Source organism: Coregonus clupeaformis, chromosome 8 (genome assembly GCF_020615455.1).
Source record: "Coregonus clupeaformis isolate EN_2021a chromosome 8, ASM2061545v1, whole genome shotgun sequence".
Lineage (NCBI taxonomy): Eukaryota > Metazoa > Chordata > Actinopteri > Salmoniformes > Salmonidae > Coregonus > Coregonus clupeaformis.
The window spans coordinates 36,088,157-36,376,514 of NC_059199.1; the positions used below are offsets into that span (position 1 = coordinate 36,088,157).

Sequence of the window (288,358 nt, forward strand, 5' to 3'; positions counted from 1 at the left end):
ACACTAGGAACGCACAATCCCTCCATCAGTGCTCAGACTGTCCTCAATAGGCTAAGAGAGGCTGGACTGAGGGCTTGTAGGCCTGTTGTAAGGCAGGTCCTCACCAGACATCACTGGCAACAACGTCGCCTATGGGCACAAACCTACCGTCGCTGGACCAGACAGGACTGGCAAAAAGTGCTCTTCGCTGACGAGTCGCGGTTTTGTCTCATCAGGGGTGATGGTCGGATTCGTGTTTATCGTCGAAGGAATGAAAAATGTATGCACTCACTAACTGTAAGTCGCTCTGGATAAGAGCATCTGCTAAATGACTAAAAAATGTTTTTTTTAAATGAATGAGCGTTACACCAAGGTCTGTACTCTGGAGCGGGATCGTTTTGGAGGTGGAGGGTCCGTCATGGTCTGGGGCGGTGTGTCTAAGCATCATTGGACTGAGCTTGTTGTCATTGCAGGCAATCTCAACGCTGTGCGTTACAGGGAAGACATCCTCCTCCCTCATGTGGTACCCTTCCTGCAGGCTCATCCTGACATGACCCTCCAGCATGACAATGCCACCAGCCATACTGCTCGTTCTGTGCGTGATTTCCTACAAGACAGGAATGTCAGTGTTCTGCCATGGCCAGCGAAGAGCCCGGATCTCAATCCCATTGAGCACGTCTGGGACCTGTTAGATCGGAGGGTGAGGGCTAGGGCCATTCCCCCCAGAAATGTCAGTGAACTTGCAGGTGACTTGGTGGAAGAGTGGGGTAACATCTCATAGCAAGAACTGGCAAATCTGGTGCAGTCATTTGTAACCAGTTTCAGTAAATTATTTTTGGTAGCATTTCTATGTTGAAGATAAAAAAATAATTTGGTGCATTTTTCCCCATATTCCATCCAGTTTGCTTTATTTTTTATAATATATTACACTTGATCTTTCTAAATTGTGCATACAATTTAGGGAAAGTGAAGGATGAGGGGAAGTGAAGGATGACTAGGCAGTTGGTCCTCCTTGATTGACTGGTGTGATGATAGATGCCTTGTTTACAAAGCAGGTAGCAGCCAAGCACAGTAATGCATCATGTGTCTGTTCATTTAAGTGCTATTGTATATATATATATATATCAATACTATGGGACCCATCTGCGTCACAAGGCTGTAATTGCTTCATGTGTTTGAATGAAGAAACAAAGCAAATGTGGTAATGATAACATCACTAATGAGGGTCTGAAGGATGGACCTCTGTAGATGAACAGCATGGCAACAAATGAGGGTCGACACAGGGCAGGTGATGACACTGGCTTAAATTAGGCCTACTACAATTCATATTTTTACATTGATACTGTTATTCACCAGCACACCATTGACTGGAATGAACAATTGCCACAGTCAGTTGGTGACTGGATTGAGTTAGCCTCTCAAGAAATATAACGGTAAATACAATGGATAGAGAGTTGGGGCCAGGAGTTTTTCCTGACCAGGTGACCTAGGTAAAACTCTGGATCCTAGTTGTGATGAGGTCTAACTATGAGAGCTTGAGCATTGGTACCATTCACTGTAAAGTCACCAGTCAGCAGCTGACAGGTCCTAGACCCTAACCTCTAGAGGGAGACAGTGAAGTCTGTCCTACCATTCAGTGACGAATAAAAGTGCCAACTAGCTGTCATCACAATGCCATATCAATGACACAAAGGCCTTTTGTGAGTGAAGGATACCTCAGGTTATGATGTGATTCAGTTTCACTTGAGGATGTGAGCCCCAGTGGAATAATTTGTTGAGGAAAAAGTTAATTGGATTTTCTACATTGTGAGGGACATCTCAAAGTTTCATCCCGAAGAAAACACCCCTCAGAAGTCTCCAGCAAGAGATAGTAAGTAGTTAGAAAAGATCTGGAGCAAATGCCTCCTTTTGTCTAGGCTTGGGGTCATTCATCTCCGTTCCTTCTCTCATAATGTCTCTCAGACATTTAAATGTCTCTGTAACTTTATGGTGATACCAATATGTCTCAACTTTGGTGGTAGAGATAGAAAGTTCCAGAGATTGTTCCCCAAAATAAACGTTTGTTTGGGTTTGCCTTGGCTCGAATTGCTGAGAGAGAGCTGACCAGTGGATTAGATTAGCCTTGAACTATATGAAGTGGGAAGAGAGGAAGTTGTGTTAAAAAGAGCTATAGTCTATTGATTGATTGTCAATCACTTCTAAATGCTTTTATGTCCTCAGGAGGTTTTCTGAGTGCACATTACGGGTTTACCTTTTCCTACCACACTATACGAGAAAGCAACAAATCAGCAGAAACTAGATTACACTGTCTAAGATGAGTAAACGTGAATTACATTACAGTGCTATTAAACGGCCGCTACAATTTGTGACGTTGATGGATTACTGTGTTCAGAATGTGCAACATCAACTCTGATTCCACTGTCTCTGTCTCCACTCCTCCTGTCCAACCAACCCCTCTGAGGGAGAATCTACTGACTTCATCAGGGTCGTTGTGAGTAATTAGTTTTCAAACCCATGATTATGTTTACACACTCAGGGTTGTGTCGGAGGTTTAGGATGGAATGATGGAGGAGGATGAAGAGGGAAACCCATAGATATTAAGTATAGAAGAGAGGAAGACTGTCAGAACTCTGACAAATAGGACCTGTGAGTCTGTCATGAGTCCCAAATGGCACCCTATTCCCTATCCGGTGTACTACTTTTGACCAGAGGGCCGGTCAAAAGAAGTGCACGATTGGGAATAGGGTGCCATTTAAACCAGTGTGTTTCCACTGAGGTTAAAAATGCAGCTCTGTTTGCTCTGCGCTGATGATTCAGTAGTAGGTATTGATTAACTAGACTAGGCTGTTCCCAGCCATTAGGGATCAGTGATACACAGGAGGAGGGCAGTTTAAACCTTTAGAATGGGACTACCTCTCCTACAATGTCATGCTCACCAACCACACTGGAAACATCACCAGAATAGGAATAATCAAGGAAAATACTAAAGCTGAAGCATTAGCGTGGGGAGATAATGCCAGTGTTCAGGTCACGGGCAAGGTTGAGCATCATAAAAGCTTTGTTCACTGAACCACCACACTCCCTTGCTGTTTGGACTAATCTCGGTTAACCCAGAACTAAAATATTGCGTAATTTCATCAGATGTTTATGTAGTCTCTCCAAAAGATATTATGTTTGGACAAACCATCACTACTGAGTAGACAAAACATTATGAACACCTGCTCTTTCCATGACATACTGACCAGGTGAAAGCTATGATCCCTTATTGATGTCACCTGTTAAATCCCCTTCAATCAGTGTAGATAATGGAGAGGAGACCGGTTAAAGAAGGATTTTGAAGCCTTGAGACAATTGAGACATGGATTGTGTATGTGTGCCATCCAGAGGGTGAATGGGCAAGACAAAATATTTAAGTGCCTTTGAACGGGGTATGGTAGTAGGTGCCAGGCGCACCAGTTTGTGTCAAGAACTGCAACCCTGCTGGGTATGTCAAGCTCAACAGTTCCCTGTGTGTATCAAGAATGGTCCACCACCCAAAGGACATCCAGCCAACTTGACACAACTGTGGGAAGCATTGAAGTCAACATTGGCCAGCATCCCTGTGGAATGCTTTCAACTCAATAATAGGAAGGTGTTCCTAATGTTTGGTATACTCAGTGTACATGCCCTCATTAGCAGGATGTCAAAACATCACTTTTTCAGTTTTGTGGAAGTGAAGAGAGAGAGACACAAACACAATGACCACACTATCACTGTAATTATGGTGCTCTTGACCCATGTTAAAATGACACAATCATAATTAGCTCCAGAGCAGTACTGACACGGTCTGGTTCTGCGATATAGAGCCGGAAATGTTTAGTTTAATTTGTATTATTGGGTTGCAGTGTGATGACAGGCCTCTGGTGGAATATCACAGTGGACAAGATGCCATATTAATCAAAACAATTGATTGTTTATGTGCACATATTGTACACACGTATGCATGCTTGCACACAAACAAACAAACAAACACACACACAAACACAAATGCAAGCAGACACGCACGCAGGCAGCCACACACTTAGCACACACACATCTTTCACAAATGCATTTTATGGTCACACATAATAATACAAAATATTCATACATATAAACCAACACCCACACAAACATAAAAACTACAAATCTCTACTCTAAATACCATTTCTTCCCAAATCAGCCTTTTATTCTGGATAAGCTTTCAAGCTTATTGCCTTCTCCCTTCATTAAAATAATAATATTTCCCCAGGAGAACCATGGTGAGAAACTATCACTTAATTGCAGCATTCAACTTAATCATTAAAAGATAATTACCCATAATAGTCACACCCATTTGAATAAAGTGCCTATTTGGATAATGGATGACTGAATCATAGAACATTTCTCCTTTTCAATCGCTCCCCTTTGAAATGTTACCTCTGTGATTACTTGGAGCTGGGAGTGGATTCAGCGGGGATCAATCATAGAAAGACCTTGGAGGAGAGAGCTGAGTGGAGCAGAGCAGAGGCGAGAAATGTTCATTCCTGCTCTTTACTCAAGGTCTCCGTCCATCAGAGAAAAATGTAAGGGTGCTGAAAGAACAGGTAATGTGATTGACAGGCTCTGAGTCAGCTGTATTAGTCATATTAACCCTCTCCTCCCCATAGCAGAGAAGAGAGAAGAGAGAGAGGTGAGAGGGATGTATGAATGAAATGATGTCTTTCCTTCCATAGCCTGCTGTGAGGTTGTAGCTTAACTAGGATCTAATCCAAAGACATACTGTAGGTCTATAGAGGAAGCCGGGTTGTCACTCCTTGTACTCTGTCACATGACACAGAGTACAAGGAGTGGAATGTTAGCTAAACAGAGACTGGCAACCAGGCTACTATAGAGGTCTTAGAGGGAATCCCCTGTGGGTTACAGCTGAGATCTGTATATAATGATGAGATGCTCAACAATGGGAGTTGTCCCAAAAGCGGGAAGGCAGGCGACAAGATTAGGCCCATAGAAACAAATTTGGTTTATTTTTGACAGATTTTGTCGAGAGTGAAATATCTCGCTTCGCCTCTTCCTCTCTGGTTATATTGATAAAGACACAACAGGGACCAACCACTAACAGAGACCAGCTTTGCATATAAATCCATGACCGTCATAAACATGCCTCATAAAAAATGTACTCCATCCAATTCCATGAAACTTTACTTGATTTGATTACTTGTGGTCCTCTGTAGCTCAATTGGTAGAGCATGGCGCTTGTAACGCCAGGGTATTGGGTTCGATCCCCGGGACCACCCATACGTAAAAATGTTTGCACACATGACTGTAAGTCGCTTTGGATAAAAGCGTCTACTAAATGGCATATTATATATTATTATTAAATTAGATTAGTAGGTAAACATATTCAAACACACCTTTACTAACATGTATAGATTCCATATAGTCAAACCTGAGAGTAGAAGAGCAAATGTATAGTAGAAATGATCAGGTAAGTGGTAGCTAAAGATCTATGTTCCTTACTTCTAATTGCTACCGAACTAGAACTGAATTCCCTGAAAAACCCTTGTTTCCATGATACGGAGCACAAAAATGTAATATCTTCCTATAATCTCAACTTCAATTCTCAGAACCTCTTTATCTGTTACCTCTTCCAAGACGACGACGTAAATACATCTGACCACTACAGGACTACTGAGACGCTACGGAGAGCGTGCTTGTTTTACTGGAGTGTGAGGCATTATGGGTTGGAGAGCAAGAGAAGAGAAGATGAGAGAAGGAGAGAGATGAGAGGGGGAGTATGGCATTTCTCAGGGTGTAGTGTGTGAGTGTGTGTGTAGTTTTGTGGCACATCTCAGAGAGAAGTGTGTGTGTAGTTTGTAAAGTAGACATGAAGGTAAGAGAACTTCAATAATGCAGCATCTGACTGGGAGTATCTGTGTGATGTCAGAACCCTTTATCTTTTGATTGGTCCTGTCTGATAGGGAGACGTGTTGTGTAATACTGAAGAGCATTGTCTGCACTGAGGGACGAGGGTCACGTAGGAGTGACGCCCTCTGACGTAAGACAATGACTGAAGAGAGGAGAGAGAAGAACCCTGGTAATTAGTAGGTAGGCCTACATGGGAAGTATGCTGAAGGTAGGTTTACCAGGATATACGGTACAGTATGCATATGAAGGTGAAGGTATACTGTCTGGCTATCAGTATAGTAGCTCCTTTGATGGCCTTTGATATCACATCAAATCCATTATATTGCTGAGAGGAATCGTAACTCACTTCCAGCTAAAAAGGAAAGATTGTAATTCACTCACCCAACTTTATATACAGTAAAGCATTTACAATTAAATAAATCCACAATTTACTAATGCCACTACAGTAGCCTGCTGCTGAGAGGCAGTTTTGACGAGAGGCAGTTTTGACCCTCCACCTTCCATAAAAAGACAGCCTCACAGGAAAGGACCCAGCTTGTTTGGTAGGCTCCTCCCCCTCCCCCTCCCCCTCCCCCATCATAATGGTTCATGTGCCTCACATTCAACGGCAAATCATCGAACGTCAACGGGGGAAACAGCCAGAAAATAGAGAGCTGCATGTGCTACATGGCTCAGACATCTGTCCATAGATGAACTGTATACTACACCTCCTGTCATGGTTCTTACAACATGTCTTATAAACAGAGCGGGCTGCAGATGTTAGAGACCGTTTGTCTTTCTTTCTCTTTTTTTTTCTTTCTCTTCCGCCTGTCTTCCTGTCAGCAGCCCATCCACCATAAGGTTCTGTATTGTATGGCATGCTGTAGTTATGAAGTGTCACAAAGTGTCACAACAGCAGCGTCCTAGACCTCAGCACTGTGAACTGCTAGTTTTTCAGTGAGGCTCAAGTATTCAAACATACACTGTGTGAGTTTCCAAGAAGTTGGGGAAGTCAACATTAATTAAGAGGCTACAGCACTTGAAAAGGAAAATCTTAAGTCATGATGATCTCTAATGTCCAAACATTAAAGCCTCACAGTCTCTGTAAATATCTCCAGGCGCAACACTACCCGAGGAGCTGCTCTTCGATTGAGCCTGTCTGGAGTGGTTTGCACTTTGGGGACTATCACGTTGGTTCCATTGCACCAGGAAAGCTAAAAAAACAAGCCCAGCTAAAGAATTTGAAAGAAAACCAATACTTTTTTAACACAGTTCTGCAAAACAATATCTCCCCCCTGACTCCCTCCTGAGTAGTGCAGTGGCAGTAAATGTTATCATTTCCTATTGTAGCTAAATGTTATCATTTCCTATTGTAGCTAAATGTTATCATTTCCTATAGTAGCTAAATGTTATCATTTCCTATAGTAGCTAAATGTTATAATTTCCTATAGTAGCTAAATGTTATCATTTCCTATTGTAGCTAAATGTTATCATTTCCTATAGTAGCTAAATGTTATCATTTCCTATAGTAGCTAAATGTTATCATTTCCTATAGTAGCTAAATGTTATTTCCTATAGTAGCTAAATGTTATCATTTCCTATAGTAGCTAAACGTTATCATGTCCTATAGTAACTAAATGTTATCATTTCCTATAGTAGCTAAATGTTATTTCCTATAGTAGCTAAATGTTATCATTTCCCATAGTAGCTAAATGTTATCATGTCCTATAGTAGCTAAAAGTTATCATTTCCTATAGTAGCTAAATGTTATAATTTCCTATAGTAGCTAAATGTTATAATTTCCTACAGTAGCTAAATGTTAGCATTTCCTATAGTAGCTAAACATTATCATTTCCCATAGTAGCTAAATGTTATCATGTCCTATAGTAGCTAAAAGTTATCATTTCCTATAGTAGCTAAATGTTATAATTTCCTATAGTAGCTAAATGTTATAATTTCCTACAGTAGCTAAATGTTATCATTTCCTATAGTAGGTAAACGTTATCATGTCCTATAGTAGCTAAATGTTATAATTTTCTATAGTAGCTAAATGTTATTTCCCATAGTAGCTAAATGTTATAATTTCCCATAGTAGCTAAATGTTATCATATCCTATAGTAGCTAAATGTTATCATTTCCTATAGTAGCTAAATGTTATCATTTCCTATAGTAGCTAAACATTATCATGCCCTATAGTAGCTAAATGTTATAATTTCCTATAGTAGCTAAATGTTATTTCCTATAGTAGCTAAATGTTATAATTTCCTATAGTAGCTAAATGTTATTTCCTATAGTAGCTAAATGTTATAATTTCCGATAGTAGCTAAATGTTATCATGTCATATAGTAGCTAAATGTTATAATTTCCTATAGTAGCTAAATGTTATCATGTCCTATAGTAGCTAAATAAATGTTATCATGTCCTATAGTAGCTAAACGTTATCATGTCCTATAGTAGCTAAATGTTATCATGTCCTATTGTAGCTAAATGTTATCATGTCCTATTGTAGCTAAATGTTATCATGTCCTATAGTAGCTAAATGTTATCATTTCCTATAGTAGCTAAATGTTATTTCCTATAGTATCTAAATGTTATAATGTAATATGGTAGCTAAATGTTATCATGTCCTATAGTAGCTAAATGTTATCATGTCCTATAGTAGCTAAATGTTATAATGTCATATAGTAGCTAAATGTTATCATGTCCTATAGTAGCTAAACGTTATCATGTCCTATAGTATCTAAATGTTATTTCCTATAGTAGCTCAATGTTATCATGTAGTAGCTAAATGTTATAATGTAATATAGTAGCTAAATGTTATCATGTCCTATAGTAGCTAAATGTTATCATGTCCTATAGTAGCTAAATGTTATAATGTCATATAGTAGCTAAATGTTATAATTTCCTACAGTAGCTAAATGTTATCATTTCCTATAGTAGGTAAACGTTATCATGTCCTATAGTAGCTAAATGTTATAATTTTCTATAGTAGCTAAATGTTATTTCCCATAGTAGCTAAATGTTATAATTTCCCATAGTAGCTAAATGTTATCATATCCTATAGTAGCTAAATGTTATAATTTCCTATAGTAGCTAAATGTTATCATTTCCTATAGTAGCTAAACATTATCATGCCCTATAGTAGCTAAATGTTATCATTTCCTATAGTAGCTAAATGTTATTTCCTATAGTAGCTAAATGTTATAATTTCCTATAGTAGCTAAATGTTATTTCCTATAGTAGCTAAATGTTATAATTTCCGATAGTAGCTAAATGTTATCATGTCATATAGTAGCTAAATGTTATAATTTCCTATAGTAGCTAAATGTTATCATGTCCTATAGTAGCTAAATAAATGTTATCATGTCCTATAGTAGCTAAACGTTATCATGTCCTATAGTAGCTAAATGTTATAATGTAATATAGTAGCTAAATGTTATCATGTCCTATAGTAGCTAAATGTTATCATGTCCTATAGTAGCTAAATGTTATAATGTCATATAGTAGCTAAATGTTATCATGTCCTATAGTAGCTAAACGTTATCATGTCCTATAGTATCTAAATGTTATTTCCTATAGTAGCTCAATGTTATCATGTAGTAGCTAAATGTTATCATTTCCTCTCAACACTGGAAACAAAGAGCCAACAAAGACAAACCGGCCGCAGTGAGGCTCGGGGCCCTGTGAGAGGCCTTATGACTGTAAGAAATCATACAACCACAGATAGATGGGCTAGAGTTGGAATCTTTAGGAAGTCCACAAATTCTCTTCATGAAATGTACATAACCTTAGTTCACACTGCAATGAGGGGAAGACAGATAGAGAGAAGGAAAGAGAGGAAGACAGATAGAGAGAAGGAAAGAGAGGAAGACAGATAGAGAGAAGGAAAGAGAGGAAGACAGATAGAGAGAAGGAAAGAGAGGAAGACAGATAGAGAGAAGGAAAGAGGGGAAGAGATCACATCACCTGGCTCTGGAGATCTGTGTGATTGGATAGGGGATGCATTTTACAGTTACACAGATCATCATCTCTATAATAATTCATAAATCCCTACAACTGTTAATGTTGCTGTTATAAGTTTCCTACCTGACGTGGACCTACTGTGTCTAAATTACAGATATAGGTAAAATAGCACTTCCTGCGAGGTATAATATCTCACCATCAACGAAAATATTATTGTTCCCACTATTCATTTATAATACAGAGAATCTTGAAATATTCATAAGCCAGCTACTATATACACTATGAAAGGAAATGGTCTTCATAGACTGTCTGTATATGATGAGCTAGCCTCATAACAGCTGGAGGCTAAAAACACAGTATCCATCTGAGAGAGAGGTGCTTTAAAGGGAAGGTTGTTGTATAGCTTGGTAGCTCTGTCAGAATCCTTAGCCGTTGTGAAGCAGCCTAGGGAGGCGTGGTGAGAGAGGTGACTGGCTGGTTGTTGTTGTGTGGTGGAAGGAACATGGATATCAGAGGAGGCTGGTGGGAGTAGCTATAGGAGGACGGGCTCATTGTAATGGCTGGAATGGAAGATATGGAACGGTATCAAACGCATTGAACATATGGAAACCACGTTTGACTCCATTCCATTGAATCCATTCCAGCCGTTACAATGAGCCCCCCTCCTATTGCTCCTCCTACCAGCCTCGTCTGCAGGACCCCTCAGACCTCTGGTTCTGCTTTGAGAAACATAATGATTCTAAAGCTGAAGTTCAGAAGGGGCATCAAATACATGGTTCCTGGTATTTTGCTTCAAGGCTAGAAAATCATCTCTCATTTGAAAGGGCATAGTGCATAGTAAAAAGAAAGACCCAAGGCAAATTTGAACCGATTTTCAAACAACCAAATCATCCAGACCATATTGGCTGAAAATATACATAGCTACTATAAAGAAATCTAATGTTCCTAGAAGGTAATATTGAGGCCAGTGATCCCCCTAACGTCACAGAGATAGAGAGAAGAATGGTATCTCCACACCACTGTCAAATCTCCAAGTTCAACAATTTTTTACTGAACACAACATGGTTCAGATAAAACATTTATAATGAAACAACATCTAGTGCTATTCCCAGTTCCATCTGTGATGTGATGAGGGGTCCACTCAGGCTTTCCACCTCTTCGTGAGCTCTGGTGGCATTATTTAATTTAAAAACTCCATTACACTGTAAATTCACATTGGTGGATTTATAAAGTCACATAGGTGCATGCTGCCATAATGTACTCTCAGTAAAAACCGCTGAGTAGGTCCACTTTAATATTTAAAATAAGCAGCAGCTAAAACTCTATTGTGCCTTTGGACAAAAATACCCACAGCATTAACAACCAACCGCTGTATGACTGGAGGAGTGGGAAATTGGCTGCTGAGGTCTGGGATTCTGAATAGTATGCCCCGTCACTACAGGTGACACAAGGGACAGAGTCACGGGTTGACAGACAAAGAGGGACATGTTAGAAGCATGTGAGAGGGACATGATTGAGTTACAGAGCATTCACTTTGACAGTAGCACCACAGGCCCCCAATAGTTGCTCCTGAACCAGCACTTTAAAATTAGTGTTGAGAAGCATACAAATTCAACATGGCACCTAAAGATACCAGAATTATAAGGAAGGCACGCAGGGGCACACACAAGGAGCTGCTGTCTTGTCTTGTTGAACTGACCCAGTTATTACCAGCAGCATTAAACACATCAGATTTACACTGCAGCTATTGAAATACAAGCATGAGTTATTTTGGGAACCTAAGACTGGAAAGCGCTCAATAGCACCAAAACCCTGTTTTCTAAAGTTGGCTTTACTATGTCTGTAAGCAAAACAAGCAGGACACAGGCTCCCCTCCAATGGTACCTTATTCCCTTTATAGTGTGCTCTACTTTTGACCAGGGCCCATAGGGGTGCCGGAGGGGATGGCTGCCGTTTTACGGGCTTCTAACCAATTGTGCTATTTTGTGTGTTGTTTCGCATTGTTCGTAACTTCTTTTGTACATAATGTTGATGCTACCGTCTCTTATGACTGAAAAGAGCTTCTGGATATCAGAACAGCAATTACTCACCTCGAACTGGACTAAGATTTTTTCTTTAATGAGTCTGACGCAAAGGATATAATGCTGCTCCTGGACAAGGCCCAAATCCCCGTCATTTGCATGAAGAAAAGAAGGAAATACAGGGGGCGCAGATCAGGGTGCCTTGTGAGACTACGTCGGCGAGTGGGTAACCCGCCTCTACCATCCATTCTATTGGCCAACGTGCAATCACTGGAGAATAAACTGGATGAGCTCCGTTCGAGACTATCCTACCAACGGGATGTTAAAAACTGTAATATCTTATGTTTCACAGAGTCATGGCTGAACGACGACACCGATAATATACAGTTGGCTGGGTTTTCCGTGCATCGGCAAGACAGAACAGCTATGTCCGGTAAGACAAGGTTGGGGTGTGTGTCTATTTGTCAATAACAGCTGGTGCGCGATGTCTAATATTAAGGTAGTCTCGAGGTATTGCTCGCCTGAGGTAGAGTACCTCATGATAAGCTGTAGACCACAATATTTACAGAGAGTTTTCATCTATATATTTCGTAGCCGTCTATTTACCACCACAAACCGACGCTGGTACTAAGACCGCACTCAACGAGCTGTATAAGACCATAAGAAAACAAGAAAATGCTCATCCAGAAACGGCGGGAGACTTTAATGCAGGCAAACTCAAATCCGTTTTACCTAATTCCTACCAGCATGTCACATGTGCAACCAGAGGAAAATAAAAACTACCACCTTTACTCCACACACAGAGACGCGTACAAAGCTCTCCCTCGCCCTCCATCTGGCAAATCTGACCATTACAGGACTAAGATTGAATCCTACTACACCGGTTCTGACGCTCGTCGGATGTGGCAGAGCTTGCAAACTATTATGGACTACAAAGGGAAACCCAGCTGCGAGCAGACCAGTGACGCGGGCCTACCAGACGGGCTAAATGCCTTTTATGCTCGCTTCGAGGCAAGCAACACTGAATCATGCATGAGAACACCAGCTGTTCCGGACGACTGTGTGATCACGCACTCTGTAGCTGATGTGAGCAAGACCTTTAAACAGGTCAACATTCACAAGGCCGCGGGGACAGACGGATTACCATGACATGTACTCAGAGCATGCGTGGACCAACTGGCAAGTGTCTTCACTGACATTTTCAACCTCTCCCTGACCGAGTCTGTAATACCTACATGTTTCAAGCAGACCACCATAGTCCCTGTGCCCAAGAATGCGAAGGTAACCTGCCTAAATGACTACCGCCCCCGTAGCACTCACGTCAGTAGCCATGAAGTGCTTTGAAAGGCTGGTCATGGCTCACATCAACACCATCATCCACGGAAACCCTAGACCCACTCCAATTCGCATACCGTCCCAACAGATCCACAGATGACGCAATCTCAATCGAATTCCACACACACCTCCCTCAGCAACTGGATCCTGGACTTCCTGACGGGCCGCCGCTAGGTGGTAAGGGTAGGCAATAAACCATCTGCCACGCTGATCCTCAACACGGGGGCCCCTCAGGGTTGCGTGCTTAGTCCCCTCCTGTACTCCCTGTTCACTCACAACTGTGTGGCCAAGCACGACTCCAACACAATCATTAAGTTTGCTGATGACACAACGGTGATAGGCCTGATCACTGACAACGATGAGACAGCCTATAGGGAGGAGGTCAGAGACCTGGCAGTGTGGTGCCACAACAACAACCTCTCCCTCAACATGAGCAAGACAAAGGAGATGATCGTGGACTACAGGAAAAGGAGGGCCGAACACGCCCCCATTCACATCGTAGCTGTAGTGGAGCGGGTCGAGAGTTTCAAGTTCCTTGGTGTCCACATCAACCAACAAACTATCATGGTCCAAACACACCAATAAACTTGTGAAGAGGGCACGACAACACCTTTTCCCCCTCAGGAGAAAATATTTGGCATGGGTCCCCAGATCCTCAAAAGGTTCTACAGCTGCACCATCGAGAGCTTCCTGACCGGTTGCATCACGCCTGGTATGGCAACTGCTCGGCATCCGACCATAAGGCGCTACAGAGGGTAGTGCGTACGGCCCAGTACATCACTGGGGTCAAGCTTCCTGCCATCCAGGACCTATATACTAAGTGGTGTCAGAGGAAGGCCCAAAAAATTGTCAAAGACTCCAGTCACCCAAGTCATAGACTGTTCTCTCTGCTACCACACGGCAAGTGGTACCGGAGCGCCAAGTCTAGGTCCAAAAGGCTCCTTAACAGCTTCTATCCCCAAGCCATAAGACTGCTGAACAGTTAATCAAATGGCCACCCGGAATATTTGCATTGACACCCCCCCACCCCTTTATTTTTACACTGCTGCTACTTGCTGTTTATTATCTATGCATAGTCACTTTACCCCTACCTACATGTACAAATTACCTTGACTTACCTGTACCTCCGCACATTGACTCGGTACCGGTACCCCCTGTATATAGCCTCATTCTTGTTATTTTGTGTTATTTTTATTTTTTATTTTCACTTTATTATATTTAGTAGATATTTTCTTAACTCTATTTTCTTAATAATAATAATATGCCATTTAGCAGACGCTTTTATCCAAAGCGACTTACAGTCATGCGTGCATACATATATATATTTTTTGTGTATGGGTGGTCCCGGGGATCGAACCCACTACCTTGGCGTTACAAGCGCCGTGCTCTACCAGCTGAGCCACAGAGGACCACGCAGAGGACTTCTTAAAACTACATTGTTGGTTAAGGGCTTGTAAGTAAGCATTTCACGGTAAGGTCTACACCTGTTGTATTCGCCGCATGTGACAAATACAATTTGATTTGATTTGACTATATAGGGAATAGGGTGCCATTTGGGACGCAGTCACAGTCCCCTGGGAGGCAGCTGGAGGTTCCCTCAGAAACTAGTCTAATCCTGAAGTTAACTTGAGAAAACAATCAGAATTTGAGAAACTTGCATGGCAGCAGTATATTACTGATCTATGACAGTAAAGCCTGGACGGGCAGTTTGAACACTATTGCATGATGATTGAATGTGTTCTGTCATGCGTCTGAACAGCATCCCTACATCATCTGCTGTGTTAAGGGAGCAACACTCATAGTTGATTTACTGTTGGACCCTCACTTACCCCTGCCAACCCCATGCTGACGCCCACACTGGGAATGGATCCTGAAGACGTTGAGGGATGATGCATCTCAAAACATGCAAATATTCCAAACTCAAACATTCTACAGACACACTTTAGAATCGAACGAATGGTTGACATAGAGAGTTACTGAAGTGATTATCTGAAGACATGGTTGAGTTCCTCTCTGTCTCATGAAGTGATCACTCCGTGAAACGAAACGTCTGTTCCTTCTCACTGGGTCATCAATTCCACTGAGAAGTTGTGCACTTTTATGCAATAAATCATTGATTTATTGCCGTTTCGATAATTGACAATAAAGAAGAATTATGCTTTAATCAAAAGTATATGCCACACATCACTGCATATATGCCACACAAGGCACATTGATTTTAATGGATTCAAGCAATAACTTTGATGCTCCTGCTGCTACATTGGTGAACTCAGGGTGATCTGTCATCCTCAGTCTCCCGTTAACAGAAACCTTCTGTTTGAAGACCTTTCCACTAACAGCCAGTTCAGCTTCCTCTTGCTGGCCTACATACAGGAGAGCAAAGCCTGACATTCTAACATCCCCGTTTCAGGGTGGTATCGTGGGAAGAGGTGAGAGCTACAGGATGTAGGAGAGCGTTAGGATGGCCAACTTGCTCACCAACAATATGTCTGCAACTTCAGGAAAGGTCTATGTTCACAGAGGGAAACCACTACCTTTAAAGAGTAGGATAAGATACTGTAAAAAGAGTAGAGATACCCACTTGTTACAGAAGCTAAACATCTCATAGTTGACAGCTCATGTAATCTCGGAACCCAGAACCCAGAGACTACAGCTCATGTAGCAAACCTGCCTCCCTTGAACTAATCTCTGAAATGGCAACCTGTCCAATTTACAACTACAGATACTCTATATGGAGAAAGCAGCAGGGTGATGAGGCAGTACAGAAGGTCAGGTAAAAGGAAGGAGCAGAAGGCTTCACACCACGTAGAAACAGAGACACCCTGTGAGACTTCTTCATCTTTCAATCTGTGAAACCTAACCTTCATCAATGATAGTTTATGTAGTCTCCTCTTCTCTTATATTACCAGTATTTATCCAGGAAAGACCCTGAGGTTAGAAGCTCTTCTTCTTCTGTGGTCTCCTCTTTTCTCTCATCTCCACAGTGATTCAAACACTCCCGCCCCCAGGGAGCGGCTGAGATAGACTGGTCTTCACCTGTCAACCGGACCAAAATGACCATTGGCTGGGAGGTACAGTACACCACATGACCAAAAGTATGTGGCCACCTGCTCGTCGAACATCACATTCCAAAATCATGGACATTAATATGGAGTTGGTCCCCCCTTTGCTGCTATAACAGCCTCCACTCTTCTGGGAAGGCTTTCCACTAGATGTTGGAACATTGCTGCAGGGACTTGCTTTCATTCAGCCACAAGCATTAGTGAGGTCGGGCACTGATGTTGGGTGATTAGGCCTGGCTTGCAGTCGGCGTTCCAATTCATCCCAAAGGTGTTCGATGGGGTTGAGGTCAGTGCTCTGTGCAGGCCAGTCAAGTTCTTCCACACCGATCTCAACAAACCATTTCTGTATGGACCTCGCTTTGACACGGGGGCATTGTCATGCTGAAACAGGAAAGGGCCTTCCCCAAACAGTTGGCACAAAGTTGGAAGCACAGAATTGTCTAGAATGTCATTTTATGTTAAGATTACCGTTCACTGGAACTAAGGGGCCTAGCCAGAACCATGAAAAACAGCCCCAGACCATTATTCCTCCTCCACCAAACTTTACAGTTGGCACTATGCATTCGGGTTGGTAGCGTTTTCCTGGCATCCGCCAAACCCAGATTCTTCCGTCGGACTGCCAGATGGTGAGGCGTGATTCATCACTCCAGAGAACGCGTTTCCACTGCTCCAGAGTCCAATGGCGGTGAGCTTTACACCACTCCAGCCGACGCTTGGCATTGCGCATGGTGATCTTATGCTTGTGTGCGGCTGCTCGGCCATGGAAACCCATTTTATGAAGTTCCCGAAGAAACAGTTATTGTGCTGAAGTTGCTTCCAGAGGCAGCTTGGAACTCGGTAGTGAGTGTTGCAACCGGGGACATACGATTTTTACGCGCTTCAGCACTCGGCGGTCCCGTTCTGTGAGCTTGTTTGGCCTACCACTCCGTGGCTGAGCCGTTGTTGCTCCTAGACGTTTCCACTTCACAATAACAGCACTTACAGTTGATTGGGGCAGCTCTAGCAGGGCAGAAATTTGACGAACTGACATCCTATGACAGTGCCACATTGAAAGTCACTGAGCTCTTCAGTAAGGCCATTCTACTGCCAATGTTTGTCTATGGAGATTGCATGGCTGTGTGCTTGATGTTATATACCGGTCATCAACCGGTGTGACTGAAATAGCCAAATCCACTCATTTGTAGCGGTGTCCACATACTTTTGTATATATAGTGCATCTCAGTCTGGCTGGAGACATGTGATTGACACCTAAAACAGGAGAGGAAAAGCCAACTCGGCAGAAACGTGATATAAGAGATGAAGGGATCACCATGGATGACAACCATCTGTAAATCATCTGGAACAGGAAGCATTTTCTTGACCTTAGGAGAAAAGGCCTCAGGGATGAGAGGGATTCTGGTGTGAAAGAGGATTTGTCTGAGTGATCTTGTTCCTCACCTACCCTGCCACTCTAAGACCTCCTGACTGAGTGGGATGGAGGGAGAGAGGGATTGAGGAAGGGATGGAGGGAGGGAGGGAGAGAAATGGAGAACCATAACCAACATCTCACCTGGACACCCCTTAAAATGATTTAATGGCATAAAACAGACAACTGTAAAGCCTGCATATATTATGCCTGTATAGAGATTTCTATCTTGTATTTTACGTCACTCCTAATGGAAAATAATAATTTGACACTGAATTAAAAAACTACGTAAATGAGCTCAACATCGCTCTTTGCCTGGAGAGTAAGAATAGGGTTAAAAGGAAAATATAAAAATACTTTGGAAGTCATGTTTTTACAGAGCAATCTACTATAAAACGTATTCATTTATTATTACAGTCCCCCAGGCTCCATCCCATGTCAACATTACAAACTACTAATCAACTTCTACATGATGACTCCTGCTGTGTGATGCTCATTCAGAAAATGAGACCTCTGTGATAATGAGGAGAAACCCAGAGGTGCGTTTCAGGTTCCATACATTAGAATGAGAGGATGGTTGTGTCTAGAATGGCACCCTATAACCTATTTAGTGCACTAGTAATGCACTATATACACTGCTCAAAAAAATAAAGGGAACACTAAAATAACACATCCTAGATCTGAATGAATGAAATAATCTTATTAAAATACTTTTTTCTTTACATAGTTGAATGTGCTGACAACAAAATCACACAAAAATTATCAATGGAAATCAAATTTATCAACCCATGGAGGTCTGGATTTGGAGTCACCCTCAAAATTAAAGTGGAAAACCACACTACAGGCTGATCCAACTTTGATGTAATGTCCTTAAAACAAGTCAAAATGAGGCTCAGTAGTGTGTGTGGCCTCCACGTGCCTGTATGACCTCCCTACAAGGCCTGGGCATGCTCCTGATGAGGTGGCGGATGGTCTCCTGAGGGATCTCCTCCCAGACCTGGACTAAAGCATCCGCCAACTCCTGGACAGTCTGTGGTGCAACGTGGCGTTGGTGGATGGAGCGAGACATGATGTCCCAGATGTGCTCAATTGGATTCAGGTCTGGGGAACTGGGGGGCCAGTCCATAGCATCAATGCCTTCATCTTGCAGGAACTGCTGACACACTCCAGCCACATGAGGTCTAGCATTGTCTTGCATTAGGAGGAACCCAGGGCCAACCGCACCAGCATATGGTCTCACAAGGGGTCTGAGGATCTCATCTCGGTACCTAATGGCAGTCAGGCTACCTCTGGCGAGCACATGGAGGGCTGTGCGGCCCCCCAAAGAAATGCCACCCCACACCATGACTGACCCACCGCCAAACCGGTCATGCTGGAGGATGTTGCAGGCAGCAGAACGTTTTCCACGGCATCTCCAGACTCTGTCACGTGTGTCACATGTGCTCAGTGTGAACCTGCTTTCATCTGTGAAGAGCACAGGGCGCCAGTGGCGAATTTGCCAATCTTGGTGTTCTCTGGCAAATGCCAAACGTCCTGCACGGTGTTGGGCTGTAAGCACAACCCCCCACCTGTGGACGTCAGGCCCTCATACCACCCTCATGGAGTCTGTTTCTGACCGTTTGAGCAGACACATGCACATTTGTGGCCTGCTGGAGGTCATTTTGCAGGGCTCTGGCAGTGCTCCTCCTGCTCCTCCTTGCACAAAGGCGGAGGTAGCAGTCCTGCTGCTGGGTTGTTGCCCTCCTACGGCCTCCTTCACGTCTACTGATGTACTGGCCTGTCTCCTGGTAGCGCCTCCATGCTCTGGACACTACGCTGACAGACACAGCAAACCTTCTTGCCACAGCTCGCATTGATGTGCCATCCTGGATGAGCTGCACTACCTGAGCCACTTGTGTGGGTTGTAGACGCCGTCTCATGCTACCACTAGAGTGAAAGCACCGCCAGCATTCAAAAGTGACCAAAACATCAGCCAGGAAGCATAGGAACTGAGAAGTGGTCTGTGGTCACCACCTGCAAAACCAGTCCTTTATTGGGGGTGTCTTGCTAATTGCCTATAATTTCCACCTGTTGTCTATTCCATTTGCACAACAGCATGTGAAATGTATTGTTTTTTATAGGAGACCATCCGCCACCTCATCTGGAGCATGCCTAGGCGTTGTAGGGAGGTCATACAGGCTCGTGGAGGCCACACACACTACTGAGCCTCATTTTGACTTGTTTTAAGGACATTACATCAAAGTTGGATCAGCCTGTAGTGTGGTTTTCCACTTTAATTTTGAGGGTGACTCCAAATCCAGACCTCCATGGGTTGATAAATTTGATTTCCATTGATAATTTTTGTGTGATTTTGTTGTCAGCACATTCAACTATGTAAAGAAAAAAGTATTTAATAAGATTATTTCATTCATTCAGATTTAGGATGTGTTATTTTAGTGTTCCCTTAATTTTTTTGAGCAGTGTATATAAGGAATAGGGTGCCATTAGGGACGTATTCGATACAATACACTCCATTCGTTACACATTATTACACATGTATCAATTATAAGTGGTGTGAGAGGGATGTCTGGCACAGGGTCTAATGGTTGCTGTGAATGGATTTCTTCAGATACAATAAATGTTCCATTGATCAACAATGTCGTAGGTGCTATTAAAATATTGTGAATACAGTTCTATTAGTGAGTAAGCATCTTGAAGACTGATTGAATTTTAATATTATTTATTAAAGAAGTCCCAAATCAATACTTATAGTCAGCCGAACATCAGAATAATGGGGAAAAAGTTGTTTGCTTTCAAGGCATTTTTCAATACCTTGGATAGGTAGATAGACGTCTGTCTAATGGGAATGTTAGACTCTACAGAGCTTCAATAGACATACTGACAGTGAAGATAGGGATAATTAATTCACAACCTAAGAAGCAACAGCAACAAAGTCTCAGTTCATATCCAATCATCTTATCGTAAAGTCACGTGGCTCACTGCCAGTCTATCAACTCACTCTTATGATCTTATGTTGAAGTCATTATTTATTCCTGTGATATGGTGGTGGGGGAAATTAGGTCCAGAGATGTGAAGTAACACAACAATAGAGTGTGTGTGTGTGTTTTGTGTGTGATGAGTATAGTGTGTGTATGGTGTGTGTTTTGTGCCTGTGTGCATGCTCCATGTCTAGGCCAGCAGCGGTTCATCCAGAGGTAATGGACGGTCGGCTCTCCCTCCAACAGAGACATTGTTTGTAAATCTGTTGTTCGTCTGACTGGCTGAACAAATCTCTTATCGACTGCTGATAAATGCCACCACTGAGCTGGGCACCAACCAGCTTATTCTGCTCAACACACACACAGAGAGACAGACACATAGACAGAGAACGAGAGAGATCAAGAGAGACAAAAAACAAAAACTTTATTAAATCAAAAGTATATTTTCTGTCAAGTATGAAATAGAATATATAAACACTTTACATATCAGTCTTTTCATTAAAAATAATAACACAACAAACAAAAACAGAATAGAGAAAACCAAGGGTGGGGTGAATGTCCCAACGACAATTAAAACTTTATCTAATAAGGTTAAAATTGTGACAGTGTCTACAGTGGCAGTTAATGTTCTGGGTGAAGACCCATGGGGCGGCGCACAATTGGCCCAGCGTCGTCCAGGGTAGGGGAGGGAATGGCCGGCAGGGATGTAGCTCAGTTGATAGAGCATGGTGTTTGCAACGCCAGGGTTGTGGGTTCGATTCCCATGGGGGGCCAGTATGAAAAATAAAAAAAATTATGTATGCACTCACTAACTGTAAGTCGCTCTGGATAAGAGCGTCTGCTAAATGACTAAAATGTAAATGTAAGACCCAGCATCACAATGGCACAGCATTTTAACTCCTGACCCATGACCTCTCACTCCTGACCAATCGCAGCCCTGGATTCCAACACTACCCAAGAGCAGGCAGGGAAAACCAGTTTAGGTGATTCCTGGTATATCAACAAAATAAATCAATTTATTTTGGACTCATTCAGCAGTTTTTACCTTATTAAGGGCAATACCATTGGAAATGAATGTCCAAAGTTCAATTGAAAATTATGCTGTTGCTGCTGTCAAGACATTTTGATAAATAGCCCAATGTCAAAACACAGTTTTAAAGTGCCCAAATCAATAACTGATATGCACAAACAGTTTGTGATATATCGAAAACCGAAGGATAAAATGTACCGGGGGAACCGGAGATATTTTTACATCACTGACAACCAGGAGAACACAGTCAGCTACAGAAACGCAACAATGTTTTATCAATCACTCATATCGATTATCACGTTGAAAACAATTGTGCGAGAGGGGGAGATGAGGTTGCACGTCCTGTTAAAACTAACACTGCTAAAAAAAACTAAGAATCTGGGAATAATGTGTACATCACTGGTTAGAGGACAATTTGTAGAAGACAGCTAGCTACATTTTGAAGTGTTGCATTTTGATTCAAGTGAGTCGCCAACGCACTTCCATAGATATCACGCTGAAATCAATAGGACAAGGGGCAAATGTTTAGGGTGTAGCGCTGTTTAAATTAACACTATTCAAAGGCCACACGGAATCTTGGAATAACCCATACAGTGCCTTCCTGAAAGCATTCATACCCCTTGACTTATTCCACATTTTGTTGCATTACAGCTGAATTCAAAATTGATTAAATCAAAAAATGATTACCCAGCTACACACAATACCCCATAAAGACAAAGTGAAAACATGCATTTAGAAATGTTTGCAAATTTATTGAAAATGTCAATACTTTGTAGAAGCACCGATTACAGCTGTGAGTCTTTCTGGGTAAGTCTCTAATAGCTTTCCACACATGGATTGTGCAACATCTGCCCATTATTATTTTCACAATTCTTCAAGCTCTGTCAAATTGGTTGATGATCAACCATTTTCAGGTCTTGCCATAGATTTTAAAGTAGATTTAAGTCAAAACTGTAACTCAGCCACTCAGGAACATTCACTGTCTTCTTGGTAAGCAACTCCAGTGTAGATTTGGCCTTGTGTTTTAGGTTATTGTACTGCTGAAAGGTGAATTCACCTCACAGTGTCTGATGGAAAGCAGACTGAACCAGGTTTTCCTCTAGGATTTTGCATGTGCTTAGCTCCATTCCGTTTCTTTTTTATCCTGAAAAACTCCCCAGTCCTTAACGATTACAAGCATACCCATAGCATGATACAGCCACCACTATGCTTGAAAATATGGAGAGTGGTAATGTGCTGTATTAGATTTGCCCAAAAAATAACACTTTGTATTCAGGACTAAAAGTTAATTGGTTTGCCATATTTTTTGCAGTATTACTTTAGTGCCTTGTGTAAACAGGATGCATGTTTTGTAAAACGTTTTATTCTGTACAAGCTTCCTTCTTTTCCCTCTGTCAGTTAGGTTAGTATTGTGGAGTAACTACAATGTTGTTGATCCATCCTCAGTTTTCTGCTATCACAGCCATTGAACTCTGTTTTAAAGTCACCATTGGCGTCATGGTGAAATCCCTCAGCGGTTTCCTTCCTCTCTGGCAACTGAGTTAGGAAGGACGCCTGTATCTTTGTAATGACTGGGTGTATTGATACACCATCCAAAATGTAATTAATAACTTCACCATGCTCAAAGGGATATTCAATGTATTTTTGTTTTTGTCTTTGTGATTGAATCTGTGTTTGAAATTCACTGTTCGACTGAGGGACTTTACAGATAGTTGTATGGTGTGGGGTACAGTGATGAGGTAGTCATTCACACAGTCCATGCAATTTACGTGACTTGTTAAGCACATATTTACTCCAGAATATATTTATGCTTGCCATAACAAAGGGGTTGAATACTTATTGACTCAACACATTTCAGCTTTTCATTTTTAATTTGTAAACAATTCCACTTTGACATTATGGGGTATTGTGTGTAGACCAGTGACAATAAAAAAAAATATTTAATCCATTTAAAATTCAGGATGTAACACAAAATGTGGAAAAAGTAAAGGGGTGTGAATACTTTCTGAAGGCACTGTACATGGTTGGTTAGATGAGAACTTGTAGAAGGTTTACATCTATACTTTGGAATAGCAGGTGTTAATTTCAGTATGCTGCCATCAAGGAAAAGGCAACAAATCACTTTTTCTGTTAGTTAACTTCAACGAATCACAACGCTTCATAGGATATATCAACAGTGACAACAGTTGGCAATTTATCTTAGGTCATCGTGATGACTATAAACCTTTATACTAACAACACCAATCTGAGGTAAAAATTGTCTAATTTCACTCAATTCTAAGACGTGAAAATGCGAGTTTGTAAGGTAGTAACACAAACTGTCCACATTAGGGAAATAATAAAATCATTTTATATGGCAAAATAACTCAACATGTCAATTTAAGATGATAGTATACGTTGCCCCCTCAAACTATTCAACAATGACATCTATCTCACTCATTTAAGCATTTACAGTTAAAAAATGCTCTCAAACACAATTTAACTGGGTGCTTTAGACTAGAGCCTCCTTAGTGTCTGTGCAGCTGCCTGAATGTTTGACGTCCCTACTAAGAGCAGTTGAGACTTGGACACTTGGTGAACTCTATAACCTGGCTGAAATGTTAGTAAATCAATGCCTCTGCAAGTGGCTAAAACATAAATCACCTGCTAGAAGTAGCTAGAAGACCTAATAAGAAGAATGGCATAAAGCAAAACAACAATAAACAACAACAAAAGCTCCACCAACCACAGGTTCCAGTGAGTGGAGGTTGAGGCAGTGACCTGGTTGGTGGGTCTCGACCATAACCCTTTGACAGGTAAATGGGTCTCAACCATTGACATGGCATCATTGCATCTGTCCCATTATGGAGTCTGTGAGAGTACGGGCAGCACCATTGAGGTCATCTCCATTTTGAAGTAGTCCATTTCTTCTTCTACTACTTCTATGAGTTAGCAAAAAAACTGAAATGGTGTTAATGCCACCAGGAGTGTGTTATTTCAACAGGTATAAAGCCAAGGTTGGCGATTTACTGCCACCTGCAGTTATGGAATGTTTGCTCACGAGTATAAATCATTGGCTGATCCCTCCTGATGACTTGGATGGAATTATGTGATTCTTCCTTAACCCATAGGAAGTCCCAGCTAACTATTTTTAAATGGTGAAAGTCATCAGTGGCACTGCCCATGTTAGAATGGCCTTTTGGGCACTAGAATCCTCCATCTCTACCTTTCGAAGTTGGTGTTAGAAAGGTTGTTCAAGAACATTGATGGAGCCAGGAGGACCGGCACCACTCATTGGTGAAGCCAGGGAGACCGGCACTGCTGATTGGTAGAGTCAGGAGGACCAGCACAGCTCATTGGTGGCGCCAGGACTGCCGCCACAGTGCAACTTATATACTTCCTGCTTTGAGCTTTCAGCCAGGTCAGTCAGAAGATAAACGGTGATAACTAACGGTTGTATGATGAAGATGAGGATGATATTGCAGTGCATCCTGGGTGTTTGTCTCAGATAGCTCAGTTGACTTCATAAGGTACCAACCAGAGTCATATACACATATCGATCTCTATACATGGCTCTGGTACCAACACCACAGTAGAGAATAACAACAGCGAGGAAAAGATCCAATGGGACACATTCAGGCGTCTTAGTCGTTCTGCTGGTAACAATGTTTTAATGATTTACCCCTAAAAAACAACAGGAAATAGGAACACAGGATGTGACGTCAGAGTAAAATGTTTAGCTGCAGGCTCTGATTGGCCTAGATCAAACTCTTTGGCATCATACGACCAACGAATTAAGTAATTTGTTGAATTTATATAAAAGTCTTAATAGAAAAACAAACTCAAGTTAAACTAAATTAGCCAAAATCTCTCCTATTTTTATCTTACAATAAAACGGTGTTTGTTGAAAGTTTCTACATTAACCCTAAAAATGATCTACAACTATATTTAGATACCGACGTTATCCTACTGTACTAACCTACCTTTTCATTCTGTACAACACATTCAACTTGTTAAAACACATCCACACACGTACGCATAGCGTAGAAACAGAAAGATTCAGGTACCATGTGGTTGAAAAGGGGAGTGTTTCTGTGAGGCATTGTTCACAAACGTCCAATCAAACTTCCAGTTCATTTGTCCAAATCAAATTCATCCTCACATGAAGTCGTTAAGTTCCGCATCCAGGGCAGCGGCCATCTCATCAGCCTCTGAGCTGCTTCCTTCCTCTTCCTCATTAGAATCCTTGGTGGACTCGTCCGCCGACTCCCTCTCTTCCTCCACTTCCTCCTCCTTGGCCTCAGTGAGCTTGCGCTTCTGTCCCCTGGAGAGCGAGGGAGAGAATGGTTGATTGATGAGTAAAACCTTTTGTCTTGACACTTACTGATATTGATACAAATCGAATTGTCTCCTAATATGCATGATGTTACATAATGTGTATAGATCATACTGAAGGCATGTCATTTATCCATTACCAGAAAGAGCAATGCAGCGAAACACAAAAGGCAACAATGTTGAGGAAACAACCAGACATGAAAACTGAACCGTTTTGCAGCCATGTGGGGCTCTTTGGTAACTATTGCAACAATATTCAGACAGAACAGGGTGTTACTGATGTACCAAATCTCATATGCCCCTATCCAACATGAAAAGGACTCACCACTATATTGAAGATTCATAATTTGCCTTGTTCCACACAAGACTGCTCTAACAGTAACACCCCTGAGAACAGTAACACCCCTGAGAACAGTAACACCCCTGAGAACAGTAACACCCCTGAGAACAGTAACACCCCTGAGACTCTTCTCTTCTCCACAGAGCTGCAGCTAGTTTTATTCTACTGGAGCTGTCTAGTTACTGCTACTGTAGTTCTATTCTCCCCCAGCCGACACCATTCACAAAAGGCTGAGAACGAGAGAAAGCACAACTGCTAGGAGATGTGAAGCCTCGGTCCTGCTACAAAAAAAAAAGAACTGTGCTGTGGTGGAGAGACAGAGAACAGAGAGAAGAAAAGAAGAAGAGAACAAAGAAGAGGCAGTAATAGAGAGAAAGTCACACAGACAGAGCACACGGCATGTGGTCCTCTGTAGCTCAGTTGGTAGAGCATGGCGCTTGCAACGCCAGGGTTGTGGGTTCGATTCCCAAGGGGGGCCAGTATAAAAATGAATGCACTCACTAACTGTAAGTCGCTCTGGATAAGAGCGTCTGCTAAATGACTAAAATGTAAATGTAAAAAAACAGAGAGGGAGAGAATAACATGTGTATTCAAGAGACCGAGGGACTTCCTCCAGGGGTTGAAGGGTTAAACATGCCCACCTCTCCCCTCCTCCAGTGACACCTCCTCAGCAGAGGGGTTGTTAGCGTGATGCTAATGAGGCAGGTAGGAGGGCGTGTACAGTAGGATTACACCACACACACCTCCACAGAGATGAGAAGGGGACTCTCTCAGAGTGGTCTTCTGTCAGTTTGTCCCCCTAACCCCTCTCACCAACCCCTCCCCCACAGAGCAGCAACACTCTTGATTAGTGTGTTCATTAAAACTAGAACCGCCAAAGGCCGACGCCCACTGCCGTTTGATTTTGTGGTGGTGCTTATGTTTACGGCAAATCACTTGACCACACGCCTTGTGGGTTGATATTACTCTATTTTCCTTTCAATTCATCAAAAAAAAGCTGTTACTGGACTTTACTTACTCATGTTTGGGTAGGTTACTTTCTAAATGTAATCTGATTACTTTCAGTCCCTGTTGGATTACTCTCCCCTTAAGATGCATTAGAAAACGACAAAAAGGATCCATCAAACGCATTTGGTGTGTCTGACTTGTGATCAGACGCGCTGAGGTGGAACAAATTAAAATTAGTATTCATCCTGCTACCAGCCACTTTTACCCCTGTTTACATGTACATTCCTTCCCCAATCCCTCCAGTACCGCTGCACATTGGAATAACAGTACTGGCACTGACCTACCTGTATATAACAGAATTCTCCTGTTTCTTTTATTCTCTCTCGCACTTCACATGTTTTATTTCCTATCTATATTACTTCCTTTATTGCACATTATTGGGAAAGAGCTCGCAAGTTATGCATTTCACTGTACTGTTTTACACCTGCTGTATCCTGTGCATGTGACAAAACTGGAAACGAGAAACTTTGTCAAAAGAAACGGCTACTGGACTGTATCACTTACTACTACTCTATAACTAATCGAATCTACAATTTAAAAAAAATCGAATGTATTACATTGTGGTGTTTTCAATGCGAGAGAAACAAAAATACGTTTTAGGCCTGTAGTGTAGGCAAATACAAAAAGTATCCGTAACCTACATACATCAACAACTGACTCTTCGGTCCCGCTTATGAAGGCTTCATAAAGCATTCATATACGCTTCATAAGCACTACATAAATGGGCCACAAATCAACGTTATTCATGCTCTATATAGGTTTAATAGCGGCGGCAGGTAGCTTAGTGGTTAAGAGCGTTGTGCCAGTAACCGAAAGGTGGCTGGTTCTAATCCCCGAGCCGACTAGGTGAAAAAAATCTGTCGATGTGCCCTTGAGCAAGGCACTTAACCCTAATTGCTCCTGTAAGTCGCTCTGGATAAGAGCGTCTGCTAAATGACTAAAATGTTAAATGTAAATGTAATAAATGTGAACAAATAAATTGTTGTTATGTCACATTATGAATCTTTATAGAGCATGATATACGGTTATAGATGATTTGTAAAGCGGGAACGATTCTTCTTTCTATATAATTTCAAGGATATATTTCCACAAAGGTTTCTTTATGCAATTCATCTTTTATTTTTGTGTTCTGCATTATTTATCAAGCGTTGGTGCTTATGTTTATGGCAAATAATTTGACCGTGTGCTTGCGGCTTGATATCCTTTTTTACTTTGTGAAAAGAAGCTGTTACTGGATTCTATTACTTACTATTAATAATCCAATCTATAAATACAACTTATAAAATACATTACATTCTGGTGTTTCTATTACAAGAAAAACTAAAATACATGTTGCAGTAGTTTTTATGATGGTATTTATTTAGGTTTATAACACAGTAGATTAATCTGATGCGTAGGCTCCTGAGAAGCCCAGCGGTTCTACTGTTAAAGGTCAGAGGTCATCTAACATTAGCTTAGGAAAAGCTCACAAAATGGCAGCCCTGTTCTAGTACAGTAGCCTACTGTGTGAAACGTTACCGTGTCTCTAAACTGAACCTCCATCACTATATGTGTCGTCATATAGTCTTGTCTAGCTTCCTACTGAATGACTTACTGGCATCAGGCTGTTTGGTTTGTAACCATAGAACACATATTAGGAGGTAATAGCAAGGTCATGTAGTGACTCAGAGCAGAGTTTAATGATATCTAGTATTCTAGTTGTGTTATCACAGCAGTTACATGAGGTTTTATTATTGTAGTCTTATCAAAACAGGGCCATCTCAGCAGTCATCTGAGGAGTAGAGTTCTTTAAACTGATCTCATCAGTGAAGGCTGGCTGCTGACAGCGAAGAATGTGTGTGTGTGTTTATTTGTGTGTGTGTGAGTTTAACTGTGTGTGTGTGTAACAGCTCTACATAAATAGGCAGACTCGGGGGGGAGTCTGTGTGTGTGTGTGTGTGTGTGTGTGTGTGTGTGGCAGCAGCAGGGGGGAGTTCCTTCACTGCTTTCCTCTCTACATGATTACCACCCATCTCAGACACAAGCACCCTGGCTATTAATACAACACACACCATGCCAAGACACGCACCACCTCACCCTTTCAAAACAAACTCCCCATTAATTAAACAACAGGTTTTTATCAGGAATGTACTTTGTTTCATTAGACAATATTGCATTTCTACATTCTGTTCATCCTTTTCTCTCTCCTTTCTCCAATTCTTCCGCTCCTTTTCCTGCCTATCCCTTTCTCTCTCATCATTAGCGTCTCAAATTAGCGAGGATCTTGGGGCTCTGCCCTTAAAGTACTCCTTAACTAGCCCTCAGGAACACTGTGGTATTCAGCTCTAACAGCCTGCAACGCGTTGAGAAATTGTTGAGTGGCTATGGCTAAAGCTCCAGTAATCTATTCATCTGAAGGTCCACAGAAAGGTGAGGAGCTAAAGTCTAACTCTGGTTCCTCTGAGTATTCAGTCCAGGCAGAGAGACTTCAATTCAGTTGAACACAGAGAGAATGACGCCAGTTCTAAACCCAATGTCTCTTTCCTCTGTATTACATACAGTATATCAACTTAGGGAGATGACTGAACAGGAAGATTCTATTAAAAAGACCCTAGGGTTTCTATTCAGATAGAGAGAGAGATGGAGGGAATGGAGGAGAGACAGCAAGAGAGAAAGAGAGGGAGGGAGAAGAAAGAGAGAGAGAGAAGGAAAGAGAGAGGAAGAGAACCAGAGAGAGAGGGGGGCGGGGGAGAAAGAGAATGGAGCGAAGAGATGGAGGATAGATCTCTCTTTACTGGGCTCTCTGTGTCGGTCTGTCTGGTCTAGTCCCACAGCAGGGTTAACTAACTCTCTAAAATGGAGACTTTCCCATTATTCCTCTCAGACCCTGCTAGAACACTGAGATAATGGAACCTTCTGAAACAGCTCCTTCATTTGCATTTTCTCATTAGAACCTCTGAGATTTACATTTATATTTTAGTCATTTAGCAGACGCTCTTATCCAGAGCGACTTACAGTTAGTGAGTGCATACATTATTTTATTTTTCATACTGTCCCCCTGTGGGAAGCGGACCCACAACCCTGGCGTTGCAAACGCCATGCTCTACCAACTGAGCTACATCCCTGCCGGCCATTCCCTCCCCTACCCTGGACGACGCTGGGCCAATTGTGCGCTGCCCCATGGGTCTCCCGGTCGCGGCCGGCTACGACAGAGCCTGGATTCGAACCAGGATCTCTAGTGGCACAGCTAGCACTGCGATGCAGTGCCTTAGACCACTGCCCCACTCGGGAGACACTATCACAGATCAGCCAATAACAGAGAACAACTGGTCTGATGTGTTTCTGAACCACTCAGCTAGCGGAGGAAGAGACTCAGAGAGAAACGACTACATACAGGTTGTTCTAAACAACATCTGACCTAATACTATAGAACTCCTAGAAATCACTATGTAATGTAGTAGTAGCAGGGCCCAATCGACATACAAATGGATTCCTTACATTTTCTCGAAGCACTTACTCTCAGAGCACCAAGTCTATCGAATTCACCGTTTTTATCTAGCAGTCCCGCAGCAGAACTGTGGTGAACGCTGAAAGGAGTGCGCTTGGCTAAAAGGATAAACTATTGATTGGCTCTCAGCCCAGAGAGAGAGAAAGAAGTTAGACATATGAAGCGTTCTGTAATGGCCTTAGTGAGACCACAAGACCAGACTGTCAAATGAACACTTTAACAGAAATAGCTTGCTATTATCATGGTCATTTACAGAACTATCAACAACTCATTCTGCATGACATGTATCTTTAAATTACCACTGTTAGGTTGAGAAAGCAATCTTTCTAAGTCATCAAAACATCAGTCGTCTTTAAAATGAGATTGGTGCATTCATCTAAACGTAATCGACTGAACCCGTGTCTGTCCCACATGTCAATATCATTATGGTCTGGTTGATCTAATTAAACACACCGTCAGAGACTGCTTCACGCATGGATGATTCCGAACAGAAGACAATCAACTTTCTCTAATTACCTGGTGTTACGGACACAAGGCGCATCCCAAATCACTTCCTAATGCTATCATCTGTGGGCTGTGATGAGGCGGTGTGTCCCCTGAGGCAGTTTGTGTTTGTGTGTGTGTGTGTGTGTGTGTGTGTGTGTGTGCTGTGATTATGTTCAGGGCGTCAATAGGACATGCTCCCCAGCCCTCTGCCATAGTGATGTTGAACTAACAGCCGTGGGCCACACCAGGCCATTCCAGCTCCACACAATGGTATTAGTGTGATGGTAACTGATATAAATGGCACATACGGAGGAGAGAAAACAGGACTGGGAGAATAAAGAGGACCTGAAGTGCTCGGTCCTGTGTATTTTAGTCACACAGACGGTCCAGACAACATCAACACAGCCTACAGGTTGCAGATAAGATAAGATGAGCTGGGGAAGGTATTGCAGAAGCTGGCATGTTGCAGCAGTACACAATCCAGTGTTTCTGTGTTGGGTATTTTCCCCCACAGATAAAAATAAGGTGAGGGCAGCCAGTAGTTAGGAGCAGGCAGCAGTAGCAGCTCTGTGTGAGTCTCCTGGGCTCCCTGTGGCGCAGGGAGATGCTAAGGGGAAACACCAGCAGAGATGAACGGGGATAAGGGGAGATAAGAAAGGGGGAGAAGGGAGAAGAGGAGAGATGGGTAGTACAGTTCACCTGAGGAGAAGAGGTGGGTGCCAAATGCTAATGACTGCGCTAAATAACCTCCACCCCCCCTCATTTTTCTCTCTGTCTGTGTATCGGTCTCTTCAAAGTATATTCAGGTTACACAATACAGAGGAAGAGATGGTAATGATGGTACAGAAGCAGAGAGCGAGAAGTGTGTGTCTGTGAGGGAGTGAGTGAGAGCAACAGAGAGAGATGAGAGAAGAGAAAGAAAGAGAGAAAGAGTAAAAAGGAAGTGTGGGAGAAGACCTGACCCGACAGCAGAGATTTCAAGCAGCTCCGAGCTGTTCTTGGGAACACATCTGACAGCTCAGTTTGACACTGCTGAGAGAGAGAGCGAGAGAGAGAGCGAGAGCGAGAGCGAGAGCGAGAGCGAGAGCGAGAGCGAGAGCGAGAGCGAGAGAGAGAGAGAGAGAGAGAGAGAGAGAGAGAGAGAGAGAGAGAGAGAGAGAGAGAGAGAGAGAGAGAGAGAGAGAGAGAGAGAGAGAGAGAGAGAGAGAGAGAGAGAGAGAGAGAGAGAGAGAGAGATGCGAGCGAGAGCGAGAGCGAGGACGTGCGAGAGCGGCGAGGCGGCGGGCGGGCGAGAGCAGTGCTGGGCGAGAGCGAGAGCGCGAGCGAGAGCGAGAGCGAGGCGAGAGCGAGAGCGAGAGCGAGAGCGAGAGCGAGAGCGAGAGCGAGAGCGGGCGAGAGCGAGAGAGAGAGAGAGAGAGAGAGAGAGAGAGAGAGAGAGAGAGAGAGAGAGAGAGAGAGAGAAAGATCCAGGGAATGAGAGAGGAGAACAAAGAACTGTGTGTGGTGTGGCCTGTGGTGTGTGTGTGTGGTGTGGCCTGTGGTGTGTGTGTGTGGTGTGGCCTGTGGTGTGTGTGTGTGGTGTGTGTGTGTGTGTGGTGTGGCCTGTGGTGTGGTGTGTGTGTGGTGTGGCCTGTGGTGTGTGTGTGTGCGTGGTGTGGCCTGTGGTGTGTGTGCGTGGTGTGGCCTGTGGTGTGTGTGCGTGGTGTGGCCTGTGGTGTGTGTGCGTGGTGTGGCCTGTGGTGTGTGAGTGAGAGAAAGAGGGAAGGGAAAGAGAAAATGAAGGGGAAAAAAGAAAGAGACTTAATACAGAGAGGAAGGGGAGAAAGAGACAAATGGAATCTTTTCAAGGACACCAGAGCAAAGAGACTAAAGAGAAAATGGAGGCTCTTCATCTGCTAAGATGTATTGCCAGTGCAAATGGAGAATGCAGAGTGTACAGAACTTATCACATTGCACCACAGTTCCTCTAACTAGTCACCATATTAACAGCTGATTAAAAACACTAATACCATGCAGAAAGTAGTTCCATCAACACTGTCCCAAATGGCACCATAGTCCCTTTATAGTGCACTACTTTTGCCCAAGCCCATAGGGCCTGGCTCTTTCTGTAACCTAATTAAAGAGCCACACAGAGGAAGATGAAAGAACGTTATTTGGTGAGGAAAAGGAGGGGAGAGAAGGAGAAGGAGGGGACAAGTTGTGAGGGATGTGTTGGGAGCTTTGATTAACCATGCTGTAAACACAATCACTGTTTCAATACAGGTGCAGGGGAATGAAAATTACAGAAATGCAAAAACAGCATGACATAATAAAAACATTCATCCCAGACATTTTGTTTTATCGTTGACCAACACAGAACTTCTGTGGTTGCCAAAGCAAAGCCATCTCAGTCTCAGCTGAATGTGAGAGATGTGTGTGGAGTCACCAGTGTGTCCTCACCGGAGTGTCACCATCTCCTGCCCCCCAGTCTCTGCAGTCCCTTAGCCCTTCCCCGTCCCTGTCACTACCATATTAAAGGCGCCAGGCTTTTCCTCTCTGTTCCTTCTGAAGACACAGACACATCTCTGGCAGGACTGTCACTGAGTTCTGTGGCTAACAGATGTGGTGGTTTCTCCTCACTGGGTTGTGTCCAAAATGCAACTGGCCAAAGTAGTACACTAGGGAATAGAGTGCCATTGTGATGTACCCTGGGAGCTGAGCCCAGAGGATTACACTATACCTGATGCAGGTCTAACACGGTTCAGTACCAGGGTCAAGTCAGCTCCTTATCTTTAATGGCTCATTATTAATTCATTGAGTTTGACCGTGCCAAACCTTGTTAATGAATTGATCAGCTCAGCCTCTTGACATTCTCCTGAACATATTAAAGATGAGTTTTGGTTTGGGAATTTTAGTCTCCAAAAATATGCAAAAACACATTTCCCTCTCACTTTCATTACTACTATTGTATAACCCTTGCCTTACTGCATAGCCTATTTAAGGACATTTGTGTAGCTTTGCTCAGCTGTCAGATTAGCATCCATTGACTCACAGAACAGAATAGTCTAAAATCTGCAGTGTGATAAGTCCTAATCATTATAAAGGAAGACGAAGCATTCAAGACTAGATGCATTCCACAAACAATCAGCATTCTAACCAAGATCCTATAGGGGAACTGAATCAGACTGGAACCTCAATCTGTGCTCACACAACCACTTTATTTATTTTAATTTATTTACAGGCATGATAAAGACATCTAAGCATTAAGCAGTGTCTTTTACGAGCAACAACATCACTGACAACAGCTCAGGACACAAAGTCATCCGTTTCAAGTCGTTTGTTTTCAATAGCACAGATGTGTCACTTCACACTCGACTCTGCTGGCTTCCCTGAGGAAGGTCAGAAGGTTTCACTGGCCACAACATCAGGTCAGAAGGTTTCACTGGCCACAACATCAGGCCATAAGGTTTCACTGGCCACAACATCAGGCCAGAAGGTTTCACTGGCCACAACATCAGGCCAGAAGGTTTCACTGGCCACAACATCAGGTCAGAAGGTTTCATTAGGCTATGTAATGGAAACAGGCTTCCATGTAAAGCATGTGGATGAAGAAAATGCCCTAAAATAACAGAGATAAAAACAAGATGGAACAGTTGAAACATTTGATTGGTCCATCATCCATATTGCCATGTCTTCAAAGCTATTGCTCCCCCAAATATGCAGTTGGTCCCCCCTTTGCTGCTATAACAGCCTCCACTCCTCTGGGAAGCCTTTCCACTAGATGTTGGAACGTTGCTGCGTGGACGTGCTTCCATTCAGCCATAAGAGCATTAGTGAGGTCGGGCACTGATGTTGGGCGATTAGGCCTGGCTCGCAGTCGGCGTTCCAATTCATCACAAAGGTGTTCGATGGGGTTGAAGTCGGGGCTCTGTGCAGGCCAGTCAAGTTCTTCCACACCGATCTTCACAAACCATTTCTGTATGGACCTCGCTTTGTGCACGGGGGCATTGTCATGCTGAAACAGGGAAGGGCCTTCCCCTAACTATTGCCACAAAGTTGGAAGCACAGAATCGTCTAGAATGTCATTGTATGCTGTAGTGTTAAGATATCCCTTCACTGGAACTAAGGGGCCTAGCCTGAACCATGAAAAACAGCCCCAGACCATTATTCCACCTCCACCAAACTTTACAGTTGGCACTATGCAGTCAGGCAGGTAGCGTTCTCCTGGCATCCGCCAAACCCAGATTAATCCGTCAGACTGCCAGATGGTGAAGCGTGATTCATCACTCCAGAGAAGGTGTTTCCACAGCTCCAGAGTCCAATGGCGGCGAGCTTTACACCACTCCAGCCGACGCTTGGCATTGCGCATGGTGATCTTAGGTTTGTGTGCGGCTGCTAGGCCATGTCATGAAGCTCTGGACGAACAGTTCTTGTGCTGACAGTTCTTGTTGCTTCCAGAGGCAGTTTGGAACTCGGTAGTGAGTGCTGCTGCAACCGAGGACAGACGATTTTTACATGCTACGTGCTTCAGCACTCAGCGGTCCCGTTCTGTGAGCTTGTGTTGCCTACCACTTCGCGGCTGAGCTGTTGTTGCTCCTAGACATTTCCACTTCACGATAACAGCACTTACAGTTGACCGGGGCAGCTCTAGCAGGGCAGAAATTTGACGAACTGACTCGTTGGCAAGGTGACATCCTATGACGTTGCCACGTTGAGATTCACTGAGCTCTTCAGTAAGGCCTTTCTACTGCCAATGTTTGTCTATGGAGATTGCATGGCGGTGTGCTCGATTTTATACACCTGTCAGCAACGCGTGGTTGAAATAGCCTAATCCACTAATTTGAAGGGGTGTCCACATACTTTTGTATATATATATAGTGTATACACTGAACAAAAAATATAAACGCAACATGCAACAATTTTACTGAGTTACAGTTCATATAAGGAAATAAGTCAATTTTAATACATTCATTAGGCCCTAATCTATGGATTTCACATGACTAGACCCACCCACTGGGGAGTCTGGCCCAGCCAATCAGAATGAGTCTTCCGCACAAAAGGGCTTTATTACAGACAGAAATACTCCTCAGTTTCATCAGCTGTCTGGGTGTCTGGTCTCAGACGATCCCGCAGGTGAAGAAGTCGGATGTGGAGGTCCTGGGCTGGCGTGGTTACATGTGGTCTGCAGTTGTGAGGCCGGTTGGACGTACTGCCAAATCATCAAAAACAATGTTGGAGGTGGCTTATGGTAGAGAAATTAACATTTAATTATCTGGCAAGAGCTCTGGTGGACATTCCTGTAGTCAGTATGCAGGCTCCCTCAAAACTCGAGGCATTTGTGGCGGTATATTGTGTGACAAAACAGCACATTTTAGAGTGGACTTTTATTGTCCCCAGCACTAGGTGCACCTGTGTAATGATTATGCTGTTTAATCAGCTTATTGATATGCCACACCGGTCAGGTGGATGGATTATCTTGGCAAAGGATAATTGCTCACTAACAGGGATGTAAAGAAATTTGTGAACAAGATTTGATTCTTTGAGAGAAATAAGGATTTTGTGCTTATGGAACATTTCTGGGATCTTTAATTTCAGCTCATGAAACATGGGACCAACACGTTACATGTTGCGTTTTATATTTTTGTTCAGTATATATTATTATATAGGAGGATACAGTACAGAGCAGACAGCGGGCAGTTGTGATGTTTTTGAAAAGCAGCAGACTAGTACTACATAGACAGAGTCTAACCCTGTGACCTAGCATACTGCATGCTAGGTAGCATAGCTAAAACTGAGACCGAAAATGTTTGATTCCACAAGAAACAGAATAATAGTCTCACAACTCTTACTAACTCTAGGCAGAAGAGAGAAAAATCCCAGCAAGCCAGGATGATGGAGGAAAAGCAGCAGGATGTACAGCCATTGCAGAGTTGTGGGTTTTCAAGATGAACTTTTCTCCTGGTGTCCAAGTTGGCAGCTGCTTCACATCAACAGCTCTGAGAGAACAGGAACCAAGAGATATACTTGGATCCAATCTCAGACGCCGACTTGAAAGAGCTTCTTTCAACTTCAGTACTCAGCAGCTCTCGCAGGTGGTGAAATTGGCAAAAGAACACAATCCTCAACAGAATGCTGCTCAGATTACAAACATGGGAAAGAAAACGACTGTTGGCGATGGGAAAACTGTATATTCTCAGACGTAAGCCTTGGCCTGTAGAGATAATGAAGGTACCGTCTGAGTGGTAACCACCCACCCTTCTACCACCAGTCTATAACACCACTCAGCCAAGAACATGCCCCCCACCACCACCACCCTGCTACTCCAAAACCTCCCAGCCAGGTAGAGAGCAGACCTGGTTAAATGAGCAGTCTAGTCTCAGTTCTGAGGTGTCCTTCGTCAGACAGCTAATTGCCCTGTTCTGCCCTGTGTGATGTGTCATTCTCTAATGAGGGCTCTGACAGACACGGTTCTACAGTCACCATGGGCTCTCTAACACTCTCCTCTACACCATGGTATCAGACAGTCCTCTACAGTAACCATGGAGCCACCAGTCATACTAATGGCAAGCTCCCACTGACCGTGTGGGAAGGAGAATTGCATACTGTCCTTCCTTGATATGTGGCCCAATCATGTGCATTGGAGGTGGTTCGGTGAATCACACTTCTGTAATGAGTAACCTGGCCTGACACCTGAAGGCTTAGTGGGCTTAATAATAATAATAATAATAATAATAATAATAATAATATGCCATTTAGCAGACGCTTTTATCCAAAGCGACTTACAGTCATGCGTGCATACATTTTTTTTTTGTGTATGGGTGGTCCCGGGGATCGAACCCACTACCTTAGCGTTACAAGCGCCGTGCTCTACCAGCTGAGCACACAAGAGACCTGGGTTCGAACCTAGTTGGTTGTCCAGGCTGGTCCCAGAGAAACGTGTTAGCTTGAGAGGCAGATCAATTGCATTAACCCAATGAGTCCCACCATCGCACTGATGTGATTCTGGACTTCTAACCCCTTTTAAAACACTGTGTTTGAGCTAAAGACTTCTGGGTTGTACCATTGGATTAGTCCATTTGTTCTTCCGCATTCGTTTAGGGCAAATCCCGAAGGGGCCCAGGTCTTTAAAAAATAATGTGTCTATAGAGTCAGAATGATTTGAGCTACAAACTATGAAAAGCACGTGTAACATGTTTTGGTCTATGACACTCACAAGCTACACAAGAGTCTTTATAAAGTTAAGGGTTCTTCTACATAGAATATCTATAATACTGTAATAAGCTCACATAGTTGCTGTCACAAACTCCAAACTTCACACAGTTGTCACTGACTAGTTGGATATTCATTTCCCACTGAGCAAACAATTTCTGTACTTACAGCATTCATATCAATTCCTTTTTATCAGGGTTTTGCTTTGGCAGACATTTTTTTATTGACATTTGTCAATAAAACTCATGAATGCAACTGTTTATGTCAAATTGCTTTGTGTTCTATTTGCTGCCCTGGTTGTCCTGAAAATAAAATGGTAAAATACTTCATTGTGAGGCTAAATATAAGGGCTGGACATGCAGATAAATGAAAAGCCGATTTTTGCTGGGGTCTCAGGAATGATAGGGTTAAGAGGGGGGAAAAAGGAATCTGCTTCCTGCACCACCGGCTTGAAACAGAGAGAGAAGAGAAAACTAGGTCAAATTACTTGCAGTTTTCTTCTTTGTGCATTTTCGTCTCTTCCTTTTTAGTATGTGAAAAGCATGAGTAAGCATTCTCATTTCTCACAGTCAGTCTGCCTCCTCTCTCTCCCTCTCCTCCCCCGCATACAGCTCTGTTCATCCCACAGCAACACAACTCAGACGGAGAGAAGGAGCGCCTGGCTAGCAGCGTGAATAACTCTGGACACGCTGCCTAGTACTATACTACATCTTCCTGCTGCAGTCCCCTGGTCTGCTGCAGTCCCTTGGTTTGCTCTGCTGCTTTGGTGAGAAGAAGCCTGTCACGTCTCTGCTGCCTGCTCAGGGAAGCAGCACCGTGCAGGGCTCAGGTTGTGTCCCAAATGGTAGCCTATTTCTTATAGGGCTCTAGTCAAAAGAAATGCACTAAATAGGGCAGGGATGGGAAACTGATGGGGGTGGGGGCCACTTTTATAACTAATTTCATGGGGCGGGGGGGGGGGATTGATCCGAGGGTCTTCAACCGGGCCGGGCCGCCAGTTGCCCATCCCTGACATAGGGAATAGAGTGCCATTTGGAACGCACACTCAGTACCTCTACAGAGGCAGTGGGGCAGGAAGGAAGGCAGTCAAACACGTGTCACACTCTAAATCTTCCCCCCTCCCTCCCCGGGGAGGCAGTCTCTCATATCACCGACGGGAGTATTCAGGTATCAAACAGAGCAAGGCTGTGTGTCGCCTGCTAAAACATCCCCAGGGAAAACTCTCCTTCTCTCATCTTTACAGGATCCATTAGTACACTAGACATGTTCTGTGGGCAAAGCAGTGCTTGAGCAACAACAAGCTTATACAAGCGCTCTCTCGCTCACATACTTCCTGTACAAAGATCATTCTCATCTTTGCCGCCTCTCCCAGAACACTCTATTTGACAGCTGACCTTCTAACTACCTGTCTCCATTCCTCCACACCTTTCCATTCCTCCGACCTTCCATTTGAACAGCAGCTCTGGGCAGTAACAGCATTAGAGAGGGAGGGAGTGGGAGTGTTGCGCAGTGAACCACCAGCGGTATTGAATCAACCGTAGCGGTAAAGGCTGACAGAGAATATTTGTACCAAACACGTCACATCTCCTCATAGCAGTGCCCAGAACACCACACTGGGTGTACCTACAGTATACATAGGATTCAATTAAATAAACTGCACAACAATGTGAGCAGAAGTATTGCGGTAAAAGTGCTGATGCACCACTTCACAAACAAATTCAATTTAATTTGTTTTTTGTTGTTGTTTTCCTTCAACATTTTTTATCTTCCTTTGAAGCATCAGTCACCTGCAGTTTCCTTTTTACTGCTGAATATTTAATTAATATCTTAGCGGAGCGTTGACAACAGAACGCCTGGCAGGGAAAGGAAGATACGGGAGCTTCCACTTTTACACTAATAAGGAAAAGAACACCTTAAGACAAACAATTCAACATGGTTTATCCACTTCTTAGTGTCTTATCTGAGAGTTACAGTTACTACAGTACTGTAGTCTTGTGGGGATGAACCCTATTTAAATATATGTTAGCCTACAGTTTACACTGCTATTCTAGGTAATATCTTCAATTAGAAATTGATGTTGCTTATTTCTCCTTAGAGGGAATAGTTTCCAAAATGCACCAACCAGAGCTTTACCATGAGTGGCATAATGATTTAGTTAATTAATTTAATTTAAACATTAATGTGGGTTCATTAGACTCCCTGCCTGAAATGCTATTCTCTTCATAGTGAGGAAAGACTTGACTAGCCACATGAAAAGTCTGCCCTCTGTCGTAGGAAAGCATTGATGCTGAACAAACCAGTCCAGAGCCTCTACAAATCTAACTCAACTGGACCATAAGAGTCACTGCTAGAGAAAACGGATCATATAAACTTATGGGTGGAAGACTGAGGCCAGCGATGCAGTTTGGCTCGATTGCATTCTGCCTTTCATTATATAGAGGGAAGGGAAAAATTATAATGGAAAATAAGTCTGATGTGCTCTACATTATCATGCTGCTAAATTACGCAGAAAAGCTCATTTGAACTCAAACATTTGTGTTCGATAAGAAGAATGCAGCGGGTATCTTCTCTCTCTTTAGATAACTAAAGTAAAGTGATTAAGATGAGGAACTGCTTGAAGTAGCTTTGTGATCTGCGCTCTTATTTCAGCCCATTATGGCATTATTAATGGTAGACCTAACACTTCAGAAAGGAGACAGTCTCCTGGGCTAGAAGCTACAGTACATAAAGCGCAGCACAGAACCGTATATGCTTAAAGACAGTTCATCGAGGTACCTTTCAATTAACACAAACCAATCAATCAAAGTACTCCCAAAATGGTTTGGAAGTCCTATTCAAATACAGTCATGGTCAAAAGTTTTGAGAATGACAAGTATTGGTCTTCACAAAGTTTGCTGCTTCAGTGTTTTTAGATATTTTTGTCAGATGTTACTATGGTATACTGAAGTATAATTACAAGCATTCCATAAGTGTCAAAGGCTTTTATTGACAATTACATTAAGTTTATGCAAAGAGTCAATATTTGCAGTGTTGACCCTTCTTTTTCAAGACCTCTGCAATCCGCCCTGGCATGCTGTCAATTAACTTCTGGGCCACATCCTGACTGATGGCAGCCCATTCTTGCATAATCAATGCTTGGAGTTTGTCAGAAGTTGTGGGTTTTTGTTTGTCCACGAACCTCTTGAGGATTGACCACAAGTTCTCAATGGGATTAAGGTCTGGGGAGTTTCCTGGCCATGGACCCAAAATGTCAATGTTTTGTTCCCTGAGCCACTTAGTTATCAGTTTTGCCTTATGGCAAGGTGCTCCATCATGCTGGAAAAGGCATTGTTTGTCACAAAACTGTTCTTGGATGGTTGGGAGAAGTTGCTCTCGGAGGATGTGTTGGTACCATTCTTTATTCATGGCTGTGTTCTTAGGCAAATGTGTGAGCCCACTCCCTTGGCTGAGAAGCAACCCCACACGTGAATGATCTCAGGATGCTTTACTGTTGGCATGACACAGGACTGATGGTAGCGCTCACCTTGTCTGCTCCGGACAAGCTTTTTTCTGGATGCCCCAAACAATCGGAAAGGGGATTCAGAGAAAATGACTTACCCCAGTCCTCAGCAGTCCAATCCCTGTACCTTTTGCAGAATATCAGTCTGTCCCTGATGTTTTTCCTGGAGAGAAGTGGCTTCCTCGCTGCCCTTCTTGACACCAGGCCATCCTCCAAAAGTCTTCACCTCACTGTGCGTGCAGATGCACTCACACCTGCCTGCTGCCATTTCTGAGCAAGCTCTGCACTGGTGGTGCCCCGATCCCGCAGCTGAATCAACTTTAGGAGACGGTCCTGGCACTTGCTGGACTTTCTTGGGCGCCCTGAAGCCTTCTTCACAACAATTGAACCTCTCTCCTTGAAGTTCTTGATCATCCGATAAATGGTTGATTTAGGTGCAATCTTACTAGCAGCAATATCCTTGCCTGTGAAGCCCTTTTTGTGCAAAGCAATGATGACAGCACGTGTTTCCTTGCAGGTAACCATGGTTAACAGAGGAAGAACAATTATTTCAAGCACCACCCTCCTTTTAAAGCTTCCAGTCTATTATTCTAACTCAATCAGCATGACAGAGTGATCTCCAGCCTTGTCCTCGTCAACACTCTCACCTGTGTTAACGAGAGAATCACTGACATGATGTCAGCTGGTCCTTTTGTGGCAGGGCTTTTTTTGGGATTAAGTTCATTTTCATGGCAATGAGGGACTTTGCAATTAATTGCAATTCATCTGATCACTCTTCATAACATTCTGGAGTATATGCAAATTGCCATCATAAAAACTGAGGCAGCAGACTTTGTGAAAACTTATATTTGTGTCATTCTCAAAACTTTTGACCACGACTGTACACAACCGATCCAAAGTGACATGACGTGGCTCTTCTGAATTCAGTCATTTGCTGTGTATTAAGTCCCACGTTTGAAGCAATGTGATTAAGTAAGAGCTATGCCTATACAGATGGAAGACACCAACACCTACGCCTTTAGTACAGGACAGTCCCTGATAAAAAAAACTTAATTCACTAACAGCAATAAGAGGGACGTGGGCCAGTTAATTTAGGAACAGAGGAGAACATACAAAAACCAGCAGCTATCCCACCAATTATATAACACTGCATAGAAACCCCTGAGGGAATCCACGTTTCACTTTGGATGAAATATTTTATTTTAGGGAGCTAAAATATGTAAATGAGGAACATTCTTGTTTTAAATTCTATATTTCATGAGAACATGGATATGAGGCGTTTAGTTAATCCCCTGTACAGAGGGCAGAGTGCCAGACCTACACATCTCTCTGTAGCAACACTAGCTACAGCTTAGGGAGGGAGGGATGAAGAGGGAGGGGTTGTGTAGGATAGAGAGAGTGGGGGGGGAGGAAGGGAGAGACAAAAGAAAGAGAGAATAAGACAATGTGAAAGAGAGAGGGAGGGAAGGATGGAGAGAGTGAAGGAAAAACACATTTAAAAATACATTTTTGTCATTTAGCAGACTTACATGAGCAAATAGGGTTAAGTGCCTTGCTCAAGGGCACAGACCGATTTTTCACTTAGTCTGCTCGGGGATTAGAACCAGCAACCTTTCGGTTACTGGCCCAGCGCTCTTAACCAATAGGCTACCTGCCGCCCAATGACAGAAAGAAAGAGTTACAGAAAACAGCCAAAGCATGCTGCTGCGATACATTTGCCTTGTCTGTCCAGTCAAACGACCAAATTTGACAAAAGGCAGCGAAAGCTGGTGACAGCCTTTCTCTGTGTTTAAGTTCTGCACTGAGCAGATGCCCAAAGCAGCAGCAAAATGTAAATAATCTGCCTTATTTTACCCAAAAATAAAAGGCATACAGTGCCTTGCAAAAGTATTCATCCCCCTTGGCGTTTTTCCTATTTTGTTGCATTACAACCTGTAATTTAAATGGATTTTTTTTTGCATTTCATGTAATGCACATACACAAAATAGTCCAAATTGGTGAAGTGAAATGAAAAAAATATATAGCGGAAAAGTGGTTCGTGTATATGTATTCACCCCCTTTGCTTTGAAGCCCCTAAATAAGATCTGGTGCAACCAATTACCTTCAGAAGTCACATAATTAGTTAAATAAAGTCCACCTGTGTGCAATCTAAGTGTCACATGATCTGTCACATGATCTCAGTATATATATATATATATATATATATATATATATATATATATATATTTATATATATAAAAAAAAAAAACACTCACCTGTTCTGAAAGGCCCCAGAGTCTGCAACACCACCAAGCAAGCGGCACCATGAAGACCAAGGAGCTCTCCAAACAGGTCAGAGACAAAGTTGGAGAAGTACAGATCAGGGTTGGGTTATAAAAAAATCCATTTAAAAAAAATTGAAGGAATATGGCACCACAACAAACCTGGCAAGAGAGGGCCACCCACCAAAACGGCATAGTTATGCACGCTCAAGTTGTTTTTTTGTCTTATTTCTTGTTTGTTTCACAATAAAAAATATTTGGCATCTTCAAAGTGGTAGGCATGTTGTGTAAATCAAATGATACAACCCCCCCCAAAAAATCCATTTTAATTCCAGGTTGTAAGGCAACAAAATAGGAAAAATGCCAAGGGGGTGAATACTTTTGCAAGCCACTGTAAATGCCCAACATGTTTATTATGATGAAAATGAAGGTTTACGCCGTATTAATCATTCTGCTTGGTTGATTATGATTCACTGTATACAAGTTATGGTAATATGTTGATTATGATTCAGTCTATAAGTTCTGGTAAATATGTTCATAATGATTCTCTATAAGTGCTTTTAATATGCAGATACATTGTGATCATCCTAACTGATACAGATACTTTGTGATCCTCCAAACTGACGCAGATACAGTGTGATCATCCTAACTGATACAGTGTGATCATCCTAACTGATGCAGGTAGTGTGATCATCCTAACTGATGCAGGTAGTGTGATCATCCTAACTGATGCAGATACAGTGTGATCCTCCTAACTGATGCAGACACAGTGAGGAGGAATACAGTAGCTAACTAGGGCATGCAGCACCTAAAACCTAAATACTGCATTACATTACATAACAAACCCCCTCTATTCCTGAGGGATGAGGTGGAAGGGAAGGAAAGGCAGGCAGTGACGATACAGAAAATAACCCTAATAAAATAGAGTACAGTACAAGCATGTCATAGTTTGCTCCATGAGTGTTTACAGAAAAGTTTACCCAAAAGTTCTCTAAACAGTGATGAGCTAGCTATCTGTTGATGCTAAAGGCTGAACTAGTCTAAGGACATCCATAGAAAAATATACAAATGTTGCATGATTCCGGCAAAGCCCAACCCTACTTATTCTTACTAACCGTACCATCCTGATATTGTAGAGAAAAATGAACAACATACTGTATATCTAATGTCTCATTCCTTCTGGTTCACTACTTCACCTTTCAACAGTAACTCACAACACTAAAACCCTAAACATGGATACCTATTTATCAAGAGAATAGCTTTGGCAACAGTACGATGAGCACATAGTGTTTTAAGTTTGAGACGTGTCCCAGTTTAACTTCTCTTAGATCTACAGTACCAGTCAAAAGTTTGGACACACCTACTCATTCAAGGGTTTTTCTTTATTTTTACATTGTAGAATAATAGTGAAGACATCAAAATGATGAAATAACACATATGGAATCATGTAGTAACCAAAAAAGTGTTAAACAAATCAAAATATACTTTATATTTGAGATTCTTCAAAGTAGCCACCCTTTTCCTTGATGACAGTTTTGCACACTCTTGGCATTCTCTCAACCAGCTTCATGAGGTAGTCACCTGGAATGCATTTCAATTAACAGGTGTGCCTTGTTAAAAGTTAATTTGTGGAATTTCTTTCCTTCTTAATACGTTTGAAACCATCAGTTGTGTTGTGACAAGGTAGGGGGGGGGGGGTATACAGAAGATAACCCTATTTGGTAAAAGACCAAGTCCATCTCAAATAAGCAAAGAGAAACGACACTCATTACTTTAAGACATGAAGGTCAGTCAATACGGAAAATGTCAAGAACTTTGAACGTTTCTTCAAGTGCAGTCAAAAAAAACATCAAGCGCTATGATGAAACTGGCTCTCATAAGGACCGCCACAGGAATGGAAGACCCAGAGTTACCTCTGCTGCAGAGAATAAGTTAATTTGAGTTACCAGCCTCAGAAATTGTAGCCCAAATAAATGCTTCACAGAGTTCAAGTAACAGACACATCTCAACATCAACTGTTCAGAGGAGACTGCGTGAATCAGGCCTTCATGGTCAAATTGCTTCAAAGAAACCACTACTAAAGGACACCAATGAAAAGAAGAGACCTGCTTGGGCCAAGAAACACGAGCAATGGACATTAGACCGGTGGACATGTGTCCTTTGGTCTGGAGTCCAAATTGGAGATTTTTGGTTCCAACCGCCGTGTCTTTGTGAGACGCAGTGTGGGTGAACGGATGATCTCCGCATGTGTAGTTCCCACAGTAAAGCATGGAGGAGGTGGTGTTATGGTGTGGTGGGGGTGCTTTGCTGGTGACAATGTCTGTGATTTATTTATAATTTAAGGCACACTTAAGATGACCTGGCCTCCACAATTTCCCGACCTCAACCAAATTGGTTTGGGATGAGTCGGACTGCAGAGTGAAGAAAAAGCAGTCAACAAGTGCTCAGCATATGTGGGAACTCCTTCAAGACGGTTGGAAAAGCATTCCAGGTGAAGCTGTTTTTTTTAACACAGTAAGTCTGAGCCCGGCTCAATTAAATCAATTGCAGTCGGTCTCCCTTTAGTCATTTGTGTGTCTTCATTATTTGATCAAACAGTGCGCTTAAAGCTTCAGACAAGCTCAGTGCATTTAGTTGATTTGATTCAAACACATAGGATGTGTCTATGGATAAATTCATGTTTTAAAATTTAGACCATTCGATTGGTTGAAAGAACAGACAACTCTCGGTCGAATAATATTTTTTGGGGTCGGGGACAGCCCTAATAACTAGACCATAGACTGCTGGTAATGTATCTGGTTAATACAACTCTGATTTGGCTTGGACTCAATAACATTTTAAAAGAAGGCAAATAATAAGTAGGAAAACCTTTTATCATGATTGTGATGTCACCAGATTGACTTTAGATGCAGTACAACTTTAGCCAGCTAACTAAGATTGAGGGGATCACTCTATTTTAGCTAGCTAACATTAGCATTGCAAGCTATTTTTAACTAACTTTGCTAGTAAGAGTAATGGCAACATTGCAGCTCTCTAAAGGAAATTTGACGACATAATATGGCAAAGTTGTTTCCTACTAATTATTTGCATACTTTAGCAATGCCACTCTAAATTAGTGTAATTTAAACGAAACAGTCAAATTAGCTTCCGAGGTGCAACCCATGTCCAGGGCACAAATAAATATTGGATGCAGCAATGGTGGTACTAGCTAACATGTCTGACTACAACAGCATACTAACTAGCAGCAACAAACTCAAACCAATCCAGGGCCATAGCAATACATGTCACAGTTGGTTACATAGTGCAACAGCATCACTGGCCTGAATCTAATCCAATATGGAGCCAGTCAGTCTACACCTGTAATGCATAGAATTAGCTTCCAATCGAGATTATGATATTTCTCAAGCTATGTTTATAATTGAGGGATGATGACAATCGTTGATCCTGTTTTTCTGTTAGACAAAGTGCACAGTTGGCTGCCAGACTGAGCCCCTGGTCATGAGCGGATGCCGGGACCTACCAGAAGGAGCAAAGGTGGGTATCATAACATGTGATTGCAATGGTTTAGCGACCTCCAAAAATCTTTTAAATCACTGTTCCCTAGACTCCTATGAAAAGGATGCCATCATGAGGCCTCTGATATTGACCCATTAGTTACTGCCCTGATGACACAGATGGCATCATCAACAATGACAGGTAATGTGTGTTAAGTAAAATGTGAAAAGTTGTATTCAAAATACCCGGCTTGATAAAAGAGTAGGCTAATTCCCCAGCAAAGCAGAGACAACTAGTAGAGTAATTTTGGTTGTGAAGTGCATTAGCAAAAAGCTTTGTCCTTTCTTTAGAAAAAAACGCAATTTACCACTTGGCTATCTATTATATCACCCTGACACAGGCCCTTCCAGTCAACAACACCTCATAAGATTGCCTGCTGCAGTTGTTCGAGAGATGTCCAGTTTGCAGCCGAACATGCAGCATAGAGAAAACCAGCAAGGAGGCCCTCATCAGCCACATGCAGACATGCCATCGCTGTGAGCATTCCTATGAATGGAACAGTCAGCCACACGTTGGCAAGTATCCGGCCAGCAACCTTCCCCTGTTAGCGGCAACCACTTTCACAGGCTCATTATATGCATTGAAGATGTAGAAAATAAGCAACAAATAATGTCCGTTTACATAAATTATCAAAGTTATCAAATGTACCAAAGTAATGAAGTGGGTTACCTTCTGTATTTGTACAAATGATGTCCAGGGCATAATCTAGCCTGGTGGAACCAGCTTGATCGCTGTGTTCACCATTCTATTTTACTTCACATTTTATGATATCTGAAATGAAATAGAAAGGTGAACGCTGCCATTAGGTTTGTTCCACCAGGCTTATCATAACCACCATTGATAATGTAAATCAGAGCTCTGTGTGTGTGTGTGTGTGTGTGTGTGTGTGTGCGTCTCTGTCTGTGACAGACCAGTATATTTGATGAGGAGCCAGAAGCTGATCTACGCTGCTATGCCCATCAACGTGGCTCTGGCAAAGACCTCACTTCCAGCCTCACCTCTTGCCTGCTCAACAACAGTTCTCGATGGGGAGAACAGAATTAGGTAGGTTTAGTCAGACTTGTTTGAACTTCAACATAGTATATGTTTGTGTGTCAGATATCACCTATCCCTAACGGCCATTGGTAATAGAACAGTGACTATTTAGGTATGTGTTCACAGAAACATGTATGGAGCCAGCACATGAAGACTTGCAAGACGATATGATGAAGTCCAGACTAACAGACTAATGTTGATACTAATGTCACTGAATGGACATTTTTACTTGTATTGTCTTTTTTTAAATATTGAATTGAATGGTATCAGTCAATATGGGGAGGGAAAAACTCAGTGTATTCTGCTCCAGGATCAGGGAACTCATGTTGCATATGGGACACCACACAGGAAGGCATGAACACTGACATGTTTGCCAAGGTAGCCACCTGTTTTGAGCCCCACCTTTTAATCCTTGTCATATAAAGAGAAATAATGAAGAGAAATTATATATAAAACGTATCAGTACTCATCGGCCATTGGACATAAACATTACACAAGTTGGAAATTGCAAATTCAACAATGAGTGGTTTGGAAGGAATCAATGGCTAACTGCAAGAGTTGCAAAGCAATCACTAGAATGCTATTCAGTGGAGTGGATGTGTGGTCCCAAGTCTGTATTTAAGGGTCTCTTTTCCAAGCTTAAAGGGATAAACATTCAACATTGGCCATGCTGTCAATCCAGCATGACTTCTGCTGCGCTCAAAACAACTGGAAACTCAGGACTGGGAAATCTGACTTCAGTGAGTTCAAGACAACTGGGAACTCTGGAAAAAAACGAGCTCCGACTGGGAAAATAAATGTTGAACAGTCATCCAACTCGGAATTGCAAGTCGGGAACTCAGGCCTCTTTCTAGAGCTCCGACCTGAAGATCACTGACGTCATCATGACTCGACCTTGTCTTGAAAGCACCATAAATCCAGAGAATGCCAGACTTTGATGACAAAGTTTGATAACACAATTCGCCAACTTCCTGTTCAAGTGAGCACAGCACAACAAGATGTCCAAAAATGTATTGTATGCTGCTGCATAAATGATGTAATATGCCAGGGAGATATGTATACTTTAGCTAAGAAAGTAATACTAACTGTATGTTGTGTTCTCGCTATACACCAAGTCACTTGGCTCTGTCATATCCTCACATGGCCTCTCCTATCATTGCTACGCTGACGATACACAACTAATCTTCTCCTTTCCCCCTTCTGATAACCAGGTGGCGAATCGCATCTCTGCATGTCTGGCAGACATATCAGTATGGATGACGGATCACCACCTCAAGCTGAACCTTGGCAAGACGGAGCTGCTCTTCCTCCCGGGGAAGGACTGCCCATCCATGATCTCGCCATCACGGTTGACAACTCCGTTGTGTCCTCCTCCCAGAGTGCGAAGAGCCTTGGCGTGACCCTGGACAACACCCTGTCGCTTCTCCGCTAACATCAAGGCGGTGACCCGATCCTGTAGGTTCATGCTCTACAACATTCGGAGAGTACGACCCTGCCTTACACAGGAAGCGGCACATGTCCTAATCCAGGCACTTGTCATCTCCCGTCTGGATTACTGCAACTCGCTGTTGGCTGGGCTCCCTGCCTGTGCCATTAAACCCCTACAACTCATCCAGAATGCCGCAGCCCGTCTGGTGTTCAACCTTCCCAAGTTCTCTCACGTCACCCCGCTCTTCCGCACACTCCACTGGCTTCCAGTTGAAGCTCGCATCTGTTACAAGACCATGGTGCTTGCCTATGGAGCTGTGAGGGGAACGGCACCTCCGTACCTTCAGGCTCTGATCAGTCCCTACACCCAAACGAGGGCATTGCGTTCATCCACCTCTGGCCTGCTGGCTCCCCTTCCTCTGCGGAAGCATAGTTCCCGCTCAGCCCAGTCAAAACTGTTCGCTGCTCTGGCACCCCAATGGTGGAACAAGCTCCCTCACGACGCCAGGACAGCGGAGTCACTCACCACCTTCCGGAGACATTTGAAACCCCACCTCTTTAAGGAATACCTGGGATAGGATAAAGTAATCCTTCTACCCCACCCCAAAAAAAACAAAAAACAATTGTAAAGTGGTTATGCCACTGGCTATAAGGTGAATGCACCAATTTGTAAGTCGCTCTGGATAAGAGCGTCTGCTAAATGACGTAAATGTAATGTAAATGTGTTGTAAGCTGTTAGTAGCCCATGTGCCTCATCCTAATAATGTGGTCCCTTTCCCCCTCTTAATTTCACCTACTGTTCTGACTTGATGGTGCACATGTAGCCTATAGCCTGTTTTAGAGAAACGTAATCATTGAATAATGTAAGAGCTTTCATTGTCTGCTTATATGTCCCCTTTATTTATCCTATGGTTCTGACTTGGTGTACAGGAAGAATACTGTAAGAACGGCCCATGTTCTGAATTCTGTCGCTGAACAAATAGTTATATTGACTAAGTCCGTCCTAGCTCGCTCATTAATGTCTTAAATCGAAATTACGATTGCCTCTTATCCGCTCGTCGTCCCCTTATGCCATAGTTTGTACATCTCAATTGTCAGTAGAAACCACATTTCTTTAAGCAAGTCAGCCATATCAGCTATCTTTTGTTTTTATAAAAAAATAAAAAATGTATGCACTCACTAACTGTAAGTCACTCTGGATAAGAGCGTCTGCTAAATGACTAAAATGTAAATGTAAAGGCAGTAAATGAGGCTGAATGAACTGTTTCGCTGCCAGACAAGGCTCCGCTGATAGCCAGGTGTAGCAGTGGTAAGGTGTTGGAACTGCTGTTGGGACAGCCCTAACAGTTTGTGCGCACTGTTTGTCACCGTTATAGTGCAATTAATATATTGTTTAGTGTTGTGTAGTGGGTTTGCTGGCATGCATAAAAAAGAAATAAATGTTTTGCCCCACCAAGATTTACATGCTAAAATCGCCACTGAACCTCTGAAGGAACCTCCCTCCAACAGTCCTAGCTGACAAAGGACCAGTAAAGAATAACAGCAGCAAGGCTTTCATATGTGAGACCTTAAAAGATTTGCACTTTTTGAAAAATCCTTCATCCTTCATCTCCCCTCTCTGTTTAATAGAGCCGGGAAGGACTGACTTCAAGACATTTAAGTCAGATTCACAAGCGTGAAATGACAATGTCAATATTCATAAATGCAAAACAATATTGGTCATGCTATAGAAACCCACAGAAAAGAGAGAGAGAGAGAGAGAGCAGTCAGTATATTACGCAAGTGATACAATTGAAGGCCGTGCTAAATTAGCGTGCAAATTCAGTTTGGTGGTTGAATAAATTGGGGAGCGGAAGGAGTCTCACTGGGAAAGAACTGGGACATCTGTATTAGAAACAGCCGGGGAGAATATACTATTCTATATACAGCCATTAAATTAACTGTGTCAGGGTAGCAGGGACCAGTGCTGAGTTTAACCACACACACACACCACCCACACACCATCTCTCTGTTAAACACACAATAGATTTTTACATTTTAGTCATTTAGCAGACGCTCTTATCCAGAGCGACTTACAGGAGCAATTCGATTTAAGTGCCTTGCTCAAGGGCAAATCGACAGATTTTTCACCTAGTCATCTCAGGGAATTCAAACCAGCAACCTTTGGATTACTGGTCCAACCTCTTAAAACGCTAGGCTACCTGCCGCCCATATATCAGAAATGAATAATTCCAACACTCCCTCTCCATCAGGCCTATCTAAGGGTTTTACTTGGTGAATATTTAATGGAGAGGAGAATGAATGTACTGTATTATCAAACAGAGAGAGGAGAGGAGAAGTAGTCAATGTATTTTCAGACAGAGGACGTCTTTCATTATCAGCAGCTTTCCAAGTCCTGTCTGTCTGTCAAACACCGGGGCCAGAGACCATGTTCTTAATGACCCCAAGGAGAGGAGGAGAAACCTACAGTAAGATGATATCCTCATCATTTATATTGTAGGCCTCTGCTATGCTCGGACTGCAGCTCCAGATGTGATGAGAGACGAGAGAGGGGCAGATCGATACCAATAACACCCAGTAAGTCCCAACCCAAGGATTTCCACTATGAAGTAGAGATAATATTCCACAGGGGTGAGCGAGATATGAAGCCTCATCTCTGGAGACAGATCTGGACTATGAATCCTGACCCTGCATCAATTAGAGACTGACTCTCACAGCTACTAGGTGCTGCTAGGATGGTATATAGTAATTCAGGCTTCCAAAGGTGAATGGGCAAGTCAGTGCATGGGTGCTTTAGAGATAGTGAGTGTGTGTAGCCGTGTAAAAGAGCGAGAGAGAGGAGAGAGACCAAACAAGAGAAAGAACGAGTGAGTGAGCGATCAAACGCCTTAGTCCTGTCCGGTGGGCTTTAACAGATTAAATATGAATCAATGCTATCAGATCGTAAAACATGGTGTGGCTCTACAGCTGCTTTGATGTCAACAACCAGTCAATGGAGACACACAGACCGATCTCACTGCACATCACACCACTGCCCCAGGGCAGCTGTTAGCTCTGCTCTTCTCCTCCATGCCCAACAAGAGAGATGTACAGTATACCATTTGGAAAAGCCTATCCTGTGCAGTCGTACTAAGGCCAAACAAACAGGAACACATAGGCTTAGCTACCCCTTTGCCAAGGGGTTTGCAACATGGTGGAGATAGAAAACGGTAGGACAGGGAATATATCAAATCCAGATTGCCAAACATACCCTAGTTTTAGATGTGAAACATGATAATTGTAGTAATTCACAGTATAACAGCACTAATCCTGCTCCAAACTCCTGTTTTGTTTTAGTAAATCAGTCCATTTCAGAGCAGCGTTAGATAAAGCAACAGCCCTGTTCAGAGCAGAGCAGAAAGGTTGGTTCCATATTTATTCCTGATTGAGTCAGACATGACCGGGACATGGTGCATGGTGCTCATCTCCTCATGGCTCCAAACACACGACCTGCAGAGGAGCTAACGAGATTAAACAATTATCAGGACTCTGCAGAGCCTTCTGGAGGTCAAGACACTGAAGGTAGATCGACATCTTCCTCGGCAGAGAGACCGCGTTTCTTAGGCTAAATCCTGGTTAGCGCTGTCGCCTCCATGTTCCCTGCTGTTCCTTATCTCTCTGTCTCTCGCTGTATACAGTACATTGTATAAAGACTGGTTTAGGTTGTGATAAGTGCCATTGTTTGTGGGTGTAATTTAGGCATGTGTTGGTAGGATTTGTGATGTTCTCGTGATGCTGTGTGAATTGGGAGGCACTGTGTTGTGAAATCTGGGATGAGGAGCGGAACATACGGTAATTGCCGGCAGGATGAAATGAGAGCAAAACTACAGTGAGGGAAAAAAGTATTTGATCCCCTGCTGATTTTGTACGTTTGCCCACTGACAAAGAAATTATCAGTCTATCATTTTAATGGTAGGTTTATTTGAACAGTGAGAGACAGAATAACAACAACAAAAATCCAGAAAAACTCATGTCAAAAATGTTATAAATTGATTTGCATTTTAATGAGGGAAATAAGTATTTGACCCCTCTGCAAAACATGACTTAGTACTTGGTGGCAAAACCCTTGTTGGCAATCACAGAGGTCAGACGTTTCTTGTAGTTGGCCACCAGGTTTGCACACATCTCAGGAGGGATTTTGTCCCACTCCTCTTTGCAGATCTTCTCCAAATCATTAAGGTTTCGAGGCTGACGTTTGGCAACTCGAACCTTCAGCTCCCTCCACAGATCTTCTATGGGATTAAGGTCCGGAGACTGGCTAGGCCACTCCAGGACCTTAATGTGCTTCTTCTTGAGCCACTCCTTTGTTGCCTTGGCCGTATGTTTTGGGTCATTGTCATGCTGGAATACCCATCCACGACCCATTTTCAATGCCCTGGCTGAGGGAAGGAGGTTCTCACCCAAGATTTGACGGTACATGGCCCTGTCCATTGTCCCTTTGATGCGGTGAAGTTGTCCTGTCCCCTTAGCAGAAAAACACCCCCAAAGCATAATGTTTCCACCTCCATGTTTGACGGTGGGGGTGGTGTTCTTGGGGTCATAGGCAGCATTCCTCCTCCTCCAAACACAGCGAGTTGAGTTGATGCCAAAGAGCTCGATTTTGGTCTCATCTGACCACAACACTTTCACCCAGTTCTCCTATGAATCATTCAGGTATTTATTGGCAAACTTCAGACGGGCATGTATATGTGCTTTCTTGAGCAGGAGGACCTTGGGGGCGCTGCAGGATTTCAGTCCTTCACGGCATAGTGTGTTACCAATTGTTTTCTTGGTGACTATGGTCCCAGCTGCCTTGAGATCATTGACAAGATCCTCCTGTGTAGTTCTGGGCTGATTCCTCACCGTTCTCATGATCATTGCAACTCCACGAGGTGAGATCTTGCATGGAGCCCCAGGCCGAGGGAGATTGACAGTCATTTGTGTTTCTTCCATTTGCGAATAATCGCACCAACTGTTGTCACTTTCTCAACAAGCTGCTTGGCGATGGTCTTGTAGCCCATTCCAGCCTTGTGTAGGTCTACAATCTTGTCCCTGACATCCTTGGAGAGCTCTTTGGTCTTGGCCATGGTGGAGAGTTTGGAATCTGATTGATTGCTTCTGTGGACAGGTGTCTTTTATACAGGTAACAAGCTGAGATTAGGAGCACTCCCTTTAAGAGTGTGCTCCTAATCTCAGCTCGTTACCTGTATAAAAAGACACCTGGGAGCCAGAAATCTTTCTGATTGAGAGGGGGTCAAATACTTATTTCCCTCATTAAAATGCAAATCAATTTATAACATTTTTTACATGCGTTTTTATGGATTTTTTTGTTGTTATTCTGTCTCTCACTGTTCAAATAAACCTACCATTAAAATTATAGACTGATCATTTCTTTGTCAGTGGGCAAACGTACAAAATCAGGAGGGGATCAAATACTTTTTTCCCTCACTGTACATGAGACACACTCAATCTGACATGTAACTATTATGAGGCTTGGTGATACCCCTCTAGTGAACACACACAGTCGTGCACACGCACAGTCACGCACACGGCTGGTAATGCGTTGCTTTGATAGGCTATGAGACGGAGTCTTTAATTAGAGCCAAGCAGCTGAATACATCTAGGAAATACATGTTGTTCACAAAGTACATCAAATAATAGAAATTAGAAGATTAAAGGGGAAAGATGAGAGGAATCTTAAAACAGACCAACTATACATCTACACAGGCTAAATAATCAAAGGCTAAATATTTTCAATATTTGTATGAATATGTATAGTCCTGGTTACATTGACTATATCTAAGGAGGTTGGTACAGTGCATAGGGCTAAATGAAAACGTGTTAAGAACCACTTTAGATACAGACCATTCACTGCGGTCTTTAGAGACTCTCACACCCATGACTTCAGAGAGAGAGAGGGAGAGACTAAAAAGAGGAACGACAGCAGACAACAGGCTGTAGCATTTAGGAAATGAATAAGGTTAGCCTAACTGCTGTAAGAGCTTAAGTTCAATCATTACTTATTACACATATTCATGCGTTTTCATGATTGCTGAGGCACCAGTGACCTGTTGAGATCCCTGTCTGGCATGCTGAGTCTCCAGGTCATCATAACACAGACCAGAAAGAGAGCCCGCGGCAGGCCGACAGCTCTTTGCGGTCTACTGACAGTTTACACAGACAAACAGGCTCCCGCCGCACGGATGCACGGATACACACACACACACACACAGACACGGCCGTCATCTTACTCATCTCATCCCTGCTACCCTGAGGCAGACAGCCAGGCATGACTCGTCTCTGACATTGGCACCAAGACAAATACAGTTGAAGTCGGATGTTTACATACACTTAGGTTGGAGTCATTAAAACTTGTTTTTCAACCACTCCACACATTTCTTGTTAACAAACTATAGGTTTTGGCAAGTCGGTTAGGACATCTACTTTGTGCATGACACAATTAATTTTTCCAACAATTGATTACAGACAGATTAATTCACTGTATCACAATTCCAGTGGGTCAGAAGTTTACATACACTAAGTTGACTGTGCCTTTAAACAGCTTGGAAAATTCCAGAAAATGATGTCATGGGTTTAGAAGCTTCTGATCGGCTAATTTACATAATTTGAGCCAATTGTACCTGTGGATGTATTTCAAGGCCTACCTTCAAACTCAGCGCCTCTTTGCTTGACATCATGGGAAAATCAAAAGAAATCAACCAAGACCTCAGAAATTTTTTGGGGGAGCAATTTCCAAATGCCTGAAGGTACCACGTTCATCTGTACAAACAATAGTATGCAAGTATAAACACCATGGGACCACGCAGCAGTCATACCGCTCAGGAAGGAGACACGTTCTGTCTCCTAGAGATTAACGTACTTTGGTGCGAAAAGTGCAAATCAATCCCAGAACAACAGCAAAGGACCTTGTGAAGATGCTGGAGGAAACAGGTACTAAAGTATCTATATCCACAGTAAAACAAGTCCTATATCGACATAACCTGAAAGGCTGCTCAGCAAGGAAGAAGCCACTGCTCCAAAACCGTCATAGAAAAGCCAGACTACGGTTTGCAACTGCACATGGGGACAAAGATCGTACTTTTTGGAGAAATGTCCTCTGGTCTGATTAAACAAAAATAGAACAGTTTGGCCATAATGACCATCGTTATGTTTGGAGGAAAAAGGGGTAGGCTTGCAAGCCGAAGAACACCATCCCAACCGTGAAGCACGGGGGTGGCAGCATCATGCTGTGGGGGTGCTTTGCTGCAGGAGGGACTGGTGCACTTCACAAAATAGATGGCATCATGAGGAAGGAAAATTATGTGGATATATTGAAGCAACAGCTCAAGACATCAGTCTTCCAAATGGACAGTGACGCCAAGCATACTTTCAAAGTTGTGGCAAAATGGCTTAAGGACAACAAAGTCAAGGTATTGGAGTGGCCATCACAAAGCCCTGACCTCAATCCTATAGAACATTTGTGGGCAGAACTGAAAAAGCGTGTACGAGCAAGGAGGCCTACAAACCTGACTCAGTTACACCAGCTCTGTCAGGAGGAATGGGCCAAAATTCACCCAACTTATTGTGGGAAGCTTGTGGAAGGCTTCCCTGAAACGTTTGACCAAGTTAAACAATTTAAAGGCAATGCTACCAAATACTAATTGAGGGTATGTAAACTTCTGACCCACTGGTAATGTGATGAAAGAAATAAAAGCTGAAATAAATCACTCTACTATTATTCTGACATTTCACATTCTTAAAATAAAGTGGTGATCCTAACTGACCTAAGACAGGGAATTTTTACTAGGATTAAATGTCAGGAATTGTGAAAAACTGAGTTTAAATGCATTTGGCTAAGGTGTATGTAAACTTCCGACTTCAACTGTACCTATCAACCATTATTGATTGGGAAATGGCAAGTATTGTAATTGTCATGCTATGTGCAGATTATTTGTTTGGTTTACTATCAGTGTTTGTGGTTACAGCATGGTCATCAATGTGGTGGCCAGTGCTGGAAAACATACGCAATTGTCATACTTGAGTAAAAGTAAAGATACCTTAATAGAAAATGACTCAAGTAAAAGTGAAAGTCACCCAGTAAAATACTACTTGAGTAAAAGTCTAAAAGTATTTGGTTTTAAAGTACCAAAAAGTAAATTGCTAAAATATACTTAATTATCAAAGGTATAAGTATAAACATTTCAAATTCCTTATATTAGGCAAACCAGACGGCACAATTGTATTTTTTTTAATCATTTACGGATAGCCAGGGCCACACTCCAACACTCAGACATAATTTACAAACAAGGCATTTGTGTTTAGTGAGTCAGATCAGAGGCAGTAGGGATGACAAGGGATGATCTCTTGATAAGTGCGTGAATTGGATCATTTTCCTGTCCTGCTAAGCATTAAAAATGTAACGAGTACTTTTGGGTGTCAGGGAAAATGTATGGAGTAAAAAGTACATTCTTTTCTTTAAGAATGTAGTGGAATAAAAGTAAAACTTGACACAAATATAAATAGTAAAGTACAGATACCCCCCCAAAAAACGACTAAAGTAAAAATATTTAAAGTACTACTTTAGTACTTTACACCACTGGTGGTGGCTAGGCATGTCTGAAACCTCTGAAGCTCAGTCAGTGAAATAATATCCCTCTGCTGTAGTGCTTATATGCTTTATATACAGTCATGGTCAAAAGTTTTGAGAATGACAAATATTAATTTTCACAAAGTCTGCTGCCTCAGTTTTTATGATGGCAATTTGCAGATACTCCAGAATGTTATGAAGAGTGATCAGATGAATTGCAATTAATTGCGAAGTCCCTCTTTGCCATGAAAATTAACTTAATCCCCCAAAAAACATTTCTACTGCATTTCAGCCCTGCCACAAAAGGACCAGCTGCCATCATGTCAGTGATTCTCTCGTTAACACAGGTGAGAGTTTGACGAGGACAAGGCTGGAGATCACTCTGTCATGCTGATTGAGTTAGAATAATAGACTGGAAGCTTTAAAAGGAGGGTGGTGCTTGAAATAATTGTTTTTCCTCTGTTAACCATGGTTACCTGCAAGGAAAGACGTGCCGTCATCATTGCTTTGCACAAAAAGGGCTTCACAGGCAAGGACATTTCTGCTAGTAAGATTGCACCTAAATCAGCCATTTATCGGATCATTAAGAACTTCAAGGAGAGAGGTTCAATTGTTGTGAAGAAGGCTTCAGGGCGCCCAAGAAAGTCCAGCAAGCGCCAGGACCATCTCCTAAAGTTGATTCAGCTGCGGGATCGGGGCACGACCAGTGCAGAGCTTGCTCAGGAATGGCAGCAGGCAGGTGTGAGTGCATCTGCACGCACAGTGAGGCGAAGACTTTTGGAGGATGGCCTGGTGTCAAGAAGGGCAGCGAGGAAGCCACTTCTCTCCAGGAAAAACATCAGGGACAGACTGATATTCTGCAAAAGGTACAGGGATTGGACTGCTGAGGACTGGGGTAAAGTCATTTTCTCTGATGAATCCCCTTTCCGAATTGTTTGGGGCATCCGGGAAAAAAGCTTGTCCGGAGAAGACAAGGTGAGCGCTACCATCAGTCCTGTGTCATTCCAACAGTAAAGCATCCTGAGACCATTCATGTGTGGGGTTGCTTCTCAGCCATGGGAGTGGGCTCACTCACAATTTTGCCTAAGAACACAGTCATGAATAAAGAATGGTACCAACACATCCTCCGAGAGCAACATTCTCCCAACCATCCAAGAACAGTTTGGTGACAAACAATGCCTTTTCCAGCATGATGGAGCACCTTGCCATAAGGCAAAAGTGATAACTAAGTGACTCGGGGAACAAAACATTAAAATTTTGGGTCCATGGCCAGGAAACTCCCCAGACCTTAATCCCATTGAGAACTTGTGGTCAATCCTCAAGAGGCGGGTGGACAAACAAAAACCCACAAATTCTGACAAACTCCAAGCATTGATTATGCAAGAATGGGCTGCCATCAGTCAGGATGTGGCCCAGAAGTTAATTGACAGCATGCTAGGGCAGATTGCAGAGGTCTTGAAAAAGAAGGGTCAACACTGCAAATATTGACTCTTTGCATAAACTTAATGTAATTGTCAATAAAAGCCTTTGACACTTATGGAATGCTTGTAATTATATTTCAGTATACCATAGTAACATTTGACAAAAATATCTAAAAACACTGAAGCAGCAAACTTTGTTTAGACCAATACTTGTGTCATTCTCAAAACTTTGACCAGTGGTTCTAGACTTTAAAACAGAGTTGCCAAACTCAACAGCATGATAAAGGACTCTGTTCTCCTCGATTTGTCCTGAGAGAAATAGGAGGTAGTGGAGTCAAGACAAAACACAAACTTAATTACAGTATAAATGTCAACATGGGAAAATCGCTCACGTTACTCACTCCAGCTTAGACGGTAGCTTAAGCGATATTTTCAACCGCATAAAAAGAAATAAAGAGAGCATGCCAGGAAGAAATGTCAAAACTCTACTCAGTAAAGTAGTGTTGGAGAGTCAGAACACGAATGGAGAGTTGGAGAAGAATTCAGCCAATAACATTTCAGTGATTTTAAAGATGAATGGTGGCGTTAACTCAAGGGCTCTCCATCCCTCTGTGCTTAAAGTAAAAAACACTCAACTTTGTGACAATGTCACACATACAGTGGGGAAAAAAAGTATTTAGTCAGCCACCAATTGTGCAAGTTCTCCCACTTAAAAAGATGAGAGAGGCCTGTAATTTTCATCATAGGTACACGTCAACTATGACAGACAAAATGAGAATTTTTTTTCCAGAAAATCACATTGTAGGATTTTTAATGAATTTATTTGCAAATTATGGTGGAAAATAAGTATTTGGTCAATAACAAAAGTTTCTCAATACTTTGTTATATACCCTTTGTTGGCAATGACACAGGTCAAACGTTTTCTGTAAGTCTTCACAAGGTTTTCACACACTGTTGCTGGTATTTTGGCCCATTCCTCCATGCAGATCTCCTCTAGAGCAGTGATGTTTGGGGGCTGTCGCTGGGCAACACAGACTTTCAACTCCCTCCAAAGATTTTCTATGGGGTTGAGATCTGGAGACTGGCTAGGCCACTCCAGGACCTTGAAATGCTTCTTACGAAGCCACTCCTTCATTGCCCGGGCAGTGTGTTTGGGATCATTGTCATGCTGAAAGACCCAGCCACGTTTCATCTTCAATGCCCTTGCTGATGGAAGGAGGTTTTCACTCAAAATCTCACGATACATGGCCTCATTCATTCTTTCCTTTACACGGATCAGTCGTCCTGGTCCCTTTGCAGAAAAACAGCCCCAAAGCATGATGTTTCCACCCCCATGCTTCACAGTAGGTATGGTGTTCTTTGGATGCAACTCAGCATTCTTTGTCCTCCAAACACGACGAGTTGAGTTTTTACCAAAAAGTTCTATTTTGGTTTCATCTGACCATATGACATTCTCCCAATCCTCTTCTGGATCATCCAAATGCACTCTAGCAAACTTCAGACGGGCCTGGACATGTACTGGCTTAAGCAGGGGGACACGTCTGGCACTGCAGGATTTGAGTCCCTGGCGGCGTAGTGTGTTACTGATGGTAGGCTTTGTTACTTTGGTCCCAGCTCTCTGCAGGTCATTCACTAGGTCCCCCCCGTGTGGTTCTGGGATTTTTGCTCACCGTTCTTGTGATCATTTTGACCCCACGGGGTGAGATCTTGCGTGGAGCTCCAGATCGAGGGAGATTATCAGTGGTCTTGTATGTCTTCCATTTCCTAATAATTGCTCCCACAGTTGATTTCTTCAAACCAAGCTGCTTACCTATTGCAGATTCAGTCTTCCCAGCCTGGTGCAGGTCTACAATTTTGTTTCTGGTGTCCTTTGACAGCTCTTTGGTCTTGGCCATAGTGGAGTTTGGAGTGTGACTGTTTGAGGTTGTGGACAGGTGTCTTTTATACTGATAACAAGTTCAAACAGGTGCCATTAATACAGGTAACGAGTGGAGGACAGAGGAGCCTCTTAAAGAAGAAGCTACAGGTCTGTGAGAGCCAAAAATCTTGCTTGTTTGTAGGTGACCAAATACTTATTTTCCACCATAATTTGCAAATAAATTCATTAAAAATCCTACAATGTGATTTTCTGGAAAAAGAAATCTCAATTTGTCTGTCATAGTTGACGTGTACCTATGATGAAAATTACAGGCCTCTCTCATCTTTTTAAGTGGGAGAACTTGCACAATTGGTGGCTGACTAAATACTTTTTCCCCCCACTGTATATCACCTCTACTTTGCTCAGGCAGTTCAGTTGCAGTGTGGGGGAAGAAATTATTCATTTTCTAGAATAATTGATTGCTGATGATTCTGTGCGTCATTGCCATCCTAACCCACTATTACAGCCACTCAACTTCCATCAACTTAATGGCCAGAGATTTGTTCCATCCTGTATCTGTTACATCAACACAGCTAGGGACCATGACGGCATTAGTCTCTATTATTACCCTCAAAATGCCTTGACTTCCTGAAGAAAGCTCTTAGCCGCTGCGGAAATCAAGCATCCGACCACACCACTCCAGATGACAAGAGTAGCATAACATGGTGTGGAGTGGTTGCTGATTGCTGATTTTCATTGACTAAAAAACTACTTGAAACTTAAAGTGCTGTTTTTTTTTTTCATTTTTACTACGACCATTCACAATCAATCGTCCACATAAATCACTGTTGATGACTTATGGGTAATAGGTACTAACGCACCGTCAGAATGAAACCGGGATATTCAGCTCCTGATTTCTGAGGCTGACCTTAACCCACCTTGACTGATTTAATTTCAACATCAAGTTGAAAGTGCAGATAAAGGAGGGAGTATAGATGTGCTGAAAATTTGGAGCATTCAAAGCGGATTTAAATTGGTTAGAAGGGCAGTGATGAAATTGTCCTTTTTTCTCCCAGTAGTTAATTACAGAACTTGACAACATCATATTACTGTTCTCTGCCCTGACGGTATCCATGGCAACTGACCATGGAAAAATTAAGTCGTCGATGAAGTCGGAAACATCATCAATCAGTCTCGTCTAAATATCGCAGATTGCAAAAGTCCCAGTCAATGGCAGTTTTTTGAATAACCATTTAGTAAACAGAGGGCACTGTAGCCTTATATCTCACAGGGATTCTGAGAATTGTTATTCTACTCCTGTGGTGAAAGAGAATGACCAACAGGAGGGGAGGAACGCAAGGTGCATTCTTTATTTCATTTTCAGTTCTGTTGGCATCCCACATATGCCTTTGTGCATTCAACTGAATGAAGAGCTGCACAAACAAGAAATGACAGTGCAAACATTTACTTTAATTCAAGATAACTGAGTGACAAACAGAGTTTTCAATTAATCAATGTGTTTTGATGTTGTCAGACTTGGATGAAAATCCAAACTATTTTCTTCTGTATCCCTCCATGGTTTTTTTTAAGCAAACATCAGCCGTCATTAATTCTATTGAAAAGATAGAGCTGGGGTGAGGGGTATTGCCATAAAAAATAAATCATTTTGTATCTATTTTTTTTAAAATTAAATAACTTCTCAGGGGACCAGGACGCCAGAGGGGCTGGAAGTCTCAGAGAACAGAGAAGCCGGTTCTATGGCTCTCTAGTTCTACTGTATCTTAGCAACAGTTTCCTGTCAGTTTAGAGGCTAAAATGAAGAAGTGGTGGAGGTGAGGGATGTAAAGATGGAGAAGAAAAGAGATGGAGGCATGCTCACCTCTTAGTCCAAAATAGAACCAGTCCAATTCAGTCCCATGTACATCCGGTCATTCCGTAGAAGGTACTCACTTTTCTTATTTATTTAACAGTACCACACCATTAGACTAGCAGTGAGGGATATTTCATGTTGTATGAATGTGTTATACTAGGTACTCATATATAAATGCCAGGCTTCTACAAATACACTTTAAGCTAAGAGTCTCACCAGTGTGTTGTATTCAGAGGTATTGTATCCTGACGTTACCGTCAATGCCCTGGAAACAGACAGCTTTACACATTAAATCAGTAGAGGAGAGAAAAGGAGAGAGATGGAGAGAGGGGTGGATGGATAGAAAGACAGAAAGCGTGAGAGAGGGATGGGTGGATGGATGGATGGATAGATGGGGAGGAGAGAGAGAAAGCTATCGGTAACAAGGCAAGCTGCTTTTCATCCCTGGTCTGTTTAATGGATTTAATTTGCATGTCTATCAGCAGCGTCAGGGCTCTGAGGAGACGCTGGTAGAGTAAACTACTGTAGCATGGTCGGCCAGACGTGGCACTGATAGAACGCTCTTTCATGAAAACAGCTAACATGTTTTCAGAGGCATGTTTGTTCTACATAATATATTTATATCTGAATGCTCCACAATGTTGGGCGGAAGTTAGCCTAGCGGTTAAGAGCGTTGGGCCAGTAACCGAAAGGTTGCTGGTTTAAACCCCTGAGCCAACTAGTTGAACAATCTGTCGGTGTGCCCTTGAGCAAGGTACTTAACCCTAATTGCTCCTGAAAGTGGCTCTGGAAAAGAGTGTCGGCTAAATTACTAAAATGTAAAAGTGTTGTACCTTGCTGAACACGGCCCAGGTGCCCAACAGACCAGTGCCCCATCCTTCCATGAGGAACAAATAAAACAGGCAGTGCTCAGGCAGACATTGGGAGAAAAGACCCAGATCAACAGAGCTGGAACCAGGCAGTTGAAAGCCAAGCTGAATATTGTTCTGTTCCACTTGAAGTTTGTATTTCAGGCTAGCTTACAGGGGTTCTCCACCACTAGCTTTTCTCCTGGTGTTCAACCTTTTAAAAACTCCTGTAGTTGATAGTACATTTGTTGTGGATATTTGGCATGGGACGGTAAGAGAGACGGGCACAGAAACAGGCAGAAGGAGAAAACAGAGGGGCTACAGCACCATTCTGTTTGTACAAGCACACAGAACCTGCAAACAATGAAATGGTCTCCTTTACGCAGCTTCGCCAATCAGAGCTGCCAGGTTCAACCCAGAGAGAGAGCAGGATGAGGTACTTTGCACAGGAGCAGGTCTTTCGTTCTCTTGCTAGAACAAACAGAGTGGCTCATCATTGCAAAAGATTGGCTAAGCAGGAGGCAGACAGGTAGTCAACATAGTAGTGTTCTTTTTTCAGGAACTCTAGCTAGTGGCTACATTATGGCAGCAACTATAAAGATTAGCCTACATCACAAACACTGATTGTTTTTGTGCGGTAAATAAGATGCGCAGAACATGATCTGGATTCTTAGCTTTGAGAAAGTGGTTTCTGGGAAGGGCGCGGGCGAAAACTCTATTCACAGCTACAATGTTATTTACCATCCCATATAACAGAGCCTGTTTTGACTGGAGTAGCCGAGAGAAGCTAGCTAGGTAAGATAGCCAGCTATAGCTAGCTAGGCTAATTGAGGCTACATGCTGCGCTTTCTCCCCAACCCCATTCAGATAAAACAACCACCTACCTGTTGGTTTCTCGTTGTAGCCTACTCCTTCTCATTTCGCTAACTTTTAATTCCGTAATTTGATTTAATCCTGCATTGCATTAGAGAACTCTTAATCCACTTGCTACACATTGAGCTAATTTAGAAAAAGCATATTCAGTGTTAAAATAGGCCTATAATAGTTTTTTTATTGCAAAAAATTATATAATCCCACAAGTATTCGAATACTACCCTCCGTTCGAATATTTGAATAACCGTGCACATCCCTAGGCGGGACACCATATGACTGAGGAGCAGGGAGCTTTCCAGTCCCACCTGGCCTCCCTGTTGTGGAGGTGGAGGACACAGATGGAGGCCTTTACACCCTGTCTCCAGGCTCTAAACTGGGCAGCGTCAGCGCAGGGCAGGACAAGCATCTGGGAGGCAGATTTCTGGAAGTGTAGACTCGCTACCCTGTCCCGCAGAAGTGGGAGACTGTAACCCTTACCCTCTCCATCTGGCTGGTTTGTTCCCAGTTTGGAAACATCACCATGGAAACAGACCAAGCCTGGAATATTGAAGGAGAGGACGGCTACTTCGGTATTACCCCCACATGACCAAACAGAGACAAACCTGCAATCGTGAATATGACCGCATCACTTACCTTCACAATCCTTACCTTTATAGCTACAGACGTCTTTAAACTCTCATCATTAAGCTGCTTATGTAACATTTATACTCTTCCATTAGAAAACAGCTAATCTGGTAATGGGTTACATAACACTGCCCTGCCTGGTTTAAAGGTGGTACTCTGCTGGCCTTACCTTGGCACGCTGTCCGTCGTCGTCGTACCGCCCTGGTCACTAGGTGGCGCCTGTGTCTTCGCCGTCTCCTCTACGACGGTGGCCAGACCCTGCTGCTGCAGCTGGTGATGGTGCTGCTGCTCGTGGTGCCGTTGGTGGTGCTTCCCTCCCTCAGTGCTCTGTCCACTACCCTTTGGCCGCTGCCCCTCCTCTTCTTCCTCCATCTCCTCTTCCTCCTCCATCTCCCCTTCCTCCTCCATCTCCCTAGTCTTCTTCCCCCGGCCTTCTCCCTCCTCATCGCTCTCCTCATCTAGCATGTCGTCCACCTGTCAACAGAGAGGTGGTTTGGTGAGGCTTGGCTCCCCCAGGGTAGGGTGGTCTATACAGTACAGTAGTCCTCTCATGGTCCACCAGAGCACTACATATACTGAACCAACCACTTACTTTAACTCTTTACTTACAGTTTTTTCACTTGCACATCAGGTGGCAACATCAGTTAACATGACCCAGCAGCAAATTACATACTAGCTCTTCACATATGGATTCCTCTGGCCTGTTACCAAGTTTAATTACTGTCTATTCTCCAGGGATTAACCTATCAGATGCCTCTCTGCCTGCAGGGAACACCAATCAGATGCTGTTTGGACCTCCGTTATTCAGAGAGGAAAATCTACCTCGAAAGTCTATAGGAATGCACATTAGGCAAAGGCTTTACAGTCCTGCAGAAAAATGGCTGAGTAAATATTTTCTTTCAATTTAATCTGATACATTATTAGCTAATAGAATGGTGCTGGAGGGAATGACCAATTGTGCCACTTTGTCTATTTATTTTTGCCATTGTTTCCTATGACCGAAAAGTGCTTCATGACATCAGAACAGCTATCACTAAACTCGATTTGGACGAGTCGGAGACGAAAGACATTGATTATCCCGGACCAGGCCCAAATTCCCGAAGACGACACTATAGAGGCCGGATTGCGGGGACCCTGATGAGACTACGTTGGCGAATGAATAAAATCGCCTCCACCCTCTGTTCTATTGGCGAACGTGCAATTGCTGGAGAATAGTCTTGAACGGAGCTCGTCCAGTTTATCTTATCAACGGGACAATAAGAACTGTAATATACTATGCTTCTCAGAGTCATTGCTCAACAACGACATGGATAATATACAGTGCATTTGGAAAGTATTCAGACCCCTTGACTTATCCCACATTTTGTTACGTTACAGCCTTATTCTAAAATGGATTAAATAAAAAAAATGTCCTCAATCTACACACAATACCCCATAATGATGAAGCAAAAATAGGTTTACATTTTTTTGCAAATGTATATTTTAAAAAACAAAACAGAAATACCTTATTTACAGTGCATTCGGAACATTTCAATGTAAGTAAGCATTTCACTGTAATGTCTGCACCTGTTGTATTCGGCGCATGTGACCAATAAAATTTGATTTGATTTGATTTGATTTCAGCCTTATTCTAAAATGGATTTTTTTTTAATTATCCTCAATCTATACACAATACCTTATGATGACAAAGCGAAAACAGATTATATATTTTTACAAATTAATTAAATATAAAAAACAGAAATACCTTATTTACATAAGTATTCAGACCCTTTGCTATGAGACTTGAAATTGAGCTCAGGTGCATCCTGTTTCCATTGATCATCTTTGAGATGTTTCTACAAATTGATTGGAGTCCACCTGTGGTAAATTCAATTGATTGGACATGATTTGGAAAGGCACACAACTGTCTATATAAAGGTCCCACAGTTGACAGTGCATGTCAGAGCAAAAACCAAGCCATGAGGTCGAAGGAATTGTCCGTAAAGCTCAGAGACAGGATTGTGTCGAGGCACAGATCTTGGGAAGGGTACCAAAACATTTCTGCAGCATTGAAGGTCCCCAAGAACACAGTGGCTACCATCATTCTTAAATGGAAGACGTTTGGAACCACCAAGACTCTTCCTAGAGCTGGCTACCCGGCCAAACTGAGCAATCGGGGGAGAAGGGCCTTGGTTAGTGAGGTGACCAAGAATCCAATGGTCACTCTTAGAGAGCTCCAGAGTTCCTCTGTGGAGATGGGAGAACCTTCCAGAAGGTCAACCATCTCTGCAGCACTCTACCAATCAGGCCTTTATGGTAGAGTGGCCAGACGGAAGCCACTCCTCAGTAAAAGGCACATGACAGCACACTTGGAGTTTGCCAAAAGGCACCTAAAGGACTCTCAGACCATGAGAAACAAGATTCTCTGGTTTGATGAAACCAAGATTGAACTCTTTGGCCTGAATGCCAAGTGTCACGTCTGAAGGAAACCTGGCACCATCCCTACGGTGAAGCATGGTAGTGGCAGCATCATGCTGTGGGGATCTTTTTCAGCGGCAGGGACTGTGAGACTAGTCAGGATCGAGGCAAAGATGAATGGAGCAAAGTATAGAGAGATCCTTGATGAAAACCTGCTCCAGAGCGCTCAGGACCTCAGACTGGGGCGAAGGTTCACCTCCCAATAGGACAACGAACCTAAGTACACAGCCAAGACAACGCAGGAGTGGCTTCGGGACAAGTCTCTGAATGTCCTTGAGTGGCCCAGCCAGAGCCTGGACTTGAACCCAATTGAACATCTCTGGAGAGACCTGAAAATAGCTGTGCAGCGACGCTCCCCATCCAACCACAAATACAGGTGTGCCAAGCTTGTAGCGTCATACCTAAGAAGACTTGAGGCTGTAATCGCTGCCAGAGGTGCTTCAACAAAGTACTGAGTAAAGGGTCTGAATACTTATGTAAATGTTACATTTCAGTAGTTTTATTATAAATTTGCTAAAAAATCTAAAAACCTGTTTTTGCTTTGCCATCATGGGGTACTGTTTGTAGTACTAGGCAGTCTGCCATCTGCCTAGTACAGTTTGAAGGTGAACATTTGGCCACCGAAGGCAGTTACGGCGCCTAACTTCAGTCGGGTCAAAACCCTGGTGAGGACGACAAGCACGCAGATGAGCTTCCCTGAGACGGTTTCTGACAGTTTGTGGAGAATTTCTTTGGTTGTGCAAACCCACAGTTCCATCAACTGTCTGGGTGGTTGGTCTCAGGCGATCCTGCAGGTGAAGAAGCCGGATGTGGAGGTCCTGGGCTGGCGTTGCTACATGTGGTCTGCGGTTGTGAGGCCGGTTGGACGTACTTCCAAATTCTCTAAAACAACGTTGGAGGCGGCTTATGGTAGAGAAATTAACATTTAATTATCTGGCAACAACTCTGGTGGACATTCCTGTAGTCAACATGCCAAATGCACGCTTCCTCAACCTGAGACATATGTGGCATTGTGTTGTATGACAAAACTGCACATTTTAGAGTGGCCTTTTATTGTCCCCAGAACAAGGTGCACCTGTGTAATGATCATGCTGTTTAATCATCTTCTTGATATGCCACACCTGCTGTCAGGTGGATGAATTACCTTGGCAAAAGAGAAATGCTCACTAACAGCGATGTGCACAACATTTTAGAGAAAAAGCTGTTTGTGCGTATGGAACATTTCTGGGATCTTTGGGAATGTCGATGAAATGACTGTTGGTAGGAGGGTTTTGTGTGTGTTTCTCATTGACAGAAAGTAGCCTAAGACCAAGCTTAAGCCTGTGGATTCCTGTTGCAGAACTGCTATGTGTTTCCCAAACACACACTGCCCTGCCAGTTTTTGTCTTTGAAGAATTTTGTCTTTCTAACGGCACTTTTCCCACATGATCAATAACAGTGCCTATGGCAGCTCCTGATGCATTTCAAGGAGGCAGGACCATCTTTCTGTCAGACATGATGTTAAAGTACTGTATATATATATATATCACAGAGATGCCCTTTAAAGTACTATATATCACAGAGCGGGACTTTAAACTAGTGTAGACGATATATCACAACTCACCACTAGTCAGATAGGAGGATTTACATCACATAATGGCAGCAGGGTATTGGTGTTTCAGCTGACTTGTTGCAGACAGTTTTAGTTATAATCTATCAATACAAGAGGCACTGAGATGCTACCGATGACAAAGAGCTGTATTCATTCCAATGGCTCAGAAGATACTTATGTGAAAGAAATAGTACTTAGATTATCTATCCATTCTAACTCTACCGATAAAAATAATGCCAACACCGAAATGGTGTGAAATGAATGCCGACAGTGAAATGCAGTGCACTAAAGCTATTTTACAGATATTCAATGACAAACCAAGCATAAACTACCATCAACACAAATCAAGTCTTTCTTTGACCCCTAAAGCACATTTCAGCAACAAATATTCTTGACAACTTAAAATCAATGTAAGCTCTCACATCACAGAATCATCTCCACACAATGCACTGAGTCAATAAGAACCCTGCAGAGCAGTCATCCCCTCTGGCTATGTTTGGTCCCTCGGAGGCAAGACGGCATTCGCAATAAGACGAACAAACCCCAAAATCCCCAAGGAGAGTCTTGCTGAGATCAATAGGGATTACAGAGACTGACAAAACAAATACAATGGTCTCTGGCTTTTATTAAAATGGCTGATAAACACAACCACCGTAACCCTTGAACTGACAGTCACGGACAACCAAACAGGCTCCTCTCTTTCACCCACTACTACCTGTTGCTTGCAAAAACATATGCCTAACTTGAATACATTCAGTTTAACCCATCTCTGTACCTGCAGTGGGCAGTGTGGCCATACCCCAATGGCTGCCTTGTGATTGGCTCAAATCACTACCCTGCAGAAGCCAGAATTCGGTTCAGAATGTCAGAGTGGTTCATATCTGTCTCCTGCAGAGTGGCAGTCTTTCAACAATTCCCAGAACCAGCGTTGTGTGTGTCGGAAATGGCACCCTATTCCCTACATAGTGCACTACTTTAGACCAGACCATATGGGCCCTGGACAAAAGCAGTGCAATTTCTCTTTTGCCAAGGTAATCCATCCACCTGACAGGTGTGGCATATCAAGAAGCTGATTAAGGAAATAGAGCGCAATTTGCGGTGCATCCATGGTCTTTTCCAGAGGCATTTCTCTTCACACAACGTCATGTTCCTGTGAATAATAAGGGCCCAAGCAGAGAGAAACAAGCCGCAGCAGCAGCACTGCCTCTCAGAACACCGCATGGAGGCTGCAGGGAGCCAGAGTGTTCCGGAGGCCTCACCATTACGAGGAGCAGTGAAGCCGGAATATAAAGGCAATTCAGAACTCTTTATTGCTAGCTAAAGGCACTGGCCTCTCTACCCCTAAATGAGTGAAGCGCACCAGTGAAGAGTAAAGTGTTAGTGCCTTAAGAAAACGATGACTCTAGGCTTTGGACTGCCGTGTCTGCTGTAATTTGTCACGCTCATTCAGCTCTACACCACAGTGGTCTAGAAACTTTTGTAAGAAGCTGAAGAAAGCAGGGGCTGGCGAGTTTAGGGCACTACACAGGCACACCAGCCTTAACAGAGCCATAAAACGCTCTGAAGGTTTATGTACACTGAACAAAAATATTAACGCAACATGTAAATTGTTGGTCCCATGTTTCATGAGCTGAAATAAAAGATCCCAGAAATGTTCCATACGCACAAAAAGTATATTTCTCTCAAACTGATGTCAACGTTGTGAACAAAGTGCCCCATTGTCGTGGTGGGGTTATGGTATGGGCAGGCATAAGCTACGGACAACAAACACAATTGCATTTTATCGATGACAATTTGAATGCACAGAGATACCGTGGCGAGATCCTGAGGCCCATTGTCATGTCATTCATCCGCCACCATCACCTCATGTTTCAGCATAATAATGCATGGCCCCATGTCACAAGGATCTGTACACAATTCCTGGAAGTACGACAGCGTGTTCCAGTTCCCAGCAATATCCAGCAACTTTGCACAGCCATTGAAGAGGAGTGGGACAACATTCCACAAGGCACAATCAACAGCCTGATCAGCTCTATGCGAAGGAGATGTGTCAAGCTGCATGACGCAAATGGTGGTCACACCAGATACTGACTAGTTTTCTGATCCACACCGCTACCTTTTTTTTTTTACAAGTATCTGTAACCAACAGATGCATATCTGTATTCCCAGTCATGTGAAATCCATAGATTAGGGCCTAATGAATTTATTTCAATTGACTTGATTTCATTATATGAACTGTAACTCAGTAAAATCTTTGAAATTGTTACATGTTGCATTTATATTTTTGTTCAGTGTAGATGGATTGGAGCTTGGATCCACTTGTTGGACTGTATCTCAGACTCTATTCAGTCTGGCTGCCTTCAGTCCACTGTATAGATATGACCATGAGCCAGGTACACACACCTCAACGCTAAATCTGTTTTGCATGAGTTACCTTGGTTACTGGCCACTTCAAATGCAACGATCCAGACAGAGACAGACGTGATAATTGACAGCAGGACTTTAGAATGATCTGACGCCCACACAGACAGATGTACAGCTCTTCCCTTCTCTCCTTCTCCCTCGGAGTCATTACGATTTCCTTTCAGTCAATTCACTTCTGTCTGCTTGAGTTCTAATGAAAGGACATGGAAGAAAAGCAGTGGACGTGTGGATGGATGTGTATCGATGAAACACAAACAGAACGGATCAGTTGGATCTGTCAATGTCCATAAGAAGAAAACAACATCAGCTGAACATGTTCTAGACAACACTGCATAGCTTTGATCCATCCCTTAGAGAACACTGGTAACGTCTGAAATGGCACCCTATTCCCTACACTACTTTTGACCAGGACCCAGTTAGGGTATAGGGTGCTATTTCGCACCCACCCACTGTCTACTAGTGTGTTGCGATTGGGCTTAAAAGTTGGGAAGGCTCACAGCCAAACCTGTAATGCGAGACACTGACACCGTTACTGGTCGGAGGACATGTCAATCAGAGTGATTGACAGATAGGCAGACGAGAGCCAGCTTAGACACACATGGGTGTCCATGTCTTCTTTATAAACTTCAGTTAACAGGAACAAAGAGAACTGAGAGGAAAAGTATCAGAGTTTACTCCTAGACATGAGAGCTGTAAATATGTTTAAGAGTCAAATTAGGAGGCAGAAATAGAAAATCTTCACCCAAGGCTAAATGTAAAATCCTGATATGAAATTCAATACATATTACTCATAGGAAACTACATGCAGTTTGTGACCTGAGCTGTCTAAACAACCTTGGGGTTGGAAACAGCATGGCTTTACAAAGAGTTATGAGACCTGTCTCTATTTTGACCGCATTACCCATAATGTACCTTTATAATTCATATCTGGACATCACGGATGAATTGCATTATTGGTATAGTGACTCAGGCTAAGAAGATGACTGAAGGCTGATAAGAGAGCTTGTAAGAAGGCCTATAATAAGCTGCTATAGGCAGAAGTGAATGTGATATGTCCGGTCATGATGCTCAACAGGGGCACAAGTGGATCCCAAGGGAGCTGCAGGGAACTGCAGGTTCAGCGTTATCACTGTGATAATGCCTTTAGCTGGGGAGGTGTCACCAGTAGTACTGTGTGAAAGCAGAACTGGTGAGGTGTCACCATGAAATGTGTTTGATAAAGTACCTCCACAATAGTAATCGGAGAACCTGAAACATTTGTCCTAATCATTCACCGTCTTGTCCCAGGTAGGACACAGGACCTATTGTACTGTACCGCGTGTCTCAGAGTCCCATATGGTCAGTCTCTTTAACATTAGAACAGCTAAAGCAGTCATTTTGACTGCTCATCAATTTATTTATTTTATTACTCTGCCATTTTTTAAGTCATGCCCTCCTCAGTCTTTGACTTGACCTAAATAAGTCTATATAACACACTGTCTTTGTTACAATCTTAATATCACAAACAGAACTGGAGTTATAACCAGTTTAAGGAGGGCATGTCATTATTTGAATGGTTTTCCCCCGTTGCCCCTCCTTCTCGCAACAGTAGGGCCTGCTCCGCTCCTTCTCCCGACATTGTAATGTGCCGTGCCCAGTTGTTAATCACCCCGATAATTGCCTCGAAACTTAACCTAAACTATACCGAAACTAATTTCATACCAACACAAAGGAAGTATAGTATGATGGGGGAGAAAGGGGGAGAATGGGTAAGTTGATGAGTGAGGGGAACGATGCATACTTATGTAATCACCAATTGTGAATGGAAGAACAGGGCGGGCCATTCTATTGTATTCGTATATTCTAATTATAATCTCAAAATAGTATTTACCCTATATCAGTCCACCAACTGCTTGGTCTCCGACCACAAGGCACTACAGAGGGTAGTGCGTACGGCCCAGTACGTCACTGGGGCCAAGCTTCTTGCCATCCAGGACCTCTATACCAGGCGGTGTCAGAGGAAGGCCCTAAAAATTGTCAAAGACTCCAGCCACCCTAGTCATAGACTGTTCTCTCTGCTACCGCACGGCAAGCGGTACCGGAGTGCCAAGTCTAGGTCCAAAAGACTTCTCAACAGCTTCTACCCCCAAGCCATAAGACTCCTGAACAGCTAATCATGGCTACCCGGATTATTTGCATTGTCTCCCCAACCCACCCCCTCTTTTACGCGGCTGCTACTCTCTGTTTATTATCTATGCATAGTCACTTTAACTCTACCCACATGTACATATTACCTCAATTACCTCGACTAACCCGTGCCCCCGTACATTGACTCTGTACCGGTACCCCCCTGTATATAGCCTCCCTACTGTTATTTGTTTTTACCTTATCTATTTTTTACTTAACACTTATTTTTCTTAAAACTGCATTGTTGGTTAAGGGCTTGTAAGTAAGCATTTCACTGTAATGTCTACACCTGTTGTATTCGGTGCATGTGGCAAATAAAATTTGATTTGAAATCCAAGCAGTTTTATCAGTCTACTCTGGCCTACTTGGAGTACATACACAGTGAGAGCGTGTGTAATTTACAACGGCAAGAAGACCAAGACGAATGGATGCACATGCTGCGTTAGCGCTGCTACAAGATCTGGATGAAAATGACTCAGATGGTGGGGAAGAAATGTATCATGACATCTCTGATGATTTTTCTTCTGATTCTGAGCCTCAGTCTAAACCTACACCTCAGAGGCCTAAGCGCAAAAAAGCCAGAACGGTACACACTGAGCAGGTCCCCGCCCCACAACAGGAGAGAGAGAGGAAGGGACGGCACCATTTGGGAAAAGATCCACATTGGGCAGCAGGTGAACGAGTCTTGGAGAATGTGGTGATGAGGCTTGTGGAACCTTCCGTTGGCAAGAGGAGAAATGTCACCGTGGACAATTTATTCACTTCACTGTCATTGGCGAACAAGTTGCTTGCAAATACAACAAGCCTAATCGGCACCATGAACAAAGCTCCCTCCCTCTGCGCAAAATAAGGCACCTGCACAGCCGTTGTTCTCCACAACAGTATGAAAATGTATGCACTCACTAACTGTAAGTCGCTCTGGATAAGAGCGTCTGCTAAATGACTAAAATGTACATGTAAAACAGTGCTAAAAAATGACAAGACAACACTCACACTTTAACAATGCAAGGCAAGAGATAACGTTTCTGTCATGATCACCATGCATCCGATAGTTGCCGTCGACGTGGACAAAGAAAACCGGACATTATTATGAACTATAACCAAAGAAAGGTATGTCAATAGTACATAAGACGCATCGCCATATGTAGATCAACTTATGCAATGCATTATGCTCTTCTGTACAACGTGTGTTGTTTTTCCTATGGGAAAATAATCCTAATGTTTTCTACTCTACTCCATAGGTTGGTGTGAATGTTTTGGATCAGATGGCATGGCTGTACTCTGAAAGAAGGTACCCACCGCTGGCCTGTTGTTTTGCTCTACAACATGCCTGACTTGGCTGCTAGCAACACACGTGTTCAAGCAGTGCATCAACAACACCATGCCCCAGGAGAGACCTCATCATGAGTCTGGAATGTGCGCTACGTGAGAGACCAGGGCCAAGGAAGCAGCAAAGATTCCATGCGAGCCAAATTGCACACAGCTCCAGGGGAGGAGACAGTGCCAGGTGGCAAGATGCACAAAGAACAGAACCCCAAGATACCGGTGTCACCTGCAAGCGACATGTTTGTGGGAAGTGAAAGTGGCGAAGATTTGTGTCGACTGTTAGCACAAGGGATAACCGCTAAATGAAATCCAACCGCTATTGCGTGAAAACACACACCATGTAAGCACGAGCTGACAATAATTTACTGTTATTGCTTTTTGTGCTAATTTTCACTATTTATCAAGCACACTAGCCGACATTTGCTTTACAAAGAAGCATAAGTGAATGAATTACCATTATATTTAAGATATAAATATGGATGACTGTTGAGATAAACTTCAGGATGGAAGAGAGTGTGAAGTTTAATGTCTAACTTTGGCTCCTGAATGGGTGACGGGGTGAGTATGCAGCAGCAAAGTGTGCTGAAGGGAAGGAACCACAGTTCTACAGCACCACAGAGAGAGGAGAGGACACATTGTTAATGCAAGTCAAATCATTATCCATTCACCAGCTCAGGTGGTGAGATTCCTTTACAATGGGACTCAAATCAATAGCAACACTTTCTTCAAAAACTCTGTCCTTGGAGTTGAAAAGAATTCGTTTCAGGTGAAGGGAAATGTTTTCAATGTCTTCAGGAGGTAATCTGAAGTACTGTGGAGTCTGGCTGAGAGAGAAAAACATTGCTATTTGTTAAGAGACTGGACTGGCTAAGCCATTTACACACAGACTGGGTAATACTCCTGCTAGAGGCGAAGTCAACTTGACAAAGACTGACAGAGAGACTGGGTAGAGGTAGATTGCACTCTCCCGCAGACAGAGTAAGTTGGATAGACTGACTGGGTAGAGGTTGATTGACTCACACTGACAAGGAGAGTTCAGAGGGTCAGTCGATCAGAGCTCAACTTCCTGCCCCACTGCTGTTTGCTCTAGATTATTGGAGAGAGAGAGTCAGCCCTGAGCAGTCTAAAGGGAAATGTACACGCCAACATACTTCATTGAGGGGATTATACAACCTTTACTGGCCGCCCAGATGATTGGCTGCTTGATGTGAGCAGGGGAAGAGCCCAAATGGAGTGATGGAGAAGATTATTGATAGAAAAGAAAACACTAAATATTGGGAGCATGAAAAAAGAAAAAAATAATTGCAAGTCGCCAGCTTAGACAATTATTGTAGATAATCAAACTCTTTCATGCAGCCTAAACTCATTAAAACAATCTCCCACAGTGTCTCTGTTGAGCTCCTATAGTTCACTCCCAAAATGACACACAGAGAAAGAAAGAGCTTCTCCCAGCAGGGGCATCACACTAGATACTACCAGGGTGCTTATTGGATTTTACTGTCCACTTAGCCAAACTCAGGAAAGTTTTAACAATAACCACCTGTCAGTCACACCATGAAATTCATGGATATATCATAAATAAACTCTAAAATACAAGAACGACAAGTACATACTGGGGAAAGAAGGAGAGAAGAAGAAAATGTACCTGAGGTAGAGTGAGACTAGTGAGGTGGCAGACACCCACGCTACAACTGAGCCTCTGACAGACAGAGACCTCCACTGCCACTTCTCTCTCCACAGTCCTCTCACTGTGCTCCTCGGGGTCAGGGCCAGATCAATGGCCATATGCTTCCTCTGTAACACAGCCAAGAGCACCCAGGAGCTAGTCCCGTCCTGATAGGAGCAATTACCCCAGAAGGAAGAAAAATCTTCAAAGCAGCTCAGTCTCGTCTTGTCTGCTCTAAGCTTCCAGTCCAACCCTTACAGGGACTCTGCTCTCAGGTACAGAGATAAATAAAAATCTCAAATCAAAGGGCATGTAACTCTGCCTCGCTGTGTGATGGGATTTTGTTAAGAGGCACAGATGAACAGTAAAGGACAGGACAACTTATTTTCTCCATCTTACCAAGAGAAATAAGAAAGCACCTGCAGTATTATAGGTTAATAAAACTGTTAGATCAGATAAAACCCCAAAATATGGTGTTTAGGCAAAAGTGAAAAGTTGTAGGAAATCAAAAGAAAGATGGAACCGACAAGGATTCATTCACTTGACATCTAATACCTACGAAAACAGATACCAATATGCCCAACTAAGTATAAAAAGGGGACATCTTTCCATGCCCATATCCTCTCCCTCCTCACAAGAAAAAGAACAGAGGGGTACAGCTCCAAACAGTCCTGCCTCCGAGTATGTTGCCCGGACAGACAGTTGAGTGACTGTTAGTGTTGCTGTCAGGTTGCGAAGGACTGTGTAAATGAAGAACTGATCAGAGGGAATATTCATGGTTCCAGGTTTTGGGACCGATGATGGTGTCGCACCCCTGGTGATGGAGTGGCCTGGCATGGCCCAGGGACTTTTGTAATTTACTGATCACTGACAGCAACTGACCCTACAGTACAAACCTCATAACTCAGTCTGGTGTGAGGAAAGTGGTCTGTGAGAGGACAGCTAACCCTGTATGGCCTGTTTCAGCACCTTGGACAGCAAAATCAAGCCTTCATCAGAGAGTAATACTTATACTCTCTGCAGCACACACAATAGAAGGTTGAGAAGTGAAGAAGTGTAGCCATCTCCTACAGGGAAACAGATTCAAGTGATTGGAAGTGAAACCTCTACAAATCTACTCCTGAACACACGTCAGTCAGTCCTTAAAAAGGACATCTGATTTCTGACACGGACCAAAGAAAAAGGTCAGAATGAGCTAGGAACAAAGCAAGCAATGAAGTCAGCAGTGAAGCAAACACCATCACCTCAATCTGATCAGACAAAGGATTATGGGGTGAGACATTCAGAACTGTGTCCGTAGGCTGTCTGTGGCCGTTGTCCCAGGGAGAGGCAAGGGTGACGTCCAGCAGCGATGTGGTATTTTAACACCGGCTCTACTCTAATCCACTGGGATGTCTGTCTGCTTGTTAAGGGTCAGCATGAGAAACTGTCATGTCTGGGTTTGTCTTTTAGAGATTGGAAACTGATCGGAAAAGATTGATGTTGGATGTAATAAGACAAGGTGTATAGGAGGGGTTGGTTGGTGTTTTGTAAAATATGTAAACTTTTTCCATAGACTATTTCTTTAGCTAGTGATAAACCCAACAGTGAGTACCATGTAAAATGTACAACTTCTTGACTAAGCTCTCAAAATGGAGAAAAACATCTTGCTCTTCAGCTGCATGGCAATCCCCTCCACATCACTGCAAGGCCAACCATAGGACTGTTCACACTACCCATAGCCTCAACTACATATTAAAAGACACCCATTGATTCAAGAGCCTTTGGAGTTACACATCGAATAGCAGCATCTCTTATCTGTCCCCGGCAGCTTGGTCAGTTCAGAGGGAAGCTTTAGACAGCCAGCTAAATAAAACTAACAGCATGTTTGCATGCAGGCAAATAAACAGAGCCTCAAACTCTTCTATAACCTCATCATCATCATCATCATCATCATCATCACAGGCAGGCGACTGGTCTCTGGACCATCTGACATTTTTGTCAAGGTGATGGGAAACTCTTCTGCTTTGCTATGATTCCCCACCCACAACCTGGGACCGGTTTCAGTCAGACGCCCCAGGCAGTGGCACCCAGAGTGATCAAGGTTTTCCCACTCCCTGTCTGACAGGTTGGTTGGCTAGCATAGGCTGGACTAGACTGATTGGTACAGCCTGGCCTGGTCCCCTGGCCAGAACTCAGAACACAGCCCAATCCTGGAAAAATCTAGGAACAATCCTCATCTAAACCTAGTCCGGCTGTCACAAAGCCAACCAGGAAGGGGAGGGAGAGCCACTCACAGGCATTCATCATGTCTGATTACAGAGATTACTCAGAAAGCTAGAAACAACACATTTTCACAGACAAAAAGCTTTTTCTTCCCATTGTAGAAACATGGAAATCTTGGATGATCCATGCTGAATTATTTGTATCCCCCTCACTGGCTCGTCAAATGTGATACATTGAAGTTTTCTTCAGGCAGCCTCCTTCCATTCGGTTAGTAGCGTGGAAAGGATGGGAAGGTGAGAAGAGAGGAGGCACAGTTCTTGTCATCTGCGGAAGACACAGTAGCCCAATCTCCAAAGCTTCTCTGTCTCTATCCTTTATCTGTGAAGGCAGAGAGACACAATGGCCATCTCATTACAACCCACTCCGGGGGAAACATTCCTTGACTGCCCCGTTCCCTTCTGTTCCATACTGAGAGGAGATACAATGAGACTAATCTCAAAGATAAAGGCTTCTCAGTCGCTTGGAGCCAGACGATGCGTCTCAAAGTTTTTCAGGGACACAGCATTCTGAGCACTGGTTATGTTTTTCATTTATTTTTCAGATGGCTGGCTCTTCTCTTAGTCATGCTGGGCTTTTGTGCTGGTTTGAAGAGGCGAGAGCTGAAAGCTGAAAAGAGGAGTTGGCCGTCCACTGAAACAAGGACGAACTCTAAAGAATCATTATCACGTCTGGTTGTGTAATCACCCCAAACATCCGACAGATTCACACTGACAAAATGAGTTCTCTGAAAAACGTACACAGAAAGTGTTTGGGTATGGCATTCATTACAGTGAGCATGGACAAGCTGGCTAATTTCAACCATCATGTGATTCTATCGATCAAGGTAAAGAAAGAGCTGTGATGTGTCCATTCCCTCCCGTCTCTGTGTGCAGTCTGGAGGAAGTTGCTAATTAGCGTTAGCGCAACTGCTAACTAGCATTAGCACAATGACGAAGTCTATGGTAACAGCTAACATGCTAGCAAAATCAATCAAAATCAACGCCTTATTTGGTTTGGATGTTACATAAAAGGTGATTTGGCCATTAAAGAAATAACAAATAAAAATCAAATGCCCCTACCATTACCATCGATTTTTAGCTAGCGGTGGCTATAGTTAGTGGAAGTTTGTTGTGGCTGTTTAAGGAAAACCAAGCCATGGATTGCAATTTCTCCTGACCCATAGACTACTTTCAGGGTGAGGAATCTAACATGTTGTAAAATAGTGAACTACTCCTTCAATAGGTTTTAACCTTTTTTTTGTCCACATGACTAAATGGAAGGGGTTGAATAATCTCACAATTATGATTTCAAACTAAAATCCTTAAATTCTCTCCCTCCCTCAGTAATGTATGAGTAGTCAGTCCATGCTAATATAAATCTTTGTAGCGTTGTGGTTTAATGCTGATCAGTCCCGGCACGCAGACTGAAAGTTTGGCTGTTTGGGAGCGGAGCAGATTTACACCCTTTGGCTCTCCCTTTCATGATTTATTCAAGACCGTCGGAAATACTTTTGTTGTGTGAAGAAGATGGAAGAGGAGGGGAGCAAAATGCATAAACGAGGGGAAAAGTGGATTGTGGCTTAATTTCCCCTTCCCACCAGATCAGAGGTAGTACTATCCAGTGGTGGTCATTACTGGGAGGGTGGGCCGTGTTTTTACCGGATGGGCAAGGCTGTGTCTGTCTGATGTTTATCACGGGAAGGCACGGTCGTATCTGTCTAATTCGTGCTGAGGTGTGAAAGGCAGACAGAGACCTGGAACAGAGCTGATAAGGGAAGAGACACTCAAACCAAACACTCGTTTCTCAGGCTGAGCAGACAGACAGTGTTACCTGGCTCATCAGCCAGTCTCCTCATCAAACAGACACTCACACATATTCCTCATTGCACATAGACTAATGAGCAGCTTGACTCACCGTTGGGTAACTGATGTGATTCTGATGCGACCAGTAACAGTAAAATGATCCTGAGGGAGTCAAGAGGGACTCAACACTCAGTAAGTCAAAGGGAAAACCCAGGTCTTGAAGGACATAACGATATAGCGTAGTTCGTTAACATTCATTAGTACAGGATGTGCCAAGTGACATGGCTGACTGGGTGAAAACATATGATATACTGCAACTCAGTCCAGAACAGTTCTAATTAGTCAGAGGAAAAAGATCTGGGCTCAAATAGTATTTGAAATATTGTTGCTGTAGCCAGTCAAATCAGATTAGAACTCAACCCAGTAGCTTCTGAGAACACGGAGACATCATGTACTGGTGAGATGTTTACACCTCAGCAGAATATCTCCTGATCCAATAAGAAATACTACTGGGGGATGAATCCTGCCTGTCCTTGAGTTATACTGACACATAAAACAAAGTCTGCTCAGTCACGACTACATGCCAGTAAACACCATATCAGATCGGATAGATAGCACATGGGTTAGGATGACCGCAGGCAGTGTAGGATTGATCAGGTGCACAACGCTAACCAGGTTATAGGAGTTTTAATGGCCGGGAGGTGCAAGCAGTGTCCTATGGCGTAATGCTAAGTAGCATTGCACGAGCCTTGGCTTGTGCAAGGCGGAACGGCTCATTGGAGCAGGAGCCCATCTCCTGTTTCTGTAGCGTGAGGCAGCTTGATGTACAAGCACACCCCCTGGACAGGACGCCAGTCTATCGCAGCGCCATACCCCCAATATATTAAATGCTGAGTGCCGAGCAGACACACACCGGGTCCCATTTTTACAGTCTTTGGTATGACTCCGCCGGGGATCGAACTCCCATCCTTCCAATCTCAGGGCGGACACAAACCACAAGGCCAGTGAAATGGTGGCGTAATGCTAAAGGCTGGGTAACTACACCGGTAAGAAGCTAACAAGGCTGAACGGTCAAAGAACATAAAATAAATTTCACCTATACCCAGATAGATATGCTATGAAATAACACATATGGAATCACGCAGTAACCAAAAAAGTGTTAAACAAATCAAAATATATTTTATATTTGAGATTCTTCAAATAGCCACCCTTTGCCTTGATGACAGTTTTGCACACTCTTGGCATTCTCTCAACCAGCTTCATGAGAGGTAGTCACCTGGAATGCATTTCAATTAACAGGTGTGCCTTCTTAAAAGTTAATTTGTGGAATTCATTTCCTTCTTAGTGCGTTTGAGCTAATCAGTTGTGTTGTGACAAGGTATGGGTGGTATACAGAAGATAGCCCTATTTGGTAAAAGACCAAGTCCATATTATAGCAAGAACAGCTCAAATAAGCAAAGAAAAAACGACAGTTCATCATTACTTTAAGACATGAAGGTCAGTCAATATGGAACATTTCAAGAACTGTGAAAGTTTCTTCAAGTTCAGTCGCAAAAACCATCAAGCGCTATGATGAAACTGGCTCTCATGAGGACTGCCACAGGAATGGAAGACATTTACATTTACATTTTAGTCATTTAGCAGACGCTCTTATCCAGAGCGACTTACAGTTAAGTGAGTGCATACATTTTTCATACTGGCCCCCCGTGGGAAACGAACCCACAACCCTGGCGTTGCAATCGCCATGCTCTACCAACTGAGCTACAGGAGGCCAGGACAGAGTTACCTCTGCTGCAGAGGATAAGTTCATTAGAGTTACCAGCCTCAGAAATTGCAGCCCAAATAAATGCTTCACAGAGTTCAAGTCACAGACACATCTCAACATCAACTGTTCAGAGGGGACTGTGTGAATCAGGCATTCATGGTCAAATTGCTGCAAAGAAACCACTACTAAAGAACACCAATAAGAAGAAGAGACCTGCTTGGACCAAGAAACACGAGCAATGGATATAAGACCGGTGAAAATGTGTCCTTTGGTCTGGAGTCCAAATTGGAGATTTTTGGTTCTAACCGCTGTGTCTTTATGAGATGGTCTCGACGTGTAGTTCCTACCGTAAAGCATGGAGGGGGTGGTGTTATGGTGTGGGGGTGCTTTGCTGGTGACACTGTCTGTGATTTATTTCAAATTCAAGGCACACTTAACCAGCATGGCTACCACAGTACTCTGCAGCGATACGCCATCCCATCTGGTTTGGGCTTAGTGGGACTATCATTTGTTTTTCAACAGGACAATGACCCAACACACCTCCAGGCTGTGTAAGGGCTATTTTACCAAGAAGGAGAGTGATGGAGTACTGCATCAGATGGCCTGGCCTCCACAATCTCCCGACCTCACCCCAATTGAGATGGTTTGGGATGAATCGGACGGCAGAGTGAAGGAAAAGCAGCCAAAAAGTGATCAGCATATGTGGGAACTCCTTCAAGACATTTGGAAAAGCATTCCAGGTGAAACTGGTTGAGAGAATGCTAGGAGTGTGCATATCTGTCATCAAGGCAAAGAGTGGCTATTTGAAGAATCTTAAATATAAATTATATTTTTACTTGTTTAACACTTTTTTGGTTACTACATGATTCCATGTGTGTTATTTCATAGTTTTAATGTCTTCACTATTATTCTACAATGTAGAAATGAGTAGGCGTGTCTAAACTTTTGACTGGTACTGTAAGTATTCAGACCCTTTGCTATGAGACAAGAAATTGAGCTCAGGTGCATCCTGTTTCCATTGATCATCCTTGAGATGTTTCTACAACTTGATTGGAGTCCACCTGTGGTAAATTCAGTTGATTGGACATTATTTGGAAAGGCACACCTGTCTTTATAAATGTCCCACAGTTGACAGTGCATGTCAGAGCAAAAACCAAGCCATGAGGTCGAAGGAATTGTCCTTAGAGCTCCGAGACAGGATTGTGTCGAGGCACAGATCTGGGGAAGGGTACCAAAACAATTCTGCAGCATTGAAGGTCCCTAAGAACACATTTGCCTCCATCATTCTTAAATGGAAGAAGTATGAAACCACCAAGACCCTTACTAGAGATAGCCGCCCGGCCAAACTGAGCAATCGGGGGAGAAGGGCCTTGGTCAGGGAGGTGACCAAGTACCCGATGGTCACTCTGTCAGAGCTCTAGAGTTCCTCTGTGGAGATGGGAGAACCTTCCAGAAGAACAACCACCTCTGCAAAACTCCACCAATTAGGAAGCCACTCCTCAGTAAAAGAGGCACATGACAGCTCGCTTGGGAGTTTGCAAAAAGGCACCTAAAGACCCTCAAGACCATGAGAAACAAGATTCTCTGGTCTGATGAAACCAAGATTTAACTCTTTGGCCTGAATACGAAGCGTCACGTCTGGAGGAAACCTGGCACCATCCTGTGGGGATGTTTGTCAGCGGCAGGGACTGTGAGACTAGTCAGGATGGAGGGAAAGATGAACAGAGCAAAGTACAGAGAGATCCTTAATGAAAACCTGCTCCAGAGCACTCTGGACCTCAGACTGGGGCGAAGGTTCACCTTCCAACAGGACAACGACCCTAAGTACACAGCCAAGACAACGCAGGAGTGGCTTTGGGACAAGTCTCTGAACGTCCTTGTGGCCCAGCCAGAGCCCGGACTTTAACCCGATCTAACATCTCTGGAGAGACCTGAAAATAGCTGTGCAACATCGCTCCCCATCCAACCTGACAGAGCTTGAGAGGTTCTGCAGAGAATAATGGGAGAAACTCCTCAAATACAGGTGTGCCAAGCTTGTAGCGTCATACCCAAGAAGACTCAATGCTGTAATCGCTGCCAAAGGTGCTTCAACAATGTACTGAGTAAAGGGTCTGAATACTTATGTAAATGTAATATGCAACAATTTATTAATACCTGTTTTTGCTTTGTCATTATGGGGTATTGTGTGTAGACTGATGAGGGAAAAAAACTATTTAATAAATTTTAGAATAAGGCTGTAATGTAACAAATTGAGGAAAAAGTGAAGAGCCCTATGGGCCAAGGTCAAAAGTAGTGCACTATATAGGGAATAGGGTGCAATTTGGGATGCAGACCCAGCACCACCTAATTAAGACTAAGATGTATTTCTTTCTTCCTCCACAGTTTTCAGATGTTTAAGAATGTCATGAGCATGCATTTTTGAAGAGGCAGGGAATGGAAAATGAGGAGAGGAGAGAGAAGTGGGAAGAGTGAAGAGGATGACATTTCAAACATTATTACAGAAGGTTGGTTGTCGTCACACATCCGGCTTTGCTATTGCTCTTTCGGAAGCAACACGTTAAAAGGGTACAGTCTATTTTCAAATCATGGCAGTTGCCAAGTAGGCTAACCTTTTCATCCCTGTTGGGTTATAACTTGTACATAATGCACCAATTAAAGTGGACATATGCATTGATATGCAGCATGTCCTAGATCCTCCTGTCCTGCATAACATAGAACTACCCCCCCAACAACTAAACCACCATCACATCATAACATAGAACTAACCCCCCCCCAACAACTAAACCACCATCACATAACAGAGAACTAACCGCAAAAGAATGAATCGTTTGCAAACTGCACATCACTACCACATATTTCCCTGCTATCGCTTAGGTCACGGTGATCTGTTCGGAAATTATTTTCACATGCTTTGCTGAATCGAAGTGACTTTCTCTTGTGTTCGTGCACAACAATTCACCCCCACTTTCATGTAAAACAGGGATGGGCAACTGGTGGCCCCCCTTTTGTAGGCACGTGGATCAATTTCCAAACTCAGTCGGGGTCTGAACTTATTGTTGAGAGTTACAATAGTAGAATACACCAGGTGCAATTTCAAAATGAGATTGTGCATCAGCAGTTTCTCTCTTGTTATGTCACTCAATTAATCATGACAGCTAAAATAATTTTGATTGGTAAGTTAGTCTAGCCAGCTATCTAAATCGAATTACCGATTGTGTTAGTCATGCCGATTACATTGATTTCTTTAGTCACTCTCACTCAGATATCATATTAAAAACTGCAAACATCTCTCCACCTTATGGCAAAATGTGTAGAATTGCAGGAAATTAGTTGCAAAATTGCAAAATCTTCCCTCCGCTCCATGGCAAAATGTGTAGAATTGCAGATCCGCAAACCACTGCAGCCCCTCATGATGAGTTCATATTTTGTGGACCCCACCCCCTTCCAAGTTCCCCATCTCTGATGTAAAACATTTGGAAATAGTTTTGCACTGTCTTTAGCTGTGACTTTTGTTGGTAAATGAGATGGATTCCTGTTCATTGTTCTGCCTGTCACCAAATTTCAGCTTCACACGCTAACAGGGGGAAAATAACTTTTGTTTATATCCGGTTTGATTGGGCTGTTTTCCACGGTAACAGTGGTCATAATTGCAAACCCTCTTTTGATTGGACTCTTATGTGGTAAAAGTGATGCAGTGATTGGTCAAAATTGCAAGCTCTCGCATAATATGTGTGGATTGGTTGATTTTACATAGAATTATGCGATCGCAGAATCCTGGAGGGACTGAAGACTGTACAGTATATTCTCAATGCAGCTACACTTTGGGAGAATGCGTCTGTCTGCTACAATTCTGGCGTTTGGCTCCTAAAGCCCTCTGAGCTTGAAGTCCTACTATCCAAAATGTCACATTTACACAACACCACCACTGGTCTTTAGGAAACAATACCCACATTCCTTCCTGTTCATGGTCCATCACACAACCAATCACAGCACTCCATCTACAGTGATAACTGAGGTCTGTGAGCAGAGAAGACTGGCCTTTGAGTCACAATAGAAAAATCAACGGCAGGTCTGAACCTTTCAAATTGTTTTAATGCCACCATGGAATCAATTACCATGAAAAAACCTTTAGATGACCGCCAAGGTACCAAAAAACCCCAGAATGTTTGATATAGCGGGAAAAACCTTTTATTCCACCCAAGCCACACATGTGGGAGTTAGCCTGTCTCATACAGACAGAAGTAAATTAATTGCAAATGAACCTCAACTTTACATCCTTAGCGCAAGCATTTGTTTTGTCCGTTACATGTAACCAAGCCCTGCTTCTTGACCGTTTCCCACGTTAAGGCACGATAGATGGTGTAAGATGGATAGACCCGCTCCTCTCTCTGTCCTCTCTCCATCTCTATAGGAGCTCAGTACCTGTCTCTCTATTGGAGCGTACTGTAGATCAGTGATCACCACATTAGCAGGCCCATTCCTCAGCCTGTCTGACAGACCGCATGCCATATGCTGCTGAGAACAGACTGTTAATAAAACTCTCCTCCACTCGGATCGGCTGTAGTAAATCGATCACTTTTAACATGCTTCCCTGGCAACATCAAGTCTGGTAAAATCAGGTAAGATTTGACTTTATTATTAATGTTTCGACTTTCCTCAGGCCAACCACTAACATTTAACACATTAATGCAGGCAGATTGACAGTAATGAAAATGGCTAGTAGCTCAGTGACAGGGCACCAAGACCTACTGATATATGGATGTTTTTGCTGCACAACGATGTTGACATGACTACTCATTTACCTGCTATAAACACTAACTGTATGCCATACACTAGAGGGTGATATTCAAATTGGGACTCCTGCAGGACTCAAGAGTATTCATGGCAAATACATAAATAAAGCTATGTAGGCCTACAGTTGTGGCCAAATACATTGGCACCCTTTTTTTATAATTCTGTATTTCTTCTAAAATAAGTTGGGGGGGGAAAACACACAAAAACCTTAAGTTTACAATTTAAAATGTAGAAAAGACAGACAAATGCATGGACAAAATTGGCGCCCCGTAGCTAGTACTTGGTTGTACAGCCTTTTGACAAGATAACCGCAGACAAATTCATTTTTGTAGCCATCAATGAGCTTGCGGCACCTTTCTACTGACAATTGACCCACTTTTCAGCAGCAAACTGCTCTAATTCTTCAATATTTGAGGGGTTCCCTCCACCAACTGCTGTTTTCAGATCTCGCAATATGTTTTGGATATGATTCAGATCTGGACTCTTCACTAGCCACTCCAGAATCTCTTCTTAACCATTCCTGGGTGCTTTTTTTTATGTGTGTTTGGGGTTGTTGTCCTGCTGGAAGACCCACAACCTTCAATTGAGACCCAGTTTTTAGACACTGGGTTGAACATTGGACTACAAAACACCTGATAAACTGCTGATTTCATGATGCCATGCGCACGTTCAAGGCCCCCCAGTACCAGAGGCAGCAAAGCAACGCCACAGCATTATCAAACCTCCCCACGTTTGATTCTAGGGAGGCTGTTCGTTTCTTTGAATGAAAAAACTGCTACGTTAAAGAAAACAGCTAAAGAAGGATGGGAGAGATTGAATTACCATTCTAACACGGGCTTGATAAGTGAAGCTTGATAAGAACAAACCAATTGGTTCAGAGACCCAATAGGAGAGAACACTGAAAACAGGCTGGATGATGTTAGATAATAGACTACAACAACAGTTAAAGGATGTGATGGGAAAGTTGTGGAATGGGACAACAGATGGTCGATAACAACACAGCAAACTAGGATAAAACGAGTTAATAACACCATAATGAAATTACTTCTGAGACATGGAGATGAATGAACATGGTATGATATTGGACATGTATAGTATATCATTAAACATCTAGTTACAGTGGGGGAAAAAAGTATTTAGTCAGCCACCAATTGTGCAAGTTCTCCCACTTAAAAAGATGAGAGAGGCCTGTAATTTTCATCATAGGTACACGTCAACTATGACAGACAAATTGAGAAGAAAAAAAATCCAGAAAATCACATTGTAGGATCTTTAATGAATTTATTTGCAAATTATGGTGGAAAATAAGTATTTGGTCACCTACAAACAAGCAAGATTTTTGGCTCTCACAGACCTGTAACTTCTTCTTTAAGAGGCTCCTCTGTCCTCCACTCGTTACCTGTATTAATGGCACCTGTTTGAACTTGTTATCAGTATAAAAGACACCTGTCCACAACCTGAAACAGTCACACTCCAAACTCCACTATGGGCAAGACCAAAGAGCTGTCAAAGGACACCAGAAACAAAATTGTAGACCTGCACCAGGCTGGGAAGACTGAATCTGCAATAGGTAAGCAGCTTGGTTTGAAGAAATCAACTGTGGGAGCAATTATTAGGAAATGGAAGACATACAAGACCACTGATAATCTCCCTCGATCTGGGGCTCCACGCAAGATCTCACCCCGTGGGGTCAAAATGATCACAAGAACGGTGAGCAAAAATCCCAGAACCACACGGGGGGACCTAGTGAATGACCTGCAGAGAGCTGGGACCAAAGTAACAAAGCCTACCATCAGTAACACACTACGCCGCCAGGGACTCAAATCCTGCAGTGCCAGACGTGTCCCCCTGCTTAAGCCAGTACATGTCCAGGCCCGTCTGAAGTTTGCTATGATCCAGAAGAGGATTGGGAGAATGTCATATGGTCAGATGAAACCAAAATATAACTTTTTGGTAAAAACTCAACTCGTCGTGTTTGGAGGACAAAGAATGCTGAGTTGCTTCCAAAGAACACCATACCTACTGTGAAGCATGGGGGTGGAAACATCATGCTTTGGGGCTGTTTTTCTGCAAAGGGACCAGGACGACTGATCCGTGTAAAGGAAAGAATGAATGGGGCCATGTATCGTGAGATTTTGAGTGAAAACCTCCTTCCATCAGCAAGGGCATTGAAGATGAAACGTGGCTGGGTCTTTCAGCATGACAATGATCCCAAACACACCGCCCGGGCAACGAAGGAGTGGCTTCGTAAGAAGCATTTCAAGGTCCTGGAGTGGCCTAGCCAGTCTCCAGATCTCAACCCCATAGAAAATCTTTGGAGGGAGTTGAAAGTCTGTTGCCCAGCGACAGCCCCAAAACATCACTGCTCTAGAGGAGATCTGCATGGAGGAATGGGCCAAAATACCAGCAACAGTGTGTGAAAACCTTGTGAAGACTTACAGAAAACGTTTGACCTGTGTCATTGCCAACAAAGGGTATATAACAAAGTATTGAGAAACTTTTGTTATTGACCAAATACTTATTTTCCACCATAATTTGCAAATAAATTCATTAAAAATCCTACAATGTGATTTTCTGGAATTTTTTTTCTAATTTTGTCTGTCATAGTTGACGTGTACCTATGATGAAAATTACAGGCCTCTCTCATCTTTTTAAGTGGGAGAACTTGCACAATTGGTGGCTGACTAAATACTTTTTTTCCCCACTGTATGTTACTGACCTCTGTATGTGCAAAAAGTATGTGACAAAAGGAGCAAATTGTACTTCGATGGGAAGGCATCTCATGGTTCATGGACGTAATGTAATAACATTGTTAGAAAAGTTATCCACATCCACACACAGGACACCTTCTCAGAAAAGAGATTTAGACAGTAACTTGATAGCAGAAAGATCGAGGGGTACCAATCCAAAATACAGAAGTAAGAAGAGCTTTAGGTTTCGCGTTGTCATTTAATTTCTAGGTCAGTGATTTAAACAGGACAAGCGGTGAAGCCTGAGCCTCCATTCTTCCTTCAACACTTTAAACTAAAAAAGACCAAAGACAAGAAAGAAAGAAAATGTATCTTTTCATGGAAGATTCTGACACAGCAGCTTCTCAGAACAGCAGCAGAAGTGCAGAACTGTAGCCCGTGGCGACCAGGGTTACAGAACATTATCTTTCAGTTGAACTCATAAACAGAACGAGTGAATGTCTGCAGTCTCTCTTGATTCGTGTCCGAAATTGCACCCTCTTCCCTATGCAGTGCACTACTTTTGACCAGATCTCAGGGTACCCCTCTAAAGAGAATGTGTTCTCAATTATGTACCTAAAGGCAAACTCAATAAAGGGTATAGGGTGCTATTCTAGACACAGCCATAATCCATTTCTGCAGTCTTCTGGTTCACAACAAGCCCTTCGTCAATCATAGTGTGACAAATCACAGTGATATCTAAAACAGATTAAAACTCATAACTGGAACCCATTTGCCGTGACAAGCTGTGTGACCTGTACTAGTGTCAAGGTCAGGGGGAACAGAGAAAGGGGGAGGGGAGAAAGAGAGCCATATTCTACATGGCAATAATAAAACCCAGGTCAGGAAAAGGAGAGAAAACAACGTCACACAGATTTCGATCACGAGTGTCGCTCCCGTTTTTATTCAACCATCAGATTCTCATTTCTTTCACCTCGTCTCTCTCCAAATAACTTAAAAGCCACATGTCCACAAAATGACTAGAGGCATTCAGCCAGTGTAAGGGGACAGAATACCATTCAGAACAGCTCAATAAAACATTAGCCTTTATATACAAATTATGTATGTGTGTGTGTGTGTGTCTCTGAGTGTGTGTGTGGGTAAATAATAAGTATGGCTGAATGCCAGACAGCTCAACCTCAAACAGACGAAGAGGCATCAAGCAGACTCTGTTTAACCAGCCCATTCAGATAAAGCGTGTGATGAGGAGCTTCTCTTACCAGCCAGCCAGATTTAGGAGGACAGAGTTGGGCTCCCTGGGGAATCAATTAAAACTTTGTGGTGCCATCACCATTAGCAATGCAATCAGCACAGTCTTACAACACACGAGACCAGTGAGTGACAGAGAGCAGAGAACATAAGCACCAACACTGAGTGGCGGAGGCAGAGGAACTTGACTTAGAAGAACAATACTTTTATTGTCCATTAAACACCATTATCTAGCTTGGAGGCTGGAGGTGCACAGCCTGCACACATTAGTGGATGTACCAGGAAAAACAGCACAATAACCACTGTGTGTGTGTGTGTGTGTTTTTGACTGTGTGTATGTGTATGCACGTGTAATGATTTTATTCTCAGAATACTTTCCTTGAAGAGAGAGATGGAACATCAAAAGGTGTACTGATGTTTTTATGTCTTAGTGTAGTTGTGTGTGTGTGTGTGTGTGTGTGTGTACTTCTGTCTGTGTATGGCAGACATTAGGAACTCAGAACAGCACATAACGCAGAGCCAACCACACTGCTCTAACCCTGTCAGGTACAATGTATGTGTGTGTGTTCCTCACCTCCTTGTCCATGCTGTCCAGATCTTCTTTACAGAATGTGTAGAGGGGGTTGGTCTCTGACATGCTGGGCTGGCGTTCCCTCCGGCGGCAGGAGGGTCCAGGCTGCTCCTCGTCTCGACTGGAGGGACCCGCCGTCTCCCCCTGCTGGTCCTTCTGACTCCCCCTGGTCACACCACAACAAACAACCATCAGCCAGACACAAACATCTCCAACTATTACCTAATTAACCAGAAACATTGTGAAAACTGGTGCCTTTTTATCACCGATAGTGTGAAAGACGAAGAGAAAACAGCCTTTGTGTGTCTTATAATTACATTCAGCCTCCAAAACAGCTACACTTTTCCATTATGTTCTGAACTTTTAGTAGAGGCTCAGGCTTACAGCCCATCAGCCTTAGGGGCTAGCAGGAGTATACAGCTAATATACAACCCTACTAGACATATATACAAGTCCTGTTAAAGGCAGGTGAAATGTGGTCGGCCACAAACACATTACTGAGGCTGGAACGGACGGTAATCTACAGTTCCAGTCAAAGGTTTGGACACACCTACTCATTCAAGGCTTTTTCTTTATTTTTACTATTTTCTACATTGTAGAATAATAGAAGACATCAAAACTATGAAATAACAAATATGGAATCATGTAGTAACCAAAAGTGGTAAACAAATCAAAATATTATTTAAGAGGATTCAAATAGCCACCCTTTGCCTTTTAAGCAGCTTTGTACACTCTTGGCATTCTCTCAACCAGCTTCACCTGGAATGCTTTTCCAACAGTATTGAAGGAGTTCCCACATATGCTTAGCACTTGTTGGCTGCTTTTCCTTCACTCTGCCGTCCGACTCATCCTAAACCATCTCAATTGGGTTGAGGTCGGGGGATTGTGGAGGCCAGGTCATTTGATGCAGCACTCCATCACTCTCCTTCTTGGTAAAATAGCCCTTTCACAGCCTGGAGGTGTGTTGGGTCATTGCCCTGTTGAAAAACAAATGATAGTCCCACTAAGCCCAAACCAGCTGGGATGGCATATCGCTGCAGAATACTGTGGTAGCCATGCTGGTTAAGTGCCTTGAATTCTACCAGCAAAGTACCCCACACCATAACACCTCCATGCTTTACGGTGGGAACTACACATGTGGAGATCATCCGTTCACCCACACAAAGACATGGCGTTTTGAACCAAAAATCTCCAATTTGGACTCCAGACCAAAGGACAAATTTCCACCGGTTTAATGTCCATTGCTCGTGTTTCTTGGCCCAAGCAGGTCTCTTCTTCTTATTGGTGTCCTTTACTAGTGGTTTCTTTGCAGCAATTTGACCCCACACTCCCCTCTGAACAGTTGATGTTGAGATGTGTCTGTTACTTGAACTCTGTGAAGCATTTATTTGGGCTGCAATTTCTAAGGCTGGTAACTCTAATGAACTTATTCTCTGCAGCAGAGTTAATTCTGAGTCTTCCATACCTGTGGCGGTCCTCATGAGAGCCAGTTTCATCATAGCGCTTGATGGTTTTTAAGACTGCACTTGAAGAAACGTACAAAGTTCTTGAAATGATCCGTATTGACGGACTTTCATATCTTAAAGTAATGATGGACTGCCGTTTCTCTTTGCTTATTTCAGCTGTTCTTGCCATAATATGGACTTGGTCTTTTACCCAATAGGGATATATTCTGTATACCCCCCTACCTTGTCACAAGACAACTGATTGGATCAAACGCATTAAGAAGGAAAGAAACTCCACAAATTAACTTTTAAGAAGGCACACCAGTTAATTGAAATGCATTCCAGGTGAAGCTGGTTGAGAGAATGCCAAGAGTGTGCAAAGCTGTCATCAAGGCAAAGGGTGGCTATTTGAAGAATCTCAAATATATAATATATTTTGATTTGTTTAACACTTTTTGGGTTACCACATGATTCCATATGTGTTATTCCATAGTTGATGTCTTCACTATTATTCTACAATGTAAAAAATAGCACAAATAAAGAAAAACCCTTGAATGAGTAGGTGTGTCCAAACTTGACTGATAGTGTATATCTACCCCCCACACACACATTTGTCTCCAAGTTTGTGTGTGTTTATTTCCAAAGATATGGGAGAAAGTCAAGGATAGGTGTTACGAAGGAAGGATACAGTAAAACTATAAATTAATATAATAAAAAGACAGATGCTACCCATTAAACTTTCAGTTTTTAATCTAGGACAACGTCGACATGTAGCAGGACACACAATCTGTGATGTGTCCCACAGAGTGGAGGAGAAAAACAAGTAGGGAAGGAGGGAAAAAGGAGGGTGGAGGGAGAGAAGGTGGGAAGATGGGAGGAGGGGTGCAACTTCTGGGCTTTTAAACGCTGTGAAAATAAGATATTTCCCAGTGGGAGACAGAGCGGTTTGCAGATCAGCGAGAGATTCACTGGGATAGTAGGAAATTACAGACATATTCCCTTCATTTTACACCAAGCAGGATACAGTGGGGAAAAAAAGTATTTAGTCAGCCACCAATTGTGCAAGTTCTCCCACTTAAAAAGATGAGAGAGGCCTGTAATTTTCATCATAGGTACACGTCAACTATGACAGACAAATAGAGCATTTTTTTTCTCCAGAAAATCACATTGTAGGATTTTTAATGAATTAATTTGCAAATTATGGTGGAAAATAAGTATTTGGTCCCTACAATCAAGCAAGATTTCTGGCTCTCACAGACCTGTAACTTCTTCTTTAAGAGGCTCCTCTGTCCTCCACTCGTTAACTGTATTAATGGCACCTGTTTGAACTTGTTATCAGTATAAAAGACACCTGTCCACAACCTCAAACAGTCACACTCCAAACTCCACTATGGCCAAGACCAAAGAGCTGTCAAAGGACACCAGAAACACAATTGTAGACCTGCACCAGGCTGGGAAGACTGAATCTGCAATAGGTAAGCAGCTTGGTTTGAAGAAATCAACTGTGGAGCAATTATTAGGAAATGGAAGACATACAAGACCACTGATAATCTCCCTCGATCTGGGGCTCCACGCAAGATCTCACCCCGTGGGGGTCAAAATGATCACAAGAACGGTGAGCAAAAATCCCAGAACCACACGGGGGGACCTAGTGAATTACCTGCAGAGAGCTGGGACCAAAGTAACAAAGCCTACCATCAGTAACACACTACGCCGCAGGGACTCAAATCCTGCAGTGCTAGACGTGTCCCCTTGCTTAAGCCAGTACATGTCCAGGCCCGTCTGAAGTTTGCTAGAGTGCATTTGGATGATCCAGAAGAGGATTGGGAGAATGTCATATGGTCAGATGAAACCAAAATATAACTTTTTGGTAAAAACTCAACTCATCGTGTTTGGAGGACAAAGAATGCTGAGTTGCATCCAAAGAACACCATACCTACTGTGAAGCATGGGGGTGGAAACATCATGCTTTGGGGCTGTTTTTTCTGCAAAGGGACCAGGACGACTGATCCGTGTAAAGGAAAGAATGAATGGGGCCATGTATCGTGAGATTTTGAGTGAAAACCTCCTTCCATCAGCAAGGGCATTGAAGATGAAACGTGGCTGGGTCTTTCAGCATGACAATGATCCCAAACACACCGCCCGGGCAATGAAGGAGTGGCTTCGTAAGAAGCATTTCAAGGTCCTGGAGTGGCCTAGCCAGTCTCCAGATCTCAACCCCATAGAAAATCTTTGGAGGGAGTTGAAAGTCCGTGTTGCCCAGCGACAGCCCCAAAACATCACTGCTCTAGAGGAGATCTGCATGGAGGAATGGGCCAAAATACCAGCAACAGTGTGTGAAAACCTTGTGAAGACTTACAGAAAACGTTTGACCTGTGTCATTGCCAACAAAGGGTACATAACAAAGTATTGAGAAACTTTTGTTATTGACCAAATACTTATTTTCCACCATAATTTGCAAATAAATTCATTAAAAATCCTACAATGTGATTTTCTGGATTTTTTTCCCTCATTTTGTCTGTCATAGTTGACGTGAACCTATGATGAAAATTACAGGCCTCTCTCATCTTTTTAAGTGGGAGAACTTGCACAATTGGTGGCTGACTAAATACTTTTTTCCCCCACTGTACATAACATGTTCTAAATTAAGTCTACTCAAAATACTAATAATATTGCCCTTAATTGATGAATCTGATTGGTCTATTTCAGCGAGCTACTCTTGTCTAGTCACATTGTGAAGGACGTTTGTACAACACAGTTACTTCTCCCAATGACTGGCATTTGCTACTGTATAGCATTTTACAGATAAAGGAGAACCCAGAAGCAGCCTGTCCTTGGATAAGCTACAAGGAGCTCCTGAGGAGTGAGGCTTAGAGAGCATGTTTTGCAGAATGTTTAGGCTAAAGGATATCTGAGGATGGCCAAGATGAGGCAGTGTGTGTGGAGCCAAGTTGAGGCTGGGAAAATAATTAGAGCCCGACCGATAACCAATATTCAATAAATAGGATGAAAAAAGGGAATCTCATGCAGATCTGAACACTTGCGGCCATTCTCATGATCTGTCATTATTGTCACAATGTACGAAAATCAACATTTGAAGCATAGTTATTGGATGGGAATTTATGAGAATTCGCTTTTTAATTTCCCCGCTGTAAAACAGTATATCGGCAGATATCGGTACGTTTTAGTCCCCAACCCAATCGGACCCCAAAAAAACATATCAGTCGGCCTCTAAAAAGAATCTCTCTTTGGGAATGGGTAGACTGCCCTGGGGTTGGCACGTCTCACTACTATCATGTTAGATCTGGTTAGAGGACCTTATTGAGAATAGCCGTGTACCTAGCTGAGGATAAACAAGTGAGAGTGGCTGGGCCCACCGAGTGAGGATGTAGAGAGGAATGTTTCTCTCAGACACCGAGAAAGTAAGCGATTAAGAGGGTAACGACACTCCTCATCACCCAGGATGCATTGCAGGCGGCAGCACTTCCTCCTGGCGGTCTCCAATTTGGCGAGGGGCTTCTTTGATGATTCCACTCTAATTTGGTTTAATGTATCTAAAACTCAGCATTGTGTGTGTGTGTGGGTGTGTGTGTGTGTGGCGTGTGACCAAAACTCTGCCTCCCTGTGGCTAAGCATGCATAATACAGCACCATGCTTTGCTGCGAAGCGTCATTATGATGTTAATAACATGACATACACTACCTGACGAAAGGTGTGTGGACACTTGCTCGTTGAACATCTCATTCCAAAATCGTGGGCATTACTATGGAGTTGGTCCCCCCTTTGCTGCTATAAAAAGCCTCCACTCTTCTGGGAAGGCTTTCCACTAGATGTTGGAACATTGCTACGGGGACTTGCTTCCATTCAGCCACAAGAGCATTAGTGGAGGTCGGGCACGGATGATGGGCGATTAGGCCTGGCTCGCAGTCGGCGTTCCAATTCATCCCAAAGGTGTTTGATGGGGTTGAGGTAAGGGCTCTGTGCAGGCCTAGTCAAGTTCTTCCACACCAACCAACAAACCATTTCTGTATGGACATCGCTTTGTGCACTGGGGCATTGTCATGCTGAAACAGGAAAGGGCCTTCCCCAAACCATTGCCACAAGCACAGAATCGTCTAGAATGTAATTGTATGCTATAGCGTTAAGATTTCCCTTCACTGGAACTAAGAGACCTAGCCCGAAACATGAAAAACAGCCCCAGACCATTATTCCTCCTTCACCAAAACTTTACAGTTGGCACTATGCATCCGCCAAACCCAGACTCATCCTGGCATCCGCCAAACCCAGACTCATCCTGGCATCCGCCAAACCCAGACTCATCCGTCGGACTGCCAGATGGTGAACCATGATTAATCAATCCAGAGAACATGTTTCCACTGCTCCAGAGTCCTATGGCGCGAGCTTTACATCACTCCAGCCGACACTTGGCATTGTGCATGGTGATCTTAGGTTTGTGTGCGGCTGCTCGGCCATGGAAACCCATTTCATGAAGCTCCCGACAAACAGCTGTTGTCCTGACGTTGCTTCCAGAGGCAGTTTGGAACTCTGTATTGAGTGTTACAACCGAGTACAGACAATTTTTACGTGCAACACGCTTCAGCACTTGGCGGTCCCGTTCTGTGAGCTTGTGTGGCCTACTACTTCACAGCTGAGCCGTTGTTGCTCCTAGACGTTTCCAATTCACAATAAAAGCACTTACAGTTGACCGGGGCAGCTCTAGCAGGGCAGAAATTTGACAAACTGACTTGTTGGAAAGATGGCATCCTATGCCACGTTGAAGGCCATTCTACTGCCAATGTTTGTCTATGGAGATTACATGGCTGTGTGCTCGATTTTATACACCTGTCAGCAACGGGGGTGGCTGAAATAGCCAAATCCACTAATTTGATGGGGTGTCCACATACTTTTGTATATATAGTGTATCTGGCTCAAAGCAGAAAGTTAGGGAGCCACTGGCAGAGACCGTGCAGTAAACAGATGCCAGCCAATTTAGTGATTAAACACTTTCACAACAATTGGAGCCAGCTCAAAAGGAAGCTTTTTAACCATCAAGCCTAAGATGTTAACTATTTTGTACCTGGCAATTGAGGTGACAGGGATGCTTTAGGTGACTCACATAGGAAGGACAGAGGGTTTTCTAAAGTGAGACAGATTGAATCTCGACAAACTATGGTTAAAGAAGCTACCTACACTACTGAAAACAGTAATACATGCAAACACCGCAAGTAATAAACCCTTTACGTAGGACTTGGAAGTAAAAATCAGTTAATACAACTAGAACTTATTGTAGCGGCTTGCTGACTAATGAGCCTTTTGCCTTCACATTCATCACAGCCCCAGTGTTTTATTTTGTTTTTTGTCGCCTCCATTCCAGCATTAACATGCTAATTCATCTTCACCTCTAGCTGTAGAACAGAGTGAACAGGCAGAAACTCCAGCAGCAAATCGGCTAATCATTTCATTCCAGGAGAACAATCCCAAAGCTGCCAACGCCCGCATGACTTTACGACGCTCAGATTATTATTTAGAGCCTGAGATTAATGTAATGTATAGATGGAGTCTAGGAGAAAATCCAATTTGGCAAAAGAAGGGAAAGAGCAAATACAGCATATAGGCCTCTGAGACCAGGGCATTAGATATATATATATAAATATACATTCAATACATACATCTCCAGAGTTGCAGTGCTGAACAGGCACTTCTCCCTCTAGCAGACAATATATTCTCACTTTCGACACAACTCTAAATGAATGGGTCAGAGCTCAGAGGGAGCAGGGTCAGTCGGGGAGCCGCCTTGCAGCGTAAACGACTGCTACTCTGCTGCTAGACAGACAGGTGGTCTCTGGCCTCCTAATAGAAATATGATTAACATGCCAGACACTGTTCTCTATGTTACAGCTGTAAGCATTGCCAGAGTTTTCAGTGCTCTTCTGTCTACAGGGCCGGCTAATACTAAAAGGTGAGGTAATACATTTCCATTACAGTCGTCATTTAGCAGGCGCTCTTATCCAGAGCGACTTACAGGAGCAATTAAGGTTAAGTGCCTTGCTCAAGTGGATAGACAGAATTTTCACCTAGCCGGCTCAGGGATTTGCTCTTAACCGCTAGGCTACCTGCCACCCTATAGCAGCCATCAGAGCAAAGAAACAGGAAAGACAGGTCAGACACAAGCTGCGTTGCAGAACATTCTAACTGGTACGAGACCCGGTGTCCTTGCTCATCTAGGTATGAGGGGGGGCAAGAAGACTTAGGAAGAGCTGCTTACTAGCTACTTAGAAGCACTGAAAAGCCAACCATCGATCCCAGATATCAATACATCTGATGGAGCGCCACAGAAGAAGAGAACAGATCTGAATGTCATCCATCACCATGTGTGATCACCATGGCTGATGTGTGCACATTGTTACAAAGTCAAAAAGTACATGTCACACACAGTTGTGAACACAGTTGAATAGCCAGGTCAGTACCTGAGGGAGGTCTGGTCGCCGTGGGCAGCAGACATGGAGGCCTGGAGGTAAGATTGTGGTCTGGCGGCCTGAGGCCCGCGGCGAATCAGCTTCCCCGTGACCGGGTCGTACGTCCGCACCTCAGGGGCAGCTGGAGGGGGGCGGTGGTGGTGGAGGGGGGCGTTGGGGAACAGGGGGTTCTGGAAGGACCCTTGGTGGTCAGGGAACGTGGCTGGGCTGTTGCTCCTAAAGACAGACAGAGAAACACCATCAGATAAATGTGCAAGTGTGTGAGTGTATGTGTACTGTTGTGACTTTGTGTGTGTTTGTGTATACCGTTGGGTCTTGGTGCAGTCCTCCTTCAGTGGATACAGTGATTCATCCACCCTTTCCCAGCGCTCCAGACATCCCCACAGCCAGTCAGGATTCACCACATGGAGATGTTTACAGCCTTGGGCCTGATGCACCTTCTCTGTACCTGGTAGAGAGACGGGGAGAGCAAGGATCAGTCATTAAATCAAGAGGAAGAATTAATACGGTCTGTCGTTAGATACCACGCTTAACAACCAAGCTGCATAAACAAAGGAGCAAATTGAAGAGAGAAATATCCAGCAACTCTCGGATGACAATGAAAGTTGGTTTTAATTGTTAAAACCAACTTTCAGGGTGTAGGCTCAATCATACATTCAAAGCCAATTACCAATTGCCCTGAAGCATTTCATTTTTCACCAATCCATTAGGTTCCATTGACAATCAGTTTCTGTTTTATTGGCATTATGTCAGTTCTGACGAGGGTTGGGAGCAGCTATTTCCACTTGACTTGGGGCTATTGATGTCTGACACACAGAGACAGAGACCTGCATCTCAGAGCAGCAGCATACCTCATCAGAGCACCGTACCTAATTAACACAAGGTTAGCCCATCTCACGGCGACAAGTACTGACCTTGCTCTGCACATCATTAGCCTTTCATTTTTGGCGGCCATATTGATCTGGTGTGTCTGAAACTGAAACTGGCTTGTTCTGTTCCGACCGTGTAGCTAGCTAGAAGCCAGGGATCAACAACAAGAGGTCAGCCCTGAGACTGCATAGCAACAGTGGCCAGACAAACAAATCCTCTGAATATGATCTGACTGCCAATGCTTTCTCTGTTATCACTCTTTCATCCCATTCATTTTTCACCGTAGGGATTTTACAATATGACAAACAATGTCAGTATACAAGTTACTGCTCACGTATACCCTTTAAATCATATATAATTGGAAAGCTTATATTCACAGCTATCAAATCAGACATTTCTGGAATGTTCAGGTCAACATAACTTTGACATATCAGAATTTCCTGTATAAATTGCTTTTAAAAGGAAGCCCTGATACATTTTAAACGTTGTTTGACAAGTGTAACTTGGCCACTCAGGAACATTCAATGTCGTCTTGGTAAGCAACTCCAGTGTAGATCTGGCCTTGTGTTTTTGTTTATTGTCATGCTGAAAGGTGAATTAGTCTCCCAGTGTCTATTGGAAAGCAGATTGAACTAGGTTATCCTCTAGGATTTGCCCCAAACATAACACTTTGTATTCAGGACAAGTATTACTTAAGTACCTTGTTGCAAACAGGATGCATGTTTTAGAATATTTTATTCTGTACAGGCTCCCTTCTATTTCACTTTAGGTTAGTATTGTGGAGTAACTACAATGTTATTGATCCATCTTTAGTTCTCATATCACAACCATTAAACTCTGTTTTAAAATCACTATTGGCTTCATGGTGAAATCCCTGAACAGTTTCCTTCCTCTCCGGCAACTGAGTTAGGAATGATGCCTCTATCTTTGTAGTGACTGGGTGTATTGATACACCATCCAAAGCCTAATTAGTAACTTCACCAACTTCACCAAGGGATATTCAGAGTCTGCCTTGTATATTTTTATACATCTACTAATAGGTGCCCTTCTTTCACTGGTCTTTGTGGTTGAATCGGTTCTTGAAATTCACTACTCAATTGAGGGACCTTACAGATAATTGTATGTGTGGGGTACAGAGATGGGGTAGTTACTCAAAAATCATGTTAACCAATATTATTGAACACGGAATGAGTCCATGCAACTTATTATGTGATTTGTTAAGCACACTTTTACTTCTGAACTTTAGGCTTGCCATAACAAAGGGGTTGAATACTTATTGACTCAAGACATTTCAGCTTTTCATTTTAAAAACATAATTCCACTTTGACATTATGGGTTATTGTGTGTAGATCAGTGAAACAATTAAATTCAGGCTGTAACAACAAAATGTGGAAAAAGTAAAGGTGGTGAATACTCTGAAGGCACTGTAAGAGCGCAAGTACTTGTTGCATACTGACATTGTTTGGCATATGGGAATATCCCTATGGGAAAAATGAATCGGATGGAGGAATGAAAGAAAGAGTGATAACACAGAGAAAGCTGCCATTGCTGCACTACTATCAAACATTTTCCAACTCTAGGGACATAGACCTTCAAGACAATCATCCCAAGTGAGACCCCCCCCCCCCTTCTACTTTTAAATCACTACAAAGAAACCATTTCCCACAGGCCACCAGCAGGACTTTTCTATTCATGCTGTGCGTGCTCTCAGCTGCCTGCTCCAGAGCACCCTTCCCTGCCTCCCAGCCCTGTCTGCCTCCCAGCCCTGTCTGCCTCCCAGCCCTGTCTGCCTCCATGCTCTACCTTAGTGGTGAATCAGCTGCCCCCTCTCTCCAGAGGAGACAGACATGTAGGTTATTCAGACAGACAGGTATTGATCAGCCGCGTGTCAGCGTGATGGAGAGGAACAACCACGTGAAGGCTCTTAATCTCACTGCTGTCTACAGTGCTGACATACTGTCCCTGTGGCTTTGTCCACTTGAGCGAGAAAAAAAATGAGATGCTGAGAGAACAGGGGAGACTCAGGACTGTGGTGTTTCACGGCATGGTGGTCTTGACCATTGACCACCAGACTCGTCTTAAGATGCAATTAAATAACCAATCACCTAATCAAGATGCTAATTTATATAAATCCCAGTACAATGAATGACATACTCTCATCCTCTTGTACTGACAGCCCACACAATGGCTGCTTCTTAACAGTTCCTCTTCACATGAAGTGGGACCCTGTATGCTGCTGTGCCGTAAGTGCTCCTTCTCTCTCCCATTCTCCTTTTCTCTGTGGTTGATTTTTTCCCGGTTCTGACGTACAGACCCCGTTGAGCCCCCACAGACCGTTGATTGCAAAGTGCCGCTCTGAGAGAGCCAGTTCCACGACAACGCTGCCTGCTGTCTGAGGGCACGTTGGATTGGATGAGAAACAACATCATGCTGGGCTATTGTTGTGCCTTCCAGTCAGACAGCCAACCAGTCAGCCTAATTGACTAAAATGATGCTACTCTGAAAGACCAAAGGGAAAGCCAGATCTTTCTTCCCTGCTCCTCTTTCAGAGTAGCATCATTGAAGTCAATGGGTTTGCAAGAGCAGGAAGAAGGTACTTGGAGAGTCAGGAGGTAAGCTAGCTCCATAAAGCCTGCGTCTCTCAGACCTGCAGAGAACGGTTGTCCACGTGTCTCTGTAACGGCTGAAGAGAGGTGCCTATGTGAGTTACGTTTAAAATGGGACTGAAAGGGGCTATCTGCCCCTCTACCTCCCTGCATACTAGACATGTGAAACCAGTCTCCCATCATAAAGTTCATGAATGTTACAGGATAATCTAAAGAACACAGTTGTATTGATTGTCCAACCATGCTTGTCTTGTGCAGGCCAGTCACGTTCTTCCACACCGATCTCACCAAACCATTTCTGTATGGACCTTGCTTTGTGAGGTGCTTCTTCACACCTTTAGAATTGAAATGGAAAAGTGAACACTGGTAATGGTCTTCCATCTTTAGAAGGCTGGGTCATGTTAGCAATTCAAACCAGACCTCATTTTAGTCAGTATGAACTTTGATTGTGCCATTTGATTGAACGCCAGCAAAGTGCTTAGCGAGACCAAATTGAAACCACGTCTATACAGCGACAGGATTTTAATGGAACAGCGACAAGCTAGTGGTGTCTGTCTTATAGTTGTACGTGTTCATCAAATCAGTAACACCTGGTAAATTGTCCAGCTTACTTGGTCACTGTGGTCCACACTGTGCAAGCCATAACTAGCCATGTACAGATTCAATAGCCCAAGACCCTGAGTCTGATGATCTGTTTCACTAGAATCCATTTTACAATCAAAATGACAGTTTAATATCTCTAAGAGGCTAGCACGATAGTATCTATACCCATTAGGGACCAGAATATGCTAAAGCTGAGAAAAGCACTTCGGAAACAGCTTAAGCTATTCTCTATTTGGATTTCTTTAATGGATTAAATTAATGACAGAATATGTACTGTAGGTTATATGGCTCTCTGGTTTCATCACTTAAGTAGATCTAATATTCATGATGGTTTAGCTCTCTAGAGAGACGTCATAATCTAGATTTACAGTGATGGAGAAGAGAGTATTCTAGCCTGTTTAAAAGGCTAATAGAGATGAACAGAGAGAAATCATCATAGTAGCTATCACTTCACCATCACATTAAACCTTTCTCTCTGCTAGATGTTGAGGTTGAATGTGTCGATCAGTTGTCACTGGAACAGTTAGAAGTTCCATTTTCTATTCTCCTTTTCCAGCCTGTTTCGTCCCAAATGGGCCCATAGGGCTCTGGTCAAAAGTAGTGTACTATAAAGGGAATAGGGTGCCATTTGGGACATATCCATGGTCGTCATCAACAGAGCCTTGCCTTCCCCATTAGAAACCTGATACCATAATGGAACATTGTGTTGAAATAGATTCCAACCATAATTGTCCCCTACTGTGGATCTGTCTCAGTAGGTTAGTACATTGGTACGTTCGTATGTTTGTCATACGCGATATTTCAGACAGCACTGGCCCGATTTTGCCATAGATCCGGCCTTTACAAAATTACACATTGTGGCACTATAACAAGAGAATGAAAATGCTAACTTTGAAAGGTCATGCCCCTTACCCCATCTGACCTAGTCATGAAATTCGGTACATACACTACATGGCCAAAAGGATGTGGACACCCCTTCAAATGAGTGGATTTGGCTATTTCAGCCACACCCGTTGCTGACAGGTGTATAAAACAGAGCACACAGCCATGCAATCTCCAGAGACAAACATTGAGCTCAGTGACTTTCAACGTGGCACCGTTATAGAATGCCACCTTTCCAACAAGTCAGTTCATCAAATTTCTGCCCTGCTAGACCTGCCCCGGTCAACTGTAAGTGTTCTTATTGTAAAGTGTAAACGTCTAGGAGAAACAACCGCTCAGCCGCGAACTGGTAGGCCACACAAGCTCACAGAACGGGACCGCCGAGTGCTGAAGCGCGTAAAAACAGTCTGTCCTCGGTTGCAACACTCACTACCGAGTTCCAAACTGCCTCTGGAAGCAACGTCAGCACAAGAACTTCATGAAATGGGTTTCCATGGCCAAGCAGCCGCACACATGCCTAAGATCACCATGCGCAATGCCAAGCGTCGGCTGGAGTGGTGTAAAGCTTGCTGCCATTGGACTCTCGAGCAGTGAAAACGCGTTCTCTGGAGTGATGAATCACACTTCACCATCTGGCAGTCTGACGGACGAATTTGGCGGATGCCTGCCAGGAGAACGCTACCTGCCCCAATGCATAGTGCCAACTGTAAAGTTTGGTGGAGGAGGAATACTGGTCTGGGGATGTTTTTCATGGTTCGGGCTAGGCCCCTTAGTTCCAGTGAAGGGAAATCTTAACGATACAGCTATACAATGACATTCTAGATTATTCTGTGTTTCCAACTTTGTGGCAACAGTTTGGGGAAGGCTCTTTCCTGTTTCGGCATGACAATGCCCCCGTGCACAAAGCAAGGTCCATACAGAAATGTTTTGTTGAGATCAGTGTGGAAGAACGTGACTGGCCTGCACATAGCCCTTACCTCAACCCCATCGAGCACCTTTGGGATGAATTGGAACACTGACAGCAAGCCAAGCCTAATCGCTCAACATCAGTGCCTAACCTCACTAATGCTCGTGGCTGAATTAAACCAAGTCCCCGAAGCAATGTTCCAACATCTAGTGGAAAGCCTTCCCAGAAGAGTGGAGGCTGTTATAGCAGTAAAGGGGGGACCAACTCCATATTAATGGCCATGATTTTGGAATGAGATGTTCGACGAGCAGGTGTCTACATACTTTTGGCTATGTAGTGTAGGTCCCGCTCCTCACAAGGAATACATTTGCCTCAGGGACCCATAAGGTCCGCCATGATGGATTTTCTACCATTTAAAATGTGGCATCTATGGACAAAGGTCTCTCAACGCAATATTTTCCAGACTAGTACCTAAAACAATGCGCTGCATCATGCGTGAGGGACGACATGCTTACTATTTCCTTTTTAAAATATTTTTTCGTTTCTGTTTTTCAGTCAGAGCAGTTCAGGATCCATGTTTGAATCAATGTAAGCATCCATGCCTGATGGGAACAATCGTCTAGTACGGGGGCAGGCAACACTGTTCCTGGAGTGCCGCAGGTACTGCAGGATTTTGTTCCAACGAGGCACCACACCTGACCAACTGAGATAATTGATCAGCTCAATGATTGCCTAAATTCAACACACCTGGTCTTCCAGGCTAGTTAAATCAAAAACATGAAGTGCCTGCGGCAATCCAGGACCAGGGTTGCCTACCTGTGGTCTAGTATGTTGATGGATCAAATACATTCAATGATTGTCCCCCACGATGAAATTGGGGAGGGGACAGAGGACCTGTCTGTCAGTTAGTACGTTCGTATGATAGTCACACGAGATAGAGCCTTCGGAAAGTATTCAGACCCCTTGACATTTTCCACATTTTCGCCTTATTCTAAAATGTATTACATTGTTTTTCCTTCCTCATCAATTTACAAACAATACCCCATAATGACAAAGCAAAAACAGGTTTCTATAATTTTTTGCAAATGTATCAAAAGTATTCAGACCCTTTACTCAGTACTTTGTTGAAGCACCTTTGGCAGCGATTACAGCATCGATTCTTTATGGGTATGACACAAGCTTGGCACACCTGTATTTGGGGAGTTTCTCCCATTCTTCTCTGCAGATCCTCTCAAGCTCTGTCAGATTGGATGGGGAGCGTTGCTGCACAGCTATTTTCAGGTCTCTCTATAGGATGTTCGATCGGGTTCAAGTCCGGGCTCTGGCTGGGCCACTCAAGGACATTCAGAGACTTGTCCCGAAGCCCCTCCTGCATTGTCTTGGCTGTGTGCTTAGGGTCGTTGTCCTGTTGGAAGGTGAACCTTCGCCCCAGTCTGAGTTCCTGAGCACTCTGGGCAGGTTTTTATCAAGGATCTCTGTACTTTGCTCCTTTCATTTTTGCCTCGATCCTGACTAGTATCCCAGTCCCTGCCACTGAAAAACATCTCCACAGCATGATGCTGCCACCACGGTTCACAGTAGGGATGGTGCCAGGTTTCCTCCAGACGTGACGCTTGGCATTCAGGCCAAAGAGTTCAATCTTGGTTTCATCAGACCAGAGAGTCTGAGGCCTTTAGGTGCCTTTTGGCAAACTCCGAGTGGGCTGTCATGTGCCTTTTACTGAGGAGTGGCTTCCGTCTGGCCACTCTACCGTAAATGCCTGATTGTTGGAGTGCTGCAAAGATGGTTGTCCTTCTGGAAGGTTCTCCCATCTCAACAGAGGAACTCAAGAGCGCTGTCAGAGTGACCATCGGGTTGTTGGTCACCTCCCTGACCAAGGCCCTTCTCCCCCGATTGCTCAGTTTGGCCGAGCAGCCAGCTCTAGGAAGGGTCTTGGTGGTTCCAAACTTCTTCCATTTAAGAATGATGGAGGCCACTGTGTTCTTGGGGAACTTCAATGCTGCAGAAATGTTTTGGAAAGCTTCCCCAGATCTGTGCCTTGACACAATCTTGTCTCTGAGCTCTACAGACAATTCATTCGACCTCATGGCTTGGTTTTTGCTCTGACATGCACTGTCAACTGTGGAACCTTATATAGACAGGTGTGTGCCTTTCCAAATCATGTCCAATCAATTGAATTTAGGTGGACTCCAAGTTGTAGAAACATCTCAAGGATTATCAATGGAAACAGGATGCACCTGAGCTCAATTTCAAATCTCATAGCAAAGGGTCTGAATACTTATGTAAATAAGGTATGTTTTTTATTTTTAATACATTTGCAAAAAAAATCTAAAAACCTGTTTTCGTGTCGTCATTATGGGGTATTGTGTGTAGATTGCTGAGGATTGTTTTTTATTTAAACCCATTTTAGAATAAGGCTGTAATGTAACAAAATGTGGAAAAAGGGGTCTGAATACTTTCAGAAGGCACTGTATCTCAGACAGCACCTGCCTTTAATTTGACAAAACTTGGGAGAATGATGCGTCTTGCAATAGAGATCCGGCATGAACAAAACTACACTGATTGGCCCAAGTTGGGACCTATAGTAATTAACTGAAATGTGTTAGTCACACACAATCTCAATTGGCCTAAGGGCGGCGCTGCATCATTAGTGGGGGATGGCATGTTTACTGTTGCCTTCTTTAATTGAGATTTGACTCAGTCAGCAACAACCGTTATACTACGCTCTTCTTCCTGATGTTTCCTAACAAAGACAAACATGCTGTTTTTTTGTGTGCTTTTTTTGCTCTTCTCTTGTTTGGTCTCAGAACCCAACGAAGTAGAGCCCTAAAACCCTGGCAGAGAGTACACAGGTCCTCTCTCTCTCAGTAGTCCAGTCAGTATCTGATAATGATTGGGAATGAGCCAACTGTTTTATTCTGCCAAATGAGCAATTAACAACCGCATAAACAGATGTTCGAAATGACCTGGACCAGTGAACCGGAAACCGGTAAAACGGGATGGTTGATGTGATTGAGAGGATTATGGACCAGGGAGACGGGCTCTTATGTGTTTGAGGCGTTAACCGGGGTCAGACTGATGCGTTTGAGAGGTGATCGTCATGTCATTATGGACGTAATGAGTCTGACAAGTGCTGTAGTGCTGCTCTGACCTGCTGGATCAACAGGCTATGGGGAAGATCCAGAAAATCCCTCCTCTCTGACCTTCTCCTCCAATGGGCTTTGAGAAGGAGGTGAGGAACGAAGACACGAGGGGTAGGCAATTGAGATTCTCCCTGTGTTGACGGTAACCTGACCTCCTCTGTTGACAGACATTCAGCATGTTTCAGACTAATTATTTCATCCATCTGTGTGGTGTTCCGCCCATGGTTTAACCTCACCACTCAGACTTCCATTAACAATCGCATAAACAGTAGGGCTGGGAATTGCCAGGGACCTCACGATACGATATTATCACGATACTTTGGTGCTGATACGATAAGTATTACGATTCCATATGTATTGTGATTTTATTGCGATTAGATGTTCCTAACATACTCCTCACCATATGTCTACTGCAGAGGGACAAGAGAGAACCATGAGAAATCCAGTTTTGATCAGTCATTGGAAATAAAAGTACTGAAAACAAATCGGTTCCCTACTTAAAAAGAAGATGGAGAACGCCTGTATCTTTGTAGTGACTGAGTGTATTGATACACCACCCAAAGTGTAATTAATAACTTCACCATGCTCAAAGGGATATTCAAATGTCTGCAAAAAAAAATACCCAAGATGACCTTTGTGAGGCATTGGAAAACATCCCTGGTCTTTGTGGTTGAATCTGTGTTGGAAATTCACTGCTTGACTGAGGGAACTTCCAGATAATTCTTTGTGTGGGGTACAGAGATGAGGAAGTCATTCAAAAATCATGTTAAACACTATTATTGCACACAGAGTGAGTCCATGCAACTTATTATGTGATTTGTTAAGCACATTTTTACTCCTGAACTTATTTATGCTTGCCATAACAAAGGGGTTGATGACTTACTGACTCAACACATTTCAGCTTTTCGTTTTTAATTAATTTGTAAAAACGTCTAAAAACATAATTCCACTTTGACATTATGGGGTATTGTGTATAGGTCAGTGACACAAAATCTCAATTTAATCCATTTTAAATTCAGGCTGTAACACAACAAAATGTGGAAAAAGGGGGTGTGAATACTTTATGAAGGCAATGTATGTAGTAACTCACCTGCTCTAGCAGCAATGAGGTGCGTGGTTCTGCCTGGGTCTTTAGAGCTGAGCAGGAGGCCCTTGCCTAGCTTTGCTCCCAGGGCCTTGGCGTGGTAGTTCTCCCTGGTTCTCTCCATGGGGTAGTTGGTGGGGTACAGCCCAGAGAACACAATGGTGGTGCCCTCCAGGCTCCGGGCCTTCAGCTCCGGGACGATCTTCCTGATATCAGGCGTCTCTGGGCATTCCTTCCTGAGGAAGGCGTCGTAGCGGGCGTAGTATTCTCCATGGATACGTTCCAACACCTCTTCTAGGTAGATGAGGTGGTCATCCTTGTCCAACTCCTCCTCTTCCTCCTCCTCCATGCTCGGGTCCAGAGACTCCTCCTCCATTGTGACTCCTGACTGTTCACTGTTCTGGGACTCTGTCTCAGCCTCCCTCCGTTCTGAGCGCCCATTCTCCTGCTCCGGATCTGGAGGGAGGACAAGCCCTGACTTCTCCCCTACTCCCTCTGAGCTGTTCTCCCCAGTGCTCTTCTCCTTAATATCCCCCTCCTCCTTTCCTCCAGCCCCGCCTGATGGCTCCTCTACTGCCACCTGCTCCGCCCCTTCCGGTTTGGACTTCCTGGTCTGGCTGGACTCCCCCTCGCTGTCTGATGAGGGGGGTTTACCCCTAACAGAGTCAGAGTCGCTGGACAGGTCAAAGTCAAGGTTGCTGTTGGGCTCATGGAGGTCTGGAGGAGTGGAGGATGGAGGAGGGGGAGCTTCCTCCCCTGAGCCCACTGTCCTGCTGCCATCCTCCCCCTCCTCTTCCACACTCGTCCTGTGGCTCACCTGTGCTGCCGTGCTGGCCTCGGCACCCTCGCCCTGACCCCGCCCCTCCTCCACAGCCTCACCCCCGTCCGGTTGAGTCCGTTCATTGGCTGCTGCTTCCTGAGTGGCTGAGGGAGCTGTTGACTCCTCCCTCCCTCCGTTGTTGTGGTCTTTTGCCCGTTGTTTCTTAAGACCGTTACTCTGCTCCTCTGATGCAGACGACCTCCCAGAAGACCCTGACGTTACTGCTGGTTCCGAGGCCTCTGCTGGTCGGCTGGCCTGGCTGCCGGCTGGGGTAAAGCAACATCACAGGCAGACCCGTTAGCACATTAAAACACATGCACTGACATTTTGTCACTTAAATCACTAGACTAGAATACATTTCACTGAAGTTGTTTTGGAGGTGTAACTGAATGAAGGCAAGTTGACCTGTGGCCACTGAGGCACTGAATCAGCGTTGAAAACATTGTCTGTTTAAACTATGGTTGAACTGCATGCCTCAAAAAGAGCACAATGTTCTCCATAGCACTTTATCCACTCAGTAATCTACACACTATTAGGAATACATAAAAATGCCCATCACTGGATCTGTCAGCTGTCCATGTGATGTCACGGAAAACAGCAGCACTTCCCTAATTGATCTAACAGCCTGTGTGTGTCATTCTCTCCTGGGAGCCCATAGAAGCACTCTCCCTCATTTGTGGCTTGTCCTGTTTGTCTCTACTGCTAATCAAAAAAACGATCCTCTGTGAAAGACTCTCTGAGAAAAGAACCCACCCCCTCCTGAGACTAAGCCTGAGAGGGTAATCACGGTTCTGATAAACCCATCTCATTATGGCTACCCAGGCTTGGTGTCTGATTATGAATACAGTGTTGATGATGATTAGGTGCTGTTAAGGCTTGGTCGCTCTAATTCTATCTTTATCACAGTTCAGATTGATTAATTCTGCTGAACCCTGGCCTTTGGGTATGATAATTTGCCTGACACTGTTCTAAAGGTTCTAAAGTTAAACTCTGACCGTATTTTCACAGAGAGGTCCCCAAGTTTCCCCAGTCACCTCCCTGCCTCTCACCTCGGTGTTGAGAGGATCATAACATTTACATATCACAACCATTTCCCTTAAAAGCTTCACCGTCCCACTGCGGAGCTGCAGTCTACCACACAGGAGAGTGGTGCATCGGTTGATGCAAATGAAATCAAAACAGTGAGACTCCATTTGCAGCCAGAGTACCAGGATGAGATCATATCCATTAAGTAATCATCAAACCACTCCCTCCCTGAATTTTGGTCATGAGAGGGTTTTTAGAATGTAGTGTTTTTTTTCTTTAGTGTAACGCTGACAAAACACTGAATGCCCTTATAAGGGAGTGAGGACTTTGTTTTTCAGAGGGCTTGTTTTTCTAAGCCAAAGGGTTGATTTAATAGATCACCGTGCTTCATGTATTGACCACTTCAAAACAGTGCCCACTGTGCTATGTTAAGTTAAGTTCATTGTCTTCAGACCCTGTATACGGTACCTTTCCTTCCCTGCTGAGCCTCTTTAGACCCGGGCGGGGCATTGATGTCTCCTGTGCCCTGGAAGTAGATGTACTTCTTCACAGTGATCAGGTTGGGAGCAAACTTCCACACGTCCTCCCGATCATCTATAATACATACCATCGAGTCACCACACGGGAACAGATTCCTGAGGGGTAGATAGAAAAGAGAGAGCGATAAAGAGATAGAGGCGGAGCGATAAAGAGAGGGGAAGAGATAAAGAGAAGGGGAGAAAGAGTAAAGATAGAAAAAGAGCAAGACAGAAAGAGAGAGTTAAATATAAGTGAAACTGGCACTCCCTCTCCTCTTCCACACGTAACTCCCTAGGCAGTGTGCCTTTAGGGAATAACAAAGTCCCACAGTAACAAAGCACAATGCTATGCCCTCTCTCCATCATTACCCAGTCCTGCGTCCCAAATGGAACCCTATTCCCTATGGGTCCTGGTCAAAGGTAGTGCACTATAAAGGGAATAGGGTGCCATTTGGGATGGACTCTCAGAATCCCTTCAGGGTAGAAATTAATTCTGTCTGTAACAATCATTATCTGAACATCATAACTATACAAGAACCACAGTTTCTACCATTAGGAATTTTATTTAATAAGAGAACGATGTTCTAGCAGGCATTCTATGACATGAGTCACTGATTAGAAGGAATACTGCATGGCTATTGGCTATTCCCTCTGCTCATCTATAGCACTGTCATGCAAGAGCTGGATGGCTCAGTTTTACAGTTCTGTATTGTCTGTGGGGGCAACAAAGTGACTTCAGATGACTTGACTGATAACAGGTTTTAATCAACTCTAAGGTCTAGTAGTTCCAATCATTACAGGAATTCCCTCAGTTGAATTCTTCAGCAGTAGTGGCTGAGCGGAAATCAATTTCTCCCAATTACACAGGATATCTCCCTTGAGTGAATTAATGCCTTTTCTCTAAATCAAATTCTATTTGTCACATGCGCTGAATACAACAAGTGTAGACCTTACCGTGAAATGCTTACTTACAAGCCCTTAACCAACAATGCTGTTCAAGAAATAGAGTTAAGAAAATATTTACTATATAAACTGAAGTAAAAAATTAAATAAAAAGCAACAATAAAATAACAATAACGAGGCTATATAAAGGGGGTACCAGTACCGAGTCAATGAGCGGGGGTACAGGTTAGTCGAGGTAATATGTACATGTAGGTAGGGGTAACGTGACTATGCATAGATAATAAACAGTGAGTAGCAGCAGTGTAAAAAAAAATGTAAACAGTCCGGGTGGCCATTTGATTAATTGTTCAGCAGTCTTGATGGCTTGAGGATAGAAGCCTTTTGGACCTAGACTTGGCGCTATGGTATCGCTTGCCGTGCGGTAGCAGAGACAACAGTCTAGGACTTGGGTGAATGGAGTCTGACAATTTTTTGGGCCTTCCTCTGACACCACCTAGTATATAAGTCCTGGATGGCAAGAACCTTGGCCCCAGTGATGTACTAGGCCATACGCACTACCCTCTGTAGCGCCTTGCGGTCATTTGCCGAGCAGTTGCCATACCAGGCGGTGATGCAACCAGTCAGGATGCTCTCGATAGTGTAGCTGTAGAACTTTGAGGATCTGGGGACCCATGCCAAATCTTTTCAGTCTCCTGAGGGGGAATAGGTGTTGTCGTGCCCTCTTCACGACTGTCTTTGTGTGTTTGGACCATGATAATTTGTTGGTGATGTGGACACCAAGGAACTTGAAACTCTCGAACCACTCCACTACAGCCCAGTCTATGTTAAATGGGGGCCTGTTCAGCCCTCCTTTTCCTGTAGTCCACGATCAGCTCCTTTGTCTTTCTAACATTGAGGGAAAGGTTGTTGTCCTGGCACCACACTGCCAGGTCTCTGACCTCCTCGCTATAGGCTGTCTCATCATTGTCAGTGATCAGGATCCGTTAAGGGCATGTAAGTTAACCCTACCTATATGTACACAAACTTTAATGATGGTGTTGGAGTCATGCTTAGCCACGCAGTCGTGGGTGAACAGGGAGTACAGGAGGGGACTAAGCACGCACCCCTGAGGGGCCCCAGTGTGGAGGATCAGCGTGGCAGATGTGTTGTTGCCTACCCTTACCACCTGGGGGCGGCCCGTCAGGAAGTCCAGGATCCAGTTGCAGAGGGAGGTGTTTAGTCCCAGGGTCCTTAGCTTAGTGATGAGATTTGTGGGCACTATGGTGTTGAACGCTGAGCTGTAGTCAATGAATAGCATTCTCACGTAGGTGTTCCTTTTGTGCAGGTGGAAAAGGGCAGTGTTTGTGTCATCAAGATTGTGTCATCTGTGGTTCTGTTGGGGCGGTATGCGAATTGGAGTGGGTCTAGGGTTTCCGGGATGATGGTGTTGATGTGAGCCATGATCAGCCTTTCAAAGCACTTCATGGCTACCGACGTGAGTGCTACGGGGCGGTAGTAATTTAGTCAGGTTACCTTTGCTTTCTTGGGCACAGGGACTATGGTGGTCTGCTTGAAACATGTTGGTATTACAGACTCGGTCAGGGAGAGGTTGAAAATGTCAGTGAAGACACTTGCCAGTTGGTCCGCGCATGCTCTGAGTACACGTCATGGCAATCCGTTTGGCCCCGCGGCCTTGTGAATGTTGACCTATTTAAAAATGTCTTGCTCACATCGTCTACGGAAAGCGTGATCACACAGTCGTCCGGAACAGCTGGTGCTCTCATGCATGCTTCAATGTTGCTTGCCTCGAAGCGTGCATAGAAGTCATTTAGCTCGTCTGGTAGGCTCGTGTCACTGGGCAGCTCGCAGCTGTGCTTCCCTTTGTAGTCCGTTATAGTTTGCAAGCCCTGCCACATCCGACGAGCGTCAGAGCCGGTGTAGTAGGATTCAATCTTAGTCCTGTATTGATGCTTTGCCTGTTAAATGGTTCGTCGGAGGGCATAGCGGGATTTCATATAAGCGTCCGGATTAGTGTCCCGCTCCTTGAAAGCGGCAGCTCTAGCCTTTAGCTTGTTGCGGATGTTGCCTGTAATCCATTGCTTCTGGTCGGGATATATACGTACGGTCACTGTGGGGACGACAACGTCGATGCACTTATTGATGAAGCCGGTGACTGAGGTGGTATACTCCTCAATGCCATTGGATGAATCCCAGAACATATTCCAGTCTGTGCTAGCAAAACAGTCCTGTAGCGTAGCATCTGCGTCATCTGACCACTTCCGTATTGAGCAAGACACTGGTACTTCCTGCTTTAGTTTTTGCTTGTAAGCAGGAGTCAGGAGGATAGAGTTATGGTCAGATTTTCCAAATGGAGGGTGAGGGAGAGCTTTGTATGCGTCTCTGTGTGTGGAGTAAAGGTGGTCTAGAGTTTTTTTTCTCCTCTGGTTGCACATGTGACATGCTGGTAGAAATGAGGTAAATCAGATTTAAGATTGCTTGCATTAAAGTCCCCGGCCACTAGTTGTGCCGCTTCTGGATGAGCATTTTCTTGTTTGCTTTTGGCCTTATACAGCTCGTTGAGTGTGGTCCTAGTGCCAGCATCGGTTTGTGGTGTTAAATAGACGGCTACGAATAATATAGATGAGAACTCTCTCGGTAGATAGTGTGGTCTACAGTTTATCATGAGGTACTCTACCTCAGGCGAGCAATACCTTGAAACTTCCTTAATATTAGACATTGTGCACCAGCTGTTATTGACAAATAGACACACCCCCCTCGTCTTAGCCAACGTAGCAGCTCTGTCCTGCCGATGCACGGAAAACCCAGCCAGCTCTTTATTATCCATGTCGTCGTTCAGCCACGACTCGGTGAATCATAAGATATTAAATTTTTTTATGTCCCGTTGGTAGGATAGTCTTGATCGTAGATCATCCAGTTTATTCTCAAGTGATTGCACATTGGCTAATAGGACTGATGGTAGTGGCGGTTTACCCACTCGCCACAGTGACAGTAGTAAAGTCAAAGTGTCTAAATTAAAGATTACATATCAGCTATGTCCTTTTCATATTGGACAGATTCTTCTTAAATGTCCTGGCTGAAATTGCTATTGGTATGTGTGTCAAAGTGTAATGCGTGGGCTTCATAAAGCGGTATCTGCTACTAGCTCTGCCAGACAGAGACCCAGATCTCACCTTAGGTTCCCTGTCTTGGAGAAGGGGTCGATGCATTCGTCTCTGGACAGGATCCTGTGAGAGAACAGCTTCATCTCAGGGTCCAGGAAGCCTACAGTCACAGAACCACACAAGAAAAACATCTTAAAATGGACAAAAATAAATTATATGAGAGAGAGGGACAGAGCACGAGAAAGAGACTACATTAGACTGCATTAAACATCCTATTTAAAAGAGCACCGTGAAAAAGCAGGATGTATTCAGCAAAGTGAAGGTGCAGTTTTGCCAAACCGCCAATCTCCATTACTCCCCGGCACTACACAGAGTAGCTGTCCAACAACAAAGCTAACAGCTTTTGAGACATTTAGAGCAAATTCTTATTTTTTCTTTATCTGGGAGGTTTTCATGTTGTTTTGTTACACAAAAGCTTCAATTTTAACTCAAATGAAATTGCAGGCGTCGGTGTGTGTGTGAGACATCTCTCAGTAGGCTTTCATTTAAACATCAAGGCTTTGAGATGAGAACTAAATGCAAGCTGGGTCTTATCAGTTCCTCTTTAAAAGCTGTAGAATAATGTGTGTCTGGAGGAACATCAAAGACTGGATTTGATGGAGCAGCTACATCCCCACTGCACAACACATTCCTTGTTACCTGGCTGCTATTAACCCACAGTGAAAAGAGAGCAGACAGGTGGGCAGGTGTCTACTAAAGCACACAACAAACAGCCAGACACACAGTGACCTCTCTGCTCCACAGACTGAGGTACTGTAAGTGCTACATTACACATTAATTCGCTTCCAACGTTCAGCATTGACATTCATTATAGAATAACTTCTAATTGGTTGCGAAATATCGTTTCCAAACTTTAAAGGGCCAATGTTCATCTCTATAACTAAAATGCCGATAAATAGATGTATAAAATTCTCAAACTTTCATTATAACTTCCTGGAAAATGAGATTGGGTTTAAAGTAAGGTTGAATATGAGGTGGCTATATTATTCTCTGTGAGAGGCTGGTAAACTGACCAGAAGCGTCATCTTCACCAGTGAGGTGTCCCAAATGGCACCCTATTCCCTATATAGTGCACTAGGGCCCATATGGCTCTGGTGCACTATATAGTAGGGACGTAACGATACACCAACATGTTCAACTGTTTAAGATATGAGTGCATCGGTATGAGGGGACCCAAAACCGATCCAAACGTAGCATGCATCGGTCAGAAAATCGATTCAAACGTTATGAATCGCCGGTTCACAAAACATTTTTGTGCTCAAATTACCTTCTTTCCATCTTCCGAAAATACCTCTCACCTTTGTGTCGAACTAAGAATGTAATTATGTTGACAGTCATTGATCTAGAAAAATGTTTGCATGCCGAACGACCCCAGGCAATATCTTGTCAAACTGTACGCAGCTTTGCACGCTGACTAACGAGAGGTAGGATTATTCTTCATCTGGCACATCTGCGCGTCACCTTTAACATTCCAATGTTTGTAATGGCTTGCGCAATATTAGGCTTTATTAGTTGAGTGACAACCAATGAAATTTGTTATTTTTATCAAATGCGCTGTTGAAAATTGTGTTTTACCGAAATAAAAGTAACCTAAGCTACCACCGGAGACAACTCATCTGGCTATAGGTAGGCTACATGTTGATCGGGGCTTACATTCGAATTTATTTCGATATACAGGGTAAAGTTGATGATTTCATAACGAGTCACTTTTTGCTAACCGCTCTGCATGGAAGATAAGCTCACTAAGAGTCTGTCAAAACTTCCAAACGGTCTAAACCATTTGATTATGAGACGGGGGTGAAATCCAAAGTGGTGCTATATAATATCAAATGTTAAGATAAACACTGATACATTACTAGGTCTAATACTTTTAATCTGCAAAAATGACAAATTAATTAGTGGGTGATGGTGATTTCAGATCAAAACATTGCCCCATGGCTCAGCTCAGGTGCCTACATAGACATAGCGCACGTTCGAGCGGATCACTTTTTTCAAGTCGGTGACCGCCTTTCAAAGTGTGTTGTATTATGGTTAAAAAAATTGTCCGACTTGCAACTACATAGAGGCACTATTTGTCAACCAATCATTAGGGTGTTTGTTTGACCCACGCAAACTTAGCCAAAGACGTAAAACAGGAACCAACTTTGCCACGATTCTAATGAGATACAAATGAAAGTGATATTTCAGACCTCTCGAACCAATTAATTGTACACACGTTATGTTTTCAGTTCGTGAATGTGTGATATGAGGTATAAAAAAAGTTTAATTCGACATTATACAGAAAAACCGTTATGAACAATAGCAGCTACAGTGCCTAAGGAAAGTATTCAGACCACTTGACTTTTCCCACATTTTGTTAAAATTACAGCCTTATTCTAAAATGGATTAAAAAATATATATAATCCTCTGCAATCTACACACAACACCTCATATTGACAAAGTGAAGAAAAAAAAAGAAATACCTTATTTATATAAGTATTCATACCCTTTGCTAATTGCTATGAGACAAGAAATGGAGCTCATGTGCATCCTGTTTCCATTGATCATCCTTGAGATGTTTCTACAACTTGATTGGAGTCCACCTGTGGTAAATTCAATTGATTGGACATGATTTGGAAAGGCACACATGTCGATATAAGGTCCCACAGTTGACAGCGCATGTCAGAGCAAAAACCAACCCATGAGGTCGAAGGAATTGTCCGTAGAGCTCCAAGACAGGATTGTGTCGATGCACAGATCTGGGGAAGGGTACCAAAACATTTCTGCAGCATTGAAGGTCCCCAAGAACACAGTGGCCTCCATCATTCTTAAATTGAAGAAGTTTGGAACTCTTCCTAGAGCTGGCTGCCTGGCCAAACTGAGAAATCGGGTGAGAAGGTCCTTGGTCACTCTGACAGAGCTCGAGTTCCTCTGTGGAGATGGGAGAATCTTCCAGAAGGACAACCATCTCTGCAGCACTCCACCAATCAGGCCTTTACGGTAGAGTGGCCAGACGGAAGCCACGCCTCAGTAAAAGGCACATGACAGCCCGCTTGGAGTTTGCCAAAAGGCACCTAAAGGCCTCAGACCATGAGAAACAAGATTCTCTGTTCTGATGAAACCAAGATTGAACTCTTTGGCCTGAATGCGGAGGAAACCTGGCACCATCCCTACGGTGAAGCATGGTGGTGGCAGCATCATGCTGTGGGGATGTTTTTCAGCGGCAGGGACTGGGATACTAGTCAGGATCGAGGCAAAGATGAACGGAGCAAAGTACAGAGAGATCCTTGATGAAAACCTGCTCCAGAGCACTCAGGACTTCAGACTGGGGCGAAGGTTCACCTTCCAACAGGACAACGACCCTAAGCACACAGCCAAGACAATGCAGGAGTGGCTTCGGGACAAGTCTCTGAATGTCCTTGAGTGGGCCAGCCAGAGCCCGGACTTGAACCAAATCGAAAATCTCTAGAGACCTGACAATAGCTGTGCAGCAACGCTCCCCATCCAACCTGACAGAGCTTGAGAGGATCCGCAGAGAAGAATGGGAGAAACTCCCCAAATACAGGTGTGCCAAGCTTGTAGCGTCATACCCAAGAAGACTTGATGCTGTAATCGCTGCCAAAGGTGCTTCAACAAAGTACTGAGTAAAGGGTCTGAATACTTATGTAAAATGTAATAGCATTTTTATTTAATACATTTGCAAAAATCTATAAAAACCTGTTTTTGTTTTGTCATTATGGGGTATTGTGTGTAGATTGATGAGGGAAAAAAACATTTTAATCAATTTTAGAATAAGGCTGTTGTCACGGTTTCGGCCGAGGCTGCCTCTCTTCCTTGCTCGGGCAGGCTTCGGCGTTCGTCGTCTCCGGAATACTAGCTGCCACCGTTGTATGTTTCTATGTTCGTTTGGTCTTGTCTGGAATTGTACACCTGTTGTCGTTTAGTGTCATTAGTGTCCTATAAGTTCTCGTTGTGTTTGTCAGGTGTTGTGTGTGATTGTTTCGCTGTCGTGTATTTGCTCTACAGTATACCGTTTGCTCGTTGTAGCTTTTCTCCTCTGTTATGGAGAGTATACTTGCACATGTTTATTGCGCCCTTTTGTTTTACGCCTGCGTGCGGAGTTTCTCGCCTCATGGCTTTTGTCTCGTGTATTAGTTTGTGCCTTCACTAAAGTCTTTTGGACTTATTTTCTGCGTCCTGCGCCTGATTCCAACACCACACCCACCTACAGCAAACACTGACAGAATCACACACCATTCTGAATGGAATCAGCAGGAGCCGCAGCAGCACAGGAGACGTTGGAGGATCGGGTCCGGGAGCAGAATGACCAGATCCTGCGGATCGGGACCGCCCTGCAGGATGTGATCAACACACTCCAACGCTGGGAGACCCGAGGGACACCCCCAACTCCACCTTCCCTGCCATCACCATCAGCAAGTCAGCCCATTCCCGCTCCGGAACCCAGAGGAATTCGACTCTCGCTCCCGAGGGCCTACGATGGGACCGCTGCCGGGTGTCAGGGCTTCCTTCTCCAGGTGGAGCTTTACCTGGCCACCGTGCACCCGGCGCCCTCGGGACACGAGGCGTGTCCGCCCTTATCTCCTGCCTTTCCGGCAAGGCGTTAGAATGGGCCAACGCCGAGTGGAGGAGGATAGACGCTACCACCATCATATACGCTGAGTTCTCCCGCCGCTTCAGGGCGGTGTTTGACCATCCACCGGAGGGGAAAGCGGCGGGGGGAGCGCTCTGTTCTGCCTCCGGCAGGGGAAGAGGAGTGCCCAGGAGTTCGCGTTGGAATTCCGTACTCTAGCGGCGGATGCAGGGTGGAATGAGCGGGCCCTCATCGATCACTACCGCTGTAGTCTACGTGAGGACGTCCGTCGGGAGCTGGCCTGTCGGGGACACCAGCCTCTCTTTCGACCAGTTAGTCGACATGTCCATCAGGCTGGACACCCTGCTGGCTACCCGCGGACGTCCCGAGGGAGGTCCGTCCATTTCACCCTCCAGCGCCTCCGAGCCGAGCCCCATGGAGCTTGGGGGCGCTGGCGCTAGAGAGAGGAGGGGTCGGCTTACGAGGGGGTCCATCTCCTGCACCAACTGTGGTCGGGGAGGACACACCGCGGCTAGGTGCTGGGGATGGCCTCCTAGGGGAGAAGACGACAGGCCCCGCACTGGGGAGTCCTTCCAGGTGAGTAGGCGCCCCCACTCACCCAGAGCTCTCTGTTGCGCACTTCTGTATACCTGTGCGTTTTCCACAGGTGGCACCTCATTCCCAGCATAAGGCGCTGGTAGATTCAGGCGCGGCTGGGAATTTTGTTGATAGGAAATTTTGTTTAGATTTAGGGATTCCCCTTCTTCCTGTTGACGTCCCCTTCCCCGTTCATGCCCTAGATAGCCGTCCGTTGGGATCGGGCTTGATCAGGGAGGTCACGGCGCCACTTAGGATGTGTGCGCAGGGGGGTCATCAGGAGATGATCCAGCTATTTCTGATCGACTCGCCTGCGTATCCGGTGGTGCTGGGCATGCCCTGGTTGAGTACCCATAACCCGTCTATTTCGTGGCAGGAGAGGGCTCTGATGGAGTGGTCTGACCAGTGTGTGGGTCGATGTTTAGGCGTTTCCTTAGGTGCTACCTCGGTGAAGAGTCCAAACCAGGTGCCCGCATTGCACGTTCCCCCTGAGTATGGGGATTTGGCTATTGTGTTCAGTAAGTCGAGGGCGACGCAGTTGCCTCCCCATAGGCAGGGAGATTGTGCGATAGACCTCCAGGCAGGAGCTGCGCTCCCATGGAGCCATGTGTATCCTCTGTCTCAGGAGGAGAAGAGAGCTATGGAGACTTACATAGATGAATCTCTGAGACAAGGATACATACGGCCCTCCACTTCCCCTGCGTCCTCGAGTTTCTTTTTTGTGAAGAAAAAGGATGGTGGGTTACGCCCGTGCATTGATTACCGTAGTCTCAATCAGATCACGGTGAAGTACAGTTATCCACTCCCGCTGATTGCGACCATGACGGAGTCATTGCACGGGGCGCGTTTCTTCACTAAATTAGATCTCAGGAGCGCGTACAACTTGGTGCGCATTAGGGGGGCGATGAATGGAAGACAGCCTTTAGTACCACCTCGGGCCATTACGAGTATCTTGTCATGCCATACGGGTTGATGAACGCTCCTTCAGTTTTCCAATCATTCGTGGATGAGATATTCAGGGACATGCAGGGGCAGGGGGTGGTCGTGTACATAGATGACATTCTCGTGTACTCGTCTACCCGAAGTCGAGCATGTGGCTCTGGTGCGCCGAGTGTTGCGGAGGCTGTTGGAGCACGACCTGTATGTCAAGGCAGAGAAGTGTCTGTTTTTCCAGGAGTCGGTCTCCTTTTGGGTTATCAGTTGTCTGCGTCAGGGGTGAAGATGGAGGTAGACCGGGTGTCAGCCGATGCGTAATTGGCAAACGCCAACCACTGTGAAGGAGGTGCAGCAGTTTTGGGGGTTTGCAAATTACTACCGGAGGTTTATCCGGGTTTTTGGACAGGTGGCAGCTCCCATAACGCCTCTTTTGAAGGGGGGTCCGGTGCGTTTGCAGTGGTCAGCCGAGGCGGACAGGGCGTTTGGGAGGCTGAAGGACCTGTTTACCTCGGCTCCGGTGCTGGCGCATCCGGATCCCTCTTTACCATTTCAGGTAGAGGTGGACGCGTCAGAGGCCGGTATAGGAGCCGTGCTGTCGTAACGGTCCGGCACGCCACCTAAACTCCGCCCCTGTGCTTTTTATTCCAAGAAGCCTCAGTCCGCGGAGCGAAGTTATGACGTAGGGGACAGGGAGCTGTTAGCCGTGGTACAGGCCCTAAAGGTGTGGAGGCACTGGCTTGAGGGGGCTCAACACCCTTTCCTCATTTTGACGGACCACCGTAACCTGGAGTACATCCGGGCAGCTAGGAGACTGAACCCTCGCCAGGCGCGGTGGAATATGTTTTTGACCCGGTTCGTATTTAAGATCACGTACATCCCTGGGTCACTGAACGGTAAGGCAGACGCACTGTCTCGGCGGTATGACACGGAGGAGAGGTCCGTGGAGCCCACTCCCATACTGCCGGAGTCTTGTCTGGTGGCACCAGTAGTGTGGGAGGTCGATGCTGAACTCGAGCGGGCGTTGCGCACCGACCCTAGTCCACCTCAATGCCCGGAGGGTCGGAAGTACGTTCCGCTCGAGGTTCGGGATCGATTGATCTATTGGGCTCACACGTCACCCTCCTCTGGACATCCTGGTATCGGCCGGACAGTGCACTGCCTTAGTGCTAAGTACTGGTGGCCCACGTTGGCGAGGGATGTGAGGGTTTATGTCTCCTCCTGCTCGGTGTGCGCCCAGTGTAAGGCGCCTAGACATCTGCCTAGGGGTAAGTTACTACCCCTGCCCGTTCCACAACGACCATGGTCTCACCTCTCGGTGGATTTCATCACTGACCTTCCTCCCTCACAGGGGAATACTACTATACTGGTTGTTGTGGACCGGTTCTCTAAGGCCTGTCGTTTGCTCCCTATGCCGGGCCTTCCTACTGCCCTACAGACCGCCGAAGCGCTATTCACCCATGTTTTCCGGCACTACGGGGTACCCGAGGATATTGTGTCTGATCGAGGTCCCCAATTTACCTCCAGAGTATGGAGAGCCTTTATGGAGCGGTTGGGGGTCTCGGTGAGCCTCACCTCGGGTTACCATCCGGAGAGTAATGGGCAGGTGGAACGTGTGAACCAGGATGTTGGTAGGTTTCTTAGACCATACTGCCAGGACCGGCCGGAGGAGTGGGCACGGTACGTTCCCTGGGCAGAAATGGCCCAGAATTCCCTACGCCATTCCTCCACTAACCTAACCCCTTTCCAATGTGTGTTAGGTTACCAGCCGGTTCTGGCACCTTGGCAGCAGAGCCAGATCGAGGCTCCTGCGGTGGATGAGTGGGTGCGGCGCTCGGAGGAGACGTGGGAACGCTGCACACGTCCACCTGCAGCGGGCCCTCCGTCGTCAAAAGGCGAGCGCCGATCTCCACCGCAGTGAGGGACCGTGTACGCACCTGGTGATCGAGTCTGGCTCTCTACCAGAAACCTGCCCCTCCGCCTGCCCTGTCGGAAACTGGGTCGGCGGTTTGTGGGGCCGTTTAAAGTCCTGAGAAGATTGAACTAGGTGTGTTACAGATTACAACTACCTGTTGAGTATAAAAGTATTAACCCCTCGTTCCATGTGTCTCTTCTCAGGCCGGTGGTAGCTGGCCCACTCCAAGAAAATGAGATCAGGGAGACTCCTCCGCCCCCATTGGACATCGAGGGGGCACCGGCGTACTCCGTGCGGTCCATCTTGGATTCGAGACGTCGGATGGGGGGTCTCCAATATCTGGTGGAGTGGGAGGGGTACGGCCCGGAGGAACGGTGCTGGGTGCCGAGGAGAGACATTTTGGACCCGTCTCTCCTGACGGAATTCCATCGTAGTCACCCGACGCGCCCTGCTCCGCGTCCTCCTGGTCGTCCCCGAGGCCGGAGTCGGCGCACGTCTGGAGCCGCGCGTCAAGGGGGGGGTACTGTCACGGTTTCGGCCGAGGCTGCCTCTCTTCCTTGCTCGGGCAGGCTTCGGCGTTCGTCGTCTCCGGAATACTAGCTGCCACCGTTGTATGTTTCTATGTTCGTTTGGTCTTGTCTGGAATTGTACACCTGTTGTCGTTTAGTGTCATTAGTGTCCTATAAGTTCTCGTTGTGTTTGTCAGGTGTTGTGTGTGATTGTTTCGCTGTCGTGTATTTGCTCTACAGTATACCGTTTGCTCGTTGTAGCTTTTCTCCTCTGTTAAGGAGAGTATACTCGCACATGTTTAGTGCGCCCTTTTGTTTTACGCCTGCGTGCGGAGTTTCTCGCCTCAGGGCTTTTGTCTCGTGTATTAGTTTGTGCCTTCACTAAAGTCTTTTGGACTTATTTTCTGCGTCCTGCGCCTGATTCCAACACCACACCCACCTACAGCAAACACTGACAGCTGTAACCTAACAAAATAGGAAAAATGTCAAGGGGTCTAAATACTTAACGAAGGCACTGTATGTTGACACCGCTATGTTGATCTGAGCCTTGCTGTTGGAAAACCACTAGTGTCCGACTTTTGGCTGTCGCAGATTCACCTCCCCAGACTAAATAGGGTGACATTTGGGACGCAACCCCAATGAGATATGAAGACTGAGTACAGAATGAGCCTGAGACACAAACTGAAGGTAAATGCTGCCCTCTAGTGGCCACTCAGATGTCTAGCGCTACTCAGGATTTGCCTCAAATGCTTAGACCAATCACATTGAGGCATGTCTGTTAGTCTTGTTAGGTGTCTAACTTTTCAATCTGGGGAGTGTATGGACAAACATTTAAATAAAACTATTCTCACCTATAATGCAGACAGCACTCAGGCATTAAATCTAGATCTATAATTACGTAGAGAGATTTTACAGAGGATGTAATCCTAGATAATTAAATGTGTTTAAATTCACCTGGCATTTAGCATCTGAGCACTCATACACTTTGAATTTACATCATAGTGCATTACTTACTGTAAAGCAAATTATATAGTGATTCAACGTAGGCATAATTATCAGAGAATGTTAAGTAGCTGCTAGTGTGTGTGTGGGTGTGGGTACCTGCGATGGTGTGTGCATAGAGGCGGCTTCCGAAAGTGAAGACATGCAGCTCGTAGAGCTTGGCGATCTTCTCCAGGAAGTCTTTGCAGTTCGGACGCAGTCGCGTGTGTAACATGGGCTCCCCCCGCCCCAGCTGGAAGTGGAAGATTCCCTGTGGAACAAGAGCAGAGGCATGCGCAGAACCGTCAATGGTTTGTTCTAGCTACATAACCACCAGTGGTTTATTACAGACTAGCTACATACAGGGTGACTCTCAGCAAAGGCCTGGGGCATAGAAATATCAAACAACCTCTTTTCAAAATAATGCATTGAAAGCATAGGGAACTAAACTTTTCACCACGACCGGCAACCAGTTTACCCACCTACTTTTTTAAAAACACTACATCATTGGCTACCAGTAGGCCTATTGTCATGGTAATACCCATTGTAGCCTAGTCTAGTAAGTTGACTGTGTGTTAGGGTGAGCATCCCGTTTTGCCCGGGACAGTTTCAGCCCATTTCAGGTGTCCCGACTTTTCAGGCTACAAAAAAAAACTATATTTGTCAGCAAGACGCATCAATTAATGTCGGCCTAATCAATGGTAATCGCTGAATGTCATTAGGCACACTTTTTGGGGTTTTGTAACAGATGTCTATTTCCATTTATCAAATGCCCCGAGTATACAGTGGGGGAAAAAAGTTTTTCGTCAGCCACCAATTGTGCAAGTTCTCCCACTTAAAAAGATGAGAGAGGCCTGTAATTTTCATCATAGGTACACGTCAACTATGACAGACAAATTGAGAATTTTTTTTCCAGAAAATCACATTGTAGGATTTTTAATGAATTTATTTGCAAATTATGGTGGAAAATAAGTATTTGGTCACTTACAAACAAGCAAGATTTCTGGCTCTCACAGACCTGTAACTTATTCTTTAAGAGGCTCCTCTGTCCTCCACTCGTTAACTGTATTAATGGCACCTGTTTGAACTTGTTATCAGTATAAAAGACACCTGTCCACAACCTCAAACAGTCACACTCCAAACTCCACTATGGCCAAGACCAAAGAGCTGTCAAAGGACACCAGAAACAAAATTGTAGACCTGCACCAGGCTGGGAAGACTGAATCTGCAATAGGTAAGCAGCTTGGTTTGAAGAAATCAACTGTGGGAGCAATTATTAGGAAATGGAAGACATACAAGACCACTGATACTCTCCCTCGATCTGGGGCTCCACGCAAGATCTCACCCCGTGGGGTCAAAATGATCACAAGAACGGTGAGCAAAAATCCCAGAACCACACGGGGGGACCTAGTGAATGACCTGCAGAGAGCTGGGACCAAAGTAACAAAGCCTACCATCAGTAACACACTACACCGCCAGGGACTCAAATCCTGCAGTGCCAGACGTGTCCCCCTGCTTAAGCATGTCCAGGCCCGTCTGAAGTTTGCTAGAGTTCATTTGGATGATCCAGAAGAGGATTGGGAGAATGTCATATGGTCAGATGAAACCAAAATAGAACTTTTTGGTAAAAACTCAACTCGTCGTGTTTGGAGGACAAAGAATGCTGAGTTGCATCCAAAGAACACCATACCTACTGTGAAGCATGGGGGTGGAAACATCATGCTTTGGGGCTGTTTTTCTGCAAAGGGACCAGGACGACTGATCCGTGTAAAGGAAAGAATGAATGGGGCCATGTATCGTGAGATTTTGAGTGAAAACCTCCTTCCATCAGCAAGGGCATTGAAGATGAAACGTGGCTGGGTCTTTCAGCATGACAATGATCCCAAACACACCGCCCGGGCAACGAAGGAGTGGCTTCGTAAGAAGCATTTCAAGGTCCTGGAGTGGCCTAGCCAGTCTCCAGATCTCAACCCCATAGAAAATCTTTGGAGGGAGTTGAAAGTCCGTGTTGCCCAGCGACAGCCCCAAAACATCACTGCTCTAGAGGAGATCTGCATGGAGGAATGGGCCAAAATACCAGCAACAGTGTGTGAAAACCTTGTGAAGACTTACAGAAAACGTTTGACCTGTGTCATTGCCAACAAAGGGTATATAACAAAGTATTGAGAAACTTTTGTTATTGACCAAATACTTATTTTCCACCATAATTTGCAAATAAATTCATTAAAAATCCTACAATGTGATTTTCTGGATTTTTTTTCTCTCAATTTGTCTGTCATAGTTGACGTGTACCTATGATGAAAATTACAGGCCTCTCTCATCTTTTTAAGTGGGAGAACTTGCACAATTGGTGGCTGACTAAATACTTTTTTTCCCCACTGTACCTTATTGGACATGCGCTGGCAGTGATGCTCAGTGGTGTGGATCAGGGTTTGGTCCAGATCAACCATCAGAACCAGCTTCTTGTTCCTGTGGAGTCTCTGCTGGTCCTCTCTGCCCAGCTGCTCTGCTTCCTGTGTTGGGGACATATCACAGAACCAGGCATTTATAAAAAGGGGGCCATGACTTCAACAAATCTGTCGCTACTACATAGTAAAGTTGAATTCTAATGACACAGAGGTATTTTTACAAGGTTACATTATCGTCAGAGGAAACTCATCTTCTAGTGCCATGACATTCAAAGCCTCACCTCAGAGCTGACCATCAACTCAGGGACACTGTGCACCATGGAAACGTTTGCCATGGAGATATGAGCCTGCTGCCTCCCATTATTACTCTGCATCCTGAGAGAGAGAATCCACTTAGTAATGCATCCTCATAAGAAGTAACCTACAGCTAAGAGATAAGCCTATTTTAAAATTGTGTGAATATGCCAATTGAATTCTAGCATGGAATACGTGTGTGTACTTACTGTGTGAGGTCCTGGCCACATTCAGCACACAGCCCCTTCATCACGACGGGATGACTGCATTCTTCTACTCTGACAATCACACCACTGGAAGAGAAGTGGCACTTGAGACAGCAGCATAATGAGTTTCCCCCTTAAAAGGGCTTTACAATGCAGGTGCCTGGTAGAATCGCCACAGTCTCTCCAACATGTGTACATGTATATCTAAACAAACACTTTAATAAACACAACTTCCCCTCACACTTCTCCATAAGACTACATTAGTGCCTCCATGTTGAAAAGCACCAGGGCATAAGCTGTCATCAGTTTCTGAACGACAAAATGACAACTGAATCGACACATTCAAACTTTTAAAACAACAACAAGGGGTGTCTTCAGCTCTAAGCTAATATTTGGCCATTTTCAGTATTCCATAAATGGTGTCATATTATTATATTCACAATGTGTTGTTATCAATTACATCATTTACGTTTTTTTCTGGATTGTTACCCAAATTCATAACACCAAAATGCTTTCTGAATCATAAAATATTCGAAGTTCTGGTTCCGTCATAAACTGGACCAAAAGTGCTCGAGCGTGCAAATTCGACGACTCGATACCATGTGGATGATGTAATGTGCATACAACAATATGGGGCGAGTTCGTTTTGCATGGCTCGGAGCCCCGTGTGGATGAATATTTAACTTAAGGACCAATTTGGGGTGTAAAATCCCAAACTCCACACACTAAGACACCGGGCCATGCAAAACGAACTCGCCCATTGACATGATCCATCCAGCTGTTGTAGAGATCGGCGCTCCAACACACGCACTGGGTAGCATAGCTAGTTAGCATTACCACATATCAGCTAGGCTAGTTAGCTATGCTACTACGAATGTGGTCTATGAGCAACAACATTAGTTAGCGAACATAGTAAACTCCACACAACAGCACAATATAAAAACATCGTTGACATGGGCAACATTAGCTATATAGTTCACTATAGCTAGCTTGCAGACTCACCCAGGCGATATGACTTGTCCAAGTTGACAACATAGGTCCTTCACCACTCCAGCTCGGTCCGATTTCAGTTTCTTCCCTGGCAGCCTGTTGGGCTGTTCTGGCGGCTGAGACCCGTCCTCTTTCTCCGGCGGGATGGGCGCACATAACGCCAACACCGAATCCACATTGACGAGGGACCCGGGTTTGACTTTCCATTCCAGCAGCCGCATTGGACGCGCTGCCATTGGACAGCGGATCTCTGCCACTTGCGCTGTGGGGCCCTGTGCTGCCCCGCCACCGACGGAGTCAGCGGGCTCCTCCATCGGTTTCGCGCTTCAAATCCCTTTAAACGGTTGGCACAGGTCAAGCAATTATATGTATCCAAATCGCGTGGAATTCGGTTTATCATAAATTATTGATACTGAGCTAATAAAAAAAAAAAAACGTGCGTTTTGAAAACCGACCGATGGTTCAGTTTCTTTCGCTCTTCCCGCCAGTAAACAGGAAATACAAGACTGCAGCGACGACAGTCGGACAGCTTCCGATGACTCCGATGACAGAGGGCTTCTCTACTTTGTCAATTAAAATACTTTGATCAATGGAACAGTTGTCATCCATTTGTGTTGAAATAAACGTGTCAGTTTGAGGTTCATACACAGCATGTCAAGGAGAAGTCGAAGTTGAGATGATCATGTAAACAAGATGCTAAAGAAATCAAATGCAAGATGCAACATCATGCTGTTTTGTTTTCTTCCCCTTCAAAGCTCTGGGGACATCCCTTGATGTGCTCTACCTGATATGATGTAAGATGATGTAATGTATAAATCATGCATCTGCTCCTCCTGATTAGTAGAGTTGCTACCGCTGATCTAATGTCACACTAATACGGGGCTGATCACAGTAATTCCCACATTGATGATAATGTAAACAGTTATCTATAATAAATATTATTCAGGCTATGCCAGTGATGTGATGGCTGAGAGGCTGGGAAGGAGGATCACAAATGTGGCTGTTTTTATATTTGTTTATAAATCTCAAAATTATCAAGTCAAGACACAGTCAGTAGTATTTTGCAGTTATCATTGAAAGCAACATTGTTTCAATTCCACAGACCATACTCTTAATACCGTAAACCTGACTGTAAACAAGGTTGTATAGAGATGGCACACTTGAATCGTTTCTGGTACATGTTATGTAATTAGCCACATTAATTAATCATGTATTTACAACGTCCATTTCTGATTCAACCACAGAAATACATGCATTATTCTGTACATTTGTGATTTAAATTCAGAGTCATTTTAAAGTACGCTAGGGTTGATTAATTGATGCGAGTCAAGTCAGGAATCTTTTCACTAGAGAAGCTTTGGTCACATTCGGACCATTTGTCACGTGATCAACTTTGTGCAACATCTTCCTGTGAAATCATTTGTAGACAGTTCAGGAAGTCAAGCATGATCTGAAACGGGAGGAGACAGTTACAAGATTACATTAGATTAGTGGCTACACTATTTTTTTTTTTTAACTACATATTAGTGAGTAGAGAGCATAGTGAGTGTGTGTATAGGCTGAACATGGCGGGGGAGTCCTTCAAAGCAGTGAGTTGAACTATTTGTTAAATGTCATATTTTCCTTGCTTGGTAGGCTAACTAGCTAACATACTAGCTACATAAAATTTAAATATGCCTGTCCATACATTCAAAATCAACACCTGACATTTAACAGTTTATGCATGTATGGATTAAATGTCATACAAATAATGACTAGATTAAATGTATGTGTGTGCGCTTTGTATGTTAATAATGTTGCACATTATATTGCTACATTTATGTTTACAGATCCCACTAGCAAGAGGTCTCATTCCATTAACTACTCTCTAACTCACAGGAAATGAGCTTGGACATTTTATGCAATGTATAACTGGATACAATGTAATGTATAATCTGGTGCAATGTAATGTATAACCTCATACTAAAATCAGAGGTCGACATACAAACTCGCTAAAAGAGATCGTGTGAAGTCCCAAATTTTGAGATTGTAGTTTACCCTTATTTAGAAGTTGTCACGTGTTTTATTCAATGCCATGGGAAACAGGGTAGAATGAGTGATCGTGTACGTGTGTGTGCACGTGGTCAGGGCCCTGACATAGAAAGGCTCTATCTATAAATCTACTAGTCTGGAAACAGTTTGTCCTGTGATAGACGGCTAAGGAAAACAACACCGTGTTCTGGCCTATGGAGAGCGACCTTGATGCAGAGTCCCCACCACCAGTCTCCATGTTATTCAATATAACATAGCAACATGCAGAGTTTGTTTTTCTGTAGTTTTCTAGGGATGAAGGTGTTTCCCAGCAAGTCTACTGTAACTAGCAAAAACAGTGGATTAGTTTGAAGTTGATGCTTCAAAGTGACACTGATTGTGGTGGTGTTTTTGTCATTCTGTAGTTAAGGTTGTGTTGGCATAGTTTGGCCCTGCTGCGAAGATGTCCCTACCCACACCCACAACTGTACAGATCCTTCAGCTCACAAAGGTACTATACTAACTACACAACTATGCCTTGTCTGAGCCAGAATGGCCCATCTTCTGTCTGAGCCAGAATGGCTCACCTAGACAGGACGCAGAACTATACATGCTGTTAGTCAAACACTGTAACCTTCCAGAAAGCAACTGCAAGATAGAAAGAAATGTACACACACTGTTGCTGAAATGCCCATGTCTTCTCCTGTCAGGCCAGGGAAGAGTCGAGGGTTGTTCAGGAAGATGTTTCTGGGCGTGGCGGTGAGTGTTCCTGCAGTTGTGGGGGTCCGGTACGCCTTTGCGGAACCTCGAGAGAGACGGAAGATGAAGATCTTGCTGAAGGGAGTCGGTCGCTTCTGTAGGTGGGTCCCATCATAATCATCATCCCAATAGTAAATCACCATCCTTTTTGCATGTTGTCAAATGTTTTGAATAATTTCCTTTTGAGTTACACTCAAACCATGTCTCTCTCTGTCCCTACAGGTCTATATATGTAGGACTCTATATCTCAGTAGATTATTGGTGGACCACCAATGTGACGTTACGTTGCATGGACGAGGTAAGTTTGACAGAATACATATTGGTTGCGTTCCTCTGTCCAGGTGTTGCTGACGCATGCCAGATCTTATAACGTCTGGATAGGTATTTTAAGTATTCGCTAGCCACATATGTTATAGCGATCTGGTGCCCGACGGAACAGTCGATGACGTGGCACGCAACCATTGGTTGATGCATGCAACGTCTGAGCAGGGGAACTTGACCATTATGAATTGTGACAGCCCTATGTGTCGATCTGTGTATGTCTGCTAAACAATAGGTGAGTCTGAAACGATCTCAGTAGTTCAGTCAGGACAATCACATCATCTTCCCCTCTGTGTTGCCAGAGCAGCCCATTGTTCATGGCAGGGATGTCATTGTGCCACCAAAGGGCAGCAGACCGCATGGTGGAGGGAGCGGTGCAGAACGGGGGGATATATGTTAAACTGGGACAGGGCCTGTGTGCTTTCAACCACCTGCTGCCTCCTGAGTACGTCAAGACACTGCATGTCCTGGAGGATAAGGCTCTCAACAGGAGATACAAGGAGGTAAGACCTGCAGTACTTTGTCTTGTCAAACATTGAAGAGCAGTTAATGAAGCAATAAGATACAAGAGGGTGTAGTGAAAGTGATGAGGGAGCCATGCTCGTAGTTTTGTCACGGCTTTGAATGCATCTTGGCCATTCATAATGGGAGGCTAGAACTAGCCATTTTATAATTTACAATGAAGTGTTGAGAAACATTCTTACATGAAATTATCTGTCACGTTCTAACAGGTAGAGTCTCTGTTCAGAGAGGACTTCAACACTACTCCAGACAGGATGTTTAAGAAGTTTGACTATGAGCCCATCGCAGCAGCCAGTCTGGCTCAGGTCCACAAGGCAGAGCTGCAGGACGGGACTCCTGTTGCTGTCAAAGTGGGTTCAGGTTAACTGTACAACACATTCAGCCACAGTTTTAACAGTTTACTGTGTGTGATTTACTCTCTTAAATAGGTGTCACCTCGCCTGATTAAACCAAACACTTTGGTTAAACCAGGCTCGGTATCACTCCTGATTCTGAATAGTAACCACTCTCTCTCTCTCTTCCCCAGGTGCAGTACATAGACCTCAGGGATCGGTTCGACGGTGACATCAGGACTCTGGAGATCCTTCTGGATGTTATAAAGTTCATGCACCCCAGCTTCGGCTTCAGATGGGTCCTCAAAGTAAGCGCTTAAACTTGTCTGCTAATTTGGTTAAAGATTGTCCCCCCCCCCCTCAGATAATACCTCGCAGAGCATGGTCCCCTAAACTAACCTAACGTTGGCATTCTCTTACGATATTAGGACTTGAAGGGGACATTGGCTCAGGAGCTGGACTTTGAGAATGAGGCCAGGAACTCTGAGAGGTGTGCAGAGGAACTGAAACACTTCAAATTTGTCGTTGTGCCAAAGGTTTACTGGGACCAAACCAGCAAGGTGAGACCCATAACTATTCACTGCTGAAAATCACAATGGCTGCATTTCTGATCTTCTTCCCCACTAATTTGTCTTTAGACCAATCACATCAGATCTTTTAACATCTCTTTTTCAGAGCTGATCTGATTGGTCAAAAGACCAATTAGTGAAGAAAATATCAATATTGGGCTGCCTGTCTAAACGCAGCGTTTGATACCACTTTTGTATTAATGTATTGTACTGTAATAAACAAACCATTTCCTTTAGAGAGTGTTGACTGCAGAGTTCTGTGAAGGCTGCAAAATCAACAATGTGGAAGAAATCAAAAGACAAGGACTTAGCTTGAGCGATGTAAGTACCTATCGTGACACAGTAGAGCAGCCTTTGTCTATGATCATTAGTACTCGGATAAGTATTTAAACCATCGTCTCTGGCTTTTCAGACTGCTGACAAGCTGATCCGTACGTTTGCAGAGCAGATATTTTACACGGGCTTCATCCACGCTGACCCTCACCCTGGCAACGGTAGGTCAGGGGGCATGTTTACAGTTTCTGCTGAACTCTTAACATGCTCATTTATTGATTTGTTTAACTTGTATCAGGGCAGTTTCCAAGAGGTTTTTCCAGAGTTAACTTTTTAAAAAGGTCAAGTTGATAACAAATAACTGTACGACAATATTAGCTAAAAATGACTTGGTGACCTTGAATGCATGTTATCTGTACCATGTCACAGTGCTTGTGAGAAGAGGTCCAGACAAGAAGGCAGAGCTAGTATTGTTGGATCACGGCCTGTATGAATACCTCAGTGAAATGTAAGGTTTAAACTATAATACTAAGCCATTTAGCAGACACTTTTATCCAAAGCAACTCACAGTAGTGTGTGGGTACATTAATAGTACAGCTTGTATGTTTTACTATCAGCTCTAACCGTTGACCTTTGACCCTGTAGTGACAGGGTAGCGCTGTGCAAACTGTGGCGGTCCATAGTCCTGAGAGACAACACTGCCATGAAGAGGTACTCCAACAGCCTGGGGGTCAAAGGTGAGAGGACAATTAATATTTCAAACTGTTTCATTCATTTAAACAGTAGTCGTATGCCTTAAACAAATCCAGTCTCACAACAGACTATTAAAATGCTTACAATATCCTGATTCCTATCAGACTACTTCATCTTCTGTGAGATGCTGCTGCAGCGGCCAATCAACATGCGGGAGCTGGGCATGTCCAACATCCTGAGTCATGAAGAGACATCCTATATGAGGGACATGGCTGTCAATCACTTTGACAACATCATGGCTGTTCTCAAGTCCATGCCACGCCCCATGCTGCTGGTGTTCAGGAACATCAACACGGTCCGCAGCATCAACATCACACTGGGAGCTCCGGTAGACAGATACTGTGTCATGGCCAAGAGGTGAGTAGCAGCAGCATCAACATCTGGCTGGGAGCTCTGGTGGACATATACTGTGTCATGGCTAAGAGGTGAACAGACGATTGTTTCACATAGCAGCAGTTGTAGATACTTACTAACCTGTTGTCCTGTCTCCAGCGCTGTGCAAGGCTGGGGGCGGCTCCAGGCAGAGAGGCCGGGAGTTCTTCCCAGGTTCAGAGTGTTCCGATGGGTGTGGACCTCCTGGGAGAGCCTCAAGTTCGAGTGTGCCCTGAGGTAACGAATTATCCCCAACACTATACACTCAGTAACCACGTTTCCATCCACAGTTTTTATGCGAGTAAAATCATACCGTATAAAAAAAAAATAATAATCATGACAGCTGTGATGGAAACGGGAAGTTTCGGAACAATTTTATGAATGCCGACAGATCATTTGTTCGTAAGATTAATTATGCGAGAATTGGCAGTGGAAATGCCTTTATGCGAAAATATTGATATAATAACCATCATATTTAAGTGAACTTGGAGTCACGTGATATGGTGTGGTCTTCCCACTACGACTCGGGAAAGCATGCAGTTTATTAGGCTACAGATGAGAAGTTGTGAATTTCACAGGGTGGTGAAAGTGCACAGTGATCTTGATGCTCCTTTCCAATAAATATCGAGGGTCTTATTCTGGTGACATGATGATCGATGCTTGACTGCCGTTTGACAAATCCAAATATTCTCGCACTTATCCATAATAATTCCATTATGTAGACTAGCCTACTCGCACTGTATCTGCGAACGGTTGGCTAGAGCGCAAGCGTCAACATCTCCTAGGTCTCACCCCCCCTTTGCCTCCAGATCACCCTGTATTCTTCAGGGCATGGAAACATTGCTCAATTGGTATTTCTAGATTCTAAATAAACAGTCAAACTTGCGGACGACTAGTAAAGCTCAAACCAAGTTTATTCACCCACTGGGTCACACAGCTGCATAAAACAAAGACATGTTTCCACCAGCACAAGTATTTATACCCCCCTTTAGGCAGAGTCTCCTCCTTTTCTCTAAACACATCTTTGTTGCTAGGCAGGACTTTAGTGATGCCTGTTCTTTCTCACTTCATCTGACCTGACCTGGGCCCAAATTCCTCACTCCTCCCCAACTCACGGCTGTCCTACCTTATCTGTTGACTGGAACCAGACTGTGACCCTTCTCCTCTCCATAGGATACCTGAGATTTAACAAGAACATGTTCTTTCTGCACTCACCTTTCTCACTCAGTAGATTTCCATACCCTCAGTTCTAATATGGTAACATGAATAAGGATATTTCAAGTTTAGAAGTTAGTACACAACAGTCCCCTTTATGAACAATAACCATACTGTTCAACATTATATAAACTTGGAGATTACTTTTTTTTTTAAATGAAACGATTAACATTCAGTTGACTTGTATATTTACACCTCAGATTTATGGCCTCTGCTCTATAATCACACTATGCACACTCTTATTTCCTTCTCTCATCAGACAACTGATGACGACATTTCAGCTGGAGCTTTTGACTTTCTCCACTTCCTCAGAGTAATAGCACCACTTGAAAAGCAAAAAGAAACACAAAACATGTTAAGCTATGCATAATTATATTTGCAAAGAAAAACCGAAGTTTGATAACATGACGATTCCCACTCTCGCTTCGCCTGACTATGCCTTCGGGATAATTTTCTGCTGGGTTCCACAAAAATGAAGGCCCTAAAAAACCTAATGCTTTCACCCAGTCATCCCCCGTTAAGCCACAGGTTACAAGAGGTGTTCCCAAGCCATGTCATTTTCACTTCGCTCCCCATCTCCTTCATATTTCAAGTTTAAAAGTTAGTACCCAACAGTATCAAGGGACCTAACGTGTTCCAGGAAAACATTCCCCACACCATTACACCACCAGCCTGTACCGTTGACACCAGGCAGGATGGGGCCATGGACTCATGCTGCTTAAGCCAAATCCTGACTGCCATCAGCATGACGCAACAGGAACCGGGATTTGTCAGACCATGCAACGTTTTTCCACTCAACTGTCCAGTGTTGGTGATCGCGTGCCCACTGGAGCCGCTTCTTCTTGTTTTTAGCTGATAGGAGTAGAAACCGGTGTGGTCGTCTGCTGCATTAGCCCATCCGCGACGAGGACCAACGAGTTGTGCGTTCAGAGATGCCTTTCTGCACACCACTGTTGTACTGCGCCGTTATTTGCCTGTTTGTGGCCCGCTTGTTAGCTTGCACGATTCTTGCCATTCTCCTTCGACCTCTCATCAACAGGCTCTTTTCGCCCACAGGACTGCCGCTGACTAGAGGTTTTGTTTGTCGCACAAACCCTAGCTAGACCAGGGTTTCCCAAACTTGGTCCTCGGGGTGCACGTTTGGTCTTTGCCCTAGCACTACAGCAGATTCAAATAATGAATTAATCATCAAGCTTTGATCATTTGAATCAGCTGTGTAGTGTTGGGGCAAAAACCAAAACATGCACAACCCTTGGGGTCCCGAGGACCGAGTTTGGGAAACGCTGCCCTAGACACTGTCGTGCGTGAAAAGCCTTGGGGATACTGGAACCGGCGTGCCTGGCACCAATCATACCACGCTCCGTCGCTTAGGTCACTAGTTTTGCCCATTCAAACGTTCAATCGAACAGTAACTGGATGCCTCTGCCTGCTTTTATATAGCAGGCCATGTGACTCACTGTCTGTAGGAGTGAACGATTTCTGCTAACGGGGTTGTGTACCTAATAAACTGGCCACTGAGTATATATCACTATATCAGTAGACCCGACTGGGTAGGTCTTGCTCCAGACATTCCCCAAAATACATAAATCAGCATATTTAGTTCCTACAAGATTGCCTAAAACATTAACTTCAATCATTGTATCTTCCCAGGTCAGAAATGGCGATGATGAGTCTGACACGATCCCTGCTATCCCTGTTGTCTTACTTCAACCTCATATCACTGGATGAGGAAGTCTACCAATACCTGAAGTAGAGGCTGACACCCTGACACACCATACCTCAGCTGCATACCGGAGACTAGTGACCCCTGTTTAAAGCTCAAGAAATGCAACCCGTTCGACAGGAGTATAACTACTGAATAAGTATTTTAATATGATAGTTGTCAAATGGACAGATGGGCTGCTACAATGGTGCTATACATTTCCCACATCTACAGTACATACCAAATCTGCTTTGGCAGAATGAAGACTATCATGTGTCTTAGTCAGAGGACAGGAAAAAGTACCAAATACAGCTCCAAGCTAAGCACTTGACTCGCCAGGAGTCATGGTATTGAGGAGCACTGTCTCAATGCCTCCAAGGAATGTCAACTGGCACAAGACATTTTAATGATTACAAACGTAGAACCATTTATTCTTTTTGGTTTTTACTGGGGTTGAATTTGATAGCAGTATGTGGTGGTAAAAAGCTTGAAAGTGATTCCTTTAAGCCAAGATTCCTGCTGTGGCCATGACGATTTTTATGAATGAGAAAGTCAACGATGGAGCAATCTGATTTGAATAAGATTGGCAGCCTTTTCAGATTTATATTAAATCTTATTAATAGCACATGTTTAGACACAGAGAACATTCAGGCTTTTTAATCTTACGTTGCATTACCTGGATAATAGTGCTTATAGATGCTGAGATTACTTTAACTGCAGGCATATAGTTTGGTCAAGTCATTCTTTAACAAGTCATCAATGTTCATCCCTTTTAGGAAATATTTGTATTCTTATATTTAGGAAAGTGGCGTTAACTAAATAAAGTGCCCTTCCTCCCCTTGGAATTCTTTGTCTCTTGTGTAAATAATGCATTGATGTCCATGACAAATTTGCGAGTTACAGGTGCGGAACTCAAATTATTTGACCCTAAAAGACCAAAGATGATTATAACGTTTTATAAAGACATGTACAATCCAGTGTTTTGAATGTTTTTTTAAATACATTTTGTTTACAAAATATTCTAAGAAACGTGACTACGAACTCCTTATCTGACTGAACAAAATTTATTAAACACATAACAAAAAAACTAAAGTTTCTATACAGAACATAGATACCAAAAAGCCTCCTTTTCATATAAAACAGATGGGAGAAGATCCTGGGTCTCACGCATGCTGAGGAAGGCGTGGTCAAGGATGCTGCTCTCAGAAATGAGCAGTCACCCTGTCAACCTCAAGGAGATCATCCAAGATCTGAAATGGAGATACGGATACTTGATTCAAATATCTCATAACTGATAGTTATTTGCTCCAAGTTGATTTGGACCACAATTGATTAAGATGGGGACTATAAATTGGATTTAGATACATTATTAAGATGCATCTGCCTTGGCTCGTGTAGCTAGTTTTGTCGATGAGAGAACTAGGCCAAAGAAGGAACTAATAATACTCACTATATCAGAGGTGGTGCCGATCTTTTTGGCCAGCTCACTGCGCTCCATGGTGCTGAGGTACAGGTACTTGTTGAGCAGCTCTCCATCCAGAATGTTCCGCACCGCGTTCTGGAGCTGCCGCCGGTCAGCATGCAACATCCTGGAGGAACGAGATCCAAAAACGTAGTTTTAGTCTCAGCTTTCTAAAAAAGCCAATTAATGTTGCCTCAGAAAGCCTAAGAAGTATTGAAGTGTTGCCACCTTTAGAGCCATGGGGAGAATAAAGATAACCACAACCGTTATCAGTAACCTTGTGTGGTGAGTTACCTGAAAGCCTTGGGGTTTAACCCTGCGTGGTGTGGCAGCATGGTGGTGAGAGCATTCTGCAACATCAGCAATCTGCGGTAGGTCTTCTCCTGCATGGGTAGCAGCAGCCCGATGCCTCCATCCAGAGTGGCTGTAGGGAGGGAAGAGGAGAAGAGTTACTGCTAAAGCTCCATACCATGTTCATCCTTCTGAGAGCATTATACCAGGAGGAGCATTTATTCGGACCTATTGAAGCAAGATTTTCAACAGACAACCCTTTCACATCAACTTCTTCTACCCTGTTTCAATACAAATCACAAAGTCAAAGTTGTGTCCTACCAAACCATGTGATGTGCTTGTTGTCCCAGGCCAGGGTCTTCTTGGTGGCTGTGTCCAGTGCCCCTCGACACGGCATCCTCCAGAAGGCATTGACATTAGCTCCCACGTTGAAGTCTGCCCTCCTCAGCAGACGCATGCCCCCGAAACTCTCCTTAGCTACAGCAGGACACAAAGTACCAGTTCAGTGATCATGACACGGTGGAGCTGCAGTTTGTCATCACACATGACCTCAGTCTTTATTTGACATTGTGATGTTTGTGGGACAGTATTACCACGTTTATGTTAACTTACCTTCAGGCAGATACATGTACACCGATAGATTCTGGTCTCGGTCGGACACTGAAACGTAGAGAAAATACGTTTCCTTTGAGAGGTCTAGACATATATAAGCTCTATCCAAAGAGTTAGCCTGGTAGTGTTATCCTGGTTAGCTACCAAAGTTATATAAACCTTACCCAGGAATCCCAGCTGGTTGTTATCCACCATAAACTCTACACTGTAGACCTCCAGAGGCTTGGCGTCCTGGGGAACCAAACACCGAAGCAAAACCATTAAGACGGGTCAACAATTACATTCAGCCGTGGGCTGATTTTTCCTTGAGCAGATGGTCGGGGCAGGAACATACAGTAGTTATAAATCATTTGTACACTGCAAATTGACCACAAGAATCCAAAACAGATATAGTATAAAATATAAAAGATTAAGATGGGCAAAAGAACACCGACACTGGACTTTTTCTTTGCAACTCTGCCTAGGTCAGCATCCCGAAGTCGCCTCTTCACTGTTGACGTTGAGACTGGTGTTTTGCGGGTACTATTTAATGAAGCTGCCAGTTGAGGAGCTGTGAGGCGTCTGCTTCTCAAACTAGACACTAATGTATTTGTCCTCTTGCTCAGTTGTGATCCGGGGCCTCCCACTCCTCTTTCTATTCTGGTTAGAGCCAGTTTGCACTGTTCTGTGAAGGGAGTAGTACACAGCGTTGTACGAGATCTTCAGTTTCTTGGCAATTTCTCGCATAGAATAGCCTTAATTTCTCAGAACAAGAATAGACTGAAGAGTTTCAGAAGAAAGTTATTTGTTTCTGGCCATTTTGATCCTGTAATAGAACCCACAATTGCTGATGCTCCAGATACTCAACTAGTCTCAAGAAGGTCAGTTTTATTGCTTCTTTAAATCAGCACAACAGTTTTCAGCTGTGCTAACATAATTGCAAAAGGGTTTTCTAATGATCAATTAGCCTTTTAAAATGATAAACTTGAATTAGCAAACACAACGTGCCATTGGAACACAGGACTGATGGTTGCTGATAATGGGCCTCTGTACGCCTATGTAGATATTCCATAAAAAAAAAAAATATTGTCTGTTTCCAGCTACAATAGCCATTTACAACATTAACAATGTCTACACTGTATTTCTGATCAATTTGATGTTATTTTAATGGACAAAAAATTTGCTTTCCTTTCTAAGTGACCCCAAACTTTTGAATGGTAGTGAATATACAGTGAGGGAAAAAAGTATTTGATCCCCTGCTGATTTTGTATGTTTTCCCACTGACAAAGAAATGATCAGTCTATAATTTTAATGGTAGGTTTATTTGAACAGTGAGAGACAGATGGAAGAAACACAAAATAACTGTCAATCTCCCTCGGCCCGGGGCTCCATGCAAGATCTCACCTTGTGGAGTTGCAATGATCATGAGAACGGTGAGGAATCAGCCCAGAACTACACAGGAGGATCTTTTCAATGATCTCAAGGCAGCTGGGACCATAGTCACCAAGAAAACAATTGGTAACACAAATCCTGCAGCGCCCGCAAGGTCCCCTTGCTCAAGAAAGCACATATACAGGCCCGTCTGAAGTTTGCCAATGAACATCTGAATGATTCAGAGGAGAACTGGGTGAAAGTGTTGTGGTCAGATGAGACCAAAATCGAGCTATTTGGCATCAACTCAACTCGCCGTGTTTGGAGGAGGAATGCTGCCTATGACCCCAAGAACACCATCCCCACCGTCAAACATGGAGGTGGAAACATTATGCTTTGGGGGTGTTTTTCTGCTAAGGGGACAGGACAACTTCACCGCATCAAAGGGACGATGGACGGGGCCATGTACCGTCAAATCTTGGGTGAGAACCTCCTTCCCTCAGCCAGGGCATTGAAAATGGGTCGTGGATGGGTATTCCAGCATTACAATGACCCAAAAAACACGGCAACAAAGGAGTGGCTCAAGAAGAAGCACATTAAGGTCCTGCAGTGGCCTAGCCAGTCTCCAGACCTTAATCCCATAGAAAATCTGTGGAGGGAGCTGAAGGTTCGAGTTGCCAAACGTCAGCCTCGAAACCTTAATGACTTGGAGAAGATCTGCAAAGAGGAGTTGGACAAAATCCCTCCTGAGATGTGGCCAACTACAATAAACGTCTGACCTCTGTGATTGCCAACAAGGGTTTTGCCACCAAGTACTATGTCATGTTTTGCAGAGGGGTCAAATACTTATTTCCCTCATTAAAATGCAAATCAATTCATAACATTTTTGACATGCGTTTTTCTGGATTTTTTTGTTGTTATTCTGTCTCTCACTGTTCAAATAAACTAATAAAATAAATCATTAAAATTATAGACTGATCATGTCTTTGTCAGTGGGCAAACGTACAAAATCTGCAAGTGATCAAATACTTTTTTCCCCTCACTATATACACACACACATACATTTACGTCATTTAGCAGATGCTCTTATCCAGAGCGACTTACACACATACACACATACATACATACTGTAGCTCAGCTGGTAGAGCACGGCGCTTGTAACGCCAAGGTGGTGGGTTCGATCCCCGGGACCACCCATACACAAAAATGTATGCACGCATGACTGTAAGTCGCTTTGGATAAAAGCGTCTGCTAAATGGCATATTATATTATAATTATTATATTATATATACACAAAAGAATGTGGACACCCTTTCAAATTAGTGGATTCGGCTATTTCATCCACAGCTGTTGCTGACAGCTGTATCAAATGGAGCACATAGCCATGCAATCTCCAAAGACAAACATTGGCAGTAGAATGACCTTACTGAAGAGCTCAGTGACTTTCAACGTGGCACCGTTATAGGATGACACCTTTCCAACAAGTCAGTTCGTCAAATTTCTGCCCTGCTAGACCTGCCCCGGTCAACTGTCAGTGCTGTTATTGTGAAGTGGAAACGTCTAGGAGCAACAACGCCTCAGCCGCGAAGTGGTAGGCCACACAAGCTCACAGAACGGGGCTGCCGAGTGCTGAAGCGCGTAAAAATCTTCTGTCCTCGGTTGCAACACTCACTACCGAGTTCCAAACTGCCTCTGGAAGCACAATAACTGTTCGTCGGGAGCTTCATGAAATGGGTTTCCATGGCCAGCTGCAGCACACAAGCCTAAGATCACAATACGCAATGCCAAGCGTCGGCTGGAGTGGTGTAAAGCTTGCCGCCATTGGACTCTGGAGCAGTGAAAACGTGTTCTCTGGAGTGATGAATCATACTTCACCATCTGGCAGTCCGACGGACGAATCTCGGTTTGGCGGATGCCAGGAGAACGCTACCTGCCCCAATGCATAGTGCCAACTGTAAAGTTTGGTGGAGGAGGAATACTGGTCTGGGGCTGTTTTTCATGGTTCGGGCTAGGCTCCTTAGTTCAAGTGAAGGGAAATCTTAACACTACAGCATACAATGACATTCTAGACAATTCTGTGTTTCCAACTTTGTGGCAACAGTTTGGGGGAAGGCCCTTTCCTGTTTCAGCATGACAATGCCCCCATGCACAAAGCGAGGTCCATACAGAAATGGTTTGTTGAGATCGGTGTGGAAGAACTTGACTGGCCTCAACCCCATCAAACACCTTTGGGATGAATTGGAACGCTGACTGCGAGTCAGGCCTAATCGCCCAACATCAGTACCTGACCTCACTAATGCTCGTGGCTGAATGGAAGCAAGTCCCCGCAGCAATGTTCCAACATCTAGTGGAAAGCCTTCCCAGAAGAGTGGAGGCTGTTATAGCAGCAAAGGGGGGACCAACTCCATATTAATGATTTTGGGATGAGATGTTCGACAAGCAGGTGTCCACATACTTTTGGTCATGTCGTGTTTATATACACATTTTTATATCTACATTTTTTGGGGCTCAGAAAACGTCCACCTATTGGGGAACCCTGCATTAAGACTCCCATAAGACTCAAACACTGGCATGAAGAACGAACATGAACGACCCCGACCATTTAATCATCCCCTCCAGCACTGCTCTAGAAGATAAACTCAACACACAACAAACCCTGGGACTGCACATGGGAACACAGGAAAGAACAAAGACAGTGCTTTCTTTCATCCACGAACAGAAACCCTCATCTGGGATGTACAATTAAATCCATAAACAACAAACTAACATGGAACAAAAACCCTCAGAGAATGATGAGAGTCAGAAGATGCTAAATCACGTGCCACTTAAACACAATCCTTTGAAGTTTCTGGTTTGACATCTCCCCTGTGTTACTACTAAGGTAGTCCTGTAACCTTGCCGTCTTACCCTGCTAATTAGCGACAGCGTCTTACTCTCAGGCTGGTATCTGAGCAGAGAGATGCTCTTCATGACGTCAGCCGCCAGGATAAAGTTCTTGATGCTAAACATCTGGTGGATGTAAAGCTGGGTGTCGATGAAGGCCATGCCTGTCAAGTCGTTGTCCTTCAGACTCCACAGAAAGATCTAGACAGAGAGATGAATAGACAGATACATTGATCACAACCAGGACTTTGTCTCAGGGTTACAGGAGAGATGGTTGAAGTACCGTTCTTGTGCTCCTTAAAAGGGCTTTCTGAACAGTTCTGATAATAATGGCTAATTCAATACCATCAAAAATACATTCAACTGCAGTGTTGGCCACACAATGAAAACAATGTAAATCGGAACAGAACTATATTGAGAGGTGGGTGGGAAATACATATAGATTGGGACATCTATAGTGGTATAGTCAGAGGTGGGTCTGTCACCTTCTGTCCGATGGCAGAGACTAGGTATCCGCTGCAGTGACACAGAGCTGTGACCGGTCCCTTCTGCTCTTTCTCATACAGAACCTTGAATTTGTTTTTCGTCAGGGGCTGACCAGGTTCCGGGACCACCTCAATCACATCCAGGATCAGGATCTGGACACAATAGTAGAGAAGTCCGTCCACACTAAATCAACATCATGATTTCAAATGGCATCATCTATCTGTCGGACTCCGTAATAGGTCCCAAGTTTCCTGACCTGACTAGGATCAACTCTGGACCCTACTTTAGACTATAACTTACAGCATATAACTCGGGCCCAAAGGTATTCCTGGCTCTAGTCAGCAGTCAGAGTAGTTTTGGTGACTCACCCGGCCCCTACAGGTGACCTCTTCTCCCTGCATGAGACAAGTACCAGCAGCTATGTATCCCTTCAGCCCAGACACCGTCTCCTGACTCCTCAACGCCACCGTCTTCATACACGTCACATGCTCCCACTCCTCCAGGTCAATTCTGACCAATATCAGAGAGGGAGGGAGGTCAGAACAGACACCCACTACCACGCCCTAGATGCTTAAATATAAAGATATCCATATTTGTAAATACGTATCATATCTATAATGAACATGCCTCATGTTAGAGGCTATGCTCCAGTGAGCTGCAGTAGCTACACTTGTTACCGTGTGTTAGGGATGGCCTCCCAGCTGACAGGAGATATGAGCTGAATGGAGAAATTCTCCTGCTGGGGCGGAATGTAGCGCTCGTCTGAGGAGAACACAACACAAAGGAATTTTTATGGTGGAAGAATGAATGAAGGAAGGAACAAAGATATAAACCAATGAGAAAGTGAAATGCACATCATAGAGACAGACTAATGCATATACTAGTCCCACCTCTGTCTATGGTCTCAAACTCCTTCTCCTCTCCGGTCATTCTGGGAATGCGAGTGCAGGGGTCCTTCACACTGGTGCACACTGCATACACCTTGGACTCTACATGGTAGGACACATAGTGAACAGTGCATCTCAGCGGAATCTTCCTGACTGGCCAGGGGGCGTCATACGACAGGTATGTGGGTAGAACACTGATCCTCAGCTCGCCCTGCTTGTTGAAGTAGAGGAAGCCTTTGGGACAGTTGATGTTGTGGAAGGGGGAGAAGGACTCGATTGGTCCGTCGATCGTCATGGGGTGGAGCCTCATCGCGCCCCGTGATGTCACCAGCATCCAGTGAGGGGAGGGGCCACAGATGAACACCTGACACAAACAAGAAAAAATGAGAACCCACAGAACTATACTATAGATAGTGACTTCGGAAAGTATTCAGACCCCTTGACTTTTTCCACATTTTGTTACGTTACAGCCTTATTCTAAAATTGATTCAAATGTTTTTTTTACCCCTCAATCTACACCCATAATGACAAAGCAAGAAATGTCTGCTAATTTATAAAAAACTGAAATATTACATAGACCTTTTACTCAGTACTTTGTTGAAGCACCTTTGGCAGCGATTACAGCATCGAGTCTTCTTGGGTATGACGCTACAAGCTTGGCACACCTGTATTTGGGGAGTTTCTCCCATTCTTCTCTGCAGATCCTCTCAAGCTCTGTGTTACGGATACAGGTATCCTGTATGTATTTGTTTTTCCTCTCCTTCTGCCCTAATCACAGGTGTTCCTTGTTTTCCCTGATTGGTGGTCGTTGGTGTGTCCCACCTGTCCGACATCCGTTCGTCTGCTGATTGCTGAGGTGGACCAATCAGTGGACACTCCTCCGTATTGCACCACCTGTTTCTGGTTTTCATTACCATATCACACATCCCCTGGTTTTAAAAGCCAGTCAGTTGTGTTTTCTGACAATACTCTTTTTTTCTTTGAGTATGTATACTGTGGTGTCTTGTTTTTGTGTACTCACTCGTTTGTTGGTTAGTCCATATTGGACCTATGTTGTTTGTTTGTGCCTGGGAAAAGGGGGGGTTTAGCAAGTCGCCCTTGGGCATACACTACCCGTAGGAAAACCTTGTCTAAACACACTAGTTAGACCTGAGCGGACCATCCACTGTATTTTTGTATGGTTAGCAGTAAGCTTAGCGGTTCTTGAGGCAGGCAAGATCAGTTTAGGGGTTTTTGACTTTGTTTCATTCCTTGGGTCCAGCTCAGCCCCTTTTCCCCAAACCGTTTACCGTGTGTTTATAATAAACATTTTGTGTTTGACGGTAGCACATGGTTGTCGGTGTATTTTATTCTCACTGTTCCTTGTCAATATTCTAATTCGCATGAGTTATGTTACGGGTCTCTTTTCCATCCACCCTAGACTTTTAAAGCCACGGGGTTCATAACACTCTGTCAGGTTGGATGGGGAGCGTCGCTGCACAGCTATTTTCAGGTCTCTCCAGAGATGTTCGATCGGGTTCAAGTCCGGGCTCTAGCTGGGCTACTCAAGGACATTCAGAGACTTGTCCCGAAGCCACTCCTGCGTTGTCTTGGCTGTGTGCTTAGGGTCGTTGTCCAGTTGGAAGATGAACCTTCGCCCCAGTCTGAGGACCTGAGCGATCTGGAGCAGGTTTTCATCAAGGATCTCTCTGTATTTTGCTCTGTTCATCTTTGCCTCGATCCTGATTAGTCTCCCAGTCCCTACCGCTGAAAAACATCCCCACAGCATGATGCTGCCACCACCATGCTTCACCGTAGGGATGGTGCCAGGTTTCCTCCAGACGTGACGCTTGGCATTCAGGCCAAAGAGTTTGATCTTGGTTTCATCAGACCAGAGAATCTTGTTTCTCATGGTCTGAGAGTCTATGGGGGCCTTTTGGCAAACTCCAAGTGGGCTGTCATGTGCCTTTTACTGAGGAGTGGCTTCCATCTAGCCACTCTACCATAAAGGCCTTGATTGGTGGAGTGCTGCAGAGATGGTTGTCCTTCTGGAAGGTTCTCCCATCTCCACAGAGGAACTCTAGAGCTCTGTCAGAGTGACCATCGGGTTCTTGGTCACCACCCTGACCAAGGCCCTTCTCCCCCGATTGCTCAGTTTGGCCGGGCGGCCAGTTCTAGGAAGAGTCTTGGTGGTTCCAAACTTCTTCCATTTAAGAATGATGGAGGCCACTGTGTTCTTGGGGATCTTCAACGCTGCAGAAATGTTTTGGTACCCTTCCCCAGATCTGTGTCTCGGAGCTCTACGGACAATTCCTTTGACTTCATGGCTTGGTTTTTGCTCTGACATGCACTGTCAACTGTGGGACCTTATATAGACAGGTGTGCGCCTTTCCAAATCATGTCCCATCAATTGAATTTACCACAGGTGGACTACAATCAAGTTGTAGAAACAGCTCAAGGATAATCAATGGAAACAGGATGCACCTGAGCTCAATTTCGAAACTCATAGCAAAGGGTCTGAATCCTAATGTAAATAAGGTATATGTTTTTTTTTGTGTATGAATTTGCTTTGCCATTATGGGGTATTGTGTGTAGATTGCTGAGTAAAAAAATAAATAAATATTTTAGAATAAGGCTGTAACGTAACAAAAAGGGGTCTGAATACTTTCCGAATGCACTGTATATAAAGTCTGTGTGGACAGCAGTACCTCTCCTTCAAGATGTATCTTGCAAGGAACCTGAGTATCCAAATGTGTACCCCTCGTTACCCATGATGTAGATATAGTCTTGTAGGAAGAGAACCTCTTACCCCAGAGTAACCGGAGATGTCCTCAAAGTATCTGAACCTGGCCACACGACCTTTGACCACCGCTGGCCCCTCTTCGCTGGGACCACCCTGACCCTCAGCCTTCTTATCTTTCTTCACCTTCGACTTCTTCTCCCGGAAGTTGATGTTGTGGGGCATCTGAGACAACACAGGAGAACAGTTGGAAGACATAAATGATCAGTGTTGAATGGACGTTTTAAGACTGGTTTCCTAGACACAGATTAAGCCTAGTCCCAAAAAGTTGTTGACTAGACTTTGCTTGTCCAACGGACTTGCTCTTCTTACCTTCTTGAAGCGGACCTTCAGGTTGCTCTGAGCCTGCTGCTGGTCATACGGGAACGCTTCATAGATCAGAAGCTCCTGTTCAACATGGACCTGAGAAAGAAACAGAACATACAACCTCAGATATACAGTTGAAGTCGGAAGTTTACATACACCTTAGCCAAATACATTTAAACTCAGTTTTCAACAATTCCTGACATTTAATCCTAGTAGAAATTCCCTGTCTTAGGTCAGTTAGGATCACCATTTTTATTTTAAGAATGTGAAATGTCAGAATAATAGTAGAAAGAATGATTTATTTAGGCTTTTATTTATTTCGTCACATTCCCAGTGGGTCAGAAGTTTACATACACTCAATTAGTATTTGGTAGCATTGCCTTTAAATTGTTTAACTTGGGTCAAACGTTTCGGGTAGCCTTCCACAAGCTTCCCACAATAAGTTGGGTGAATTTTGGCCCATTCCTCCTGACAGAGCTGGTGTAACTGAGTCAGGTTTGTAGGCCTCCTTGCTCGCACACGCTTTTTTAGTTCTGCCCACAAATTTTCTGTAGGGTTGAGGTCAGGGCTTTGTGATGGCCACTCCAATACCTTGACTGTTGTCCTTAAGCCATTTTGCCACAACTTTGGAAGTATGCTTGGGGTCATTGTCCATTTGGAAAACCCATTTGTGACCAAGCTTTAACTTCCTGACTGATGTCTTGAGATGTTGCCTCAATATATCCACAACATTTTCCTTCCTCATGATGCCATCTATTTTATGAAGTGCACCAGTCCCTCCTGCAGCGAAGCACCCCCACAGCATGATGCTGCCACCCCCGTGCTTCACGTTTGGGATGGTGTTCTTCGGCTTGCAAGCCACCCCCTTTTTCCTCCAAACATAACGATGGTCATTATGGCCAAACAGTTCTATTTTTGTTTCATCAGACCAGAGGACATTTCTCCAAAAAGTACGATCTTTGTCCCCATGTGCAGTTGCAAACTGTAGTCTGCCTTTTTTATGGCGGTTTTGGAGCAGTGGCTTCTTCCTTGCTGAGCGGCCTTTCAGGTTATGTCGATATAGGACTTGTTTTACTGTGGATATAGATACTTTTGTACCTGTTTCCTCCAGCATCTTCACAAGGTCCTTTGCTGTTGTTCTGGGATTGATGTGCACTTTCCGTACCAAAGTACATTCATCTCTAGGAGACAGAACGCGTCTCCTTCCTGAGCGGCATGACGGCTGCGTGGTCCCATGGTGTTTATACTTGCGTACTATTGTTTGTGCAGATGAACGTGGTACCTTCAGGCATTCGGAAATTGCTCCCAAGGATGAACCACTTGTGGAGGTCTACAATTATTTTTCTGAGGTCTTGGCTGATTTCTTTTGATTTTCACATGATGTCAAGCAAAGAGGCACTGAGTTTGAAGGTAGGCCTTGAAATGCATCAACAGGTACATCTACAATTGACTCAAATGATGTCAATTAGCCTATCAGAAGCTTCTAAAGCCATGACATCATTTTCTGGAATTTTCCAAGCTGTTTAAAGGCACAGTCAACTTAGTGTATGTAAACTTCTGACCCACTGGAATTGTGATACAGTGAATTATAAGTGAAATAATCTGCCTGTAAACAATTGTTGGAAAAATTACTTGTGTCATGCACAAAGTAGATGTCCTAACCGACTTGCCAAAACTAAAGCAATTTCCCAAATTGAGTACCACTGCTACTGCTACATATTCTGGTGTTCAGTCATTCTACTTTAATACCTGTACTGAAAACTCACCAGGAGGTAGGGTCTGCAGTGGTTGTTGCCGAGTGACACCAGGGCCACCTCTTTGACCAATGGGATCTCTCCCTGTCGTGTCACTTCCTCCTTTTTCCCCTCCCCCTGGGCTGCTGATTGGCCGGCGGAGCTGTCAACCAACACTCTCTGGCCAACAGGGAAGTTTTTGACCAGGAACACCAGTCTCCAGTCAGGTAGCTGGTAGATCTAGAGAACAGGAGGAAGTTGTTTTACTATAGCTCTATCCTGCAGAAAATGTTCACCTGTCGGTTGTGGTGTCACTCATTGTTATGACCACTGAGTTCTTGTGAATTTCTGAGCATAAGCCTAAAGTTCCCAGGCTTTTATCCAACCTCTAAATAGCACCATAGTATAAATGTTGGCATTAAACAGTATTAGAATTGTAACAGCTGTGTAAATTATGTAAACTAACTGATTATGATACAATACAAAAAGTGTATTGATACAGCTATTACTAATATTATGCTGATAAACTAGAGACATTGATCCTAACCTCCATGACACCGTTCTCGCGGACCATCATGCACCAGTGTGTGGGTTCAGCTCGTCCCGACCTCCCCTCGGACGCCCCACCCAGGGCCCCAGAGGAGGGGGTGCGGTAGCCGGGGTGGGACTCGTCCTTGGTGGGGGTGATGCCTGCTGGGTTACAGTCTCCATATAACATCTCCTCCTCATCATCCACTGTGTTACTAAAGAGGAGACATGGAAGAGAGAGCTTTACTAATAAACTCTGAGCTAAGACAGTGCTTCCACTGTCTAAGAAACGAGGTGCAGCCCCAAAAAATAAAGTGTCCATGGGGAGATTTGGAGTAGCGCTCATTCTTCAGTTCAAAACTACATACTTTATTCAAAAACATCCTACCTGAGGTCCTGTATGATGGTCTCAGACTCTGATTGGCTCTTGAACATGGTGTCTTGATCCTTGGTGTGACAGGTCTGCTTGTTCTCTGTGGTGAACATCCCGCTGACGTCACGGAACGTACACAGCGTAATCACACGGGGTTGCTGTACGGGGAGAGAGAGAGAGAGAGTCACCGGTCTGAGAATCTTATTTTTTCACTCATCCATCGGGTTGTGATGTAATACTGTCTGGCTTAGTTGTACAGTACAGGACATGACCGTGACTCACAGCAGCCATCTGTGGTTTCTGCAGGGCCAGGCGGTGGGTCTTGCCCATGTAGGAGTCGGTCTTCAGGATGAACATGGTGACCACTCCGTCTGCCGTCATGATGACCACATAGGGGTCTGCTACGGAGCACTGCACTATGGGAGAACCCAAGTCCACCGGGATGAAGTGCAGCTGGGTCACTGGAAGGAACATCAATCAATCAAATGCATTTCTAAAACCCTTTTTACAGCAACAGTCGTCACAAAGTGCTTTACAGTCAGTGAAAGAGTATGAGTGAGAGGTAGGGACACAGTATTATGGATTATTTTCTTCTTTTATTGAAAGATGGACAGATCTCTTTACCTCCTTCCAATAGCCGTATGCCCATTGGGGAGACCTGGATGATGTATTTGTTGTCTCCGATGTTCCCAGCGAACACAGTGGGTCCCTGCGTGGCGAAACCACTGGTGTCCAGCTCCATGATCTCCTGACCAGTCTGCAGGATCTAGAGAACCACACAGGAGGGGTTCCAGTTAACTTCCAATAGACCTCAATCAATCCCCTTAATCAACATTACAGGCTCAATCTAAACATGCTGGAGCACTGTAAGAGAGGAAATAAAGCTCCCTTTCAGACTGCTGTGTAGAGCGGCGTGTGTACTGTACTGTGTAGAGATGTGGTGGGAGGTGTGGGTGTACCATGGTGGAGTCCTCTCTACTGAGAATCAGGAAGCCATGTTTTTTCTTGTCGCCCTCCACTGGCGCAGGCTCAGTCTTCTCCTCCGCCTCCTCTTCCTCAGGGGTCTCACCCTCCCCCTCCGCTGCAGGAGGCTTGTCCTTCTTCTTTTCTTTCTCCTTCATCTCCTTCACCTCATTGGAGATGACAGTCCACATGTCATGGCAACCTGGCAGCTCAAAGGTGGTGACCACCTGGGGTCGGATGCTTCTCTGGGAGGGGCCAGGACAAAACAATCACCAATGATCAATAACAGAACAATGTCCCTATGAGTAAGTGACCACCTGGGGATGGATGCTCCTCTGGGAGGGGAAGGGGCCACACAAAACAGTAACTGAATCATCAACTCTCAAAGCTGACTCTGAAAATATCAGCTCTTCACATTGTTTTCCGGCAGCTACATCATTCTAATGCACTGCGTTGCCATGAACAATCACAATCTGTGCAGTAAGTCAATGGTCTTCACACTTCACAATGCTCTTTCCTTGAATGCATGTATAAATGTGTCTGGGTGGTTTATAAGCTGCTCCACTGATCTCTGAGGCAGCAGCCCTGGTAAACCCAGAGTGGTTGTTCTCTGTAGCACCGTCACTGAACATGAGGTAGATGGGCCTCGCCACCACAGGTCTTAGAACAGTGCAGCCACATGTATGCACTTGCACAGAAATACTGAGACAGGATGAGTAGAGTATTTACCTGAAGCACGGACAGACCCCCGTTTTTCCCAAAGCCAGAACACACCACTATCTCCAGGTCAGGCTCTGGGTTGGTCTGGAACTGTGGACACAGAAACACCAGACACAGGGCTTAGTGTGTCTTACTGTTAGCAAGGGCTTGAGAAAATATATTGGTAGAGGTATTAGATATTAATCAGTGCTTTACCAAATACAACAACCATGATGGACATCATGACTGGAAAGACCCTTGAGGTTAGAAACCTCTTTTGCGAATTAAAGTTAAAAGTACCGGGCCTCCCGAGTGGCACAGCGGTCTAATGCACTGCATCGCAGTGCTAGAGGAGTCACTACAGACCCGGGTTCGATCCTGGGCCGTATCACAACCGGCCGTGATCGGGAGTCCCATAGGGCGACGCACAATTGGACCAGCGTCGTCAGGGTTAAGGGAGGGTTTGGCCGGTGGGAATTTACTTGGCTCATCGCGCTCTAGTGACTCCTTGTGGCAGGCCGGACGCCTGCAGGCTGACCTCGGTCATCAGGTGAACAGTGTTTCCTCCGACACATTGGTGCGGCTGACTTCCGGGTTAAGCAGGCAGGTGTTAAGTACGGTTTGGCAGGTCATGTTTCGGAGGACGCATGACTCGACCTTCGCCTCCCGAGACCGTTGGGGAGTTGCAGCGATGAGACAAGATCAAAATTGGGGAGAAAAGGGGGGTAGAAAAATAAAATAAATAAGTACCTCTTCAGAGAGGAAGGCCGGCTCCCCCATGGATGCACCAGCACAAGGTCCGATGTTCAATATGCTGTCACATACCTGGAGCCAATTATAGAAAATACATATTTTAAAGTCTGCAATAACCAAGACTAGAATATAAATAATGAACTGATAAAGCTTCTACTGGGATAACAAGGGGTCCTACCTCAAAGGAGTAGGTGGCCAATTGAGTGCCAGATGCCACTTCGCTCCCGTACACCTCAATTTCATCCACCTCATCAGGCAGTTGGTTCTTACCAGCTGGATAGAAGACATGGGCGGTAACACATTATTTATAAATATAAAAACATAATTATAGGTGACCTTATCACCTCAGTTAGTTCCATACATACACTACCGTTCAAAAGTTTGGGGTCACTTAGAAATGTCCTTGTTTTCGAAAGAAAAGCAATTTTTTTGTCCATTAAAATAACATCAAATTGATCAGAAATACAGTGTAGACATTGTTAATGTTGTAAATGGCTATTGTAGCTGGAAACAGCTGATTTTTAATGGAAGCTGTAGGTGTACAGAGGCCCATTATCAGCAACCATCAGTCCTGTGTTCCAATGGCACATTGTGTTTGCTAAAGTTTATCATTTTAAAAGGCTAATTGATCATTAGAAAACCCTTTTGCAATTATGTTAGCACCGCTGAAAACTGTTGTGCTGATTAAAGAAGAAATAAAACTGGCCTTCTTGAGACTAGTTGAGTATCTGGAGCTTCAGCAATTGTGGGTTCGATTACGGAATAAAAATGGCCAGAAACAAAGACATTTCTTCTGAAACTCGTCAGTCAATTCTTGTTCTGAGAAATGAAGGCTATTCCATGCGAGAAATTGCCAAGAAACTGAAGATCTCGTACAACGCGATGTACTACTCCCTTCACAGCGCAAACTGTCTCTAACCAGAATAGAAAGAGGAGTGGGAGGCCCCGGTGCACAACTGAGCAAGAGGACAAATACATTAGAGTGTCTAGTTTGAGAAACAGACGCCTCGAAGGTCTTCAACTGGCAGCTTCATTCAATAGTACCCGCAAAACACCAGTCTCAACGTCAACAGTGAAGAGGCGACTCTGGGATGCTGACCTTTAGGTAGAGTTGCAAAGAAAAAGCCATATCTCAGACTGGCCAATAAAAATAAGAGATGGGCAAAAGAACACAGACACTGGACAGAGGAAGATTGGAAAAAAGTGTTTTGGACAGACGAATCGAAGTTTGAGGTGTTCGGATCACAAAGAAGAACATTTGTGAGACGCAGGCCAAATGAAAAGATGCTGGAGGAGTGCTTGATGCCATCTGTCAAGCATGGTGGAGGCAATGTGATGGTCTGGGGTGCTTTGGTGGCGGTAAAGTGGGAGATTTGTACAGGGTAAAAGGGATCTTGAAGAAGGACGGCGATCACTCCATTTTGCATGCCATGCCATACCCTGTGGACAGCGCTTGATTGGAGCCAATTTCCTCCTACAACAGCACAATGACCCAAAGCACAGCTCCAAACTATGCAATAACTATTTAGGGAAGAAGCAGTCAGCTGGTATTCTGTCTATAATGGACTGGCCAGCACAGTCACCGGATCTCAACCCTATTGAGCTGTTGTGGGAGCAGCTTGACTGTATGGTACGTAAGAAGTGCCCATCAAGCCAATCCAACTTGTGGGAGGTGCTTCAGGAAGCATGGAATGAAATCTCTTCAGATTACCTCAACAAATTGACAACTAGAATGCCAAAGGTCTGCAAGGCTGTAATTGCTGCAAATGGAGGATTCTTTGAAGAAAGCAAAGTTTGAAGGACACAATTATTATTTCTATTAAAAATAATTTCTAACCTTGTCAATGACTACATTTCCCATGCATTTGGCTATATTTCCTATTCAAACTCATTTCATGTATGTTTTCATGGAAAACAAGGACATTTCTAAGTGACCGCAAACTTTTGAACGGTAGTGTATGTAAAGAAGGGTAATATGCAAGACACAACCAAGATATTGTAAAACACCAACTGTCCAAATACCTGTCAAGTTGGTAGAGGAATCATTTCTCTTCTTTTTACTGGGAGGTTCCTCCTGGAATTATTATCAAGTTTAAGTTAATTATGCAATTTATATCAGAATACATACATAGGAATGTGTATCAGCAATTCATTTAGCATATTTATTTACAAAATAGACAATGGGCCAGTAGGTAGCCTAGCGGTTAGAGCGTTTTGGCCAGCAATTGAAAGGACACTGGTTCGAACACCCGAGCAGACAAGGTTAAACATATGTCGATGTGCCCTTGAGCAAGGCACTTAACCCTAATTTGCTCCAGTGGCGCCGTACTACTATGGCTGACCCTGTAAAACAACACATTTCCCTGCACCTATCCAGTGTATTTTACGATAAAACATCTTATTTTTTCAGGGGTGAACTATAATATGCGACATCACATATTAAGTGTCATATTTCCACACCTGCTAGTCAAAGACCAGTCACAACAGCAGTTGAAGTGCTACAAATCTCTTTATAAGTGGAAAACAAGCACAGAAGCTATTCATTGGCAACGACTGCTACTAGTTTTTTAAACCACAAAATTAAATCATCCTCTTTTGGCAACAAACACCCATTTACAACTTGCTACATTTTGAAGCTCAATTTGATCAACTATGCCTTGACTAGAATCTATACATCTATGGAATCGTTACATTTTTGACAATCACTCACAGCAATATGCCACAGGGACCAGACTGAGGAGAATATCTACATATTAACTAAAATCCAAACCAACTCACCTGCTTCTCCTCATCGGTCTCCTCTTCCTTCTCTTTGTCCTCCTCCACTGGTGGCTTCTCTGGTTTCTCCTGGTACTTCTCTGTGTATTTTAGCAAGAGGCTGTTTCCCAGCCGGGACCCCAGGAACAGATACCCAGGCTCCATGGTCATCATCTGGGGTGACGAGGGACAGAGTTAGAGGAGGAGAAGAGACAGGGGGAAGATGAGGAGAAGAGACGGGGGTGAGAGCAGGAGAAGAGACAGGGGGTGAGGGGTGGGGAAGAGACAGGGGTGAGATGAGAAGAGACAGGGGTGAGAGGTGGGGAAGAGACAGGGGTGAGATGAGAAGAGACAGGGGTGAGAGGTGGAGAAGAGACAGGGGTGAGAGGTGGAGAAGAGACAGGGGTGAGAGGTGGGGAAGAGACAGGGGTGAGATGAGAAGAGACAGGGGTGAGAGGTGGGTAAAAGACAGAGGTGAGATGAGAAGAGACAGGGGTGAGAGGTGGGTAAGAGACAGGGGTGAGATGAGAAGAGACAGGGGTGAGAGGTGGGGAACCTCTATGCTTCCACAGCTCCTCCATGACCAGTTCTCTCTTGGCCAACTGCTGGCAGCAGACTGAGAATATCCCTGCACTGCTCTATTCACAGCTGAGTGCGTTTGTGTGTAAACCAGCCCTTCTATGCCAACAACTATCTCTCTCTGATGCGCTCTTTCTCTCTCTCTTCCCCCTCTCTCTCTCTCCACATGAGTTTGCGCATAATGCAGTAAACTGTCAAGGGCTGCTGTCAGCACATTATCAGTGTGTGTGTGTGGAGATGTAATGCGTCAGGAACAGCAGCTGTCCATGAGACTTTCCCCTGGGGTGCCAGAGGCCTGTGTCAGCACACTGTCCTCACAGTAAACTCACTGTGCCACACACATCTAATGTATCCTACTTACACATGTGGTGAGGACGCTGGCAGCAGCCTTGTCAAAATGGAAGGCTCGGACACTTCTCATGCCATCAGTGATCAGGGTCAACACATAGCTGAGGAGAGAGGACAGGCATACAGTCAAAGCATGACTCTTACAAGGTCATGACTAAATACAATGCCATTCTAGCTGTAGCTACACAATGCAGTTATTGCTACTATGCCACACCAATTTGAGAGCACAACAAATCAAGCAGTTACGGCAAATAAATATACACTGAACAAAAATATAAAACGCAACATGTAAAGTGTTGCTCCCATGTTTCATGAGCTGAAATAACAGATCCCCGAAATGTTCCATACGCACAAAAAACTGTTTTCATCCGTTAGTAAACATTTCTCCTTTGGCAAGATAATCCATCCAACTGACAGGTGTGGCGTATCAAGAAGCTGATTAAACAGCATGATCATTACACAGGTGCACCTTGTGCTGGGGACAATAAAAGGCCACTCCAATTAGGGGAGGGGTGGTAGGGTTAGGGGAAAATAATAAAGGAAAATATAATTTACAAAGGTATGTATGCATGCATGCATGCATGTATGTATGTCAAAAAATATATATATATATATAGGTACACGCCAACTATGACAGACAAAGAGAGGGAAAAAAAATCCAGAAAATCCGATTGTAGATTTTTAATGAATTTATTTGCAAATTATGGTGGAAAATAAGTATTTGGTCACCTACAAACAAGCAAGATTTCTGGCTCTCACAGACCTGTAACTTCTTCTTTAAGAGGCTCCTCTGTCCTCCACCCATTACCTGTATTAATGGCACCTGTTTGAACTTGTTATCAGTATAAAAGACACCTGTCCACAACCTCAAACAGTCACACTCCAAACTCCACTATGGCCAAAAACCAAAGAGCTGTCAAAGGACACCAGAAACAAAATTGTAGACCTGCACCAGGCTGGGAAGACTGAATCTGCAATAGGTAAGCAGCTTGGTTTGAAGGAAATCAACTGTGGGATCAATTATTAGGGAAATGGAAGACACAAAAGACCACTGATAATCTCCCTCGATCTGGGGCTCCATGAAGATCTCACCCGTGGGGTCAAAATGATCCCAAGAACGGTGTATATATATATATATATATATATATATTTTTTTTTTACAAAAACATACAGTGAGGGGTATTTGATCCCCTGCAGATTTTGTACGTTTGCCCACTGACAAAGAAATTATCAGTCTATAATTTTAATGGTAGGTTTATTTGAACAGTGAGAAACAGAATAACAACAAAAAAATCCAGAAAAATGCATGTCAAAAATGTTATAAATTGATTTGCATTTTAACGAGGGAAATTAGTATTTGACCCCCTCTCAATCAGAAAGATTTCTGGCTCCCAGGTGTCTTTTATACAGGTAACGAGCTGAGATTAGAAGCACACTCTTAAAGGGAGTGCTCCTAATCTCAGTTTGTTACCTGTATAAAAGACACCTGTCCACAGAAGCAATCAATCAATCAGATTCCAAACTCTCCACCATGGCCAAGACCAAAGAGCTCTCCAAGGATGTTAGGGACAAGATTGTAGACCTACACAAGGCTGGAATGGGCTACAAGACCATCGCCAAGCAGCTTGGTGAGAAGGTGACAACAGTTGGTGCGATTATTCACAAATGGAAGAAACACAAAATAACTGTCAATCTCCCTCGGCCTGGGGCTCCATGCAAGATCTCACCTCGTGGAGTTGCAATGATCATGAGAACGGTGAGGAATCAGCCCAGAACTACACAGGAGGAACTTGTCAATGATCTCAAGGCAGCTGGGACCATAGTCACCAAGAAAACAATTGGTAACACACTACGCCGTGAAGGACTGAAATCCTGCAGCGCCCGCAAGGTCCCCCTGCTCAAGAAAGCACATTTACAGGGCCGTCTGAAGTTTGCCAATGAACATCTGAATGATTCAGAGGAGAACTGGGTGAAACTGTTGTGGTCAGATGAGACCAAAATCGAGCTCTTTGGCATCAACTCAACTCACCGTGTTTGGAGGAAGAGGAATGCTGCCTATGACCCCAAGAACACCATCCCCACCGTCAAACATGGAGGTGGAAACATTATGCTTTGGGGGTGTTTTTCTGCTAAAGGGACAAGACAACTTCACCGCATCAAAGGAACGATGGACGGATCGTGTCGTGGATGGGTATTCCAGCATGACAATGACCCAAAACACACGGCCAAGGCAACAAAGGAGTGGCTCAAGAAGAAGCACATTAAGGTCCTGGAGTGGCCTAGCCAGTCTCCAGACCTTAATCCCATAGAAAATATGTGGAGGGAGCTGAAGGTTCGAGTTGCCAAACGTCAGCCTCGAAACCTTAATGACTTGGAGAAGATCTGCAAAGAGGAGTCGGACAAAATCCCTCCTGAGATGTGTGCAAACCTGGTGGCCAACTACAAGAAACGTCTGACCCCTGTGATTGCCAACAAGGGTTTTTCCACCAAGTACTAAGTCATGTTTTGCAGAGGGGTCAAATACTTATTTCCCTCATTAAAATGCAAATCAATTTATAACATTTTTTACATGCATTTATCTGGATTTTGTTGTTGTTATTCTGTCTCTCACTGTTCAAATAAACCTACCATTAAAATAATAGACTGATAATTTCTTTGTCAGTGGGCAAACGTACAAAATCAGCAGGGGATCAAATACTTTTTTCCCCTCACTGTATATGGGGGATTGGAAATGATGCAGACAATTACATTGATGGAAGCTACAATCTATCTGCAGCTTTAAACTGATCTACCCCCTAAAAAATACAAAATAAAAAGCCACTCGAAAATGTGCAGTTTTGTCACACAACACAATGCCACAGATGACTTAAGTTGAGGGAGAGTGCAATTGGCATGCTGACTGCAGAAATGTCCACCAGAACTGTTGCCAGAAAATTGAATGTTCATTTCTCTACCATAAGCCATCACTGTTGTTTTAGAGAATTTGGCAGTACGTCCAACCGGCCGCTCAACCGCAGACCACGTGTATGGCTTCGTGTGGGCGAGCGGCTTGCCGATGTCAACGTTGTGAACAGATTGCCCCATGGTGGCGGTGGGGTTATGGTATGGGCAGGCATAAACTATGGACAACGAACACAATTGCAATGGCAATTTGAATGCACAGAGATACTGTGACGAGATCCTGAGGCCCATTGTCATGCCATTCATCCGCCGCCATCACCTTATGTTTCAGAATGATAATGCACGGCCCCACGTCGCAAGGATCTATACACAATTCCTGGAAGCTGAAATTGTCCCAGTTCTTCCATGGCCTGCATACTCACCAGACATGTTACCCATTGAGCATGTTTGGGATGCTCTGGATCGACGTGTACGACAGCGTGTTCCAGTTCCCGCCAATATCCAGCAACTTCGCTCTGTCATTGAAGAGGAGTAGGACAACATTCCACAGGCCACAATCAACAGCCTGATCAACTCTATTCGAAGGAGATGTGTCGCACTGCATGAGGTGAATGGTGGTCACACCAGATACTGACTGGTTTTCTGATTCACGACCCTACCTTTTTTTGAAGGCATCTGTGACCAACAGATGCATATCTGTATTCCCAGTCATGTGAAATCCATAGATTAGGGCCTAATGAATGTATTTAAATTGACTGATTTCCTTATATCAACTGCAACTCAGTAAAATCTTTGAAATTGTTGCATGTTGCGTTTATATTTTTGTTCATAGCTAATAAATTCCATCACAACTGTTATGTGCTCTACTCACATCTCTCCTCCCTTTAGAGAGATGACCATCTTGTCAGAGCCGATGAAGGTGGACTGGGAACAATCTAGTGTGATCTTCACCTCCTCCTGTATACCTGAAACACCAACACACATGGTTTATCAGCCTTATTAGAATATATAAAGGCTCTTACATGCTTACAACACTTTATAAAGCTTTATAAATTATCTCCAGGTATATTGCAGCTTACGTGTTACCAAATTACTTTCCTAGGCATGGTATAAATGTTTTTATATAATAAAATAATAATAATAAGCAATAATAGTTGCTTTCTATATGCATAGTGAGCTTGAGAACAATGATGTATGTGAACTATTGTCCTCAGTCAGTACTTACGTAGGGGGAAGGCGGTGGTCCCAGTGGTCTGTGTGTTGAGTGACACTCCATATGGAGGAACACTCTGGTTGAGGTATAAAAGGGAGTTGACAGCAAACACCACCACACCACCTAGAAACACAACGGGAATACATTCACATTGAGTCATGATATGATCATACAAGTCTCTTCATATGTAACTCAGAATATAAGAACCCATAAATGTAGTGAATGATTACCAATTGGCTTGGGCACAGGCATGACCTGTGTGCAATCAAAGGGCAGGTTGCTGAGGGACCAGATGACAGGGTGAACCTTCTGCATAATGTTGAGAGAGATGGCTACGATACTGCAGGTGTCCTGTCTCACTGCTACACGCCTGGAGGAGGAGGACATGGTCAGACTAGAGTTGCACACCACAATATTACCAGTCATAAACAGGTCTGAACCAGACATGGCTAAGTTCCTAGCCTTTTTCATGTTAACTCGTCAGCAGACTTTTGTTTAGGGGGGCGGTCTCCTTAAGACAGACAGGAGGAACAGAGGAGGACAGGTGCCGATGTGGTGTACTGACCCAGGCCACGTCTGGTTGGGCTCATACAGGATGAGCAGTGTGGGTTCATAGTATCCATGGAGGAACTTCATATCGACAATGTTCAGAAGCTTCTCATCCAGCTCACGGACATCGATGATGTAGCTGGGAAGAAAGCTGGACTTGGGCCTGTATCGGTGGTAAAATAAAACACGAGTCAAGAATAACTGTTACTACAACTCAAGAGTGCATTGCTATAGGTCTCCTAAATATCACTACGAGGTGCTATGGATTCTAGGACTCTCTGGAAAAACTGTGGCAAATGTTACTGAGTGGTCTATCCTAACTAAATAAATCAAATGATGAAATGAAATATGTCTACATACCCTTCCACTACTCCCTCCTGTTCGTCAGTAAGCGTGTCCTTTCTGAATGGCAGCACCACCAGCTGGGTGCCATACACCAGCATCACAGCACAGCGGTTCTCTGGGTCCACACGGACCATGGGGATGTGCAGGTTCTGGACAAACCCATCCTGGAGATACAACAATTATGGAATAAGATACAACTTTTTCCATATATGGTCATCTTGGTAGTAATTTGTCTTTTAATGTTTTTCAAGCACAGTTAATTTCCTCTTACCCTCAGCTCTGGCTCCTCAAAGAAGTGAAGCGAGAGAGTCTTCAGATCATGTGTTCCTGGATCATACTCCACCACGGACAGCTGGAGTAAACAAAACCAAGACATAGTAAACAGCAGTCAGATACATTTAAGGACAGATTGCTTGCACCCACTACACATAGCTACTGCTACATCATAATTGATAACATTTAAAGAATAGAGTAGGCTAAAGTAACCTGGAATATGAACGCTGTGAGTTTAGGATTAGTAAAACAATCAATCTAGACGTCTCAGGTACCTTAGCATCTTTGAAGCTGAGCAGGAGAGCATCTCTGTTGGCTCCTACTAGCTGAACAGAGGCCATGGACATGACGTTACCGAACAGGGAGAAACAAGCCACCTGCTCAAGCTTCTCCTTACGACTCTTGACATCTGCAGAGGACAAGGAAAATATCAAGAACGTGTCAAAGAAGAAATCAGATGTCAGAGATGGTCTGTAATGTTGGCACGTGCATGTCTGAGGAAGGCTGACAACATAATAATAGCATACAGTGAGGTTCACTAGTGTCTCTACACAGACAGGTTGCCTCCTACAATGTTCCAACATAGTGGAACATAGCATAGTGCTGTTGCCCTAGGTCTGGGTTTTCCACCATACTAGCTGCTCTTTCACCAGAACGTTGCTAGATCACAAGGCAGTTTTGGACATACCTGGTGATTTGTCTGTCTTTGAAGCATTCTGAAATATGAAGAGAAAGATGTAAATTACTGTAAACTGGATGTCATGAGGGAAAAAACATAATATTCCCCACACAAGGTAGCTAACATTTATTTATCTTCGTTTATCTGATTGTACTTTTGATCAGTGACTGAGGAACGAAAGATGAACATAGCTAAAAGCTACTTTACCTCCACATCGTGAATGATCCTGTAGACGTAAAGCTGAGATGTTCCAGCGACGACCAGGTTCTTCTCCTCGTTGGAGATGAAGTTGCAGTAGACAGAAAACTCGATGGCGGTGGGGGAGTGGGCTTGGCGGTACACGGCATACATCCTGCAAGCAGCACGCCCTCAGCACCTTAACGTTACAGCAGTTATTAGCTACATATTAATCTGAATACACATTATACTAGAAGACACGCCTATGGATATTGCACCAGTAACGTTACTACTTAGCTAGAATAAAGAACAAAGTTAGCTAATACTTTGCACACTGTGGCTAAACATATTGGTGTCAGGTTTGAATACAATCCAGGCAGTGTGGCTAGCTGGTCAGTGATGATTGAGCTGGCTCGCCTTTCTGCTACTTGGCTCGTTGCGGGACGAACTTCACGAAGCAAGTCTACTAGTTGCTGTTAGTTTATTTGGGAGAATACTAGCTATAGTATTTTTCAATTTAGTTGGGTAGATAGCTAGCGAGTTTTAAAATAACGTAGGTTAGCTAACTAGTTGGCATAGCCGTTTGGCTCGCTTGCTAATGGTCCACTAGCGTCGGTTAGCTGGATAGCTTGCTAACGTTACGTTAGATAGCGAGCTTAGCTTCAAGCAGGTGTTCAATCTTATCACACAAACCTACCTATTATGAACAAGCTACGATAGTTTCCAGTTTGGGTCTTGCCTTTCTCACTTTTATTACAGCATAATTAATATTCAGTTCATAAAAATAATTGTGTGGTGAAGCAATTGACTTCAATAGCAAAAGCTATTCTTTTCATTCAAACATTTCCCAGACTGCCATTCGACTCACATGCGCAGCTAAACTGAATTCGGCAAGAAACAGCAACCAATTAACAATAGTTCCTATCTTCATAGAAAAATGTGTGTACACAAAAATAAATAAAAGACAGGACAAGAGTTTACTTTAACATAAATCTTAAATTAAAAAGCCACCTTTTTACCCAAAGTAAATTTTAAGGATTTTTGTATTTATCCCTCAGATGGAACACCAGAAATATAAAACTAAGGCAACATGATAAGTAAAGTCAATGTTTTGCTCTGCAAGACACATTACCAATTAATTAAGCAATAAGGCCAGAGGGGGTGTGGTATATGGCCAATATACCACGGCTAAGGGCTGTTCTTAAGCACAACGCAACAGAGTGCTAGGACACAGCCCTTAGCCGTGGTATATTGGCCATATATCAAACCCGAGGTGCGTTATTGCTATTATAAACTGGTTACCAACATAATTAGAGCTGTACAAATAAATGTTGTCATACCCATGCTACACTGTCTGATATACCACAGCTTTCAGCAAATCAGCATTCAGGGCTCAGACAACCCAGATTATAAATGCATTTATACAATGGGTGGGTCTAATCCTGAATGCTGATTGGTTAAAACCGCATTCCAGCGTTTCACAGGTAAAATTCCATGTAATACCATTGGAGGTGCGTTATGTGTTTCATTGATTATAAAGATCAAACTATACGGTTTGAGTCGAGAATATTGCATTTAGCTAATTCATGATTGAATTGCACTGTGAATGAACGCTTTGCAATCGTATTATTGGTATGGATAACAATGAGTATTTGTAATCATTATACTGTAGAAGAAGGCTATATTGTTGTCTCATAAATAAACAGCAGCGGCGTAAACAAGTTAGAAAAACTAAATTAAGATGCATGATTAAAGAAACACAATGCACAGTATATTTCTAATAGAATTCCCATGAATCCTCTTCCCAATAGGGAAAAATGTAAAAACAATAGGCCGAAACAGAGTTGGTGCTTTTTTGAATATCAATCATCTCCCACTCCTTCCTTCCCTCAGCGGTGAATCTTCTGACATGTGATGAGATACTCAGGGTAGGCCTGTGTGTCGTTGAAGATAACAAACAGAGAGGGGTTGGCCGTCTTATCTGCCACGCTGTCGTATCTGAGGGGTATCTCAGTAGTCTCCTTCAGAGGAGCAGTCTTCATGGAGTGACTGCCCTGAGTGAAGTCCCCAGTAAGCACCTTGGTCACAAACACAAACTTGTGTCCGTCTGCGTTTGGGGGAGAATACTGATCCTGGACGGACAGGGCCGAGTTCACAGCAAAGTAAACCCCCTGACCATACACAGTGGCTGCAGAGAGAAACCACAACAAGAGACCAAATTATTACTGAAAGAGATACAATAGGCCAAATTAGTACAAAGTAGAACCCTTGACAGTACACAATGGCTGCAGAGAGACCAGGATATACAAGAGAGGCCACATTAATGTCTACATGAAAATAATGTTAAAATGAAATAAAAAAAGCTGATTAAAAACCCCCAATAATAATTAGAAAGGCCTTACCATTCTTTCCACAGAAGCTTCTGTTGAAGCCATGAACACAGATCTCTTTCACGCTGGTCTCGCTTGTACCGTGGTACAGAGTCCGCTCCACTTCTGGGTCAGTGGCACTCTGATATATACTAGCCTTCTTCAGTCTGTACTGGTTGTACAGGAGCCTATTCATCAGTTTCTCAATCTGGGAAATGAGATTAACAGAGGAATGGCTTCTGACATCACTGATACAATACAAAGTTAATGGTTAGTTGCTGTTGATAGATACTACATACTTTAATGATTCTGATTCTGTTGTGGTACTCCTGAATGGAGTCATAGAAGTCTTTCACAACATCCTGGAACTCATCCGAGTCCTCGTTCACTCTGGACATTTCAGGCAGGTTGGACAGTAGACTGTAGTCCTCATCTGAAAAACAGAGAAACATATTGTAGCAATTTAAGTGCAATATAGCATGAAGGAAAACAGTGCAACATTAAATAGCTTTGTTAATAAGACAACACGGATATTGCATCAGTAATTAAATAGCATCTCACAAATGTAATTCTTACCAAATAAATAAATAACATAAGAATAAGCTCACATACAGTATTTGCAAAGTTCTCTTTACCTTGTATATCTGAGTACACATCTTCTGAGCTCAGCATCTTCCTGGAGATGGTTACTGACTTCCCAGAGGCCACGTTGTACTCCTGCATCTTCTCAAAGTTGATGATGTGCGGTTGGTTGTTGAGCAGGATGTCAATCTTTTTCTGCCTCATCTTCCAGGCGTTCTCCATAAACACTGTCGCCTCTGGAGCGTACGGGGTCTTCGTTCCTGACGACGCCGGGTCGTGCCACACCCATTGCACCATCCGCAGGATGTCAGCGTCTGACATCGTCGTGGAGATCCTCCTCAGCAACAGCTTCATGTCCGGCATCGCCCCGGTAACAAAGTCTTTGAACCCGGAGAGGATTGCCGTGGTTCCCTGGATGGTGACCTCCACGGCGTGTTTCCTCTTGATGAGGTCCAGACACCTCCTGATTGGTGGGCACCAACATTGAAAATTCCATATGATATTGTTTAATATTGATATGAGCAAGGCATATTTTAATATAGGTATATTCTTCCTGTTAACCTACACTATTCTATAAAAAGCATACATGACTGTTCCTGCAGGCACAAAACAGATCTTCTCACAGGCTCTTAAAGGTACCATACTTAATTGCCTGCTGATGGGCCATCAACTGTGGATGGGCTTCCCATTGTATTTACATTTACATTTTAGTCATTTAGCAGATGCTCTTATCCAGAGCGACTTGCAGTTAGTGAGTGCATAAATTTTTTCATACTGGCCCCCCGTGGGAAATCGAACCCACAACCCTGGTTAGGTAGGTTTATACCATCAGAACACACCTGGCCCAATGGGCAAACTGCAAGCAGTTGTCTGGACTGTTTTCTACGAACCAATATGATATTGAATAGAAAAAATGCAACTGACATCGATATGGATTTTCCATCACTATAAAAAAGACAGTGTACACACAGACACACACGTACCTGTGGTACTGAGACAGGTTCCTCAGGCTGCGGTGCTCTAGCTTCTCCTCATGCCGTCTCAGGGTGACCTTCTTGTTCAGGGCAATGTCCACTCTGATCAGATCACAGCTATAGCCAGCGAACACAAAGATTGTTGCCGTGTTGGCTGACTGGATGGCCTCCTGCAGAGACACCTGGACAGCCTGATCGAGGTGGGAGCCAGCAGTAGGGAGGGAAGCGGTAGCCATGGCACCACTATCATGCCGAGTCATCTTCGTCATCATATTGGACAGCTCCAGAACCTTCTGCAGCTCCTCCTCCTCGGTCAGGGACCTCTTTGTGGTTTCCATGGAGTACTGGATGGCCAGGGACATCTGGGCCTCCTCCTCCAGGTTAGAAGAGAGTTGCGTTGCCAGAGGAGCAAGAGCACCCTCATCATCACTACCCCCTCCATCCACTAGCGGCTGTGGAGCCTCCTCCTCCACGTCAGTGCTGTCTCTGTCTGGGTTGTGGTCAGTGCTGAGGGCCATGGGTTCCCCGGCCGTAGACAGATCCTCCTCAATGTCAGTGGTTCTGGTCAGACTAGAGAGGCCAGAGTCCACCATCTCATCTATGGCTGAGATTAGCCTCTTTGCCTCCTCTATAAGACCTGGGATCAGTACATATGTTTTCAGTGATTGCAAAACAACAATGCCAATAGAATAACTCCCTTCTCTGAAGATTATTCTGGCCACTGTGCTTCCATGTGCTCTTCAGGGTCTAGGCTGGGTTACTGTACAAGTTGTGACAAATTATGTAAAAATAGTTTTACAAATACATTTGATTGATATGAGAATAGTGAGATGAAAGTGTGTACCTATGTCTGGAGCTGAGAAGTCGTTGGAAGTCTGGTTAGTGTGAGTCAGAACTGATGTGGAGGCCTGTAAGGAACCATCTGAGGACCTTCTCTGGAAGCTCTGATGGGACATCATATTCCACGCAGCCTCAAAGATGTCCTGTAGGGAGAGGACAAAGCTAGAATACACCAGAGACGTACTGTATATAGACACACAGAATATATATACACACATCTCTGACAGAGGAGGCTGGTGGGAGGAGCTATAGGAGGATGGGCTCATTGTAATGGCTGGAATGCAATCAATGGAACGGTGTCAACCATGTGGTTTCATACGCTTGATACCGTTCCGTGAATTCCATTCCAGCCATTACAATGAGCCGGTCCTCATATAGCTCCTCCCACCAGCCTCCTACAATCTCTGAAATACACCATAGGCTTAACCATGCTTATCCCAATCAAAATGACAGCATGCAGCAAACAATGTAGAGGAACAAGTTCATGGCACAGAAAACAAATCGCTGCCATTATACATCTTCAGTGGGGGAAAAAAGTATTTAGTCAGCCACCAATTGTGCAAGTTCTCCCACTTAAAAAGATGAGAGAGGCCTGTAATTTTCATTATAGGTACATGTCAACTATGACAGACAAAATGAGATTTTTTTTCTCCAGAAAATCACATTGTAGGATTTTTTATGAATTTATTTGCAAATTATGGTGGAAAATAAGTATTTGGTCAATAACAAAAGTTTCTCAATACTTTGTTATATACCCTTTGTTGGCAATGACACAGGTCAAACGTTTTCTGTAAGTCTTCACAAGGTTTTCACACACTGTTGCTGGTATTTTGGCCCATTCCTCCATGCAGATCTCCTCTAGAGCAGTGATGTTTTGGGGCTGTCGCTAGGGCAACACGGACTTTCAACTCCCTCCAAAGATTTTCTATGGGGTTGAGATCTGGAGACTGGCTAGGCCACTCCAGGACCTTGAAATGCTTCTTACGAAGCCACTCCTTCGTTGCCCGGGCGGTGTGTTTGGGATCATTGTCATGCTGAAAGACCCAGCCACATTTCATCTTCAATGCCCTTGCTGATGGAAGGAGGTTTTCACTCAAAATCTCACGATACATGGCCCCATTCATTCTTTCCTTTACACGGATCAGTCGTCCTGGTCCCTTTGCAGAAAATCAGCCCCAAAGCATGACGTTTCCACCCCCATGCTTCACAGTAGGTATGGTGTTCTTTGGATGCAACTCAGCATTCTTAGTCCTCCAAACACGACGAGTTGAGTTTTTACCAAAAAGTTATATTTTGGTTTCATCTGACCATATAACATTCTCCCAATCCTCTTCTGGATCATAGCAAACTTCAGACGGGCCTGGACATGTACTGGCTTAAGCAGGGGGACACGTCTGGCACTGCAGGATTTGAGTCCCTGGCGGCGTAGTGTGTTACTGATGGTAAGCTTTGTTACTTTGGTCCCAGCTCTCTGCAGGTCATTCACTAGGTCCCCCCGTGTGGTTCTGGAATTTTTGCTCACCGTTCTTGTGATCATTTTGACCCCACGGGGTGAGATCTTGCATGGAGCCCCAGATCGAGGGAGATTATCAGTGGTCTTGTATGTCTTCCATTTCCTAATAATTGCTCCCACAGTTGATTTCTTCAAACCAAGCTGCTTACCTATTGCAGATTCAGTCTTCCCAGCCTGGTGCAGGTCTACAATTGTGTTTCTGGTGTCCTTTGACAGCTCTTTGGTCTTGGCCATAGTGGAGTTTGGAGTGTGACTGTTTGAGGTTGTGGACAGGTGTCTTTTATACTGATAACAAGTTCAAACAGGTGCCATTAATACAGGTAACGAGTGGAGGACAGAGGAGCCTCTTAAAGAAGAAGTTACAGGTCTGGGAGAGCCAGAAATCTTGCTTGTTTGTAGGTGACCAAATACTTATTTTCCACCATAATTTGCAAATAAATTCATTAAAAATCCTACAATGTGATTTTCTGGATTTCTTTTTCTCAATTTGTCTGTCATAGTTGACGTGTACCTATGATGAAAATTACAGGCCTCTCTCATCTTTTTAAGTGGGAGAACTTGCACAATTGGTGGCTGACTAAATACTTTTTTCCCCCACTGTATGTGTAGATGTTTATCATTTGGCTACTTCATTTGCAAGTGAATTAGTAATGGTAGTAAATGCAGCGATAATACAGTCTATATTAATATGGTCATTATTGGGCCAACTACCTCGTTCTCCAGGGGTTCCCAGTGCACCTTCTCCATGTTGATGTAGACCTGGAACTTGGCCTGCATCTCCCTGAGGATGCTGGTCCCCTCTCCCTCCTGGATGAGGAACCGCGCCACGCCCGGTTCGTTCACTGTGATGGTTCTGGTCACGATGGACGACACCACGCCCCTCAGAACCTCATCGGCCATTTGACACGCCCCTGCGTTGCCGTGGATCTACCAATCATAGACATGACGAGTATGAAACAGTGTATAAGACCATTATTCACAAAGACATTGGATACCCTTTTCACACTAGCGTGCCAACCTCAACCGTATTGGCTCAGATATTTTCTTTTCACATTGTCCACTCCAGCACGTGTAACCAGGCCAACCCAGTACAGCTCAGCTTGACTCGGTAGTGTGAAAAGGGTATGAGAGAATTACAGCATATACTGTGAATTAATTTCTATAATGGAATGACATGTTTTTATGATATTTCTAAAAAGGTAAAACACTTACTTTGAGTCCACAGACGTCATGTGCGTCCAGAGGGAAGATGGACACCTGGTCCATATCTGCCAGTAGCTGGTGACAGTGTGTCTGGATGTACTTCAACATGCCTGGCTCCATAGAGATGATAGCCTCCCTTTCAATGGGTGTACTGAGGAACTCTACTATCTTAGCCTGCTTCTCCTCCTCCAACCCTCTCAGAGTCAGGACATCTATCTGTCCCCTCTCTGACACCTTAGCAGAGCAGAGACCCAGAGACTGGAGGAAGCCAGTCCACTCCTGGGCGTACAGCATACACTCATACTCTCTGTCCACGGGGATACTGAAGTCAGACAGCAGGGTCTTCAGCAAGCTACAAGCCTGGCTCACCAAGCTGAAAGACAGAGACGTTACCACGACATCACAGTCCGACACTGTATACATGGACGGCAGCCCCTTGTCCTTCAACGTCTGCAGCAGCTTGTCTTTCACTTCCTGTTTGGCCAGGAAGTGGGCCTTCTCTGGGTCAAAGGTGAGATGAGCCTGGGCCACGCCCCTGAGGAACTCCAACACAGAGTTCTTCAGCTGCTCCAGCCCCAGCCGGTCAGACCCGGCCATGTGGACCCCGTCCTCCCTGATCTGGACGCTACAAGCTGGGTGGGCCAGCTGAAGGCTCTGGGGCAGGGGACTGAGCTTGAGCAGTGCGAGTTTCACTGGGTCAGGGACGGAGATGTGGCTAGACAGGGGCTCTGGGGTCGACGTTAGGTCCTCCATGCCTCCCTGGGCTGCTGCTGCCTGGGACACAGGGGTGGACAGAAGGGGGACCAGGGGCTCAGAGTTAACCTGATGGGAGGACTGAGAATGGTCACTGGTACTGGCTGCAGGGAGAGAACCAGTATGTGATTGACCACCACTGTCTGTCTGCAGTGTGTTCGTTGCGCTACTATTGGATGTTCCATTCAGAGAGGTCAGTGGTGAGGTCAGGGGTGAGGTCAGAGGTGAGGAGGAGCTGTCCTCTGATTGGAGGAAGGAGAAGTAAGGCCTGACCATCAGATCCGTCTCCTCAAGCTTGTGTGATTGTTTAAGGACACGTTCCACTGCTGTTAGATGCAATAACAAGGAAGGGAATAAAACGCATTCAACAGCTAGATAGAACTTGCATGCTTTAGAGCCATCAAATTCAAATCTGGATCTCGAAGCCAGTTCCAGTGCTTTCCCCCCCCCATACATTCTTCCCTTCTTATCAGGGACTGATTTAGACCTGGGATACCAGGTGGGTGCAATTCATTATCAGGTAGAACAGAAAACCAGCAGTACTTCAGACCCTCAAGGAAGGATTTGAATACCCCTGCTTTATAGCTTTTATGTTGCATTAACATACAACATCTAACAACAATATGACTTTAAACGGATACAACAGCTACAACGGAATTGCTTGTATACAAATGTACGAAGTCCTTTTTTTCTACAGTAGAAAACATAACTTACATTCAAACAGACATTCGACATTATATAAGTCTATGTTCAAAACTTACAGTCAAAGTCCAGGAAGGAGACCCTGGCAACCCCCTCTGACATCATGATGACTTCCTTAACTCCACCAGCCCGTTGGCTCTCCATGTACAGATTCAGCATGTCTGCTGTGATGCTGGGGTGCAGGTTCTCCACTAAGATGGAGTCAGTCTGATCTATCTGTTCCAGAACGATCTGTGCTCCATCCAGAGGCTTCTTAGAGATCTTTGTGTAAAGCTTCTGGAAGTCTGTGCATGCAAAATAAGGAAGAATACACACATTAACTATACTGTATGCAAAAGCATAGCCACTTAAAATACATTCGCAATTATATTATTTGCCAAATCATTTCAACTACTTAAAATCTCTGGTTTAGTTGATACTTAACTTTTATCCAAAGTTCAAACTTCCTAAAAAGGTTTTTAAAGAGATACTTCAGGACATTGGAAATGAGGTCCTTTATCAAGATGAACTTGTTACCATTTTTATGCCTCTGTGGAATGTATGAAGGAAGTTAGAAGTAGTTCTGCGAGCCAATGCTAACTAGCGTTAGCAAAATGACTGGAGGTCTATGGGTATCTGCTCCAGATACCCATAGCCTTCCAGTCATTATGCTAACGCTAGTTAGCAATTGCACTAGCGCTAGTTAGCAACTTTCTTCAAAACCCACGCAAAGACATACAAAAAGGTATCCATGAGTTCATCTGACTCCTGAAGTATCCCTTTAATGGTGAAACAGCCCATGGTGAAATTACGGGGAAGCCAGGGGGGGCTCAACTCCTCTGAATGATTTTCCTTTGTACTTCCTCATTTCCGCCATTCGTTTGCCATACGTCCTTGATAAACATAGCTTTTTTCAATGCATTAGATATATAATTGGATTATCATAGTTTGCTTTTGTCAGTCAGCGCTCATTGCTTTGTTTTTCAGGTGCACCAGGGTACTGGTGCTCTCCCTTCCCAGAAGTAGCAGACCATTTATTTAGCTTTATTATTTTCTATCAAAATGTGTTTTCTTTCCTGGTTCAGCTGATGATTGTCGACAATATCACTAGATAATTAGCCTACACTTAGTCACCAATGTACATCCAATCCATTCAACAAGTAGACTATACACTAATGACAGTAGGCCTATAGTTGACTCTATTGGTTAGAAGCATTCGATTTTGCAATGGCGTAAGCCTACATCATTTTGGATTTTGGAAACAGTTCTCAGTATGCCCATGAGAACTGTTTTCACGGCAAAACATAATGAAATGTTACATAGGCATAGTTACACTTATAGTGCATTTTCCGAGATCTCCAAGTTCCATACATGGTTTAAGGTCAATGTTTTAATTCAATTGTTAAATGCTTACTAGTGACAAATAACACTGTCAAATGTCATTCATGTAAGGAAAGAAAGGTAGTGTTTTATGTCACACAATCTGTGAAGACTCCAAGCATTAACTCATTAATTATGGACAACCCATGAACGAGGGTGTAAAACATGTTTTGATTCAAATCATGTATTATATTGAATGTAGGCTACCTATTCTGCGTGTGTTCAGGTGTTTAAAATAGCCTTGGCTGAGAGGGTAGTCTACCGGCAGTGGTGTAGACCTAGTGGAGCGCCGTTTACCCACCCTTTTCAAAATAATGCATTGAAAGCATAGGGAACTAAACTTTTCACCACGACCGGCAACCAGTTTACCCACCTACTTTTTAAAAACACTACATCATTGGCTACCAGTAGGCCTATTGTCATGGTAATACCCATTGTAGCCTAGTCTAGTAAGTTGACTGTGTGTTAGGGTGAGCATCCCGTTTTGCCCGGGACAGTTTCAGCCCATTTCAGGTGTCCCGACTTTTCAGGCTACAAAAAAAAAACTATATTTGTCAGCAAGACGCATCAATTAATGTCGGCCTAATCAATGGTAATCGCTGAATGTCATTAGGCACACTTTTTGGGGTTTTGTAACAGATGTCTATTTCCATTTATCAAATGCCCCGAGTATACAGTGGGGAAAAAAAGTATTTAGTCAGCCACCAATTGTGCAAGTTCTCCCACTTAAAAAGATGAGAGGCCTGTAATGTTCATCATAGGTACACGTCAACTATGACAGACAAAATGAGAAAAGAAAATCCAGAAAATCACATTGTAGGATTTTTAATGAATCTATTTGCAAATTATGGTGGAAAATAAGTATTTGGTCACCTACAAACAAGCAAGATTTCTGGCTCTCACAGACCTGTAACTTCTTCTTTAAGAGGCTCCTCTGTCCTCCACTCGTTACCTGTATTAATGGCACCTGTTTGAACTTGTTATCAGTATAAAAGACACGTGTCCACAACCTCAAACAGTCACACTCCAAACTCCACTATGGCCAAGACCAAAGAGCTGTCAAAGGACACCAGAAACACAATTGTAGACCTGCACCAGGCTGGGAAGCCTGAATCTGCAATAGGTAAGCAGCTTGGTTTGAAGAAATCAACTGTGGGAGCAATTATTAGGAAATGGAAGACATACAAGACCACTGATAATCTCCCTCGATCTGGGGCTCCACGCAAGATCTCACCCCGTGGGGTCAAAATGATCACAAGAACGGTGAGCAAAAATTCCAGAACCACACGGGGGGACCTAGTGAATGACCTGCAGAGAGCTGGGACCAAAGTAACAAAGCCTACCATCAGTAACACAATACGCCGCCAGGGACTCAAATCCTGCAGTGCAAGACGTGTCCCCCTGCTTAAGCCAGTACATGTCCAGGCCCGTCTGAAGTTTGCTAGAGTGCATTTGGATGATCCAGAAGAGGATTGGGAGAATGTCATATGGTCAGATGAAACCAAAATAGAACTTTTTGGTAAAAACTCAACTCGTCGTGTTTGGAGGACAAAGAATGCTGAGTTGCATCCAAAGAACACCATACCTACTGTGAAGCATAGGGGTGGAAACATCATGCTTTGGGGCTGTTTTTCTGCAAAGGGACCAGGACGACTGATCCGTGTAAAGGAAAGAATGAATGGGGCCATGTATCGTGAGATTTTGAGTGAAAACCTCCTTCCATCAGCAAGGGCATTGAAGATGAAACGTGGCTGGGTCTTTCAGCATGACAATGATCCCAAACACACCACCCGGGCAACGAAGGAGTGGCTTCGTAAGAAGCATTTCAAGGTCCTGGAGTGGCCTAGCCAGTCTCCAGATCTCAACCCCATAGAAAATCTTTGGAGGGAGTTGAAAGTCCGTGTTGCCCAGCGACAGCCCCAAAACATCACTGCTCTAGAGGAGATCTGCATGGAGGAATGGGCCAAAATACCAGCAACAGTGTGTGAAAACCTTGTGAAGACTTACAGAAAACGTTTGACCTGTGTCATTGCCAACAAAGGGTATATAACAAAGTATTGAGAAATGTTGTTATTGACCAAATACTTATTTTCCACCATAATTTGCAAATAGATTCATTAAAAATCCTACAATGTGATTTTATGGAAAAATGTGTCTGTCATAGTTGCCGTGTACCTATGATGAACATTACAGGCCTCTCATCTTTTTAAGTGGGAGAACTTGCACAATTGGTGGCTGACTAAATACTTTTTTTCCCCACTGTACATGCAGTTTGGATGCTGGAATTATTTTGGAGTGGACGAACATGCCTACTTTTTGAAGTGATTTGTTTGACAATCAGATGAAAATATGACTTGTTGTGTTCATGCCACATTAAAAGGTAATACATTTTTACCATTTCAATTATGTCTTTATTATTAGGCCTATGAAATAATTGAGTTTGTGCACTCAATACAGAGACCCCCTAAATGTCATGGTGTAAATTGAACTCTGCATGTCTGTTTGCCATTTTACAACAACAAAGAAGTTACTGCAAACAACAAACACTGCCTTTTCCCCTCTGATGTCATTGCACACGCGATAGAAGAGCACAATATGTACTGCAATGTTTTGACCATGCTGCGCAATGTTCCTCAGCACGCCACCAAAAACAAGGGTGGTGGGGCGGCCAGTGGCGCTGTTTCCCCCTACTGTGGATTCCATCTTTAAACTTAAACTTGATAGGAAAACCCCAAACCTTTATTGAAGGCCTGATGGAAGTGTACTAGGACCAGGTCCCTGCCAGGTGAGGGGTACAGAGTGTAATCGTCCATGTCCATCCCCATCATGTTCTCTACATACAGCTCCACCAGCTCCTGACTGGTGGTTGGGTTAACCCCCCGCAGCAACAGTCTCCATGGATCCTTACACGCAGGCTTCCTCACGGTCAACTCAGCATTGTGCAGGACATGGGGTCCTTTAGACAGGACCCTTGCTGCAACTGTCAATCAAACACAGACATAATCAGCATGCTATGGGATGGCAATGGATGAATTGTTTTTTTGGTACAATATTATCATTAATTTGTGGACCACAGGAATACTAGCGGTCACTAAGACATGAGCATATGGGGATCCAGATAAAGAATGAATCACAAGATGTTGTATAGGTACATAAAGTAAAACGTATTGGCCTTCGACATTATATCAGATCACAAGAAATACACAGACTGAATCCATTCTTACCCTCTGCCTCTTCAAACAGCAGTAAGGCCCGGCTCCCTTCCAGCTCCACAGACACCAGACTGCCTCCTCCAGAACGACGCTTGTTCTCAAAGTACAAATACAGCAGCTCATCCTCCACCTCCTCAGGTACTCCCAGCACCTCAACTGTCCGGGTCTCTTGGCTTTCAACAGACATCCTGACATACAGTACAGCACATGCATAATCAATGGGACTGATTGACAATCTTTACAACTTTTATGTTGGCTTTATAAAGGTGACTAGTATAGACTACTGTATTGTAAAGTACAAGGTGAAAGTAAGTATCATTGCCAACACGCCAAGGTAGTGGGTTCGATCCCCGGGACCACCCATACACAAAAATGTATGCATGCATGACTGTAAGTCGCTTTGGATAAAAGCGTCTGCTAAATGGCATATTATATTATTATTAACACAGACAGGGCCTAGTATGGGCACACCTGTCACAAAATATGTCCTATTTGGCTGAAAAAGTAGGGTTAAGTTATTGACCCTAAACACAAATAAATCGCTGAATATAATAACATGTGGGGGATTTTTAATACATTAGTTCTCGTTTTCGAAGAAATAGAAACCATCTTCGATGTGCAACAACGCAAGCAGCACTGAAGGCAAATTACACAATTGCATAATGAAAATGAAAAATAACTCTCGCTGGGTAGAAATATAAACTAGTCCTATTAGTTGTTGTGTGAAAAAAGGTTTGAAAAACAGTTTGTCGGGAAAACTTACCTAGAACACAAGCATTTTCAGATCATGACGCACCAAAATGTTTTCTCAGGCGACTTCCTGGTTGTTCGTCATGTTACAAGGTGGTGGCGCTGTTTCGTCAGCTACAGGATTTCTGCATTGCGTTTATGAACAGAAATACAGAAAAAAACAGAAATACCTTATTTATATGAGTATTCAGACCCTTTGCTATGAGACTTGTTAAAGTCGCGTCAATTCAAATCTGGTATTAGGAACAAAAGAGGTCAACACGACTTCTAAGATATACTAGTTATTTTAATTAATGCAAAAACCTTCAATGGTAAATATGATGTTTCGTATATACGGGCTCTTTGAAATACCTCACAGGGCGCTTCAGAGAACTAAAAGACATTGTTCCAGATCCAATACTCAAATACTCTGACAGAGGGAATTTCCCACTTCTCTGCTGGCCAATTAGAGTAGAGGCTTGAGCGTGGTTTAAACTTTACTCAGCCAATCTGTTGTTTCAGGGGTTGGTCCCATCTCCTCTGCGCCATTTGTTGCACACTTCAGCCAGGCACAAGTTTATCATAGCAACCTGTCATAGTGAGAAGAGCCAGCTCCCTTAGACATCATTCCTACCTCCAAGGAAGACTCACAGATCACAAATAACCAGTATAGTCTAGCATTTGGAGGCAAATCCTTATCTCCCTTTACCCCCTAAAACAGCTCTTCACATCAATCACAGCCTTGCCAGGTGTCACAACCTACATTAGCCCAGTCAAGAATGCATTCTTTCTAAGTTAGTCATCCCATCAATTTAGGAGAATAATAAATCCCCAATAGACTCAAAATTGAGCTCCTGTTTCCATTGATCTTCCTTGAGATGTTTCTACAACTTGATTGGAGTCCACCTTTGATAATTACAATTGATTGGACATGATTTGAAAAGGCACACATGTCAGAGCAAAAACCAAGCCATGAGGTCTAAGGAATTGTCCGTAGAGCGCCGAGACAGGATTGTGTCGAGGCACAGATCTGGGGAAGGGTACCAAAACATTTCTGCAGCATTGAAGGTCTCCAAGAACACAGTGGCCTCCATCATTCTTAAATGGAAGAAGTTTGGAACCACCAAGACTCTTCCTAGTGCTGGCCGCCCGGCCAAACTGAGCAATCCGGGGAAAAGGGCCTTGGTCAGGGAGGTGACCAAGAACCCGATGGTCACTCTGACAGAGCTCTAGAGTTCCTCTGTGGAGATGGGAGAACCTTCCAGAAGGACAACCATCTCTGCAGCACTCCACCAATCAGGCCTTTATGGTAGAGTGGCCAGACGGAAGCCACTTCTCAGTAAAAGGCACATGACAGCCCACTTGGAGTTTGCCAAAAGGCACCTAAAGACTCTCAGACCATGAGAAACAAGATTCTCTGCTCTGATGAAACCAACATTGAACTATTTGGCCTGAATGCCAAGCGTCACGTCTGGAAGAAACCTGGCACCATCCCTACGTTGAAGCGTGGTGGCAGCATCATGCTGTGGGTATGTTTTTCAGCAGCAAGGACTGTGAGACTAGTCAGGATCGAGGCAAAAATGAACGGAGCAAAGTATGGAGAGATCCTTGATGAAAACCTGCTCCAGAGCACTCAGGACCTCAGACTGGGGCGAAGGTTCACCTTCCAACAGGACAATGACCCTAAGCACACAGCTAAGACAACGCAGGAGTGGCTTTGGGACAAGTCTCTGAATGTCCTTGTGGCCCAGCCAGAGCCCGGACTTTAACCCGATCTAACATCTCTGGAGAGACCTGAAAATAGCTGTGCAACATCGCTCCCCATCCAACCTGACAGAGCTTGAGAGGACCTGCAGAGAAGAATGGGATAAACTCTCCAAATACAGGTGTGCCAAGCTTGTAGTGTCATACCCAAGAAGACTCAAGGCTGTAATCGCTGCCAAAGGTGCTTCAACAAAGTAATGAGTAAAGGGTCTGAATACTTATGTAAATGTGATATTTCGGTTTTTTATTTTAAATAAATTAACAAACATTCTAAACTTGTTTTTGCTTTGATATTATGGGGTATTGTGTGTAGATTGATGAGGGGAATAAGGCTGTAAAGTAACAACATTTGGAAAATGTCAAATCTTTATTAAAATTAAACATGTTACAGGGTCTCAACTTGTAAAGTAAATCATGGGAATATCTCAATGCAAACTCCTCGTGTCCTCTTCTCCTTCTCAAAACCCATTGGAGGAGAAGGTCAGAGGGGAGGGATCTTTGGCTTTCTTATCCAATGGATTTTGAGAAGGAGATGAGAGAGGATGTGAGGAGTATGCAATTGAGATCTTCCCCATTGCTCGAAATAAGACTTCGGAGCAACAAATATCCATTGACTGGCAGAGTTGTCTCAAGACACATAGCTAAAGTCATAATGTCCCAAAGATAAATCAATCACAGAGGCATCCTTCAGCGTATCTCATGATACTTTAAATACAATAATGCAGGAATATCAATTATCTTACCATGTCATTTTTCCTGTGAGATTTTTTTTGTCATCTGAAAGGTTCAATTAAAATAGGCAAGCGAAAGAAATGTAAAATGTATTTAAAATGTGTGAATGAGTGCAATAACATAAGATTCAAGCACCCCATGTAAAAGTAAAGGGTGAGTGGTTCGGAATCTTACTGCCTTCAATATCACATTTAATAAACATCAAACAAATATTCCCCTCAGTGCTAGGCAGTGGTGGAAAAAGTACCCAATTGTCATACTTGAGTAAAAGTCAAGATACCTTAATAGAAAATGACTGAAGTAAAAGTCACTCAATAAGATACTACTTGAGTAAAAGTCTACAACACATTACAGAAGGTCACTTAATTGAAAAAACACACTTCTGATTTATGGCCTTACTAATGTACTGTATATAAAACATGAGGTGGCTAAATGTGAATATGAAATTGTTTTGTTTCAGTCATCTGTATAAGTCAACCAGCATCAGCTCTGTATCAAAACCATACCCACTGGGCACACCAGTGGACAGTTGGGTAATATTTGGTTGAGACGTTGATCAATGAGATTACAACCTATATTCACTCTCTCAAAAAGACAGCTGAAAGTTTGTTGAATTCCCAATGTGTTATCACTATGCTTTCAACCGTCTTAAAGCACACTGGGTAACCATGTCCCTGTAAGACTACTCTGGGTAACCATGTCCCTGTAAGACTACTCTGGGTAACCATGTCCCTGTAAGACTACTCTGGGTAACCATGTCCCTGTAAGACTACTCTGGGTAACCATGTCCCTGTAAGACTACACTGGGTAACCATGTCCCTGTAAGACTACTCTGGGTAACCATGTCATTTGTCTTCTGCTCCACACTTACCTGAGACCCTATTGTTCCTTCATCCTCAGAGAGGCACAGGGCCCCAGATATGACAATGCGAAAAAAGCACTGTTGTCAAAAGACACAGTAAATATATACTTCTAGCTAAATGTATTTTAAACTCAGTGCTATGCTGAGTATTTGAAGTGCTGCTGTCTGTTTTGACAGCAGTGCCACAGTAAAAAAAAATTCCACAGTCACACAAGGCATTGTGTTTGTTCTATACAGAGTTTCTGTTTCCTGGTGGAGAGGATTATTTCTATGATATCTGTAATGGCTAGAGAGCCTTGACTTTATGCAGCTGCCCCCAATCTTCTTTCCCTGTTCAGTTCAATGGGAGTTTTACAAGCCTTTGTCTCCTTGCCCTACAGGTCCTTCTCTGCATCACATACTCCTCCACCTTTGAGATCAACGGAGACTCCATCCTGAGGATTGCTGAGGTAAGCCTGACGGAGGTATCACTGATATGCAAAGGGAGGACAGGGAGCCAGAGAGCCAGTGTCAACCTGCTGGATGTGTCTGTCTATTTCAGATCTGGATAGTATTGGTTTTCTTTCAAATACTTTAGCTGCGCTTAATTGAGCTTACCTACGGCAATGGAACCAATGGAATAGTCCCAAAAGTGCAACCCCCCCCTGCCCCCTCTGACACTCCAGGCAGGCTCAGTCAAATACTCACAGTAATTTGAAAGAAAACCGATATTGTTTGGACCCAGGTCTGGTCTGTATCTGTTCAGCCTGGTGCCAGGCTGCTGATTAAGGCTGACTCTTGACATAATGTGCCACAAAACACCACCTCAGTAGCATCAACTCCCTGCTACTGCTAGCAACAGCCTAATGAGGACCATCCATCACAAATGTGAATCTCTGTGTTGCTGCTATGCATTCGATGTTTATGGTAATAACAGTCATGGTAATCTAATGTATTCTTTATGTATGTAGATCAATCGGTCACTGACTTCTAAAGAAGCATATATTTTGTATAGAGTGCAGAGAGTTCATCAATATGAAAGTATAGCTCTCCATCAATGGAGGCTGCCAAGGGGAGGACAGCTCATAATAATGGCTGCAACTCAATATTAGGAAGGTGTTCCTAATGTTTTGTATGCTCAGTGTATATTATGACAACATTTTGTGTGACGTTTTGGTCTTCAGCAGGTTGTTTTCCAGACGGTCGCTTCGCCTAGCTGAGTTCTGCTAGCAGCAAACTGAGTCTGTGTATGCAGACGCATTAACTCTGCTCTTGTACTGTTAACAGCAGCTCATAAATAACTGTCTTTGCAAACCTGGATTGTACAATATATGCCCATAAATCCAGTGTATATTTGGCCTTGCGTTTTAAGGTTATTGTCCTGCTGAAAGGTGGATTTGTCTCCCAGTGTCTGTTAGAATGCAGACTGAACCAGGTTTTCCTCTAGGACTTTGCCTGTACTTAGCTCTATTCCTTTTCTTTTTATCCTAAAAAAAACTCCATAGTCCTTGCTGATGACAAGCATACCCATAACATGATACAGCCACCACCATGCTTGAAAATATGAAGAGAGGTACTCAGTGATGTGTTGGATTGGTGTCACGATCGTCGGATACAGAGGACCAAGGCGCAGCGTGGAAGGTGAACATATTTATTAAATAATGATTACACGAACAAAAACAACAAATCGATACGTGACGTCCAAAGGTGCAAAACACAAACCTACACAGGAACAAGATCCCACAAACACTGTGGGAAAACCACCTGACTAAATATGGTTCCCAATCAGAAACAACCAGCAACAGCTGATACTCGTTGCCTCTGAGAACCACTCTGGCCAACATAGATATACAAAAACTAGACACAACGAGCACAAAACATAAACTCTACACACCCTGGCTCAACTTAAAAGAGTCCCTAGAGCCAGGGCGTGACAGTACCCCCCCTAAAGGCGCGGACTGCGACCGCGCCTAAACATCACCGAACAGGGGAGGGCTGGGTGGGCATTCCTCCTCGGAGGCGGTTCCGGCTCCGGGCTTGACCACCACCCTCTACTAACCCCCCCGTAGTGGCCCTGGTCTGGTCTAGCCCCACTGGCTGGAGCTGGACTGGACTTCGGTGGAGCGGATTGCTCAGGCTCCGGTGTGGTACCTGACCAGGCACCGGTGAAACGGGCACGGGCTGGCGATGCGCACCACAGGTTTGGTGCGGGGAGCAGGAACAGGCCGGACCAGGCTGGCGACGCGCACCATTGGCTTGGTGCGGGGAGCAGGAACAGGCCGGGCCGGGCTGGCGATGCGCACCACAGGTTTGGTGCGGGGAGCAGGAACGGGCCGGGCCGGGCTGGCGACGCGCACCATAGGCTTGGCGCGACGGACAGGAACAGGCCGGACCGTACTGGGAACACACACCACTGGCCTTACACGGGGATCAGGAACGGGCCGGACCGGACTGGCAACACACTTCAGTACCTCTCGCCGTGCCTCTACATTTTCCTTCCCTCTATACACCAATGGCTCCCGTAACCCGGTGGCCTTCTCTCCTCGTCCACCAACTCGCCCCTCATCTGCCTCCAGTGGCCCCGTCGTCCCTGCCATGTGCCCCCCCCCCCCTAAAAATGTCTTGGGGGTGCCTGTTAGATTAATTTGGATTTTAAGAATAATGACTAAAGGATTTCACCCCAAATACAGTATAAATGTTAGAATTATCATGTAGTGTCAACCCACTAACAGAGGGGGCGGTACTAAACATTCAAGGGGAAAGGCGGAAACTGTTTAGAAAAGCCACCTAAAGGTGGGTGGAGTCAAGTTCAGGAGGTATAAAACGGAGTGTATGTGTTTTTGGCGTCAGAGCTCTCTCCATGAATAAATATACAGATAATACTTGTTGGTTGTGGACCTTGAATCATTGATGATTAAAACCAGAGCCTTACAACCTCTGGTAATGATTCAAGCTTAGGTTGAATTAGAGATAGAAATTCACATGACAGTGCCCCTCGCCTGTCCGACGACTGCCCGGTTGGCGCCGCTTCCCCTCTCCTGCCTGGGCACGCTGCTTGGTCCTGTATTGGTGGGATCTTCTGTCACGATCGTCGGATACAGAGGACCAAGGCGCAGCGTGGAAGGTGAACATATTTATTAAATAACAATTACACGAACAAAAACAACAAATCGATACGTGACGTCCAAAGGTGCAAAACACAAACCTACACAGGAACAAGATCCCACAAACACTGTGGGAAAACCACCTGACTAAATATGGTTCCCAATCAGAGACAACCAGCAACAGCTGATACTCGTTGCCTCTGATTGAGAACCACTCTGGCCAACATAGATATACAAAAACTAGACTAGACACAACGAGCACAAAACATAAACTCTACACACCCTGGCTCAACTTAAAAGAGTCCCTAGAGCCAGGGCGTGACAATTGGGGGGGTCTGACATTAAAGATCTGACATTGTTTCAAAGGGTACAAATGTAACATTTTATACAAGCTTTTTCTTTATGTTGAAAATTGGTTACAATCACATAATCCCGGTTGAAACAGTTTATGTAAATTGCTTTTTGCAAATCCACTACATTTTACACATTCATTCCACATCACAATACATTGACAAATTACATTGAAACAACTTTAATTCAACCAGTTTATCCCCAGTGGGTAACCTCTGAGTTGACAGGATTTATGTTCATGAGGCTTGATGGTCTCAGGCCAGTGACATCTCCCAATATCATAAGCCTTTGAAAATACTGATCTTGTGTTTGTCAGCCAGAAGCAGGGTGGCATTGTACTCATAGTCCGCATCATGCACCCCAGTTTCGCGGAATGCGCCTCCCTGGTCATTATTTTCCCAGTAGTGGTGCCAGTTCCCGTACTGGTCCCCTCCGAACCCGTAGACATTCACCTAAATGATACAATACACCATTATGAAGAGATACTCATCCACCCTGGATTTGGCCATCAGTGCCTCCTCAAACTGGTTTGGTGCACGATGCACCTATGTGCTTTGACCCAGATAATGCCATGTGCCACAGAAATGATGAGGTGGAATGTTGTTGTACTGATTGATGTGTTGCTATGGTGTTCTGGTCCTCTGACACTTACATTTGATTTTGTAGATCTAATTTATCTATTTGTGGATATTTTTTTCTTGAAACGTACAAAAACATAGGCCTATTGATAAGGGCAATGCTCTAACTCTAGATGTCAGTATACACAGTTACTAGAAAGTCTTTGTGCTTCTAACTGACTCGGCCGCGCTCTATGTAACAACTATAGGGCATTGGCAGTGTTCCAGTGTGTCTAGATCAAAGACAGGTGCAGTTGCCCCTCCCCCCAAAGCCATCTGTAGAGATTCCTGTTTTTCTACATTAAAAAGAGGCTGTTGACAACCGAGGCAACCATGGCTGCATTTTTATTAAACATAGCATTTAACCTATTTCCTGAAGTCTTAACATTAAAAGTTGTTTCATGTAAAAGTATAACAGAACACACTTTCTGAAAATCATGTATTAAATATTAAATACATTTCATTAAAATAAGTTCACTCACCCACATAAGTATACCTGGAGGCACATGTATCAACTTTGAAACAAGTTTCTCTTTGTTTGGGCTAATGGCTTCTGCCTAGGACATGGCAATTGCACTCAGCGCTCTGCCCCTCTTTCCCGCCCAAAATGTGTTTGTTTGTAGAGCAGCGTTGCTGCGTGAGCTAAGTGGTGGGTAGCTAATGCAGTGCTGCCCAGCGTGTGGCCATTTCGCCGACGGTGACTTCACTTCCATCGGCAGTTAACATTTTTTGGGACACTTTTTACAGCTTTAAACTCTAAGACCTCAGCGCAAACTCAACGCATGCTTTGCAGTCAGGCTCATGGTGTATAGAACTTTGGCAGACAGACAAATGGAAGCTTGTGAAGGTGGATGGACTCACCTTATCGCAGATGTGCACAGCAAACAATAGGCTGAGGAAGCCAGTGGAGGGATATCGGCCATGACTCTCCAGCCATGTGTCATAGACATATTTAAAGAAGGTTGGGCTGTATACCAACACCTGCAAAACATAACAACAGCTTTGACCTTGTGAGAAGTTGAAATAATTACATTTGAATGGTATCAACCAACCAATCAATCGTTCTTCTATTTCTGCATTACTTTGTCTCCAGGTAAGGTAAACGAAAGCAGATCGACCCATAGGGCTTTGGTCAAAAGTAATGCTCCACTATAGGGTGGCATTACGGACGGAGCCAAAGGTTCACTCACCCTGTTCTTGTTTGCCTTAATCCTGGACGGTACAGGAATGTACGTTCTGCAAAAAACAAAATGCATAATAAGTATTATATATATATATATATATATATATATATATATATATATATATATATATATACACACACACACACATACACACACACACACACACACACACACACACACACATATACACACACATATACAAACAAAAGTATGTGGACAACCCTTCAAATTAGTGGATTTGGCTATTTTCAACCACATTGGTAGTAGAACGGCCTTACTGAAGAGCTCAGTGACGTTCAACGTGGCACCATCATAGGATGCCACCTTTCCAACAAGTCAGTTTGTCAAATTTCTGCCCTGCTAGAGCTGCCCTGGTCAACTGTAAGTGCTGTTATTATGAAGTGGAAACATCTAGGAGCAACAAAGGCTCAGCCGCGAAGTGGTAGGCCACACATGCTCACAGAACGGGATCGCTGAGTGAAGTGCATAAAATACAAATAAAAACAGTCTGTCCTCGGTTGCCTGTGTGATAATTGTCTAACACAGAGCTTGAGAACGTCGACATTGTAGAGCTGGAAGAGGTGTAGAGCAGTACGTGCCAACACGTGAATACTTGTGGTTATGGCAAACAGCACTGAAGGAGGCATTGGGTTCACTTTTACAAAGAATGTTTACACCGCATAAAGGATAAATGATTCCGGACCTCACGGTGATGAGAACGTTGTTTATACTTTCATCTTTCCAGTCATTGCAAACAATTCCACAGGCGTTAACTACAGTTTGTATTGAAGGTTTGCTAAAGTGTAATTACATACTTTTTTATGTGAACTTGATGAATGTGTAGTGCATGGTTATTGGTCACTCACTTTTCGATGGAGCCGGTGGTCAAGGCACTGATGATCCACTGCAGGTCCAGAGTCTTGAAGGGGATGAGCAGGAGGATGGTGGTATTGTCCAGATCTATGGCACTCTCTGGGTACATGACGTGATGCGTAGTCCGGCTCCCAACATCCTTCTCAAAGCCAGAGGTAGGAGCATTGTTCATTCTGGAGGAGCAGGGTTACGGTTATGTATTCTGCAATATAACGTATGGATGATACTACTTTCACATACTAACATAGCTGCTTTGTTGAGGGTGTAATACCTGGAGGTACAAAACTTGAATTTGTATCGAAATTAAATTGATTTCATTTGGAATGTGAACGTGGTGAGGAATCATGTGGTAGTCTATGTGGAATTCCTGCTTCTCCACATGATCATACAGTTCATGTGTGTCCCAGTAACAGTGAGTGCATTGAGGGGAAAGCTGTAGCTGTGATTCTTCCTGTTCAATTAATGTAGTTAGTTCTGCAGAGAGGATATCTCTCCCTTTGTGTGTGTGTGTGTGTGTGTGTGTTAAGTGAGTGTGGGATGAGCAGTATAATCCATTTCAGCCAAGGACTTTCCTCCTCATTTACACGTTGATAGTTGGTCTGGTTCCTCACTGAAAACACAGTGCAGAAATCAAATCTAAAGCTGGACTTGCATGTCGACTGCATGAACTTTACAAAAACCACGTGATCAAAGGTCATGCAGTTTTTGATTAAGTGGCTTCTCACCAACTGCACCATGCAGCCATCACCTGCATTGTGGGACGCACCATTTGTCAACCAATTATTAGGGTGTTTTTGGTTAACCCACACGAACGTGGCCAAAGAAGTGACTGAAACAGGAACCAACTTTGCCGCGATTCTAAAGCTACAGGGGATACAAATGAAAGTGATATTTGAGACCTCTGTCTACCCAATTAATTGTAGCCTACACAGGTTGTTTTGAGTTTGAGTGTGTGATATGGGGGTATAGGAAAGTTGACTTTTATAAAGTAAAACTTTTATAAACTAAAGCAGCTATGTTGACACTGCCAAGTTGATCTGAGCCTTGCTGTGAGTCCCTCCAGGATTCCGTGATTCTGCAATCGCAAAATGTTTAGCAAAAATCAACAATTCCCTGCATATTATGCGAGGGATTGCACATTTTACCAATCACTGCGCTATTTCAGTATAAAACAGTCAAATCATTGCAGTTATCGCATAAAACTGACCCATCACCGTAATACAGAGGGCTCGCAATTTTGACCAACCACTGCACATTTACCACATGTGGTTCAATCAAGCCACACGTAAACAAACTTTTTCCTCATCAGCGCATTTTCGCAACAAGTTAGACAAAACCGTTGCATATTGCCATGTAAAATTGCAGAATTGCTGCTGCAAAACCAAGCATTTTTTCCTGCAAATATCACATAAAATCCTAGAGAAATCTTGGGAGGGACTGGTTGGAAGTTGGTAAATAAACTGAAAAGGTTCATACCCCTACCTCAAATCAAATCAAATCAAATGTTATTGGCCACATGCGCCGAATACAACAGGTGTAGACATTACAGTGAAATGCTTACTTACAGCCCTTAACCAACAGTGCATTTATTTTTAATAAAAAAGTAAAATAAAACAACAACAAAAAATGTTGAGAAAAAAAGAGCAGAAGTAAAATAAAATAACAGTAGGGAGGCTATATATACAGGGGGGTACCGGTGCAGAGTCAATGTGCGGGGGCACCGGCTAGTTGAGGTAGTTGAAGTAATATGTACATGTGGGTAGAGTTAAAGTGACTATGCATAAATAATTAACAGAGTAGCAGCAGCGTGATGATGGGGTGGGGGGGCAGTGCAAATAGTCCGGGTAGGCATGATTAGCTGTTCAGGAGTCTTATGGCTTGGGGGTAGAAGCTGTTGAGAAGTCTTTTGGACCTAGACTTGGCACTCCGGTACCGCTTGCCGTGCGGTAGCAGAGAGAACAGTCTATGACTAGGGTGGCTGGAGTCTTTGACAATTTTGAGGGCCTTCCTCTGACACCGCCTGGTATAGAGGTCCTGGATGGCAGGAAGCTTGGCCCCAGTGATGTACTGGGCCGTACGCACTACCCTCTGTAGTGCCTTGCGGTCGGAGGCCAAACAGTTGCCATACCAGGCAGTGATGCAACCAGTCAGGATGCTCTCGATGGTGCAGCTGTAGAATTTTTTGATGATCTGAGGACCCATGCCAAATCTTTTCAGTCTCCTGAGGGGGAATAGGCTTTGTCGGCCCGGCCTGTTCCTGCCACTCGCACCAAGCCTACGGTGCGCTTCGCCGGCCCGGCCTGTTCCTGCCACTCGCACCAAGCCTACGGTGCGCGTCGCCAGCCCGGCCCGGCCTGTTCCTGCCACTCGCACCAAGCCTACGGTGCGCGTCGCCAGCCCGGCCCGGCCTGTTCCTGCTCCTCGCACCAAGCCTACGGTGCGCGTCGCCAGCCCAGCCCGGCCTGTTCCTGCTCCCCGCACCAAGCTAATGGTGCGCGGCGCCAGCCCGGCCCGGCCTGTTCCTGCCACTCGCACCAAGCCTACGGTGCGCGTCGCCAGCCCGGCCCGGCCTGTTCCTGCCACTCGCACCAAGCCTACGGTGCGCGTCGCCAGCCCGGCCCGGCCTGTTCCTGCCACTCGCACCAAGCCTACGGTGCGCGTCGCCAGCCCGGCCCGGCCTGTTCCTGCCACTCGCACCAAGCCTACGGTGCGCGTCGCCAGCCCGGCCCGGACTATTCCTGCTCCACGCACCAAGCCAGGGGTGCGAGTCGTCAGCCCGGTCCGGCCCGTTCCTGCTCCACGCACCAAGCCAGGGGTGCGCATCGTCAGCCCGGTCCGGCCCGTTCCTGCTCCACGCACCAAGCCAGGGGTGCGCATCGTCAGCCCGGTCCGGCCCGTTCCTGCTCCACGCACCAAGCCAGGGGTGCGCATCGTCAGCCCGGTCCGGCCCGTTGCTGCTCCACGCACCAAGCCAGGGGTGCGCATCGTCAGCCCGGTCCGGCCCGTTTCTGCTCCACGCACCAAGCCAGGGGTGTGCGTCGTCAGTCCGGCACAACCCGTGCCTGGGTCACCGGTGCCTGGTCAGGTACCGGTCAGCTGCTCCACACCGGAGCTGAAGCAATCCGCTCCTACGATGTCCAGTCCAGCTCCAGCCAGCGGGGCCAGACCGGACCAGGGGCGCTACGGGGGGATTATTGGAAGGTGGTGGTCAAGCCCGGAGCCGGAACCGCCTCCGAGGAGGAATGCCCACCCAGCCCTCCCCTGGTTTGTTTATGTTTAGGCGCGGTCGCAGTCCGCGCCTTTAGGGGGGGGTACTGTCACACCCTGGCTCTGGGGACTCTATAGGTTGAGCCAGGGTGTGTATATTCTATGTGTTTTTGTTCTATGTTTATATTCTAGTTGTTCTGTTTCTATGTTGGCCAGAGTGGTTCCCAATCAGAGGCAACGAGAGTCAGCTGTTGCTGGTTGTCTCTGATTGGGAACCACATTTAAACAGGCTGTTTTCCCACAGTAGTTGTGGGATCTTGTTCCGTATGGTTTATGTTGTAGCCAAGGACTTCATGTTTCGTTATCGTTTGTTGTTTATCGTGTTTTCATTTAATAAATATAAGTATGTTTGCTCATCACGCTGCGCCTTGGTCCACTCACTCTAACGATCGTGACAACATCAAACCAAATGGGGCATCGACACCTACATGTACCTCATACCACGATCAGATCACAATATAATTCAACAAGTGAGATGATATTCATAGCCTATACAAACACCTCGATTGAACAAACTTGCACTTTCATGATGTATTGTTATGATAATTGTAGGCTATAAAACGCTTTGTATACTGGCTCAGGTGTAATCTTATCAAAAGGTGGGGGTGGGAATCAAGAAACTGGATTACAATGGTTGCATTTGCAAATAACATCAAAGCTTAGATCTTGGTCAGGAATGAATGCTATACAGAACAAAACCGTATCTGGCTTTGCAGTTCCATTCCTAATATAATACTCTGAGGTGTGACTCAAAACAAAAAACAAGCTTGCTCAGTCACCTGATGATGACATCACTGGAGTCGATGAGGGGTCCGTAGCGGGAGCCCTTCAGGTTCCCAGAGTTCCCCACCACAGCACAGGTCCTACAGCGCTCAGGCCCCGCGTCCATGTAGAGGTCGTCATCATCAGGGATGACCTGGAACAACTTCTCCACCACCTCACTGAAGTTGGCTGGGTCCTCCTCTTTCTGCAACTGCTGGAGAGAGAAGGAAACAGTCAAATCCTTTATCTCTGTCTTCAACCACTCACTCACCCAGAGCAGAGACAGAAGAGGTAGACACACAGCAGAGACAGCCCAGTTAGCACAACATTCTGAGAACCATATGTTTCTTAGTGCTTGGTGAGAGCATGGTTGTCCTATGGTTATTTTGCATACAACCTTCCCATAACGTTTCCTCATGGTTCTATTTAAACTCGTTCTCAGAACGATCAGAAAACATTAACAGCGTTCTTCTGTGGGAATTCCAGTATTTCAGCATAATGTTTTCTGTAGGGTTCCTCATCGTATGAAAAAAAAAATTGTTTAAACAAATGTTTGCACTCACTAACTGTAAGTCGCTCTGGATAAGAGCGTCTGCTAAATGACTAAAATGTAAAAATGTTCTATTTAATGTCATGTTCAATAAAACTCCATAAAAACCACAAGAAAACATTAGTAATGTTCTAAGAATGTTATTTAAAAACATATTCTGTTCTCAGCATCATAAAAACAATCCTGTTTAAGGGATACTTTGAGATTTTGGCAATGAGGCCCTTTATCTGCTTCTCCAGAGTCAGATGAACTCATGGATAGCATTTTTACATATGCGTGCATTTTGAAGGAAGTTGCTAACTAGCACAATTGCTAACATGTGTTAGCGCAATGACTGGAATTCTGCTAGCAGATACCCATAGACTTCCAGTCATTGCGCTAACACTAGTTAGTATTGGCTCTCAAAACGTATTTTAGTAGATGCTCTTATCCAGATCAACTTACAGGAGCTATTAGGGTTAAGTGCCTTGCTCAAGGGCACATCAACAGATTTTTTACCTAGTTGGCTCTGAGATTTGAGCCAGCGACCTATCGGTTAATGGCCCAACGCTCTTAACCGCTAGGCTACCTGTCGCCCTACTGGACACAGACACATAAAAATGGTATCCACTAGTTCATCTGACTCTGGGGAAGTAGACAAAATCCTGAGGTATCCCTTTAAGTGTGTTCAGGTGTGTTGGCTGTGCCCACTAATCGGATCTTAATGAGTGCTTGTTTCCTTTGAAATAGAGTCTGTTTGAATAGACTAAACTTATCAGCTTTCGTGGAGCAGTGGATTCATTCCATGGATAGACAGCAGAAGATCATAGGTTTGAATCTCACTGGGGCAATGCCACAATAAACAAAATAATGTTTACATGATTAATGCCTAAGCAAATTAATTTCAAATAAACTATAATTGTCAATATGGCTACAGATTAGGTTAAAAAATAGAATGTCTCTGAAATACTGAGCAACAGGGAATGGAAGCTTTTTCCCCCGTTTATTGGATCTAGACTTTTCTAGCAGTGTTGAAAGGTATTCATTCAGTAGTCACTTAGTTCTTTCTGGTGCAATCTTAGCCACCTCTTAATAAAGCATAGCTGACTAGAAGATGGTATTGTTAAGAAAACAATGTTTATGGATGTTGGTATGTACAGTACCATTAATAACCTCGTCACGGACACATCGTTTTCTTCCTTGTCCTGATTATCATTAGGATGGTTTGCCTGATGTGACGGAACCAAACTCACCTCTGTGATTATTCACCTGTAAGTCTCAGAACATCTCACCTGCCATCACCTGTACGTGTCATCAGTCAGCAGACTGTCCCCCCAGGTCATCAGAGAGTGGACTAATCCAAACTGTAACCCTTGCTTCATGTCCACATCCCAGTACAACCCTAACCTCAACCCTAGCTTCATTTCCACATCCCGGTTCAACCCTAACCTCAACCCTAACACTATCTTCATGTCCACATCCCGGTTCAACCCTAACTCTTGCCTCAACCCTAAACATAACCCTAGCTTCATGTCCACATCCCGGTTCAACCCTAACCCAAGAACAACCCTAACCCTAGCTTCAAGTCCACATCCCAGTTCAACCCTAACCCTAGCACAAGCCCAACCCTTGCAATGGTAACATCTCACCTGCCACCAGTGGTATGTGTCGTCAGTCAGCAGGCTGTTCTTCCTAGACATCAGAGGGGGAACCGACCGGTTGAACCGCTCTATGAACCAGGGGTCATCCTCCAGCTCTGTCATACACTGTCGACAGCCACACTGGCCACTAGAGAAGAAGCTGTCCGACTTGTGGATGGCATATTTGAAGAAGTACAGGGAGGGATCTCTCAAGGAGTAACTGAAGAGGAACGTGGTGAAAATTACAATGCATACTAACACAGTAAATGCCCTGAACTTCCTCTGCATCGATAGAGACATGGTGTAGTGGTAGACTAAAAATTCAGTTTTCTGGGAAGGGAAAAACAAAAACCCCTCCATTGAAATCCATAGATGAGGAATCCTTGTGTATGTCCATTACTTGTCTGCTAATTCCACTGTGGTACACAATCCAGGATGTTCCTGTCAATTTAACGACGTCCAGGTAACTACATCCATCTGCTCTTCTGCTGTTGACAGTGTGACGTCAGTGACTGGTGTGTCTAGCATTCACTGTCTGTCCAGTCAATCATCCACCTAGACAGCAAACAAACAAGACATTTAAAACAAATACACACTGCTGGGTAAATTAACGATCATATGTGATAAAAAAAAAAAAGAATCCCTTCAACTTTATGTATTCCCAGAACCAACTCTAGCTTTATACTGAAAACAGAGAAGCCGGAAGACCTCCTGGGATCTACTTCCACATAAAAGGACATCAGAGCTCCACTATCCAGCAGCAAGGCTGGGTTTACTGTTAAATGCACAGAAACACAGAACATTTCACAGTATTGTTCACATTCAGCCAAGGCAAGTCTATGGCCACATTCCACACAGAAATCTCTCGTCAAATTATAGGCCAAGGTGATCAAATAAGGGGTTAGCACAAAAACATACTAACTTCACATTTTTGCTCATTAATCTGTGGCATATCAATTTAGTGCAGATCTCCAATACAAAGGGACACAGAGAACAGAGGCTGAGGGTGTTTTTTTTAAAATGAGGAATCTACAAGGAAACCCTGGGTCTGCCCTTCAGGGAGACGGAGGAGCAGGGGTGGTGAAGGGTGTCTGGGAGAGATGAAGAAGAGGATGGTGGGCAAATGGAGGAATGTCTGCGGCTGTGTGGGAGGGATCGTGATCATTCTGTGGACGGGTGTCACGCCCTGGCTCTGGGGACTCTTAAATGTTGAGGGGTGTGGACTTGTTATGTTTAGTTTTCTATGGGTTTTGTTCTAGATCGTTTATTTCTATGTTGGCCAGGGTGGTTCCCAATCAGAGACAGCTGTGGCTCGTTGTCTCTGATTGGGGACCATACTTAGGCAGCCTGTGTTCGCTAGTTTATTGTGGGATCTTGTTCCGTATGGTTTGTTGTATTACCTAGGACTTCACGTATCGTTTTGTTGTTTTTGTTCGTGTTGTGTACACTTAATAAAAGTATGTACGCCTATCACGCTGCGCCTTGGTCCGCTTCTCATAACGATCGTGACAACGGGTTAATCTGAGAAAAACATCACCCTCTCATAATCACATCTGAACTGCCGGCCTCAGCACATATCCACATCACCTGTAAGGTGTAAACAGTAGGCCTATCGTGCTACTGCTACTCTGAGTCATAAGTCTTTGTAGGACATATGGGTATAATCCAACATCTAAAATGTGTGACTTCTCATTTGAACTTCCATTAGATGTTTATTTTGAACATGTGGTAGGTTGTCATTTTGGGAAGGCAACTTGACAGGTGTGTGTGTTTGAGTGAGAGAGAAAGAGTGTGTGGTGTGTGTATGTGAGAGCGTGTGTGTTAGGTGTGTATGGACACTAATGTGAGGTGGTTTATTAAACTCAGGGAGCCCTGGGAGACATAAGGCCAGGTACTGTAGATGACAGGCTGTATGCTAAAACAGGGGGAGGGAGCAAGAGAGAAAAAAAAAGAAATAAGAGAGTGAGCAGGAGCAGGAGAGAGAGGGATGGAAAGCTTGTGAGGGCTGAGGAGTTATAGGTTTTCCTCTCTAATCTGGGGGTTTATACAAGTCATTAACTTTACATGATGGTGCAACAGAAAAGTGCTCTGGGTTGTGTTCGGAGGGATTGTTTTTTCTCTCCTGCTTCCTGTGAGCAATTTCAGCTCTCAAACTTCTGCAGAGATGAGTTCTTGAATCCCTTTTTTAGGAATAGTAAGCATTTCCCAAAGTTAAAGCTTTTAGATCAAACAAGATGGTGGACTCCCAAACAAGTTATCTAGGCATGAATCCCAAATAGCTCCCAATTCCTTACGGTGCACTACTATGGGCCCTGGTCAAAAGTAGCGGACTATAATGGAAACGCACTCAGCCTTGGACATAGGATAACATGGATGTTTCCGATTAATCTTTGGGAGAGGAGTAGAGAACACGTCTCATTTTAGAGAGTGGTAGTCAGTCTTTTCCCACCGGGCAAAAATAAATGTTATTTTCATCAGACTGACGTTAACCTTCAATGCACACAGTTTATTTGTCACTTTAACCCGATTTAAACCACAGAACATAATATCACGGGTTAGTTTAATTCACAGGTAGAACCACCCTGTGCCACATGAGCGCTCTACACATACGCAGCATATTGTGAATGAGCCAGCGTTTGTCAACTTCAAATATAAAAAAAACAATTATTTCTTTCATCAATAGGTGACAGTTGCAACACAGTTAACCAAAAGTTGAGGGAGTTCCTCCCAGGTAAATAAAAATAAATAAATATTGCCTTTCGTAAATGTTGTGAACTAACACTCCTACTTGACTCATTTTTCACCTCATGCAAATAGCATTTTTCGGTAGTGCTCAAAGAATGCCATTCCATGACAGCAGTAGTTATTTTTCAACCATGTGTTGAAGCAATGAGCCCAATCATTCCTCCATGACAAAAAACAGAGTATTTTTGGGGTTAAGGTATTAACAATGACTATATTTTCAAGTCCTATTTTTGAAGATCAAGGGGTATTTAATTAATTGGAAATCTGACAGTTTTTTCTGTAAATATATAGCCCACTCGTTTTATTATATGTATTGAAGTAGAAAGCAATGGGTTATAACCCATAAAGTAAAATGCAACATCCATTTAAGGCCAGCTACGTAAACTCTTACATTGATTTATCTTGCAATAGATGTGGTTCAATTAGTAATTCATTTTTGTATTTTTCTAATCCCTTTTAAGGGGAGAGTAACCTAAAAGTAACAATGTATTCAGATTATGTGAATGAGTTTGGGCAATCCAAAAGTGTTACTGATTAATTTTGGACAGGTAACTAGTAACTAACGGATTACATTTAGAAAGTAACCTTCCCAACCCTGTCTATAATCCACTGTTGTCTTTAGTGCCACCCGTTCTTGATTATTATTATTTTCTTAATGTTTGTCTTCTATGTATTCTTCTGTGTAAATGACCTATCAGAATGTGATTGTCAGGCCTTTCAACCCAACAGTGAAGATACTCTGAGACGCATTATACATACGGCCAGTGCTGTAGTGGAGGTCGTTTGAAAAATCATTGAAATACAGGGAGCGTTACTCTAGTCACCGCTAACAGGGATCAGTGGTTGCCAACCTTTATTTTATTTAAAAAAGTGTGTTTCTCAGACTCACTCACTCTCCGATCACACCAGGGCTAATACAGTTCAGACAGATAATCAAATTACTGACCTGGTTCAGGTGCTGTTTTTTAAACGCCCGTTGAAATGCTTGTTTGAGTCCAACAGCACAGTAGGTGTTCAGAGGAACTGCATGAACGAGTAACGGATGTGAAAGTGCCGAATTACAGCTTTTAAGAATGACATCTACTCAGGCCGCTACGCCTATTACGTTTTTACAGTGACGTTCATGTGATGGCTAACTCTATCCCGTAATATTTGAGCACCGTTTTCAGTCTTTGGAAAATAACATGCAAACGCCTGCTTACTTTGCATTGGCCATTGTTTAGAAATTACTCAAGAGCATTGCGTAATACAGTGTTTCCTGGTTCTCGAATACCTCCAACCGTACACATTTTTCAACTTGTCAACTAATCATCAAGCCCTCAATGAGTTGAATGAGGTGTATTTGTCAAGGGCTACCACGAAACTGTGTACGGGGCGACAGGTAGCTTAGTGGTTAAGAGCGTTGTGCCAGTAACCGAAAAGTCGCTGGTTCTAATCTCCGAGCCGACTAGGTGAAAAATCTGTCGATCTGCCCTTGAGCAAGGCACTTAACCCTAATTGCTCCTGTAAATCGCTCTGGATAAGAGCGTCTGCTAAATGACGTAAATGTAAAATGTACTGTTAGGGGTACTCCAGGACCAGGGTTGGAAACACAGGTATAACGCCTTGATAATGATTGGTATCGTAATTACACCCACATAGTAGTCAAAACAAACATCATGTCGGATAATGGTTGTGATATATTTTGTTAGGATTCCCATTAACCGACGCCAATGGCGACATCTTACATCTAGTCTCACATAACGAAAAATACATTACAATTTACATACATTTAAAAACATTAACATGTAGTGTATCAGTTACACATGCAAGTCAGTACATACACACAAAAAGTATGTCACATGGGGGTGTGGCGTTGTGCGGTGAGGTGTTTTTTTGTTTTTTTTAAAGTCAGGTTTACTGTTCACGGTGTATAGGCTACCATACAAAGGAGAAGTGCAGCAACATGAATTGCTTAGTGACAGGTATTTAGGTAACACCTTGTGCAAGATAGGGGTCTGAACAAAGTAAGTGCCAAAAATATCAAATTGAATTGTTCCGAGAGAGTTGCAAAACCAAAGGTATGTAGTGTAATGTTTGTGGGAGTTTAGCACGCTAGTATTCCATGACTTTAGTATGATGTCATATAGTTTGTCCCCTGATTTAAACTAAAAGGATGTGTCTTAATCAGGGCGTGAAACCATGAGACTGTACATGATGAGTAACTGATAATAACAGTGTGTCCCAATAGCCCCCTATTCCCCATAAGGCTCTGGTTAAAAGTAGTGCACTATATAGGAAATTCGACCAAATGTGGCAGCCTTTCTTCAATTACGCAGAGACACTGCAATTCCCCTCTACTCCGCAGTAAACTGCCTGTATTCGTTATGTTTTTTAATTTGATTTACCTTTGAGTGTTTTGTTTTAGCCTGACTTACTACAGTGTTCTTGTTCATTTTGAAGACCAATTGTGTTTTGTTTTCTTTTGTTGTTGGGTTTTTTAGTGTATGTTATGCTGTTGCTGACATAGTTATTTATACTTTACATTTCATATGGGTCTATACCTTCCTAAAAAAAAAAAAGTATCCATATTATATTGGATATATAACATACCATCCACCAACTCTGTGGCCTTATGGTTAGAGCATCCACTCTGAGATTGGAAGATTGGGAGTTCGATCCTTGGCCGAGTCATACCAAAGACTGTTTTTAGCGTTTGTTGTCCATCTAATTGGTTTGTAATGTTGCAAAATACATCTTGTGAATGTTCTAAGGTAAGTCATGATAACAGCAACCTCCCCTCTATGGCAAAGCAGTAAAAAAGCAAGTTGTGTTTAGCTAGCATTTTCTTCTCCTAGTAGTGAACCCTCTGCTCTCCTAGGTTGCTTCCTTTATTTCCTATATAGTGCACTACTTTTGTTAGGGCTCTAATCAAAGTAGTATACTATATAGGGAATAGGGTGCCATTTGGGACACAGGCCTCCTAATGGGTAGGAATGTTTGTTCTCTGTGTGTTCTGTGTATGTAGTCTGAGATGGAGAAAACACATGGTAGTACAGCCCAGGGGCCAAACCATGGGGCCCAACACCGCTGTAGCCTAGCTTCATAGGGCCAATCTACAACAACACAAAGGCCCTCCACAACAGCAATGGACTAATTCTTTCAGGAGGTTCCTGCTATTCCACCCATAGGAATTCCACCTTCAGCTTCCTTAGTCTGACTTCTGAAATCCTTTATCCCCCAATAGTCATTCGATATTTAGAAATGGGGCTCTGCCAAATATGTATTATCAATCATAATCTGGTTCTAGTGTAAAACTACAACTAGGCGACAGTTAAACTAACCTACTTGACTATCTCTACTTTTTCAAAACAAAGCTTCAGTTAGCCAGGTATGATTTACCCATGGGGGACCAGTATGGAAAATGTATGCACTCACTAATTGTAAGTCGCTCTGGATAAGAGCGTCTGCTAAATGACTAAAATGTCAATTGGATCACTAAATTTATACAGTAAGAGGAACAAACAAATGCCAGAGGCAAAAGAGATGAGAAATCATTAGGGTTCTGTCCTAAATGGTACCCTATTCCTTTTATAGTGTGCACTACTTGACCAAGACCTTTAGGGGCTTATAATTTGGGATGCCACTGGATTCAGACCCAGACACAAAGCTCCCTATTGAGTTTTTGGGGTGAAAAGACAAAAGTTCATTGTCATAGAGAACAAAGACGACTACACTCCGATGTCATTATACCAAATCCATTCGCTCTGTTTTGTTCCAGACAAAACCAAACAATGGCAGATCTTCCAAACACAAACAGACAGGTTATACTTGTAACCTGCTGCATAGAAAACACCTAATATTCCTATCAGATTAACGTCATTATTGTTGCTTAGAGACTAATGCAATACAGACATTCTTCTGATGCGTGTCACCACCACATAACATGTAACAGCCACGTGAGTTGAACTAGTCTCACAAAACAAAATGTACATATGAGTGCCGACAGACTAGGTGTTTGATGATGTGTGTAACCAATAGGAGCTCACAGACTATGTGTTTGATGATGTGTGTAACCAATAGGATTACACTAATCTCTCTGACAGCAGTGGTTATTCCATCAGCTTCACGCCACTCCTGGTTTAAACAGGGTAAGATCTGGCTGAACCATGGGTTTTAAAGGGTAGGACAGGTGGTGCTCAGCTTTGACTGCCAATTCAAGTGGTGACCATATGAAGAGCTGGGAGCTGAGAGAGAACTCCTAATTAACACCACACCTCTGAGGCATGACATTTAGCATCTTTCTAACAAACCTACCAACAGAAAGCAGGACAGAGAGGTGGAAGACGGACACATTTGGGAGCACCAGGACATAGTTTCAAGTTTCAAAGTTTATTCGCCACGTGCACAGGATACAACAGGTGTAAAACAATAGAGATACATTATTACCTTGAGAGCTCTTTCCCAACAATGCAGTGATAATAATATAGATAATAAAATAAAATAAACACAAGATGAGAGTTAAAGATACATGAGAATGCAATTACATACAGGTCAGTACCTTATTCAATGTGCAGGGATACTGGAGTGGTTGAAGTGGTTTTATACACACAACATGACTGGTAGTAGGATCTACACTGAGTGTACAAAACATTAGGAACACCTGCTCTTTCCATGACATAGACTGACCAGGTGAAAGCTATGATCCCTTATTGATGTCACTTGTTAAATCCACTTCAATCAGTGTAGATGAAGGGGAGGAGACAGGTTAAAGAAGGATTTTTAAGCCTTAACACATGGATTGTGTATGTGTGCCATTCAGAGGGTGAATGGGCAAGACAAAATATTTAAGTGCCTTTGAACGGGGTATGGTAGTAGGTGCCAGGCGTACCGGTTTGAGTGTGTCAAGAACTGCAACGCTGCTGAGTTTTTCACACTCAACAGTTTGCCGTGTGTATCAAGAATGGTCCACAACTCAAAGGACATACAGCCAACTTGATACAACTGTGGGAAGCATTGGAGTCAACATGGGCCAGCATCCCTGTGGAACGCTTTCGACACCTTGTAGAGTCCATACCCCAAGGAACTGAGGCTGTCCTGAGGGCAAAAGGGGGTGCAACTCAGTATTAGGAAGGTGTTGCTAATGTTTTGTACACTCAGTGTACATGTAAACATGGCTGAAAAGTGTCTGGTAGCAAGAATATATAATTACTTATGGTAATATACTAATGGTAATATATAGATGTAAACAGGATAAATAGTGACCAGCAGCAGGATAAATAGATAAACATTAATGGTAATGGTAATCAATTATCAATGGACAGCAGTGTAATGGAATAATACATCTAATCAATAATCATTTTAGCAGAAGCGTAGGTTGTGTCTGAGTAGGTAGAGTCCTGTGGATGGGCATAGAGTCAGTATGGATAGGCTGTGGGAGAGGGAGAGCAGTAGTTGTTTGCCATTTAACATGTGTGCTATTAAACGGAGTCAGTCTACAATAGGAAGTATAAATGTATTTCATTTTTCTCTGACAGACAGGGTCCGGGTCTGCGTGACCTTGTCAACATTACCTTATATAAGAATAAAAGGTTTAGGAAGAAGCTTTACGTTATGCTGTGGCCTATTCACACGACCGACGACACACAGGGGACTAATGTCTAAAGAACGGTTCCGCCTGACTGCGTCCCAAATGGCACCCTAGTGCACTACTTTTGACCAGGGCCCATAGGGCTCTTGTCAAAAGTAATGTATTATAAAGGGAATAGGATGCCATTTGGGACGTGGAAACAGCATGATACAAGTCAAGGACAGAGCATCTGTCCACCAAAACATCTAATTTCTCACAGCAATCTATAAAATGTGATGTGCAAAAGGATAAAACGTCTAGTGTTATCTACAGTTCTACATAATGCATCAATCCCTCCTGAAACAGAGCAGCTGTGGAAAGCCTTTTAAACACATTCTCTCCTTCTCTCCTTCAAATTCCAAAAGCAGACAAAATACAATTGCATGCGTCATGCCATGACGTCTTAGCAAGATGACAACAATTGCATGTGTCATGCCATGACGTCTGGGAAAGATTATAATTGCACGTTACTATGGTGTTTTTATGACATCAGCCAGCAGTAGACAGTGGTGTACTGGTATATGGAGTGTGTCACGCAAGATGTTGTGCTTTAAAGGTATGTTTGGCACAGAGCCAAGACTATAAATGAAAAAAGAGGGTGAACCAAAAGCCAAGAGCGAATTCCTCTTGAGAGAAACTCTGTGGAGGAAAAATAGTGTCTGACCGCTCTGAGTGGTGTGGAAGAAATATTTAACTCAAAAGTATCTCTAAAAAACTGGAGCTTGTGAATTCAGAATATACTTTATTTAAAGCGAAACAAAGCTGAGCTGGTCCATGGAGCAACTGCTTGCCCTGACCCGGAGCTCTCCTTTTATACAGACAAAAATGCATAGTCATGCTTATACAACCTACACAGTTACTCCATTATATGTACATGATTAACATCCTTTGGTGTCACATTGTTGTTTACTCACGAAGGCTACGTGCGTTTCTCTAAATGGGGCCTCTGTCTCTTATCTCATTATATTGGTGGTGTGACTCGGACACGCTCTCAAAAAAGAATATACATACCTACGTTAAAGAACAATCACACTCTGTATTGACTATATTCACTATCCAGGCATGCATCTGGAGTACAAAGTATAAATCATGTTCATTCTGTTTTACCCTTATCATTTCATAACACATTATAAAACATATATATTAATACTTAAACATGGTTTACACATGTCATGTCCATAACATACATTAAAGCCTTTCCCAACAGCCATCCTCCCAGGACCCTGAGCCACTATGGGTTTTCCTTGTGACCATGTGCATGTGGCTATGTGTGTCAGGTCATAAGCACAAACAAGTGATAACACTAGTTCCATTGTTACTCCAATCTCCACACAGCCACAACGAGAAGTTGTATCTCCATCACGTCATTGACATACCCAGTCCAGCTGCAGGGAGTTAAGAAGGAACCATTCTTATCAGAAACACATCATTTGCACTAAATAAATGTCCCTGCTCTGTTTTAACCCTTTAATTGGTTCTTAATCCATAAACATTTAAGGCATATAGGCGTTTCATTCTACAACGTATGTACTAGAAAATCATCCATAGGGGTTAGAACGGAGACATCTCTGGTTATGCTGTCTGACAGGCTCTGTGCTTAAAGCATGGCATCTCCACAGTCTAGGATGCTGAGCTGCATGGACCACATGAGTTGGCTCTTATGACTACAGTACTGACTAGATTACAGTGTGATTTATGACTACAGTACTGACTAGATTACAGTGTGATTTATGACTACAGTACTGACTAGATTACAGTGTGAATTATGACTACAGTACTGACTAAATTACAGTGTGATTTATGACTACAGTACTGACTAGATTACAGTGTGATTTATGACTACAGTACTGACTAGATTACAGTGTGATTTATGACTACAGTACTGACTAGATTACAGTGTGATTTATGACTACAGTACTGACTAGATTACAGTGTGATTTATGACTACAGTACTGACTAGATTACAGTGTGACTTATGACTACAGTACTGACTAGATTACAGTGTGACTTATGACTACAGTACTGACTAGATTACAGTGTGATTTATGACTACAGTACTGACTAGATTACAGTGTGACTTATGACTACAGTACTGACTAGATTACAGTGTGATTTATGACTACAGTACTGACTAGATTACAGTGTGACTTATGACTACAGTACTGACTAGATTACAGTGTGACTTATGACTACAGTACTGCCTAGATTACAGTGTGATTTATGACTACAGTACTGACTAGATTACAGTGTGATTTATGACTACAGTACTGACTAGATTACAGTGTGACTTATGACTACAGTACTGACTAGATTACAGTGTGATTTATGACTACAGTACTGACTAGATTACTGGTTCTAATCCCCGAGCCGACTAGGTGAAAAAACTGTCTGTGCCCTTGAGCAAGGCACTTAACCCTAATTGCTCCTGTAAGTCGCTCTGGATAAGAGCGTCTGCTAAATGACCAATTTATATTTATTTATTAGATTACAGTGTGACTTATGACTACAGTACTGACTAGATTACAGTGTGATTTATGACTACAGTACTGACTAGATTACAGTGTGACTTATGACTACAGTACTGACTAGATTACAGTGTGATTTATGACTACAGTACTGACTAGATTACAGTGTGACTTATGACTACAGTACTGACTAGATTACAGTGTGATTTATGACTACAGTACTGACTAGATTACAGTGTGACTTATGACTACAGTACTGACTAGATTACAGTGTGATTTATGACTACAGTACTGACTAGATTACAGTGTGATTTATGACTACAGTACTGACTAGATTACAGTGTGATTTATGACTACAGTACTGACTAGATTACAGTGTGATTTATGACTACAGTACTGACTAGATTACAGTGTGATTTATGACTACAGTACTGACTAGATTACAGTGTGACTTATGACTACAGTACTGACTAGATTACAGTGTGATTTATGACTACAGTACTGACTAGATTACAGTGTGATTTGTGACTACTGTACTCACTAGATTACAGTGTGATTTATGACTACAGTACTGACTAGATTACAGTGTGATTTATGACTACAGTACTGACTAGATTACAGTGTGATTTATGACTACATTACTGACTAGATTACAGTGTGATTTATGACTACAGTACTGACTAGATTACAGTGTGATTTATGACTACAGTACTGACTAGATTACAGTGTGATTTATGACTACAGTACTGACTAGATTACAGTGTGATTTATGACTACAGTACTGACTAGATTACAGTGTGACTTATGACTACAGTACTGACTAGATTACAGTGTGATTTATGACTACAGTACTGACTAGATTACAGTGTGACTTATGACTACAGTACTGACTAGATTACAGTGTGATTTATGACTACAGTACTGACTAGATTACAGTGTGATTTATGACTACAGTACTGACTAGATTACAGTGTGACTTATGACTACAGTACTGACTAGATTACAGTGTGATTTATGACTACAGTACTGACTAGATTAGTGTGATTTATGACTACAGTACTGACTAGATTACAGTGTGACTCATGACTACAGTACTGACTAGATTGTAAACAGCGCCGGAGAAGATGGCTGCCGTTTTACAGCCCTCTAACCAATTGTACTATTATGTGTGTTTTTCCGCGTTATTTGTAATTTATTTTGTACATAATGTTTATGCCATCGTCTCTTATAACCAAAAAGAGCTTCTGGATATCAGGACAGCGATTACTCACCTCGCATTGGACGAAGACTTTTTCTTCAACGAGTCGGACGCGAAGGATATTCTACAGACACCCGGCAAGGCCCAGATCCCCCGTCATTCGCCTGAGGAAGAGACGGAGATATTCGTGGACGTAGGTCGGGGTGCCTTGAGGATCCGACGGCGGCGAGTAAACTGCCTCTCCCATCAATACTATTAGCCAACGTTCAATCTTTTGAGAATAAAATTGACGATTTAAGATTACGGTTATCCTACCAACGGGACATTAAAAACTGTAATATCTTATGTTTCACGGAGTCGTGGCTGAACGACAACAATGATACCATTCAGCTAGCAGGCTACACGCTACATCGGCAGGACAGAACGGCTGGCTCCGGTAAGACAAAGGGTGGCGGTCTCTGTATATTTGTAAACAACAGCTGGTGTACAAAATCAAATACTAAGGAAGTCTCGAGGTTTTGCTCGCCTGAGGTAGAGTATCTTATGATAAGCTGTAGACCACACTATTTACCAAGAGAGTTTTCAGCTATATTTTTCATAGCTGTCTATTTACCACCACAAACCAATGCTGGCATTAAGATTGCACTGAATGAGTTGTACAAGGCCATTAATCAACAGGAAACGCTCATCCAGATGCAGCGCTCCTAGTGGCCGGACTTTAATGCAGGGAAACTTAAATCCGTTCTACCTAATTTCTACCAGCATGTCAAATGTGCAACCAGAGGAAAAAAAACTCTAGACCACCTTTACTCCACACACAGAGACGCATACAAGCTCTCCCTCGCCCTCCATTTGGCAAATCTGACCATAACTCTATCCTCCTGATTCCTGCTTATAAGCAAAAACTGAAGCAGGAAGCACCAGTGATTCGAGTTAATAAAAAAGTGGTCAGATGACGCAGATGCCAAGCTACAGGACTGTTTTGCTAGCACAGACTGGAACATGTTCGGGATTCTTCAGACAGCATTGAGGAGTACACCACATCAGTCACTGGCTTCATCAATAAGTGCATCGATGATGTCGTCCCCACAGTGACCGTGTCGTACATACCCCAACCAGAAGCCATGGATTACAGGCAACATCCGCACTGAGCTAAAGGGTAGAGCTGCCGCTTTCAAGAGCAGGGACTCTAACCCGGAAGCTTATAAGAAATCCCGCTATGACCTCCGGCGAACCATCAAACAGGCAAAGAGTCAATACAGGTCTAAGAGATTGAATCATACTACACTGGCTCTGACGCTCGTCGGATGTGGCAGGGCTTGAAAACTATTACAGACTACAAAGGGAAGCACAGCCGCGAGCTGCCCAGTGACACAAGCCTACCAGACGAGCTAAACCACTTCTATGCTCGCCAGAGGCAAGCAACACTGAAGCATGCATGAGAGCACCAGCTGTTCCGGACGACTATGTGATCACGCTCTCCGTAGCCGATGTGAGTAAGACTTTTAAGCAAGTCAACATTCACAAGGCCGCTGGGCCAGCCGGATTACCAGGGCGTGTACTCCGAGCATGTGCTGACCAACTGGCAGTGTCTTCACTGACATTTTCAACATGTCCCTGACCGAGTCTGTAATACCAACATGTTTCAAGCAGACCACCATAGTCCCCGTGCCCAAGAACTCTAAGATAACCTGCCTAAATGACTACCGACCCGTGGCACTGACGTCTGTAGCCATGAAGTGCTTTGAAAGACTGGTCATGGCTCACATCAACAGCATAATCCCAGAAACCCTAGACCCACTCCAATTTGCATACCGCCCCAACAGATCCACAGATGATGCAATCTCTATCGCACTCCACACTGCCCTTTCCCACCTGGACAAGAGGAACACCTACGTGAGAATGCTATTCATTGACTACAGCTCAGCATTCAACACCATAGTGCCCTCTAAGCTCATCACTAAGCTAAGGATCCTGGGACTAAACACCTCCCTCTGCAACTGGATCCTGGACTTCCTGACGGGCCGCCCCCCAGGTGGTAAGGGTAGGTAACAACACATCTGCCACACTGATCCTCAACACGGGGGCCTCAGGGTGCGTGCTCAGTCCCCTCCTGTACTCTCTGTTCACCCATGACTGCATGGCCAGGCACGACTCCAACACCATCATTAAGTTTGCCGACGACACAACAGTGGTAGGCCTGATCACCGACAACGATGAGACAGCCTATAGGGAGGAGGTCAGAGATCTGGCCGTGTGGTGCCAGGACAACAACCTCTCCCTCAACGTGACCAAGACAAAGGAGATGATTGTGGACTACAGGAAAAAAAGAGGACTGAGCACGCCCCCATTCTCATCGACGGGGCTGTAGTGGAACAGGTTGAGAGCTTCAAGTTCCTTGGTGTCCACATCACCAACGAACTATCATGGTCCAAGCACACCAAGACAGTCGTGAAGAGGGCACGACAAAGCCTATTCCCCTCAGGAGACTAAAAAAGATTTGGCATGGGTCCTCAGATCCTCAAAAAATTCTACAGCTGCACCATCGAGAGCATCCTGACTGGTTGCATCACCGCCTGGTATGGCAACTGCTTGGCCTCTGACCGCAAGGCACTACAGAGGGTAGTGCGTACGGCCCAGTACATCACTGGGGGCAAAGCTCCCTGCCATCCAAGACCTCTATACCAGGCGGTGTCAGAGGAAGGCCCTCAAAATTGTCAAAGACTCCAGCCACCCTAGTCATAGACTGTTCTCTCTGCTACCGCACGGCAAGCGTACCGGAGTGCCAAGTCTAGGGTCCAAAAGACTTCTCAACAGCTTCTACCCACAAGCCATAAGACTCCTGAACAGCTAATCATGGCTACCCGGACTATTTGCACTGCCCCCCCACCCCATCCTTTTTACGCTGCTGCTACTCTGTTAAGTATTTATGCATAGTCACTTTAACTCTACCCACATGTACATATTACCTCAACTACCTCAACTAGCCGGTGCCCCCGCACATTGACTCTGCACCGTTACCCCCTGTATATATAGCCTCCCCTACTGTCACTTTATTTTACTTCTGCTCTTTGTTTTTCTCAACACTTTTTTTTTTGTTGTTGTTTTATTCTTACTTTTTTTGTTTAAAATAAACGCACTGTTGGTTAAGGGCTGTAAGTAAGCATTTCACTGTAATGTCTGCACTTGTTGTATTCGGCGCATGTGACCAATAAAATTTGATTTGATTTGATTTGATGAGATTACAGTGTGACTTATGACTACAGTACTGACTAGATTACAGTGTGACTTATGACTACAGTACTGACTAGATTACAGTGTGATTTGTGACTACAGTACTGACTAGATTACAGTGTGATTTATGACTACAGTACTGACTAGATTACAGTGTGACTTATGACTACAGTACTGACTAGATTACAGTGTGATTTATGACTACAGTACTGACTAGATTACAGTGTGATTTATGACTACAGTACTGACTAGATTACAGTGTGATTTATGACTACAGTACTGACTAGATTACAGTGTGATTTATGACTACAGTACTGACTAGATTACAGTGTGATTTATGACTACAGTACTGACTGGATTACAGTGTGACTTATGACTACAGTACTGACTAGATTACAGTGTGATTTATGACTACAGTACTGACTAGATTGCAGTGTGATTTATGACTACAGTACTCACTAGATTACAGTGTGATTTATGACTACAGTACTGACTAGATTACAGTGTGATTTATGACTACAGTACTGACTAGATTACAGTGTGATTTATGACTACATTACTGACTAGATTACAGTGTGATTTATGACTACAGTACTGACTAGATTACAGTGTGATTTATGACTACAGTACTGACTAGATTACAGTGTGATTTATGACTACAGTACTGACTAGATTACAGTGTGATTTATGACTACAGTACTGACTAGATTACAGTGTGACTTATGACTACAGTACTGACTAGATTACAGTGTGATTTATGACTACAGTACTGACTAGATTACAGTGTGATTTATGACTACAGTACTGACTAGATTACAGTGTGACTTATGACTACAGTACTGACTAGATTACAGTGTGATTTATGACTACAGTACTGACTAGATTACAGTGTGACTTATGACTACAGTACTGCCTAGATTACAGTGTGATTTATGACTACAGTACTGACTAGATTACAGTGTGATTTATGACTACAGTACTGACTAGATTACAGTGTGACTTATGACTACAGTACTGACTAGATTACAGTGTGATTTATGACTACAGTACTGACTAGATTACTGGTTCTAATCCCCGAGCCGACTAGGTGAAAAAACTGTCTGTGCCCTTGAGCAAGGCACTTAACCCTAATTGCTCCTGTAAGTCGCTCTGGATAAGAGCGTCTTGCTAAATGACCAATTTATATTTATTTATTAGATTACAGTGTGACTTATGACTACAGTACTGACTAGATTACAGTGTGATTTATGACTACAGTACTGACTAGATTACAGTGTGACTTATGACTACAGTACTGACTAGATTACAGTGTGATTTATGACTACAGTACTGACTAGATTACAGTGTGACTTATGACTACAGTACTGACTAGATTACAGTGTGATTTATGACTACAGTACTGACTAGATTACAGTGTGACTTATGACTACAGTACTGACTAGATTACAGTGTGATTTATGACTACAGTACTGACTAGATTACAGTGTGATTTATGACTACAGTACTGACTAGATTACAGTGTGATTTATGACTACAGTACTGACTAGATTACAGTGTGATTTATGACTACAGTACTGACTAGATTACAGTGTGATTTATGACTACAGTACTGACTAGATTACAGTGTGACTTATGACTACAGTACTGACTAGATTACAGTGTGATTTACGACTACAGTACTGACTAGATTACAGTGTGATTTATGACTACAGTACTCACTAGATTACAGTGTGATTTATGACTACAGTACTGACTAGATTACAGTGTGATTTATGACTACATTACTGACTAGATTACAGTGTGATTTATGACTACAGTACTGACTAGATTACAGTGTGATTTATGACTACAGTACTGACTAGATTACAGTGTGATTTATGACTACAGTACTGACTAGATTACAGTGTGATTTATGACTACAGTACTGACTAGATTACAGTGTGATTTATGACTACAGTACTGACTAGTACAGTGTGATTTATGACTACAGTACTGACTAGATTACAGTGTGACTTATGACTACAGTACTGACTAGATTACAGTGTGACTTATGACTACAGTACTGACTAGATTACAGTGTGATTTATGACTACAGTACTGACTAGATTACAGTGTGATTTGTGACTACAGTACTGACTAGATTACAGTGTGATTTATGACTACAGTACTGACTAGATTACAGTGTGATTTATGACTACAGTACTGACTAGATTACAGTGTGACTCATGACTACAGTACTGACTAGATTACAGTGTGACTTATGACTACAGTACTGACTAGATTACAGTGTGACTTATGACTACAGTACTGACTAGATTACAGTGTGATTTATGACTACAGTACTGACTAGATTACAGTGTGATTTATGACTACAGTACTGACTAGATTACAGTGTGACTTATGACTACAGTACTGACTAGATTACAGTGTGATTTATGACTACAGTACTGACTAGATTACAGTGTGATTTATGACTACAGTACTGACTAGATTACAGTGTGATTTATGACTACAGTACTGACTAGATTACAGTGTGATTTATGACTACAGTACTGACTAGATTACAGTGTGATTTATGACTACAGTACTGACTAGATTACAGTGTGACTTATGACTACAGTACTGACTAGATTACAGTGTGATTTATGACTACAGTACTGACTAGATTACAGTGTGATTTATGACTACTGTACTCACTAGATTACAGTGTGATTTATGACTACAGTACTGACTAGATTACAGTGTGATTTATGAACTACAGTACTGACTAGATTACAGTGTGATTTATGACTACATTACTGACTAGATTACAGTGTGATTTATGACTACAGTACTGACTAGATTACAGTGTGATTTATGACTACAGTACTGACTAGATTACAGTGTGATTTATGACTACAGTACTGACTAGATTACAGTGTGATTTATGACTACAGTACTGACTAGATTACAGTGTGACTTATGACTACAGTACTGACTAGATTACAGTGTGACTTATGACTACAGTACTGACTAGATTACAGTGTGATTTATGACTACAGTACTGACTAGATTACAGTGTGATTTATGACTACAGTACTGACTAGATTACAGTGTGACTTTATGACTACAGTACTGACTAGATTACAGTGTGACTTATGACCACAGTACTGACTAGATTACAGTGTGACTTATGACTACAGTACTGACTAGATTACAGTGTGATTTATGACTACAGTACTGACTAGATTACAGTGTGACTTATGACTACAGTACTGACTAGATTACAGTGTGATTTATGACTACAGTACTGACTAGATTACAGTGTGACTTATGACTACAGTACTGACTAGATTACAGTGTGATTTATGACTACTAGTTGACTTTTATTAGATTACAGTGTGACTTATGACTACAGTACTGACTAGATTACAGTGTGATTTATGACTACAGTACTGACTAGATTACAGTGTGACTTATGACTACAGTACTGACTAGATTACAGTGTGATTTATGACTACAGTACTGACTAGATTACAGTGTGACTTATGACTACAGTACTGACTAGATTACAGTGTGATTTATGACTACAGTACTGACTAGATTACAGTGTGATTTATGACTACAGTACTGACTAGATTACAGTGTGATTTATGACTACAGTACTGACTAGATTACAGTGTGATTTATGACTACAGTACTGACTAGATTACAGTGTGATTTATGACTACAGTACTGACTAGATTACAGTGTGATTTATGACTACAGTACTGACTAGATTACAGTGTGATTTATGACTACAGTACTGACTAGATTACAGTGTGATTTATGACTACAGTACTGACTAGATTACAGTGTGATTTATGACTACAGTACTGACTAGATTACAGTGTGATTTATGACTACTGTACTCACTAGATTACAGTGTGATTTATGACTACAGTACTGACTAGATTACAGTGTGATTTATGACTACAGTACTGACTAGATTACAGTGTGATTTATGACTACATTACTGACTAGATTACAGTGTGATTTATGACTACAGTACTGACTAGATTACAGTGTGATTTATGACTACAGTACTGACTAGATTACAGTGTGATTTATGACTACAGTACTGACTAGATTACAGTGTGATTTATGACTACAGTACTGACTAGATTACAGTGTGACTTATGACTACAGTACTGACTAGATTACAGTGTGATTTATGACTACAGTACTGACTAGATTACAGTGTGACTTATGACTACAGTACTGACTAGATTACAGTGTGATTTATGACTACAGTACTGACTAGATTACAGTGTGATTTATGACTACAGTACTGACTAGATTACAGTGTGACTTATGACTACAGTACTGACTAGATTACAGTGTGATTTATGACTACAGTACTGACTAGATTAGTGTGATTTATGACTACAGTACTGACTAGATTACAGTGTGACTCATGACTACAGTACTGACTAGATTACAGTGTGACTTATGACTACAGTACTGACTAGATTACAGTGTGACTTATGACTACAGTACTGACTAGATTACAGTGTGATTTGTGACTACAGTACTGACTAGATTACAGTGTGATTTATGACTACAGTACTGACTAGATTACAGTGTGACTTATGACTACAGTACTGACTAGATTACAGTGTGATTTATGACTACAGTACTGACTAGATTACAGTGTGATTTATGACTACAGTACTGACTAGATTACAGTGTGATTTATGACTACAGTACTGACTAGATTACAGTGTGATTTATGACTACAGTACTGACTAGATTACAGTGTGATTTATGACTACAGTACTGACTAGATTACAGTGTGACTTATGACTACAGTACTGACTAGATTACAGTGTGATTTATGACTACAGTACTGACTAGATTACAGTGTGATTTATGACTACTGTACTCACTAGATTACAGTGTGATTTATGACTACAGTACTGACTAGATTACAGTGTGATTTATGACTACAGTACTGACTAGATTACAGTGTGATTTATGACTACATTACTGACTAGATTACAGTGTGATTTATGACTACAGTACTGACTAGATTACAGTGTGATTTATGACTACAGTACTGACTAGATTACAGTGTGATTTATGACTACAGTACTGACTAGATTACAGTGTGATTTATGACTACAGTACTGACTAGATTACAGTGTGACTTATGACTACAGTACTGACTAGATTACAGTGTGATTTATGACTACAGTACTGACTAGATTACAGTGTGACTTATGACTACAGTACTGACTAGATTACAGTGTGATTTATGACTACAGTACTGACTAGATTACAGTGTGATTTATGACTACAGTACTGACTAGATTACAGTGTGACTTATGACTACAGTACTGACTAGATTACAGTGTGATTTATGACTACAGTACTGACTAGATTAGTGTGATTTATGACTACAGTACTGACTAGATTACAGTGTGACTCATGACTACAGTACTGACTAGATTACAGCGTGACTTATGACTACAGTACTGACTAGATTACAGTGTGACTTATGACTACAGTACTGACTAGATTACAATGTGATTTATGACTACAGTACTGACTAGATTACAGTGTGATTTATGACTACACTACTGACTAGATTACAGTGTGATTTATGACTACAGTACTGACTAGATTACAGTGTGTTTTATGACTACAGTACTGACTAGATTACAGTGTGATTTATGACTACAGTACTGACTAGATTACAGTGTGATTTATGACTACAGTACTGACTAGATTACAGTTTTATTTATGACTACAGTACTGACTAGATTACAGTGTGATTCATGACTACAGTACTGACTAGATTACAGTGTGACTTATGACTACAGTACTGACTAGATTACAGTGTGACTTATGACTACAGTACTGACTAGATTACAGTGTGATTTATGACTACAGTACTGACTAGATTACAGTGTGACTTATGACTACAGTACTGACTAGATTACAGTGTGATTTATGACTACAGTACTGACTAGATTACAGTGTGATTTATAACTACAGTACTGACTAGATTACAGTGTGACTTATGACTACAGTACTGACTAGATTACAGTGTGATTTATGACTACAGTACTGACTAGATTACAGTGTGATTTATGACTACAGTACTGACTAGATTACAGTGTGACTTATGACTACAGTACTGACTAGATTACAGTGTGATTTATGACTGCAGTACTGACTAGATTACAGTGTGATTTATGACTACAGTACTGACTAGATTACAGTGTGATTTGTGACTACAGTACTGACTAGATTACAGTGTGACTTATGACTACAGTACTGACTAGATTACAGTGTGACTTATGACTACAGTACTGACTAGATTACAGTGTGATTTATGACTACAGTACTGACTAGATTACAGTGTGATTTATGACTACAGTACTTTTTTTTACCATGACTACTGTACTGCGTCTGGTTTAGCCTACAGTAGACTCCCGAGTCTAGTCCTTTTTTTCTAAGCAGCTGTCCTTAGCCTCGGAACATAGTTGTTTTATCAAGGGAATAAATTATAGAATCTTGGAAAAATATTTTAGACCAGTACCTAAATGTGTAATTATAACTTTGTGTCTAACTGTATGGCAACTATAGTATATCTATCATCAGACAGTTGGCTCTACTGAGATGGCTTGTGTTTTTCTCAGACGCTCTTATCCAGTGCATAAATGTTTCATTCTGGTCCGCCATGGAAACAAACCCACAACTCTGGTGTTGCAAGCACCATGCTCTTCCACCTGAGCCACATGTGTGGTTGACAGTTGTTGAGGGTCATTGTACTAGGTTTCTCCAACATCAGTAAAATTCTAAATTGTTTTTACCACCAGTTATATAGGGCCTACTGTAATTACAGTTTACGGCCTAGCTGTACTATTCCTCAATATGAAATGACACCTGGCCTCCACTTCCATCTCTGAGCACACACTGATCCCCCAAGGTCACTCCACAGCCAATCACATCACAGACGGAGAGCAATGTACAATATACGCTGAGCTGGCAACGACATTCTACTTGCTTATTACTTCTAATGGTGGTTGAGGGGATTGAATGAAAAGATAACCCTTCTAACTGAAACACGATCATTAGTGTACATAAAGGACCTCAGTTATTACTCCATAGGGAATGGGAAACACAATTATTCAAATGCAATTTAAAGCTAATTTCTAGAACATATAATAACCACCCTGGGTTTTAATCCTAGTAAGACATAGTGGTCTATAATGGCAGCATACAGGGTGAATCTGAAATGGCACCCTATTCCATATATAGTGCACTACTTTTGACCAAAGCATGGCCATGGTCAAAAGTAGTGCACTATTATATATATATAGGGTATAGGGAGCCATTTTGGATGTCTGCATAATGTCTGATGTTCTGTACTATTGTGTGGACTGAATGCAGAGAGAGCAGCATTATACCCTGCTACATTAGAGATAATACAGTCAACAGATGTTGGTCTGTGCTCACTGTCATTACTGTGCCATTGAGCAGTTAACAGTTGATGGAGGTCATATTGTCAGAGATATTACAGATATATTAAGCCATGCAGCGTTACAGCTGGCCTCTATACTAGTAAAGATTTATGTCTAAAAACAATTGTTTTAATATTATAATTTGTTTAATATTATAAAAAATTGTATGTATATTCTTTTAAACATTTTGCCTATAGCCCAAGAACACAAGGTTCTTGAAAAGATAGCACTGAGGCAGTAGAAAGGTTCATACAGTTTCTACTGCTGATACTACTAACTAGATAGTTATACTTCTGGTGACTCCTCAAGTATAGGCTACATTGTGTGTAGGAAATAAATACATTGTTGCTACAATTTCACCTAATCAGTCCTCCTCAATTTATGGCTGTATGGTTAGGCTATATCTAGCCTGGGTACAGTTTAAGAGGTGGCAGTATTTGATAGTTTTTTTCAATAGACCTATTCTATCAGATGGAGAAAAAAAAGTTTCAAAATTGAAGTTTGAACATTGGTTGTAAATATCTTACAATGAATGGGAGAGTTGCCCTCTACCCTTGCTGTACATTGAGTAGCCTAAACTATAGATAAAAACATATATTATTTGTACCGAGATAATGTGACTAATTAGTTCAAATCAAATAACCAAAAAATGCATATTTGATCATGCAAAACACTTACCTTCAAATCCAAGACAGCTCTGTTAGGAATGGGAGACCCGTTATCCGGAGAATCAGAACAGCACAGTGGTAAGGTTATCCAAGTAGGCTATTTTACAAGACTGAGCCGTTAACATCGAAACGTCCACTCCCTTATGCTACTAAAATGTCGTTTAGCTGTGAGTGGAGGGCTGGAAGCGGCGAGTCCGTTAGTGGATCGCTATTCGTCTACTGGCGGCAATCAAGCGGTCCAGGATTAAAAGGAGGGTTGCTTTGCACTGTTGTGCCTCGCTAATCCACATGGCGGTAGGTATAGCGGTTTGGACAGAGGTATGTATAATGGGGGTTGCCTTCATAGGATGGGTTGGAAACATTGAAATAAGCAAATTAAATGAGTAGGCCTAGGCTACCACTTAGATCATAAAAAAAGATCAGTAATACTAGTTATCCCACTGGCAAAATATTTCCACGTCAATCCACGTGGCCTCTTGAAGCTCAGTTGGTAGAGCATGGCGCTTGCAACGCCAGGGTTGTGGGTTCGATTCCCACGGGGGGCCAGTTTGAAAAATGTATGCACTCACTAACTGTAAGTAGCTCTGGATAAGAGCGTCTGCTAAATGACTGAAATGTAAATTTCAAAGAAGGAAAAAAAATGATGATGTTGAATTAACGTGGAAAACTGATATGGATTTGCAAAGTCATCAAGGTAAGGGTAGGCCTACACGGTATACCCACTTTGCGTAGCCTATTCTCACTTCTTATCCAGCTGATGCTTAGAAAAATGTGGCGGTATCAATTATGTAGTATAATAGAGAAATCATGAACAAAGTAGCCTACACAATTGCAAAGCACGTGAAATATGCACATGCGCGCTGCACACTGCCAGCCTAGTTTGAGCGGAATATTGCAGCAAGCGCAAGCAGCTCTCAACTGTCACATGGAGCAGCTCACAGAATGACAACATCGGTAGCGGGTAGTGTAGTAAAACGTTTCAACTTATGATATCTACCAATAAATGCTTACTAAGGCAACAATGGATATGCAAACCAGTTATTTAAAAAGTTTGGTCCGAAGTCTTGTTTGAATCTTTGTGTAATCTTTGTGTAATTGCGCAATTCATTCATAATGTGCTGTTTAAATGAAGATTTCTAAATGCTTTGCCAAAAATCCTACCCAATTAAATGTTGACTGCAAATTAGGTCTACCTGGCAGAATGAAACCATGGTCATTTGTATGAGGGATGGCAACTGGTGGCCAGCGGGCCTCCCCCTTCTGTAGATTGGTCAATTATTCTAGTGGTAAGGATGTGGGTACACAGAGCGGTGGGTACACAGACCCACGAGCCACTGCGGCCCCCATCAAAGTTGCCCATCCCTGATTGGTATTGTTATATCTAGCCTAGTTGTAGAAGAACGGACATCTGCACAGTTTCACATTGAACATCACTCTGTCGTTTAATGACATGTGCCACGCATTCTGACAACCCATTCATCCGTAACGCAGCACACTGTCGTAAACCATAACAACGTACAGTACGACGTACAGCACGTCGTACCATACATAACATTTCCCCCCCCTTTCCAAAACCAGGGACTGGTACCATATATAAAATGTCCATAGGGCAAGAACCTAGAGTGATACCTGTAAGAAATAAACATTAACCCTTAAACGGATGGACTCTCCAAACTAGCCAGTTCAGTCCATTAACCTGGAGGTTGACTAAGACACCTAACGGAGCCTAAGAATGAAAAGAGGTTAAGTAGTCCCCCAGATAAGCAGGGCGAGTTCGTGCCCGCATAGGCCTTTCTTCCACCGCCACCGCTTGTGGCTCTGGCCCTTGGGGAACCCACAGAGGCTGGGGCTCAGGTGGTAGTGGTGGAGGAGGTCCATCCGGTGGCGTCTCTGGCCTGCATGTCTGTTTTGTGTGCCTTCGTGTTCCTTGAGGGGCAGGGACTTTTCTGAGGCGGCTGGCGTGCCAGCGTGATCCATTGCTCATCATGAATGTGGCGGGCCCCAGTTGTCGACTGACCTGCAAGGGGTCCGACCAGAATGAGGCCATTTTGTTGCACCGCTGAGGCCGTCGGGCTCGGACCCAGTCTGACACTTGGATGATCGACTTCTTCACCCTGTGTGCCTTGTCAAAACGCTGTTTCATTGCTCTTTGGTGCCTGGTCACTGCCTGCTGTTCTTGGGTGCGCCTAGTCGCCGGTTCTGCTACTCTCTGTGTTCTGAGTCTGTCCAGTGGCAGTTCCATCTCACGACCTAGCATGAGGGATGCCGGGGAGACCTGTGTTGTTGTGTGTTTGCTTGCTCTGTAGTGCATTAGCGTTTGATTCAAAGCAGTTTGGAACGTGCACCCCTGGACCAGGTGCGCTCTGATGCCGTTCTTCAGCGTTTGGTTGAAGCGTTCCACCCCTCCGTTAGCTTGTGGGTTGTAGTAGGCCGTGCGGATGTGTTTGATTCCCTTGTTGCTGAGATATGAGGAGAACTCGGCAGAGGTTAGCTGGGGCCCATTGTCCGTGGTAAGGGTGAGGGGCTAGGCCCCACCTTGTGAACAGGCTGTCTAGGATGTCCACGATGGCCTGTGCTGTGACAGTTCCGACAGGAACCACTTCTGGCCACTTAGAGTGGAGGTCATACACCACCACCAGGAAGCGCTGATGGTGAGGGACTGCGTGTCCATGGATCTCGCCACAGATGTCCAGTTGGATGTGCTCCCAGGGGTGGGACGGCCATGCGAGAGGCTGCAGGGGGGGTGGGGCGGACTGTCCTGTTTTCCCACTGAGGAGGCATGCAGCACAATCCCTGACCAGGGCTTCAATGTCGTGGTCGATGCCTGGCCACCACACAAGGTCTCGACATCGCTGTTTGACCTTGACTATGCCCAAGTGACCCTCGTGCGCCATGGATAGAACACGCGCACGCAGGCCACTCGGGACCACAGTGCAAAACCCTCGAGAGACACAGACTTCTTCCCAGCAAGAAAGTTCGTGCTTCACTCTGGCGAAAGTCGCCAGCTCTTCCGGCACATGTGCTGGCCATCCAGTGCGTATGTAGGTGCGCAGGGTAGACAGTGTGGGATCCTGTTCCGATGCTTGCTTCAGCTCCTCCAGTGAGACGACTGACTGAAGAGGAGCGTAGAGCATTTGTACAAGCTCTGTTTCGTTGTCGTCTGGCAAGACGGTCGGAGTAGGAGCGTCAAAGGAGCGTGAGAGGAGGTCTGCCACCACGTTATCCCTCCCCGGAGTGAACTTCAGCTGATAGTCATACTGTCTGAGGCGGTCGGCCCATCTGTGCAGCCGAAGTGGCTTGTGGCCAGTTCCTGATGCTGACAGTAGCGTTGTGAGGGACTGGTGGTCGGTTCGGAGTGTGAACAGACGGCCATATAGGAAGAGGTGCCACCTTTCGCACGCCCAGACACAGGCCAGTGCTTCTCGTTCGCCCACAGAGTACCGTTGTTCTGTGGGGCTCAGGGCCCTTGAGGCGAAGGCGATGGGCCTCTCAATGCCATTCTGCAGCTGTGAGAGGACAGCTCCTAGTGCTCCAGCTGAGGCGTCACATGTGACAATGGTGTGGCAGACGGGGTCAAAGTGAGCCAAGACTGGGGCTGTGGTGAGCTGGCTCTTCAGTGAGCGGACCGCGTCTGAGCAGGCTGCCGTCCAGGCCCATGGCTCATCCTTCTTGAGGAGCTGGCGAAGGGGCGCTGTGGTCTGAGAGTAGTGGGGCAGAAACCGGAGGTAGTAAGCTGTCATGCCCAAGAATGAGGCCACCTGAGAGGCTGAGGTCGGTTCCGGGGATCCGGTGGACGGCTTCAATGTTCGACATGAGTGGGGCAATGCCTTTGGCCGACAGGCGGAAGCCCACAAACTCGACGGCTGGAGCTGCAAAGGTGCACTTTCCACCGTTCAGGGTCAGGTTGTTCCGCAGTAGAGCACTGAATACTCTGTGGAGTCGATAATCATGGATGTGGAGGTCAGGGCCGTGGACCACGATGTCATCCAGATAGACCGCCACCCCAGGTATTCCAGCGAGGATGGTGCTCATCACCTTCTGGAAGCAGCTGGGGGCGGTGCTAAGTCCAAAAGGCATGCGTGTATATCTGAACACGCCAGCATGTGTGACAAAGGCCGTGAGGTCTCTGCTAGCTGCATGGAGGGGTACCTGAAGATAACCCTGACGAAGGTCAAGCTTCGTGAAGATCGTGGAGCCATGGAATTGTGCGGTCAGCTCCTCAGCTGTAGGCAAGGGGTACTTATCCGGGACAACGGCCTTGTTCACAGCACGGAGATCCACACAGGTCCGGATTCCACCGGACTTTTTGGTTGCAATGACCAAGTTTGAAATCCAGGGGGAAGCGTTGACTGGCTCAATGATGCCTGCATCCAACTGTGACTGGAGATCTTTTGTGACGTCATCACGCAGTGCAAAGGGAATGCGCCGCAGGGGCTGCATGACTGGGGTCACTTCCGGATTCACTAGGGGCCTGTGGGTAAAGGCTGTGAGGCAGCCCAGTCCATCAAACAGAGTCGGCCAGTTCTGTTGCCATGTGCAGGTAACCTGGTAGATAGCTGACCCACTGTCATCTCTCAGTGTGAATCCCAAGCCTGTGAAGAGGTCGAGGCCCAGGAGGTTGGCACCCCGCTTTGCAACATGAAATGTGAATGATGGCAGATGTTTGGTGCCGTAGTGTACTGGGACCTGGAGGGTGCCTACAATGTCTATCTTAGATCTACCGTACCCACACAGGGCAGTGGAGGGCTGTTGGAGTGGTAGGTGACTGAAAAACTTGTAGTAAGTGGCAAGGTTGAGCAACGACACCGCAGCGCCAGTATCCAGCAGCAAAGGCAAACCCACCTCACCCAGCTGCACAGTGCATGTCCTGAATGACACATGGTTGGTGGAGACGGTTCGGATTTCCGTGTGTTCATGTTGAGAGTGAGATGAAACTAAGGGCCTGTTCTGGGTGGAGCTAGTAGCAGGGGCAGAACGACACACTTTCGCAAAGTGATTGTATTTTGAACAGTTCTTGCATATTTTCCCACGGGCTGGGCAGTTTGAAGCCCTTGAATTGTGAGAGCTAGCCCCACAGTTGCCACAGCTACTTCTGTTTGTTTGTCTGTGTGCCTGCTGCACGGGCATGTCGGTGTCTGTGTCCATGCAGCTATCGACGCGGGAGGGCGTGCGCAGCGCGTGATCGTTGTAGTGCGCCTGCTCAGGCTGAAGCTGCTGTGTGAGAATGGCTGGGGGCCGAGTGTATGCTGCAGAGATGTCTGTTAGCATAGAAGAGCATTCCAACGCCGCTTCAACCTGGAGTGCTATTTTAATAGCTCCATCTAGTTGTAAATTATCCGATTCCAAAAGCAGTTTCTCCCTTGTCTTTTCACATAACGTCCCCTCTATCAACTGATCCCTGATGATCTCGTCCTGAAGTGTCCCGTAGTTACAAGAGCTAGCCAAATCCCTCAGATTAGCCACGTAGCTTTGAATGGACTCACCCGGCCGTTGGTGTCTCTTCCGTAGCCGGTAGCGTCGGAGGAGCACTCGCTCTTTCCCGGCGAAGTGGTTCCGTAAGAGGCTGACTGCAGCAGTGAATGTAGGAGCCGATCCAAGCGCTCTGAAAATCCTCTGTCCCTCTGTACCAAGGCAGTGACGGAGCAGTGCTGTCCTCCGCTTGTCGGAGATTGTAGAAAAGTCCATAGCTTCTAGATAAGTGTTAAAACTATCAAGCCAGTTATTCCACGGGACTGGAGGTTCGCCAGGCACGGCGAGGAATGGTGCTGGCGGTGGTAAACTGAATTCAGCCATCTTCGTCGCCAATGTTATATCTAGCCTAGTTGTAGAAGAACGGACATCTGCACAGTTTCACATTGAACATCACTCTGTCGTTTAATGACATGTGCCACGCATTCTGACAACCCATTCATCCGTAACGCAGCACACTGTCGTAAACCATAACAACGTACAGTACGACGTACAGCACGTCGTACCATACATAACAGGTATCGATCGTGAGGGAATTTGTTTTGCAAACTCTGCCATCACATGTACACCGTAGGCCCAGGCTCTACAGGGTGGCAAAGCCGGACATGAACCCCCCCAGATATAATTTGTTTTGTTTTCCCATAAACATAACAAATAGTATATGAATTACCCTGCCCGATTTTGCCAATGTAGCGCTGCCGGGTCTGCCGGTAGAGCAGACGGAGACAGAGGCTATATGCCGGGTGTTAACTCTTGATCTGGGAAGGGGGGGTGTCACGGGGCGTCAGGTAGTCTAGCAGTTAAGAGCGTTGGACCAGTAACCGCAAGGTTCGAATCCCTGAGCTGACTAGGCGAAAAATGTGTCCACGTACCCTTGAGCACGGCACTTAATCCTAATTGCTCCAGAGTTGACGTCAATAATGTCTGATCCCTGAAAGTGATGTCAATACTATGAACACGACACAGCCTACTTTTTTGCCCGCTCTCTTGCTATAGCGTGTTTGTGTGCTGCTCTCAGAATGGGCATTTACTCTTATTTGCGGCAGATTCAAATGAGCTACTGCCATGTAGGAAATTTCACATCAGCTGTGACTATAGAATGTGCACTTAGTTTGATTTAGTTAGCTTTTCTGAAACTCTCCAACACAGAAAATATTGCGCACCTGGAGAAGTGGCGGCTTGGTTAGGCTACGCTCATTGCGTAGTGTCACAAATCCTAAAAAAATGTAGCCTATAGTTCTAATTATTGAAGTTTAAGCTATGAAGGCTGCAAGAATATTTAATAAACTAGTGTTGCTCATCCTGTCGAGCTGATCTGTGCGTGTTGGTATACACAAATGACGGCTGCATTTCGGAAACGCATGTCCTTGTGTGGCGCATATCTTTCTTGTGTTATTATATAAAGCCACCGTTGTTGATGTGTAGGGCTACATTTCAGATATATTTTTTTTTACATTTGCAAAACTAGTTGTGCCTCCCCCCTGGAGCCAGGCCTGTCTTGTAAAGTAATAAAAAACAAGCCAAATCTTCTCTTGAATTAAAGGGCAACTACACCCTCCAAAAAATATTAGTTTAGATTTTACCCAGACCTCAGAAATGGTCTTCTGATGTGGTTTAAGCATTGTTGTGGACTTAAAGGATTCGATTTCTGTAGTTTTTCTATTTAAAAAAAGTGTCATTTTGAGAGTGAAAACCTGACGAAACTACAGGAAAACTACTTTTTCACACAGGGCATCTTTCCTTCGCTGGGCGTGTTGTTTGGGACATTTGTAGCATAATTTGAGTATACCCACTTCTCCAGGCACCACTACACCACTGAATATTATGTTATATTTGGCTTTTCAAGCCAATTGTGGCTAACCAGGGGTGGGATAATGTCAATGTGGCTTTGATTGGATAATAAGTATACTGGGAGCTTGCCCTGTCTGATACTGGTGAGATTTGTTTATGACAGTTTGTGTTGGAACAAATGGAAAATGCATGTACATTCAGAATTGTTTGGCGAGCTACTCAAAGGTTAGTCTTGGATATCCGACCCTTGGCACATTGGAACATTGTGGGAGGTAACGCGGATGTCTAGAGAAACTACTCATAGGAGAGCTGTGAGCTAGCCCTACTAGTATCTCGCGATCGACCTGTTGGAGACCCCTGCTCTAGTCTAATAGCCACATCACTGCCTTTGAAGTTATCCTCCTGATTGCCAAATCCCACGTGAAGTAAATTTGATCTTAGCAGTTTTATATTGAACAGTAGGTTATGAGTTACATTTATAAAACCAAGAACACAGCATCCATGTTTGTAGATGTTCTGATTTTAACAACATACAGTGCCTTCAGAAAGTATTCATACCCTTTGACTTATCCCACATTTTGTTATGTGACAGCCTGACTTCAAAATGGATTTAATTTTTTTTTTAAATCTTTACACACAATACCCCATAATGACAAAGTGAAAACATGTTTTTAGAAATTGTTGCTAATTTATTGAAAATGAAATACAGAAACATATCATTTACATAAGTATTCACACCACCTCAATAAATGTTAGAATCACCTTTGGCAGCGATTACAGCTGTGAGTCTTTCCAAGTCTCTAAGAGCTTTGCACACCTGGATTGTACGATATGTTAACATTATTATTTTTCTTAAATTCTTCAAGCTCTGTCAAGTTGGTTGATCATTGCTAGAAAGCCATTTCAAGTCTTGCCATAGATCTTCAAGCCGATTTAAGTCAAAACTGTAACTAGGCCACTCAAAAACATTCAATGTCGTCTTGGTAAGTACGTTTATATTTGGCCTTGAGTTTTAGGTTATTGTCCTGCTGAAAACGGAATTAATCTCCCAGTGTCTGTTGGAAAGCAGGTTTTCCTCTAGGATTTTGCCTGTACTTAGCACTATTCCGTTTCTTTTTATCCTACAAAAGTCCCAGGTCCTTGCCAATGACAAGCATACCCATAACATGATGCAGCCACCACCTTGCTTGAAAATATGGTACTTAGTGATGTTTTGATAGATTTGCCCCAAACATAACACTTTGTATTTAGGACATAAAGTCAATTTCTTTGGCACATTTTTCAAAGTTTTACTTTAGTGCCTTATTATTATTATGTACAGGCTTCCTTAGTTTCACTCTGTCATTTAGGTTAGTATTGTGGAGTAACTACAATGTTGTTGATCCATCCTCAGTTTTCTCCTATCACAGCCATTAAACTCTTTAACTGTTTTAAAGTCACCATTGGCCTCATGGTGAAATGGTGGAGTTTCCCACCCTGATCTGTTTCACCTGTCTTGTGCTTGTCTCCACCCCCACCAGGTGTCTCCCATTTTTCCCCATTATCTCCTGTGTATTTATACCTACGTTTTCTGTTTGTCTCTTGCTAGTTCGTCTTGTCTTGTCAGGTCGCACCAGCTTGTTTCCCGGTTTGCCTGTTCTCAGATTTCTGTTTCTAGTCTTTCCAGTTCTGACATTTCTGCCTGTTGTCGTATCGGGTGAATGGTGGCAATTATTGCTGTCAACAAAGAGTCCGCTTATGCTGCACAATGATTAGAGGCTTTTATTAATATCACAAGGTTACAGCATAAGTTACAGACCCGCGGTGTCCGGAGAACGGCGTCCCAGATTGCCATGGCCGTTCTGCCCTTTCTGTAGTCTAGCCCCTATTTATAAACAATGCAAAAAGATGGGTGGCTCCCTCTTCTGGCCAATCACCAGTCTCCCCTGGGACGTCACCCTCCAAACGGCTACATTTGACCCAACATAAACAACATTCCACCTCTTCAAGAAAAACATTTAACAAAGGCATAATCCCAATACACGACACTGTCCTGACCCTGCCTGCCGTCCTGTACCTACCTGACTCTAACCTGGATTACGAACCTCTACCTGCCCTCGACCTGCCCTTTGCCTGCCCCCTGTGTTATAATAAATATCTGAGATTCAAACTATGCGCCTCCTCTGTCTGCATCTGGGTCTTATCCTGAGTCGTGATAGTGGAGTAACTACAATGTTGTTGATCCATCCTCAGTTTTCTCCTATCACAGCCATTAAACTCTTTAACTGTTTTAAAGTCACCATTGGCCTCATGGTGAAATCCCTGAGTGGTTTCCTTCCTCTCTGGCAACTGAGTTAGGAAGGATGCATGTATCTTTGTAGTGACTGGGTGTATTGATACACCATCCAAAGTGTAATTAATAACTTCACCATGCTTAAAGGGATATTCAATGTCTGCTTTATATATATTTTTACCCATCTACCGATAGGTGACCTTCTTTGCGAGGCATTGGAAAATCTCCCTGGTCTTTGTGGTTGAATCTGTGTTTGAAATTCACTGCTCGACTCAGGGACCTTACAGATAACTGTATGTGTGGGGTACAGAGATGAGGTAGTTGTTCAAAAATCATATTAAACACTATTATTGCACACAGAGTGAGTCCATGCAACTTATTATGAGACTTGTTAAGCAAATTCTTACTCCTGAACTTATTTAGGCTTGCCATAACAAAGGGGTTAAATACGTATTGACTCAAGACATTTCAGCTTTTAATTTTTAATTAATTTGTTAAAACAAAATTCAAAGCATAATCCCACTTTGTGTGTAAGCCAGTGACAAAAAATCTAAATTGAAACCATTTGAAATTCAGGTTGTAACACAACAAAATGTGGAAAAGTAAATGGGTTTGAATACTTTCTGAAGAAACTGTATGTCATTTTCCCGTTCCCATTAAGTTTTCGAGAGAAAGTCACTCACGTCACAAGTGCACAGGCCACACGCATGTTTCACGTTGTCAGACGTGCCACACTTATCTTTTGGACTTGTGACATTTATTTTGCCAGGCAATAGCAGCTATCTCTACATGCTCTTTCTATCACGACTCAGGATAAGACCCAGATGCAGACACAGGAGGCGGATAGTACAATTCTCAGAATATTTATTATAACAAAGGGGGCAGGCAAAAGGCAGGAAGAGGGCAGGCAGAGGTTCTTAAACCAGGTCAGAGTCAGGCAGGTACAGGACAGCAGGCAGGCTCAGGACAGGCAGAAAGGTCAGAACCGGGAAGACTAAAAAACAAAAACTTGAGAACAGGAAAACCTGGAAACACACTGGTGCGACCTGACAAGACAAGATGAACTGGCAACAGACAAACAGAAAATGCAGGTATAAATACACAGGAGATAATGGGGACAAATGGGAGACACCAGGTGGGGGGTGAAGACAAGCACAAGACAGGTGAAACAGATCAGGGTGTGACACTTTAGGGGAAGAAAACCTTTGAGGTTAACAGGGAAGAAAGGGCCAGGGCGAGGCTGTTTTTCAGTTAATGAACATTTAGAGCCGCAAGTGAAATACTTCTGGATGATGTGAAACAACGTGTAGTTGTTTCTAATTAGAGATGACAGTTAAAGGGACTTACCCATGGACCAGGAATATGACATTGATCTTATGATGACCTAGTTTAAGACACAATAACACGTCACTCAGGAAGATAACCAGGAAGGTGTTTTAAAATAATGATTGAAATGGATTGTAATAATATTAATTTACCTATCATGTCTTCATCTTTGATATCTATCATTTGTATTTGTAATCGATTGTGTAGTTTTTAACAATTACTTTTATGATGTATTCATCAACTTTGCTTAACATAGCCAAAACAAAAATTCCATCTGAAATCCTCCACATCCACGTGTGTGGGGAATTTTCTACATTGACAAATACAATTCTGCACTCTGGCACGTCCTGTAACATATTCCTCTCTGCTACCTACAGTATGTCAATAGGTGATCATGTGATCTTGTTGAGCAGGAAGAATGAAGTAAAGGCAGACTACAAAGGCACTTTTGTAAGATTTTAATTTCCCTGCTCAGACATTGCATAAATCAACCAATGGTTGCGTGCCACGTCATCGACTGTGTAGAAAGGCACGGACTGACAGCATACGTGCTTAGTTATAGGAGCAGTGTGTGTGTTTTGGGTGTAACTATCCTTGTGAGCATCAGAAGTGGGGACATTTCGTTGGTCCCCAAAAGGAAAAAGGCTAATTTAGGCTTAGGGGTTAGGGTTAGAAGTTAGGTTTAGGGGTTAGGGAAAATATAATTTTGTATGGGAATCAATTGTTTGATCCCCACAAGGATAGTTAAACAAATGTGTGTGTGTGTGTGTGTGTTTGTGTGTGTGAGAGAGAGAGAATGATGTGCACCAAAAATCTATGTCTCCCAGTATGTAGCATACAGGCAGGCCTCTGGCTTCACTACTGAGCACCAAGCAGCATGTAGTGTACAGCCCTCTGGCAATACCCTTTTCACTGAGCACCAGGGTCATCTGGCTAACTGGCATCGCTCTTCTCATCTCATCACAATGCTTAAGGATTAACAGTATTGTGCCAAGCCTCTCTTCATAAGTGCATCCTATTCTTCTGCTTCATCCTTATCACTGTCCTTCAACAGTCCCTTCAAGGTGGATGAATATTGTTGGTTGGTCTCTCCTCTCCTCTCCCCTTTGGACCTGCACTGTTGTTTCTGTGCTACCTTACACATGCTGTCCCTCAAACCAGGTGCAGGTTGTACTTAAAGTAGTAATGTATAATAAAACTGACCCATCCCTGGGATGAGATTAAACTCTATATCGTTTGTCTTGTTATTATGACTCTGTCTGTAGCCTGCTCCCAGACGCAGAACTCAAGGATTACTGCCTAGTCAGTCACACTTTAACTGTATCTCTTACATTCTCTAACAAACCCGCTGTAAGGAAATCCGTTGTAAGGACTCCATTCTTTTACGGAGAACAAAGATACAAACTTAATGTGTTTACACGCTGCTGTTTTGTGGCCATGTTTTCTGGCGACTGTCATTAGGATTAGGCAGCGTGAGATCCGGGCGGCTGAGGCCCTGAAAATGTCTCAGCCAGCCTGGCACCGAGCCCCATGATGAGAGGAGGATGAGAGAGGAGACCCCAGAAGTATTTTAAAGAGCAGATTATCAATTCTAGCTATCCACTGGGATGGGCCGTTATTTGAAATTTTTGTCCAATTATATTCCACTTGCAGGAGGTAGAGAGAGGGGGAGAGAGAGGGGAGAGAGAAGGGGAGAGGGTGAGGAAAGATTAAATTTAAAATAGTATTTAATGTACATTCAATCAAATTTCAATCAAAGTTATTTATAAAGCCCTATTTACATCACCAGATGTCACAAAGTGCTATACAGAAACCCAGCCTAAAACCCCAAACAGCAAGCAATGCAGATGTAGAAGCACGGTGGCTAGGAAAAACTCCCTAGAAAGGCAGAAACCTAGGAAGAAACCTAGAGAGGAACCAGGCTCTGAGGGGTGGCAAGTCCCCTTCTGGCTGTGCTGGGTGGAGATTATAACAGTACATGGCCATTAAGGCCAGATTTTTCTCCAAGATGTTCAAACGTTCATAGATGACCAGCAGGGTCAATTAATAATCACAGTGGTTGTAGCGGTTGCAACAGGTCAGTACATCAGGAGTAAATGTCACTTGGCTTTTCATAGCCGGTCATTTAGAGGTTGAAATAGCAGGTGCGGTAGAGAGAGAGAGTTGAAAACAGCAGGTCTGGGACAAGGTAGCACGTCTGGTGAACAGGTCAGGGTTCCATAGCCGCAGGCAGAAGAGTTGAAACTGGATCAGCAGCACGACCAGGTGGACTGGGGACAGCAAGGAGACATCAGGCCAGGTAGTCCTGAGGCATGCTCCTAGGGCTCAGGTCCTCCGGGATGGGAGAGAATTAGAGGGAGCATACTTAAATTCACACAGGACACCGGATAAGACAGGAGAATAACACCAGATATAACAGACTGACCCTAGCCCCCCGGCACATAGACTATTGCAGCATAGATACTGGAGGCTGAGACAGGGGGGGTCGGGAGACACTGTGGCCCCGTCCGACGATACCCCCGGACAGGGCCAACCAGGCAGGATATAACCCCACCCACTTTGCCAAAGCACAGCCCCCACACCACCAGAGGGATATCAACAGACCACCAACCTACTACCATGAGACAAGGCTGAGTATAGTCCACAAAGATCTCCTCCACTGCATGAGCCCGAGGGGGCGACAAACCGGACAGAAAGATCACGTCAGTGACTCAACCCAATTAAGTGACGCACCCCTCCTAGGGATGGCATGGAAAGTACCAGTAAGCCAATGACAGCCCCTGTACAACACACATCCTTCCTGGGAACCAGTGACGAAAGCTCCCTCTTGTCTCTTAGGAGACATGATGAGAGAAGGATGAGCGTCCAGGGAGGGACAGACACCAAACACTGGGATTTGATCCTCAGCTGAGGACGAGGTGCTACCCCAGCATCCTAAACAACAGCATTCAGATCACAGGGGAACGTGTCTACACCCCAGATATAACCCTGGGTTCAGACACATGCCTCTCTGGGTGGGTTAGTGTGTGTGTGTATGTGTGTGTGTGTGTGTGTGTGTGTGTGTGTGTGTGTGTGTGTGTGTGTGTGTGTGTGTGTGTGTGTGTGTGTGTATCTCCCTCCTTTGATGTTTGGGTCAGGAACATCATCTCTGTGCAGAGGAGAGCCTCAGCCAGGATTAGGATTGAGGCAATTACTTTTTTCATTATTAAATTAGATTCATTCGTCAGCTCTGTTTGATCTGACACAGTGGAACAGAGTGCAGGTGGTTCTGTCAAGAGACCTGCTGTTTAACAACACTGTGTTTGGCCATTGAGCTAAAGCCTAGGCATTGGCTTGGGGAGCTAACACAAGTCTTCACTGAACCACCTCTTTTAAAACAGCATTGTGAATCTTTTGTAATGTTTTTAATGGACATATAGTATATGAGACGTCAAGTTGAAGTTTATTATGCTATTTGTTACTGGGTGAATGGTGTTTAAAAAAATAATAATAATTACAAGTCTGTAACTACCTCTTACAAACAACAACATTGATTCATATGTGGACTTTGTACCATATACAGTACAGTATGTTGATTTGATTGTTACGGCATTTAAGGCATTCTCTGTGAGGTTCCTGCGAATGGAATCTTAATGACTGGTTTAACCTTGATTACTGTAGGCATTAATACACATTTTCCTGAAACCTTTTCATCGTTTATTGAAGAATAATATCAAGGAAGTACAAAGGGACAATACGTCATTGTGGTCCTCTGTAGCTCAATTGGTAGAGCATGGCGCTTGTAATGCCAGGGTTGTGGGTTCGATCCCCGGGACCACCCATACATAAAAATGTATGCGCACATGACTGTAAGTCGCTTTGGATAAAAGCGTCTGCTAAATGGCATATTATATTATTATTGTCCTTATTGAGGTAGTTATTCACAGCAATCCAGGTTACCTACAGTGGGAGAAAAAAGTATTTAGTCAGCCACCAATTGTGCAAGTTCTCCCACTTAAAAAGATGAGAGAGGCCTGTAATTTTCATCATAGGTACACATCAACTATGACAGACAAATTGAGATTTTTTTTCTCCAGAAAATCACATTGTAGGATTTTTAATGAATTTATTTGCAAATTATGGTGGAAAATAAGTATTTGGTCAATAACAAAAGTTTCTCAATACTTTGTTATATACCCTTTGTTGGCAATGACACAGGTCAAACGTTTTCTGTAAGTCTTCACAAGGTTTTCACACACTGTTGCTGGTATTTTGGCCCATTCCTCCATGCAGATCTCCTCTAGAGCAGTGATGTTTTGGGGCTGTCGCTGGGCAACACGGACTTTCAACTCCCCTCCAAAGATTTTCTATGGGGTTGAGATCTGGAGACTGGCTAGGCCACTCCAGGACCTTGAAATGCTTCTTATGAAGCCACTCCTTCGTTGCCCGGGCGGTGTGTTTGGGATCATTGTCATGCTGAAAGACCCAGCCACGTTTCATCTTCAATGCCCTTGCTGATGGAAGGAGGTTTTCACTCAAAATCTCACGATACATGGCCCCATTCATTCTTTCCTTTACACGGATCAGTCGTCCTGGTCCCTTTGCAGAAAAAACAGCCCCAAAGCATGATGTTTCCACCCCCATGCTTCACAGTAGGTATGGTGTTCTTTGGATGCAACTCAGCATTCTTTGTCCTCCAAACACGACGAGTTGAGTTTTTACCAAAAAGTTATATTTTGGTTTAATCTGACCATATGACATTCTCCCAATCCACTTCTGGATCATCCAAATGCACTCTAGCAAACTTCAGACGGGCCTGGACATGTACTGGCTTAAGCAGGGGGACACGTCTGGCACTGCAGGATTTGAGTCCCTGGCGGCGTAGTGTGTTACTGATGGTAGGCTTTGTTACTTTGGTCCCAGCTCTCTGCAGGTCATTCACTAGGTCCCCCCGTGTGGTTCTGGGATTTTTGCTCACCGTTCTTGTGATCATTTTGACCCCACGGGGTGAGATCTTGCGTGGAGCCCTAGATCGAGGGAGATTATCAGTGGTCTTGTATGTCTTCCATTTCCTAATAATTGCTCCCACAGTTGATTTCTTCAAACCAAGCTGCTTACCTATTGCAGATTCAGTCTTCCCAGCCTGGTGCAGGTCTACAATTTTGTTTCTGGTGTCCTTTGACAGCTCTTTGGTCTTGGCCATAGTGGAGTTTGGAGTGTGACTGTTTGAGGTTGTGGACAGGTGTCTTTTATACTGATAACTAGTTCAAACAGGTGCCATTAATACAGTTAACGAGTGGAGGACAGAGGAGCCTCTTAAAGAAGAAGTTACAGGTCTGTGAGAGCCAGAAATCTTGCTTGTTTGTAGGTGACCAAATACTTATTTTCCACCATAATTTGCAAATAAATTCATTAAAAATCCTACAATGTGATTTTCTGGAATTTTTTTTCTCAATTTGTCTGTCATAGTTGACGTGTACCTATGATGAAAATTACAGGCCTCTCTCATCTTTTTAAGTGGGAGAACTTGCACAATTGGTGGCTGACTAAATACTTTTTTCCCCCACTGTATGTTCTCCACGACTGCTATTTCCAGGTTTAGATTCAAGAGAGAGAAATGGAAAGAAGATAATTTATCTCCTTTTGCATGAAAGTGAAAATGATTATTATTTGTCTGTCACCATGTTTTTGTTCTCTCTCTTATTTAGGACTCCAATGCGTTCTTTTCTTCCATGCATATAAACATTAAGACATGGCCTAATGGCACAATTGAATAAATGTGAAAATACGAGATGCAGAAAATGAAAGGAAAAATACAAGCGATAATAATTACAAATGATAATAATCCTATGAATTATCATCATTAGCTAGGCTCCATCTGTTGAGTAGCTCTATACTATTCCATGTAGACACTGACACAACGTGATCCTCATCTATTTTACCATTCTATACAATCCTCAGCAATACTGTACTCTGTTCTGCTGTTGGCTACATTAGACCACTGAACCATTGCAGTAGACCTCTCAGAGCTGCTGTTTCCATATTGGTGGCCTCTTTGTGGTCCGTAGAAACCATAAGTCTCATATCAACATGTTTGAATGAGGAATAAAACAAATGCAGCAACTGAACAATATGAGAAAGGGGTATTATTGTAATTCTGTGTTTTATGAAGGGTTTAAAACCAGGATTTCGTTTTGGTGGATAGTACAGTATCATAGACAATGCAAGTTCACCATGTGTTATTACAATGGAAAGCTGCACTAAAGTTCATAATCTGTTATTAAAATGGAGAGTTGCAGTGGAGCTGTCAAGATTGTCAGGATTGTGAGGAGACCAGAATAGTCTTGACAAGACTGAGGATACAGACACGTCCTAACATACAGTGCCTTCAGAAAGTATTCGCACCCCTTGACTTTTTCCACATTTTGTTGTGTTACAGCCTGAATTGAAAATGGATTAAATAGCGATTTTTTGTCACTGGCCTACACACAATACCCCATAATGTCAAAGTATGTTTTTAATTTTTTTTTTTAATTAATTAAAAATGAAAAGCTGAAATTTCTTGAGTCAATAAATATTCAAACCCTTTGTTATGGCAAGCCTACATAAGTTCAAGAGTAAACATTTGCTTAACAAGTCACATAATAAGTTGCATGGACTCACTCTGTGTGCAATAATAGTGTTTAACATGATTTTTGAACGACTACCTCATCTCTGTACCCCACACATACAGTTATCTTTAAGGTCCCTCAGTCGAGCAGTGAATTTCAAACACAGATTCAACCACAAAGACCAGGGAGATTTTCCAATGCCTCGCAAAGAAGGTCACCTATCGGTAGATGGGTAAAAATATATATAAAGCAGACATTGAATATCCCTTTAAGCATGGTGAAGTTATTAATTACACTTTGGATGGTGTATCAATACACCCTGGGAGGTGTAGACCAGGGAGGTTTTGCAATTCCTCGCAAAGAAGGACACTTATTGGTAAAAAAAAAATTGACACTCAATATCCTTTTGAGCATGGTGAAGTTATTAATTACACTTTGGATGATTTATCAATACACCCAATCACTACAAAGATACAGGGGTCCTTCCTAACTCAGTTGCCGGAGAGGAAGGAAACCGCTCAGAGATTTCACCATGAGGCCAATGGTGACTTTAAAACAGTTACAGAGTTTAATGGTTGTGATAGGAGAGAACTGAGGATGGATCAACAACATTGTAGTTACTCCACTATCACGACTCAGGATAAGACCCAGATGCAGACAGAGGAGGCGCATAGTTTGAATCTCAGATATTTATTATAACATAGGGGGCAGGCAAAGGGCAGGTCGAGGGCAGGTAGAGGTTCGTAATCCAGGTTAGAGTCAGGTAGGTACAGGACGGCAGGCAGGGTCAGGACAGGCAGAAATGTCAGAACTGGAAAGACTAGAAACAGAAATCTGAGAACAGGCAAACCGGGAAACAAGCTGGTGCGACCTGACAAGACAAGACGAACTAGCAAGAGACAAACAGAAAACGTAGGTATAAATACACAGGAGATAATGGGGAAAAATGGGAGACACCTGGTGGGGGTGGAGACAAGCACAAGACAGGTGAAACAGATCAGGGTGGGAAACTCCACAATACTAACCTAATTGACAGAGTGAAAAGAAGGAAGCGGGTAAAGAATACAAATATTCCAAAACATGCATCCTGTTTGCAACAAGGCACTAAAGTAATACTGCAAAAAAAAAAATGGCAAAGCAAAGTGTTATGTTTGGGGCAAATCCAAGACAACACATTACTGAGTACCACTCTCCATATTTTCAAGCATAGTGGTGGCTGCATCATGTTATGGGTATGCTTGTAATCGTTAAGGACTGGGGAGTTGCCACAAAGTTGGAAGCACAGAATCGTTTAGAATGTCATTGTATGCTGTAGCGTTAAGATTCCCCTTCACTGGAACTAAGGGGCATAGCACAAAACATGAAAAACAGCCCCAGACCATTATTCCTCCTCCACCAAACTTTACAGTTGGCCTATGCATTCGTGCAGGTAGCGTTCTCCTGGCATCCACCAAACCCAGATACTGCCAGATGGTGAAGCGTGATTCATCACTCCAGAGAACACGTTTCCACTGCCCAAGAGTCCAATGGTGGCGAGCTTTACACCACTCCAGCCGACACTAGGTGTAAAAATGGCTATCTCATCTCCTTTCCAAGACCCCAACTTTCTTTTGGTTTTCTTATTGAATTAAGGTCACCCCAATCATCATAATTTTGCTAGCCAATCAGCAGCCCTTTTTACCCGACCAGGCAGGGTCTCAGGCAGTCTGTAGTTTCCATTCTGATGACCAACTGGATTTTCTTTCTGATGTTTTATTGTGCTTGCAGCTAAATGTAAGTGCCAAAATGCTGATGTCTTGTTGTTTGGAGCTAAATAGTGTCTGTTTTAAATATGTAGGCGAAAGAAACGCACACCTGTTTAGGCGAGGTGCTGGCTGACGGCGTAGAACACTTGAAAAAGAAAAGGAAAGCCGCACACTCTAGGAGCTCAGATGCAATAATTTAATAACCTAATAACCAACGTTTCGACAGACAAGCTGTCTTCATCAGGGTATAATGACAAACACTGCGGGTCACTAGTTTATATAATGTCAAAGGACCTAATGGCCTAATAGCCAGGGGTGCACATAACTGGTACGCAGATACGCAAGCGCGACAAAAATCAGGAATGCGTAATGCCACTTGTGTTACTACGCGCCTTTGCGTACTTGACCGATCTTCTCATCTAACCTTACACATGACATGTTGCTTGTCAACTACTGTCAGGGATGTCCAAAAAGCAACAGACATTAAGCAGCTTCTTTGGCGTTTCGCCACCTACAAAGAAACGCCAACTGGAGCCAGAGCCGAAGAAAATACTTTTTTCGGAAAAGTGGCTCCAAGATGTGCAGTGGCTTGAAGCTAACGATGAGCGCACTGAAATGTGGTGCAAGATTTGCCGCTCAAATCCACATCTAGCAGACAAAACAGGTGCATTTTATAAAGGCTCAAAGAATTTCAACCATCCTTTATTTGAGAAACATGAAAAGAGCAAGGAGCACACGAATGTGGCGCAAGCCATTGCTAAAAGCTAGCCGAGAATAAATGTCCAGTCGCCCACTTGCCAGATGGCGAGACAAGCTGAATGAAGAACAGCGGCAAGCTCTGTTTAATATTTTTCTCTTTCCATAAAGCTAAACACGCACGTCCCATGTCTTCCTATTCTGAGGATGTTCCTTTACTGAAGCGGCTAGGAGTAAATGTCGGAGGTGCATATCATTCACGTGAAGGGGGCACACGGATCATGCAGAGCATCGCTCACACCATCAGCGGGGAGTTACGAGCCAAGTTGCAGTCTGCTGAATTTTGGGGGCTGCTTTTTTGATGGATCTGAGGACATCACAAAAACTGAGCAGGAAATAGTTTACATTGTGTCTGTGTCCAGCAACGGAGAGTTTACTTCTGACTTTATTGGACTGATTGAATTGGGTGCTGACCGAACCGCACAGGCCATAACAGACGGACTTGTGAGACTTTTCCAGGACACAGGCTTGGATGACTGGACAACAAAGTTGGTCGCTGTGTGCACAGACGGGGCTGCTGTCAACGTAGGTATCTACAACGGCGTTGTGCCAAAACTCCGGCAACTTGCTGCGGTTGGAGACTCCCTTGTGCACATTCTGTGCACTGCACACACACTGGAGAATTGCGCGAAATCAGCTGATCGCAACGTTCCTTACTGTGAGACATTTCATCGCTCTGTGGTCAAGCTGCTGCAGTTTTATTTACAAAAAGGTGGAGCAAAAAAAACTGCTGCACTGAATAAAGCTATGTGAAGAAAATGGGATCTCCTTTGTGGAACTGGGTAAGTTTCATAATACCAGATGGTCTGCATGGAGGCATGAAACACTGTTAAAAATATCAAGACTATTGCCAGCCATTAAAATGCAACTGGTTACGAGTGATAAGTGACTTGCAGCATATCTGCACAGAGCGTTTTCAGTGCTTTCTGTCAAACATGCTTGACATTTGCAACATTTTGAAGACCACATCCATTAGGTTTCAGAAGGAAAAGCTGACCATTGGAGAATGTAAGGATGAACTCATGGTGGCCATTGGACAGTTCACACTTCTGCTTGATGGTGAAAGCCACAGGGCACACACTGTTTCCAATGCTGATGCTGACAGAGACAAGACACACTTACTCAGGGGGGTTAATTGAAGAGTTTGAAATCAGATATGACTCCCTCAAGTCATGTGATCATTTCTTAGTATTTGATCCTTCAACATGGCCTCAGGAAATGCAAGACCTCCACAGTTTTGGAAACACAACAGTTTGCAGCATTCTCAAGAAATATGAGGCCACCTTGCAACTTGACAAAGATACCACTGTGACAGAATGGATGCGCTTAAAACAGGCAGGAAAACACCTGGGAGCCTCTTCTGTGTATGACTTGGTCCAAATAGTAAGTACAAGTAACCCAGATGCTTATTCCAACATCAACAAGGTGGTTAAGCTGTCTCTTACGCTGCCTTTAAGCAGTGCAGCTTGTGAGAGGGGATTCTCACATCTCAACATAATAAAAACCAAGTACAGATCTTGTCTGTCACATGCTCGTCTCTCAGCCCTGATGCACATTCACCTGTCAAAGCAGACCACAGAGAAATTTGACCCAAAGCTTGCTGTTGACCTGTGGATGGAGACAGCTAATCGGAGGCTTAACCAAGGACAGGGAGGTGTATCTGCAGCATCTTCATCTACCATGCAGGAAGCTGAAGCAGAGGACAGTGGGGGGCGACACTGAAGAGGACAGTGAGGAAGACTGTACTTATTAAGACCACGCTACATATGGGGTGAGTACCAGACACCATCTGCTGGTACTCACCTGAGTAACTCACTGAAAAAGTTATGTGCACCCCTGTATATATATATAAATAACATGGGGGATTGGAAGTGATGCAGACAATTACATTGATGGAAGTTACAATCTATCTGCAATATTAAGCTGATCTCTATTAAGCGTATTTCTCTCTAGTTTTGTGCACACATTTGTTTACATCCCTGTTAGTGAGCATTTCTCCTTTGCCAAGATAATCCATCCATCTGACAGGTATGGCATATCAAGAAGCTCATTAAACAGCATGATCATTACACAGGTGCACCTTGTGCTGGGGACAATAAAAGGCCACTCTAAAATGTGCACTTTTGTCACACAACACAATGCCATAGATGTCTCAAGTTTTGAGGGAGCGTTTAATTGGCATGCTGACTGGAGGAATGTCCACCAGAGCTGTTGCCAGAGAATGTAATGTTAATTTCTCTACCATAAGCCACCTCCAACGTTGTTTTAGAGAATTTGGCAGTACGTCCAACCGCCCTCACAGCCGCAGATCACATGTATGGCCTCGAGTGCCCCATGGTGGCGGTGGGGTTATGGTATGCGCAAGGCACAAGCTACAGACAACGAACACAATTGCATTTTATTGATGGCAATTTGAATGCACAAAAATATTGTGATGAGGTCCTGAGGCCCACTGTGAGGCCCATCTTATTTAAGGTATCTGTGACCTTATATAGTCTTATTTAAGGTATCTATTCCTTATATAGTGTACTACTTGTGACCAGAGCACTATGGTAAAAAATGTCTACTATATTGGAAATAGGGTCACATTTGGAATGCAACCAGTGTTCACCAGATTTATAGTACATGTCAGAAACATTAACTTGCTTGACCATGCTGTAGGTCATGAAACTGTTTGTTACATGCAATATGCTTTGTGGACTTCACCAGACAGAGGTTGCTCTTCGGTTTTGTGATGAAACAAAGGTGTGATTGAATTTATTCTGCCACTGTGTCTTCTTATTGTCAGATTTATTGTATGACCTAATTGTAACATGATGGCATGATGCAATCTCCTTCGCCTCGCAAGCTTTATGTTCTGTAAAACATTAAGCATGAGACTTGTCATCCATTACATCAGTAAAATATCTGTTCTGTTATGCCTCGTCCAGGCTCTCTGATATATTAGAAACCCAGGGTGCGTCCAAAATGGCACCCTATTCCCTGTATAGTGCAGTACTTTTGACTAGGAAAGTAGTGCTCTACAGAGGGAATATGGGGCCATTTTAGACACAGTCCCAATGATTTAACCCAGCTAGCTGCCATAAGACACCAAGGCCTTTTAGAAGAGAAACACGCTGGGCCTTGATCGATTTCCATAAATTAAATGCTCAGTCTAATAGGTGCGCTTTAATTTTCCTCACATACATTTTCAATTTTTTTCTGGTAAGGTTTGTTGATTTTTTAAATCTCTTTTGTTATCCATAATTGTTCAAATCTTATTTCGTTTCTCTCGCAGGACAGGGGGGAGTTATAGGCCAGGCTAACTAGAACTTAATAGTGCCTTGCAAAACTATTTAGACCCCTTTGATTTCTTCACATGTTATTGTGTTACAAAGTGGGATTAAAATAGATTTAATTGTAATTTCTTTGTCAACAATATACAGAAAATACTATGTTATGTCAAAGTGGAAGAAATTTTATAAAAAAATAGTATTAATAAAAAATGTAATAACTAAAATATAGTCATTGCATAAGTTTTCAGCCCCCTTGTTTAGGCAAGCCTAAATTAGTTCAGGAGTAAAATGTGGCTTACCAAATCACATAAAAAGTTACATGGACTCACTATGTGTGAAATAATAGGGGTTGACATGATTTTTAAATGACCAACCCTTCCTCTGTCGCCCATACATACAGTGCTATGAAAAACTATTTGCCCCCTTTCTAATTTTCTCTTACTTTTGCATATTTGTGATACTGAATGTTATCAGATCTTCAACCAAAACCTAATATTAGATAAAGGGAACACAAGTGGACAAATAACACAACAATTACATATTTATTTAATAAACAAAGTTATGCAACACCCAATTCCCCTGTGTGAAAAAGTAATTGCCCCCTTACACTCAATAACTGGTTGTGCCACCTTTAGCTGCAATGACTCCAATCAAATGCTTCCTGTAGTTGTTGATCAGTCTCTCACGTCGCTGTGGAGGACTTTTGGCCCACTCTTCCACGCAGAACTGCTTTAACTCATATATAAGTAGCTCTATGTTTTATAAATCCATTAAAGATTCGCTATTAAGGTTTTGTATAATTTCAGCCAGTAGTTATGAAGTAATGGTTACGAGCCAAATTACCTATTTGTATTTATTAGGGATCCCCATTAGCTGCTATTTTACAGCTACTCTTCCTGGGGTCCAAACACATTAAGGCACTTACATCACACATAAAACAAAAGATAAACAGTACATCATACAACAATATTACAACGTACGTGTGTGTAGAGTATGTGTGCTAGTGTGTGTGTGTACTGAGTCATGTTTTGCAAATACTTATTTCCCTCATTAAAATGCAAATCATTTTATAACATTTTTGACATGCTTTTTTCTGGATTTTTTTGTTGTTATTCTGTCTCTCACTGTTCAAATAAACCTACCATTAAAATTATAGACTGATCATTTCTTTGTCAGTGGGCAAACGTACAAAATCAGCAGGGGATCAAATACTTTTTTCCCTCACTGTATAACTCTTCATCCACAATATAGCAGGGGGTGTAAAGCCTTAACACATACTGTAAGTTTTTCCAGCAACAGACTATGATCGATAATGTCAAAAGCCGCACTGAAGTCTAACAAAACAGCCCCCACAATCTTTTTAGCATCAATTTCTCTCAGCCAATCATCAGTAATTTGTGAAAGTGCTTGTTGAATGTGCTTCCCTATAAGCGTGCTGAAAGTCTGTTGTAAATTTGTTTACTGTAAAATAGCTGATCAAACACATTTTCTTCCAAAAGTTTTGGTAACAGGCTAATTGGTCGGCTATTTGAGCCAGTAAATGGGGCTTTACTATTCTTGGGTAGTGGAATGACTTTTGCTTCCCTCCAGACCTGAGGGCATACACTTTCTAGTAGGCTTAGATTGAAGATAAGGCAAATAGGAGTGGCAACATTGTCCACTATTATCCTCAGTAATTTTCCATCCAAGTTGTCAGACCCAGGTGGCTTGTCATTGTTTTTTTATTTTTATTTCACCTCTTCCACATTCACTTTACGGAATTCAAAATTACAATGCTTTTCTTTCATAATTTGGTCAGTTATACTTGGATGTGTAGTGTCAGCGTTTGTTGCTGGCATGTCATGCCTAAGTTTGCTAATCTTGCCAATGAAAAAATCATTAAAATAGTTGGCAATATCAGTGGGTTTTGTGATGAATGAGCCATCTGATTCAATGATCGATCGAGCTGTTTGCCTTTTTGCCCAAAATTATTTAAAGCGCTCCAAAGCTTTTTACTATCATTCGTTATATAATTTATCTTTGTTTCATAGTATAGTTTCTTGTTCTTTTTATTCAGTTTGGTCACATTATTTCTCAATTTGCAGTATGTTTGCCAATCGTTGTGCAGCCAGACTTACGTACATTGTATCTGCCAACGCCCCTGGGATAATGCATATTTGCTGCAGCATTATGACTACTCAGCGACACAATGGTAGGGATTAACTGAGCTGGTCTTGGGTCATTTGTAAATCTATTCAAGCTGCATACTTGAGGGGTGTGTTGTAGAAGTGACTGACAGAACAATGCTTGGTTAAGTACAGAGATTTGGTTTCGTAACAGCGTGCTACACACGATCAGCTCTGGCCACACTATCTTTACAATAATATAATTTGGTGGGTGCTTATATTTGTCCTATTTCACACATGTAGGCCTACAAGTGTGTATTAGATAAAACACATTTTGAATATCCCAGAGACACCCATTATCAACAGCAACCCAGAAGCATATAGGATTAAGGGCCTTGCTCAAGGGCAAATTGACAGAATTTTCACCTTGTCAGCTCGGGGATTCAAACTAGCAACCTTTCAGTTACTGGCCCAACGCTCTAACCACTAGGCTACCTGCCGTACCCAAGAGTTAGGTGTTGATGGCCCACATACAAAATATATCCTATGATTTGCATGGCTCTGGTGTGTAAAACCCACTCTACTGTTTTAACAAAACAACCTGCATACAGTACTTGAGGTGAGCGAGGGGTGGGTTGTAACACAGATGACTTGTCACTTTCCAAGTGAGATTAATATGTTTGCGTACCCCAGCAATGGCCACTCTATTGTTCCAAGAGGTATCTGTGTTTTACCCCACAACGTACCAGACATGTTCTCTAAAGTCTTAGGACAGCATTGTGTCTTCACAGAAACACTTGGAACCCATCCAAAGCCAGATAGTGTTATCATCCTACACCACACCACCCAGGCCTTGGTTTGGAATGCAGCTCCTACTCCCACTGCTCTGTTCCTCCGTCCTACAGGCGTGGGGCTGTGCCCTCCGCTGTCTTTAGTGATTATGTAGATGGAAACTTCACACCACACTGCAAATAAGAGGACATTAAACATACATCAGAGGTGACTTGGCTGGTAAATAAGGTTAAAACAACTCCAGAATCTCTATAGTGCTGGAGAGGAGTGGACAGGAATGATTCAGATATACAACAACACAACCAATAGACAACATATACAATAACCTATGGACAACATACAACAAAAACAACAACAACCTTATGTTGTAATGTATAAAATCGTACATCGGTACACAGTAGTTTGAGACCAAAGAGAAAAATAAGAAGTTAATCCAAGTTAATCACATATTTTCACGACAAGTTCAAGGTTTATAAATCTCAATGTTTCCATGGATTTCGACATTAATAACACAATCTACAATCAAATCTGTGCCTAAGAACATACATTTTTATAAAGAAGTTCCCTGGGGGAGTAATTTTCTGTCTTATTAGAATAACTGTTTGGGTTTTATTAAGTAATTGAGCAAAACAAAGAGAATCAGAGCAAAGAGCATAAAGCCTTCAACAGAACACTGCTGAAGATCTATTCTACATCTCCCCACTGGGCACAAACTGGTTGAATCTTGTCTTGGAAATTCTAATCAATAATGAGGAGAGACAAGGTCAATCACCAATCAGGATATTACTTTATTTAAAATGTATTAATAAGATAGTGAGGCTGGTCAACCCAACACTCTCAGCATCATGCTGTGGGGATGTTTTTAATCGGCAGGGACTGGGAAACTGGTCAGAATTGAAGGAATGATGGATGGCGCTAAATACAGGGATATTCTTGAGGGAAACCTGTTTCAGTCTTCCAGAGATTTGAGACTGGGACGTAGGTTCACCTTCCAGCAGGACAATGTCCCTAAGCATACTGCTAAAGCAACACTCGAGTGGTTTAAGGGGAAACATTTAAATGTCTTGGAATGGCCTAGTCAAAGCTCAGACCTCAATCCAATTGAGAATCTGTGGTATGACTTAAAGATTGCTGTACACCAGCGGAACCCATCCAACTTGAAGGAGCTGGAGCGGTTATGCCTTGAAGAATGGGCAAAAATCCCAGTGGCTAGATGTGCCAAGCTTATAGAGACATACCCCAAGAGACTTGCAGCTGTAATTGCTGCAAAAGGTGGCTCTACAAAGTATTGACTACTGCACTGTCAACTTTTCTGTTTTTTTGTCTTATTTCTTGTTTGTTTCAAAATAAAAAATATTTTGCATCTTGAAATTGATAGGCATGTTGTGTAAATCAAATGATACAAGTCAACAAAATAGGAAAAATGCCAAGGGGGGTGAATACTTTCGCAAGCCACTGTATATTTGTACCTGACTACTACCAATGCGCTATCAGGAGAATATGTGACACTCTGGCTCTAGGACTTGTGTATGTGAGCTAGAGTGTATGTTGTTTTGTTGGGACTTGGGTGTATTTCTATGTTGGTTAGTCTAGGTTGTTTGTTTCTATGTTTGGTCATTGACTCCCAATCGGAGGTAACGAGTGTCAGCTTTCGGCTCGTTATCTCTGATTGGGAGCCATATTTATACTGTTGTGTTTCACTGTTTGTTTGTGGGTTTTTGTTCCAGGTTCAGTATTTTGTCTGTTGGACTTCACTATCGTCTTTTGTTGTTTTTCCGTGGTTGCTTTAATTAATAAAGTCATCATGTTCACTCGCAACGCTGCGCATTGGTCTGCTCATTTTCAAGACGATCGTGACAGAAAAACCCACCATCAAAGGACCAAGCAGCGTGTCCAGGAGCAAAGAGACTGGACATGGGTGGAGGCGCCGGGTAAGGAGATCGAGAGGCTGGCGATGGCCCAGGTGGGCAAATCGTGGTCCTGGGAGGACATGCTCGGGGGCAAGGGACCTTGGGGGAAGATCAAGGCCCTGGCGAGAGAGGAGCATCGGCGGCAGCAGGTTTTTCGTCGGAAGGACGAGAGGCAACCCCAAGAAATTTTTTGGGGGGCACATGGCTTGGGCGGCTGGGCAGCAGGAGGCTGCCACAGGGAGAAAAGGAGAAAAAGGCTAACGGAGTACGGGAGCCATTGGCGAGTAGAGGGAGGGAAGTGTTTGTGGCACGGCGTGAAGGACTGATGTGTGTTGCCAGTCCGGTCCGGCCCGTTCCTGATCCTCGGTTGAGGCCAGTGGTGTGTGTTCCCGGTACGGACCGGCCTGTTCCTACTCCAAGCACCAGGTCCACGGTGTGCTACGCCAGACCGGGAGCCGCTAGAGCCTTCCGCCAGACAGGAGCCGCTAGAGCCTTCCGCCAGACAGAATCATACACCAGCGATGGAATCAGCAGGAGCCGACGCAGCCCGTACAAGACTGGAAGCCCAGGTTCGGGTCCAGCAAGAGCAGCTCCTGCAGATGGGAACCGTCCCTGCGGGAGGTGATGACCACTCTCCGAGGCTGGGGTCCGCCTCCACCGCCAGCCGCTCAGCCTGCACCGTCAGCCAGCCACGAGCAGCCAGATCCGTCAGCCAGCCATGAGCAGCCAGATCCGTCAGCCAGCCATGAGCAGCCAGATCCGTCACCAGCCATGAGCAGCCAGATCCGTCAGCCAGCCACGAGCAGCCAGATCCGTCAGCCAGCCACGAGCAGCCGGATCCGTCAGCCAGCCATGAGCAGCCGGATCCGCCAGAGCCGTCCAGCCAGGATCCGCCAGAGCCGTTCAGCCAGGATCCGCCAGAGCCGTTTCAGCCAGGATCTGCCAGAGCCGTCCAGCCAGGATCCGCCAGAGCCGTCCAGCCAGGATCCGCCAGAGCCGTCCAGCCAGGATCCGCCAGAGCCGTCCAGCCAGGATCCGCCAGAGCCGTCCAGCCAGGATCCGTCAGAGCCGTCCAGCCAGGATCCGCCAGAGCCGTCCAGCCAGGATCCGCCAGAGCCGTTCAGCCAGGATCCGCCAGAGCCGTCCAGCCCGGATCCGCCAGCCAGCCAGGATCCGCCAGAGCCAGCCAGCCAGGATCCGCCATTCAGTCCGGAGCTGCCCCTTAGTCCGGTACTGCCCCTTAGCCCGGTGCTGCTCCTTAGCCCGGTGCTGCCCCTTAGCCCGGTGCTGCCCCTTAGTCCGGTGCTGCCCCTTAGTCCGGTGCTGCCCCTTAGTCCGGTGCTGCCCCTTAGCCCGGTGCTGCCCCTTAGTCCGGTGCTGCCCCTTAGCCCGGTGCTGCCCCTTAGCCCGGTGCTGCCCCTTAGTCCGGTGCTGCCCCTGAGTCCGGTGATGCCTCTTAGTCCAGGGCTGCCCCTTAATCCTGTGGGGTTTAGTTGGGGGGTGGTCATGTGGAGGAGGTTACACAAGCGGGTAGTGACTATGGTGGGGTGGGGACCACGACCAGTGCCTGAGCCGCCACCATAGACAGACGCCCACCCAGACCCTCCCCTAGACTGTGGGCTGGTGCGCCCGGAGTTCGCACCTTTAGGGGGGGGTACTGTGACACTCTGGCTCTAGGACTTGTGTATGTGAGCTAGAGTGTATGTTGTTTTGTTGGGACTTGGGTGTATTTCTATGTTGGTTAGTCTAGGTTGTTTGTTTCTATGTTTGGTCATTGACTCCCAATCGGAGGTAACGAGTGTCAGCTTTCGGCTCGTTATCTCTGATTGGGAGCCATATTTATACTGTTGTGTTTCACTGTTTGTTTGTGGGTTTTTGTTCCAGGTTCAGTATTTTGTCTGTTGGACTTCACTATCGTCTTTTGTTGTTTTTCCGTGGTTGCTTTAATTAATAAAGTCATCATGTTCACTCGCAACGCTGCGCATTGGTCTGCTCATTTTCAAGACGATCGTGACAGAATAATTATTTACAGATCTCTTAACAACTAAACAGATTCACTGTTGCTATTGAAGTCATTCCCAAGGGTAGGTTTAACAGAGCAAATGAAATGTAACCATACTTTATAAGTCATATATCATCAATTATACTATTTAGGCCAATATAGCATTTGCAAAGTCATCAACAGCTATTGTTTCATTTCAACACAGGGTTCAACTAAAAATTGACAATACATAGAGGTTTCAAGCTTTGGTTGATTTCAAATGTAATCTTCAAGTTAATCATTAATATATTGAATTCACGTCTCCATCTCCACCAAACTGGAATTAAACCCAGACTAAGTCAGTGGCACACAATATAAGTCTCCTTCAAATGTTGATATTTGGTTGCTTTGACGACCAAACACAATTCAATTATACTTTTGCAATACAGTAAGTTGCCTTGTCGACAAGTTAACAAATTATATGTTTGTTATGATGCGTTTCTAGGGCATCAAGTAATTAAGAATGTAATGATATACTTAGACACTTTTGATGGGGAGTTCATATAAGATATTTAATATGGTACCATGGTTCGTTATAACAGAAGAAGGACAGATCCCTACCTCTGCCATCTTCCAATTCCATAACAAAGAGCCACTCTCTCTATATACACTCTGTTACACGTTTCTTCACGAACATCTGGTACATATCAGTGGGCATTACCTTCTTTGATGTTATTACCCTTTACCCCAAGTCACTATATCCTGTCCATCACTCATTCTAAGATCAACATCAGTAATCTCCTTTGACATAAGGAATGCAGACTCTGTGGCACCAAGCCACTTATATACCAACTCTCCCCTGGGTCACACAACACTATGAAATGACTGTCAGTAGGTGCTGTAGGTGGGTGTGGTGTGGAATCAGGCGCAGGACGCAGAAGTTAAGTCCAACAAAGACTTTTAGTAGAGCACACAAAAATACAATCCAAACAGCCCGGAGGCGAGAAAATGCGCACACAGGCGTAAACAAACGGGCGCACTAAACATGTGCGAAAATCTTCTCCTAAAAATACAAGGAGGCAAGCTACAATTAGCGCACCGAAACGGGTAGCGCACCAACACGACAATGGGAACAATCACTCACAACACCTGACAAACACAACGAGAACTTATAGGACACTAATGACACTAAACGACAACAGGTGTACAATTCCAGACAAGACCAAACGAACATAGAAACATACAACGGTGGCAGCTAGTATTCCGGAGACGACGAACGCCGAAGCCTGCCCGAGCAAGGAAGAGAGGCAGCCTCGGCCGAAACCGTGACAATGACATCATTACAATGTTGGATTCACATCTCCAACTAAACCAAAAATAAAAGTTAAAGAATAGGATTAAGCCAGTGGCTCAGATGAAACTATACAAGTATTAGATGTCCTTTAAATGTTTGTATTTGGCTGCATTGTCAACCAAACACAATTCAATAATACTTTTGTAATACAGTAAATAGCCTAAAGTTAAGGCTATCTTACAAACTAATATAACAGTATTTATTCAACCAATGAGTAGCACATCCATGGCCACATTTTAAGGTTAGCTTAATGTAATTATACATGTTTTCTTATGTAATCATAGAAAGTGTGCATGTTCAAGATGCAGATTGGCATTTATTGTCATGAGTCTTGCCCTGGAGGTAGCTCTACAGAAGGGTCACTAGCTGGCACAGCCACAAGGTGATAAAATAGGATTTTAAACCTAACCCTAACCACACTGCAAACCCTAAAATAATGCCTAACCCTAACCTTAAATTAAGACCAGAATCTTGAACAGCATTGATCACTTGCACAATATAAATTACTTTTAATGTAATCTCAACTGCAATCCAGGTCATTTGGTTGTTCTATTAGATGAAGGACAGTGATAACACATTAAGTTGTTGTCTAAACACAAAATGTCTGATATTTTATTCCCATTTGAATGGCTGAAAGCGCAGTGATAACATTTATGTGACAACTAAATAAAAAATCGGACATTCCTTTTGAAATTTGGTTGTGCTTTTAGATGGTTGAAAGCATAGTGATAACACACTGGGAATTCAACAAACTTCTGGCTGTTTTCTTGAGTGGGTGAATAAAGGTTGAAATCTCATTAATCAACGACTCAACCAAATATTACCCACATTTCCACATTGAAATGACGTGGTGTGCCCAATAGGTCAGTGCTCCAGGGGCGCTGCTCTGCCGCAGCCCCTGTGCTGCTCCCAGCCTGTGATGTGTGTGATGTGTGTGTTGGGCACTGTGACAGCAAAAAAAAAGAATATCCGTGCAAATGGACCAATAATGCATGTATTGTAATGCAAGTACTGTGTTTCTCATCCAATGTTCTTGTGATTTACTCCCTGGCTCAGTCAATGTTGTCTTTTCATTGTTTTATTTAACATGGAAATAAAGGGGCTTGTCAGCAGCGTATTGTCCCTCTAAAGTGTGAAGGCTGCTGCTTCCATATTGAATGATCCAGCCTGCCGCAACGTAAATCAGCCAGACGACTCGGACATCGCCTGTGAACTTTACAGCTGTGAAGCCTAATTAACGAGACAACTGCCTCATCCTATTTGGCAGCTTCCATAATTACTCCTTAATGAAGAACAGAAGAAACTGTCTGTCTCTCTAATCTTTCTTTCATGAGGGGTTTTCTGTGTTGCTGCTAGCTACAGTATGCCTCCATTGCAACCAGCTATAATGGAAACATCAGAGTGATAAGTGTCCCACTGCCTGTTAATCAACACATTCCAGTCTGCATCCCAAATGGCACCATATATAGTGCAGGGCTTTCAGGTTAAAGATAGTGCACTTTGTATGGTTTATGGTGACATTTAGCACACCAGTGTTTCTCTTGCAATAGACAAGTTAGAAATGAACAATAACGAAGTCCTGAAGTTCTGATGCTGCTCTTTAATTATTTTTAATTTTTATCTTATATATGTTTGTACTTAACACTTTTTAAAATAGTATTTTTTTAAACGGCATTGTTGGTTAAGGGCTTGTAAGTAAGCATTTCACTGTAAGGTCTACACCTGTTGTATTCGGCGCATGTGGAAAATAAATGTTGATTTGATTTGATTTGATCAGCACGAGAACTGTCAGTCGGGAGCTTCTTGATTTTGGGTTTTCATGGCCGAGCAGCCACACACAAGCCTAAGATCACCATGCGCAATGCCAAGCGTCAGCTGGAGTGGTGTAAAGCTCGCCGCCATTGGACTCTGGAGCAGTGGAAACACGTTCTCTGGAGTGATGAATCACACTTCACCATCTGGCAGTCCGACGGACGAATCTGGGTTTGGCGGATGCCAGGAGAACGCTACCTGCCTCAATGCATAGTGCCAACTGTAAAGTTTGGTGGAGGAGGAATAATGGTCTGGGGATGTTTTTCATGGTTCGGGCTAGGCCCCTTAGTTCCAGTGAAGGGTAATCTTAACGCTATAGCATACAATGACATTCTAGACGATTCTGTGCTTCCAACTTTGTGCCAACAGTTTGGGGAATGCACTTTCCTGTTTCAGCATGACAATGCCCCCGTGCACAAAGCGAGGTCCATACAGAAATGGTTTGTCGAGATCGGTGTGGAAGAACTTGACTGGCCTGCTCAGAGCCCTGACCAGAACCCCATCAAACACCTTTGGGATGAATTGGAACGCCGACTGTGAGCCAGGCCTAAAACCCTTGCCTTAAATGGCAGCTAAATTTGACTTTGCAGCATGGTCATCTAGTGAAGACCTTTTAGTTGCATTCCTTCATCTTTAAAAATAGACAGACTTAGTGAAATAGCACAGCTGAGAGGTTAATAAAATGCTGCTCTAATCATTTTAGTCTGAATCTCTCTAATATTTGAACGGACTCACAAACCGCGGGCTCAGCTTCCGGCAGGGCAGGCGGAGGGGCAGATTCCGGGTAGAGAGCCAGACCCGATAAACCGGTACGAAGATCGGGGCTTCACTGCGGTGGCGGTCAGCGTTGGCCTTCTGACAACACACGGCGCGTTGGAGGTGGACATGAGCAGCGTTCCACGTCTCCTCCGTGCGCCGAAACCAGTCATCAACCGCAGGAGCCTCGGTCTGGCTCTGGTTACACGGTGCCAGAACTGGTTGGTAACCTAAAACACATTGGAATGACGTTAGGTTAGTGGAGGAGTGACGGAGAGAGTTCTGGGCATATTCGGCCCATGGCAAGAACACCGACCACTCCCCCGGCCGGTCCTGGCAGTAGGACCGCAAGAACCTACCCACATCCTGATTCACCCGTTCCACCTGCCCATTAGACTCTGGGTGAAAACAAGAGGTCAGGCTGACCGAGACCCCCAGACGTTCCATGAACGCCTTCCAGACCTTGGATGTGAACTGGGGACCCCGGTCAGACACTATGTCCTCTGGTACCCCGTAGTGCCGGAAGACGTGTGTAAACAGGGCCTCCGCAGTCTGCAGGGCCGTGGGGAGACCGGGCAGAGGAAGGAGGCGGCAGGCTTTGGAAAAGCGGTCCACAACGACCAGGATGGTAGTGTTACCTTGAGAGAGGGGAAGATCAGTAAGGAAATCGATACTCAGGTGAGACGATGGCCGTTGTGGAACTGGTAAAGGCTGTAACTTACATGCTGGGAGGTGCCTAAGTGCCTTACTCTGGGCGCACACTGAGCAGGAGGAGATTAACACCCTCACGTCATTAGCCAAGGTAGGCCACCAGTACTTTCCGGTCAGGCAGAGCACTGTACGACCGATACCTGGGTCACCAAAGGAGGGGGATATGTGTGCCCAGTAGATCAGACGGTCACGGACAAGAGCAGGCATGTACTGCAGCCCAGCTGGACACTGAGGTGGAGATGGCTCTGTGCATAACGCCTGCTCTATATCCGCGTCCATCGCCCATACTACAGGCGCCACAATGCAGGAGGCCGGGAGTATGGGGGTGTTGTCTCTGGGCCTCTCCTCTGTGTCGTACAGCCGTGACAGTGCGTCTGCCTTCACGTTCTTCGTACCCGGGATGTATGATAGTGTAAAATCAAACCGGGTAAAGAATAGGGCCCACCTGGCCTGGCGAGGGTTCAGCCTCCTCGCTGCCCGGATATACTCCAGGTAACGGTGGTCCGTCCAGACGAGGAAAGGGTGTTTTGCCCCTTCGAGCCAGTGCCTCCACACAGTCAGGGCTCGGACAACAGCCAACAGCTCCCGATCCCCAACGTCGTAGTTCTGCTCCGCCGGGCTGAGCTTCTTGGAGAAGAAGGCACAAGGGCAGAGCTTGGGTGGCGTGCCCGAGAGTTGAGATAGAACCGCACCTATCCCTACCTCGGACGCATCCACCTCCACTACGAACGGTAGTGATGGATCGGGGTGGGCCAGTACCGGGGCTGAGGTGAACAGACCCCTCAGGTTACTGAAGGCCCTGTCAGCCTCAGCAGACCAGCGGAGCTGGGACGGCCTACGCTTCAACAGAGATGTGATGGGAGCTGCGACCTTGCCAAAGCCCCAGATAAACCTCCGATAGTAGTTGGCAAAGCCAATAAAGCGCTGCACCTCCTTTACCGTGGTTGGAGTCGGCCAATTACGCATGGCTGAAATGCGATCTCCCTCCATCTCCACACCTGGGGTGGTAATGCGGTATCCGAGGAAGGAGACGGACTGTTGGAAAAACAGACACTTTTCTGCCTTGGCATAAAGGTCATGTTCCAACAGTCGGGCCAGCACTTTGCAAAACAGGGACACATGCTCGGCACGCGTAGCGGAATACACCAGAATGTCATCGATGTAGACCACTACACTGCGACCAAGCATGTCCTGAATCACCTCGTTCACAAAGGACTGGAAGACGGATGGAGTATTCATCAAACCATAAGGCATCACCAGGTATTCATAATGCCCCGTGGATGTGCTGAATGCTGTCTTCCACTCGTCCCCCTCTCGGACACGCACCAGGTTGTACGCACTCCGGAGATCGAATTTTGTGAAGAAGCGCGCCCCATGCATTGACTCGATCACAGATGGAATGAGGGGGAGAGGATAACTAAATCTTATCGTCTCCTTGTTCAGTGATCGGTAGTCAATGCAAGGGCGCAGACCGCTGTCTTTCTTCTTCACAAAAAAGAAACTTGAGTAGGCGGGCGAAGTGGAGGGACATATATAAACCCCTGGCGCAGGGACTCGGTGATGTATGTCTCCATAGCCTCTGTTTCAGCCTGTGTCAGGGGACACACCTGACTCCTGGGAAGCACAGCGTCTACCCGGAGGTTTATCGCGCAAACCCCCGCCTGATGAGGTGGTAATTTGGTCGCATGCATTTTGGGAAACGGGTGCGCCAAATCGAGGTATTCAGAGGGAATGCGCACGGTGGAGGTACTGTCAGGACCTTCCACCGTGGTTGCACCAACGGAAACACCAAAACACCTACATTGACACTCTCGCGACCACCCGGTGAGAACCCTCTGCGGCCATGAAAAGGTGGGGTTGTGGAGTGCTAACCAGTGGATACATAACACAACAGGGAAAGCAGGAGACTCGCGATGAGTCTCATGGGTAACCATAGTGACTGGTGCTGTAACCTCCCTAACTAACCCGGATCCTAATGGTCGACTGTCAAGTGCTCTGATGGGGAGTGGAATGGATAGGGGAACCAATGTAATGCCTAGACTAAAGTTCCAAGCAGCGCCTGAATCGACCAGCACCTTACACTGGGGAACTACAATGTAATCAGGAAAGTGGATGGGTAGGGTACAGTGCGCAGCAGAAGGCTCTGAATGAGTATGGGTGTTCGATACCTGGGGTGACGCGAGAGTGCCCTGCCTGCCGCCTCCAGACCCAAAAGAACGCTGACGACATCGTGCAGTGAAATGTCCTCTCGTGCTACCAGAGTGACACTGGCGCTGTCGTCCTCCGCTCTCCCAGATCACAGCTCCACCCAGCTCCATCAGCTCGTGATCCAAGTCGGGCGGGGTTGGAACGGGCAGGCCCGCTCCAGAACGTCATCTGGCCGCCAGCAGATTGTCCAACCAGATGGCCATGTCCACCAGTTGAGTGATGGACAACATGGTGTCCCGGAAGGCTAGCTCCCTTCGGACGTCCTCCCGTAGATGGCACCGGAAGTGGTCGATGAGGGCCCGCTCGTTCCACCCGGACCCAGTTGCTAGAGTCCGGAACTCCAGGGCGAAGTTCTGCGCGGTCCTCGTCCCCTGCCTCAGGTGGACCAGCCGCCCGCTCGCCCGCCTCTCGACCCTCGGGCGGGTGATCGAAGACAGCCCGAAAGAGGCGAGCGAACTCCCCGTAGTTGTCCAACGCGGCTCCTCCTTCTTCCAGACCACGTTGGCCCACTCCAGGGCTTTCCCCGAGAGGCAGGAGACGAGGGCAGACACCTTCTCCCACTCCGATGGGACCGGCTGATGCTGGAATAGTAGAGCTCCAGGCAGAGAGCAGCTGTCCCGTCGAAATCCCGTGGTCAGGATATATGGATCCCTCTGGGTGCTGGGGTGTGGGTGGCTGGATCCGGTCGCCCAGCTGGTCCCGACAGATCGGGTCCTCTCCTCTCCAGGCGTTGGACGACCTGGAGAACCCGATCCATCGCTTCTCCCAAGCTGGCTAGCATCGTCGAATGCTCCTGGACCCGTGCCACGACTCCAGGCATGCACTCCTCTCCTTCTGACTCCATGGCGGGTGGGTGATTCTGTGATGGGTGATTTGAAGGAGTCAGGCGCAGGAGGGTAAATCACAGAATACAGAGTTTATTCCGGGAACACCGTGTAACGCAGAAATGCGTCAAACAGTCCAGTGCGCAAAACAGGCGCACTGGAACCAAACAGGCACACAGGGAAAATATACCCCGGCAATACAAAATACACAGAGCTCAACCGAGCTACACTCTCCTCACAATAAACAATCACCCACAAGGACAAGGGGGCAGAGGGAACACTTATACACGTACTAATGAGGGGATATGAACCAGGTGTGTGTAATAGACAAGACAAATCAAATGGAATGATGAGATGAGGAGCGGCAGTGGCTAGAAGGCCGGTGACGACAAACCCCGAAGCCTGTCCGAACTAGGAGAGGAGGCAGCTTCAGAAGAAGTCATGACAGATGTTTTACCACAGTCTTATAAATTCATGGATGAGTCAGTCTCAGATGTACTCGAATGACTTGATGCTAAACATCAAAGGTGATTATTTAATCTGTACAGCTTTGGTTCAAAGCAGAATTAATTTTCTGCTTTCAATATGTGAAGCGAGATATAACGTGATATACCGTGGTAACAGTTCATTGAATGTCAAGGTTTAGTATGCGGTTCAGACTGGTCTCATAGACGACTAGACGTAACATAGTAAATGTAAATCCTAGACACTCAAATTAGTATATGTTACTTGTAGAAAAAACGAAGGAAGGGAAGCGCTGCTAAGGTACACAATAGTAGATTTTGGTAGACAGAAGGTGCTCTTTGGTAAAAGGGGTAAATTGGTCATCAAAAAGAAAGGAGGACCAAGGCACTCTTCATATAATTAATTAAAATGCCTTTATTTGTATGGCATGTTCAATGGAAACAACAGTTGTTGTTTTTTTTTAACTCCGACGCGTTTCGGCTGGATGGCCTTCGTCAGCGAGTACAAAAATATGACACCTAGTAAGCAATACGATACCCATTAAAAAATGAAATACTGTAATGTTATCAAAAATAGAAGCATCAGAACCCCCAGAAAGGTAGTTCTAACGTTGAACATGACTGGGCAAAGTGTTAAGAACAGGAGAGCCATCCATTCTATAGTACACTAGAACACAGCAAACATGGACCAAAATAGTATATGTTACGTTTGGGATGGTTACATAAGATAGAAGGTTACTTAAAGCTACAAGATCTGAGTTATAGATCTGTCATTCTCATTGAAAGCAAGTCTAAGAAGCGGTATATCTATTCTATGTGCGCTATTTCTATGCTTTCCGTTCTTCAGTTTTGTTTAGCATCTTTTACGTTCAGTTTTGTATACCAGCTTCAAACAGCTGAAAATACAACATTTCTGGTTATGGAAAATATATTTCACAGTGGTTTAGATGGTACAATAATTCTCTACACAATGATTAGGCGAACTACTAGAATTTTTGCCACCAGGAAATGGTGGAGTGATTTCTGCATATTGCACTTTAAAGGCAAAAACGAAAGGAGATCTAGCAATGCGAACTTCTAGTGTTTGAATCTCATCACGGACAACTTTAGCATTTTAGGTAATTAGCAACTAGTTAGCTACTACTTTTTAGCTACTTTGCAACTACTTAGTATGTTAGCTAACCCTTCCCCTAACCTTAACACTTTAAGCTCACCCTTCCCCAACCGTAAACCTTTTAGCTAACCCTTCCCCTAACCCTAACTCTTTAACCTAACTCCTAACCTTAACCCTAACCCCTAGAGCTAGCTAACGTTAGCGTTAGCCATCTAGCCACCTAGCTAACGTTAGCCACAACAAATTGGAATTCGTAACATATCTTATGTTTTGCAAATTCGTAACATATTGTAATTCGTAACATATTGTACGAATTGCAATTCGTAAATTATCATACAAATTGTAATTCATAACATATCATATGAAATGGATGATGGACATTCACAAATTAATACATACCATACGAATGTAACATGTCATGCTAAATGGAGAGTCTCGGATTTAAGTACAGAATTATACGAAATGCTTTGAGACCATGTTGGGTTTAAAAGAGAGTCATGTTAATTTACTGTGCACTGTGTAAATGTGATGGGATTTGTAGTCTGTTATTGTCAGCTTCACTACACAACTTCCCAGCCTCAGCAACACAATGATACTTTATAAAGGAAATACACTGAGTGTACAAAACAATAGGAATACCTGCTCTTTCCATGACATAGACTGACCAGGTAAATCTAGGTGAAAGCTATGATCCCTTATTGACGTCACCTGTTAAATCCACTTCCATCAGGGAGGAGACAGGTTAAAAATATATTTTTAAACCTTGAGACAATTGAGACATGGATTGTGTGTGTGTGCCATTCAGAGGGTGAAGAATGGGGTATGGTAGTAGGTGCCAGGCGCACCGGTTTGAGTGTGTCAAGCTGCTGATTTTTTTTTTCTTTTTTCTCAACAGTTTCCTGTGTGTATTAAGAGTGGTCCACCACCCAAAGGACATCCAGCTAACTTGACGCAACTGTGGGAAGCATTGGATTCAACATGGGCCAGCATCCCTGTGGACCGCTTTCGACACCCTGTAGAGTCAATGCCCTGACAAATTGAGGCTGTTCTGAGGGCAAAAAGGGGTGCAACTCAATATTAGGAATGTGTTCCTAATGTTTTGTACACTCAGTGTACATTAACACATACTAGCATTTCTGAAAGGTGAAATGTCATGGCAAGGTCCAAGTAGGCAGACAGAGTTCAACATAAAACACCTGCCAAATAGGAAGACATTGCCTGTCCGTTCTCTGAAAATACTCTGGTTGATCAATTTGTAGTGTCTACAGTTAAGTAAGGCAGTAACTCCTCTTTTTCCTGGGATAAAGCCAAGATGACTGCTACTATATGTCTTAGAGCCAACATAAAACAACAATAGATGTAAACCTGGCCTCAGGGGCTTTCCAATTAAATCAATACCCATTCCATGTGCTATTAGATGTACCAACGGTTGTCGGAGAGGGATTGTCCTTCCCAACTCGTGTCTTTAGTGAAAGTTCTCTAGACGACTATACATGCCAGCTGCAGACTGGTAATGCGAAGGTCTAGTGCGTTGTCTTCTTCTTCACCTCGTGTAGAGGTTAAGAGTTTCAGAGTTTCACCATTTTGCCATATTCAGCTCGCGCTGCATGTCGGCTGGTCTGTAGAGTGTCAACCATTCTAACATCCGGTTTATACCGTAGTATGCTTGGTCTAACCATTTCAAGCCGTGTAACTTCAGCTTCACGCTTCCTGGTCTAATGTTAATTAGTTTTTCAAGGCTTTTTATGCCCTCTGGGTAAAAGGGCCGTTCCATCATGTTTGTGCTCATCTGGGAGTGGCCACTGACTGAGAACAAATCAATATGGAAAACAATAATCTCATTTAAAATGCTAAAATCACATTGTTATCTTCACAAAAGTATTATTATACTTAATCATTCGTTCTATACAACAATTAGATGCAAACCTCATAACTGGGAAGTGTACACCCCCAGAGATACAGTTATGTTGTTCCACTGTCTTTAATGACATCACAATATAGTAACACATTTGACATGATTGTTTGTTAAGTCGCCACCGACCACATTCTTTGAAGTATGAATATTGTTTCATTATCCACTTTTGGATGTTGGAGTCTTTGCGGGAATTCCCTCTCCCAATACTGCATGGCACGGAAAATACTGTTTCTGCAAGGAATTTACGACCAGTCATAAAACTGGCCCCCACGAAAGGGGGTGTTCAAACCTTTGCCTAGCCGGCATCTTTGATCCTCAGCCCATGAGGGCAAGTCATGACAGCAGGTTAGGAGAATTAACGTTGGAGGTTAGGAAAACAGTAAGGAATAGCTAAAATGCAAAAAAACTAACACTTTTGACATTAATTGGAAAAAAGCTGTATTCCTTCTAGCCATGACCCCCTCACAGCTACAGCAAACTACAGTAGAGAAATAGTTTGGTTAAACCAGACTTAACGCTGTGCTCACCATTGTTAACATGAAGTGAAACAATGATGAAAATCAGTTTGGATGCCAGATAATAACTTGTAATAATTTAGTGTGAAAAGTAATCTTCCCCTTGATTGCTCGCAGCCTAACAGTTTAACCAATTATTCTTGCCTAGTGCCTATTTGGGAAAATAGCAAGCTAGCAAGAGGCATTGATATCATAGGAAAATGTCGTCCTGCCATGTTTTTTTCCAAAAGGTAAAAGGTCATAGTAGCTGACATTTTTCTCAATACATTGCAGTCAATGGGAAAAGATGGGTGTCACATGTTTTACATTTTTCTCAGTACAGTTCATGTCTGTCTCTGACTCTGCCTTCTCTTTATTCCCCATCTTTGTCTTCTCTCCCTCCCCCTTCTCTCACCCTCTCCGTCACTCTCTCCCTTCTCTCCCCCCTCCCTCCACCTCCTCTCATCACAATCTCTCTCTCTCCTCTCTCTCCTGCGTCCCTCCTTCACCCTCTCCCTCTCTCTCTCCCCTTCCCTTATGCTTCCCTTCGCTCTCCCCCTCCCCCCCATTCTCTCTCCCTCCTTCTTTCCCTGCCTCCTCTCATCAATAGCAAGCTAGCAAGAGGCATTGATTGCTGAAAATTACCACCATTTACTTGTTTGCCTTTTTCCCTAACCCATACTGATATAAAGTGTATGAAGGATATTATCAGATGCATCTGAAATGGCATCCTATTCCCTATATAGTACACTACTGTTGATCAGGGCCCACTATAGGGAATAGGGCCTGGTCAAAAGTAGTGCACTATATAGGGAATAGGATGCCATTTAGGATGGACCGTAATTCCAGTGCCTTAATTACAGCTCCTGTGGCTCGTTAATTATATAGTTTAATTAATCCACTGGGAGGTAATTACTGATTGGAGACAGTCAGTCCTACGTGGTTACTGTTAAATGAACTTGTATATCCGTTACCTCAGCCAAAACATATCTGACATTTTCAATGTGGAACTGTCTGACTCTGCTCTCTCCTGTCTCCTCTCTCTAAAGCAGTTTCTCAATCCTGGTCCTGGGGACCTAAAGGGGTGTATTTTGCTTTTGCCCTAGTACTGCAATATGATATCATAGGAAAATGTCATTCTGCCACGTTTTTTTCCAAAAGGTAAAAGGTCACAGTAGGTTACATTTTTCTCAATACATTGCAGTCAATGGGAAAAGATGAGTGTCACATGTTTGACATTTTTCTCAGTACATTTCATGTCTGTCTCTGACTCTGCCTTCTCTTTATTCCCACTCTTTGTCTTCTCTCCCTCCCCCTTCTTTCACCCCCTCCACCATCTACCGCCTCTCTCACCCTCTCCGTCACTCTCTCCCTTCTCCCCCCTCCCTCTCTCCCCCTTCTTTCCCTCCCTCCACCTCCTCTCATCACAATTTATCTCTCTCTTGCGTCCCTCCTTCACCCTCTCCCTACTATTAAATGAACTTTTAGATCCGCTACCTCAGCCAAAACATATGACATTTTCAATGTGGAACTGCCTGACTGCGCTCTCTCCTGTCTCCTCTCTCTAAAGCGGTGTTTCTCAATCCTGATCCTGGGGACCCAAAGGAGTGCATTTTGGCATAGCACTGCAACATGATATCACAGGAAAAAGTCACAGTAGCTGAAAGCTCTCTCTCTCTCTCTCTCTCTCTCTCTCTCTCTCTCTCTCTCTCTCTCTCTCTCTCTCTCTCTCTCTCTCTCTCTCTCTCTCTCTCTCTCTCTCTCTCTCTCTCTCTCTCTCTCTCTCTCTCTCTCTCTCTCTCTCTCTCTCTCTCTCTCTCTCTCTCTCTCTCTCTCTCTCTCTCTCTCTCTCTCTCTCTCTCTCTCTCTCTCTCTCTCTCTCTCTCTCTCTCTCTCTCTCTCTCTCTCTCTCTCTCTCTCTCTCTCTCTCTCTCTCTCTCTCTCTCTCTGGTAAAAATACTTTAAAGTACTACTTAAGTAGTTTTTTGGGGTATCTGTACTTTACTATTATATTTTTGACAATTTTTACTTCACTACATTCCTGAAGAAAATGATGTACTTTTTACTCCATACATTTTCCCTGACACCCAAAAGTACTTGTTAAATTTTTTTATGCTTAGCAGGACAGGAAAATTGTCCAATTTACACACTAATCAAGAGAACATCCCATGTCATCCATACTGCCTCTGACCTGGCACTCACGGACTCACGAAACACAAATGCTTCTTTTGTAAATTATGTCTGAGTGTGCCCCTGGCTATCCGTAAATTAAAAAGATTTGCTTAATATAAGGAATTTGAAACTATTTATACTTTTACATTTGATACTTAAGTATATTTTAGCAATTACATTTACTTTTGATACTAAAGTATACACTACCGGTCAAAAGTTTTAGAACACCTACTCATTCAAGGGTTTTTCTTTATTTTTACTATTTTCTACATTGTAGAATAATAGTGAAGACATCAAAACGATGAAATAACACATATGGATTCATGTAGTTATCAAAAAATAGTGTTAAACAAATCAAAATATATTTGATATTTGAGATTCTTCAAATAGCCACCCTTTGCCTTGATGACAGCTTTGCACACTCTTGGCATTCTCTCAACCAGCTTCATGAGGTAGTCACCTGGAATGCATTTCAATTAACAGGTGTGCCTTCTTAAAAGTTAATTTGTGGAATTTCTTTCCTTCTTAATGCGTTTTAGCCAATCAGTTGTGTTGTGACAAGGGGGGGGTATACAGAAGATATCCCTATTTGGTAAAATACCTAGTCCATATTATGGCATTAACAGCTCAAATAAGCAAAGAGAAACGGCAGTCCATCATTACCTTAAGACTTGAAGGTCAGTCAATATCGAACATTTCAAGAACTTTGTAAGTTTCTTCAAGTGCAGTCGCAAAAACTATCAAGTGCTATGATGAAACTGGCTCTCATGACCGCCACAGGAATGGAAGATCCATAGTTACCTCTGCTGCAGAGGATAAGTTCATTAGAGTTACCAGTCTCAGAAATTGCAGCCCAAATAAATGCTTCACAGAGTTCAAGTAACAGATACATCTCAACATCAACTGTTCAGAGGAGACTGTGTGAATCAGGCCTTCATGGTCGAATTGAAACCACTACTAAAGGACACCAATAATAAGAAGAGACTTGCTTGGGCCAAGAAACATGAGCAATGGACATTAGACCGGTAGAAATGTGTCCTTTGGTCTGGAGTCCAAATTTGAGATTTTGGGTTCCAACTGCCGTGTCTTTGTGAGACGCGGTGTGGGTGAACGGATGATCTCCGCATGTGTATTTCCCACCGTAAAGCATGGAGGAGGAGGTGTTATGGTGTGGAGGTGCTTTGCTGGTGACACTGTCAGTGACTCTCCCTCATTCTTTCGCTGCCTCTCCCTTCTCACTCCCAGAGAGGCCGACACAGACAGAAAGACAGACAGGCATACAGGTAGACAGACACAGACAGTTTCAAGTCAACCTAAAAAAATGTGACCAAAATCTTATAGAACTGCAAGACTATTGTGTCCAATGAAAGTCAAAAATGCATTTGGGTCGATTGACTTCATATTTCATATGCAGTGTTATGACGGTCCCCCGGTCACAAACATGTACAATTTGGGAAGATTAAACCTTAACCCTTCAAAACTGCCCCTAAGACCCCCAATTAAGTCACTTCCTGTAATCATAGGAAACTGAATTTCAATGAGTTTCAAGTCTTTTTACTTCTCTGTCTGTGAGTTTGTCTGTCTGCCTGTCTGTCTTGCTGTATGTGAGTGGATGTGTGTCTGTCTGACTTTCACCAGTTTACCCATTGCAGCTCAATCACCAACTTTTTTTGCTTTGAATGCGATTTATTGACTTATGCGCCAATACCCTTGATGCATATCTATGCGTCAATATCCTGTCTGTGGAGGTGGGAGAGAGAGATACATAGATTAGAGCAGGGTTCTTCAATTCCGGTCCTGGAGGGCCGAAACACTTCTGTTTTTTATTTCTTCCTGGTAGTTAATTGCACTCACCTGGTGTCCCAGGTCTGAATTAGCCCCTGATTAGAAGGTGAGGATGAAAAACAGAGGTGTTTCGGCCCTCCAGGACCGGAATTGAAGAACCCTGGATTAGAGGGAGGAGGGAAAGAAGGAGTCCCAGGTCTGAATTAGCCCCTGATTAGAAGGTGAGGATGAAAAACAGAGGTGTTTCGGCCCTCCAGGACCGGAATTGAAGAACCCTGGATTAGAGGGAGGAGGGAAAGAAGGAGGGAGATATAATGAAGGAGGGAGTGAGGGGGGGGAGAGAGAGAGAGGGGAGGGAAAAAGAGATAGAAGAGAGAGAGGGAGGAGGGTGTCATGTCTATGATGCCTTTCTCTATGCATCCATATTGTGACGCTAATCTTCCCCCATTGAATGCAATGCATTCACTTAAGCATCAACCCTGTGACAATCATCTTTTCCCATTGACTGCAATTTATTGATATAAGATTAATTTGGTTGACGCTTATCTTTTCCCATTGAACCCAATTTAGTATTTTATTAGGATCCCCATTAGCTACAGCCAAAGCTTACAACATTAGGAACCACCCATGTCCTTGGTTCTTCTGTTTGACGTCAATACTAGTCATAATAATAATGTGATTCATACATGCTACTGAATGCAAGTGCAACGAAAATGAAAATGAAATGCAACAGTTCCTCCAGCTAAATGAGCTACATATGAAGTTTCCTCCCCCTTAAGGCTTCAATTTAATCCTTCACCTCAGCAACCGTGTTGACGTTTCTTACAGCTAAAGTTTAAATTGAATCCTTCACTTTAGCTACATGTGGACTTTTTAGAGCCTGTAAAGGTTTAACTGAGATATAGTGCAATGGTTTACAGTCTACCACCCGTAAAGGGTTAGCTAAGGTATTGTGCATGGCCTTTGGACTTTTTCATAAAATGAATAAAGTCCCCTTGATATAGAGTTTCCTCTGGTTCTCTTATGGAGTTTCCTCCGGCTCTTTTATGGAGTTTCCTTCAGTTCTCTTATGAAGTTTCCTCCGGTTCTCATGAACTTGTGTTGCATTTCCATTTTAATTCCCTGCACAACACTCACACCCAGCAGCATCCACCAGTCACACACAAAATAAGAATACGGTTTCATACACTTCAATAAAACTTTGCTTTACTGACTAGCATACATTGCATTCGGAAAGTATTCAGTACCCCTTGACTTTTTCCTTGATTTTGTAATGTTACAGCCTTATTCTAAAATTGATTAAATAAATACAAATCCTCATCAATCTACACACAATACCCCATAATGACAAAGTAAAAACCGTTTTTTAAAGAAATTTTAGCAAATGTATACAAATAAAAAACAGAAATACCTTATTTACATAAGTATTCAGACCCTTTGCTATGAGACTCGAAATTGAGCTCAGGTGCATCCTGTTTCCATTGATCATCCTTGAGATGTTTCTACAACTTGATTGGAGTCCACCTGTGGTAAATTCAATTGATTGGCCATGATTTGGAAAGGCACACACACTTGTCTATTTAAGGTCCCACAGTTGACAGTGCATGTCAGAGCAAAAACCAAGCCATGATGTCGAAGGAATTGTCCGTAGAGCTCAGAGACAGGATTGTGTCAAGGCACAGATTTGGGGAAGGGTACCAAAACATTTCTGCAAAATTGAAGGTCCCCAAGAACACAGTGGCCTCCATCATTCTTAAATGGAAGAAGTTTGGAACCACCAAGACTCTGCCAAACTGAGCAATCGGGGGAGAAGGGCCTTGGTCAGGGAGGTGACCAAGAACCGATGGTCACTCTGACAGACCTCCAGCGTTCCTCTGTGGAGATGGTAGAACCTTCCAGAAGGACAACCATCTCTGCAGCACTACACCAATCAGAACTTTATGGTAGAGCGGCCAGACGGAAGCAACTCCTCAGTAAAAGTAAGTCCCCTGTAGCTCAGTTGGTAGAGCATGGCGCTTGCAACGCCAGGGTTGTGGGTTCGTTTCCCACGGGGGGCCAGTATGAAAATGTATGCACTCACTAACTGTAAGTCGCTCTGGATAAGAGCGTCTGCTAAATGACTAAAATGTCAAATGTAAAAGGCACATGACAGCCCGTTTGGGAGTTTGCCAAAAGGCACCTAAAGACTCTCAGACAATGAGAAACAAGATTATCTGGTCTGATGAAACCAAGATTGAACTCTTTGGCCTGAATGCCAAGCATCAGGTCTGGAGGAAACCTGTCACCATCCCTACAGTGAAGCATAGTGGTGACAGCATCATGCTGTGGGGATGTTTTTCAGTGGCAGGGACTGGGAGACTAGTCAGGATCGAGGGAAAGATAAACGGAGCAAAGTGCAGAGAGATCCTCGATGAAAAGCTGCTCCAGAGCGCTCAGGACCTCAGACTGGGGCAAAGGTTCACCTTCCAATAGGACAACGACCCTAAGCACACAGCCAAGACAACGCAGGAGTGGCTTTGGGACAAGTCTCTGAATATCCTTGAGTGGCCAGGCAGAGCCCAGACTTGAACCCGATTGAACATCTCTGGAGAGACCTGAAAATAGCTGTGCAACGACGCTCCCCATCCAACCTGACAGAGCTTGAGAGGATCTGCAGGAGAAGAATGGGAGAAACTCCCCAAATACAGGTGTGCCAAACTTGTAGCGTCATACCCAAGAAGACTCAAGGCTGTAATCGCTGCCAAAGGTGCTTCAACAAGTACTGAGTAAAGGGTCTGAATACTTATGTAAATGTGATATTTACGTTTTTTTGTAATACATTTGCAAAAATGTCTTAAAGTGTTTATGCTTTGTCATTATAGGGTATTGTGTGTAGATTGATGAGGGAAAAAATCAATTTAATCAATTTTAGAATAAGGCTGTAATGTAACTAAATGTGGCAAAAGTCCAGGGGTCTGAATACATTCGAACGCACTGTAAGTAAGATGACCAGACTATTTTTATTTATTTATTTTTATCATATCATATGGAGCAGTAAGTCCTTACTCTATTAATGCTTTGCTTACAATTTATTTCTCTGAGCAGGCTCTGATTATCATGTTTCAGGAGAAGACCCAGATGCAGACAGTGTCGAAGTAACAAACGTTACAAAAACAGGGGGCAGGCAAACGACAGGTCAAGGGCAGGCAGAGGTCAGTAATCCAGATCAGAGTCCAAAAGGTACAGAACGGCAGGCAGTCTCAGGGTCTGGGCAGGCAGAGGTCAATAATCCAGGGTGGTGTGACAAGGTACAGAACAGCAGGCAGGTTCAGGGTCAGGGCAGGCAGAATGGTAAAAAACTAGAAAACAGGAACTTGCGAAAGACAGGAGCAAGGGTGTCCCTAGTGGGGACCCAGCACCTCTCCTCTGGGCCATAACCCTCCAAGTCAACCAGGTACTGGAATCCCCTTCCCCGAGGTCGAACCTTAAGGAGACGCCTCACCGTGTACGCTGGTTGGCCGTCGATGAGATGGGGGAGAGGGCTGGGCCTGGAAACAGGAGACAAAGGGCTGTGAGACATGGGTTTGATCCTAGACACATGAAAAGTGGGATGTATACGGAGGGTACGGGGCAACAGAAGATGAACAGCAGAGGGACTAATGATCTTGGAGATGGGGAAAGGTTCGATTAACCGGGGGGAAAGTTTGCGGGACTCCACCCAGAGGGGCAGATCTCTGGTGGACAGCCATACCTTCTGCCTGAGACGATACTGGGGAGCCGGGGTCTGGTGGCGGTCCGCTTGTCGTCGATACCTGGAGGTAGTTTTGAGAAGAGCCGTCCTGGTTCTCCTCCAGGTATGACAACAGCGGCGGACAAACATCTGGGCCGAGGGTATGCCAACCTCTTCCTCTTGCTCCGAGAAGAGCAGGGGCTGATAACCCAAGGAACACTCAAAGGCCGAAAGACCCGTGGCAGAGCAGGGAAGGGTGTTGCGGGCGTATTCAATCCACACTAGTTGCTTGCTCCAGGTGGTGGGGTTGGCGGAGGCAGCTCAGAATCGTCTCCAGGTCTTGGATAGCTCACTCCGACTGGCCGTTGGACTGAGGGTGGAAACCATAGGACAGGCTGGCTGACGACCCAATGAACCAGGACGAGAACTGAGGACCCCGGTCGGAGACCATGTCCACTGAGAGTCCATGGATCCGGAAGACGTGCCGCACCATGAGCTGGGCCATCTCTTTGGCGGAGGGTAGCTTGGGGAGAGAAATGAAGTGGGCGGCTTTGGAAAACTGTCCACAACTGTGGTGTTGCCATCAGACGGGGAAAGACGTCTGTGATAAAGTCCAGGGATATGTGAGACCAGGGACGGTTAGGAACAGGCAGAGGTTGGAGGAGACCAGCCGGAGCTTGCCGAGGAGTCTTGTTCTGCGCACAGATCGTGCAGGCGGCGACGAATACGGAGACGTCAGGAACCATGGTAAGCCACCAAAAGCATTGTCGCACAAAGGCCAGGGTCCGACGGGAGCCCAGGTGTCAGGCAAGCCTGGAGGAGTGAGCCCACTCAAGGTCCGAGGAGCGGACAACATCAGGAACAAACATCCGGTTATCATCGTAATTCCTCTCCGTGGTGTTGAGGCGATGGGTGAAGAAGGCGCAGGGATGTAACTTGAGGTCCAGGGCCGAACGCTGGGACAGGACCGCCCCCACTCCGACATCCGAAGCATCGTCAGGAACCAATATACACAATCAGTTAGGAAAGCAAAGGCAAATGTGCATCCTGTAGCACTAACTCCAAAAAGTTTGGGGACACTGTAAAGTCCATGGAGAATAAGAGCACCTCCTCCCAGCTGCCTACTGCATTGAGGCTCGGAAACACTGTCACTACCGATAAATGTACGATAATCGAAAATTTCAACAAGCATTTTGCTACCGCTGGCCATGCTTTCCACCTGGCTACCCCTACCCCGGCCACCAGCTCTGCACCCTCCGCTGCAACTTGCCCATGCCCCCCCGGCTTCTCCTTCACCCAAATCCAGATAGCTGATGTTCTGAAAGAGCTGCAAAAATCTGGACCCCTACAAATCAGCTGGGCTAGACAATCTGGACCCTTTCTTTCTAGAATTAGCCGCCGAAATTGTCGCAACCCCTATTACCAGCCTGTTCAACCTCTCTTTTGTATCGTCTGAGATCCCCAGAGATTGGAAAGCTGCCGCGGTCATCCCCCTCTTCAAAGGGGGTGACACTCTAGATCCAAACTGTTACAGACCTATACCCATCCTGCCCTGCCTTTCGAAAGTATTTGAAAGCCAAGTTAACAAACAGATCACCGACCATTTCGAATCCCACCGTACCTTCTCCGCTATGCAATCTGGTTTCCGAGCTGGTCATGGGTTTACCTCAGCCACGCTCAAGGTCCTAAACAATATAATAACTGCGATCGATAAAAGACAGTACTGTGCAGCCGTCTTCATTGACCTGGCCAAGGCTTTTGACTCTGTCAATCACCGCATTCTTATTGGCAGACTAAATAGCCTTGGTTTCTCAAATGACTGCCTCGCCTGGTTCACCAGCTACTTCTCAGATAGAGTTCAATGTGTCAAATCGGAGGGCCTGTTGTCTGGACCTCTGGCAGTCTCTATGGGGGTGCCACAGGGTTCAATTCTCGGGCCGACTCTATTATCTGTGTATATAAATGATGTCGCTCTTGCTGCTGGTGACTCTCAGATCTACCTCTACGCAGACGACACAATTTTATATACACTGCTCAAAAAAATAAAGGGAACACTAAAATAACACATCCTAGATCTGAATGAATGAAATAATCTTATTAAATACTTTTTTCTTTACATAGTTGAATGTGCTGACAACAAAATCACACAAAAATTATCAATGGAAATCAAATTTATCAACCCATGGAGGTCTGGATTTGGAGTCACCCTCAAAACTAAAGTGGAAAACCACGCTACAGGCTGATCCAAATTTGATGTAATGTCCTTAAAACAAGTCAAAATGAGGCTCAGTAGTGTGTGTGGCCTCCACGTGCCTGTATGACCTCCCTACAATGCCTGGGCATGCTCCTGATGAGGTGGCGGATGGTCTCCTGAGGGATCTCCTCCCAGACCTGGACTAAAGCATCCGCCAACTCCTGGACAGTCTGTGGTGCAACGTGGCGTTGGTGGATGGAGCGAGACATGATGTCCCAGATGTGCTCAATTGGATTCAGGTCTGGGGAACGGGCGGGCCAGTCCATAGCATCAATGCCTTCCTCTTGCAGGAACTGCTGACACACTCCAGCCACATGAGATCTAGCATTGTCTTGCATTAGGAGGAACCCAGGGCCAACCGCACCAGCATATGGTCTCACAAGAGGTCTGAGGATCTCATCTCGGTACCTAATGGCAGTCAGGCTACCTCTGGTGAGCACATGGAGGGCTGTGCGGCCCCCCAAAGAAATGCCACCTCACACCATGACTGACCCACCGCCAAACCGGTCATGCTGGAGGATGTTGCAGGCAGCAGAATGTTTTCCACGGCGTCTCCAGTCTCTGTCACGTCTGTCACGTGCTCAGTGTGAACCTGCTTTCATCTGTGAAGAGCACAGGGCACCAGTGGCCAATTTGCCAATCTTGGTGTTCTCTGGCAAATGCCAAACGTCCTGCACGGTGTTGGGCTGTAAGCACAACCCCCACCTGTGGACGTCGGGCCCTCATACCACCCTCATGGAGTCTGTTTCTGACCGTTTGAGCAGACACATGCACATTTGTGGCCTGCTGGAGGTCATTTTGCAGGGCTCTGGCGGTGCTCCTCCTGCTCCTCCTTGCACAAAGGCGGAGGTAGCAGTCCTGCTGCTGGGTTGTTGCCCTCCTACGGCCTGCTCCACGTCTCCTGATGCACTGCCCTGTCTCCTGGTAGCGCCTCCATGCTCTGGACACTACACTACACGACTTGGAGTTACATTGTGTTGTTTAAGTGTTCCCTTAATTTTTTTGAGCAGTGTACATCTGGCCCTTCATTGGACACTGTGTTAACAAACCTCCAAACGAGCTTCAATGCCATACAACACTCCTTCCGTGGCCTCCAACTGCTCTTAAACGCTAGTAAAACTAAATGCATGCTCTTCAATCGAATGCTGTTTACACCCGCCTGCCCGACTAGAATCACTACTCTCGGCGGGTCTGACTTAGAATATGTGGACAACTACAAATACCTTGGTGTCTGGTTAGAACGTAAACTCTCCTTCCAGACTCACATTAAGCATCTCCAATCCAAAGTTAAATCTAGAATCGGCTTCCTATTTCGCAACAAAGCCTCCTTCACTCATGCTGCTAAACATGCCCTCGTAAAACTGACTATCCTACCGATCCTTGACTTCGGCAATGTAATTTACAAAATAGCCTCCAACACTCTACTCAGCAAATTGGATGTAGTCTATCACAGTGCCATCCGTTTTGTCACCAAAGCCCCATATACTACCTGTCACGTTCGTCTAAGGAGGGAGAGGACCAAGGCGCAGCGTTGAAGGCAAACATATTCTTTATTTAGCGATAGTGAATACTAACAAAACAATAAACGATAACGTGATGTCCACGGTCTAGCACAAAACCACACTGGAACAAAAACCCACAAACACAACGGGAAAGACACAGTTTAAATATGGCTCCCAATCAGAGACAACCAGCCCCAGCTGACACTCGTTGCCTCTGATTGGGAGTCACTCAGGCCAACATAGAAATACAAACATAGAACTACACACCCTGGCTCAACATAACAGTGTCCCCAGAGCCAGGGCGTGACAGTACCCCCTAAAGGCGCGGACTCCGACCGCGCCAACTAAATACCACAGGGGAGGGACCGGGTGGGCACTCCGCCTTGGCGGCGGATCCGGCTCGGACATGACCCCCACTCCTTCTCTACACCCCCAAAGTACCCCTGGTCCGGTCTGGCCCTGCTGACCGGAGCTGGACTGCACACTGGTGGAGCGGATAGCTTCAGCTCCGTAGTGGAGCAGTTGCCCGGGACCTTACCAGGCACCGGTGACCCAGGCACGGGTTGTGCTGGACTGACGACGCGCACCCCTGGCTTGGTGCGTGGAGGAGGAACGGGCCTTACCAGGCTGACGACGCGCACCCCTGGCTTGGTGCGTGGAGGAGGAACGGGCCTTACCAGGCTGACGACGCACACCGTAGGCTTGGTGCGTGGAGCAGGGACAGGCCGGACTGGGCTGACGAAGCACACCACTGGCTTGGTGCGTGGAGGAGGAACGGGCCTTACCAGGCTGACGACGCACACCGTAGGCTTGGTGCGTGGAGCAGGGACAGGCCGGACTGGGCTGACGAAGCACACCACTGACTTGGTGCGGGGAGCAGGAACGGGCCGAGCCGGGCTGATGAAGCGCACCACTGACTTGGTGCGGGGAGCAGGAACGGGCCGAGCCGGGCTGACGAAGCGCACCACTGACTTGGTGCGGGGAGCAGGAACGGGCCGAGCCGGGCTGACGAAGCGCACCACTGACTTGGTGCGGGGAGCAGGAACGGGCCGAGCCGGGCTGACGAAGCGCACCACTGACTTGGTGCGGGGAGCAGGAACAGACTGGACCGTACTGGGGACACACACCACTGGCCCTACACCGGGATCTGGAACGGGCCGGACCGGACTGGTAACACACCCCAGTACCTCTCGCCGTGCCTCACCACCTTCCATCCCCTCTTCGACCAGTGGCCCCCGTAACCTGGCGGCCTCCTCTGCCAACCCGCTGGACCGCTCTATCGCGGCCTCCTGCTGCCCCGACGTCGTGAGCCCCCCCCTAAAAATGTTCTGGGGGTCCCCCCCCCCCGTGGGCCAGGCCTCTATCGTTCTCGCCCAACTCTCGCTCTTCTGCCCCCAATTCCAGCCATTCTGCTCTTCATTAGGCTTGACCCAGTCGAGACTCCTCCTCCACTGTTCCCAAGTCCATCCACTCTGCTCTTTACAAGGCTGGACCCAGTCGAGGTTGCCACGGAGATCTGCAAGCGATTCCCCTGGCGATGGCTCCTGGACACGCTGCTTGGTCCAGTTTTGGTGGGTTTTTCTGTCACGTTCGTCTAAGGAGGGAGAGGACCAAGGCGCAGCGTTGAAGGCAAACATATTCTTTATTTAGCGATAGTGAATACTAACAAAACAATAAACGATAACGTGATGTCCACGGTCTAGCACAAAACCACACTGGAACAAAAACCCACAAACACAACGGGAAAGACACAGTTTAAATATGGCTCCCAATCAGAGACAACCAGCCCCAGCTGACACTCGTTGCCTCTGATTGGGAGTCACTCAGGCCAACATAGAAATACAAACATAGAACTACACACCCTGGCTCAACATAACAGTGTCCCCAGAGCCAGGGCGTGACACTACCCACCATTGTGACCTGTACACTCTCGTTGGCTGACCCTCACTACATATTCGTCGCCAAACCCACTGGCTCCAGGTCATCTATAAATCACTTCTAGGCAAATCCCCGTCTTATCTTAGCTCATTGGTCACCATAGCAACACCCACCCGTAGTATTCGTTCCAGCAGGTATATCTCACTGGTCATCCCCAAAGCCAACACCTCCTTTGGTCGCCATTCCTTCCAGTTCTCTGCTGCAAATGACTGGAACAAACTGCAAAAATCTCTGAAGCTGGAGACACTTATCTCCCTCACTATCTTTAAGCATCAGTTGTCAGAGCAGCTTATCGATCACTGCACCTGTACACAGCCCATCTGTAATTAGCCCACCCAACTACCTCATCCCCATATTGTTATTTACATATTTATTTAGCTAATTTGCACCCCAGTATCTCTATTTGCACATCATCTTCTGCACATCTATCACTCCAGTGTTAATACTAAATTATAATTGTAATTATTTTGCACTATGGTCTATTTATTGCCTTACCTCCATAACTTACTACATTTGCACACACTGTATATGGATTTTCTATTGTGTTATTGACTGTACGTTTTGTTTATTTCATATGTAACTCTGTGTTGTTGTTGTTTTTACTGCACTGCTTTGCTTTATCTTGGCCAGGTCGCAGTTGTAAATGAGAACTTGTTCTCAACTGGCTTACCTGGTTAAATAAAGGTGAAAAAGATCAAAATAAAAGATAAAAAAAAAAAAATTAAACAACCTCCACCACGAACTGGCGGGACGGGTCATGATTAACCAAGATGGGAGCAGTGGTGAAACGGTGTTTGAGGTCCCGGAACGCCCAGTCAGCAGCTGGGGACCATGTGAACGGAACCTTGGGAGAGGTGAGTGCAGACAGGGGGGAAGCCAGGGTGCTGTAAACCCGGATAAAGTGTGATAAAAGTTGGCGAACCCCAGAAAACGTTGCAGCTGCACTTTGGACATAGGCTGGGGCCAATCCACCACTGCTCTCACCTTCCCAGGATCCATCTGTACACTCCCTGCAGCGATGATAAAACCCAGGAAGGGGATGGTGGAGCGATGGAATTCACATTTCTCCGCTTTCACAAAAAGCTGGTTCTCCAGGAGGCATTGGAGGACCTGTCAGATGTGGAGCATTTGTTCTTGGGCGGAGCGGGAGAAGACGAGGATGTCGTCGAGGTAGACGAAGACGATCCGGTTCAATATGTCGCGGAGAACATCATTAACCAGGGCCTGGAACACAGCTGGAGCATTGCTAAGGCTAAATGGCATGACCAGGTTCTCGTAGTGACTGCTGGCCAAGTTGAAGGCAATCTTCCACTCGTCCCCCTGACGTATCCGCACCAGGTGGTAGGCGTTCCGTAGGTCCAGCTTGGAGAACACGTTGGCCCCCTGGAGCGGGTGCAGGATTTTGTCCTTCTTCTCCACGAAGAATAACCCTGCGCCAGCGGGGGAGGATGAACCCGGCAGCTAGGGAGTCCTCAATGTAGGTCTCCATAGCCTTGGTCTCCGGACCCGACAGCGAGTACAGTCATCCCTGGGCGGAGTGGTGCCTGGGAGAAGGTTGATTCCTCGGTCGTAGGGTCGTTGCGGCGGAAGCGAAGTGGCCCGGGCCTTACTGTACACCTTCCGGAGGTCCTGGTACTCCGTGGGAATGGCAGAGAGGTTCGAGGCAACTTCCGAGCCCCCAGGAAGATGTCCCGGGGCAGGCTGCGCTGACTTCAGGCAATGAGCGTGGCAGAACGGGCTCCAGCCCATGATGGCACCAGTAGACCAGTCAATAAAGGGGTTGTGTCGCTGGAGCCAAGAGAAACCCAATACCACAGGAACCTGGGGAGACTTAACTAGCAGGAATTGGATCGTCTCGCTGTGGTTCCCTGATACTCGTAGGTTGATGGGGGTGGTAATGTGGGTGACCCGGCCTATAGAGCGCCCGTCCAGTGCTCTAACATCCATGGGAATGGAGAGGGGCTGAGTGGGGATGACCAGCTCGGATGCCAGGGTAGTGTCCATAAAGCTCTCATCGGCCCCAGAGTCGATGAGTACCCAGAGAGATTTTGACTGGTTCCCCCACAGCAAGATGGCATGAAAGGGGTTGCGAGTAAGGGGAGAGGAAAAGTTATCCATATGGCCCACCAGAGTATTCGCTCCTACCGGTGAGCCTGGTCCTTTAGTGGACAGGTGGCCACAAAATGACCAGTAGTCCCGCAATAAAGGCAACTCTTCGTGTGAAGCCTGTATTGCCGTTCGGCTGGAGACAGCCTAGCTCTGCCTAGTTGCATCGGCTCGGGAAGAGGTGAATCGGCAGACTTCGGAGACTCTCGGGGGAACTCGGTTAGCCTCGGGTTCTCTCGGTAACGGAGCGGTCGGGGACTTCCGGGATGCCTCGGAGGTGAGGTGGAATCCTTCCTCTCCTTCCTTCGTACCCATAGGTCGCCCATCGATCTGAATGGTCAAGACGATGAGCGAGTCGAGATCCGTCAGTAGTTCCTGGGCTGCAAGCTCGTCCTTTACTACCTCCGACACTCCGTGCAGGAACGTGTCGAACAGTGCTTCTGGGTTCCAGGCACACTCAGCTGCCAACGTGCGGAAATCCACTGCATAGTCTGCCACACTGCGGGATTCTTGCCGAAGCTGGAGTAACTTCTGGGCAGCCTCACTCCCGGACAATGGAGCATCGAAAACCTTCATTACCTCCTGCATGAACTCCTCCAGACTGAAGCATACGGCCAACTCTTGTTCCCACACTGCCGTAGCCCAGGCGAGAGCCCTCCCGGACATCAGCGTGATGAGGTACGCCATCTTAGAGCGGTCCGAGGGGAAGGAGGAGGGTTGCTGCTCGATGATGAGTGAACACTGAGCGAGAAATGCCCGACAGGTTCCCAAACTCTCCAGCGGAGCGTTCTGGGGAAGGTAAGCAGGGTTCTCGGGAAACCGGGGTGGCCGGGGAGGCCATGCTGCTAACAGCCGGGTTACTGAGGGGCTGGGAGGTTACCGTCATGGTAGGCTGCCTAACAGACAACCCGCGAAATTGCTCCAGCAATGTATTAAACGCTTGGTCATGGCGTTCGGCCAAGGTCTGGAGCCCTTCCATGAGACCACAAAGCAACTCCTCGTGCCTTCCAATGGTGGCTCCTTGGGAGGAGATGGCATTGCGGAGCTGGTTGGAGTCTGCTGGGTCAGTCATTGCCAGTTCGTACTATCACATTTCAGGAGACAGTGTCGAATTAACAAAAGTTTATTACAAAAACAGGGGGCAGGCGAACGACAGGTCAAGGGCAGGCAGAGGTCAGTAATCCAGGTGGGTGTGACAAGGTACAGAACGGCAGGCAGGCTCAGGGTCAGGGCAGGCAGAATGATCAAAACCTGACAGGAGCAAGGGGAAAAATGCTGGTAGGAATGACGAAACAAAACGAACTAGCAACAGACAGAGAACACAGGTATAAATACACTGGGGATAATGGGGAAGATGGGCGACACCTGGAGGGGGGGTGGAGACAATCACAAAGACAGGTGAAACGGATCAGGGTGTGACACTGATATCCTGATGCCAAGGCACATCTTATCTTTAACTTTAATCCAAACACCAGATGTGCTCGGGAGGGAGATGCTTCAGCTATTTAGGTCAGAGGCGTTGTGCTGTGATATGCTGTTGTCTTTTTAACAAATAAAATATATTGAAATAAACATCAACCCTGTGACACTCACAGGGTTGATGCCCACAAATATAGGAAAACAAACATTATTTCCGCACACTACCGGTCAAAAGTTTTAGAACACCTACTCATTCAAGGATTTGTCTTTATTTTTTTACTATTTTCTACATTGTAGAATAATAGTGATGACATCAAAACTATGAAATAACACATATGGAATCATTTAGTAACCAAAAAAGTGTTAAACAAATTAAAATATATGTTAAATGTGAGATTCTTCAAATAGCCTCCCTTTGCCTTGATGACAGCTTTGCACACTCTTGGCATTCTCTCAACCAGCTTCACATGGAATGCTTTTCCAACAGTCTTGAAGGAGTTCCCACATATGCTGAGCACTTGTTGGCTGCTTTTCCTTCACTCTGCGGTTCGATTCATCCCAAACCATCTCAATTTGTTTGAGGTAGAGGTATTGTGGAGGCCAGGTCATCTGATGCAGCACTCCATCACTCTCCCTCTTGGTAAAATAGCCCTTACACAGCCTGGAGGTGTGTCAGGTCATTATCCTGTTGAAAAACAAATGACAGTCCCACTAAGCCCAAACCAGATGGGATGGCATATAGCTGCAGAATGCTGTGGTAGCCATGCTGGTTAAGTGTGCCTTGAATTCTAAATAAATCACAGACAGTGTCACCAGCAAAACACCCCCACACCATAACACCTCCTCCTCCTCCTCCTCCTCCATGCTTTACGGTGGGAAATACACATGCAGAGATCATCCGTTCACTCACACTGCGTCTCACAAAGACACGTGGTTGGAACCAAAAATCTCCAATTTGGACTCCAGACCAAAGGACACATTTCCACTGGTCTAATGTCCATTGCTCATGTTCCTTGGCCCAATCAAGTCTCTTCTTCTTATTGGTGTCCTTCAGTAGTGGTTTCTTTGCAGCAATTCCACCATGAAGGCCTGATTCACACAGTCTCCTCTGAACAGTTGATGTTGAGATGTGTCTGTTACTTGAACTCTGTGAAGCATTTATTTGGGCTGCAATTTCTGAGGCTGGTAACTCTATTGAACTTATCCTCTGCAGCAGAGGGAACTCTGGGTCTTCCATACCTGTGGCGGTCCTCATGAGAGCCAGTTTCATCATAGCGCTTGATGGTTTTTGCGACTGCACTTGAAGAAACTTTCAAAGTTCTTGAAATTGTCTGTATTGACTGAACTTCATGTCTTAAAGTAATGATGGAGTGTTGTTTCTCTTTGCTTATTTGAGCTGTTCTTGCCATAATATGGACTTGGTCTTTTACCAAATAGGACTACTTTCTGTATACCCCCCTACCTTGTCACAAAACAACTGATTGGCTCATACGCATAAAGAAGGAAAGAAATTCCACAAATTAACTTTTAAGAAGGCACACCTGTTAATTGAAATGCATTCCAGGTGACTACCTCAAGAAGCTGGTTGAGAGAATGCCAAGAGTGTGCAAAGCTGTCACCAAGGCAAAGTGTGGCTAGTTGAAGAATCTCAAATATAACATATATTCTGATTTGTTTAACACTTTTTTGGTTACTGCATGATTCCATATGTTATTTCATAGTTTTGATGTCTTCACTATTATTCTACAATGTAGAAAATAGTAAAAAATAAAGAAAAACCCTTGAATGAGTAGGTGTTCTAAAACTTTTGACCAGTAGTGTAGCTATGTGTGTGTGGAAAACATTTCATCACATGTAAGACATTTAACTTGTTTAGTATTGTCCGTTTGTAACTCCATTCACTACTTGTAGCTGTAAAGTGTGTTTGTTTGTATTGTTGGTCTTGGCTAGCTTATGTTCCAGTTGGTAGCTAGCTAGCACACTCACTTGGCTGCTAGCACCATCATGAAAAGAGATATGAAGGAAACGCTACAATATTACGTTTTTGTAAGTGGTGAGAACGCTCGGGAGCAGGCAATGTTGAAAAGTAATCTTTAAATTGTACTTTTCTTAAATGTAGTTTTGTTATTGACTAAAACAAGCGGACAACAAGCAAATTGCATTTGAAAAAGGTAAAGTATTTGCTGTGAACCAATGGGGTAACCTAGGTAACCACAGGTTGTTTTCCCCACAGGCGGGCGGGGCCGCAACCTTCTATTCTAATACTCACTGGGACTATTGAGAAAAACGTCAGCTCCTGTTTATTTTATTTTTATTTAACCTTTATTTAACCAGGTAAACCAGTTGAGAACAAGTTCTCATTTACAACTGCGACCTGGCCAAGATAAAGCAAAGCAGTGCGATAAAAACAACAACACAGAGTTACATATGGGGTAAAACAAAACAAAGTCAAAAATACAACAGAAATAAATATATATACAGTGTGTGCAAATGTAGCAAGTTATGGAGGTAAGGCAATAAATAGGCTATAGTGCAAAATAATTACAATTAGTATTAACACTGGAATGATAGATGTGCAAGAGATGATGTGCAAATAGAGATACTGGGGTACAAATGAGCAAAATAAATAACAATATAGGTATGAGGTAGTTGGGCGGGCTAATTTCAGATGGGCTGTGTACAGGTGCAGTGATCGGTAAGGTGCTCTGACAACTGATGCTTAAAGTTAGTGAGGGAGATAAGTGTCTCCAGCTTCAGAGATTTTTGCAATTTGTTCCAGTCATTGGCAGCAGAGAACTGGAAGGAATGGCGGCCAAAGGAGGTGTTGGCTTTGGGGATGACCAGTGAGATATATACCTGCTGGAGCGCAGACTACGGGTGGGTGTTGCTATGGTGACCAATGAGCTAAGATAAGGCGGGGATTTGCCTAGCAGTGATTTATAGATGGCCTGGAGCCAGTGGGTTTGGCGACGAATATGTAGTGAGGACCAGCCAACAAGAGCGTACAGGTCACAGTGGTGGGTAGTATATGGGGCTTTGGAGATAAAACGGATGGCACTGTGATAAACTACATCCAATTTGCTGAGTAGAGTGTTGGAGGCTATTTTGTAAATGACATCGCCGAAGTCAAGGATCGGAAGGATAGTCAGTTTTACGAGGGCATGTTTGGCAGCATGAGTGAAGGAGGCTTTGTTGCGAAATAGGAAACCGATTCTAGATTTAACTTTGGATTGGAGATTCTTAATGTGAGTCTGGAAGGAGAGTTTACAGTCTAACCAGACACCTAGATATTTGTAGTTGTCCACATACTCTAGGTCAGACCCGTCGAGAGTAGTGATTCTAGTCGGGTGGGCGGGTGCACGCAGCGTTCGGTTGAAGAGCATGCATTTAGTTTTACTAGTGTTTAAGAGCAGTTGGAGGCTACTGAAGGAGTGTTGTATGGCATTGAAGCTCGTTTGGAGGTTTGTTAACACAGTGTCCAATGAAGGGCCAGATGTATACAAAATGGTGTCGTCTGCGTAGAGGTGGATCTGAGAGTCACCAGCAGCAAGAGCGACGTCATTGATATACACAGAGAAAAGAGTCGGCCCAAGAATTGAACCCCTGTGGCACCCCCATAGAGACTGCCATAGGTCCAGACAACAGGCCCTCCAATTTGACACATTGAACTCTATCTGAGAAGTAGTTGGTGAACCAGGCGAGGCAGTCATTTGAGAAACCAAGGCTATTTAGTCTGCCAATAAGAATGCGGTGGTTGACAGAGTCGAAAGCCTTGGCCAGGTCAATGAAAACGGCTGCACAGTACTGTCTATTATCGATCGCGGTTATAATATCGTTTAGGACCTTGAGCGTGGCTGAAGTGCACCCATGACCAGCTCAGAAACCGGATTGCATAGCGGAGAAGGTACGGTGGGATTCGAAATGGTCGGTGATCTGTTTGTTGACTTGGCTTTCAAAAACTTTTGAAAGGCAGGGCAGGATGGATATGGGTCTGTAACAGTTTGGATCTAGAGTGTCACCCCCTTTGAAGAGGGGGATGACCGCGGCAGCTTTCCAATCTCTGGGGATCTCAGACGTTACGAAAGAGAGGTTGAACTGGCTAGTAATAGGGGTTGCGACAATTTCGGCGGCTAGTTTTAGAAAGAAAGGGTCCAGATTGTCTAGCCCAGATGATTTGTAGGGGTCCAGATTTTGCAGCTCTTTCAGAACATCAGCTGTCTGGATTTGTGTGAAGGAGAAGCGGGGGGGGCATGGGCAAGTTGCAGCGGAGGGTGCAGAGCTGGTGGCCGGGGTAGTGGTAGCCAGGTGGAAAGCATGGCCAGCCGTAGCAAAATGCTTGTTGAAATTCTCGATTATTGTAGATTTATCGGTGGTGATAGTGTTTCCTAGCCTCAGTGCAGTGGGCAGCTGGGAGGAAGTGCTCTTATTTTCCATGGACTTTACAGTGTCCCAAAACTTTTTGGAGTTAGTGCTACAGGATGCAAATTTCTGTTTGAAAAAGTTAGCCTTTGCTTTCCTAACTGCTTGTGTATATTGGTTCCTAACTTCCCTGAAAAGTTGCATATCGCGGGGGCTATTTGATGCTAATGCAGTACGCCACAGGATGTTTTTGTGCTGGTCAAGGGCAGTCAAGTCTGAGGAGAACCAGGGGCTATATCTGTTCTTAGTTCTGTATTTTTTAATGGGGCATGTTTATTTAAGATTGAGAGGAAATTACTTTTAAAGAACAACCAGGCATCCTCTACTGACGGAATGAGATCTATATCCATCCAGGATACCTGAGCCAGGTCAATTAGGAAGGCCTGCTCGCTGAAGTGTTTTTGGGAGCGTTTGACAGTGATGAGGGGTGGTCGTTTGACCGCGGACCCGTTACGGACGCAGGCAATAAGGCAGTGATCGCTGAGATCCTGGTTGAAGACAGCGGAGGTGTATTTAGAGGGTAAGTTAGTCAGGATGATATCTATGAGGGTACCCATGTTTACGGATTTAGGGTTGTACCTGGTAGGTTCGTTGATAATTTGTGTGAGATTGAGGGCATCTAGTTTAGATTGTAGGATGGCCGGGGTGTTAAGCATATCCCAATGTAGGTCACCAAGCAGTACGAACTCTGAGGATAGATGGGGGGCAATCAATTCACATATGGTGTCCAGGGCACAGCTGGGGGCTGAGGGGGGTCTGTAGCAAGCGGCAACAGTGAGCGATTTATTTCTGGAAAGGTGGATTTTTAGAAGTAGAAGCTCAAACTGTTTGGGCACAGACCTGGATAGTGTGATAGAGCTCTGCAGGCTATCCCTACAGTAGATTGCAACTCCACCCCCTTTGGCAGTTCTATCTAGACGGAAAATGTTATAGTTGGGGATGGAAATTTCAGAATTTTTGGTGGCCTTCCTAAGCCAGGATTCAGACACTGCTAGAACATCAGGGTTGGCGGAGTGTGCTAACGCAGTGAATAACTCAAACTTAGGAAGGAGGCTTCTGATATTTACGTGCAGAAAACCAAGAATTTACGGTTACAGAAGTCAACAAATAATAGCTCCTGGGGAGTAGGAGTGATACTGGGGGCTGCAGGGCCTGGGTTAGCCTCTACATCACCAGAGGAACAGAGGAGGACTAGAATAAGGATACGACTAAAGGCTTTAAGAACTGGTCTTCTAGTGCGTTGGGTACATAGAATAAAGGGGGCAGTTCTCCGGGCGTTGTAGAAAAGATTCAGGGCATTATGTACAGAAAAGGATATGGAAGGATATGAGTACAGTTCAGGTAACCCTAAGCGTTGGGTAACAATGAAAGAGATAGCATCACTGGAGGCACCGATTGAGCCGGTCTCGGCGTGTATGGGGGGTGGAACAAAGGAACTATTTGAGGCAGTTTGAGAGGGACTAGGGGTTCTACAGTGAAATTGTATAATAAGAACTAACCCAAACAGCAATAGGCAAGGCATAATTGACATGGGAGAGAGGCATAAAGCAGTCACAGGTGTTATTAGAGAGAGCTAAGACAACAACTGGTAATAGCGATAACGTTTGGGCTAAGGCTAAACAGAATAAACAGGACAGGGTACCGTGTAAAGGAACAGTCCAGCAGGCATCAGCTGTGCAGCTGAGTGATCATAAGGTCCAGTGAACAGCAATATGCGAGTCCGAGAGCAGTTCAAATTGGTGCTTCAGCACAGCTAGCAGGGAGCACAGTTGTAGTTTGCGTGTGCTAGCGGGCGGGGGCTGGCAGATGGATCTTCGTGGTGTCGCAACGGGAAGCCTGTTGAAACCACATCAGACGATTTCGACCGGCAAACCAGTCGTGTTGGATCGGCGGGGCTCAGTGTCAACACTAGGAGGTCCCGTCCGGTTGACAGAGAGGTAGATAGCCGGGAGATGGGCCTGAGGCTAGCTCAAGGCTAACTGGTGCTTGCTATAGGGCAATGGTAATTAGCCAACAACAGGTTGCAGCTAGCTAGCTGGTTGCGATGATCCGGCGCTAGGGTCCAGTGATTCCGGCAGAAAGTCCAATAAGCTCTGGGTCGATAGCACGCTGTGCAGACTGGCCGACGAATTGTCCAGGCTAGAGCTAGAGCTGGCTGGTGGATAGTGTAGGCCACGGACAATGGTGAAGACGCTGACGGTGACTAATAGCAAGTAGCCATTCAGTTGCAGCTACACTAGTTTCAGCTTAAGGTTCTTGATGAAAGTTATAAAAAAATTATAGAATCCTTTCCACGTTGGGTGAGGCGGGTTGCAGGAAAGTATATTTAGTTAAAGAATGAAAAGTAAAAATTGAGAAATATATACAAAATAGACAAAAAAACAAGAAACGGGATATTTACACAAGGACAATGAATAAAAGCGACCGCACTGCTACGCCATCTTGGATTCAAGATTCCTGTGACATTTTCCCTTTTGCAAAAACGTGCCAGGATTATGTTTTCAGGCTGATTATCGTCCTCCCTCATCTTAAATGGCACCGACCGCCACTGGTATACATCTATTCTGTCAAAGAGACATAGCTGTCATGATCAGTACAGACAATAACAGCATGATCCGCCCCAGAACAGAATAGACAGAACAAAACACAGCCACTAATGAAAGTACTGCATGGTATTTACAAGCTATACTAATAGTATTCCTCACCCCCATTACATGCTTGCTAAGTGCAATACAAGCACAGATCTAATTACTTATTAAATTAATGTTCCATCATTTCCATCACGTGGTCCTCTGTAGCTCAGCTGGTAGAGCACGGCGCTTGAAACGCCAAGGTAGTGGGTTCGATCCCCGGGACCACCCATACACAAAAAAATTTATGCACGCGTGACTGTAAGTCGCTTTGGATAAAAGCGTCTGCTAAATGGCATATTATTATTATATTATTATTTCTATAAATATTTTGAAAGGCGAGGAAGCCAGCTTGCAGAGAGAAAATCAGGACTGGGTGATATACAGTTCATTCGGAAAGTATTCAGACCCCTTTACTTTTTCCACATTTTGTTACGTTACAGCCTTATTCTAAAATGGATTTAAAAAATAAAATGTTTTACCCCTCATCAATCTACACACCATACCCCATTTTTGCACATTTATTAAAAATAGAAAACTGAAATATCACATTTCCATAAGAAATGACCCTTTACTCTGTACTCTGTACTTTGTGGAAGCAGAGGAAAGTGATTCCCGTTTGGCATATGTGGGAGGCAGATAAGACTTATCTAACCATTAATGACGCCCAAAAGGAAATGTTGGTTTATCATTTTGGAGAAAAATGTAGCTACTGTATCTACCACTGTTACTGGGAGGAAAGCAGTTAGAATCAGCATAGAGATGTTGCCAGTCTGAAACTATTTATATTACTTTGTTCTGTACACACAAATACGGTGGCAAGTAGCCTCGCGGTTAAGAGTGTTGGGCCAGTAACTGAAAGGTCGCTGGTTTGAATCCCTGAGCCGACTAGGTAAAGAAACAAAACAAAAAAACGCATTTCTCCTGTAAGCAGAGCGTCTGCAAAAATGTAACATCCAAGCACCTTTTAAGTGTTGTACTGATAATGCACACGCACACGAACAGGGGCATTAGGTTATTCTCCTGTTTCTCCAGCTGGCTAGCAGTCTCAGCAGGGACCTCTTATTACATTCACATGGAGGTGCTTCACTACTGACTTAATAATATAATATGGCATCTGGTCCCTTATTGGACCTGGCAGTTGGTACTGTATGCACTATGCATATCCCGCAGAGGTACACAGACTCGTCCTTTAAATCCCACATGTACACAGACTCATCCTTTAGATCCCACAGGTACACAGACTTGTCCGTTAGATCCCACAGTTAAACAGACTCATCCTTCAGCTCCTGCAGGTACACAGACTTCCTATAGATGAAGGAACTCAATGTACATCTGTGCATTATTATGAGAAATCCCTATACACAGGGTAAGAGGATGGGCCGACAATCAATGTAGTTGTACAATGTATTGATTTAGCAGAATTCAATCTGTGGAGATGCAATGTTTTCTGACTATTTTGTATTGGAAAACATTCCCAGTAGCTGTACAGATGTAGGATCTTAATTTGCTACAGCAGGAAAACAATCCTGCAGCAACAGGAAATATGAATTATTATATGGATTATAATTAACGGATATTTTTGTGGCGGTTGATAAATTTTTCGTAAGGGAAAATCAAGTCTGAACTTCCAAAGTGGATATTTTTAAACCTCAAATACAATGCATTGCAGGAAAGTTTTCCTGCAACAGGGTGATCAAATTAAGATCCTACATCTGTACTGTTCTGTATCTCCTTGTTAATCTGAAGATATAGGTGAGAGGAACTAGCCTGGTCCCACATCTGTTTGTATACCATAACTCCTATGGTCAGATGGCAAAGACGGCACAAACAGATCTGGGATCAGGCTAAAGGGGAACCTCCGGAGAGAGACAACTCTCATCCTCTTCAAAACAGACTTTCCTCCAGAACAATGCTCTGAGAGAGATATTTTGCTGTCATGCTGTCTGTTGTTCCAGCTGTGAGGAATGAGATCTGTTAAGGGGGGCTGATAAATGACTGTGTTCAGTAAGCCGTAGTGACAACTTCATCTGTCCCACCTATTACCTCACCATACATCAGTACGGGCCTGTTACATTATCATTCATCTTTGTTACATTATCATTCATCTTTGTTACGTTATCATTCATCTCAGCTAAGCAATTACATTACAGCTCATCAGGAGAGTTCACACTACTCATCGGAGACCAACAGTGACCCTCCATTACTCCATCCTACACTGTCACAGTCAACCACAGGTGCCATGGCTACCACCTTGCAGCAAGCACTGCAGAGGCACAGTGTTGCTCTGAGTCCCTGACCCAAGGAGGAGAGGAGGAGAGGAGGATAGAGGAGAGGAAGAGAGGATGAGGAGAGGAGGATAGAGGAGAGGAAGAGAGGATGAGGAGAGGAGGATAGAGGAGAGGAAGAGAGGATGAGGAGAGGAGGATAGAGGAGAGGAAGAGAGGATGAGGAGAGGAGGATAGAGGAGAGGAAGAGAGGATGAGGAGAGGAGGATAGAGGAGAGGAAGAGAGGATGAGGAGAGGAGGACAGAGGAGAGGAAGAGAGGATGAGGAGAGGAGGACAGAGGAGAGGAAGAGAGGATGAGGAGAGGAGGATAGAGGAGAGGAAGAGAGGATGAGGAGAGGAGGATAGAGGAGAGGAAGAGAGGATGAGGAGAGGAGGATAGAGGAGAGGAAGAGAGGATGAGGAGAGGAGGATAGAGGAGAGGAAGAGAGGATGAAGAGAGGAGGATAGAGGAGAGGAAGAGAGGATGAGGAGAGGAGGAAAGAGGAGAGGAAGAGAGGATGAGGAGAGGAGGATAGAGGAGAGGAAGAGAGGATGAGGAGAGGAGGATAGAGGAGAGGAAGAGAGGATGAGGAGAGGAGGATAGAGGAGAGGAAGAGAGGATGAGGAGATTAGGATAGAGGAGAGGAAGAGAGGATGAGGAGAGGAGGATAGAGGAGAGGAAGAGAGGATGAGGAGAGGAGGATAGAGGAGAGGAAGAGAGGATGAGGAGAGGAGGATAGAGGAGAGGAAGAGAGGATGAGGAGAGGAGGATAGAGGAGAGGGCTGACGACTTGTGGGATCCAACTGTTCTACTGTGACAGATATGACACACCTGACGAGTAGTTAGGACAGAAAGGACAGAAATACCAAGCTACTCTGTCGTGTTGTTGGGATTAGGATGAACTCATGCGACAGAATGATGCAATGCACCAAAGTAGCTGTGAGAATATGTGCCTATTGGGTCAAAGACCATGCTCTCGAATATTAACTTATTACAAAAAGGATGAAGGGATAACATCACTCACTGCCTGTTAAGTCTGATGTTTCAAAGGAAGAGCTGACATAATTTCATCTCAGAGATCAGAATCAATCACCACACAGAGCGTGAAAATGAATACAGAAGTACATCTGAAGTACCAGTACATCTGGTATCGTTGCCTATGTCTGATGGCTGCCAACATTAAAATGGTCTATGTCCTGTCTTCCATTTCTCTAGAGGGGGAGAGAAGCAGTCACTCTCTGCAACTGTAATGTCTTTAATAGTGCGTTCATACTGTTGATGGTAGAGTATAAGATTGTGTTTACACAGGCAGCTCAATTCTGATCTTTTTTTCACTATTGGTCTTTTGTCCAATCAGGTCAGACCTGAAAAATATTTTATGTGAAAAGATCTGATAGGATTGGTCAAAAGACCAATTAGTTGAAAAAAGATCAGAATTGGGCTGCCTGTGTAAACGCAGCCTA

At 44.1% G+C, this 288,358-nt stretch overlaps 5 protein-coding genes across 7 annotated transcripts; 1 reads left to right on the forward strand and 4 right to left on the reverse strand.

Annotated features, from left to right (window-relative positions):
* Positions 1-25,297: 25,297 nt before the first annotated feature.
* LOC121571960 (RNA polymerase II subunit A C-terminal domain phosphatase) lies at positions 25,298-131,650 on the reverse strand. Its single transcript, XM_045221984.1, has 13 exons — positions 130,978-131,650; positions 129,979-130,062; positions 129,757-129,850; positions 129,452-129,580; positions 127,188-127,338; positions 117,572-117,662; positions 113,449-113,615; positions 111,141-112,220; positions 101,346-101,487; positions 101,031-101,255; positions 93,122-93,284; positions 66,544-66,848; positions 25,298-25,977 (listed from the first exon to the last, which is right to left on the reverse strand). The coding sequence occupies exons 1-13, from the start codon at positions 131,277-131,279 to the stop codon at positions 25,812-25,814; spliced, it is 3,099 nt and encodes a 1,032-aa protein (XP_045077919.1). The 5' UTR covers positions 131,280-131,650; the 3' UTR covers positions 25,298-25,811.
* A 715-nt stretch (positions 131,651-132,365) lies between these two features.
* Positions 132,366-140,638, forward strand: adck5 (aarF domain containing kinase 5). The gene is made up of 15 exons (XM_041883766.2): positions 132,366-132,554; positions 133,401-133,486; positions 133,686-133,835; positions 133,957-134,032; positions 134,358-134,558; positions 134,787-134,927; positions 135,104-135,217; positions 135,338-135,469; positions 135,716-135,799; positions 135,891-135,972; positions 136,181-136,259; positions 136,397-136,488; positions 136,609-136,861; positions 136,997-137,113; positions 139,742-140,638. The coding sequence occupies exons 1-15, from the start codon at positions 132,531-132,533 to the stop codon at positions 139,842-139,844; spliced, it is 1,734 nt and encodes a 577-aa protein (XP_041739700.1). The 5' UTR covers positions 132,366-132,530; the 3' UTR covers positions 139,845-140,638.
* A 197-nt stretch (positions 140,639-140,835) lies between these two features.
* LOC121571957 (cleavage and polyadenylation specificity factor subunit 1-like) lies at positions 140,836-166,913 on the reverse strand. 2 transcript variants are annotated; one of them, XM_041883764.2, is made up of 35 exons: positions 166,417-166,913; positions 165,750-165,918; positions 165,552-165,579; positions 165,139-165,272; positions 164,862-164,942; positions 164,606-164,754; positions 164,262-164,408; positions 163,927-164,066; positions 163,709-163,819; positions 163,355-163,448; positions 159,596-159,683; positions 158,677-158,829; positions 157,921-157,972; positions 156,077-156,171; positions 155,896-155,970; positions 155,176-155,256; positions 154,443-154,691; positions 154,108-154,249; positions 153,766-153,944; positions 153,499-153,641; positions 153,130-153,325; positions 152,616-152,822; positions 150,856-150,945; positions 150,553-150,708; positions 147,768-148,128; positions 147,555-147,639; positions 147,246-147,387; positions 146,877-147,029; positions 146,416-146,592; positions 142,323-142,389; positions 142,159-142,206; positions 141,868-142,023; positions 141,550-141,679; positions 141,244-141,382; positions 140,836-141,043 (listed from the first exon to the last, which is right to left on the reverse strand). In XM_041883764.2, the coding sequence occupies exons 2-35, from the start codon at positions 165,891-165,893 to the stop codon at positions 140,996-140,998; spliced, it is 4,440 nt and encodes a 1,479-aa protein (XP_041739698.2). In that variant the 5' UTR covers positions 165,894-165,918; positions 166,417-166,913; the 3' UTR covers positions 140,836-140,995. The 2 variants fall into 2 exon arrangements, with proteins under 2 accessions (XP_041739698.2, XP_045077920.1); XM_045221985.1 differs by lacking the exon at positions 166,417-166,913 and having other exon boundaries at positions 165,750-166,409.
* parp10 (poly(ADP-ribose) polymerase family member 10) lies at positions 166,440-180,093 on the reverse strand. The gene is made up of 12 exons (XM_041883765.2): positions 179,990-180,093; positions 179,239-179,414; positions 178,752-178,994; positions 174,715-174,939; positions 173,210-174,279; positions 172,709-172,924; positions 170,489-170,627; positions 169,654-170,281; positions 168,724-169,133; positions 168,388-168,521; positions 168,122-168,296; positions 166,440-167,907 (listed from the first exon to the last, which is right to left on the reverse strand). Exons 2-12 carry the CDS (start codon positions 179,411-179,413, stop codon positions 167,609-167,611), a joined length of 3,714 nt encoding a protein of 1,237 aa, XP_041739699.1. The 5' UTR covers position 179,414; positions 179,990-180,093; the 3' UTR covers positions 166,440-167,608.
* Positions 180,094-186,652: 6,559 nt separating this feature from the next.
* On the reverse strand, positions 186,653-199,521 carry LOC121571956 (CMP-N-acetylneuraminate-beta-galactosamide-alpha-2,3-sialyltransferase 1). Of its 2 annotated transcripts, none has more exons than XM_041883762.2 (7): positions 199,311-199,521; positions 195,629-196,174; positions 193,468-193,661; positions 189,415-189,594; positions 188,555-188,600; positions 188,226-188,345; positions 186,653-187,199 (listed from the first exon to the last, which is right to left on the reverse strand). In XM_041883762.2, exons 2-7 carry the CDS (start codon positions 195,977-195,979, stop codon positions 187,026-187,028), a joined length of 1,065 nt encoding a protein of 354 aa, XP_041739696.1. In that variant the 5' UTR covers positions 195,980-196,174; positions 199,311-199,521; the 3' UTR covers positions 186,653-187,025. The 2 variants fall into 2 exon arrangements, with proteins under 2 accessions (XP_041739696.1, XP_041739695.1); XM_041883761.2 differs by having other exon boundaries at positions 193,468-193,664; positions 199,311-199,520.
* Positions 199,522-288,358: the final 88,837 nt, after the last annotated feature.

Excerpts from the sequence above, each read along its gene's own strand:
- LOC121571960 (XM_045221984.1), bottom strand. The coding sequence starts at position 131,279 with ATGGAGGAGCCCGCTGACTCCGTCGGTGGCGGGGCAGCACAGGGCCCC. Across the intron at positions 130,063-130,977 it reads GGACAAGTCATATCGCCTGG|TGGTGTGATTGTCAGAGTAG; the intron begins GTGAGTCTGCAA and ends CTTCTCTTCCAG. Across the intron at positions 113,616-117,571 it reads TCCAAGACAGGGAACCTAAG|GAATCTGTTCCCGTGTGGTG; the intron begins GTGAGATCTGGG and ends TCTACCCCTCAG.
- adck5 (XM_041883766.2), top strand. The coding sequence starts at position 132,531 with ATGGCGGGGGAGTCCTTCAAAGCA. Across the intron at positions 132,555-133,400 it reads CGGGGGAGTCCTTCAAAGCA|TTAAGGTTGTGTTGGCATAG; the intron begins GTGAGTTGAACT and ends GTCATTCTGTAG. Across the intron at positions 133,836-133,956 it reads GGAGTCGGTCGCTTCTGTAG|GTCTATATATGTAGGACTCT; the intron begins GTGGGTCCCATC and ends CTGTCCCTACAG.
- LOC121571957 (XM_041883764.2), bottom strand. The coding sequence starts at position 165,893 with ATGTATGCCGTGTACCGCCAAGCCCACTCCCCCACCGCCATCGAGTTT. Across the intron at positions 165,273-165,551 it reads AAAGACAGACAAATCACCAG|ATGTCAAGAGTCGTAAGGAG; the intron begins GTATGTCCAAAA and ends TGTCCTCTGCAG. Across the intron at positions 141,383-141,549 it reads TTAAACCCCAAGGCTTTCAG|GATGTTGCATGCTGACCGGC; the intron begins GTAACTCACCAC and ends TCGTTCCTCCAG.
- parp10 (XM_041883765.2), bottom strand. The coding sequence starts at position 179,413 with ATGTCTGTTGAAAGCCAAGAGACCCGGACAGTTGAGGTGCTGGGAGTA. Across the intron at positions 172,925-173,209 it reads ATGACGTCTGTGGACTCAAA|ATCCACGGCAACGCAGGGGC; the intron begins GTAAGTGTTTTA and ends TATGATTGGTAG. Across the intron at positions 167,908-168,121 it reads AAGCTTCTGTGGAAAGAATG|CCACTGTGTATGGTCAGGGG; the intron begins GTAAGGCCTTTC and ends TTCTCTCTGCAG.
- LOC121571956 (XM_041883761.2), bottom strand. The coding sequence starts at position 195,979 with ATGGAGGGGTTTTTGTTTTTCCCTTCCCAGAAAACTGAATTTTTAGTC. Across the intron at positions 193,665-195,628 it reads ACACATACCACTGGTGGCAG|CAGTTGCAGAAAGAGGAGGA; the intron begins GTGAGATGTTAC and ends TTCTCTCTCCAG. Across the intron at positions 188,346-188,554 it reads TTAAGGCAAACAAGAACAGG|GTGTTGGTATACAGCCCAAC; the intron begins GTGAGTGAACCT and ends TATGTTTTGCAG.